This window comes from Mauremys reevesii, linkage group 5 (genome assembly GCF_016161935.1).
Source record: "Mauremys reevesii isolate NIE-2019 linkage group 5, ASM1616193v1, whole genome shotgun sequence".
NCBI classification, from domain to species: domain Eukaryota; kingdom Metazoa; phylum Chordata; order Testudines; family Geoemydidae; genus Mauremys; species Mauremys reevesii.
Window position 1 is genome coordinate 84,036,118 of NC_052627.1, and position 222,877 is coordinate 84,258,994.

At 42.3% G+C, this 222,877-nt stretch overlaps 4 protein-coding genes and 1 long non-coding RNA gene across 11 annotated transcripts; 2 read left to right on the forward strand and 3 right to left on the reverse strand.

The window, feature by feature from the left end:
- The first annotated feature begins 16,116 nt into the window (after positions 1 to 16,116).
- Positions 16,117 to 85,238, forward strand: MTMR7 (myotubularin related protein 7). Of its 3 annotated transcripts, none has more exons than XM_039539212.1 (14): positions 16,117 to 16,254; positions 39,471 to 39,593; positions 42,105 to 42,267; positions 45,262 to 45,419; positions 51,748 to 51,876; positions 52,554 to 52,688; positions 56,215 to 56,347; positions 66,934 to 67,043; positions 70,916 to 71,041; positions 71,679 to 71,728; positions 76,919 to 77,119; positions 79,871 to 80,011; positions 83,659 to 83,785; positions 84,406 to 85,238. In XM_039539212.1, exons 1-14 carry the CDS (start codon positions 16,231 to 16,233, stop codon positions 84,763 to 84,765), a joined length of 1,980 nt encoding a protein of 659 aa, XP_039395146.1. In that variant the 5' UTR covers positions 16,117 to 16,230; the 3' UTR covers positions 84,766 to 85,238. The 3 variants fall into 3 exon arrangements, with proteins under 3 accessions (XP_039395146.1, XP_039395148.1, XP_039395147.1); XM_039539213.1 differs by lacking the exon at positions 16,117 to 16,254 and adding an exon at positions 29,647 to 29,739; XM_039539214.1 differs by lacking the exon at positions 70,916 to 71,041.
- On the reverse strand, positions 16,244 to 22,734 carry LOC120405575. The gene is made up of 4 exons (XR_005598691.1): positions 22,633 to 22,734; positions 19,832 to 19,919; positions 17,800 to 17,860; positions 16,244 to 16,382 (listed from the first exon to the last, which is right to left on the reverse strand). It is a non-coding gene; the product is annotated as an uncharacterized LOC120405575 (long non-coding RNA).
- A 7,112-nt stretch (positions 85,239 to 92,350) lies between the features above and the next one.
- VPS37A (VPS37A subunit of ESCRT-I) lies at positions 92,351 to 113,354 on the reverse strand. Its single transcript, XM_039540124.1, has 12 exons — positions 113,078 to 113,354; positions 107,346 to 107,420; positions 106,009 to 106,123; positions 103,559 to 103,659; positions 102,253 to 102,460; positions 101,974 to 102,044; positions 99,442 to 99,569; positions 99,300 to 99,358; positions 99,148 to 99,216; positions 97,507 to 97,650; positions 96,248 to 96,328; positions 92,351 to 95,927 (listed from the first exon to the last, which is right to left on the reverse strand). The coding sequence occupies exons 1-11, from the start codon at positions 113,206 to 113,208 to the stop codon at positions 96,248 to 96,250; spliced, it is 1,182 nt and encodes a 393-aa protein (XP_039396058.1). The 5' UTR covers positions 113,209 to 113,354; the 3' UTR covers positions 92,351 to 95,927.
- A 17-nt stretch (positions 113,355 to 113,371) lies between these two features.
- On the forward strand, positions 113,372 to 147,076 carry CNOT7 (CCR4-NOT transcription complex subunit 7). 2 transcript variants are annotated; one of them, XM_039540126.1, is made up of 7 exons: positions 113,372 to 113,497; positions 115,429 to 115,629; positions 116,131 to 116,324; positions 119,368 to 119,529; positions 135,009 to 135,153; positions 141,008 to 141,118; positions 145,787 to 147,076. In XM_039540126.1, exons 2-7 carry the CDS (start codon positions 115,513 to 115,515, stop codon positions 145,913 to 145,915), a joined length of 858 nt encoding a protein of 285 aa, XP_039396060.1. In that variant the 5' UTR covers positions 113,372 to 113,497; positions 115,429 to 115,512; the 3' UTR covers positions 145,916 to 147,076. The 2 variants fall into 2 exon arrangements, with proteins under 2 accessions (XP_039396060.1, XP_039396059.1); XM_039540125.1 differs by lacking the exon at positions 113,372 to 113,497 and adding an exon at positions 113,519 to 113,672.
- A 12,054-nt stretch (positions 147,077 to 159,130) lies between these two features.
- Positions 159,131 to 218,527, reverse strand: ZDHHC2 (zinc finger DHHC-type palmitoyltransferase 2). 4 transcript variants are annotated; one of them, XM_039539139.1, is made up of 13 exons: positions 218,386 to 218,527; positions 204,055 to 204,081; positions 196,609 to 196,703; positions 189,484 to 189,604; positions 188,311 to 188,380; positions 185,595 to 185,627; positions 180,048 to 180,168; positions 175,364 to 175,496; positions 173,270 to 173,396; positions 172,978 to 173,070; positions 169,387 to 169,496; positions 168,761 to 168,847; positions 159,131 to 164,046 (listed from the first exon to the last, which is right to left on the reverse strand). In XM_039539139.1, exons 1-12 carry the CDS (start codon positions 218,435 to 218,437, stop codon positions 168,798 to 168,800), a joined length of 1,032 nt encoding a protein of 343 aa, XP_039395073.1. In that variant the 5' UTR covers positions 218,438 to 218,527; the 3' UTR covers positions 159,131 to 164,046; positions 168,761 to 168,797. The 4 variants fall into 4 exon arrangements, with proteins under 4 accessions (XP_039395073.1, XP_039395074.1, XP_039395072.1 ...); XM_039539140.1 differs by lacking the exon at positions 218,386 to 218,527 and adding an exon at positions 217,812 to 217,899; XM_039539138.1 differs by lacking the exon at positions 218,386 to 218,527 and adding an exon at positions 217,344 to 217,578.
- Positions 218,528 to 222,877: the final 4,350 nt, after the last annotated feature.

Below are 222,877 nucleotides of genomic sequence, written 5' to 3' on the forward strand. Positions count from 1 at the left end.
GAATACTGGGTAACCCCCTTATTGGAGGGCAAACCTATACGCATGGAACTAGACACCGGTGCAGCTGTCTCGCTGGTTCCGGAGACTGTGTATAAGGAAAAGCTACAGCATCTTCCGCTTAAGGCAACAAAAACTGTTCTGAAGACGTATACAGGTGAAGCTGTGCCCATGTTGGGCACTATTGATGTTAAGGTGGAGCTCAATGGACAGGCGGATAAATTGCCACTGTTTGTGGTGAGAGGTGACTACCCAGCCTTAATGGGTAGGTCTTGGCTTGGGAAGATTCAGCTGAACTGGGCAGAAGTGCACCGGATGACTAAAGAAGAAACCAGTCTAACCCCTATACTAAGGAAACATGCTGCTGTTTTTGGAGAGGATTTGGGAAGTCTGAAGGGAATCACTGTGACATTGAACATTAAACCTGGCAGTCCACCAAAATATCTGAAAGCCCGAACTGTGCCATATGCCATCAGGCCAAAAGTTGAAGCAGACCTGGAGCGCCTGGTCACCAATGGAGTCCTAATACCAGTTACCCATAGCTCATGGGCCACTCCTTTCTTCACTATTGGAATGATAGATGGCTCTCTCCGGATTTGCGGTGATTTTAAAGTCACTGTCAACCCAGTGTTGTGTGCAGAGCAATACCCGCTTCCCCGCATCGATGACCTCTTCGCAGGCCTGGCTGGGGGACAAAAGTTCAGTAAGATTGATCTGAGTCAAGCATATTTACAGATGCACGTCGATGAAAAGTCCCAAGAGCTGTTGACTATTGTGACTCATAAGGGGCTTTATCGATACTGTCGCCTACCCTTCGGAATCACATCGGCTCCCGCCCTGTTCCAGAGGGCTATGGACCAGATATTGTGTGGCTTGTCAGGAGTTCAGTGCTATCTGGATGATATCCTGGTCACTGGAAGAAATGAAGAGGATCACTTAAAGAATTTAGAGGCTACCCTACAAAGACTGGAAGAGTATGGCCTACGAGTTCGCAAAGACAAGTGTGAATTCTTCAAGCCCTCTGTTGAATATTTGGGACACATCATCGATTCTGCAGGTCTTCATAAGGCCCCTGCAAAAGTTAAAGCTATTGTGGAGGCTCCCCGACCTCGAAATGTAAGCCAGCTACGCTCATTTCTAGGACTACTGAACTATTATGGAAAGTTCATCTCACAGTTAGCCACACTGCTAAAACCACTTCATGAGCTCCTTGGGCAGAACAAGGCCTGGAAGTGGACTGAAGCCTGTGATGTTGCATTTAACAAAGCTAAGGATGCATTGTTAAATTCTGAAGTTCTAACGCACTTTGATCCATCCTTACCCCTGCAATTGGCCTGCGATGCTTCCCCTTATGGAGTGGGAGCAGTCGTGTCACACATTATGCCTTCGGGAGAAGACAGACCTATTGCTTTTGCTTCACGCACTCTAAGCAAAGCAGAAACTAACTACGCCCAAATCGAACGTGAGGCATTAGGAATTGTTTTTGGAATTAGGAAGTTTCATCAGTACCTGTTTGGGTGAAAGTTTACTCTTCTTAGAGACCATCGACCTCTGACATCAATTTTTGGACCCTACACAGGCATTCCCCCATTAGCTGCTAGTCGTATGCAACGTTGGGCATTGATACTTTCTGCACACACATATGAAATCAAATATCGGAAATCCACTCTGCACGGCAATGCAGATGGCCTCTCAAGGTTGCCTTTACCGGTCAAACATCAAGATAGTGCCCAAAAGGAAATCTTCTACTTTGAACCGGTAGAGAATACACCTATCACTGCTGCTCAGATAAAGAAGGCAACCCGCGTTGACCCAGTATTATCCCAAGTTATGGACCTGGTGATGCATGGAAAATCTCGACAAACCTCTCCGGTCTCACCTGACCTTGTTCCCTACATGTCCAGGCGGACGGAGTTATCGGTCCAATCTGGTTGTCTGTTGTGGGGGAGGCGTGTCATTATTCCACCACCCCTGAGATCACAGATGTTAGAACAGCTACATTCCGGTCACTGTGGAATAGTGTGCATGAAGGAAATTGCACGAAGCTATTTTTGGTGGCCTAGATTGGACAGTGCTATTGAAGAGAAGGCAAAAGCTTGTATGTCATGTCAGGGTGTAAGAAATGCACCCCAGTGGGCACCCCTACACCCATGGGACTGGCCTGAAAACCCATGGCAACGTATTCATGTTGACTTTGCTGGCCCCCTTGAAGGAAGCATGTTCTTGGTGGCAGTAGATGCCCATTCTAAATGGCCAGAAGTCTCTATAATGCAGTCCACTACTGCAGAGAGTACTATCCAAAAACTACGAGGACTCTTTAGTCGTTTTGGTCTGCCAGAACAACTTGTGAGCGACAACGGACCGCAGTTCGTCTCTCAGGAGTTTCAAAATTTTATGAAGGCAAATGGGATACACCACATCACGTCAGCACCATATCATCCGTCCACCAACGGATTAGCTGAAAGATTTGTGCAGACAATGAAAACGCTTTGAAATCAGCAAAGGGACAACACTCCATTCAAAAGCGTCTGGATACCTTCTTACTTTCCTATAGAAACACACCTCATGCTACGACCCAGGCTTCCCCAGCCTTTCTAATGATGGGACGACAGCTGCGCACTTGCTTTGATCTGCTGAAACCTTCTGAACCCAGACAAACTGTGCAACATCAGCAGCAATATCAAGTCATCAGACGGGCACCCAGAGCAAAAGACCGAACCTTTAGCCCAGGGCAGCCAGTTTTGGCTCGGAATTATACTTCCAGAGCTAAATGGGTCCCGGCCACAGTCATCACTCAAACAGGACCTGTTTCCTATACAGTCCGGACTGCAGAGAATCTTACCTGGCGGCGACATGTAGATCAGCTGTTGCCAGGTCATGCCAGTCTTCAGGACCCATCTGCAGTTGAGGGGTCTGACTTCACCCCTCCTGGTGAGACACCGAATCATGAGTCACCTGTTCCTGATTGTTCTCCTCCATTACTGCCGGCAGCTGAGATACCCCTTTGCCCAGCACGAGCTGATACCACCTCCTCACCTATTCGTGCTGCGAACCCTGAGCCCCTAGTACTTTCGGGTGCAACAACACCAGAAGTTCACCGTAATCCACCTAGAGACAGAAGGCCTCCTCATCGGCTGGATCTTTAGTTAGGGCGAACCCACGGTTATGGGGCAAAATAATCCCCAGGGTTTAGCCGGGAATGGAGGCAGTCTACCCTCCTTCTCTAGTTTAGTATGTGTTTTATTTAGGGGATGTTCTTATTAGGGGGGGAGGAATATGTTGTGTATTTGGTTGTCATGGGTTTTGTTACTATGGCAACTGAGTTAGACTATTAAGGGATAGCTCAGCCGGTTTCAACCGGCTGAGTGAGCTCTCCGTCTCTGTAAATAAAATGGAGGTTTTGGTTAGCTGTCTGCTCTTTGGCCTCAAGTGATTGCTTCCTACACCGGCTGCCCCAAGGATACAACAGATTTATTTCTGTAAACAAACCCAGAAAATATTTTCCCGCACAATTGTTAAACCATGTGAGGCTCTGACTTGCAAGGAGTGACCTGTATTTGGATTGGATTTAGCAGTAACTGTTGACATGCCTGCCACAGTCATGCTGTAGGCATAAAGAGGAACAAATCCTGAGCTATATATTTTATTGTATAAAATAAAATGTTCACAGCATAATTTAGAGAAAGAGCTTTCATCATAATCACACATTTTTGTAACATTTGTTAAGCCCACAACTCATGAAGAGTACAATCCCCACAAGATAAAGTGTACTGGAATGAACATCAAAAATTAACTTGGAAGGTGTTGTAAGATGCAAAACTAGAGGCTAAATCCATTCAGATGTTTGAGAAATGAATTTGTGTGGACCAAATTCTGCACTGTTTTATGCCCTTTGTTGATATATAGGGTGTAAATCAGTGCAACATTCAGCGATTGTATCTATAACTAATATAACTTTTATTCCTCACATGTTCATAAAATGTTGTTTTTAATCAAATTTGTAACAGTTGGATAATTGGGCCCAACGTGCGTGGCGTTTATGGATACTGTGGTGGGGTGATGACTCACCAGCGCAGCACCTCCTGCTGGTTGTCCAGGGACTTAGCTCTTTTCAGCCAGGAGTGCCGGCTGCCCTCCCAGACCCCAGTGCCCCTTCTACATGAGGGTTCTGCCCCCTGGCAGTACCCCCTTAGTCTGGGTCTCCCCTCCCCAGGGAACCCCCACCCCCTATCCCTCCCTTGCCTCAGTGGCGACTGTGAGTCATCATCTAGCCTCCGCTCCCTGGGGCAGACTGCAGTTTGTACCACTCATCATCAGTGGGGTGTGTGTGAGTGTGTGTCGTCGGTCATCAGACCAGCTGCTTCTACCTAGGTCTGGGCTGCAGAGAGGCAGCCCTAGTACCCTTTCATCGGCCCTCACCTCGGCCTGGGGCTCTGCTAGGCTGGAGCTCCCCAGCTCCCTCTGCCCTTCCCCAGCACTGCTCTGCCCTAGGTACCCTCCTCAGCTTCCCAGGCAGCCAGGTCCTTCTCTGTCCACATAGCTAGAGAGAGTATGTCTTGGCTTCTGGCCTCAGCCCTCTTATAAGGGCCAGCTGGGCCCTCATTAAGCCACCCACAGCTGTGGCTGCTTTCCAACCAGCCCAGCCTTTCCCCTGCCACAGCCCTCTCCCAGGCAGGGCCGCCCAGAGGGGGGGGCAAGAGGGGCAATTTGCCCCAGGCCCCGCGTCCCGCAGGGGCCCCCACGAGTGTTTTCCGGGGCCCCTGGAGTGTTTCCCGTCTTCCCGCGGCTCCGGTTGAGCTCCCGCAGGCATGCCTGCGGCAGGTCGACCGGAGCCCGGGACGAGTGGACCTGCCGCAGGCATGACTGCGGAGGGGGCGCTCGTCCCGCGGCTCGGCTGGACCTCCCGCAGGCATGACTGCGGCAGGTCAACCGGAACCGCGGGACCACGGCACCCGCCGCAGTCATGCCTGCGGCAGGTCCGCTCGTCCCGGGCTCCGGAGCCGCGGGAAGACGCCCCCCAGGGAAAGGGCCGCCCCACGCGCCTGCTTGGCGCGCTGGGGTCTAGAGCCGCCCCTGAGCGGGGGCCCCCCGCCGCCGAAGACTCCGGGCCCCCGGAATTCTCTGGGCGGCCCTGCTCCCAGGGCTGTTTTAAGGAGCAGGGCAACCACCCCGCAACAGATACCCAGCACTTCTGCAGCTAGATTCTTCTCTTCTTAATTGCTCTTTTATATTCATATATATTATAGAATTAATTACATTATGAATCAAATGCTTACTGCAAGTGGAAAGTGGTGTGGCTTTATTGCAACAGGTGCATATATAAACTGCAAAAGCAGAGTTAATATGCACTATTATGCTGCCTTGCAGTAGCCCATTCATGCTGTCTCCCACCAGGAGAATGTATAGTTTTCACAGGTACCTGTGTGAAGGTACCATTGGTTAGCTATGCAATGTTCACACACAGACAGGCAAACCATACTGCCTGGGCCCTGCTCCAGAAGATACTTCCTGTTGTGGACAGTCTACAGGTTCCACAGCCTACAGTTCCACAGGTTTTAGGAAGAGCCATAACTGAGGCAGTCAGCTTCTGTCTTGAGCTACTGCATAGGGTTGCCAAGCTTGTAATATTTAAAAACTGGACACTCCAGCAGGAGTGCTGGAACCTTCCCCCAGGCCTCAACCCTGTTATGCTTATAAGAAGCACACAGAGTCCTTTTAAAGGGGAAAAGGCAATACGCAGTGTTTATTGAGCATACAATCGCTATGCATCAAATCCTTACTTTTATGATGAAGCTAATAGCAGTGTTACTTAAATTTTTCTATAGTATCTGTTAGCATAATATCTAGACACTGATCAGATAAACTATAAACATCACTTTGTAGATATAATGGAATTTGTAGAGGATTCTGCTCAATGACCTCCAAAGTTATAGGAAGCTCTTGATAGTTCTGCTCTATAATAAAATGGCAGATGTGGAACTGCATAGCAGTCTGTTTATAAAAACAAAACAAAAACAACTAAAAAACCTCATCCCTGTTACTGTACAATTTCTATCCTGCTGGGAGCCCCAGGCCCTTTAAATTGCCCCCCTGGGGAAGCCGTACTAGGGCTTGGGTGTGGGGCCCTCTTAGGGGCGGGGCCCAATTCAGGGGAATCGGTGGAATCAGCCTAAAGCCGGCCCTGCCGCAGCAGCCAGAGCCCTGGACCCTTTAAAGTGCCGCTGGAGCCCCGCTGCTACCACGCTATACGCGAACTCGTGTTATATCGGGTCACGTTATAGCGGGGTAGAGGTGTATCTGTGCTGCATGAAACACCTTCTACTACCTCTGTTTTAACCTAAAGATCACCTCTTTTCTTCTCTGACAAGGACCCATCAGTCATGTAGATTGCATGCGGCAGCTCAAGATAGGACTACTGGAATTCTTAGGATTGTTAGTCAAGTCCATCAGAAACTCCACCTTGAACAGCATGCAGCAATTTTTGAATAGGACTAGCCAGCAAGAGCATAATATGCCAGTGTCATGGAGTTTGGGGGAGACAAGGCCCTGCACCCCCAGTTTCCTGCGATTCACCATGACTCTCAGCCAGCCAGTAAAACAGAAGGTTTATTTAGATGACAGGAACATAGTCCAAGACAGGTCTTGCAGGTACAGACAACAGGACCCCCTCAGTTAGGTCCATTTTGGTGGGGTACAGGGAGGCCAGAGCCCTGTCTGGGCTCCCCTCCATTTTCCCAGCCAGCTCCAAACTGAAACCTTTCAGCCCCTCCTCTCCCTTTGTCCCTTTCCCGGGCCAGGAGGTCACCTGATCCCTTTGTTCTCCAACACCTTCAGCTGGCACCTTTGTAGAGGAGGGACACAGGTCATTAGTTGCCAGGAGACAGTGCATCAGCCATTTTCTGTCCAGACAGCATCACATCTGCCCTCTAGTGCCCTGCAACAATCACACCTTCTCCCACCACCTAGATATTTAAGAACGGCATAGGGGAAACTGAGGCACCCACACAGTATTCAGAGAAAATATTAACAGTCCCACTTAGTCACAGCCAGACATCCCACTAATCCCAATCTTCAAAGCCTTCAGAGGTTTGGGAACAGATTAGTTGAAAGACTACCTGTGGGCTGCTGCCTTCATGCATCCGCACCTCCTTCTGGTCAGGCGGATTGTTCCACAGAATCTGCTCAGTCGAGCTGGGCAGTCAATCAGCCCTTCAAATGTGTGTCTGTATAGTAGTCACGTCCTTGGGATAAGGATGTTAGTTTCTGTCCCTAGGATGTGCTTGGGCTTCCCCTTTTGTTTGTCAGGGGACTGGTCCTTGTATTCAAGGGGTTTGGAGGCCCCCTTTTGTCCTAAGTCTCTGTTAAGGAGCAGTTTAAGAGACCAAAGCCTGAGCCAAAGGGTTAACTGGAGTCACAGTCAGAAGGTGGAAGTGAGGGTCAGAGCCAGGAAGGAGCTGGAGCAGGTATAGCCAGGAGCAGGAGCAAGGCTAGAGACCGTGGAGGCAGGGACAGTACCAAGCACAGCTGCAGGCTAAGAATGTGGTAAGCAGCCAATGAACTGCTGCTGCTACTTAGCTTAGTATCAGCATGCAGACTCCTTCAGCCAATCAGATGGCGTTGTCAATCAGACAGGTTCTGTCAAGGCCAGCTGCACTCATTGGGGTCCCAGGATAGCGGCTCTGCTGCAGGCTGTCCCCTGAGATGCCCACTTGTTGGGAGAAAAAAATCCTCCTTCTTGTTTTGGCAGCCAGGGCGATACTCTACTGAAAAGAAGTTGCCCAGAATCTGTTCTATTTCACTGGCCATCTCTGTTCAGCTTCTCAACAGGGTCTGTAATACTACCTTACAGTGGGGCCAGCCCTGTCCCAACAGAACTGAGTGTGGTAGTTTATGTGCTAGGTCTACTATGAGGTGGCCCGTTTGTCTGCCTACTGTTAAGTGGACATTAGTACAGAGGTAGTCCTTTGTGTGCCCATGAAAACATGTCAGGGCCACCATGCCTTCTGAGTGGACTTTGGCCGTCTTCAGCAGGTTTTCCCTCAGTAGGGTTTGTTTGCAACCCAAGTCCACCAAGGCTCATAACTCTAAGTCATTGATGCAGCAAAGAATCCTGTGGCACCTTATAGACTAACAGACTAACAGGCGTTTTGCAGCATGAGCTTTTGTGGGTGAATACATCCGACGAAGTGGGTATTCACCCACGAAAGCTCATGCTGCAAAACGTCTGTTAGTCTATAAGGTGCCACAGGATTCTTTGCTGCTTTTACAGATTTTTTAACACGGCTACCTAAGTCATTGATGTGTACTATGGTTGTCAATTTTGAACTGACTAATGTTTGGTTGAGGCTGGGGAAGTTTGACCCTGCACCATAACAACACTCCATGGTTAGGCAATTTTTCTTCAGATGACCTTCCTGCTCACACTGGAAAGAGACCCTGGGAATGTGAATGGGATGGAGAGAATTCAATCATTTTTTGCAATTTAAACACTGAGGTGTCTATGATCCTTGATTAATCAGCGATTTCTTGGAAAACTAAAGTTCTTCTCTGTATTTGAAAGATTATCACTTAATCTTAACCTCTTTTCTCAGAATGCTTGGTAAAACCTCATTGACTGTACTTTTGGAAAAATCAGCTTAGCTTCTTAACACCAGAGTAGGCAAGGAGCCAAGACAATCAATCCCTCTAAAGCTGGGAAAGTGATAAGTCTTGTCAAAGATGCAGAAGTCAGCCACAAGTGTTTCTGATCACTTACTGTGATGGACATTTGTCACTCACTGACTAGCACAGTGTGACATTTTGGTTCTTACTCAGTTACCAGTAAAAATATTAAACTGTATTTTCCTGATACATCAAATATATACAAACGATTGAAAAAGTAACATCCAGCTGTTTCACGCTATTTTTCACTGAAATTCAAAGTATTCTACTTGTTTTAGTGCTTCTAACAGTTAGGTCATCTTATTAAAAATCCCACATCCCTATATCAAGTCCTTTGTGCTTTCCTCTCATGTGCAGAGGGGAGCAAAATATTTCTTGGCAGTGTGTCAGGGTTCCCTCCCCACTCTGAACTCTGGGGTACAGATGTGGGGACCTGCATAAAAGACCTCCTAAGCTTATACTCCACCAGCTTAGGTTAAAAACTTCCCCAAGGCACAAAATCCTTTCCTTGTCTTTGGACAGTATTGCTGCCACCACCAAGTGATTTAAACAAACATTCAGGGAGGGGCACTTGGAGTCCTATCCCCCTCAAAATATCCCCCCAAACTCCTTCACCCCCTTTCCTGGGGAGGCTTGAGAATAATATACCAACCAATAGGTTAACAAGATGAGCACAGACTAGACCCTTGGATTTTTAGAACACTAAAAACCAATCAGGTTCTTAAAAGAAGAATTTTATTATAAAGAAAAAAGTAAAAGAAGCATCTCTGTAAATCAGGATGGAAGGTAATTTTACAGGGTAATAAAAAGGTTTAAAACACAGAGGATTCCCCTCTAGGCTCAACTTCAAAGTTACAAAAAGCAGGAATAAACATCCCTCTTAGCACAACAAAAGATAATTGAATGCATTTCCTTGCTTTACTTACAATTTTTGTAATCTTAGATGATTATTTCAGGTAGGGTTTTAGGAGAGGTTTTTTTTCTTGCCTGGTCCCTTTCTCTGTCCTGAGAGAGCACACACAAAGAGAGCACAAACAATCCCCCCCGCAATTTGAAAGTATCTTCTTTCCTCATTGGTCCTTCTGGTCAGGTGCCAACTAGGTTAATTGAACTGATTAACCCCTTACAGGTAACAGGTTTCAGAGTGGTAGCCGTGTTAGTCTGTATCAGCAAAAAGAACAAGGAGTACCTGTGGCACCTTAGAGACTAACAAATTTATTTGGGCATAAGCTTTTGTGGGCTAAATCCCACTTCATCAGATTCATGTAGTGGAAAATACAGTAGGAAGATATATATATATATATATATATATATATATATATATATATATACACAGAGAACATGAAAAATGGGTGTTGCCAAATCAACTCTAACGAGACTAATCAATTAAGGCGGGCTATTACCAGCAGGAAAAAAAAACTTTTGTAGTGATAATCAGGATGGCCCATTTCAAACAGTTGACAAGAAGGTGTGAGTAACAGTAGGGGGAAAATAGCATGGGGAAATAGTTTTTATTTTGCACAAAGTAATGTAAAGGATTTGGTTTGAGCATTGGCCTGCTAAACCCAGCGTTGTGAGTTCAATCCTTGAGGAGGTCATTTAGGGATCTGGGGCAAAAATCTGTCTGGGGATTGGTCATCTAGTCCAACCCCCTGGCTTTGAGCAGGGGGTTGGACTAGATGACCTCCTGAGGTCCCTTCCACTTCTATGATTATGCTTACCTTAGACAAGCAGAACAGTTAGGAAGTAATAGAAAATATTTTAATAAAGCTTTAGCTAATTCTTATGAGGCTCCTACAGGAGGTAGTGCCTCTATCATCCACTCTCTCTTTCTCCTCCCTCCATTCCTCTCTTTCTTTATACTGAATGCTGCACAGTCTCACTCTTTTTTTCTCTCATGCTGCGGAGAATGGTTTATGCAGACCACTTACAGGTATAGCCCCATCTATTCAGATTTTCTTCTTGAAAATTTTGGAAGTTGCTTTACAATAATTTTATTTTTATTTCTCAGACAGCAATACCATGTTCAGAGAAAAAAAAGAGATCTGCTTTAATTCAGAGGTTTTATTTGTCTCTAAGGGAATGTGAGAATTTTGGAAACTTTCTGAAATCTGCCAAGTGTTTGAAAAATGTCCAGGACTTCTCACTCTACTGCAGAAGATCATGGGGTTCTGGAAGAATTCCCAGTTCTGGTTGACCTTCTGATTCTGAACTTTGCAATGAAAATAACTTGAAAAGATAAAAATATACTTCTCTCTTTTATATTTCTCTCATACAATTTATGAAGAAATTCCCTGTATGGGATCTTGGATGGCATGTTGTAAAAACATTTAATGTATCGCTGCCAATGTCATCTGGAGAACCCCTACATGAGTCTTTGTGTGTTGAGATATACTTAACATTTCTTCCAAAAAGAGAAGATCACTCACTATTATTCCCATTATTCATGGTTCACATTTGCACTTCAGTAGAGTTGAAAAATCTCAAAATTTGAATTTGTTTTCTGAAAAAGGGACACATTTTCATGAAAAATGTTGTTGTGTATGGGGTTTGTTTGTTTGTTCTAGTCTTCATTCTCTTTCCACAGTTGTAGAATTATCATATGACTAGGCCAGCCCAGATACATCCTTTCTGGGGCTGCTAGCACTGCTGGCATAGTAGCTGGCCTCCCTTTGCAGGATCCAAATATAGCTATTCAGATGCAATGAGGGATGAAGGGAGGAATCATCTTTACTTTTATTATCTAATCAACTAACTGGCAAGACAACGTGGCTAGAAATATTTCCAGCGTCTGGGTGATGGATTCATTGATCCAAGTTAAACTCTGTGCCCACTAGCCCCTTTGTTTGTCTACTATACATTTTAATGTGTTGTAGCGGATCTGTATTGTGTTCTTCTGTACAGTGGGTGCCATTAAAATTGTGCACATTTTGAAAGATTGTAGCATTTCAAGTGGTATTCCCCATTCTGTACCCTGTAAATATTGCTGAAAGGAGTAGGATCTTTCAAAACAGTGGAATTTTTTAGTTTGCCCACTGTATTCACGGTAGCTTTACAACCTGCTCTTCTACTTATGGTGAATCTTTCGCTTAATAGGGAGATCTTTCTTATCTTGCCAATATACTAACAGCTGTTTCCTCAATTTTGAGGACCTTTGCTCTAGTGGTCACCCAAATGAAATCCTCAGTAGTTCTACAACTGGATCTATTTTATTTCTCTCTTTCCTACTTCAGACCAATAGCATTTCAATTCAGGACATTCTGACCATACAAGTCATTTCCATGGTTTCCTTAGCACAGCTCATTCCTTCTTTCATTAGATCTAGGGTAAGATAGCAATGAAACATTTATTTGAATGACTCTTAAAGTAAAAGTTAAAAGTTAAACTAAATGGCTTTTAACCAAGTTAAAGGTTAAAGTTAAAACTGACCTATCCTTAGGTGTAAGCTCTGTCACATGCAGCTTCCTGCTGGGCCAACTGGAGGAGAAGTTTGTGTCCAAGTGCACCAGCAAGGAGAAACTTGGGATATGCATTTTCCCAGAAAATTGCCACATAAGTCTTTGCATAACAGATATAAACATATCTAGCATTTCCAGATCCATAACAATCCATTCCTCTGGTTACATATATAAGTACTGTAAAAACACAGATGCAAATTATAGGTGCATTTGCACACTTGGATGCACCGCCATGTTCTTTAAGTTAAACGTGCTAAAATGCTTTGCTGATACTGGGGCCTGAAAGCTGTCTTGTTCTAATGACTATTTGGGGGACTATATGAATAAGTTTAGTGGTCCCAATCTAGTTCTCAATGGACAGGTATCCACATGACAAAAAGTTATAATCACTGTTATGCTTGGTGTTAATTGACAACTTAGTTGGAGGTTGCAGCAGATAGCTCAAGCATTGAATGGGCATGAAAAGTGAACTTTCCTGTCACCCCTGAAGATAGTCCCTCTAGGTCAGAGTTGAGGTGCATTGGAGGAGAGTTTATTTCATTGCCTGTGCGGTACCTCTTATATGGATAAACAAAGGATTTAACTCTCCAGGGTTGTCAAAATGGCACATTTCATGAGCACTAAATACACATGAAAAATTTAAAAGAAAATTAAAAAATAAAATAAAAGCAGAGCTTACCACAGCTTTCTATGACAAGTGCAGTTGTCATAACTTTTATTTAAACACTGTTTCTAGTGTCGTTTCTAGGTGGAGTTATCTGTGAATGATTTAATCAGTTCAAAACAGTAGAAAATTCTTGCAGCATATTCAAAGGTTGGTAAATAAACAATACTGTGTACACATTCTTGTCTTAGCACCCACTTAGGAATCTGAAGTGGAGATGAAGGTACCAGTCATGTACCCATTTAAGTCTGGTAGCTTTGCTATTGATTGGAGTGGGAGAAGGACTAGGTTGAGTTGGCACAAAATGTACCCAATGATGATATCAGTGGTGACAGGCAGGGGTGCTAGAACAATTTTTATAGTGGGGGTGCTGAAAGCCATTGAACCAAACTGTAAACACTGTAAATAATGGAAAGCACTTCAAGCCGGGGTGCACCTATGGTGACAGGTCACTGTAAATTGGAAGTATCTTTCTTACTCCAAAATGATGATGTTCTCTTTCAATTTTCCCTATTGTACTGACAGCAATGACTGCCAAATGATAACATAAGCAGTGAACCGTATTAGTTGTAACTACAAACAAAACATTTAATGACTGGATAATTCTTAGCAGTTGTCTGTGCCAAAACGATCAGAAGAAAGACAAAAGTGCCACTAGTTAAATTTTTGTGAGATTCAAAACCTAGTAAATGCAAGCAAGTTTATGGATCCCATTTAATGTATTTTCAAGCAAGGCAGTGTGTCCCTGGCCCTCATTCCAGATCAAAATTAGATACTGGGAAATGAAACATTAAAATCTCCCAACCGATTAGCTGATGATGGCTAGTGGTGTCTCAAAACAGAGGAGTTCAGGTCCTGCACAGAGATATAGAACTCCTCCATGAAGTTAAGATTTATGCAGGGGAGCACACACAAACACATATCCGGACCTCCAACCAGGGCTTTCCTGCAGGGTCTGCAGGAGAGTGCAGCAATCCCCATGCAGGCACAGCCCTGGCCAGTTTCAGGATAGATTCTCATCCCCCATTAGGGAGCATGCTTAAGCCATCCGAACATGCCCAGTAAGTAACATCTGCTGAAGCAGCTGCAGAAACGGGGAAGAGTGTGCAAAAATGGGGGCGAGAAAGGGTGAGAGTCAGAGGTGAAAGTAAGCCGGTATGGGCCCTTAAAAGCACCGCCCGAGCCCAGCTGCCAGAGCTCTGGCAGTGCTTTAAAGGGCTCGGGGCTCCCTGCAGCAGCCGGAGCCTCTGGCCCTTTAAATTGCTGCCAGAGCCCTACCGCTGCTACCCCAGTGGTGACAGGGCTCTGGTGGCGATTTAAAGGGCTCAAGGCTCCCCGCAGTGGCAGGAGCCCCAGGCCCTTTAAATCCCTGTCCGAGCCCAGCTGCTGGAGCCCCAGGGCCCTGGCAGCCGGACTCTGGTGGGGATTTAAAGGACCCGGGGCTCTCCGCAGTGGCTGGAGCCCCGGGCCCTTTAAATCTCCACCAGAGCTCCAGCAGCCAGGCTCAGGCGCAGATTTAAAGGTCCCGGGGCTCTGGCCCCTGCGGGGAGCCCCGGGCCCTTTAAAGTACAGCCTGAGCCCAGCTGCTGGAGCTCCAGTGGGGTTTTAAAGGGCCTGGAGCTCCCCGCAGCGGCTGGAGCCCTGGGCCCTTTAAATTGCCCCCAGAGCCCTGCAGCCACTATCCCAGCCCTAGCCTGAGCCCTGCTGCCCGGGATAGCAGTGGCAGGGCTTCTGCAGTGATTTAAAGGGCCCGGAGCTCCATGGTGGCGGGAGCCCTGGGCCCTTTAATTCACCCCTGAGCCCCGGGGCTCCCAACCGCTTCTGCAGCTGGTAGCACCAGGGTGATTTAAAGGTCTTGGGGCTCCCAGCCACAGCCGGAGCTCCAGGGCCTTTAAATCTTGAAAGGCCCCTCCTCTGCCAGTTGAGGCCCCGTCTCTGCCGGTTGAGGCCCCGTCTCTGCCGGTTGAGGCCATGCCCCACTCAGGACTCCGGTGTACAGGTAAGTTCTTTAAACTACTTTCACCCCTGGTGAGCGTTGCAAAAATAAGGGAGAGGGGCTGGCGCTCCATAGTGCCCTGTAGTCTGTAGACATAACGGTGGCACTAAAGTCCCAGTCCAGCCTGATGCCTACACAATGCAGCGGTGCTCTATCAGGAAAGCTGTAAACAGCTGCCCACTAGGGACTGATCCAGTTACTCTCATGCGGGCCCCATCTCTCCCCAGGGCTAAATGCTTCCTTCCAGCTACGGTTTAGGTGTTTAAAAGAATACCCTGCAATATAATCAGTGCTCACGCACACGCTTTTTGCCCCATATACACTCAGCTGAAAGCAGAGAAGTGACACGAAACCGGGGCAAGGGGAGGGTAGCAGCAGACTGACACAGCGCAGGCATCGCGCCACACCCCTGTCCTTTTGCGCTTTTTCGCGTTCGTGTGCGTGCGTCTCCCCCAGCCACGTGCGCCTCCAGCCCTCAACCGGGAACCCCCATTTGGGACAGAGTCACCAACGATTCTCCAAGCGGATGAAAGTGACTCCCCTGGCTGGTTCAGGCCAATCTCTCTGTGATACTGACGGGGCAGCAGGTAGAGCTGAATAGTGGCTACAGTTTCCCCATCCCCTCTTTGTTCAGAGAAGGGCGGCAGTTCCCGAGACCGCGGTTTCTCTCCGCTTTGCTCCCCGGCCAGCAGCAAAGGACAGGCTGGGGGAGGCAATGGTGGTTCTCTTTGGTCCCTGCCTGCACCCCGGGGCAAGGAACGGGTGGGGCACTGTCTGACGCAGGACAGCGATTGTGTCAGGCGTTGTATCCCCGGCGCAAAGCTGAGGATGCGATTTCCGACAGGGCTGTCTGTCAGCTATCACAAACTCCAGCTCCCGGCCCTCGGGGTCAGGGGATGCGGCAAGGCCAGCGACCGCAGCGTCCGGAAATCGCTCACTCGGGACCAGCGGATGAGCACAGAAGAGGGGATGCAATTCCGGCAGAGTCCCCCTCTCACCTGGCACATTTTCCTTCTCCAGGACCTAGGATGAGGGGATGCTTTGTAAAGACTGGAGTAAATAGTGATGGCAGCTAATGGCAGCATTTGCAACTGGATGCAAAATTAGAGAGAGATGCATTCATTGGCACTACTCCAGCACCTCTGGGGCGGCACTAGGTAAAAGGCAAGCCTGAACCTGTCAGTCTTTAGGGCCGTGCTGACTGCGTTTCCTTGCCGCCTGTGCGGGCTCAGGCTGCATCTAAGCTGGGGGAGGGGAATCATGGCAGCTGCCCTTGGGGGTGGAGCCAATGACTGACCTGCAAGCATCGAAACAGAGGTACAATGTATCCCCCCCCATTCCCCCCTCCCGCCCAGGAAAATAAAAATCTGATATACAGACTGTAGATCCCTATGAATCCATCCCTGTTCATTGTGGAAGGTGCATGAGACTCATCTGGGAGCTTCCTGGACGCCATGGAGCACATCCGAATGCCCAAGGTTGGTACCGGGGAGGCAAAGCGGAGGAGGTTGGATGGCTGCAGTGATGAGTGATGACGAGGCTTCAGTGCTTAGCTCAGGAGAAGCCATCAGGAAAAAGATGTCTCTTGTGTGTTGATGTTTTTTTTCTGGTTCGTATGGAAAGAGATTAGTTCATCTCTAATTATTAAAAAAAAATTAAAAAAAATAAAGCCCTGCAGATATCAGGGATGAATATCAACCTATCTATCTGCTTAACCTTTTAGACAACTTCCTATTAAATTAGGCAAAATATTCTAAAACATGGAAAGCATTGCTCTGTAAAGTTGATTGAAATGTATGGGACTGCTTAGTTACCCTGGCTCAGCCGTTGTTGCTAATGGAGACCCCATCCATGGCTGCTTTTGCTTACCAGAAGTAAGAACTCCCAAGCTTATCTCCTTTTCATATTCCTTTACTTTTATTGTATTATCATGGCTGAGATTTTATTTAGATTTTGGCATCTGGAATGTGCCTAGTCTAATCAGTATATTTATATAGTTGTGCAGATAGGAGGTCTATATTTGTTAACAAAACTATAGTCTTTCTCTAAACAGAAGGAAATGTGATTTCAGCATACCAAAATTCAGTATAACAGAAAACTCAATCTGAAGCAAAAATTTAAATTGTAGCTACAAGTAACATATTTAATTGAGAGGAATAAATGCTAGTTTATTTATTTATTTTTTACTTTGGCTAAAACATTTTGTGTTTATAACCCTAAATCTGTGATTCAACACTGTTGTTTTTATCTGGTTTGTGTATATTCCTGGTTCATTATTGTTAGCCATCATGGTAACATAAATTCAAGATCAGGGCCTCTTGCTGCTGAACCAAGATTACTAGGCCTGTAGTTGCTGCACAGTGAATATATTGTGAAAATAGAGTGGTTTTCTGCATCAGAAGAGGCCTTCTTATTTCTTAGGATTTTGCTGCCTTCCTGGATAGAGGAAGAATACCTGTTTTGGGGGTCTGTTCTACTATGGAAGGAAACACCCATTGAGAATAGTGTGCGTAGATCTTCTTCTGTCCATCACACAGTGAAAGTGTGCATGGGTAAAAATTGAAAATTTGACAGATAAGAACAAAAACCTAAACTAAAATAAATATTTGTGTTTCACTTTAGATAAAGGGCCTGATCCAGCTGCCATTAAGGCAATGAGATTTGGCTCATTGGCTTTTCCAGAAGCAGGCTTTCAAATTGTTTCCACAATAAAAGAAAATATATTGTATATCAGATAACATTAAGGACTGTAGTGCCAGTGACTTGGGACTCCCAATGTTTCTTTTGCATTTAATACTCTATTCAAAATTGGATGGCATTCGGTCCTTGTCTCCCAGCCAGCCCCTTACATTGTGTATCAGTAATAATGAAAGAAGTTATATATCTGATATAATACGAGACATTTAGAATTAATATGTTTATTTAGAACATTAGTGTTGTTACAAAATCCTTTGTAATCATAATAATAACAGTTGATGAGAAAACAAGATACTAAATATGAAATAACTTTTGAAATAACTCACCTGACCAGTTACTCCCAGATACCACTGAAATATCACTGTTATCAGCAGTTAGCTGAACCGCCTGGTAACAAAACAAAAATCTTTGGGTCCAATGTTAAAAAAGAAATTACCAGAAAAATAACCATGTTGCATTGATTTTGTCTTTGTTTTTTACCACCTGGAATTTAGTATAAAGCAGACCCCTTTCAACCCCAGCAACTTTAAAGGAAATAAAAGAGAATAGTGTGCAGGTAAAAGATATCCTCACTGTGCTGTCAGTGTTCCTCTGAAATGGATTCCCCCATTCCAAATCCACCCTCAATCAAGTAACTGGCTTGTTCTGTGACTGTATCTCATAATACTGACACCCACTTACACCCAAAGAACCCTAACCAACCCCTCAAAACAAATGTCCCAGGAAATTAATAAAATCTAAAAATTCAAAAGAAAATCCCTACCCAAAGAGAATTTTTACCCTGAAAAGGGAGAAGTGCTGAGATTCCTTGAAATCTACTAGGGACTTATAATAATAAAAAAATAAAAAAAAAATAACGTATGGAGATATACCTATCTCATAGAACTGGAAGGGACCCTGAAAAGTCATCAAGTCCAGCCCCCTGCCTTCACTAGCAGGACCAACTACTGATTTTTGCTGTAGATCCCTAAGTGGCCCCCCTCAAGGATTGAACTCACAACCCTGGGTTTAGCAGGCCAATGCTCAAACCATTGAGTTATCCCCCCCCACCAATTAGTGCTATTGTTTTTATGAAGAAGGCACTTAGATGCTACTTTGATGGGTGCCAGTATAAAACTCCAAGATAAACCAAAAGTGTTATACATATGGCTTTGTATATCGTGGCATGCAACTGTTCATTTCTATTTACTATTTTTAATAATCTATAATTATTTCACAAAAAGAGAGACTAGCCAATCTACTGTTCTACAGTCTACTACTTAATAACTGTCACGTCCTCCCTCAGAAATATATTGTGTAAAATATATACATATTTTAGGAATAGTGTATGAAATATAGTAAGTCTCTGAACTATAATTTATAGAGCTGTTTGAAAAAAAAATCAGATTTTGAAATTATGTAGCAAAAAAGGGAGACAAATTTTCCACCAAAAGTTCATGAAAATTTCCGACTTTTCAACGAGTGCTAATGATTTAGTTAGATCCACCTTTTTAATCTGAAATCTCCTTAAGAATCATCCTTTTAGAAGTTGAGGCATTAAACTATGGCTGCATTGATCAGGGTCCTTCCATTTCTAAATTTCACCATAATTCTGAAGGTGTGCTCCAAGCACAGTACCTTTTGGACAGTATTCAAATCAAGTAGAGAAGCCCATTTTTGTCACAGTTGACTTCAGCCAGTTTATCAGTTCCCAATATACTGCAATTTGTGACTTGTTCCATTAAGCATTTTTTAATCATAGGGGCTGACTGAGTAATTTAAATACTCTGTGGCCAAGAGAAAAAGATGCAAGGAATTTAAGGATTATGTACCAGTGGTATTTGGAAATGGTATACATGAATGTACAGCTTTTCCTGCAATTAGTGATAAGAAAGAGACATATTATTATTATTATTTACAACATGTATTATAATAGCACCTACATGCCTCAATCAAGATCAGGACTCTATTGGGTTTGGCACTGTACAAATGTATAGTGAGGGATAGTCCCTGCCCCAACGAGCTTACAGCCTAAGTAAATAAGACCAACAAGTGTGGGAAGAGAAACTGACACACAAAGAGGTAAAGTAACTTGCCCAAGGTCATAGAGCAGCTCAATGGAAAAGGCGGGAATAGAAAAGAGATCTCTTGATGCCTATGCTGATGTGCTAGCCACTAGACCACACTGCTTTAGTTCACTACTCTCTCTTTTGCATTCCTTAATCTCTTTGGGAGCCATTCTCTTTCAAAAATTGTAGCTGGTGTGGGAGTGGATGGTGATTACTGCCATTAGCACTGTTTAGGAACATGAATTCTTGCCACTGAAACATTCTGATTCTAGTGCGCGAGGACAGCTTGAAAGCTATGTTTTCTACAAACCTGTTAAGATCCGGCCTTGTATTTCAAAGGGTGTTGTAGGTCCTCAGCACCAATCAGAATCAGGTCCAGTAACGGCAATAGAGTCATTCTACATTAAAAGAAGATATGGAGACCTTGAACATAAAGCATTCCATTTCCAGTTACACATAAACCAATGCACATATTTCTAATAACACATACTGTAATAATTAATTACACATAATCCATTGAATTTCCCAGTAAGTAATTATGTAAGGCTGCATATGTATTATACTACGGTAAGGATGGTGGACCTCTTCATACTGTAAATGCCTTCCTATGCAAGAGGGGTCTAATGTGACCAAATTTAGCAGCAGCTAACAATCACCCATTGTTAAGCAGTGCTGTGCATACAATGAAAAAAAGGACTGTCTTTTTTAGAAGCAAAAAATCACAGTAAATCACTTTCTGCCATTAATATGGATCTGACAGAAAGGAACTTTAGAGAAGCTGCCAAAAACTGAAATTTTCACTAAGTGAAACTAGCAATCCACAACAGTCTTCAAAAATTAATAAGCTATGTTCATGCACAGACTAAAAATACGCTTTGTTAATCTATATAGAAATGTTTCTGTCCATAGACATGTTAAGAGAAAAAGAGCCCAAAAGATACATTGGCTTCAAATGAAAATTTCATTCACTGTTGCTAGTGAAATATTACATTTTGTTTAGCCACATCTTGTAATGTTCATCTTTCACTGTGTATTGGCAGCAGGCCTTCTGAACTGCAATGTTATCATAATGAATATACCAGATTGATCCCTGGTGTAATTCTGTTGTCTTCAGTGGAGTTATTCCAGGGATGCATTTGGCTCAGTATCTCTTGTTAACATAGCACTTTGATGGTTAAGGTTGCTCTAGTGCTTCAATTTTTATGCAGTTATAAAAAGATCTGTTTTGATAGTCTATATCTCAGTAATTATTTAAGACAGTGGTTCTCAACCGGGGGTCCACAGCAAGGAGATTTCATGGGGTCCACCAAAATAAATCGGGCTTCAGCCCTGGGCAGCGGGGTTCGGGCTTTGGCTTCAGCCTTGCTTGGTGAGGCTCAGACTTTGGCTTCAGCCTGGTGGGGCTCGAGCTTTGGCTTGAGCCCTGTGCGGCGGGGTTAGGGCTCTGGTTTCAGCCCTGGGCAGCGAGGCTCGCGGAGGGATCGTTACTTTCACCCTTGACTCACCTTAGTGGGCCACCCGGTAACAAGTTTCACACTAAGTAAGTAAAACAAAAATAATATTTTTTTTTATTTTTGTACCTATTTTATCGTTCTCTTATATATTGCGTGTATTTAACTGTATAACTATCAATCTAATATAGCTTGTAAGCTACTGGATATGCAGAAAAAAAGCTGTGGCACAGGAGGGCTGTGGCATTGTTATAGCATTTTGGGGGGGGCATCAGAAAGAAAAAGGTTGAGAACCCCTGATTTAAGATATAGATACCATAGTATTTGCTTATATGACAATATTCTTGCCTGCCATATTACACTCCAAAGATAATTTTAAGTAGTCAGACAGAAAATTTGTATGAGTATTGTTTCCTTTAGTTTTAAATGAATTTTTAATTGTTTTCAACCAGTAAAAATAATAATACTGTGTATTTAGATAGTGCTTAGCCTACTTTTCTTCTGAGGAACTCAGTGTGGTTTATTAAAGCTTTTTAACACTTCCTCTGGCAGGATACAAATATTATTACATAATTACATATAGGGCACACAGAATGTAGGTGATTTGCCCAATGTCCCATGTGCGTCAATGGTAGAGCCAGGAACAGAATCCAGGAGTACAGACTTCCACTTTCCTCTTATGATCACAAGACTATGTTCCCTAATGGGAGCAGAAGCTCATACTTGAATCATCCCTGTTGACTTGCCAACATTCCAGTTCTAATGTGTAGAACATATTACCTAAACTGATTACAAGATTCAAGTAGGTGAAAGTGAAAACAACTTCTGACTTCTGCTCTTTTACTTGCAAAAAAGCATGTGCCTTTTTTTTTTTTTTTTTTTGGATAAACCACTTGTGCATGTAGAACTTGGAATATCAGCAAGTTTTTCTTTTGTGGAGCTATTTAATGATTATGTGACCAAATTATAACATATGACCGGTTTCACTGCTACTGAATACTACCCCATGACTTCACTTTTGAATGCTTGGCAACAAATCTGTGTTTTTTCCATGACCTTTATGTCTCAAAAGAATTGGATTGGAGGACTCCTCCACTTCAAGGACAACCTCGTCTAAAATTAGCTATTCTTTTTCTCACTCTGCTATGTAGAGGCATAGCGATGATGGAGCTTGCTTGGCCCTTGCTCCCAATTGAGGCTTTGGGTCATTTACTTAAGACTGCATCAGGTATTTGTAACACAGTGCAGACTCACCACCGTGGCATCTCCTGCTGGTCAGTCCAGGAATTAGCTCACATAGCCCTGGAGCACCCTCTATGGGCTGGTGTCTCGCCCTGTTACTTGCCCCATTGTCTCCACCACCTCTGGCCCCATGTCCCTGCCAGACCCCGGTGCTCCTTACCTGGGGGTGCTGCTCCACAACAGTGCCCCCACACTCTGGGTTCCCCTCCCAGGGGAACCCCAACCCCCTATGCACACCTTGCCTCAGTGGCTACTGCCATTCCTCATCTAGCCCCTTCTCTCAGGGGAAAACTGCAGTCTGTAATGGCCACTCATCACTGGCAAGGGGATTGGACCTGCTGCCTTTTGAGCCCCAGCTGCCTCCTTGCAGCCCTATACCTCCCCTGGCCTTTAGTAAGACCTCAGCCCAGGGACTCACCAGGCCAGGGCTCCTCAGCTCTGCCTGCCCTTCCCCAGCCCTGCTCTGTCTCAGGTACCCTGCTTGCTCTCCCAGGCAGCCTGGTCCTCTCTGCTCCCCAGCTGGAGCAAGAGTTTCTCCTACTCTCTCAACCTGCCCTTTTATCATGCCCAGCTGTGCCCTAATTGGGTGCAACCACACCTGTGGCTGACTACCCAACCAGCCTCCCTTGGCTGCTTTTAACCCCTTTCTGACAGGAGCGGGGTGACCGTACAGTACTGTGACCTCCTTTGAGTGCCAAGATTTTTGTTTGCTTTCCAGGCACTGTGGTGGTCATTATTTACCATTCTGTTCTGTAGGCATGTAAAAGAATTCAGCAAGTACTGGTGCTTTCAGATTTGGTAACCACTGTTTGGTCTTTTACTGAGTTCAGAAGATTTTAGTTTAAATTTTGTTTAGCCTTTTTCTTCTATTTTGAATATGATGACTGTATTTGACTTATATTTGAAATAATGGATTTTATACTCACTCCCTCACTTAACTGAACACGGCCTTGACGTCATGATTTTGTGACAGTGCATTATTGAGTTTTTCTTACAGATAAAACTCCTATTTTTAGGCCACAATTAGATCTTTTAAAAGATTCCATTTACTTAGGTTTTGTGCCCTTTGACCTTGACAATGAATCAGAATCTGGCTGCTAATGACATTTAAAATGTAATGCACTGGAAATCATTGTGATCAGACACTTCAAACATATATTTTCTAGAGATGGACAAAAACTTGAACTTCACATCTGAACCATTGGGAATATTTGGGGACAAAGGGTTGGATTTGAACCCCCAGATCTGTACCTAGTCCTAAAATTTTGGTTCTGGGTTGAATTAGAGTGCTGAAGGGGCTTGTTTACTAGTACTAGTTTGGATGTAGCCTAACTCTTACAAGAACAGCTATTCTCATAATATTTCATCATAAAATTGTGGCAATCTTATGAAAACTGTTTTTCCTCTTCGGTGTTCACCATCTGTGATATTTAATTCCTTCCCCCCGTGTTTATTTAGTTTATTTAGTATTTTTGTTTCAGTGTCCTCTGTTAGTGTTAGTTTAAATGACTCCCCTCTGTCTGCTCTCCATCCTCAAGTTCCACAGGTTATGGCTGATCCTCTTAACAGTAGAGTTAATTTATTGCATACATCCTGTGTTCTGTCAGAATTTCAATATGCATTCATTGTTCCTGTTTATAAAATGTGTCATTCATTCATAGCCTTCTGTAATTCACAATTTCTGGCCTATGGGGCTGATTCCAAGCTCACTTAAGACAGTGTAAATCAGGATTAACTCCATTAAAGTCCATGGGACTCATTCATCCGTGCCTCACAGTTCCTTATGCCAGTGTAGCGGAGTCATAATATGGCTGTAAGTGCCGGCTGGAGAAATTCCGCCAATATTGAGGGAGCTCTTTAGTAGTTGTAGAGACAGCTTCTCAGGCGCTACACCATCCTCCCTCACAGAAGCCCCAGGCATAAGAGATGTTCAGGGAGTTGGAGAAGACATGGTCAGAGTGTCCCTTAACCCCTAGCAATACATGGTTGCTGGAATTGGGCACAAGTTAGGGCAGGCCTCAGGGCTGCTCCAGCTTGCCCCAAGGGCTAAACCAACCTCGTGTAGCTCCCACAAGGGGGAGGCACAGAGGTGTCATAAAGCCCCAAATGCCCTCCTCCCTTCCCTATGCCAAACTGGAATGTAGTACAAGGGTGAAATTACAGGCCCAATGAAGTTATACTGGTGTAAAATTGGTGTAAATCAGATCATATGTCTTGTTTTCTTTTGTCTCAGAATTGTTGGAATTTCAAAATTTTATCTGAAAATTGTTGCCTAGGATCAGTTCCTAACATACCTCTCTCTTTTTTTCATCTGAGCTCAGAGTAGGTCACTCAACAGAAACTGCTATGTGGTCTGTAAAGACCTTGACAAGTCTAAATCAAGTGGGTTGTCATTTCTCTTGATATTTTTGGTTCTGCTGACAGTATTTGACATATTAGTACATGAAATACTGGTATGTAAATGATGTTGTTCATTTGGCACCAAATCCTGTCCCTATTAGAGTCAATGGCAAAACTGGCTTGATTTTACTTGGGAAGGATTGGAACGTTGGTGTCCAGTTTTGGTTTAAATTTTACCTCTCTGATTTTTTTTCTCCCCCAGGTAGTTTGCAGTACTGTTTTTTCCTTGTGATTTCCTTTTTGGTGGATATTTGGGCTCTATGCTTTATAAGCACCTCTTCCCCTTATGTCTTTACCTTCTCATTACACTAATCTACTTCTCTGGTTTTCATTATTGTTTTAGATCTCTGTCTTCCCATCTCCTTTAGTCTGAGTCACATCTCTAAATGGATGTATGCTAATCTCCCATTATAAAAGAAACAGAAAACTGTTTTTGGCATGCCCACTCATCTTGCCACTTTTGAGCCTTTTCACATTGCATATTACAGTACTTCTGTGTCTGTAATACAGAATTTGAGTAAGATCTTTGATTCTGGCCTGTTGTTTCACATGCAGACTTGATTAAGTTGTTAAGACCTGCTGATATAATTTATTAAACATTTGAAAAATCTACGCTGGTTTATCAGTCATTAAAACTAAAAATCTGGTGAATGCAGTTGATTACTCTATACATAAGAACATAAGAACGGCCATACTGGGTCAGACCAAAGGTCCATCCAGCCCAGTATCCTGTCTACTGACAGTGGCCAATGCCAGGTGCCCAAGAGGGAGTGAACCTAACAGGTAACGATCAAGTGATCTCTCTCCTGCTGTCCATCATCACCCTCTGACAGACAGAGGCTAGGGACACCATTCCTTACCCATCCTGGCTAATAGCCATTAATGGACTTAACCTCCATGAATTTAGTTCTCTTTTAAACCCTGTTATATTCCTACCCTTCACAACCTCCTCAGGAACTTGTGGAAGTTCCATAACTTCATTGCTGATCAGCATTTACTGGCTATGTCCAAACTGCTGTCTATCTAGAATCATGTGGCTCAGCTGATCATTTGTTGTTCATACTTGTGTTAAGTGAATCAATTATTCAAATGCATTATACAGGAATTGTCATACCAAATCAGACCAGCAGTGTATCTAGTCCAGGGGCGGGCAAACTTTTTGGCCCGAGGGACGCATCGGGTTTTGGAAATTGTATAGCGGGCCAGTTAGGGGAGGGGGGCGTGGCCCGCCCCCCCCCCCCTCCCTGCTTCTGGCCCCCTGACGGCCACCCTGGACTCGTGGCCCATCCAAATCCCCCTCTTCCCTGATGGCCCCCCTGGGATCCCTACCCCATTCACCCTCCCACTCCCTGTCCTCTGACCCCCCCCCCGAAACCCCTGCCCCTGACTGCCCTGCACCGCCCCATCCAACCCCTCCTCTCCTTCCTGAGTCCCCCCCCGGGACCCCTGCCCCATCCAACCATCCCTTCTCTCTGTCCCCTGACTGCTCCCGGAACCCCCACCCCTGACTGCCCCCTGCCACCTCATCCAACCCCTCCTCTCATTCCTGACTGCCCCCCTAGGACTCCTGCCCATCCATCCACCCCTTCTCCTGACTGCCCCAGAACCCCTGCCCCTGACTGCCCCCGCCACCCCATCCAGCCACCCCTCCTTCCTGACTACCCACCCCGGGACTGCTGCCCCCATTCAACCCCTGTTCCCCGCTCTCTGACTGCCCCGACCCCAATCAGACCCCCGCCCCCTGACCACCATCCCAAACTCCCCTGTCCTCTATCCAACCCCCCATCCACTACCCCCTTACCGTGCTGCTTGGAGCACTGGTGGCTGGCGGTGCTACAGCCGTGCCTGGCTGGAGCCAGCCACAGAGCACTGGGTCAGGCTGGGCTCTGCAGCTGCGCTGCCCCAGGAGCTTGTAGCCCCGCCGTCCAGAGCATTGTGCCGGTGGCAGTGCAGTGAGCTGAGGCTGCGGAGGAGGGAGACCAGCGGGGGAGGAGACGGGGGCGAGCCTCCCAGGCCAGGAGCTCAGGGGCCAGGCAGGAGGGTCCCATGGGCCGGATGTGGCCCACAGGCCGTAGTTTGTCCACCTCTGATCTAGTCCAATACCCGCAGTCTCTGGAATCACCTGCCTATATGACATTTCTTTTTAATTTATGTCCTGAAGCATGGGAGTTCATGAGCTTGATCCAAACCCTGGTTAAGTCAGTAGAAGACTTCCATTGACTTTAATGTTTTATATCCTTCAGACATTTTTTAATCCTATTTTCATTGGTGGCTTTTATTTTTATACAACAATTGAAAGTTTGTGTCTAACAGCAGGGCTCTTCAGTTTTGGATGCTTTTTTTTTTTTTTTTTTGCTATTCTGTTTAAATATCATGTTTTTCTCACAATGTCCAAGCTTGGAGGAACTTGCTCCCTTGTGAGATCCATGTCACTGACTCATTGTATTAATTGAAAAGGAAAAAAAGAAAGTTTAGGCCTTTTTATATTTTTATATTTCTAGCTATTATTTTTCTTAGATCTTGTCTCTATTCATATTACATTGCTACAATTCTTGCAATGAATGATTTAATAAATCTACCATAATGTAAATATTTTTCTTACTGTCATGAAATTGGCAGACTATCCCCAGATTTTCTATGCCAATCTTGTATATTTTCAATGTTAATCTTACTCAGGGAGGCATGAGATATCTGAATTAAGCAGTATAAAGTGTATGGTATAGCCACCATCTTTCAATTTACAGACTGTGTTGATGCCTCTGCATCCAAAGTTTAAATTCCATTTAAAATATGAAACTGATCTTATTAAGCAGCTTGACTGCAGCACAATCTCTTTATAAACTAGACTGGAACACTGCATGTTTGTTTGTGACTGATGTTCTGGAGAGTATTTATGGGGAACCTCTTGTTAAAATTCTGCTAACAAACTGAAGGGAGGATTAGGATGATTTCCCTGAGTCCACTAGAGCAGTGGTTTTCAACCTTTTTTCATTTGCAGACTCCTACAAAAGTTCAAATGGAGGTGCAGACCCCTTTGGAAATCTGAGACATAGTTGGCGGACCCCCAGGTGTCCATGGACCACAGGTTGAAAACCACTGTGCCAGAGTTAACCTCTCTCTGGACACTGCTCACCTATTCCTGACAGAAATCTCTTATCTCTGAGGCTCTACTACAATACACTGTTGACGCACACATATTTTTGCATGTGTAATGGAGCAGCTTACTACAAATGGTAGGTATTTAAAAAATAATTTTCCCTGGGAAAGGATACTTCTTGGTTTCATACAAGGTCTTCCCTCCCCACTCCTGGTGATCATTGTGCTATGATGTCAGAATTCTCTGTATATTTTTTAGGAACAAAATACAAACGTTTTGAGTAAGTGCAATAAGTTTGACTGGCAAGAGGGGTTGCTTCTTTTCATGGTTATAGCTACATGAAAGGATTTTTGTCTAAACGAGACGCTAAATTAATAGAGTCCCTAATCCTTCTCTTCCTTCCTCCCACCCACCCCTTTCCTATGGGCACACACATTCCTAGTATATGAGGTTTATCGCAGGCTAAGGGTGAGAAATCTTGTGGGAACCCCTTGTTAAAATATTCACATTGTATCATTGGGTTATGTCAGTGGTCCCCAAACTTTTCAGGGTCACATACCCCCCTTACCCTTGTCCATGCCCCCTCCCCACTCCCAGAACTGGGGCCAGGAGTGTGGCCATGGTTCCTGGGGTCAGGTGGAGGATGCGGACAGGGGTAAGGGAGCTGAGACGGGCCGCAGCTGGGGGTGGTCTCTGAGACCAGGAGTAGGGCTGAGGCTGGAAACGGAATTGCGGCAAAGGGTTGAGGATGGGGGTGGGGCTGGGGTCGGGGGTGGAGCCGCGGCTGGGCTGTGGCCAGGGGCCAAGGCTGCGAGTGGGGCTGAGTGTGGGGCCAGGAACTGGGGCTGGGGGCAGGGCTGGAGCAGAGCTGGAAGTGGGGCTGGGTGGTGCTCCCTCCCTGCCTCCCATGGGGGCTGGCCTGGGCCACGCCGTGCCCCCCAAAGTTCCTCTCTATGTTCCTCATAGTTTGGGGACCTCTGGGTTGTGTGAAACTGTAAAATGGCACAGGAAGTGAGTTCTGTGCTATCCACCATGTGATCACTCCTGAGTTATATGTGGTAAGATGAACATGACATCCCATCTGTCCTTCAGATCATAATAACAATTAGAGAAGAGAAGGATCTATTAGTTCTGCTAGTTCATTCTCCTGCCAATGTACCAGTTGTTCTCTACAGTATATTTTTCAGTGCTTTTTCTTTTCCAGTTTTACTATTTCAATTAATGAGATTTCTACCACTTTTCTCAGATGATGGCCCTTTAGTCTAATTAAGTTTACCCTTAGGAAGCTTTCCCTTTTTCTGATATTCATCCTAAGATGTCTTTGTCTTAATTTTATTTTATTATATCTACTTATATCCTCTTGACCATGCTAGCAACTCCTCTCTTTCCTTTGATGTTTACACCCTTCAAACTACTTCTATTTCAGACCATCTATTATTCTACTGCACCTAGCTTTCAAGAAGTTAGGAGCAGTCTTTTCAGTTAAGAACATGTAAGGAAGAACATGGTAACATGGGTCAGGCTTCATGACTTGTGAAATGTTTGGTAGAAAAGCACATTGAATGGCAACATCCGTTCACAAATCAGTTTTCCTGCGTTCTTATTCCAAACCTGGGTAGAAGTGTAACAATGTATATTGTGTTTGATGACACTATATTATACTGTCTTGGTATTAGCACTTCGTGCTACAAAACCATTGGTTGTAACTGTTCTACATTTCATAGGCTTTTTTGTTTTCAAGATCGATGCAAAGTGTAGCAAAGAGGCATGGCTGCCCTTGGAGATTGACAGTGAGGGACAGCCAGATGCTCCTTGGTGAGCAGAACTAGGAAGGCCACGGTCTCCATGCCGTAAGCAGAGGAGCGGGCCAGGAACAGGAAGTATAAAAGGTGGGCCCTGTAGCTCAGGTGGGAAGCAGCTGCCAAAGGAGATGGATGTGTTCTCCCCACTGCTGATGCAGGAGCCCACAGAAGACTTCTGCTGCTTGCAGTGTACCCTGGAGAGATGGAGGATGACCCTTGGATGAAGGTACATCCGAGGAGGAGTGTAGGAAGCAGCCCAGGGGAACCAGACTACTGTCTGGCTGTGGTGCTGCTGGAGAGCAGGTGGATTCCCCGCTGACCCAGTGGCAGACCACTCTGCCACTGTTAGGACCCTGGGCTGGGATGTGGTGGAGTGGGTAGGCCTGTGTTCCCACCCCTGGAGTGGCAGTACTCCCTCTCCTTAGCTCAGGAGGCCTGGGCTCCATGGGCACCCCTTGGGTGAGTGCCCTAGACCAGTGCTTCTCAAAGCTGGTCCGCAGCTTGTTCAGGGAAAGCCCCTGGTGGTCCGGTCCGATTTGTTTACCTGCTGTGTCCGCAGGTTCAGACGATTGTGGCTCCCACTGGCTGCGGTTCGCCGCTCCAGGGCAATGGGGGTGGTGGGAAGCCACGGCCAGCACATCCCTCGGCCCGTGCCGCTTCCCGCAACCCCCATTGGCTTGGAGAAGCAAACTGCGGCCAGTGGGAGCTGCGATCGGCCGAACCTGCGGATGCGGTAGGTAAACAAACTGGCCCGGACCGCCAGGGGCTTTCCCTGAAAAAGCGGCGGACAAGCTATGAGAAGCACTGTCCTAGACTATTTTCTGGGTGCTCCACCCCTGCCCTGCTTAAGGGCCTGAGCCCCTGAACTGTTTGCTGCTCTATGCTGCCTGTGGGTTTGAGCCCTAGAGACAGCTAACTTCCCCCTTGTACACACTGCCGTTCCAGGTATGTGACAGCAAAGAAGTGTGGCTGCCCTTGGAGATTGACAGTAAGGGATGGTTATGCATGCCTATATAAGTATATAGATGGTTGGAGTCAAAACTCAGATATTCCTCTTGGATTCAAATTGTACCAGCTGTGCTCCACTTTTACTGCTAGTCTCAGCCTCTTGGCTGTACAAGCTCTTTCCTGTAACTTTCATTACTGTAGCTGCGTGCTGGCAATATTGAAGTCAATGGGAGTTTTGCCATTGATTTCACATGAAGGAGGGCTGGATCCTAAAAGACAATTCCTGCTTGCCGTACTCTCACATGTAATCCTACTGAAGCCAGTGAGACTATATGGGTGAGTAAGGGAAGCAGCATGTGGCCCCCAACTGGCTGTTCAGCCCCAGTGGCTCCAGGTTTCCATATTTCTTCCTCCATTGACACTTATGCAGCATATGTTCTAAATAGTCTGGATCATCATTCATCTTTGCTTTTTTTATGGCTTTCTGCTGCTCCCCTTCCTGAGTCAGACCCAGACTTGCAAAAACTACATCTTCATCAAGGCTTTCTTATGATAAAATCCTCATTGGGAAGAGGGATTGAGATATCGTTGTTGTCATTTTTACTCACGCGAGTTGCTCTGATGCTATAGTGTTGGGGAGCGGGGCATAGAAGAACCTAAACAGATAGACATGTCCTTTGTAGAGGAGCTTTCAGAATTCAGTCTCTCAGTCATGGCTTCAGACCTTCCACGAGGCCTGGTGATTGAGATCCTCCCATAGTCTCATTTTATTTTGCTAACTCCTGATGAGCCACAATAATAAGCTCTATTTTTTTACAATTAAGGACAAATGCTGTGGGCCTAAACTCAGTTTTTATTTAGACCATATTTAGGCAAACTCCACTGAAGGCAATGGAATTTTACCTTAGTAAAAACTAAGTCAGGTCCTCAAGTTTTGGCCTTAGCCAGGACATTTTCTGGTTGCCATTAGCTACCAGAACTCTCAATACCTGACATGTAACATCTTCAGATTTTATTAACTCAGTCATGGCTTTGTGGCTTGTCTTTCTTTAATGGTGTTAAAAAAATGAAGAGAGCATTAAAGGGGTCTTTGGTGGTGGTCTGTTGTAGGTATATTTTTTTCAGTTTGGCAGTTAGCTGTGGTACTTTATTTTGATGCCTGTTGCTCTCATGGCTACAGACCGCAGCAGCTGCTGTGGATTCGGTGATAGTAGGTCCCTGTAGTTAAGGTTTAGTTAACAAACTGGAAAAACTCGCACAAATTGGTTTGTGAGAGAGTGGGGTCCATTGGGGTGGTTTTGCCTGCTGTAATTTTAACTTTCATTGTATTTGACATTTCTGAGGTGAGACTGTTAGCCTATGGCACTGAAACAGGTAGACAAATGTCACTGCCGTATGCAAACATTTACTGCGCCCAGGGGCAAGGAGAAAGCAGGGGAGCAATGGTGACTGAGAGGTATCTCTGAGGCACAATGCTTCTCAAAGCTTCGGCACAGCTTTCACAGCTCTATACTTGAAATAAAAATCTAGCTCACGTTATTTTAGCTGAAAATGCTTTTTTGTATGATGTTATAAAGGACATGAAAAATAGAACTAATCCCAGTGGCTCAATCTTATGGTGACACAGTAACAAACCCCTGCCCTATTCATATTAAAACAAGTTATCTCATGGTTGGAAGTGCTTTCATTCTGCCATCTGTAATATTTAGTTAGGCACCAGACTAAAGAAACATTTAAATACAAATCCTGCTTTCAGTACTTATCCAAAAATATCTGTATCAAATGTGAAAACATATTAGGGTACACTAATAGTTTTAGAGATATTTTTAAGGGCCTCCTGGCATGCTAACTTAAAAAAAAAATCTTGTAAAGTCATGCCTTTGGAGTCCTTACTTACTTAGATAAAAGTCCCATTGAAGTTAATGGGAGTAGTTCCTGAATAAGGATTTGGCCCACGCTTTTCCTAATATGACATCTTTTTCTTGAATGACCTCCCAACAACCTTGTCCAGAGGTCATTTGTCATGTTTATTCTCTGAGTAAAAAGTGCCAACATCTGTTCTTAATTTGCTTTCCCACTAACTTCTATTTTTGCCTTCTTTTCTCTCATCTGTGTTGTATTGCAAATAATATTTCTGGTAAACTTTATTTATACCCATGTAAGGGGTTGTAATAGTCAAAATAAGTCCCTTGAGTGTCTTTTGTTCAAGTTCCACATTCTCCTTTAAGCCTACACAAGCAGCAAAGAGTCTTGTGGCACCTTATAGACTAACAGACGTTTTGGAGCATGAGCTTTTGTGGGTGAATACCCACTTCGTCGGAAGGCTACACAATCCAGGGTCCTCAAGCAAAAATAAATTTATGGGGAACACAGTTTGATAAGTGACTGAAGTTGTATTTAGGTGCAGAGGCTGGCACAACTCTGGAGACAGACTCCGTTCTCTCTACCTCTCTCTCCTCTTTTCCTTGTGAGCACACCTAGCTTTTCACCATATTTCACAGGTTGGCTTAGCTATCTTTTGTCTATTACTGGCCATTTCAGATCTAGCCTCCGTCATGTGTAGTTTATGTTGGGCAAGGCCCCTGCAAGTTCCGTAGACAGCTTGACGAAAATTCCCAGATTCTGTGGCACTCCAGTGGAGCAGAATATAGATTATGTAGCATCTTCACATGAAAAAATTGAATGGTTTTAGGTAAATTAAATAGGAAAATAAATCAAGTAATTATTAGTTTCCCTTCAGTAGTGAATTTGATATTAAATTCATTTTTTATTTTGCTCTAAATTATTAATTTCCAACATGCTGCAGATTTTTATATAGGAAACCTCAATTTTACATCTTATGTAATACTGAGATACTATATGCTCCCCTACTGGGTACACTACCATACTCTTCTCCTCTAGACCATTTACAAGATACTAGTTGGCTTGGCTTTCTCCTCAGGATGAGAAGTGTGGAAAGGAAGAGACCGTGTGTTCTGACTCCTTTGAGCAACTTAATGAAATCAAAACTTGCTGCTGCATCTTTCTGTCTAAGGGTGAAAGCCACTTCTCTTGCATAAAGTTTGAAAAAATGGTGACCTAGGCAGGAGAGTCTTTTGGATAAAATCCACACAGCCACCAGCCTGGGGCTAGGGAATAGAGCGTCAGCACAAATGCCTGACCACCCCACAACTGCTATTCCAGCCCTACGCTCATCACAGTCCTACAGTTAATAGAGAATAATAAAGGGAGCCATGTCAGAGAATGTACTTATATGCAGTTCTGAATTCCGAATAAGCATATGGATTGGAAAGGGGATTATAGTAACAAGTCCAAACAATGCAAATGTGCAATGTTTCCTTTGAGAGGTGGTAACCATAAAGCTCTATCCATGCTATCAGTTTCAAACTGTGTGGGTTTAAAACTGGGTAGTGTAGTTTGCTCCCGCATAACAGAATTACAATAGTGTTGTTCCAGCACTGTGTTTGAGTCCTGTGTTAGAGCTTAGAGTTCAGCGTGACCCTGATTTAGCACAGTTCAAATTGCCTCTGGAAATAGTGCTAGATGAACAAAAATAGTTCCCAGAGGGCTAGTTTATTAGTAAATCTGTTTTCAGAAGTGGTTTAGCTTTCTGTCAGTGTAACCAGAGCTTGACATAGGTCATCTAAGAACTCACCAAGACTAATCAGTGAATCATGGCAATTTTTATTGAGCCAAATCCTGAGGTACTCCCTAACTGTAACTTTCTTCACTCAATTAACTCTTATTGAAATCACTGATAGTAAGTACTGAGTAAACACTGATTAAAGACACTAGTCCCCCACCTCTCTCAAACATTCCCTTTTTTTTTGTTTGAGTAGTTTGTTCCAATCCACACCCATTCACTCTGAAAAGCCTGATGGTTTGGGTGTGTTCCCATGTAGGATACTGAGAGTTTATAATATTTTGGACAGTATGTTCATTTTAATGAGGCATATCTTACCACAGTTGCCTATTTGCAACTCTTCCCATTAGTTTATATCTTATTTTTTGTGTGGGTATATATTTAATATACATATATAGGTCTTTAGCATTGTCATGTCTTACAGTACATTTCCCATTTGCCAGACTGTACCTTAGGTACCTGCTTTTGTTTGGACAAGTCTAATTTTTTTCTGTTTGGTTTATTTGTTGGCTTGTAATGGGGTGCACTCACCCCTCACTGGACAGGTAAGGGTTAACTCAGCATTGTGGGCTGAGGAAGCCACACACCCCTGGACCCTACTGGGCATGCTCCACGTGTAGCTATAGTATAAAAGTGAGTAGATCAGCTCAGTCAGGGCTGACAGCTGAGGAAGAAGGATGCTCACTGTAGGCTCCAGCCTGGGAAGTACCAGAGACTGTGACAGCAGGAGCCAGGGATATTGAAGCCTAGGCGGAGACCCAGACAGCGGCAGAGGTCTATGAGAACCCAGGGTCTCTGGTAGCCATCTGCACTGGACTGGAAACCCCAGAGATGCCTGCTGCTCAACTACAAGGGACAAGATAGGAAGTAGCCCTGTGGTAGGTAGCAATGAGCGTGTTTCAGTCTGGATCCCGGCTAACTCAGTGGCAGAGATCCTTGCTACTGATAGGGCTTAGGGCTGAGACCCATCCCTAGGTGGTGGTGGCAGCCCACTTCCCCAACTGGCTGCTGGGCCATTCAGCTCTGAGAGAAGGGGCAATCCTATTGACTCTGGCCGTGAGGCCTTACAACTTGAGAGCCAGGGTGACTCTATTGACTCTGGCTGCGAGGTCTTACAGGGTGAAATCCACTTCTCTTGCATAAAGTTTGAGAAATGATGATGTAGACAGGAGAAGTGCAGGTGGGTCTTTCAGATAAAATCTACACAGCTGCCAGCCTAGGGCTAGGGAATAGAGCTTCAGAGGCCAAGGGCAGTCCATGGGGTGCATTCACCCTGCACTGGATGGGGTACACCCACCCCATCACATGGCTCTTTTTAGATGGCACCTTAAAAATACTTTATATCTCAATCACTGTTTTGTATGACATTCTGTTTTATTCATGGGATCTCCTCTTTTACTTGATACTAAATGTTTACTGGGTTTGTGCTGTGTTTCTTCCATTCCTCCTTTTCCCAGTATGTGACCTCTGAAGTAGATGGTCCTGGGAAAAGACTTCATCCAGGCTTTCTAGCAGTTTTATTTTTGTTTAAAACAGATTGTAACTGGCCTTATGGGAGCATACTTGGTTTTATGATTTAAGAATTTTTCTACCAAACTGGCAAAGGGTGGTTTTGAGGGCTTCTGTGTAAAATCACTGATTTCTCTTTCCTATTTTATAAAGTGAAACAATGCATTCAATCTGCATATTACGTGCATGTGATTCTCAGGTGATTCCTAGCAATTCGCCTGAAGTTTGCATCTGTAGGTCCATAGTGTTTACATGGGGGTATGCAAGAAAACAAATAAGGTCAAATCCAGCTAATTTAAGGGTATGTCTACATGGCCTTACCACATCTGGAGTGCCAAATAGAGGGAAATAATCACTTCCCTCGATCTGCTGGCAATGCTCATACTAATACAGCCCAATATGCTGTTAGTCTTTTTGGCAACAAGGGCACACTGCTGAGTCATATCCAGCTTCTCATCCACTGTAATCCCCAGGTCCTTTTCTGCAGAACTGTTGCTTAAGCAGTTGGTCCCCAGTCTGTAGCAGTGCATGGGATTCTTCCATCCTAAGTGCAGGACTCTGCACTTGTCCTTGTTGAACCTCATCAGATTTCTTTTGGCCCAATCCTCCAATTTGTCTAGGTCATGCTGGACCATATCCTTACCCTCCTGCATATCTACCTCTCCTCTCAGCTTAGGGGGGGAAGAGACAGCTCAGTGGTTTGAGCATTGGTCTGCTAAACCCAGGGTTGTGAGTTTAATCCTTGAGGGGGCCACTTAGGGATCTGGGGCAAAAATCAGTACTTGGTTCTGCTAGTGAAGGCAGGGGGCTGGACTCAATGACCTTTTAGGGTCCCTTCCAGCTCTATGAGATAGGTATATCTCCATCTATAAAACTTGCTGAGGGGTGCAATCCATCCCATCATCCAGATCATTAATAAAGATGTTGAACAAAACTGGCCCCAGGACCAATCCCTGGGGCACTCTGCTTGATACCGGCTGGCAACTAGACATCAAGCCATTGATCACTATCTGTTGAGCCCAACAATCTTGCCAGCTTTCTATCCACCTTATAGTCCATTCATCCAATCCATACTTCTTTAACTTGCTGGCAAGAATACTGTGGGAGACCATATCAGAGGCTTTGCTAAAGTCAAGATATCACATCCACTGCTTTCCTCATATCCACAGAGCCAGTTATCTCATCATAGAAGGCAATCAGGTTGGTCAGGGATGACTTGCCCTTGGTGAATCCATGTTGACTGTTCCTGATCACCTTCCTCTCCTCCATGTGCTTCAAAATGGATTTCTTGAGGACCTTCTCCATGATTTTTGCAGGGACTGAGGCTTTGGCTACACTTGCATTTCAAAGCGCTCAGCGCCAGCGCTGGGAGAAAACTCTCCCAGCGCTGTCAGCGCTGGGGCTTTGACTACACTGGCGCTGCGCTGCAGAGGGTGTGTTTTCACACCCTGCTGCAGCGCTGCAAATTTGTAAGTGTAGCCAAGCCCTGAGGTGAGGCTGACCGGTCTGTAGTTCCCTGGGTTCTCCTTCTTCCCTTTTTAAAAGATGGGCACTTATATTTGCCTTTTTCCAATTGTCCAGGACCTCCCCCGATCGCCACAGGGAAGGAACACCACCCATAGCCAGGAATGATCAGTTCCCATTGTCTAGTTTGAACAAAACAACTTTGGTATACTCCCTTGAGCCATCAGTTTACACACAAACCATTGTTTCTCTACAAAAACCCCTACCCATGCTCAAGTGTTCTGATGCCTGGATCCAAAATCTGCATCAGTTCCATTGGGACTTCATCTTCTCCTGACTAATATTATAATTTCTTGTTTGTTTTGGCCCCCTATGGTTATTACCTGGCAATAAATAACTTTCATGGTTAAGCTGGTTGCTTCTCTCTCTCCCTCCCCCTCGTGGGTGTTTTTTGGTTTCCTCATTCGCTCTGCAGCAATGCTCCTCGTACCTAAGCTCATAGGCGCTGACTACGTGGGTGCTCCAGGGCTGCTCCACCGGCAGCTCCCCGACTCGTCCCCCCCACCTCACCTCCACCTCCGCCCCGGCTTTTTTGTGCGGCAAGCGGGGGAAGGAGGAGGAACGCGGTGCTCTCGAGGAAAAGGTGGGGCCAGGGCGGGGATTTGGGGAGGGGTCCAATAGCGGCAGGGAGGGGGCAGAGTTGGGTGGGGCCAGGGGTGGGGGGTCACGAGCACCCACCGGCATCAAGGAAAGTTGGTGCCTGTGCCTAAGCTAAAAGATCCCTGCAGCACCCAAAAGTCCTGTGGGGTTTGCTCATCAAGTGAGTTACTACCAGAACAATTGTAATGTGAAAGTGGGGATAGGAATGTGCTGAACCAGGGACACATGAGGATGACAGCTTGGAAATGCTGCTTGACCCAGTCTGCTGAGTCTAGTGGCATATAAGGGGTCAGTTTGGGAGTGCTGATTAACCCGGTCCTGTCAGACACACTCTGTTAATATCTGTGTTCCTCTGATTCTGGGGCTGGAAGAACCCAGCCCTGAGGAACCTAGGTCCTGCACGATAGCTCCATTGGGAGGGAACTTGCAGAAGGGAGAAGTAGAGCTCCATATGAGAACACAAGCAATACATTGATAGAATTACAGACACCCGCAGAAGAGTAACCCTAATAAATGAGCATACCCCAAAGTAACAGGCAAATCTGGTGAGAATCCTGATTGTGAACCGATTCCATAGGTTTTAGTAGTCAGGAGTTTTGTTAAACCCACAGAATTCCTACATTTTAGGTGATCAAATGGACTCAGTCTCATTTGACATTCCTTAAAATTCTCACAGTGCCTAAGAGCGCTGTCTGCTGAAGGTCACTGATAATGTCATGCACTCATAATATGTTCTTTAGCAGCTCATTCATAATCGTAGGGTTTATTATTTTATTAATACCAAAATTCCTGTCACCTCCCCCGCCTCAATGTATAAACAATCATTTTGTACAGCATCAATGAACTTGGTTTTGGAACTTTGGTTTTGGGGAACATCTTGTCATACTTTTGAATTGTGGAGTGTATTTATCTTAACATTTTCTGGTTAAAAACTGGTTTAACTGTGCTTTTCTGTGTTTAAACTAGTCTTTCCATGCTGAGGCTAGCTTCCCTCATAATTTATATGTAGTTTGGCTATGCTAATGTTGAGTTTGCTTGTTTTCAATATTATTCCCCTTGTAGTCATTCTGTACTAGTCTAAGAACAGTAGTGCTATGGTTACCTGGTGGGATTTTGGTGGGGAACAAACTGTATTCTCTGCTGCCACACCATAGCAAAGCAAAACAAGATCCTTAAGGTCACATTCACATCCCTAATTTCAGCTGCCCCAAGTTCCAGGTTAAAGTCACTCAACATGTCAGTTGAACAGGGTTGCATGTATATTACTGAAGACAGGACGTGGAATGCGCATATGGCTTCCACTGAGGTCAATGGGAGCTGCATGCACTGATGGCAGAATATGAGCCCAGATGTACTCTCTGCTTTTTTTAAAGAAAATAAATACAATGGTATAAAAATTATTTCCTTGAGTGAAATCGGTAGGCAGGACCTCAGTACAAGGTATAATTTAATATTTGTATATTTCACTCATGCAGTCATTTATTTTCTTCAAAATATTTTCAGTCTTATAAACAATTAAAATGAATTTTATAAGTGGAACAACCTCTATAATTCAGTTAGTGTTCTTCTTTGTTTACATGGTAAAATGTGCTGTATGTCTTAAAATATAAAACTATATATTTGATTCACTTTGACATGGGTACAAATATAGGTAATGGGATTGTTCTACAGTAAAATCAGACTTTTACGTCTTAATCTAACTTTCTTTCTTTATATGTCCTCTCTTTGTTTAGGTGGAAAATGTCCGCTTAATAGATCGTATATCTTCCAGGAAAGCTGCACTTGGGACTCTGTATTTAACAGCTACTCATGTTATTTTTGTGGACAATGTGTCTGAAACTCGTAAAGAAACTTGGGTATGATTATGTATTAGACCTAATTTTTTCACTAAGCTTCTTGTAGTGACGATCTTATCTTATTTTAAAATAAAAATAGTTTACATAGTAAAATATTATGTAAACCTATGGCATTGTACCTATTAATATTTGTAAAATAATTAGCTTAAAGTTGGTAACTGAGACAATATATATTCCTTTAGCCATTCAGAATCTGAATTTTAGATTGAAAACTTAATTACCTAGATAAATTTAAAAAATTTATAGGAGAATTGGGATCAGAAACACAGGAATAGAAATGTAAGGACCTTCATAAAAATATTAGTGTTCTACAGCAGTGGTTTTCAAACTTTTTTTACATGGACGACTTGAAAATTGGTGAGGGTCTCAGCGACCACTTAACGATCTTTCCAAATGTTGTTTGTACTGTTAACTAACTACTGAAAGCACTTTGGATAAAAACGCTATATAAAAAAACCCTCTTAATAATTAACATTTTTTGTTCTACAAATAAAAGCACACAACTCATATTTTAATATCAGTAGTCTTACTTTTCTAATGTGATGGATGTGCCCTCTCTCCCCGGCTGCAGCAGCCCCCGAGCTGGAGCTGGGAAGAAGGGGGGATATCTCTCTCTTCCTCTCCACCACAGCAGCCACAGAGTTGAGGCTGGGAAAGATGGCCATCTCTCCCTGGAAGCCGCAGCCCTGGAGCTGGGGAAAGTCGCCTCTTTCTCTGGTTGCTGCAGCCCTTCGCATCCCAAATTTCCCCCACCCCCTCTTCTCACCCCACTGCCCCCTCCCACCTATCCCCTATTCCCCACAAGGCCACCACCTCACCTTACATGTGCATCTTCTCCGGGGTCCAGGTTCCTAATTAGTGGAGCCAGGCCCGCACGGCTCCGCTGATGAGGTGGGTGGCCCTTCATTCTCCAATGTGCGGTCGCCCAGGCTTGTACCCAGGGGTGAAAGTAACTTACAGGACTTACCGGTACTGCCGGAGTCCGGAGGGGGTCGTGGCCTCACCTGGAAGGGGTGTGGCCTCATCCGGAAGGGGCATGGCCTCTCAAGATTTAAAGGCCCTGGGGAACCAGCTGTGGCTGGGAGACCCAGAGCCTTTAAATCAACCAGGGGCTCCCAGCTGCAGAGGTGGCTGGGAGCCCCCCGGGGCTCAGGGGCAAATTAAAGGGCTTGGGGCTCTGGCCGCCAGGGGGAACCCTGAGCTTTTCAGGGCTGGGGCAGAGATTTAAAGGGCCCAGAGCTCCTGCCACTGAGGGAAGTCCGGAGCCCTTTAAATCCTGGCTCCAGCCTGGCCGCCAGAGCCGTGTCCGGGATTCAAAGGGCTCTGGGCTGCCCGCAGCCGCAGGGACCTCTGAGCCCTTTAAATCCTGGCTCCAGCCTGGCCGCCAGAGCCGTGGCCGGGATTTAAAGGGCTCTGGGCTGCCCGCAGCTGCAGGGACCTCTGAGCCCTTTAAATCTCGGCCCCATCCCGGCTGCCAGAGCCGCAGCTGCGGGCAGCCCAGAGCCCTTTCAATCCCCGCCGTGGAAGTCAATGCAGTCCAGCACAGCATACCGGACCGCACCGGCTTATTTTCACCTCTGCGTGTACCTTAGAGGGAACGGTTCACAGACCACCTGCGTGGAGCTCACGGACCACTGATGGTCCGCAGACCACAGTTTGAGAACCTCTGTTCTACAGTAATTACAGTGGGACCACTGTTTCAAACTAGAATTACTGGTATCCTGTGGGGAAGAATAGGGCAGAAATCCTGAGATACTCTGAATTTGTATTCTTACATGAAGGTAAAGATGCTGCTATCAATATCTGTCTGAGCAGTAGCAGTTATTTCTCTCTCTCCCCCTCCCCCACACAGAGGTAATTTGGTATCTGTCTACCTGTTTTATCTCTCACCCAATTTGTCTGTCTGTTTTATCAAATCTATCTAATGTATCTATAGCTATCTAGGTACTGATGTGCCTCCCTCACTATACTATCTGAGTGTCTGCCTATAGTTTAGTTACTGACTCTATTGCCCATTTGACATTAACCATAAATTCTTTCCTTCCCTCCAATCCTCACCTTCAGTGTACAGTATCATTAAATAAGAGCTGATATTTGAGCTTTTGGCAGTTGAGAGGGGCAAAGTTTTGGCCTAGATTCTTTTTTTTAATTCGTATCACTGGTGCTGTTAACTTCTCATTAAAGCTGGATCAAAAAAGATGTCTCTTTTATAACCACTAGCTTACATTTTAAGAAAGCAATTAGATGTCATGAATTAGTTAGTATTTGTAACACCCTTTGAATATCTGAAGCATTAGAGAACTTTTTCTTCTAGGTTATGATAGGAGCCATGTCAGTCTCTTATCATTTGTGCCTGGAAGTGGAGAAAAGAGGAAAGAGCTATGAGGAGGGTTGTGAGGACTCTCTGAAATGTCTCTGCTACTGTTTAGGCCATGGGAAATCAGTGTAGTGTTTCTCTGTACCACAGATGTCACTTTTGCTTGGCATAACCAATTTTGGTCTTTTTTTCAGATTCTTCACAGCCAAATTTCCTCCATTGAGAAACAGGCCACAACTGTTACTGGCTGCCCTTTGCTGATTCGCTGCAAGAACTTCCAGATCATCCAGCTTATCATACCTCAGGAAAGAGATTGCCATGATGTTTACATATCTTTAATACGTCTGGCACGGCCAGGTATGCAAGGGGAGCACAGCACTAGACGTTAATGCTTGTAAGCAATTAGCCGGATTGAATGCCCTTTGACAGGAGCCGAGGTTGTTAATGGACTATTGCCTGCTGGTGAGATGATGTCAGCATCTTTTTCAAACAACAGGGCAAAGGCAGTTTTGTTTGTAATCTGCCTGGAGAGTCTCCCCTCACTCCATCAGCAACACTCATACAAGAGGCAGCCATAATGTGGCAGTAAGTGCTAGTGAGCACACATAGTGGGACAGCTAATGCTGTCAGTAGAACAAACAAAGCCCAGGGCCATGTCTAGTTAGAGGTCACTAGCAGGCACTGGCTGGCAGGGCGGATTTGATTTAAATTACTAGTCAGGAAGACTTGATTTAATCATAGATTTCTATGTTGTTATAACAATACATATTCTTCACCACTCAGAGATAGATGTAGGTTTCATTTTTAGAAGATTCACACCATCATTTTTTAAGTGATTTAGTTTGAAAACTTTTCAGGACAGGGAGTCAATTGGCTCCTATTATCTCCCTCTGGCTGGCCAATGAGTGGCAGTGCCTATGGGGATTAGAGGCCTACTCTTGCAAGGACTGCCCCTCCCCTTTCCTTCTGAGGCTATCCCATGCTCTGCGGATCCAGTCACATTTTCCACCAGTTGAACCAGGTGGGTGGCATTGCTGCAGAGCAGCATCATGTTTTGCCTCTAGCCATAAAGCATCTGCCATTGACACTGTGGGGGGGGATGGGAATCTTACTCACCTGAAGTTAATAGGACAGATTGTAAAGTGAGCAGGATTTGGCCTACCAATACTGGTGGTTGCAACTTTTCTATGCCCTGTTTCTGTCTGCCAGAGTGCTGCACCCTCTTGAAGGGTAGTATAATTGCTGTACAGTTGTGGACTGCTTGTCCTCCCTAGGAGGAATTCTGGCTGAATCAGGTTCTATTTTCCCTCCCCCACTTGCCTTTTTTCCTGCATTATACCATACCTGAAACTGTAAGATCCCATCTTCTGTCGTGATATTGTGTAATGCCGTGTAACAGTTTGTGACATAGGTGGCCTAACCACACTAAAGGGTCCAATTCTACTTTCATTTGTACCTGTCAACTTCTAATGGAACATGCACAGGTACAACTGAAAGCAGAATTTGGCCCTTTAGCTTAGGCTACTTTGTGTCACAGTAACATTTGAAGTTGTACAACAGCAGAATTTAGCTCAATGACTATAATACTGTCTTTGTATCAGGCCTTAAATATTATAGAGGGTATATGTTAACTAAGCTTTAAGGCACAATCGATGCTTTTGGAAAACCTTTATGTACCGTCATATGATATTAAAACCTGAGATGATAGGCAGGCTAGATATACATACAACCAAGACATGTATATTATAATTTGATATAGTTGTGAAAGTTTCCACTTTAGTTTTGTGAGCAGGTACAATGGAAAGGAAATATCTGAAGTGTAGTTTTATTCAGCTAATTTAATGCATTCTTTGGCAACTGGGATGCAAAATAAATATCAGGATTTCAGCCAGATTTTTTATTTGAAGTTACTTTTTTCAGGTTAAAGTTAACAATTATACACAGTTGTACATAAGCAAATGAGGCTGTGCCATAACAAAAAACACAGAACGACGTTTGATCTAGCAAACTGCGTTTCAGTGATCTTTCTTCTCTTTTTCTTTAAATAATGACTTTGCTGATCTTGAGCTCAGTGCCTGAGTCATAAAGATTTAACAAGGGAACTTTCCTTCCTTTCTGTCCTCATATTTGTTAATAATTGTTTCTAAAGAGGGAACTGAGTTCCCCAAGGAACTGTGATAACATTACAAACCACACAAGCTTTTTAATTAATGGAAATCATCATGTCATTAGACGCCAGAGACATGTTTAGCTTTATTTTTTCCCTATGTATTTAATGGAAACTTAAAACTAGTCTTTATTGCTCTGTTAAATCTAAAACAATCACCTATAATGGAAGTACAGTAGATGCTTTCTGCAGAAGAAGATGGACGTTAAAATGAAAGCCATTTTTATTAAAGCCATACATAAGTTCCTGTTCTCTATTTTTGACTTATTCTGCTTATCAAGGACATAAAATAGAAGTAACTGAGGGTTGTATTTAAACCTGTTTGACTTCAAGACAGTTATAGTTATGGGGAGGGGTAGCTCAGTGGTTTGAGCATTGGTCTGCTAAACCCAGGGTTGTGAGCTCAATCCTTGAGGGGGCCACTTAGGGATCTGGGGCAAAAATCAGTACTTGGTCCTGCTAGTGAAGGCAGGGGGCTGGACTTGATGACCTTTCAAGGTCCCTTCCTGTTCTAGGAGATTGGTATATCTCCTATTAGTACAGTCTGAAACAGATTTATCAAATGGTGACATTTTCACAACAGATGTGATTGTTTGCCAGAATTCAGTGTACTTTATTTTGTTTAAATACTAAAATCTTTGATCCAAAAGCTATAAGGACCTTACAGTGAGAGGATGAAACATGCACTTGTGATGTGTTAAAGCAGGGGTGGCCAACCTGTGGCTCCGGAGCCACATGCGGCTCTTCAGAAGTTAATATGCAGCTCCTTGTATAGGCTCCGACTCCGTGGCTGGAGCTACAGGAGCCAATTTTCCAATGTGCTGGGGGTGCTCACTGCTTAACCGCAGGCCCTTCCTGCACTCCACCCCTTCCCGCCCTCTCCCCTGAGCCTGCCATGCCCTCGCTCCTCCTCCTATATTGTAAGTAGGATCAATAATACAGGCCTGTACAAGTAGGTGTGGGGGAAAGGCCACAAACAGCAGAATAGCCTACTACTTTCAAAGTAAGCTTCTATGTGATTAGATGCTGGTATATGGGCTTTTGCATAGCAAAACATACGATTCCGAATGGGAATAACAGACAATAACATCCCATACAGAGAATAACATACCAACTTTGCTTTTGGAGACTTTGTTCTCAGCTCAGATTTATTGTCCTGTCTTATTGCCTCTTTTCTCTTTCAGTGAAATATGAAGAGCTCTACTGCTTCTCATTCAACCCAAAGTTAGATAAAGAAGAGCGAGAACAAGGATGGAAGCTTGTGGGCCTCAATGAAGAATACAATCGGATGGGTGTTCCAAATAACTATTGGCAGATCAGTGATGTAAACAGAGACTACCAAGTGTGTAATTATTATTTGTATTACAGTAGATCTTAGAGGCCCCAACCAAGGCAGGGGCCTCATGGTGTTAAGTGCTGTACATAGCATCTTAAGAGACAGTCCCTCTGTCCCAAAGAGGTTAGACAGAGTGGGAGAAAGGACTCATTATCTCGTTTTACCCATGTGGAATAGAAGTACAGTAACTCCTCACTTAAAGTCGTCCCGGTTAACGTTGTTTCATTGTTACGTTGCTGATCAATTAGGGAACATGCTCGTGTAAAGTTGCGCAATGCTCCCTTCTAACGTCGTTTGGCAGCCGCCTGCTTTGTCCACTGCTTGCAGGAAGAGCAGCCCGTTGCAGCTAGCTGGTGGGGGCTTGGAACCAAGGTGGACCGGCAGCCGCCCTATCCAGGGCCGCCCCGGTGGGGGGGGGGCAGGTGGGGCAATTTGCCCCAGGCCCCGCGAGCCCTGGCCCTGGTGGTGGTCTGGGTTTTTGGCGGCATTTCGGTGGCGGGGGGCCCTTCAGTGCTGTCAAAGATGTAGAGCGACTGAAGGGTCCCCCACCGCCGAAATGCCACCAACGACCCGGACCACCGCTGGGTGAGTACAAGCGCTGCAGCTCCCCCGCTTTGTCCCAGGCCCCCTGGATCCTCTGGGCGGCCCTGCCCCTATCAGCTCCCCCTATCAGCTCTCCACTCCCCTAAGTTCCCTGTGCAGCAACTGCCCAGCAGGCTAGCAATTGCAGCTGTCCCTCCCGCCACTGCTGCTCCTGCCCTCTGCCTTGGAGCTGCTTCCCGAGACGCCTGCTTGCTGTGTGGGAGAGGGGAGGCAGGGGGGGGCTAATGTCAGGGTGTCCCCCTCCCCCTGCTCCTGCACCCTGCTTACCCCATCTTCCATAGAGCAGGGGACACACACAACAGGGCTCAGGACAGAGGGAGCTTGCTGGCAGCAGCAGCTGGGGTGTCTGTGTGTGTCTGTCTCTGATGCTCTCTCCCCTCCCTCCATTCCTGCTGCCTTGTAGAGTGTGAGAGTTAACCCTTGAGGGCTCAGCCAATTGCTAGTTCATCATTTAGCAGTAAGGCATTCCCTGGGAAATATCCCGCCCTCTGACTCCTCCACCTCAACCAAGCTTCACAATCATCATCATTGTGTACCAGTATTAAATTGTTTGTTTAAAACTTATACAGTGTGTGTGTGTATGTGTGTGTATCTATATCTATATCTACACACACACACACACACACACACACACACACACACACACACACACACACACATATACTATATAATATATAGTCTTTTGTCTGGTGGAAAAAAATTCCCTGGAACCTAACCCCCTCATTTACATTAATTCTTATGGAGAAATTGGATTCACTTAACATCATTTTGCTTAAAGTCATATTTTTTCAGGAACATAACTACAACATTAAGTGAGGAGTTACTGGTACAAGGAGATAAAGTGACTTGTCAAAATAACTTTAAGCGCATGCATAGTTAAGCATATGAATGCTTTGCTGAATTGGGGATAGTGAGTGTTTAAAATTTTTTGCCCCCACCTAATAGTTACACAAGCCATTAGTTTGAAAGAATGAATTTAACACTTTCTTACCTCCTTGTTCATGAAATTATGTGCAGTGCTGCTGAGGATTGTTTGTGATGGAATATTATCACAATGGTCTGAGAAGTCACAAATCTTAATTCCACTCCTTTCTACCTAGCTAGTTGATGTTCCTATCCTGCCCTACGTTTGTTTGAGTCAGACTTTAAAAATGTGATGAAGTAACATTAATGGAAAGAGATAGCATCCTAAATCAGTTCTGAAGTCAGCCTGTCAGTACACATCAGCTCACTCCCATTGTGCCTTGGCACTGGAGTGCACACATGCTACACAAGATCACTTGGGGTTTTGAGACCTCCTCAGAGGGGACTGTATGTTCTGCCAGAAGTTAATTGTTTTCTTTTGTTTCTAATATAAAAAGTTTGCATTTATTATAGAATTGTGGAAATAGTATGATAGAAGAAGCAGCAAAGAACCCTGTGGCACCTTATAGACTAACAGACGTTTTGCAGCATGAGCTTTCGTGGGTGAATACCCACTTCTTCGGATGCAAGTAGTGGAAATTTCCAGGGGCAGGTATATATAAGCAAGCAAGAAGCAAGCTAGAGATAACGAGGTTAGTTCAATCAGGGAGGATGAGGCCCTGTTCTAGCAGTAGAGGTGTGAAAACCAAGGGAGGAGAAACTGGTTCTGTAGTTGGCAAGCCATTCACAGTCTTTGTTTAATCCTGAGCTGATGGTGTCAAATTTGCAGATGAACTGAAGCTCAGCACTTTCTTTTTGAAGTCTGGTCCTGAAGTTTTTTTGCTGTAGGATGGCCACCTTAAGATCTGCTATTGTGTGGCCAGGGAGGTTGAAGTGTTCTCCTACAGGTTTTTGTATATTGCCATTCCTAATATCCGATTTGTGTCCATTTCCTTTTCCTTAGAGACTGTCCAGTTTGGCCGATGTACATAGCAGAGGGGTATTGCTGGCATATGATGGCGTATATTACATTGGTGGATGTGCAGGTGAATGAACCGGTGATGGTGTGGCTGATCTGGTTAGGTCCTGTGATGGTGTCGCTGGTGTAGATATGTGGGCAGAGTTGGCATCGAGGTTTGTTGCATGGATTGGTTCCTGAGCTAGAGTTACTATGGTGCGGTGTGCAGTTACTGGTGAGAATATGCTTCAGGTTGGCAGGTTGTCTGTGGGCGAGGACTGGCCTGCCACCCAAGGCCTGTGAAAGTGTGGGATCATTGTCCAGGATGGGTTGTAGATCCCTGATGATGCGTTGGAGGGGTTTTAGCTGGGGACTGTATGTGATGGCCAGTGGAGTCCTGTTGGTTTCTTTCTTGGGTTTGTCTTGCAGTAGGAGGCTTCTGGGTACACATCTGGCTCTGTTGATCTGTTTCCTTATTTCCTCGTGTGGGTACTGTAGTCTTGAGAATGCTTGGTGGAGATTTTCTAGGTGTTGGTCTCTGTCTGCGGGGTTAGAGCAGATGCGGTTGTACCTTAGTGCTTGACTGTAGACAATGGATCTTGTGGTGTGCCCGGGATGGAAGCTGGAGTCATGAAGGTAGGCATAGCGGTCAGTAGGTTTTCGGTATAGGGTGGTGTTAATGTGACCATCACTTATTTGCATCTGCTCCCCCTCTTCCACCCTGGGAAAATAAGTGATGGTCACATTAACACCACCCTATACCGAAAACCCTATACAGGATATACCGAAATCAGCTCAGGACTAAACAAAGACTGTGAATGGCTTGCCAACTACAGAACCAGTTTCTCCTCCCTTGGTTTTCACACCTCAACTGCTAGAACAGGGCCTCATCCTCCCTGATTGAACTAACCTCGTTATCTCTAGCTTGCTTCTTGCTTGCATATATATACCTGCCCCTGGAAATTTCCACTACTTGCATCCGAAGAAGTGGGTATTCACCCACGAAAGCTCATGCTGCAAAATGTCTGTTAGTCTATAAGGTGCCACAGGATTCTTTGCTGCTTTTACAGATCCATACTAACACGGCTACCCCTCTGATACTATGATAGAAGACTTAATTTAGGACAGGGGCTCTCAACCTGGGGATTACAACCACCCCTGGGGATGGGGCTGGTGTTGCAAACAGGTGTCAGAGGGTTGTGTCCACCATTCACTTCCTAAATGATAAGGGAGAAGGAGAGAGAAACAGGTGGGACCTGGTAAGGAAGAGGTTGAAAACTTCTGGTTTAGGGCAAATGTAGGAGTTAATGTGACACAGCCTTAAATGTAAGGGATCAGAATGAGCCACAGAAGGAAGGATGAATCATGAAGTGTTACAGAAAAACAAGGGAAATTAGACACCAAAAGCACTGAAAACGTTTTATCTAGATGGATCATAGAAGGGAAGAAAAGGGTAATGAAGGCAGGGTAAGGGAGAAAAAGGAGGAAAGAATACACAGAAGGAAGAGACAAAGTAGTTATTTTTATTATTTAATATGAAGTAATATACATTATAAATAAAGAAGTGTTTTTCATATATACATACATAAAAATTAGTCATATTTTTTCATGTCCCCGAAACAGGCCTGAATCTGATCTCACGTAATCAAAAATAAGTCCATTGAAGCCAGTCTTCATTGGTGCAAAAACGATTTCTCATGTGACAATGGTAAAGAATTACAAGAATTCAGTGCTCTCTTCCAACACTGAAAAGGGAACTCTGTTAAAATAGCATCCAAAAGAAATACCTTAAAAGAACATTAAGGTTGCAAAGTCAAGCCGTCACACGTTAGAAAATGCCAGCATTAAGGTAGCATGTGTAACCTCAGGGGTCAGCCTCACTTATGTGTCTAATTACATGATCACATTTTTTCCATAGGCCAATGCTCAAACCACTGAGCTATTGTCAGGGAATGAGTTATTTAATATTTCTTTTTCTCTTCAGTCAGATTGTGCCCCCAGATCTTAACCACAAATATCCAAACCCCAGCACTGAATATACAGTTATTAATTTCCTCTTGGGTGTTTCTGTGGTGCTCATCATCCTATCAGAATGCTTCACAGCTATTAATTAATCTTAGCACCCCTGTGAGAGTAAGTGGTATTTTTATCCTCATTTTACAGCTGGAGAAGCACAGAGAGATTTAGACCCAAAGTTGTGAAGTGTCCATCAATTTTGGATGCCCAGTTAGAGATGCTTAGGAACTGATTTTCTAGAGAATTTAGCATTTTGATTGCACTTTTTATATTCAAAGTACAGCTCTTGGTGACTTCAGCTGCAGCTGTGAGCACTTATCACAAATCTCATCTCAGGTGTCTCATGCTGGGCACCCAAAAATGATAAACATACAGTTAGTCACTGACTGTGAACACTTCAGTTTAAGCGGCTTGCCCAGTGTTGCCGGCTCAAAGAGCCCGAGGCGGAGCAACAGCAGGGTTCATTGCCCGGTGTGCGTCGCACTAATTATCACACCAGGGTGGAGAAGCAAAACCAGGTTTATTTAAGCCCAAAGAAAGGTGCCAGGGAGAAAAGCATTCTCAAATCCTGCACACCGATACAAGCGGTTTTTCTTTCTTTATACAGAACTTCAGCTAAGCATTCCCATTACCCCCACACTCCTCCTCTCCCCCCACCTTTCATTCCCATGCAGCAAATACACTTTGCAATAGCAATCACATGAAGCAGTTAAGTCATACTTGGCAAAAAACCACCTTAGCTCGTTAGCAACTTTTCTGTGATCAGTTATCTGTACTTTCCCACCGTGGGGGCTATGTTTTCATGCATATAACTTTAATTACAGCACCTGCTTTCCGCCTATCTTATTTAATATTGGCTACATCTAGTATCAAGCAACCTTGCCACTGCCAGTAATTAGCACATAACACAAAAGGTTACAAAAGTTTAGTAAGGCTAACAAAAGCACTTTACATAAAGATACTTTGGGTCACATAGGCCCAAAGTCACAACTTTGGTTTACTCAGGCCTAGTGGCACCAACACCAGCATTACCTAGGAACTCTGTGGCAGAGGCCAGATTTCTCAGGACAGCATTCAACTGCATAACCATGAGTCAATCGGGAAGAGAAAAGACAATTTATTTGCACACCTTCCAAATTCTGCAACTGATGAGACAGACCATACTCTTCTTTACTACACAATCCTGATTCATTTCCTGAATCCCTGTTCATCCTGTGTACTGAAATAGGCACACAAAGTTATTGGATACATGAATATAAAGCACTCCACCTTTTTCTGTTTCAGTTTTACCATCTGTAAAATAGGGATAATGATAATAATTTTTTATCTCCTAGAGGTCCTGTGACAGTCTGTCACATGGTGAACACACCATCATCGCACCACCTCATGCCAGAACATGGCATTGCAGGCCTTCTTTTGTTCTTATACCGCCTTTTCCACTGTTCTGATTCTGCAGTAGTCTGCAGCTTCCATGGCCTGGTCACCTTTCAGTTCAGTCCTAGGCCCTTAAAGAAACAGTAATGGGATTTCCTTCCAAACACTCCTTATTTCCAAATCACTTTCTTTCTACCAGTATCTGCTTGGTCCTTGTATATATCAGGCCTTCCAAAATATTAAAGGACCGTGCCCTGTGGTGGGGGAGAGTTAACTCTGAGGCCTCTCTTCCATTAAGGGGACAGACTACCCTGTCACTGGGGCATAATTAACGTTTGAAACACTTTAGGATCCTCAGAATGAGGGTGGTGTGTAATTGTGATTTTGTTTTTGTAATCGTGATGATTAAAGTTAACATTCATGTTAAGTTCTATTTGAATAGACAAAGTAAGCAAACAAACAAACAGTTTCCTTTGGCAGGTCTGTGATTCATACCCTACTGAAGTGTACGTACCAAAATCTGCAACTGCACACATCATTGTGGGGAGCTCTAAATTCCGGAGCAGAAGACGTTTCCCAGCCCTTTCCTACTACTGTAAGGATAATAATGTAAGTGTGGACCTGAGTTTTGGGGTGAGAGGGTGTGAGACCACCTGGCCTGTAACCCTGATGCCTTAAATGCTCTGCTGCTGTAGCTCAGCCTGGACACTAACAGTCACGCAATAAGCATGTAGTTCCCTGACCCTGCTGGTGGTAGCTATTCTGCAAATTATCTCTTCCTGCTGCAACCTCCAATACAAATGAATAGCCCATTGATTTTGGCCACACCTGGTTTGAGGTGTTGGACTCTTTCCATTGTCTGGACAAACCCGTTTATCAACTCCTCCTGATATGCCTGGTTTAAATGCCTTTTAGTCACAGACTTTAAAGCATAATATCAGTGAGCACCCATAATTTCACATACAGCATTGTTTCATATATTCAGTGATACTATTGACCAGAATGTTGTTAGTTTTCAAATGGTATTTCACAAGGCATATTTTGTACAAAAATCATTGCAGTAATATGTAGGGTGTGAATACAGGGGTGCTGACAGACAGAACAACATTAAATTATTAATATTCAGCTACATTTAATGAATAATATTGCTCTACTCTTCCTGTTAATTGTACATGTAATGGAGCTATTTTGTTCATTTCCTAGTGATCTGTTTTGTAAATAACTTTATGTAGTAAATTATTAATGCACATTAAACACATGAGGGGATGTTATTTGTTTTAATGCAGGCCTCAATCTGCAGGAGCAGCCAGCCCTTGTCTGGTTTCAGTGCTCGGTGCCTTGAGGATGAACAGATGCTGCAGGCCATCAGAAAGGCAAATCCAGGAAGCAATTTCATATATGTTGTTGACACTCGGCCTAAAGTAAGTATGTTACAATTCTGGCACATATTTAACAACACCAGGTATGTATTGCAAAGTCAGAGAAAATACAGAAGTCCAAATTATGGTGGCCACTAGGGGCTAGATTCTAGTCTCTCAGTTGCTTCCAGGTAAATCCACAGTAATTCCACTCTGTAAAGTTACTCTGGACTTACCTTTTGAGTCTGAACTCCAGGTTATAAACCTTTGGAAAATCACAGTTCACACGCTCTGTAGAGACTTGCTAGAGCTTAACAGCTCAAATCCCCAAGATTCTATCTGCACTGAGCATCCTCTATCCCCTCACAGCTCCTAGTGCTGACCAGACTCTGCATGTACCATCCCCACAGAGCGACTGAGCCTCCTCCATCCCCTCACAACTCCTACCTGTGACTGGACTGAGCATATGCCATTCCAGCAGAGTGACTGCTCATGTGCCAGCCCAGAGCTAAGGGGCTCAGAAGCCATTTCTCAGTAATGGCCGCTCACAGATGCCCCAGGCCAAGGTGGGGCCAGGCACTGGTACTGAGAGCAGGGAGCCTGTCTCTCCTGGGCTTGCAATGGTGACACCCTGGCAGTGTGGAGAAGGAAAAGATCTGATTCAGATTCAGAGTGGACAAAAGCTGAGTCGAGGGCATTGCAGAGGAAGGCGGGGGGTATATATTGGCACAAGGAGCCTGGGAGGCAGAGACTGGTACTGGCTGGGCAAGGAGACTGGGACCTGGGTGGGGTAGGGAGGCTAGGACTGGCTAGGTAGGAAGGCTGGGAGGGGAGGCTGGCACTGGGAGCCAGGGGAAGCGGGAGGCTGGGACTGGTTGAGCAAAGAAACCATTAGGAACCAGGGTAGGGAAATGGGGATTGGAAGCTGTTGGGAGAAATGGGGTTAGGATGATTTTTCCAAGGTTGTTAGTTATTGCTGAGAGGCTACTTTGTTTGTGTTAGGGAGAACACTCATGTCTAATTCAAAAGGAGAGAGAGATTTGAATTCAACAGATTATTTATATCCTCATAGCAAGGCATGCTGAGGACTGTCCTAAAAGAACACTGTCCAGATGAAACTTCTTTTACATTGTTCACTGACACTAAAAGATGAGCAGATGGGCGTTTAGTGCACTTGGTAGAAAATATTCTGCCTACTTTTTTTTTTTTTTAATATATAAATTGCAAGTTGAAAGAGGTTTCTATATTAGAGATCTGGGGTTAGATTCACAGGACACCCAACTGCCTCTTTAGGCTGCTAAGTCCAACATTTAGGTGCCATTCTAGGGCACAATGATTGGAGGGACAGAGCAGTCCCAGTCTCTTTCATGTGAGGGGAGGAGAGAAGGCCTGGAGTGGGGTGAGGGCTCCATCTTCTCATGCTGCCGCCTCCTCTTTTGCTCCCGGGCCTGCTCCAGAAGGAGAGATTGTGACTTGGTTAGGACATGATGGTTGGTAACTTGTTAGAAAAACCCACTCCTCAGGAAAATCTAGTTGTGCCCCTGCACCACTGGCATTCACAAAACCTTTGCTCAGCTGCTGTCTAACCCAGCAGGTGCCTAAGTTTCCACTGCTGAAGTCTTATAGGTACCTAAATTTCTGCCAATGGGCATGGTCAGAGTCCCTAAATCCTGACACTACCAAGTTGCTCTGAGCCTAACTCATAAACCCTGTTGGGATTCATAAACTAGGGATTCTCCTGCCTGTGTTACCTGTGGGGGCCCAAGTCAGTAGACATGCTCAAAGTACATCTAACCTGCATAAAAGGCAGAGGAGGAACCCACACTTTAGCCCACTCGCTAGAATACCCAGTGGTTAGCGCACTCATCCAGGATGTGGGTGATCTAGGTTCAAACCCCTCCCTGTTCTGAAGCAGAGATTAGAATCCAGGTGTCCCACATTTTGGATGAGTGCTCTAACCACTGGGATACTAGATATAAGGAAGTGGCATCGCCACTATCTCTCCATAATTTTTCACAAGAAAGGGCTGGCTTAGGCACCCAGCTTTGGGAGAGGGTTCACAGCTGTGAATCCCAAGTGAGATAGGTGCCTCCCTCTGACTAGGGCCTAGGTATCTAACTTCCTTTGAGTGGCAGGGCCACCACCCTACAGGCCATCTGACTAGAGACACATTCCTGTATGCTGTATGTTCTTATGAAATATCATACTATTGTAAATTTTAGAAGGTACTACCGAATGTAGAAAATGAATTGTGTGTGCATAGAGCTGCTCCCAGCTTAGAAATCTGGTACTCTGGTGGAATGAGGACTGCAAATTAGCAATCAAGGAAGGAAATAGGTCACACAAGCAAGCAAAAAACTCAATGAATAGTAAAAAGTTAATGAATTATAAAAGATGTAAGGTGGTGTCACAAATGATTATCAAAAAGCCAAAAAAGGAAAGTTGGAGAAATTTCTGTGGGAAATTGAACAAAGATTCAAAGCTTTCAGAAATATATAAACAAATTCAAAGTGAATGGATTTCAAAGTAAAAGTAAATATCTATCTGGTCTTACTGTAAGCAATGAGACTGAGGTCTTCAATTTAGGAAAGGCAGACACTTTAGCAAAAGAATCCCAAAAGGCCAATAATGATATGAATCAAAACAAAGGCAGGCACTTTAGCAAAAGCTCATCTAGTCTCACTTCCTTTATATCACAGGCCACCAACACCCACACACTGAACCCAGCAACTGAAACTAGACCAACATACTTTTTAATATGGAATTATCAGATTACTTTTATCCCTTCACTAACTAGGCTTGTGTGAAAATTTTAGTCACTCACTCGAACACAAATGAATGATGGGGTTTCAGCAAGATCCCAATAGTCTGTATACAGTTGGAGCTTATACAGAAACAAGGATCAGCCTCTCTGAACTACAACTTGTACAGATCATTCTTTTAGTCCTTAGGGCCTAGCTAAATCCTAGGTGTTTCATGCCAGAGGACGAGCCAGGAGGAGGGAATGTTTTTGGCTACAGTGGGAGGGCTGGGTTGGGACTAATGGGAAGAGCCACTTCAGATCCAACCTGTCACTACCCGACTGGGAACCCTGTCCAGCCTCCCTCAGCTATTAGTTTAGGCTAAGAACCAGCATGGCACCTGTGGTGCATGTCTAGAGGTCAGGCCAAAGAACAATGGGCGCCGCGGGAAGTGGCGGCCAGCACGTCCCTGCGGCCTGCGCTGTTTCCTGCAGCTCCCATTGACCGGGAACGGCAAACCACCGCCACTGGGAGCTGCGGGCGGCCATGCCTGCAGACGGTCAGTGTAAACAAACTATTTCGCGGCCTGCCAGCAGATTACCCTGATGGGCCGTGTGTGGCCCGCGGGCTGCAGGTTGCCCACCGCTGCTTTAAAGGTTGAGCACCCTTCTAAAAAGGTGTAGCTACTAGAGTACACAAGTAAAATGAGAATATTCAGTTACAAGCTTTGAATTTTTAAATAACAGTTTAATTAATCCCCTTTTCTTCACTACAATAGACTGAAAGTTGTCTTTTGAGCATGACCTGTTTCCTGCTCTCACACAGTCTTTTTTGTTTTATTTTTGCAGCTCAATGCAATGGCAAACAGAGCAGCAGGGAAAGGATATGAGAATGAAGACAATTACTCCAACATCAAGTTTCAGTTCATTGGTATTGAGAACATCCATGTTATGAGGAGCAGTCTGCAAAAAATGCTAGAAGGTAAAACTTTTCTTGATATCAATATACAGAGAGGTGGCCTAATTCTTCTGTCAAGCAGGTGTAAATCCAGAGTTATTTTCTTTGAAGTCAGTTGTATTTCACTTGTAAAACAGGTGAGAGAGGAGAATCAGGCCTATTGATATTGTACAGTGTATATCTCCCTGTTTGCTAAAACATTTGTGCCACATATCATCATCCAAAGAAAAATGTTCTCTTGATTACAACAGTGTCTTTCTTTCAGTGATATTTCACCAATATTATTTTTCTTATGTGGTTTATAAGTTGTCTGTTTAAAAAAAAACAGTTTGAATTGAAACTCAGGTAGGGACAATTTTTAGGCATTTCTTAAAAAAAAAATCACTGTGGCTTTAGTGGACAATTTATGTTCGGGTTTGAGCTTGTAAAGCACAGTACTTTGATTTTTTTAAAAATTTCATTGGCAAATGGGGAGTTCATACCTTTTTATATCGTAAACTCTAACATAAACCCTTCTTATGTTCTGTACAGTGCAAGTCATATGAGGCCTAATTGTACAACCCTTAGTCACACGGGTGCAACCCTTGCGCGTGTGCGCGCACACACACACACACACGCGCATATAATTTCATGGAAACTACAGTAATTCTCATGTAAATCATCACCAATGCCAGTAAGGATTACCCAGCCCATTATTGGTATTATTATTTAATATTTGTATTACATTAGTGCCCAGAGGCCCCAGTCATAAAAATGCCCCATTGTGCTAGATGTTATACAAATATATAAAGATCCCATACCTTCCCCAGCGTTGGTGCTTAACTAATACATAATAGTCTGTTCCTCAAATCTAGTTCTGTGTATTTGAATTTCTTGACTATGTCTGATTTTGGTTTGTGTTTTGGAAAAGATAAACCAAATGTGTACGGGCATGTCTACACTGGCAAAGTTACAGCTCTGGTAGTTACAGCACTGCTCAGAGAGTGCTGAAGGGAAGCCACTGCTGTGTGTTCACACTGTCAGCTGCCCGCATAATAGTGTGTTCACACTTGCGGCACTTGCAGCGGTATTCGGAGCAGTGCACTCTAGGCAGCTATCCCACAGAGCACGTCTTTCTCTTCTGCTGCTAAGAGTTGTGGGAAGGTGGAGGGGGTCGCGGGGCACCCTGGGTCCTTTCCCAGTGCCCTGTAATGCATTGCTTCGTATCGCAGCAATCCCTGTGCTTCTGTCTGCATTTGGCACCATCTTTCAACGGTTTGTGTATTGCAGTGCAGGGTCAAAGTGAAGGAGCTGCAGAACACCTATCACAAAGCATGGGAGGCAAATCGCCACTCCTGTGCTGCGCCCACGAGCTGCCGGTTCTACAAAGAGCTGGATGCGATATTCGGCGGCGAACCCACCTCCACTGCGGCTACTTCAGTGGTTCGCGTGCCAGTAGAAAGTGGACCAAGCCAGGAGGAGGAAATCTTGGACAAGGATGTGGAGGGGAAGGGGGACACACAGGATGACTCGGAGGCCAAAGATGCATGTGGTGGGAGACAAGCCTGCTTTCTGCAACCCTCCTTCCCCCAACAACTTGCTTCAGCAGTTCCCAAAATTAAATCTACTTACCAGGGGTCTCCTCTCCTGTTTGCGCTTTGCCAAGATCTGACAGCTGTGACTGGCCAGCCTCCTCCAGGGTAGAGAAAAGCTCTGGCTGCATGCATCTTTGGCCTCCGAGTCATCCTCTGTGTCCCCCTTCCCCTCCACATACTCATCCAAGATTTCCTCCTCCTGGCTTGGTCCACTTTCTACTGGCATGCGAACTACTGAAGTATCCGCAGTGGAGGTGGGTTCGCCGCCGAATATCGCGTCCAGCTCTTTGTAGAACCGGCAGCTCGTGGGCGCAGCACCGGAGTGGCGATTTGCCTCCCATGCTTTGTGATAGGTGTTCCGCAGCTCCTTCACTTTGACCCTGCACTGCAATGTGTCCTAGTCATATCCCCTTTCAGTCATGCATCGTGAAATCTGTCCGTAGGTATCATAACTCCTACGGCTGGAGCGCAGCTGGGAATGGACAGCCTCCTCTCCCCAAATGCTGATGAGGTCCAGCAGTCGGCATTGCTCCAAGTGGGGGATTGCCTAGTGCATGGAGCAGGCATGGCCACCTGGAAAGATGCACTGAGACCACTGCATGCATCACCGAGCAAACAGGAAGGGGACTTTCAAAATTCCAAAGGAATTTACAGGGTGGGGATGACGGTTGGTCACCTGAGGGGAGGGCAGTAGAGTTCAAACCGATGACCAGAGAGGCGAGAACAGGCATTGTGGGACACCTCCCGGAGGTCAGTCACAGCATGGTAATTCACTAGGGTGTCTACACTGGCACAGCGCTGTAGCCCCGGTGCAGAAAGCTGTATGCCTCTCCTCGGGGTAGTTTTTTTACATCGCTGCAACCGCACAGTTTCTGCGCACTAAGTGACTTGGCAATGTGTATGCCTCGAGAATTACAGCGCAGAAAGCTGCTTTACTGTGCAGAAACTTGCCAGTGTAGACAGGGCCTAAGATATTAAACTCTAGAATTAACTATTGCAGTAGCATATGTGTTGGGTGAATTACAGACCACACCTGAATCTTCAGCTAATGAGTTAGCTAAAACCTCTAAAGTAGAGTGCATTGCCTTAATATCGTCTTGAGGTGACAAAAGCATGAATCATGGTAGTGAGATCTGCATCTGAAAGAAAGTCACAGCCTCCTGGCCAGATGCAAAGGTAAGATACTCCCTGGGCTGTCCACTTGTAATGTGGAGTGCAGTCACAATTGCTCTCCTTTTGTATGGTGCAGCATAGACCCCTGCTGCATACCAGTCTCAGAGTGGTGGTGGGGCATGACACCCCCCATCTCCTCCCAACCACCACATGCTGTCTGATTCGGCGGGGAGTCTCCTGGCACACGTCTTCCCAATTATGCACCCATGTAAACTTGGCCCTAGGTGGGGTTGCTGGTTAATTCAGTATCTGCAAGGCAACTTATTTTCATACAATACATCAGCCTCGCTATGGGGTATTATTATTAAGTTCCTTGATCTAAGAGTCTTAGGGTGAGGGCACAGAGGATTTCCAGTTAATGGTAATGTATTGTTTGGCTAGAAGTAATGCCAAGTGAATAAACCTGTCCTTGTATTTGTTCAGCACAAGTCCATCAAAGATAATGTAGTAAAAAAACACCAAGCTGCGTGGGATACTAATGTGCTTTGGCTCTAAAACGATGCAAAAGTTCATCAGATGGGACCATGCCCAAAACCCCTATCAAGCAACATCATTTATTTATTATGTATCTATGGTCTTAACATCTCACACAGTGTGGGAGCTAAACATCCCAGCATCTGTTTTAAAGAAGACGGCAGGTTGAAGCCGTCTCTTTTCCTTACAATCTCCCATCTATAAACCTGGAAGGATTGATAAAAATTAGAAGTTTGAGAGGCCCAGGCCATGATCACAGGTACCAAAATAGTTAAGCACATCACCATCATATTGAATCTTTTACTGAGCCTCATGGCTTTCAGCTCAGGAGGACAGGAGGACAGGTTAAGTATGTTTTAAGAGTCAGAAAATAAATTTTAAAACAGTTGAAGATGTTTTATAATATACAAATGTGTATTCTGGAGCCTTTCTCTTCTCCCAGTTACAGTAGCTGCCATCATCTGCTTCTCTTGTTGGCCTTTTTCAAAAGGTCTTGCCTAAACTGTTCACAAAAAGTAACTCTGATTCAAAAGGAGACAGATAATATTAATATACATTTAATACTAGTTTTAAACCTTTGTATCGATGTGTATTTAGCTTAACCCAGTCCATTCTACGATGTAAATCAGGGGTCGGTAACCTCTGGCATGTGGCTCGCCAGGGTAAGCACCCTGGTGGGCCAGGCCAGTTTGTTTGCCTGCCGCATCAGGTTCGGCCAATCACAGCTCCCACTTAGGGTGACCAGATGTCCCGATTTTATAGGGACCATCCTGATTTTTGGGTCTTTTTCTTATATAGGCTCCTATTACCCCCCCACCCCCTGTCCCGATTTTTCACATTCGCTGTCTGGTCACCCTACTCGCACTGGCCGTGGGTCGCCGCTCCAGGCCTATGGGGGCGGCGGGAAGCTGCGGCCAGCACATCCCTTGTTTTTCTTACTTTCAATCAAATATTTAAATATTAACTCACACAATGTCTGCTGAATGTGAGACATTGTGGAACATTTCAGGGAACATAGACATCTTTTAAAAGAGTAAGCTATGGATGCTGATCAAAAGTGATTTCAGTTTACCATGTGCTGCTGCTGGTTTTAAGTGGGCAGTGTGGAGAAGAAGATACGGAGACACAGAGCACCTGTTCCTGATCTCCCACTGGCATAAAATAGGGGTACAGTAACTCCTCACTTAAAGTTGTCCCAGTTAACATTGTTTTGTTATTAGTTTGCTGATCTATTAGAGAACATACATGTTCCGTTACAAGGTTGTTTGGCTCGCCCCACTCCGCCCACCCTGCATTCCCGCCAGGGAGCGGGCAAGCCGCTAATCCCGCTCCCTGGCAGGAGCGCCGGGCGGGCAGAATGGGGCGAGCCCCTATGCCCCAACCCCTCTACGCCCGTTTCAAGCAAGCTTCACAATCATCAATGCTGAGTACAGTATTAAATTGTTTGTTTAAAATTATTTAAAACTTATACTGTATATGTATATAATGTCTTTTGTCTGGTGAAAATTTTCCCCCTGGAACACTACCCCCCCTTTTACATTAATTCTTATGGGGAAATTGGATTTGCTTAACATCGTTTTGCTTAAAGTAGCATATTTCAGGAGCATAATTACAACATTAAGCGAGCAGTTACTGTATTGTAATTCCATTGACATCAATGGAGTTAAGATGGAGCAAGAGGAGAATTGGTTCTTGAGTCTAGGATAGTGAAGGTTGCAGATGGCTTTTCTATGATGGATCTCAGATAATTCCCTGATAGAGCTGGCTGAATTCTTTTTGACAGAACAGTTTTCCATTGGAAAATCCAGTTTCTTTGAGACTGAAATGTTTCACAGGCACATGTCAATTGTGAAGAAGAAATTTTCTATGGGAAAATGTCAAAACAGTTCATTTCAATTTTGTTTTGATAAAGTAAAAATATTTTTATGGCTTTATCAATTGATGTAATTTCATTTTGACTTTATTGTATATTGATGCATGTATTTAATATTATATATAATTATATTAAGATTTACTCCTCAAAATGAAACCATTTGATATTATCAAAACAACTTGATTGTGAATCAAAATTTTTCAGAATTTCCATTCCAGGAGAAGTTTTGAAATTTTGTCTTTTTGTCCAGATTCAGAATGAAAACAAATTTCAAAATGTCAGAATTTTCCATGGGATGGAATTCCATTTTCCAACTAGCTCATTCTTTGCTAATTAGTGTGAGAGAATTTAACTGTAATACTAAGTTACACATTTAATGGCTAAGGGAAAATCCTACCCCTCTGTTCACCCATGGGAGAACTCAAACTGGATGAACTGCACATCCATTGCATGGGGGAGCCCGCTTGCAAAGGGGCTGAGTACTGCAGTGGCTCTCTGTGCTGGAACATAAGGGTGATATATGTGCAGTAGAGAGAAATACCTGAAACTCTGGAACAATGATTACAACCACTATTCTTCTTCATTCTGTGGAGGAGCATGTCTGTTTGCACCATCCTACACCCTAATTACCCTTCCTCAGTTTAGCTCTATTTTGCTTTACCCTCCCCCAACAGGATTTAGCCGTAAGTTTAAGGACAATAAAATTCCACTGAATTGTTGTCCAAATGAATACAAAAGTAATATTTAATCTACTGAATTATGTTAACAAAGGGACAAATTCTGGCCAGTGCTCCACATGCGCACCTCAGAAGATCCACAGCTGACATTGGGAGTGCTGGGCAGAAGTTGGCTGACTGTATCCTGCCTCCTCTGAAAAGCTGCAGGGAGATTGCTCCTCATATTTCTGGCATGGCCAAAGGGTCAGGCAGTGTGGTCTGCACCCTCGAGTGTGTACACGTTTGTGGTCACTGTGACCAGGTAATAGCCCTTATGCGCAACCCTGTGCCAAATCATTCCTGTGCTAAGCAGAAAAGTATGCACAAGGGAGCTGTGTGTAGGGCTGGTCTCAGCCAAGTAGGGTAACCAGATATCCTGATTTTATAGGGACAGTCCCGATATTCAGGGCTTTTTCTTTCATAGGCGCCTATTACCCCAAACCCCCATCCCGATTTTTCACACTTGCTATCTAGTCACCCTACAGCTAAGATTCAGGGGCCCATTAATATTGATTTGGTAGCATATTTGTATTCCTCATTGGGTGAGTTTAGCTCCTGTTTCCAGGTGGCCACCAGAATTTGATCTGTTATGATTTTTACATTTAGATGATGCACGTGCTCTTTGTCTGTATTTGAACAACAAAAATAGTGACTAAGGACTTCTCTTCTATTAATATTAGGAGCATCCGTTGCTTAGATAGGAACAAAACCTATGGTCTTTGGACTTCATTGGGAGTTTTGCTTGGGTAAGGACTGCAGGGTTTGGCCCAGACTTTAACCCAGTGGTCTCCAACCTTTTTATGCCCAAGATCACTTTTTGAATTTAAGGGCAACCCAGAATCTACCCTGCCCCTTCCCTGAGGTCCCCAAAGCCCCACCCCGCTCACTCCATTCCCCCCCCCCCGTCGCTTGCTCTCCCCCACCTCACTCACTTTCACTGGGCTGGGGTTGGGGGTTGGGGTTCGGGAGGGGGTGCAGGCTCTGGGCTGGGGCTGAGGGGTTCGCAGTGTGGGAGGGGCTCTTGGCTGAGTCTGGGGCAGGGAGTTGGGGTACAGGCAGGGCCGGCTCCAGACCCCAGCGCGCCAAACGCACGCTTGGGGCGGCATTTTGCCGGGAGGGCAGCAGGCGGCTCCAGCGGACCTTCCGCAGTCATGCCTGCGGATGCTCCACTGGAGCCGCGGGACCAGCGCACCCTCCGCAGGCACGTCTGCAAGAGGTCCCCCGGAGCTGCGGGACCTCAACCAACAGCGTGCCCCCTGCGGCGTGCCGCCCTGCTTGGGGTGGCCAAATTCCTAGAGCTGCCCCTGGGTACAGGAGGGGGTGAGAGGTGCTGGTTGTGGGAGGGAGATCAGGGCTGGGGCTTGGGGTGCAGGAGGGGCTCGGGGTACAGAAGGGGGTATGGTGGCTCTGGGCTGGGGCTTGGGGTGCGGCCTCCTGCCAGGCACTTACCTCCGGCGGCTCCCAATTGGTGGTGCAGCGTGGCTGCTGCTAATGCAGGCTCCCTGCCTACCCCTGCCCCACGCTGCTCCCAGAAGGGTCCAATGTGCCCCTGTGGCCACTGGAAGGAGGTGGGGGGGAAGGGGCTCCGTGCATTACCCCTCTCTGCAAGCACTGCCCTCACAGCTCCCATTGGCCACAGCTCCCTGTTCCTGGCTAATGGGAGCTACAGGGGCGGTGCTTGCAGGCAGGAGCCACGCGCAGAGGGAAACCCCTACCCCCAGGGCTGCACTGGCTGCTTCCGGGAGCGGTGTGGGGCTGGGGACAGGCAGGGAGCCTGCCTTAGTAACAGCCCTGCTGCACCACCAGTTGATCATGATCGACCGGTTGGTGACCACTGCTTTAACCCTTCCCCCAACTGAGCAAAAGCCAACTTTAGGATTTGTGGGGCCTCAAGCTGCCGGAAATGGGAAAATTAATCCAGCAGTTGCCTCCCATACTGTCAGATCTATAGTGCTATTGCTGGTGGGCACTATAGATCTGACAGTATGCTGTTCCTTCTCCCACTCCAGTCCAGTTACTGGGGAGAAAAATAAGGGCAGCCTATGAGATGCTGAGCTTCCATACAATGTACTGCCCCAAGTGGCTCCTTGATTTTCCTGTGCGTAAAGTTATCTCTGCCCCATACCCTCCTCCATGTGAAATAGCTGCAGAGCCTTTTATAATTCAAACATTTTCATTTCTTTTCTTTTGATACACAGATATTTTTGTGGCTTCATGTATGTTTTGCCTAGTAACTGAATTCAGCATTAGTTGAATTTACTGTTAAACTACAGATCAGTAGTCAGCATCACAGATCAGTAGCCAGCATCACTTAAACTATGTGGCATATGTCTCTGATTTAGGACAAATTGGCCTTTGCTCAGTAAAATGGTAAGTAAATATTGATTCTGATTTGGTAGCAGAAATGAGCAAAGTAGTATTTCAGCTTTACCCTGGGCTTTTGCAAATAGAGCCAGCAGCTTCAATTAAAATTCAACTACTAATTGCTTATGCTTCCATCTGCACAGGAGCATTAATCATTTGAAAGACTGTTTTCTTTCAATACTGTTACTCAGGGTTGTTTTGTTTTTTTTTAAGCGTTTCAAAAATGACTTGTAAAATAAACTTCTGTGAGAACCTCTGTGTTCAAAGATTGAAATGCTTTATATAATACACATTAGGTTACTGTGCCTTAGAATGAAAAAGGGTTAAAAATCAGAAATTGAGAGCTGGGGTGGACTAATTATGAATTTCGCTTATAGAGTGAAATCCTGGCTACACTGAAGAAAATGGAAATTTCTTTCTTAGGATCAAATTTACTGATATGAAAAACTGGCGCAGCTGTACCCAAATCACCAGTGTTGCATGGTCTTATGTCTGTGATGGATATGGCACATGAAACTTTATAATGTCTGACACATAATTTTATTGCCTTTTTAAAGAATGGTTTCTACTGGATTGAGACCACAAGCCAGATTTCAGATGAGAGCAAGGTGCTTTTTTATTTTATTTTATTTTTTTTTGCCAGTGTTACTAATTTTGGAATAGTTAAAAAGAGAAAGAGGGAGAATGAAGACAGACATTTAACAACAGTGGGATGAAACTATATCATACAGACTCAAAAAAAATTCAGACATTGTATAGAGATGAAAATATGTTAATGTTATAGTAATTTATGTGCAGCATATACAATTTCAAGGGATGAATTTTCATGTAATATAGCATGGCCAGTTTTCACTCACAGATGGTTTAACAGGACATCTGAATCTCATGTTGGGTACATAAGTTCTCATTGTGTATATCTACGTATTGATTTAGCATTCACATTTGGGATCCTGTTAAAGCCACCAACGTTGGAAAGATGAGCTGAGTAACTCTTCCCTCCCCCCAGTATTTGCTCTCTGCTTTGAATGTTCTATGAATTGTGTGTGTTGTTTCAAAATTAAAGGGAAATAATTAATAGAGATTGTAAGCTCTTTGAGGCAGGGGCCATCTGTTTATTTTGTGTTTGTCCAGTGCTGGGCACCATGGGGTCCTGGTCCACAGCTGGGGCTCCTACGTGCTACAGCAGTACAAATAAAAAACAAAACTACAAGAGAAATCTTCACCCAGGATAGTCCAGCTAAATGGTGTTGTAATTTCAAGTTAGACTCTTGCTGAGATGGTGGCTGTTGGGATTCCCTCTCAGACCTTTTCCACTTGGCTTGTCCAGAACTCCTAAGCCAGTTCCAGGAGAACACTTGTCTGCACTTCCACTAACGTATACCAAGAAAATAACTTTTTAATAATATGTGGCCTTCTAACAACCAGTATCGATTCTTTGAGAGGAAGAATTGTTCTCAATGGGTTGGTGCAGTGGGCAATGTCTCTAGCAATAGTGGCTGAACAGGGGCCCCTGCTGTATCACAGGAGGTGCCTTGGAGCCTGCAGGCTGCCAAGAGAATGGATTTTATTCACCCTGTCCATTTGCAGGGTATCCAGATACACATGAAATATGTTTGCTGTATACAGGGCTTCTGAATGTCAACCCTGGATGCTTAGCTCGGCACATATATGAATAATATGGCCATTTACCGGCCTAACAGCTGATTAGAGCATAAGAGTAAGATTTCCTGATACATTTATTTTCAATATTATTTAACTTCTTTAGGACCTTCTATCTGAGGAGCTCAAATTGTTTTCACAGTATTATTGAGTTAATCCTCAGAACCCTTCTTACAGATGGGGAAATTGAGGCACAGTGAGGTTAAGGCCAACAGCTTTAATGGCTGGCTTAATTTCTTTGTGCCCAAATTAATAGCCACTTTTGAAAATTTTATCCTGCAGGACTTGGCCAAGGTCACACATGAAATCTGTAGCAAAGTTGGGGGGAAAACCACAATCCTCTCGACTCCAACTTCTGATAATTAATCATGGGATCATCCTTCCCCACTGTCACGGATTTCATTACTACTGCTAAAATGGTTGTGCTTATGGAAAACCTACACCACAGAAGAAATATTTACATAAATTCCAAAGCACTGCTCGGGAATCTTTTAAAAGAAGCATTTCTCTTTAAAGTTTTATAAAACCTACTTTTTTTAAAAACAACTTTTTTTTTACACATTGGGCCAAATTTCACCCAGCACTGTCCCTTTAACTTATGCTTTCATACATGCTGTATAGAACCTTAGATATACTTAAAAGTAATCTTTCCATTTCAGAATATGTCTGTTCTATGCAGAGAATCGGCAAACGTATCAATACTTAGGTTGAACAGTAAGTCGGAACCTACGAGTTAAAATGTTACGTTGTGCATTAAAAATGTGACTGACTTTGCAGTTTGTGAGCTGAAGTCCCCTTCTATGAGTGACTTCCTCTGGGGCCTGGAGAATTCTGGCTGGCTAAAACACATCAAAGCCATCATGGATGCGGGCATCTTCATTGCAAAGGTAAATTATGTAAAACTAAATCAAAACTGATTGACGTGATGCAGAAAACTGAGGGCCAGAGTCACTGCTGGTGAAACTCCATTGACTTAGATGAAGTTACACTAGAAAATAATCTGGCCCTAAATGTGTAATGTTTCTGTGAGGGGAGAAGAGACAATTTTTAGTGCGGCAAAAGTTGTCATTTGGACACTTTGCTTGCGAATTAGTGTTTTATTCCCCTCTATTCTTATGCACTAATTACCTGAATTGCAGTGCAGCCTCCACTAACCAATGCTGTATATCTTAATTTCTTAACTTTTCCCTGCAGACAGTTACTAAACCTGTTTCTCCTTAAGTTCCCCTTGTTGAAGGTTAAGTGTTGCAGCACTACCTCTAGGTATGATTGTCCCTGTGCACACATGTCAATCTTAATTATACTCTGGTCCCACTTTATTGCCTGAACCAACTCCTGTGCGTTACCAAGGCAAGGTATGAAGTGTTGTGACCATGTAGGTCCCAGGATATTAGAGAGACAAGGCAGGTAAGGTAATATCTTTTATTGGACCGACGTCTGTTGGTGAGAGAGAGAGACAAGCTTTCAAGCTTACACAGAGCTCTTCTTCAGGTCTGGGAAACTTACTCAGAGTGCAGGTCTACAGTACAAACTTTCATTGGGGCAGCTGCATAGCACTTCTAGTGAAGATGCTCTAAGCCAGGGGTTGGCAACCTTTGGCACATGGCCCACCAGGGTAAGCCCCCTGGCAGGCTGGGCCAGTTTCTTTACCTGCCACATCCACAGGTTCGGCCGATCGCGGCTCCCACTGGCTGCGGTTCACCGCTCCAGGCCAATGGGGGCTGTGGGAAGCGGCTGCCAGCACATTCCTTGGCCCGCACCGTTTCCCACAGCCCCCATTGGCCTGGAATAGCAAATGGCGGCCAGTGGGAGCTGAGATCAGCCGAACCTGCAGACGCGGCAGGTAAACAAACCGGCCCAGCCCGCCAGGGGGCTTACCCTGGTGGGCCATGTGCCAAAGGTTGCCGACCCCTGCTCTAAGCTGACAGGAGAGAGCTCTCCTGTTGGCTTAATACCTACACCTCTGCGAGAGGCGGTAGTTACGTCGGCAGGAGAGCTGTCTACACGGGGGTTAAGGTCGGTATAACTACGTCACTCAGGGGTGTGGATTTTTCACACCCCTGAGCGACATAGTTATACTGAAGGAAGTGTGTAGTGTAGACCTGGCCAGAGTGTCACAGCTAAATACAAGGTGGAACAGATGGTTTAGAATAAGCAGTTAACACATTTCAAGGGACCATTCAAGATAAGTGGCCTGTTAACACTCCTCCAGTCACAGGCAGAAAGCTTGTGAGAGTGGGGAAAGCAGCTCGGGGGCAGGGTAGTATTGTTAGTGGGTTATAGCCTGTTGTAATAAGCCATAAATCCAGTTTCTCTATTCCGTCCATGATTTTTAGTATCTAGCAAAGTTATGAATTTATGCTCCCAGTATTAACTTACTTAACTAAACAGTTTTCAAAGGGGTAACTGCGTTAGTCTGTATCAGCAAAAACAACGAGGAGTCCTTGTGGCACCTTAGAGATTAACAAATTTATTTGGACATAAGCTTTTGTGGGCTTCAGCCCACTTCATCAGATGCATGGAGTGAAAAATACAGTAGGTAGGTATAAATATATCGCATATGAAAAGATGAGAGTTGCTTTACCAAGTAGGGGGTCAGTGCTAACGAGGCCAATTCAGTCAGGGTGGCCCATTTCCAACAGTTGACAAGAAGGTGTGAGTATCAACAGAGGGAAAATTACTTTTTGTAGTGACCCAGCCACCATCTTTTCATGTGCTGTATATTTATACCTGCCTACTGTATTTTTCACTCCATGCAACTGATGAAGTGGGCTGTAGCCCATGAAAGCTTATGCCCAAATAAATGTGTTAATCTCTAAGGTGCCACAAGGATTCCTCGTTTTAACTAAACAGTATTAACTAAACAATCTGTTCCATTTTGTATTTATCTGTCACTCTCTAAGTTTCCCAGTCCTGAAGAAAATCTCTGTGTAAGTGTGAAAGCTTATCTCTCTTGCCAATAGAAGGTGGTCCAATAAAAAATATTACCTCACCCGCCTTGTCTCTCTGTTACCAATGTCTAATTCAAGAGAAGCCTCTTCTCTGCATACTTACCTATTTGTCCCAAGAAGCAGTTATTTATAGTACTGAGAAATTGTTTATCCCAGTATTTTGCATTTACTATCACTGTTCTACTTTTGAGGCTGTTATTACTCTCCCAACTAGTGTATTTTATTGTAAAGACCTGGTGTTTCTGGCTAGTGCAGTTCTACTTCATGGTATTCTACTCAGAAATTTTATTTTGTTAGTCCATAGTATCTTATGTTTAGTGCTATTCCCCTGCCTGTCGTTTTAATAGTGAATAGAAATTATGCTATCCCTTTGATAATCACATACGCCTCATGCTTCTGAAATGTCAACTACTTGTAGGTCTTCCCAATGTCAGACACTCCAGCTCTCTCATTTTTTCTCTTACAGTGGTAATTAGTATGTGTTTACGTGACTATTATTTTTAAAATGACGTGCCCACTCTCATGTTTTTGATGATACTCAGTAACTATCAGAGTTCTTTCTTGCCTTGCTTCTGCCTTTCCCATATGCAGCTGTAACTGTCTATCTATAGCAGAATTCATTAGGTGAAGTCTTGGCCCCACTGGAGTCAATTGGCATTTTGCCATTGACTCCACTGCTGCCAGGATTTCACTCATTGATCTCAGCATTTGCCATCTTTCCCCTAGTGGCGAGTTTAAGTAATGTCTGCAAATCATCTTTATTTTTGTTGCATATGTGCCAACCATCTTCCTGTTTCTCTTTGTTTTGGAATGCAGATCTACTTGTATAATTTTGGTTCCTGGGTAAAAATCTACTTGGAATTTTTGCTCTATTTCTGGCTAGCCTCTAGTATCCATATTTTTATCCTTGCCAATTGTTAAATATTGGCATTTTGCCCACAGGATTCCATTCTGGTGGAATTATCTCCCTCCTAAAATAAACATTGATGATTCATTATTAGTCATTGTTCCACTTTGATTTAAAGTTTTCAAGAGTTTATTTTTCTAGGTACTTTCTTTCTTAACTCATTTTATTTTTCTCCGTTGAGATTTAAGTACAGCTTTCTTTAGAAATCATAAAGAAACAAAAAAGGGCAAAAGCCTTATTTAAAATAAATCCTTTTAATCCACATTGAGTTCTAACTTCCCCAAAAGGATCTCCCAGGTTTACTAAACATAACCCCTTCCTTGCACACATCACTTATACTATGCATGAAATAGCTCTCTTCCTGATAATGTAAATTAAGATTACAGAATTATAGACTTCAGATCTTGCATATCGAATATGGACATGTATCATAAACGTAGGCTTCATCTATGTGCTTTGTGGTCTGATACTCTTGTGTTCAGTAAGGTCCTTGAACTGATGAAGCTATTTTTCAGATGGAGATACTACTGCTATCAGTCTAGATACCTTAGGTACTTACATCTCCACTGTTACCATGGTATCTCAGCACCTCACATTCTTTAATGCAATTACCCTCACAATATACCTCTCAGGTAGGGAAGAGTTGCTATCCCCATTTTATAGATAGGGAAACTGAGGCACAGAGAGGCTCATTTGAAATCAGTAGGAGTTAGGCACCTAAAAAGCTTTTTTGGACCTGGGCCTTGGCTGTCACAGGAGGTATGTAGCCGAGCAAAGACCTGAACCCAGGCCTCCTACATGCTAGGCTAGCACCCTAAACCACTGGACTAGCGTGCATCTCTACTGTTACCCATTTCCATAACCTTATTTACTACTTTTGTGAATCTTTCTGTCTTTTTAGGCTGTGGCAGAGGAAGGCATGAGTGTTCTTGTTCATTGCTCAGATGGCTGGGACAGAACAGCTCAGGTTTGCTCTGTAGCAAGCCTTCTATTAGATCCATTTTACCGAACTATAAAGGGATTTATGGTAAGCAAGCCTATTTTACAGAGGACGTAAATGTTCTATGACATGTGCAAAGTATTAACACTTTGTGTGTGTGTAGAGAAAATAACCTTTTCCTTAAAAATGTCTTTTTTTCTTAAGTAGAAAGTTTTTTAAAAAAACCAAAGTGGTTCAAATTATCAGTGCCAAATTATCCAAATTAACACCAAACATTTGGTTCCGTCAAGTGCAGTCCGTCTTTGTTTTTTGAATCATGACAAAGAAACTGTCTTGTTGTCCAAGACGTTGTTTTGGGGGCATCAATTTATATTTAGGATTAAAATTTTCAAAGATGAGCACTGAAGTTTTGCCTATCAAAATTGGGTGCAAATCAGGGGGTTCGGGTTGGGGAAACCATGTTTGAAATCTGTTCCTTTTCAACAAGGGGGCTGATGTCCAAATTGGCTCTGGCAGAGTATGCACGAATGTTTACCAACCTTATGGTCATTCCTGCAAAGATAGGTTTGCAAGGCTTGTAGAGTTTAATAAAAAATTATAGGCGGTCCTTTGGAATCAAGCTTTGTTGAAATACAGCAGTGCTCATTTCCATCATCTTTTGCTTCCTCTAAAAATTAATCTTGATTCCATTACATGACACTTAAGTGCACTTTTCTCATTTTAGGTATTAATTGAAAAAGATTGGGTTTCCTTTGGGCACAAATTTAATCACAGGTAAGGGTACTCTCAGGTTTGTTTTCAATATACACTTTTTTCATAAGGGAAGGTCAGCTGTCTGCTGATGCCATTTTAATTTGATTTTCAAATGGAAGTGAGAAAGTAAACTAACATGATGCCCTCAAGTTATTCCTCATAACTTTTTTTCATTATTATAGACTATTGGAAAATAAAATTGAAATGTTATTTACTTACCATTCTTTCCCCATTGTTTACTATTGAGTATATTGGATGCTTGTCTTGTGCTTACTTTTACCATTGAAGCATTCATTTTGGAGAGAAATTTCTATTGTAGTCAATAGGAGTTCTGCCATTGACTTCAATAGGAGACAGGATTTCACTCATGCAGAATTAAGGCCTAGATCAGGAAAGCATCCCTACTCAGGACAGCACTTAACTTTAGGCATGTGCTTAAGTGCAGTTGACATCAAGGGTCTGTGATCTGAGACCTACTCAGTCTATACTATTCTGTCAAATTAAAACAAAACATATTTCAAGTGAAGGGAATATAAAATGTACTGATTTTACAAATTGTTTTATGCGTGCCTCCAAATATCATAAGAACGGCCACACTGGGTCAGACCAATGGTCCATCTAGCGCAGTATCCTGTCTTCCGATGGTGGCCAGTGCCAGGTGCTTCAGAGGGAATGAACAGAACAGGTAATCATCAAGTGATCCATCTCCTGTTGTCCACTTCCAGCTGCTGGCAGTCACATGCTAGAGATACCCAGAGCATGGGGTTGCATCAATGACCATCTTGGCTAATAGCTATTGGTGGACCTATCCTCCATGAACTTATCTAATTATTTTTTGAATCCTGTTATAGTTTTGGCCTTCACAATATTCCCCTGGCAATGAGTTCCACAGGTTGACTGTGCGTTGTGTGAAGTACTTTCTTTTGTTTGCTTTAAACCAGCAGCCTATTAATTTAATTGAGTGACCCCTGGTTCTTGTGTTATGTGCAGGTGCAAATAACACTTCCTTATTCACTTTCTCCACACCATTCATAATATCAAATCCCCCCTTAGTCATCTCTTTTCCAAGCTGAAAAGTCCCAGTTTTATTAATCTCTCCTCATAGGGAAGCTGTTCCATACCCCTAATCATTTTTGTTGTCCTCCTCTAATTCTTATCCATCCATCCATCCATCCCTTTACTAATGGTTCCTAACATTTTGTTAGCTTTTGTGACTGCTGCTGCACATTGAGCAGATGTTTTCAGAGGACTATCCACAATGACTCCAAGATCTCTTTCTAGAGTGGTAACAGCTAATTTAGATCCCATCATTTTGTATGTATAGTTGGAATTATGTTTTCCAATGTGTATTACTTTAACATTTATCAGTATTGAATTTCATCTGCCATTTTGTTGCCCGGTCACTCAGTTTTGTGGGATCCTTTTGTAACTTTTACTTAACCCCAAAGCAGACTGCCATCTTAAGTAATTTTGGATCACCTACAAATTTTGTCACCTGACTTTTTACCCCTTTTGCCAGATCATTTATTAAGATGTTGAACAGCACTGGTCCCAGTACAGATCCCTGGCAGACACCACTATTTACCGCTTTCCATTGTGAAAACTGACCACTTATTCTTGCCCTTTGTTTCCTATCTTTTAACCAGTTACTGATCCCTGAGAGGACCTTCCTTCTTATCTCATGACTGCTTACTTTGCTTTAGATCTTTTGATGTAGGACCTTGTCAAAGGCTTTCTGAAAGTCCAAATACACTATATTTGCTGGATCACCATTGTTTACATGTTTCTTGATCCTGCCCAAAGAATTCTAATAGATTGGTGAGATATGATTTCCCTTTACAAAAGCCATGTTGACTCTTTCCCAACAAATCGTGGTCATCTATGTGTGTGATAATTTTATTCTTTACTATAGTTTCAACCAGTTTACCAGGTACTGAAGTTGGGTTTACCAGCCTGTAATTACCAGAATCACCTATGAAGCCTTTTTTTAAAAATTAGCAGTACATTAGCTGTCCTCCAGTCATCTGGTACAGAAGCTCATTTAAGTGATAGGTTACATACCACACTTAGTAGTTCTGCAATTTCATATTTGAGTTCCTACAGAACTCTTAGGTAAATACCATCTGGTCCTGGTGACTTATTACTGATTAGTTTATTTATTTGTTCCAAAGCCTCCTCTATTGACACCTCAATCTGGGACAATTCCTCAGACTTGTCACCTAAAATGAATGGCTCAGGTGTGGGAATCTCCCTCCCATCATCTGCAGTAAAGACAGATGCAAAGAATTCATTTAACTTCTCTGCAATGACTTTCTTCCTGGAGTGCTCCTGTAACACTTTAATCATTCAGTGCCCCCACAGATTGTTTGTCCTATAGGCTTCCTGCTCCTCGTGTACTTAACTTTTTTTTTTTTTTTTTTTTGCTGTTGGATTTTGAGTCTTTTGCTAGTTTCTCTTCAAATTCTTTTTTGGCCCGCCTAATTATACATTTTTACTTGACTTGCTAGACTTATGCTCCTTTCTGTTTTCCTCAGTAAGATTTAATTTCCAATTTTTAAAGGATGCTTTTTGGCCCCTAACAGCTTCTTTTATTTTGTTGTATAGCCACAGTGGCACTTCTTTTGTCCTTTTACTGTTTTTTTTTTTTAATTTGGGGTATCCATTTAATTTGAGCCTCTATTATGGTGTTTTTAAAAAGTTTCCATGCAGCTTGCAGGCATTTCACTTTTGGGACCATACCTTTTTAATTTCTGTTTAACTAGCTTCCTCATTTGTGTGTAGTTCCCCTTTCTGAAATTAAATGCTGCTTCTTTGATGTTTTGTCCCATCTCTCCATCCCTCACAAGGATGTTCAATTTAGTTATATGATGATCATTATTACCAACTGGTTCAGCTATATTCATCTCTTGGATCAGATCCTGTGCTCCACTTAAGATTAAATCAAATAACTACCTCTCACCTTGTGCGTTCCAGGACTAGCTGCTCCAAAAAGGAGTCATTTATGGTGTCTGCATCCCATCCTGAGGTGACACATATTCAGTCAGTATGAGGACAGTTGAAATCCCTCATTATTATTGAGTTTTCTATTTTTATAGTCTCTCTAATTTCCCAGAGCATTTCAGTCACCACCACGATCCTGGTCTGGTGGTTGGTCGTATATTCCTACTGCTATACTCTTATTATTCAAGCATGAAATTTCTATCCAGAGAGATTCTATGGTACAGTTTGATTCATTTAAGTTTTTTTACTATATTTGACTCTGTGCTTTCTTTTACATCTAGTGCCACTTCCCGACCTACTCTGTCATTCCTATATATTTTGTACCTTGATATCACTGTGTCCTATTGATTATCATCATTCCACAAAGTTTTTGTGTTGCCTGTTATATCAATATCCTCATTTAATACCAGGCCCTTAAGTTTATCCATCTTAGTATTTAGACTTCTAGCATGTGTATACAAGCACTTATCACATTTGTCACTTTTTAGTTGTTTGCCATTATGTGATACAATTGAATAGGACTCTTTTTCATTTGACTGTTTCTCTCCAGTTCCTACCTGTGGTTTATCAACTTCTATCTTCTCCTCCTTACTAGAAAAGAGAGAATCCCCATTAATAGATCTTCTCGTAGGGATGTCTCTGTCCAAACCATGTGCTCCTACACACCTGTCAGCTTTCCCACAGCCCTGGTTTAAAAATTCCTCTATAATGTTTTTAAATGTACATGCCAGCAATCTGGTTCCATTTTGCTTTCTCTGGAGTCCATCCTTCCTGCAATGGGTCCTTCTTTCCTAGTCTATAGGCAAATAGTCCATCAAATTAAAACAAAAGATACGTCAAGTAAAGGAAATATAAAACAATGTATTGATTTGACCAGTTGTATTATGCCTCAAAAGCTCAACTGTCTTTTTGTTGCTAATTAAACAATTTGCAGGCTTTTTGTCCATAATGTGGACATATGTCTCCCGTTCCCTGCCTTTGTGGGTTAAGTCAAGTCCTTAGAAAAACATTCAAAGCACAAAAGTTATGCTGAAGGTTCATTGTCATATTGCACCTCTGCCTCGATATAACGCTGTCCTCGGGAGCCAAAAAATCTTACCGCGTTATAGGTGAAACCGTGTTATATTGAACTTCCTTTGATCCACCAGAGTGCGCAGCCCCGCCCCCTGGAGCACTGCTTTACTGCGTTATGTCCAAATTCGTGTTATATCGGGTGGCGTTATATCGAGGTAGCGGTGTACTTGATTTCTGTATAGGCTGATGCTACAGTGACAGTTATTAAATAACATTCAATAATTTGAGGCAGTTTTTACTGGAATAAAGTTCTTATAAGATTCCAGCAAGCATTTCAGTGGTTAAAATGACATTCTACAAAATCTTTAATAATAATGTCTATAAGATATTGTAGGCATACAATCACCATTGATAACTGTGATCTCCTTAATGATACTGCTATACCTCATTGAGGCATTTAAGTAATGGCAGGTTCTAATTTAGAAGAAATTATTTTTATGATTTCCTACTCCATTGGCCTATATATACTAGATACAGAACAAACAACTAAAGATACTTCCTCTTTTACAGGTCAAGGTCAGACATACAGCATATTGTCTCAACTGTATGCATTACATATTTTCAGTCCCCTCTTAATTGAGGTAATCCATTGTGAACAGCACCAAAAACCTAATTCTATATAGAGAAGTGGTTCAAAGCACACCTGCTAACACAACAGAGTGCAGCTATGCCCTAGGATGCTCTCCCCAAGGAATTCCACCAATACAGGGCAGCCTTAAACTATGATTGGAGGGGTTTTTTCGGGGGGTGGGGGAGCACCATAAAAGTCTCTCAGCAAAGGTTGTCCTGGAGATGTGCTAATTAATAGTACATAGACTAAGGGTGTTCATGGAAGTGAGAGACTTGCAGCGCACGCTAGTACCAGGTATAAAACAGCAGGGGACTCTGGACGTTTCCCCACAGAGCTTCTCCTGTGTGCTCTGTTCCTGACTGGCAAGCACAGCACTCCTTCGGTTCTGTGAACAGAGGTTTCCACACCTGCCTGATTTTGTGATGTGACTAAAAATTCACCATGAAACCCATGACTCAACTCTCTCCCACAACACATTTTTTTTTCCAACCATGTAGTGCTCTAGTTTTCATAAAGGATTACTATTGGATTTCAGGTTATAATGGTAATATCTTGCATTATTTTAGGTATGGCTATTTAGATGGAGATCCAAAAGAGATATCCCCAGTTATCGATCAGTTCATCGAGTGCATTTGGCAGCTAATGGAACAGTTTCCCTGTGCCTTTGAGTTCAATGAAAGATTCTTGATCCACATACAACATCATATCTATTCCTGCCAGTTTGGTAACTTTCTGTGTAACAGCCAGAAGGAGAGGCGAGAGCTGAAGTATGATTTTCTGTTCTTTAACTAGATAGGTATATGTGGGTTTTGCAGATTTTGTGTGTATTAAAGATTAAAATGTCTATATAAATTTGCATGCCACAAAGTGTAGCAATGTACAATTATTGCCTTCCTTTATCTGGCAAGATAATTTAACAAAAAAAAGTTGAGCTTCTGTAATGTACAGTGCTGTGTATATAATCTATAGGTGGGGAAAGGATTTAGGGTCTCACTCGAGCCTTGGCATAGTCCTCAGTGTGATTGTTCCCATCCCAGAGCTATGTATGTATGAGAAATCCATTTCCCCTCCTAGGGTTGAATCTTTAAGTTTCCCCAGAGCCAGATTCCTCTCTGTCCCACCCACTCCTTTTGGGTAAGGAACTGGGGTTCCTGCTGGTGACACCCTGTTTATCCAGGTCTGGAGAGACAGCGAACTGACCTCTTGTGCTGTTAGTTTTATACTCTCTGATTGTACTGGAGTTCTTGTGTTCATCACATACTCATCCCATGAACTGTCCATCAGTACAAATTTCCTGGTTTCTTGTCCAATAGTCCCATTTTAAGGTCATGTGGATGGACATCATAGAACTGTTCTAACCCACCCAGTGCACACAAATAATCTGGTAGCTCCCCTGATTGCAGATGTACTCTCCCTTCTGGGTTGACACTTCCATATAAGTCATCTCATTGTGCTTTTGCAGCCCCAGAAATCTTTTCCTATAAGCCTCAGTTCAAGTTGAAGGATTGAGGCTTTAAAAAATTGTTCATAGTCCACAAAATCTGTCGCTACATTTGACTGTTTGCTTCTGTGCCTCTTACTCCCAGTAAGGGGTGTTATAGACCAGAATGTAGGCAGTCAGAGCAGCAGTGGTCAGGAACTATAGGTCAGAGACAGAGTCAGGAATCAAGCCCAGGGTCAGAGCCAGGGCATAGAAGCAGGGACTTGGAGCAAGACAGGAGTGCAAGAACTAGGAGCAGGATGGGAAGGCAGGAATCAGGAAAGAAGGCAGAATCCAATGTAGCATCCAGCCAAGGATTCCTGTAGTTGCTCAGACAACTTCCTGTGTCTCCTTCTGACTTAAATAGTGAGTCTGAGCCACGCAAAGAGGCTGGACATCTCCAATTGGGAGCTTTGTGGGCACCGCCTATGGTAAGCTAGGGTCCACCAGCCCACGCTCCCTGCTGGTATCAGCAAGCTGCCAGGTGGTGGCTGCAGCCTGGAGACCCAGGTTCAAGACCATGATCCCTCCAAAGGGGGTCAGAAAGGGCTCACCCTCCTTCCTGGGCTTCAGAGCCCAAGCTCCAGGCTGAGCCACAACATCTACAGTGCTGCGTTTTAGCACCATATGTCACACAGCACACAACTGTTTCAAATTGTATCTGCACAAACTGCTGATCCCCAGAACCTGCAGTGATCCACCCACAGAAAAAAGTAGAACTTGGCATAAATCCTGTAGTCTGTAAGGGAATGGTGCCCCACTGGTAACTGGCCATTCCTCCTGTAAAGGCAGAGTCGCCATTGTCTGTTACAGTGCCACTGTGGCTGATCAGCAATCTGGTGCCAACTTGAAATGTCAGCAAACTTGCATGTGGCTGAAATTCACCCATGGTGTGAAAAACCAGTGGAAGTCCTCTGTGCACTTATCAGGGGCGGCTCTAGGCACCAGCGGGCCAAGCGCCCGCTTGGGGCGGCATCCTGGGGAGGGCGTCATTTGGCTCCGGTGGAGCTCCCGCCGGCATGCCTGCGGCAGGTCCACCGGAGCCCAGGACGAGCGGACCTGCCGCAGGCATGACTGCGGCGGGTCCCGTCTTCCCGCGGCTCCGGTTGAGCTCCCGCAGGCATGACTGCGGCAGGTCCGCTCGTCCCGGGCTCCGGTGGACCTGCTGCAGGCAAGCCGGCGGGAGCTTCACCGGAGCCAAATGCCGCCCTCCCCAGGATGCCGGAGCCGCGGGAAGAGGGGACCCGCCGCAGGACCGGGGAAGGGCGGCGCAGCGCTCCGCGCTGCTTGGGGCAGCCTACTTTGTAGAGCCGCCCCTGGCACTTATGGGCTGTGGGAAGAGGGTTAATCACTGAAGAAGTAGCCGCAGTGGAGTGCCTGACCCATTACATGCTGCGGGAAGTGTCTGTGCACCAGGCCCATGTAGATCAGCGAGGCCATGAAGAGGGGTGGGCAGTGAGGAGGTGTGGAAGAGGCCTGGGGATTAATGAATATACAGATTCAGTGGCCTCAACACAACACAGAACTGATACAAAGGATCATTGGCTGCTGTTTTAACTCATAGAAGCCCTGGGCATGGGCCCTGAAACAGAGGCTACATCTTATTTACTCAACCCCCATAATTCCACGTCCAGTTACTCTGGCTTTTCAGAGGTGCATTGGATTTCACCTTTAAAGTCCAATGAAGGAAAACAGGCCTCTACATTCTACAGCTATAATTTGTGTAATTTTCTTAAGAGGCTCTGAAGCTGATTGTAGTGACCAGCAAAGAGCACTGAAGTGTCTTCCCTAGTCTCTAGAAACGGCAAAGAGTTCTGTGGCACCTTATAGACTAACAAAAGTATTGGAGCATGAGCTTTCGTGAGTGAATACCCACTTCGTTGGATGCATGTAGCGGAAATTTCCAGAGGCAGGTATAAATATGCAAGCAAGAATCAGGCTAGAGATAATGAGGTTAGTTCTCTAACTAATAGTCTCTAGCTATACCTGCACCTCTGGAAAGCAGTTTATGTATTTTTTCTTCTAAATCCTTTCTCAGAATTCAAGAACGAACATATTCGCTTTGGGCTCATTTGTGGAAGAATCGTGCAGATTATATGAATCCTCTGTATAGAGAAGACCACAGTCAGACCCAGGGGACACTGCGCCCACAGACAGCTCCCTGCAATTTCTTGTACAAGTAGGTGACTTCACTTGTTGCCATTGCACAGTGCATGTTATTAGTGGGGTGTATTAGAACAAAACTGCTCATCTCAGAACTTAATCTTATACTGTATATTTTATTCTAGTACATTGACAGATACAGTGGTAAATTCAGTGCCAGCTACAGTGAGTAAACTCCCTGCCTGCCAATACTCAGACAGGGCCTCTACACTATGTCACAGCATTGGATTAGTTACAAAAGAAGCTTGTGACTAAGACTGCATTGATAGTTGTGTGTACTTATTACATGCATAGGCATTTGTTCCACTAGATTTCTGCCGTATCAGATTTTGTGATGAATCTTTGATTCCCTGGGTCAATCAGCATCACAGGTGAAACAAGTGGTTTCAGAAAGATCGTAGGATCTCACTCACACTTGTTAAAACAAGTACTTGGTAAGTAAGCAAATAAAATACTCTGTCCAACGTTGCTGCTAAATTCTAGGTAACACTGGGAGGGTAACTTAGGCCCCACATATATTTTAGGTGTTTACAAGTTTCTATATAGTCTAATATCCAAAATGTTACTGTTGTTTTTGCAAATAACAATCTATTTTGTTGCTAATACAAGAGAAGTGAAAGTGATTAAAAATTATTATAAGTACAATTAAATAGTTATTTTCATATTCCAACCTAAAGGATATGTTAAAATGTAAACAAACAACCTAAGTGATTAAAAATGAATTAATGTTAATATTCTTTCATGTTTAACACTCTAGGTCACATTTCTAACCCAGGTTTAAAAAAACAGTTTAATGAAAAACTCTAATTGTAATCTGACAGTGTCCCTTTAGGTACAACAATATTTGCAAAAGAGATTTACAAAATATGGGCCTGATACTGCAGACACTTACTCATGTGAGTAATCCCATTGACTTTAATCAGACTACTTTGAGTAAGGGTTTGCAGGATTGGGCTTTTTGTGTTAATGAATATAGGGTTGGGGGGACGGACATTACTAAATTGATGTAGATTGTTTGGCAAAGAAAAAAGAAACCGCTTAATACTAGGTAAAAATCTCCTAGAACTAGGGTGACCAGATGTCCCAATAGGGACAGTCCCGATTTTGGGGGCTTTTTCTTATATAGGCTTGTATTACCCCCACCCTCTGTCCCAATTTTTCACACTTGCCCTCTGGTCACCCTACCTAGAACAGCTCTGCCAGATAGCTGAATTCTTAATTCAAGTCTGTTACTTAATCTGTCTGCTGAGCTACTTCCGTAGATAGTCAGGTGCTGGCCACATGTTGCCAGAGAATTAGAAAATAGGGGAGGAGTGATATTACACAATTATCCAAACATACTTATGGCATACACCTCCTCCGAGCTGACTTTTCAGTTGCAGGCTAACAGGAGCAGTTATTTAACTGAGAACTATGTCAACAATTCACACAAGAGCACGCAGATGGGTGCATGGCTAAGGAGCAAATACACAGAAACTGGCTTGTAAAACCCCAGGCTGCTTCCACTTTCCTAAGGGCTTCTTTTTTAGCATGGGTTATTATTTTATAGGTCTCTTACTTTAAATTAATTGTAGTGCAGTCTACAATAGCTTGGTATCACTAACCCGCAAAGATTTCATAGAATCAGTTGTTAAGGTCTCCTTTCAGGAATGCACTTTAGCATATACTTAAATCCATCCGAATTCCGCATGTTCTAAGCCCTGCCCCTCAAAGGGAGTTAGGTGCCTAACAGGGCTGGAGGAAAATGCCTACCTCTTTTTGGGATTCACAGCCATAAACACACACCTGGAGGTGACATCTAAGCCAGTTTTTGGAAAATGCTAAACCAGGAGTCTCCCTTATAACCTTTAGTCCAGTAGCTGGGGTACTCACCCTGGATGTGGGAGACCCCAGTTCAATTCTACCCTCTGTCTGATGTGGAGGAGGGATTTGAAGCTGGGTTTCCCCCCTTCCTACAAGAGTGCCCTAATTGCTAGGCTATGGGGTGATCTGGTTGGTTCTCTCTCAATCTCTCCTACTGGAGCCGTTCCACTGTGTATAAATAATTAATACAAAGAGGGGAAGAGACTCAAGTTCAGATCAGGCCTCCACATCGGTGGGGGGTGGGGGGGTTGTTGAACCCAGGTGTCCCACATCCTAGCTGAATGTGCTAACCACTGGGCTAAAAGTTATGAAAGGGGTGGGGGAGTGGGTGCAGGCACCACCCCTGCCATGTCTTCCTCTGTGCATTTTGTGTGGGTTTAGGGGTTACAGAACACTTACTGGATCAGGCCCCGCAGGCGACAGAGGCAGGGCAGGACCTTGAGTGGGGTTTAGGGATGAGCTAGGCGTCTGGTGCCGAGACTGAGATAACGATGCATACGTTCACTGTCAGAAACTGAGATACCTAGGGGACTTTAACAGTGGAAATTTAGATGCCTGTAGGGTTAGGCAGCAGCTGTGTGGGGGTTTTGAGGATCTCAGTGATGCCTAAATATTGGACTTAGGCACCTAAAGTGGCTGTTAGGCATCCAAGTGCTTTTGTGGATCTAGCCCTAAATACTTTCCTGAATCAATCTGGGACCTAATCCTGGAAGTTGTAGAGCAGAACCAGCAGATTTCATTAGTTTCATTGAGAGTTGTGGCACTCAGCACCTCTCCAAATCAAGTCCTATGATTGTACAGTGACAACCTGAGAAGAAATTATCATAATAAAATACTGTTTTACCCATGTGATGCAGCAGATGGAAACAGACCCCCTGAATCTGTCAGGTATTTCATAGACTGCCTTGTGAACACATATTGAGACATCTCTGTGCCAATATGTGCAATTTTGTCTTTTAACATTAGGGTCAAATTTAGAGCAAGTGTAAATGGGTACAACTCCGCTGATTTCAGTGGAGTCATGCTTAGCTACACCAAGTACCCAAAAGGTACTTTTCAGCCAGGCCAACAAAACACAAACTCATCCTTGAGATACTTTTTGGCTCTTGTTAAACATTTTTGTTAAATGTGAAATTTTAAGTAACATTTCACACCATAACTTTTAGATGACTCTTCTGATTTTTACCCAACTTTCCAGAAAAAAACTACGCTCAGATGAGCCGTGGCATACAAAACTTCAGGAGGACCAGTTGTTTTTGAGGAAAACTGGAGAGGGGCTAAAATTGGACTTATAATGGAAAGCTGGCTTCAACCTTAATTTTGATGCAGCTACTACTGTGCTATAGTATTTTTAAATGGAGGGTATGGAACAAATAAAAATACAACTTAAGTTATTATTTTTCTTAACAAAGGTGTGTATTTATTTTGACAGAACATGCATTTTTGTTGACAGTAAATACATTTAATGAGTTTAAAAGTTTTTTTTAAAAAAGAAATACTATCAATCCAGAACGCCAGACAGATTAGATCAAAGCTGTGGTCTAAATCAAATGTAGCCTGATGTTTCTTAAAATTGTATATAATTGATTTATGCCAGTATTAGTCTATAGATTTACATTCTTATGCTTCTTTTTCATTGTCAGTCATACATGATCGAAAGTAGTAAAGCATGATCTTGTGGTAGTAAATCTGTTTTTCAACTAACATCGTGCAGTAAAGTGCTTATGTATGTTTAAGACCGTGTATTCCTGCATACCACCTGCATTTAACACTTCTGAAAGTTCCTGCTATCAATTCCAGGTTCTGGAGTGGTATGTATACCCGCTTTGAAAAGGGGATGCATCCCCGGCAGTCAGTTACCGATTACCTGATGGCAGTGAAAGAAGAAACTCAGCAGTTAGAGGAAGAGCTGGAAGTCTTAGAACAGGTAAAGACACTTGATCTGATTTCCCAGACTTCATATTCTCTAAAGAAGGCTAGTTATGGGGGAAGTCTTTGAATTTCAGCTAAATAGGTAGTTTTCGTTCACCTTTCTACAGGACATGTGCAATGGAGGTCAGGCATATATAATACCAAGATGGAAAGAATAATCCATAAATGTATATTATTACTTAAAAAGTGGTGGCACCTACCATCTGCTGTGTGCTTTCCAAACACAGGGGGAGTTTCTGGGACTGAACTCAATGGGAATTTTTTGCCTTTGACATCTGTAGAAGCCAGGATTGGGTTTTTTTAGGGGGTAGGGTGAAACTTTGCCCTGGTACCTGCACAAAACACACACACACTCCCGCAGAAGTTAATTTTTCTTTGACCCATATGGCATAAAGGCTGAAATGATTAAAGGTCTGTGTAACCCCACTGCAGTTGAGGGAAGAATTCTTATTGTCAAATAGTTGCAAAGGGTGTAAGTCATATTTTGACCTTAAATATTTACATTGTGCCCATCACCAAGGTATGCAAGAGCGTAATTGGGTCCGAAACGTGCGTGCATGTGTATGTGTGTGTGTGTGTGTATATAATGTAGAAACTATATTGTTTCTCTTTCAGAGATTGGCAGATCTCAAAAAAGTGCAGTTAAACAATAGAAAAGAAAACTCTAAGCAACAAGACCACAACACACATTTAGGGCCTTCTACCTCTAACAACAGCATAGCTAACACACCCCAGGATTACATTAATAATGTGAAATCATTCCCATCCCGGAGCCCTTCACAAGGAGACGAAGAAGACTCAGCCCTGATTCTGACCCAGGACAACCTGAAAAGCTCTGATCCTGACCTCTCAGCCAACAGTGATCAGGAGTCAGGTGTGGAAGATTTGGGCTGCAGGTCCCCAAGTGGTGGTTGTTGCCTGCCTAGTGAAGACAGTGGCAAAGATTCAGATGAAGCTGTGTTTCTCACTGTCTGAAATGGCATCTGTTCATCAGATGAAGAACAGGCACTGTCCTTGAACATTTAAAAAAATTCCAAAGAAAAGGAGCTGTACAATTGTGTATGTAAAGGACCAGGCAGAACCACCACTTATTACAGCTAATAAGACACAATGTTAATGAAAGGTAATCTCTGCTATTATGAACATTTATTTAAGCCCCTTGTGGTTGCTTCTTTTAACCTTATCAGAGCCATAAAGAATTATTCATTTATTTTTGCTTTCCAAATGTTATTTTTATATTTCCATAATTATGCCTACTGTACATAACTGTGTTTTTGTTGAGTATTTTTGCCTTGAAGGTAGTTGTGTACATTGTGGAAATATTGGGTTTGTTTCTTAAAATTTTCAAATTTAACAATTTTGTGAAAAAATTTCTATTAAAATCCTTTCAAAAAAAGATATACTGGCATTAGAAAAGATTCAGAGAAGGGCAACTAAAATGATTAGAGGTTTGGAACAGGTCCCATAGGAGGAGCGATTAAAGAGGCTAGGACTTTTCAGCTTGGAAAAGAGGAGACTAAGGGTACGTCTTCACTACCGGCCGTATCGGCGGGTAGCAATCAATTTCTCGAGGATCGATATATTGCGTCTCATCTAGACGCGATATATCGATCACCGAACGCGCTCCTGTCGACTCCGGAACTCCACCAATGCGAACGGCGGTAGCAGCGTTGACATGGGGAACCGCGGACGTCGATCCCGCGCCGTGAGGACGGTAGGTAATTCGATCTAAGGTACTTCGACTTCAGCTACGCTATTCACGTAGCTGAAGTTGCGTATCTTAGATCGATTTTCCCCCCCCCCCCCCAGTGTAGACCAGCCCTAAGGGGGGATATGATGGAGGTATATAAAATCATGAGTGATGTGGAGAAAGTGAATAAGGAAAAGTTATTTACTTGTTCTGTAATATAAGAACTAGGGGCCACCAAATGGACAGCAGGTTTAAAACAAAAGGAAGCTCTTCACACAGCACACGGTCAACTTGTGGAATTCCTCGCCTGAGGAGGTTGTGAAGGCTAGGACTATAACAGAGTTTAAAAGAGAACTGGATAAATTCATAGAGGTTAAGTCCATTAATGACTATTAGCCAGGATGGGTAAGGACTGGTGTCTCTAGCCTCTGTTTGTCAGAGGTTGGTGATGGATGGCAGGAGGGAAATCACTTGATCATTGCCTGTTAGCTTCACTTCCTTTGGGGCACCTGGCATTGGCCACTGTCAGTGGACAGGATACTGGGCTGGATGGATCTTTGGTCTGAGCCAGTACGGCCATTCTTATGTTCTTTCAGCAAAGTAAAAGTAGAAATGACAGACACAAATTAACAGGATTACTTGGGTGTGTAAATGGGACCCTGACCCTCCAGCTGGATCTGTGTGGGTGGGTCTTTGAGTAAAACAGGAAGAATATAAAAATAAACACACAAACATTTTGGTAAACCATGACTTTGCACTGAATGATAGGCATCAGAGTTTACTTTATTTATTATTTGTATTACCATAGCACCTAGGAGCCCAAGTCATGGAGCAGGACCCAACTGTGCACAGTGTTAGGCATTATATAAACATAGAACAAAAACAGTCTCTGCCCAAGGGGCATACAATCTAATTAATAAATAGTTTTGTTGTTTTTCTAGCCTTTACATGGTATTATTTCTATAATCATTCCAAAAAGAGCCAATTTTTAAAGACCACAGCTAAAATTTTCAAAAGTGCCTATGTCCCATTGACTTTCAGTGAGACTTTTGGAAATTTTACCCTAAGCACCTAAGGTCCTAAGTTACTTTTTAAAATATTACCCCAAAACTGAAGTTAAAAGGATACTTTCAGTAGACTAGGCCCAGAAATTTAGATATCGCAAAAAATATTTTCTCAAATCCTAACACTGATAGAAATGTCTTGTTTTAAAATAAATTCAATGAAGACATTTTCATCTGAATGTAAATTTCTCTTGCTGTATTTGCCAACCAAACATGGTTGAATATTGCTAGGATGTAAAAAAACCTATATGTGAAACTGACTAGAAATAAGTAATTTATTTTCATTGAGTAAAGTGAAAAAAGCAACAAAATATGTTGTCTAAAGTGATTTTTTTATAACATCTATCCATTTTAATAATTTAAGATCTTATTAGTAACAAAGGTCTGGAAAGATGCAATTTAAAAAAATTAAAACTCTGTTTGAAGTAGAAGTCAGTAAAATACTAACATTTTGGATTCTCTTGTTTATACTAAATTACTTAGTCTTTTATTTTGTGTGCCAGCATTTACAGTTGAACCATTAAAAATTTTAACTTATTGGTCCTCTCTCCTTATCTTTTTGAAGTCCCTTTTGGGCTTGAGCTATAGCTGAACATAAAATGGTAAAGGTGCAAGTTTGCTTTAGTTATATTTATTGTTAATGTTTCAAGAACAGGTTTTACTGGCAGAGTTTGCATAGTCAGATGCCATAGCTATTACTACATTTGTTGATTTTTTTTTAATACATTTCTAGTAATTTAGTCCACTTTTTCAGGGAAGTTTTCATTCTGATAAGAAGCTTTGTGTGTAAAAAGAACAGCTAGCCTCCAGCCTCATAGGAGAGCTGCCATAATTGGACAAAAGTGTTAGTTGCTCTTAGCAAGCCTTATTTTAGCATTAACTTCAATGACGAGATCCTCAACTTGAATAAATCCTTGTAGCTCTATTGAAGTAAATGGAACTATGAAAATTTATACTGTGCTGAGACTCTGGCCCTATATATTTTAAAATGTTTATGCATTTTTAATAAATGAAAGTCCTGATTTTAATTGTACTTTGAAAAAGTGTATTTCATATTTTGAACATGGGCTGTAAAGTTTATGATGTTAAAGGAGATTTTGAATGGGGTTTCTTGAAGAAATATACACACACAGAATCAAGATGGCAACCAGAACAAGTTATGCAAATACATTCTGCTTTAAAATACAAAAGAATAGTAGTTTTCAGAGATTCTTGCAATATTGTTGCACATTAAAATGTAACATTGTAGATTATGGTGTTACTTTGTGCTGTTAGACATAGGTTATACTGTATATGCAAAATGGAAGCACTAGCTTCATGTTGCTTGTGAAATTATTGTAATGATCTTTATATGTAAAATATGACTGTTTTAGACACCCACGTTTATAGAGCAGTTCCAACTTGTATGCCTTACAGTGCTTGGAACTTTGGTTTAGTCATTTTCATTGTAAATGTGTGTGTTGTAGTATTATACTAGCCTGATGGAAAAATACTTAAAAAAAATAAACTGCAACTGTTGCATGTTGTTTTTTTCACATTAGTGCATGAAAGAGGCTTGTTCACATAGCTTTGTAAAATAATGCTTAGGAAATTCAAGAAATATCAATTGGAATGAGAGATTTTTTTTCCCTCATGTCCTCCTACATCAGCTAGTCATTATCTCCATTTTTGCAGAAGACAGACATGACTACTATTATAAAATCCTATTTTAGTCACCCTAGAACTTTTGCATGACTACTCTGTAATTTGAGACACTACACAAGGAGTGTGATGGGAGGAAGAAAGAAATTAAAATAACCATGTAATATAGGTTAACCGTTTATGGTGGCAGATGGTTCCAACAGTGAAATCCTGTTGATCTCAGTGGGAACGAGGGCATTGATTTTACTGGGGCCAGGATTTCACCCATCTTTAATTTAATAATAATAATAATAATAATAAAAAAAAATCCCTAAACGCTGGTATCATTGGTTGTCTGACTTTTTTTTCCAAGCAGGATTTGGAGTGGAAATTTGAAGGGGTGGGTTGACAATTTCACAGATTAATCCATAAGTAATTCATTTCTACACTCAGAGGCCACATGGAGATGGCTGGGAGAAGTGGACAAAAAGAGGAATGATTGGGCATTAGTTGTGGAGCACACAACATGGTAAAAAACAAGAGACAGTTGGGAAAGGCTTTGAAGGTGAGATGAAGAAATTTGAACTAGCTGGCTCAAAACCAGAGGCAGGCAATGAAGGTTTTTAACATAATCAAGGAGAGGAATGATGTGGTCAGAGCCTCCAGCAAGAAAAATAATGCTAGCAGCCATATTTTCAGTGGATGGGGCGAAAAGGTAGAAAGCAATGCTGGTTCGTGAGGCTAGAGATGAGGGTGCACTAGTCCAGATGAGCGATGAGGAGGGCCTGAACTAGGTTCAGTGGTGTCGAGAGACGCACTCATGTCAGTTTGATAATGAGAAGGCAGGAGTTGGAGTCTGTGGGGGACAAAGCACAAGGAGTTGAAAAAATAACCCCCAATTACAAGGCTACATGACGAGGAAGAATGGTGCCTGCAGTGATTAGAGGCTTGGTCTTCACTCAAGAGTTAACTTGGGCTCTAATTTGGCTGTTGCCTTTAACCTGGCTCCTCTCCACAAAACCCTCTCAGCCAAGCATGATGTTGATTTACATTAGAGCAAGCTGGCTAGTCCTGGGATATAGGCTAAAGCCTTTGTGCTATTTACACATTGGTTAGTAACCTGCCAGTTTTGCAGGGAATATGCAGGCCACACCACTCAAGTGCTTATAGCCCTGCACTGCCTTCCCACAATTCACTGGGAAAGAATCATAGTGACTGCAGCACTAAGAACTATGGGCTATATCCCCAGGAGTTCTGGCACATTCCATGGGTGAGTGCAGTACTAATGTGGATCCAGTAACTTGGGTGTGGCCACTCACACGTGGCTAGGCTGGGTGCTGATGACCTAGGTTGCCATGAAGACATAACCAGAGATGGGGTATATACAACAAAAGATTAAATTCAATTTTAAACTAAATTTTGCTAAATTGCCAGCAGAAGAAAAGATGTCAGATCAACTCTAATTTAGATCTTCTCCAAGCACAGCTTCAGGTTTTTTTTGTTTAAGATACAAAGGATGTACACTGGAGGAAAATCCAATGAGGCATTTGTTTATGCAGGAGTTATGAGGATGGAGCCCAGATATGGTTTTTCTTTCTAGGAGCTGGCAGTATTTGTCGCCTTCATTTACTCAACTTTCATTAGCTGCTGAATGCACTGTAGTTTCCAAAGACATATACAGAGGGCTATATGATGCATCTTAACTTCTCTAACAAAGGACAAAAAGGTATAAATTGTCATCATGCTCTTGATCTTTAAAGGCAGGTCAGATGTGTCATTTACAAAGGCAATAAAGAGAGCTGTGAAAGCCAATAATTTTGACCACTGATTAACACCATAGTACTAGCCAATTCTCAGCTGAAACTAGTTTCTGAAGGAAGCACGGGGAGTTGATGGTGTCCAGAGACTTAAGAAGGACAGAGTAATTCAGTACAGAGGACTGGGCATTTTGGCCCTGAGTAAGTATTTATCCCAGTATCAGGCTGGCTTCCACATTCACAACTCCACCAGAGAGGTCCTTTGGGGCCATCTGCCTGTCCCAAGTCAGGGCTGTTGCTGTATTCAGGACATGAAAAGCAGGCACAGAGAGCACTGATTGGTTGGGAGGCACATGGTCCCAGGATCATCACAGCATCCTTCAGATATAAAATGAAGAGGTTTAAGATGAATGTTTTTCAGTGATACGCTCCAACTTATGACAGTGAAGAGTTGTAAAAAGACTAATTTTAAAAAAGACTCCAGAAAATATTACAGAATCTCCCAGACAAAGACATTACCATCCTTATGGGAGACTTTAATGCCAAAATTGGACCTGATAACACCAAGTCATGGGGACCCATGCTCTGGGAGAGATGAGTGAGAATGGAGAGAGATTTGTGGATCTGAGCAGGCATGACAGAAAACCAGATCGACCATGTCTGCATTAGCAAGAAGTTCAGAAGATCAACCTTCTGAAGGACCATAAGACCAAGGAAGATTTTGGGATTGACGCTGAAGAATAAGTTTTCAGTACTACAGGATCGGTCTGAAGAAGAGGAAGACAGTGTACTCAACAGATGGCAGAAAGAGACACACTTAGGGTCAGCATGCCAGAAGTGCTTGGAATTAAGAAACACCAGCAGAAAGAGTGGATGATAGAAGACAGAAAAAGAAGAAGGCAGCAGTCAACAACAGCAGGACTAGAGCAACAGAGCAGTGAAGAGGAATATTAGGAAGGACAAGAGAGATTATGTGGATGGACTGGCAGCAGAAGCAGAGCAGGCGCGACTGTCTGGAAAGTTCAAATAGAACTACAGATGAACAGATGGGCGGAGCACTTTGAGGAACTCCTGAACAGACCAGCACCACCAAATCCACCAGACATCGCCCAGCCAACGAGGACCTCCCAATCAATTGTGATAAACCAACCAGAGACGAGATCAGAAAAGCCATCACCATGATGAAGAACAGGATGAAAGCAGACCTGGATGCTTCAGTGGAAATGCTCTTTGAGAAAATATGGGAAGAAGAAGTGATTCCGGCTGACTGGAAAGAGGATATCTCATCAAAATCCCAAGAGAGAAAGACAACAGCAACAACCCACTATAGAGGAATCCACACACTGTGGTGCCCAGGAAGGTCTTCAAAGTCGAGTCAGAGAGAAGAATGAGGATGCCGTCGATCCCACCAGCTAGAGATGAACAGGCAGGTTTCGGCAGAACAGATCTATGGCATCCCAGCAAAGGTGGTCAACCTGATCAAGTGATCCATGGAGGGCAGCTCACAAACAGCTTCCAGGTGCAAAGTCAGACAAGGATGCTTGTTGTCACCACTTCTTTTTCGTCATCGATTGGATTATGAAGACATCCACTAATGGTCATTGTGGACCCAGCTTGATGACCTGGACTTTAAACAGCAGATGCAAGAGAAGACATCACAGGTTGGCCTCAACATCCACAAGGACAAGACCAAGATCCTTAGGATCAATTCCATCCCAGTCACACTGAATGGAAGCCCCTGGAAGAAGTGCAGTCCTTCACCTACCTAGGTAGCATCATCGACCAGCAGGGTGGCACAGACGCAGACATCAAAGTAAGGATTGGTAAGGCAAGAGCAGCCTTCTTACAGCTCAAGAACATCTGGAGCTCCAGAGACTGTTCAACTCCAACGTGAAATCAGTCTTACTGTATGGAGCTGAAACCTGGAGGACAACCAAAACAACCACCAGGAAGATCCAGACCTTCATTAATAGCTGCCTCAGAAGGATTCTCCAGATCCGCTGGCCAGACACCATCAGTAACATCCACCTCTTGGAGAGGACCCATCAACTCCCAGCAGAGGAAGAAATTAGAAGGAGAAGGTGGGAGCAGCCAACCAACATCACCAGACAGGCACTGCAGTGGAACCCACCTTCAGGTTGATAGCAAAAATACCTGGAACCAGCTGCGAATGGCCCAGGATAGAAGACTATGGAGATCTGCATGAATGAATGAATGAATGATTCCACATTCACTGGTTGTGTGGGAGAAGCTTTCCAGTGCCATTATCTGAGCACCAGCCACAGGGATACAAAACAGCCTGTCCAGCACTGAATATATTTACACCTAATAGCAATTAAGAAACATGATAAATGGTTCCAATTTCACTGAGAGGTCCTGCAGTCAGAGTACATGGTATCCACGTGGTAGGTAAAGGACTAGCAGACTGATTATTTTAAAAAGCTTTATTCATAGAGTTTCACATATTACAATGTACACTAGTCAGTCAGGTACATATACACAACTACCTTAAACTTTCTCCCCCAAGGTTTATAGTCAGACTTACTTTTGAGCCTTATGGGAGATATTCCCAAGTCTTTAAAAGGAAGCAGTAATGAAGACTGGTAAGAAACTGTTGCTTGCCCTGTTTCTAACTTGTATTTGGCCAAGGTCCAAAGTGGTACAGCTATAGGAGCATCTGAAGAGCAAAAAACCATGTGATTAATTCCCAACCTGTTTATAATATGGTTATGCAACTGACCCAGCTAGTAACTTACAATCTGCTTATATTTAATAAAGTCTGTTGCTCATAGTGCTGGTGGATAGAGTTGAAATTTGATAGTTATCAACCTCACTTTAGAATAAAAGAATGTGAAACAGATTGGGAAGTATATGGCAGATGTTAAAATGGCCCCTTTCAAGAGTGTGTAATCCCAGTGGGAGATCTTGTCGGCCAGCTATAGTTTTATACGAGACATTCCCAAAGGAAAGTATTTGACTCCACTACTTTATACTGCAGGTGGAAGAAATCTTTTCAATGTATGAAGTGTTATGACCCCTACACAGAGAATTCAGCTCTGCATTTCAGCAGTCAGTTGATCCAAAGGAGAAGGATAGAGATTTACATTAAATACAAAAAATATTACTGCTGAGATAGAAGTTAATATAAGATAGTTACCATTAAACAGCAGCAGAGAAATTAAACCAGTTACTGCAGTACAGAAGTAACCAACTAAAGTAGAGGAATACCGATGACAAATTAGGTCTTCTGTTCCTAGTTTGCAAATTAAAGAACATCACTATTTTTCACTTGGTGTAATACATTTGTATGCACTTTGGCACGAAGTGTGAGGCTATGCAGTACAGGCGGTCAACAGGCATTAGTCTGTCTGTCTTCTCTAATACTAAATTACACGTTTCCTAAAGTTTCATTAGGCCTAGAACATGCAATATTATAGAAAACAGACTTTCCATAGGCCCAACAGCAGCCTCCATGTTCCAGCACTCTCAATGGGACAGCTATTTCAGAGTGGAGTTGCAGTAAATCTACTTACTGTACATGCACTACAAGGGAAGGGAAGAGGGAAAATGTGACCTACTTATTGTTTTGAAAGCCACACCCACATACTTTAATTAATCAGTGTGCAGAAAATACTCTGAGGGCTACAAAAGAACATAATATTTGGTGCGGGTGCAAAAAAAAAAAAAAAAAGTTTCAGGTCAGCCTGAAACAAAAATGTTTTGAAATTATTGGCAAACTAATATAAAAAAAAGTAGCGTGTCAATCCAAAACATTTAAGTTTAGTGAGGGTTTTTAAAAATAAAATTGAGGGAAATTAAAAAAATATTTTTCTTAAACAAAAGTTGAATCATTTAACTTCCAGAAATGCTGAAGTGAACTGTTTCAACATCTCTGATGGGTGCCCCTTCCCAACTGATCAATCCAAATTCACCAATTGTTTTAGCTGATCCAAATCTTCATTTTTCAGCAAAAAAAAAATATTTGAGGCAAAACTTCTCCCAGCTGTACATTTTAATGTTCAAATGTCTGAGGATTAAAATGTACAAGTCATCTTTAAGGGTAATGCTTTAATTGGTACAAAGAATATAATCACCATATAGTCTCTTACTTGCGCATCCTGCAAGATCTCTATCTGGTTTACAAACTGAAACTATTCTCAGGGATCACTTTGCCCACCACCGTATTCAGCAGCTGTTTAAAACAGCACACCACAGTACAAAGCACAGAGATAAGTTTTCCTAAATAAAACTGCCAGGTAACTATATGAATTAAAAAAGCACCCATCAATGTAATTTTAGGTAAAAAGAATATTACCCCATTTGAAATTTGGGCAGCATATATGGGTTAATATTCCTACACTTGTAAGAAGTGCTAATGGATCTTTAGTGACTACAAAGAGTCAGATTTAACTTTTACCTCAAGCCCAAAAAAACAGCATTTCCAGAAACACAGGGGCTTTATTAACACAATGCTGGGGGCATTCAATTCAGTCCTGACTTAGAGGTTAGAGTGACACCTACTGGTAGGAAACCTTTAAGTACTGACCTAGTCTAACCCTGTTTAGCTTGTCAGATTTGACAGGATTAAGTAGTGTTGCTGCAGACTCAAGATCATGAAAAAAGTTCTCTTTTCAGAAAGTCTAATGCATTTCCACCCTGCTTCTCTTCACCTTGTCAGAAGAAGTGTGGGGAAGAGAGAGAACAATATCAAGATTCCTGAAGAAAGTTACAACTATGATAGAAATAAAACAGAGAACTGCAGTAACTAAATCTATCCCAAAATTCAGGACGTAGCAAATGTATCTATTTGTCTAGAATCTGTACTTTCACTTCATGACTCAGTTCAGTGGCAAGACAGACTAGAAATTTTTTTTAAATGTACTTAGGGTTGCATTTTTCACCTGTAGAACATCATGGGGCCTTTGTTTGTAATTTGCAGTTCGTGCATATTAAATATATATCCCCTCCCCTAAAAGGAAGTGCACCTGACAAACAGGTCTAGTGATCAAAGGACAAAGATCTAGATCTCACCAGATAAGAGTTCTATTCATGGCCCTGATCATGACTCACTGCACAGCTACTGAAAAGTCAGTTTCCTTGTATATTGAATCCAGGTAACTACCACCTCACAAGGGACTTGAGAATTAAATTAAAGCTTGTAAAGTGCTTTGAGTTCCTCAGATGAAAGACACTAAACACCACAAAAACTATATAAAAAGGTGGCCTGGTTTTTTTTTTTTTTTTTATATTGTGCAACAACAAATTCCTTTGGTTTTGCTTAAAATGAAAGATGATGTCTGGTTGAAAACTCTGTAGCTAGTTTCAGTGGTGGGTGCCCTGTCACTTCAGAATGAAGAGTCCATTTGTACTCTTAGTATAATAGATAGTATATTTACAGACTGCTGATATAATATTTTTCCAAAGCATCCGTTCCTTAAACTGATTCTACTTATCCAACAGGATGCAGGAACATTTAGTATGATATTATTTGAAATAAAAATAAACTGGCATTGAACATTTTTGGCATCAAGGAAGGGAAGTCTGATATTTCACTGACAATTATAAAAAGCGTTACCAATCTCCTCCCCACAAAGTTCACCATCTTCAAGAGTCTTCATAAAATAACCCAAGCAAATGTTTCAAATTCAAAATACAAAAGGTATGAATTATGTTTTATAAAATGTACAAAGCTAGCCAAAGTTACACATTTAGATATTTAATCTCTAAAGAATGGCAGGATAGCAGCAGGAACTTAAATATGGTAAGGACTATCAACAATAAATACAAGAAATATTAGTGCAAAGATTGCAATAGAAGGATTTCTTGAATAAAATGAGAATATAAAGAGTCATTCTAATTTGTACAAAACAGTCTCAGCACTGTATACAATCTGTTCTATAAATACAACCATTTATGATGAAATGCTTATTTGCAAATAGGTGTTAGAAAATGTGCTTTATTGGGTTTGTTCACTCTTCTCTTGGCAGGTCTAGTTTGCAGGAAAGTCTATGAAGACAAAAATTTCTATAATTAGACATTTAACCGCCTCAAAAGCTATTTTGCAGCTCCTTCCTTCCCCCCAGTTACAGATAGGTATTTCAGGAAGTAGATGTTCTCCCCAACCCACACTTTTTTGAAAATACCAACTATTTCCTTCCTTTGTATAGAAACAAACAAGGAACTTTGACTTGAAATTGATCTACATCAAGAAATGTTATGGGAAATACTAATAATTTTAACATGACAGTTGCAGTTGGTAAATATAGAGTAAGTGCTATGAAGGTAATGCAAAGTGTGTGGGAGTTTGCCTTCATGTAGCAGTTTACCTATAGTGGAGCATGAAATTGGCTGTGCATTGTTATTGCCTGTTGAAGTTTCTCCTCTTTGGCTCTTCTACAGTGGCAAATCTAAAACACAAAAAGTGGACCAGTTAGCTCTGAAAATAATAACCTGCTATGTTTCATTTTTGTATTCTACACACCCAATCCCTATTTCTTTCTTTTCTAGTTTAAAAGTTGCCTATTTCATGGAATCTTAAAAGAGAGACTGACCTGTGGACCACTTCCCTACCAGCAATTCCATCAAAATTCACTCCTATTTGCAAGAACACTCCTGAAGCAGTTGCTTATGTAGAAAAGTAATTAGGAAAATATTTACAGTATCATTAGATGACTTTACTATGATTTATCTACAGGAAACAAGAACAGAGACCAAGAGCACATGTAGTGATCATGAACCATATTTTAAGACTTCCCATTTTAATTATTCTTTATTATTTCATCCTTAAAGGGTTAAGGAAATGTAAAAGTTATAAGGTTGAGACTCTCAACACAGCAGATTATTCTACATACCCTGTCTCTTCCTTCCCCCTCTTAAAACTGCTCAACTGGTTTTCTTCCTTATTTCAGTGCAAGAATGAGAGGACAATACTATATGTGGGAGAAATCACAGAAATGTAGTACTAGAAGGGACCTAAATAGATTATCTAGTCCAGTCCCTTGCACTGAGTCAGGACTAAGTATTACCTGGCTCACTTAAAGATGCATCTCATTGCTCTTGCTCAAAAAATGGGATGGAAGGTTACGTTTCATCATGCATACGCATTTCTGTCCACCTTGTAACAATGACATTATGTCTCATTGACAAAAAAAAATCAGTGTGCCCTCTCCCCTTTGCTCTATGTTTTTGTGCTAAACTGTAAAGTAAGTTACAGAGTCACTGCTATCTGAGTGTGACAAAACCACAAGAGATGCAAGGGGCTCTGCCACAAAAGTACCTTCTAAGATTAGGGGAAGTGAGCATAATAAAAAGGAGTATATAGAGGGCACATACAAGAATAAGCTAGAGTTCAGGTACGTGAGAGGGAATTTACAAAACTACAAACCATTTCTAATGTTACTGACAAGCTATACAAGATATGCTGCCATCTTGGAAGAATCAGAATAATTAGTTAAGACTTTTAAGAAGTGTGCAGCAGGTCACAGAATCCAGCATTCTGAATCACAGAATTGCTCCACTCTTAAAAAGTGATCACTCATACACCCCACTTGTTCAATTCATTTCTGCTCGAGAATATATTACATACTGTTCTCTTTTCCATGAAGCTACTAAGAAAGTCATCTATTTCCATTTTTCCTTCCAAGAAATCTTCTGCAATAGTGTCAGACTCCTCTTCGGCTTCATGAGCAGCTACTTTCAGTCTGGCCTGCAAAGCACTGGGACTGCAACTCTGAGGGAAAAAAAGTTTCCTGCTAATGTTAAATGATCATTGAAAACTATCTTTATTTTACACAAGGTAGATAAAGGAATGTATGAAAACAGCTTAATGGGTGTGGGAGAGAACATTACTGTAGTATCTTAAAATTAAGACTGCTACGCAACTTAGAAATTTGCCACCTACAGAAATCAGGGAATGTTTACATTGATAAAAAAAATCTAGACAGGAACACAGAATGAAGATGACATTTGGCAGAGTAACTGATTTGGGCTGACTTACCCTTACACCCATGCAGAGCTCCACTGATTTCAGTGATGCTGTGTGTGGTTGTTAAAGCCCACCCTCAGAGATCTGACTGCAGGGTCCCCAAGGCCTTTGAGATCACTGTTTCTAGAAGTCATTATTAAAAGATGCTCTAAAGCAAAATATAAAAAGTAATCAATAGGCTTCACACTTGAAGTTCATGCCAGAAACTTAAGGACTGGTCATGAACCTGAGTAAGTGGAGCCAGGTGAAAGTACAAAATCTTTATAATCATGGCTTTCAGAAACCTTTGGAATACAACTGACCGAATAATTTAGTTTACTTTTTCTAGGAGGAATCCTGTTAATAAAATAGTTTATTCTCCTAGTCCCAGCAACATGCTTGTATCTGTAAATTGGTATCTATGTGAAACAAATAACTGAATGCATCAAGACAAAGGGAAATTTAAGCTGAACATACTGGTATTTTTCCTGACTAAACATCAATTTGACAAAGAAGAAAAGTTTTATGCCAGCTCAAAACCAACTTTTAAGCTAACCAACTCCTGTTACCTTTTCTTTATACAGCTAGGCTCAAAGCCAATTACGCTGTCCACATCTCTATTTTTATAACACACTTTAGCTGCACTTGAAAATAGTCAAGTCTTGTTAAACTGTGATACTGATGTTATTGAGAATGACCTACTTATAGTTGGTACTTTTATACATATTATGTGGAGATCTAAGCTGGACTTCAGCCCTGGTGTTCTTTCCCCTGAGGTAAGTTTATAGTGCCTGGCCTAGAACTCTTAGCTAGGTTTTGACTATGTTCTTGATTTTATCACCTAGTTTGTTACAACTCCTCCCATCACAACTAAGAGTTTGATTAAATCACCCTGCTAAATGGCTTAGTTAATGGATTTTTTTTTTGGGTCAGTCTCTCTCCCCAATACCTGCCATTGACCAAATTTGTCAGGAACAACTCTAATGGCACCATCACTCAGCATCTGACAGATTTTTTGCTACTGTACCACTGAATGTGAAACAGAATCTTGGTTGTACTACCACCTTCTGTTTTGTTTTTAAGCCAACTTGACTGTCACAGAAATATTACGTAGCTCTACTTTACTCAAATCATGGGAGCCATGCACACTCACATAAAAGCAGAATCTGGCCAGAAGAATATTCTTGAAAATTTTTATTAAACTTTTGTCCATAATTTGTAGAATGTTATTCAAAAGATAACATGAAAATAAAAAAGTTATACCTCACTAAGCTCATGCTGCCTTTGCATCTTCTTTTCAATGGTGGCTTTCATCTGAGTAAGCTGTTCATACTGGGGGGGGAAAAATATTTCTTAAAAAAACAATGAACATTTCAGCTATTTCTTTTCCAGAAAATTTATTTTTATTCACTTACTTTATCCAGCACTGTTTGCCTTTTTGCCTCTAGACTGGGTTCCAACAGTAAATTTTTTTCTGTAAAATAAATAAGCTGTTTAATTTTAAGAGACCACGGTTCTGAAAACACAACCATAGTTATAAATATGTGGAAGTCTTACTTGCTAACTCTTCAATGCTTTTCACTAAGTCATCTTTATCCATTATGATTTGCTTCAGCTGTGGCAGATTCACAAACTGTTCCAGCAAAATATCCTCTTGCTCAATCATATCTGTCAGCTGTGATATACTGGATTAAAAAAAGAAAAGGATATACCGCAAAAGACCAATCAAAAATGAAACCTAGCAACTTATTTGGGATTTATTTTCCTCCAGCAAAGAAGCCATGTTGTTTTATATTTTCTTGCACTGGACTCTACCATCTGCAGTGGACAAGCATTGAAAGGCGGTGTATTAGTGCCTTTAGTTTCAATCTTTACTTCCTTAATGTGCTTCTGAATGTGTTATCTAGTTCTGATGCACCACAATTTGAGAAATTAGACTAGAAACATAATATTGTTGGCAAATTCTGAAGCCCTATGGAAAAGCTTAGGAGATGATGCATTGAGTCCACATTTCTCTTTAGTCATCTTGGAAGGCTCTGGCTTGCTGGCAATGTTTCTTAAAAATATGAAAACAAAACCAAACCCCTTTGCGATATATAAACATATGCTACTAGTGCTTACAAGCCTCATATATAAACTGCTTGTTGACAGCCTGCATAACTTTTGACACACCCTTAAGAAGGAATTCTCTGTTTCCAGAAACCCTCAGAATCTGTTGTTCATCCTGCCAAACCTGGAAATGTATAGGAAAGGTCCACTGATTTGCATTCTACAAGAAAGAGTTTTTGGTTTAGTCAACTATTACAACAGGGGTTAAGAGTAGGACATCAGAGGTGAGCAAATCCATTGTTTGAGACTAATTTAATTGAGGAGTCCATTTCTTTCAGACAAATATATCTAGCTTGGGAGGCTGTTTCAAAAGTCTGAAGGAAATTCTCCAGTGAAAGCTAACTGTTAATGCCTTGCCACAGCTTAAAATAACAGTCAGTCAGTCAAGTGGAAGTATCTGTGAGTATCTATGCAGTATGGTATCAGAGGGGTAGCCGTGTTAGTCTGGATCTGTAAAAGCAGCAAAGAGTCCTGTGGCACCTTATAGACTAACGGACGTATTGGAGCATGAGCTTTCGTGGGTGAATACCCACTGCGTCGGATGCATGTAGTGGAAATTTCCAGGGGCAGGTATGTGTGTGTGTGTGTGTATATATATATATATATATATATATATATATATATATATACACACAAGCATGAAGCAGGCTAGAGATAATGAGGTTAGTTCAATCAGGGAGGATGTGTTCTCCTACAGGTTTTTGTATATTTCCATTCCTAATATCTGATTTGTGTCCATTTATTCTTTTCCGTAGGGACTGTCCAGTTTGGCCGATGTACATAGCAGAGGGGCATTGCTGGCATATGATGGCTTATATTACATTGGTGGACGTGCAGGTGAATGAACCGGTGATGGTGTAGCTGATGTGGTTAGGTCCTGTGATGGTGTCGCTGGTGTAGATATGTGGGCAGAATTGGCATCGAGGTTTGTTGCATGGATTGGTTCCTGAGTTAGAATTACTATGGTGCAGTGTGCAGTTACTTGTGAGAATATGCTTCGGGTTGTCTGTGGGCGAGATGATGGGGCGATAGATAGCTTGGAGTGCTTCAATCTCCCTGGACACACAATAGCAGATCTAAAGGTAGCCATCCTGCAGCAAAAAAACTTCAGGACCAGACTTCAAAGAGAAACTGCTGAGCTTCAGTTCATCTGCAAATCTGACACCATCAGCTCAGGATTAAACAAAGACTGTGAATGGCTTGCCAACTACAAAAGCAGTTTCTCCTCCCTTGGTTTTCACACCTCAACTGCTAGAAGAGGGCCTCATCCTCCCTGATTGAACTAACCTCATTATCTCTAGCCTGCTTCTTGCTTGTGTGTATATATATATATATATATATATATATATATATATATACACACACACACACACACACACCTCTGCCCCTGGAAATTTCCACTACATGCATCCGACGAAGTGGGTATTCACCCATGAAAGCTCATGCTCCAATAGGTCTGTTAGTCTATAAGGTGCCACAGGACTCTTTGCTGCTTATGTAGTATGGATAAATGTTTATTGTAACAGCAAGTATTTACAACATAAGTTATAAATATTCACAAAAGTTGAAGTCTTTTCTATGGGGGACTGCTGTAAGATGCTTTAATACAGTATATGCCTTCCTGCCATCTTTTTCCAGTTGTTACACTTACTGGGTGCCTGGTGATGCACAGGAAAACAGTTTGAAGGATACAGCAAGAGACTCTTTTTTAATTTGTCAGAGTAATGTAAGACAGCTTTTACCTATAGTTCCCAATATATTTTCCTATTAAAAAATCCTGAGCGAGAAAAAAAACTGAGTTAATAAGATATGTAGCAACCTACAGAAACTAAGGAAGTCATGGTAAATATGAGTACTGTTTTCTCCTAATGAAACTTTTTGGTGGCTGTCTAGCAACAAGAAAAAAAATATTTTCCAGTTCAAGCAGTAATTGTCATATGCATTACCACAAAGTAACTACGTTTTTCTCCAAGATCTTACCTTAATTCTGAGAGCTCTGGAAATGTATCAGGAACATCAGGCATCTTGTAAGTGAAACCATTCTGGCCCACCTGAACAGAAGTTTAAAAGCATTATTTAAACTTTGGATAGTAATTTCTTTCTTTTGCTTCTAATATCATCTAAAAGCCCTTGCCACAGCAGGAACGGTTGCCTCCGCACACATCTGCCCTGAGAAGGATTTATATTCAATGTCTGGACTAGCTCTGAGGGATGTAGGTGTAGACTGCTTAAATGATAAATCTCACTACACATACAAACCTGTAATAGTGCATCTGTTGTTGGAACAGGTAATGGCAGGTCTGTGATCAAGCCATAGGACGGAGCAGCGGGTTTGTCTGTAGTGTAACCTGATTCAGCAACTGGCACAGAAGCTATAGATCTATTTGTTTCTTGTGGCGGGTATGGAGGAAGAAATGGAAAACCCTGAAGAGTATAAGGAGGCATTCCAGCTGGTTTACTGTAAAGACTAAAAAAGAAAAAATTTACCATCAGCAACTAATTGTTTACTGTTCATTTATGATATTTCAAGAATACATCTGAAATTACTAGCACACATGCAAGGTACTCTGTTGTTGAGCTTTTGAAGTAGTACACAAGTATTTATTATCTCAAAAGTAATAATAAAAGTGAGAATAATAAAAATGATAATTCTGCGAGAGATACTTTACCATATGTTGCTATTTATACAATAATACTTCATTATGAAAAACTTTCTAAGTAAGTTCAATTATCTCTCTATCCCGGTAAAGAGTTGAAAAACAAAGTTATATGCTCTCAGATTTGATGTAGAGCCAATTGCAAATGTAAACTCAAGTTTTATGCTTCTCAGAAGTTTGTGGAAACATCAATTTAAACCTGGTTTCCACTGAGAAGCCCTTACAAAAAATGAGTTGCAGTGTCTATTAGGGTTTGTTCACCCTACAAAACTTAAGCGCATCAGCAACAGATAAAGTTTTTAAGCAGTTTCTGAAGTGATTAACTTTTTAAATTCAAAATTGCATACGACATTTCTTGTCAGTGATCAATTATTTCTAAAGTATGGACAAGGCTATAGTGTCTAGGGCCTGCTTTGCATATTTTAATCTAATTATCTATCTGACAGATTCTCAAATGAATTAAAGTTTGGGAGTTTCAGATCCTGAGGTCATCAGCAGGGCATCCAGGAACAAAAAATGCTTATGGGAATAATTGCCTGAAGTACTTGTTTTGCTATTGATACACATTCATTAATCTTCAGAAACATAAAAGCACTAAAGTCAAATTAACATGATAATACAGGAAAGCCAACTATATCATTTTAAAATTGACCCTAAGTGGACAGATCCATGCCTATCAATTGGCTGAATTAAACATTTCCAGTCTGAAACAAAACCATTTTTTTTAACTTTTTGCCTCTCCTCCAACTAATTTACATACTAATTGTTTCCAGTTTTTTCCTTGACATATTGTTACATTCATACATTTCCTAAGAAAATCTAAAGATGAATCTGGAAATTACTTGTCCAGGTTTTGCACACACTTGAATATGGTGTGATCTCTCAATTTTACCTTTATGTATACTTACTATGGAAATGATGTTGAGCTAGGAGCCAAAACTGGAGGATTCTTCCAAAACTCATCCAGTAAGCTCTGAATAATTTTTCCAAGGTCAGAGTGCATTGTGAACTGGTAGAGAACAAAATCTATATTATATTTAGCACTCCTAAAGTACCAAAGAAGCTCACCAAAAAAGAAGTGCATGATTTCTTTTGAATGCAAATGTGACGTTACTGACATAAACTGTGACCGTATAGATCATTGTTGCAACCAAGGTCATATAGTGGCACCAAATCTTGTACAAAGGAGGTTAAGTAAGGTGTCTATGGGCAGGTCCATACTCACCGCGCGGGTCGACGCGGTGAGTTCGACTTCACGGAGTTCGAACTATCGCGTCTGATCTAGACGCGATAGTTCGAACTCCGGAAGCGCCGCGGTCGACTCCGGTACTCCACCACTGCAAACGGCGGTGGTGGAGTCGACGGGGGAGCCGCGGAGTTCGACCCCGCCGCGTCTGGACGGGTGAGTAGTTCGAATTACGGTACTTCGAATTCAGCTACGCTATTCCCGTAGCTGAATTTGCGTACCCTAATTCGAACCCCCTTTTTAGTGTGGACCAGGCCTATGACAAGGTTATGATTTGCTGGTTATGATTCTGCTATCTGTAGGCATGTATCTTTTTGTATTTAAAGTTATAAATATTGGCTCTATACTGTCTGTATTTCAAACTTGTGCTATGCTTCTGGGTGACACCCAGACAATTTGGCATCAGCACTGCCTAGCCTGCTTGATGGGCCATTAAGGACCATCAGCTATACAACTGACCCATTGAGAGAAGGCAGATATACCTTGTGACTCAGCAAGGCATGCAGGGACATGCGTATGGACAGAATTCTAAGGTTTTCCCATACCGTGCACTGGGTAGCTTATTTTTGGAACAAAGGAAGCACAGGCCACATGGCAAGAGATTATAAAAGGCAGCTGCAAATCCTCCATCTTGTCTTCAATCCTGCTTCTTACCTCTGGAGGAACTTTGCTACACTGAAGCTCTGAACAAAGGACTGAATGACCCATCCCAGCTGTGGATGTATTCCAGACACTTGATTTGAACCTGCAGTTTATTCCATCACTGCTACAAGCCTGAACCAAGAACTTTTCCATTACCGTATGTAATTGATTCTATTTAACCAATTTTAACTCTCATCTATATTTCTTTCTTTTATGAATAAACCTTTAGATTTTAGATTCTAAAGAACTGGCACCAGCGTGATTTGTGGGTAACATCTGACTTATATATTGATCTGGATCAGGGGCTTGGTCCTTGGGAGCAGGAGAACCTTTTTTCTTTTACTGAGGTATTGGTTTTCATAACCATTCGTCCCCATAACGAGTGGCACTGGTGGTGATAATGGGAAACTGGAGTGTCTAAGGGAATTGCTTGTATGACTTATGGTTAGCCAGTGGGGTGAGACCGAAGTCCTCTCTGTTTGTCTGGTTTGGCGTGCCTTAATAGTAAAGGAAACCCAGCCTTGGGCTATAACTGCCCTATTCTATGCAATTTGTCCTGAATTGATACTCTCAGTTGTGTCCCGCAGAGGCCGCATCATTACAGCAATATCATATGAATATGCCTAAACATGAGTTATAACTCATGTATAATTGCATCCACATTAGAAGGTTGTGTAACAGTACAGAAACAGATAGCTAATGCGGTAACTCAAAATGTGTGTAAACAAGCCCTTAGGGTTTTTAATAAGTCATTTCTTTAACAGCTGAAGTCTCCTGAGCTGTGAGTGGGTGCTAGAAATCTATGTATATATTCCATTATCAGATATGGGTTATCTATATATGAAATTGTTTGATAGAAAGATGATTAAACAGACCTAATGCTCATCTGAAAGCTCAATAAGTTAACACATTAATCTGAAATAAAAAGCCATTCAAAGAGTCAAAACTACAAAATTGGCTCTGTTATTTCAAAGTATCCAAAAATGACTGGGAATTTCCTAGAAAGAATTTTCCACTAAATGAACTGTAGTAAAACAACTCTGATATATACCTGTTCTGGCAGAGAAAACAAATGAAAGACGTGTTATTTGGGAAAGCTAACATCTTCAAGACCTGCTTAGTGTTCCATGCATCAGTAAATTGCAAAGTAATCTAATTTTAGATTACAACAATTTCACAACAAAGCAGGAAGACGTCTTTGCAAATCAGACTTAAGTCACAACACATGGTACTATCCATATTTAAGAAACCCCACAGTAACTGTTCAAGTCACTGAAGCTTACAGTAGTGCAACAGAAGTTGTTCTGGGATATTAGTAAGGAATACTGTGTGTTTCTTTGTTTTTACACAAAACATATATCGATTAAGTTTTGTATTCCTAGTAATTTGTTGTTAGATGTACTAGAGAAGTCAGAGTGCTATATATATATATGAAACCTGTTATATAACCATTAGGGAAATTATACATACATTGCTTATTAATGGACATGCCACATACACTCCTTGTTTGTCCATTAAGTGATGTCTTATTGGTGGGAAAACACTGATCACCGGTTTTTCCTGAGGAAACTGAGGAGGAAGCAAGCTGTAAACACAAAAATACTTTATTATTATTGGCATTTTTAACAGTCTGTGATAAGCTTGTCTTATTAGGAATATGTTGCATTAAGAAAACATATCAGATACTCCTACTTCCTAACAGGAAAAACTATGGAAACAGAGAGAGGTGCATAAGAGGGATTTTTACTTCAGATATATGTTACTAAATTTGTGGTGAAATAAGAGTCAGTAATGAGTCAGTAATATGAATGGTGACCTCTTTGAATACTTCTTTTCTGGGATCAGATCAGTTTAAACAGCAGGAAAACAAAAACTGCATGATGTCTCTTCAATAAAAGGAAGAGAATGTTAATCAGAATGTAAAATGGTACTGAGGAGGGTAATTGGACTCAGAAAAGGAGAGAGCAGATTGTACTCTCAAGTGCTGCTAAATAGGCTTAAATACCTCCATGATGTTTTGCGATATACAAACTTTGGGCTTGCTTACAACAGGGGAGACACTGCAGCAAGCCAGGGTGTGAATCTATAGCTTGCACTGTGGACCCTCCAATGCACTAAAAGTTTGGTGATGCACTTATACATACTCCTGTTTCAAACAGCAGCATGTGAAAGTACACTATGGAAATTTTAGTGCACTGGAACAGGGTCTACACAGGACATTACCATGTGGCAAGCTAGTGTGCCACAGATGCACACCCTGGCTTGTCACTAATGTCCCATGTAGACAAGCCCTTGGAGAGAAAAGGGCAATGCCCTGGGAACCACAGGAGAATTAGGCTCTGTGACCAGGCACCAGAGCAAATCCTCTAGACTAAAGGAGTAAAAATGTGCAACTAGAACAGCCGGGGGGCCAGAGACCATAGCATGCAAATTCAGAGGAAACACTGTAAAAAACTCAATTTACAGTAGAAAAGATTAATGAAATAATGATCTTGTATGACTGATGTTTTAGTACAGAGAATAAAAAGAATTAAAGAAAAGTTTCTATTAGTAATTAAATTCAAACTTTGGAAACTGCTTGCCATTTTATGTGACTTAGCTTCTTGCTGAAAAAATGTAGGCTTGCTTTGGAACTGAGCCTGAAAATATGACATGTGCTTAACTTTGAGTATTTACTAGTACAGTAAAGATAAGCACATCTGTAAGCCTTTGCAGGAATGGGGCCTTAAGTTTTATTATTGTTACAATTTACAAGGCAAGATTTTAAGTTCCTAAAGTTGTGTTTAAGTAGATCTTGCGCTACTCACACGTTAATATTAATTGTCACGTTGTTTATGGTGAATGGCAACCTATATTCCACATCTTTCTGTATTTCGGCAATGCTATAAAGGAAAAAATTGTTGGAGTCCAATTAATAATAAGTACAACATTCACAAGCTTACAGACATTACTTTGATTTGTTTTTCTACTATACTTGTTAAAAATGAAAGAAAACAAATTGTTGCAATTACTTAACATCTTCACAGAATGCTGACCTAGATAAAATTAAAAAGAGAAGGACGGTTGTGAATTTTTAAGACACATGACTGCCGCTTTATGACAGTGTACATAAAGGCACTAGAAAAATCCAGGCTTTGTAAATGTAATGTCATCTCCATTTCCCCAAAACGTAATTCATCTTTCTAATTGCAAAGATAATCTTCATACTATGAACAGATTCCTCTTTGTTTCAGTGTGTAGCCAGGCAGACAAACAACAAGACTAATGGCTTGTCTACACCATGCAGCTTTTAATGACAAGGCTGTGTCGACACAGCCCTGTCGCTAAAAGTCAGTGTGTGCAAACACGCTTTGTCGGCACTTTTGCTGACAAAATACTTGCAGTCCCATGAGCGGCATTAGCTTTGTCAGCAGGAGAGCGCTGCGTCGGCAAAACATTTGTCTTTTGTGGGGGGGCTTTTTAAAGTACCCATGAAAGACAAAAGTTTTGTTGACAACTTCGCAGTGTAGACATACCCTAAGAAGTGTGTGAACTTTTTTGTCCTAGTTTATGATAAATTAAATACCCACTTCATCAATTCACTGAAACTTTTCCTATTAGCCTGTCAAAAGTGATGTGCTATGGCTTTGGCATAATAGATGAATTTTATATAGCACATTTTATCTGTAGTTGAAGCATTACATAAGAGCTACGTGCGCTAGCTATAGAAAGACTCATTCTTGCACAGTTGTGTTACAGTCTATTTTAAGAGTTATAGAAATTTAATCTAGTACGATAAACCCATAGCATGTCATTTTTGAGAGATGAATAGGGGAAAGTGAAATACACATATACATAAGACACTTTCAAACTGGAAGTCATATTTAAAACAAAATGCCTTACTTGTGTTGCTAAAAGTATCTTGTTTGCTAATAAAAGAAAGTTATTCATCTTTTGTTATTGCACTACCACCTCTATAATGTAAATTGATTAGTCATTCTGACCTGTTTCTAGTTAGTTTCACTTTCAGGTTCTCAGGCACAGGAACTGTGCTTCAATGTTCTGATTATAAATAATGTAGAAATGTTTAAAGACAAAACAGTCATTCCTGTAGAAACTGCACAGATATTAATAGAAAAGTCTGCAATTTGGGGGATAAACAATCATACGTTTCAAGGTCATCTTTAGGGGACAGAGCAGTGATACACACTGAAGGGCCACTATTTAATCAAGTGGAATCTCATCATGAAACAAGTAACTGTAAAAGATGTTCTGAAACTGTGTTTAACAGTTGACAATTGCAACATTCTCATTGTTGGCCTCTGAAACATACGCACGGCATGCCTTTAGTCCATATAAAGCGCAGCCAAAAACTCATCTTCACTGCCCATCAGTTTAATTATGTAACTCGCCATAATGGGTCCCTATCTACTATCACATGGAAATTAAGCTTCTCACCACCTCAAATCTCTATGTAATTTTGCTCCTTCTGTGTCAGGCTTTGCATTGTCCTCTGTTCCCTCTGCTCTGCCAGTGCTCCCAGTCTTGTCTGCCCATTAATTAGCTTCTCTCAAAATCACCTCCATGCCTTTCTCTGCACTGTTCCCTAGGCATGATTCAACCTTCCTGAACTAATTCACAATTTAAATGTGAGTCTTATCCACATTTAAAGTTCCACTCTACCAAGCTGCTTACAATGAATCAAGCTGACGTGTACAAACTTGTAATGTATAAATTAGACTGGCCAGTAGCTCTGCTAAAGTTAAATTTGAGACTAGTTTACTGTTTTACAGCCAATTTGTCCAAGTGTTCTAAAATTCAGATGTTTACTCAGATTGCCTAGAAAATTCCTCTGCCTCATGGAGTCTGGGGTAGGGCTAGTGGTCCAAATTTGAGCATATCTGCTCCCCAGATATAGTCTACCTAAAAAAGTCACAGGAATCAAATTTTTACAGTTCTTCTAATGAGATAATTTTTACTACTAATCAGCCAACACTTTTTGGTGCAAATTTGGAGTCAAGGGATTCCTCAGATAGCACACCCCAAATAAGGAGCTTATTTCAATATTGAATGTGCTTTAAAACTCAGAAGCATAATGAGTAGGTCTTGAAAATTGGGTGTTCTACAGTAGGGTTTGGGCAGCCTTTAGTAGGAGGGGGAAGGAGAACACCCAATTAGATGAACGAGTCAGTTCACACTTCTAAGTAGGGTGACCAGACAGCAAATGTGAAAAATCGGGACAGGGGTGGGGGGTAATAGGAGCCTATACAAGAAAAAGACCCAAAAATCGGGACTGTCCCTATAAAATCGGGACATCTGGTCACCCTACTTCTAAGAGCTGCTGTTGTATTTATCTCCAGGGCCCAATTCATCAGAGACTATCCTAATGAGTCAAATGGGCTACTTCACACCTCTGTAACCCTCCTATTCTGCAGAAGGTTGTACAGAGCCCCTTCCTTCTATATTAGCCCCCAAAGTGGAGTGCAGAGTCTGGGGCTCTGCTCCTCTCCACTCCTCATTTACAGCCTTCAGCTGGTTACTACTTTCCTTCCTCCCTATGGCCTCTCCAGCTATATTGGAGGAGGGATAGCTTAGTGGTTTGAGCATTGGCCTGCTAAACCCAGAGTTGTGAGTTCAATCCTTGAAGGGGTCACTTAGGGATCTGGGGCAAAAATTGGTCCTGCTAGTGAAGGCAGGGGGCTGGACTCGATGACCTTTCAAGGTCCCTTCCAGTTCTAGGAGATAGTAATTGGTACATCTCCAATTATTACCTGAGGGGCTGGGAGAAAGGCAGAGCTGGTAGCAATGTCTCAGGCTAAGTTTATAGCAACAGGAGTGGTTCTCTGGTCATCCTAATGATATCTACACCAGGGGTTATGTTGGCTTAACTTGTGCAGGGGTGTGGATTTTTCATACTCACAGTGATATAGCTGAGTCAACCTAACTTTTTCGTGTAGACCTGGCCTCAGCAAGGTGTACCCAGAAGCCTCCTCCTCTGCACCCCCCGTCACACACGCCCTCACTATACCACTTCCTCAAAATCAAGGAAAATTCACTGCCCAGAAACTTTTTTAATGCAGAATTCTTTAACTCTTTATTTTCTGGTTTTCAGAGGTTTAAGTATAACTGTACTCAATGTTCTGGAAAGGTATGGCATTGCCAGTCAACTTTAACTCTATATCAATGTCATTTTTGGGCAGTGAATTGTATATGATTTGCCTATTTTTATTCACATTCTTTCCCCTAATTTCTGTCTACTTGTCTGTCCTTAGACCATGAGCTCCTCAGAACATGGACCATCCTTATGGAGTGTTTTGGGAAAGCCTAGCTCTTAGCGGGCACAACCTTAAATAAACAATAGCAGTATCTCAACATATTAGTAACACCACAACTCAACCATCACAATGAAGTATCAGGATATTGTACCAGGATTTAGTGGTGCTCTGCAACTACTAAACTTAACTTTGTTCCCCTCTCTTGGTGCTTGAAAGAGAGTGTGGTTTTCTTCTCCTAGCCCCCATTCCTGATGGAGGAGGAAAAAGTTTTCTCCTCTGTTTCTCATGCCAGCTGCTTGAAGAGATCACACTATTGGTTTAGCACTCCCTTGCACATCTTGAAAGTATGATAATGCTTACGTGATCAATGCAAATCTGAATGCACCATGAGAACTGCATGTGGGTCTAAAGCCACAAGTTGGGCAACACTGGGTTATAGCGCTGCAAGACTTCAATTTAACTGGAAATGTGCATTCTTAAACATAACAGGGCAAACCTAGTTTTGGATTCTTATAGACCAGCAGTTCTCAATCCATGGCTAACATGCAGTCTAACCAGCACACAGCTGCAGCCCAGCTCAGCTGTGTGCAAAAGGTCACAGACCAGCTCGCCAGCTGCCTCCTGGCCCGCATGGCAAGCTCAGGGCCTGGGCTGTGGGCACAGCACCAAGGTCAGGATCCAGGCTGTGAGTTGCTGCCCGGCCCCGCACAGCGGCAGGGTCGGGCTGTGGGCTCCTTGCCCGGCATTGCAGAGAGGCAGGTTGGGCTGTGGGGTCCCGGCTGCCTCCCCCAGGACTCCACACAGTGGCAGGGTCAGGCTCTGGGATCCTGGCTGCTCCTCCCAATCCCTGGCTCCGCACAGCAGCAGAGTCGGAGTCTGGGGTCCTGGCTACCCCCCGGCCCAGCACAGCAGCAGCAGGGTCTGAGATCCCTGCCCTGTGTTCTGCTCCTGACTCCACTCTGTGGAGGGGTCCTGGGCGGAGAGCGCTGGGTATAAGGGTTTGGGAGGGAGGGGCACTGTGGTTCTCAACCTGCAGCCCAGGTAACACTTTATGGGCTGCATATGCAGCCACAATAATAAACAGGTTGAGAACCACTGTTATAGACAATTGTATCTGGAGGTTAGGGCTGTCAATTGCATTCTAAATCCCACAACTGTGGGAAATTCATAGATTTTAAGCTTAAAAGGATCCCTTAGATCATCGGGTTTGACCTTCTCTGTAACACTGGCCATAGAATTTCATGCTTACCCCTGTGTTGAGGCCAAAATAACTTGTGTTTGACTAAATTTTATCTTCTAGAAAGTCATATAGTCTTGATCTGAACCCATCCACTACTTTCCCTTGAGAATTTATTTCAATAGTTGATCACTTTCACTGTGAATACGTCCTACTTTTACTTTGAGACACTGACTTTTGTTATACCTTTCACCACTAAACAGAAGAACCCTTTAGTTCCAGGTACCTGTGAAGGTACTAATACATCAAGACCATGATGCCTCACAAGCTTCTCTTTGATAAGAGAACAAACTGAGCATTAAGTTTCTCACGGCAAGACTTTGTCTACAGTAGGAGGGTTTTGCCAGTGTAACTATCCTGGCAAAACACACCAGTGTGGAGGCATTCTTATCTGTACAAAAATGTCCACACTGATGCAGCTTAAGTTTAAGAGAATAAATTATACTTTTATAAACAGATGTGCTAGTGCAACTACCTCCACATTACGGCTTTTATAAGTGTCACAACTTTAGTCACTTTGGTTATGTTTTTGCATCAATATGAGAAGAGGCAACAGATACCACCACCTCATCTAAATTAGCAACAACATTCAATTAGTTACTTTTTATTCATGAAGACCAAAATAAAGGAGGGCACAGCTGGTCACCCTGCGTCGTTAACAGTACCGCTTAAGGAATAATTGGAGGGAGGGTCCACCCTTTACAGATGTGCAAAGGCAAGGAAGGAGATGAGGTTGCACGTCCGGGAGAATCCAGCACTATCCCTGGCGATGATGCAGGAGAAGGAACCCCACGCTTGCCTCTCGTGGACTTCGCAGGGCTAACAGTCACAGAACGGCTCTCTGCACCGCCGGACTCGCCAGCCCCCGGGGCGGCGCCGAGTAACACTGGGGCGGGGGCTGCTCTGGGGCTCAGAAGCAGACGGAGCCCGTAGCAGAATCAGCGCCGGGGGGGGGAGGCAGGTACCGCCGGGCAGCCCGGGAGGGAAATAACGGGGGAGGCTCCAGGGTGACTCCCGCCCACCCCGGCCCGACCCGCCGGTCACTCACGCGGAATGGGCGCTGCGCAGGGACTCGATCTGTCGCTGCTTCTGCTGCTGGAGGCTGGTGAGGGCGGGGAGCGGGGCCGCGGGGGACGAGGAGGAGCCGCCGCCCTTGGACAGGGGGAACAGCCAGTTCATCCTCTCCGCGGCGCCCGGGCCACCCGGCGCCCGCCTCCCGCCGCCCCGAGGGGGAGAACGCAGCTCTGCCCGGCCGCTGGCGGGGCCGGTTCGGTGCCCTCAGCCCCGGGCTCTGCTCGGAGACAGGAAGTCAGGAGCGCGAGCCACTGTCCCCTGAGACAGCAACACACGCCTGCGTCATCACCGCTCGCGGACGCATCTATTGGGACGCGGCGGCGGTGCCGGCCGTGCCCCGGAGCGCGATTGGAGCCGAGAGCGCCCTGCCGGGGTCAGGGGTCAGAATTGAAAGGTCAGGGCGCGGCGCGCTGAGATGATGTAATGGCTTTGTGCGGTGGGGGCGGCAGGTTCTGCGCTTCTCGGTGCGACTCGCTATTCTGGGGCCGCCTCCGCCGCCGGGTCCCAGCCAGACCCCCCCACCCCTGGGCCCGGCTCTGCCCCGCCCCGCCCGTGTGAGCCCGGCGTAGGTGAGAGTGGGAGGGGCCTGGCTTCCGGGCGTGCTGGGCTGTGGGGACTCGGGCGGGAGGGGCCTTTCCCGGGGTCTCTAAGCTCCGGAGCCGGGGTGAGGGGCGCGGCCAGGCCTGGGGGCTCCGCGTGGGGCGCGCGCTGCTCTCCGTTTTCAGTTCCTATTTGCTGGGGTGGGGCGGCCTCTGCTCGCGGCCTGGATCCCGCGGCACCGGGCGCTGCAGCCCCCTGACCCCCGCCGTGCGCCCGGGCTCCGTGTGGGCTGAAGGTAGCTGAGCTGGGGCAGGGCGGGTCACGGACAGTGGGGTTGTGGGGCGCTGCGGTGCCTGTTACGGCACCTGCGCCAGGTAGCGAGCCGCTCCCAGCGCGGACCCTTCCGGAGTTGGAGTCTGTGTCTCCTTAGAACGGTGCGAATGTCTATATATATATAACTCCACCAGTTAAACCATGCGGTGCTGGCGGCTGTCTGACCCTTCCCTCCGTCACTGCATTTCACTCTGTTAGTTGGCATGTGCTGCGAAAGGCACTCCGGCACAAGCTCTCCGAGGAGAGAGAGAGCATTGAGGGAGTCCTTGCTGGAGGCATTTCATTGCACCGCGGAATATTCTTATCTGAGATGCCAGCAGCCTGCCTGGCTTTGTGCAAATTGGCCACACCAAATAAATTAACAAAACTAAAAAGTTCTGTCCGTTTTTAAGTAGGATGTCATCTTTTAGAATCATAGAGCTGTAGGGTTGAAAGGTCTCTCTTGAGATCTAGCCCAGCCCCCAGCGCTGAGGCAGCACCAAGTAAGCTAGACCATCCCTGACAGGCATTTGTCCAAACTGTTCTTAACACCCCCCCCCCCACCTTAGAAGCCTGGTCCACAGTTCAACTACCATTATAATTAGAAAGTATTTCCTAATATCTAACCTACATCTTTCTTGCTGCAGATTAAGCCCATTACTTTTTTTCTATCACCAGTAGATGTCCTGTTTATAACAGCCCTTAACATTTTTGAAAACTCTTATCAAATACCACCTCAGGCTTCTTTTCTCAAGATTAAATGGGTCCAGGTTTTTTTTAACCTTTCCTCATGGGTCAGGTTTTCTAACTCTTTTATCACATTTGTTGCTATCCCCTGGACTTTCTTCTACTTGTCCACATCTTTCCTAAAGTGTGGGTCCCAGAATTGTACCCAGGACTCCAGCTGAGCCCTCACAAGCACCAAGTAGAGTGGGACATTAGCTCCTATTTCTTATGTACAATGCACCTAATTAATACACCCCAGAATGATGCTAGCTTTTCTAGCAACTGCCTCACATTGTTGACTCATATTCAGTTTGTGATCCACTACTCTCCCAGATTCTTTTCAGCAGTACATCTGCCTAGCTAGTTATTCCCTATTTTGTTTTTGTGCATTTGATTTTTCCTTCATAAGTGAAGTACTTGTACTTATCTTTACTGAATTTCATCTTGGGTTCAGACCAGTTCTCTAATTTGTCAAGGTTGTTTTAAATTTTAATCCTGTCCTCCAAAGCGCTTGCAACCCCTCCCAGCATGGTATCATCTGCTCATTTTATAAGCCTACTCTCCACTCCTTTATCCAAATCACCAGTGTAACTATTGAATAGTACCATGTTCATAAACTTTCAGTGACTAAGTTTTACTTTCATTTGAGTTTCAGGAAAACTGTTGGCTCTTGCTCTGAAGGTTAAGGAAGCAGTCTTTTACAAATCATTGGGAATCAAAATTTGTATTTATGTTCTTGTCTTTTAGGTAAACATCTAAAATCTATTTTATGAAACTGACCCTCAATCAAGTATAACTCTTTGATGCCTGGTATCTAAATCCCCCCCCACTATGCCAGCAGCTACAGTAGATCATAGCCAAAGAATTTGTGAAGTTTGGGCTTGTAACCTGGATGAAGAAATGAAGAAAATTCGTCAAGTTATACGGAAGTATAATTATGTTGCCATGGTATGTCTGTGACTGAGCCCTATTTAGTGTACTATGTGGTCTAGTCATGTTTTCTCAGTGGGTGAGGTAATATAGACACACACAGCTGAGCTGAGTAAGCTCAAAAGCGTGTCTCTCTCACCAATAAAAGTTGGTCCAATAAAAGATATTATCTCACCTACCTTGTCCTCTAATATTCTGGGACCAACATGGTTACAACAACACTGTATACAAGTTTTCTCAGTGACAAGAAATTAGTCTTTTTCAATGTCTGGATCCAGAATCCATTGAAGAAAATGGAAAGTCTGAATTATCGCTGCAGGTAGTCTATCGTGGTGATAGTAATGTTCATCCCCCCCGCCCTTTTTTTTTTAAAGGATACAGCTATATACCATATTTTCAGTGAGAGTTATAAAGTTAAGTGTTTTTGGAAAAATGCTCTTCAGATATTTATATTTGGAGTGGGTGTGCTGCAGATAAGTTTTCTCTTTTGTTGAAGCTGTAAACTTATTTTTTTTACAGGACACAGAGTTTCCAGGTGTAGTTGCAAGGCCTATTGGAGAATTCAGAAGCAATGCGGACTATCAGTACCAACTGCTGCGCTGTAATGTAGACTTGCTGAAGATAATTCAGCTAGGACTAACATTTATGAATGAGCAAGGAGAATACCCTCCAGGAACTTCAACTTGGCAATTTAATTTTAAATTTAATTTAACGTAAGTGGTGATAAAATCTTATTACTGTTGGGTTTTTAGTTTTGTTTTTTTTACACTGAAGCATGTTATAATTATTACTTGCACAGAGTGGGACATTAGCTCCTATTTCTTAAAATCTCAAAGGACTGGTGTTAATACATTTTTAGTAAGTATGGGTCTTTCTACTTGGAGTATAAGACACTTTAGATACAAGAAAAGGCCATTCAGGCAAATGGACTTCTGCTTTCTTGGCTCATTAGTCCCACATTCCTGTATTTTCCTTTATATATTCTGCTTTATCATCTGTGTAACGTAAGGATCAGTCTTGTGAGGTGCTGAGCTGGGAGTCGAGGGCACTCAGCACCTTGAAGATTTATTCTATAATTCTTTCATATGCATTTTTAGCCTTTAACTGAAGTAGTTCTGCCTAAATTCTTTGTTTCTAGATTGTCTAATTTCTGATGGTGCTAGTAATGTGAAATATACTGTAAAAGAAATCTTTCTTAGTATGTAGTATGATATAATCGCAAAACCATTAAGTTGAGAGAAACCAGACAAAGATGATAAAAAAAAAGAAGTGTTGAGGCACAAAACTTCATTTTTGTTGCCAACAGAAGTTGCACAAGGTACGGAACAAGATATCGAACTTTCAGCCCAAACTTGGTTAGTCAAAAGAAAACAAGTATGCTTTTTACAGTTCAAAAGGAAATTTCTGGATTTTATTAATAAAATTAAATCCTGAATATTACATTAACTTCCTGCTCATTAAAATTAGATTTTTTTTTGACACGCACTTGTGTAAGTAATGGATTTAAAAAACCCTCACAAAAAATCCTAACTGAACTGAAAACGTAGGACACCAAAGTCTTCTATCTACACAACAAGTGTGGCATAGGCAATGACAGCTAATGTTCATAAGGTCTGACTTGGAGTGGCCCATTCTTACATAGTGTCATTTATTCGTAATGTATCAAAGCAATTTACAGAGTGAAATAATAATTAGAAATAACAGAAGAGGAATGAGAAATTAAGAGAAAAGTGGGGGAGATTCCAAACTTGACATCAGCAGTTGCTAGAATGTTGACTGTTACATGAGCAAGTCTTTGAAGGACAAGCTAGTGAAAGAACAAAGCTATACTCAGGTTTATTTAGAAACCAAAATGTGGTTGGTTACCTGAATAGGGAACCCAGTTGGCTTCATTAGGCCCCAGAAGTTAATAACTAAAAGAATGTTGTTGGTTGCTTTTAGCTACAGTTAAGGATTTCCTCTCTCCCAGTCTCCTGTGCTGGTAGTCTTCATTTGGTGGACTTGTTCAGCAGTGGAATATTAAATATATAAAGATCTGTATGGGTCTCATTTACCACAATGATGGGTGTTGTATAGGACTTACTTAAATGTAGAAAGCTTTTAGGGGTACCCTCTGAAATACAGTGTATTGGCAATAATATTCTCTTTTCTTACTATGCATCATTATTGTGTATATGTGCAACAAACTAGAAGTTTAGGGATTTTTTAATCTCATTATTATACTGATCAATAGGAGGAGAGAAAAAGGTCAAGATTTATAACTTCAGACCTGGGAGAAGGGGGAAGGAATTTTCCCTGGGTAATCTTCCCTCCCTAGCCCTTCCAGTTTCTCAAAATCAATATGCTCAGCTTGTCTTTCTTGCTTGTTTTGAATGTTTAGTAATAGGGTCACAGAAATTTTGCAAGGGAAAATGATTTCCTAAATATTTAGGGTGTATCTCAAATTGTATCTCAATTTCCTTGACGATTAAAGTATTAGAGTGAATAATATATCTTGGTTGAAATCCATCCTTATGACATTAGTAGGGCCCAAGCACATTCACAGTCCATGTTGGTCATTTCATGGTCACAGGATTTTAAAAATCGTAAATTTCATGATTTCAGCTATTTAAATCTGAAATTTCATGGTGTTGTAATTGTAGGGGTCCTGACCCATGAAGGAGGGGTGTGTGTGCGTGGGGGGGGGTCGCAAGGTTATTGGGGTGGAGGGTTTTGGTACTGCTACCCTTACTTCTGTGCTGTGCAGACAGTGGTGCTGCCTTCAGAGCTGGGCTGCTGGCCGGGAGCCCAGCTCTGAAGGCAGAGCCACCGCCAGCAGCACAGAAGTAAAAATGACATGGTATTCCTACCCTTACTTCTGTGCTGCTGCCTGCAGAGCTTGGCCCTCAGTCAGCAGCCACCACTCTCCAGCCGCCCAGCTCTGAAGGCAGCAGTGCTGAAGTAAGAGTGGCATGGTATGGTTTGGCCACCTTTACTCCTGCGCTGCTGCTGGAGGGGCACTGCTTTCAGAGCTGGGTGCCCAGCTAGCAGCTGCTGCTCTGCAGCCACCCAGATCTGAAGGCAGTGCAGAAATAAGGGTGGCAACACTGTGACCCCTACTCTAAAATAACCTTGTGGAAACCCCCCGCAGTTCCCTTTTTGGTCAGGACCCCCAATTTGAGAAAAATTGGTCTTCCCTGTGAAATCTGTATAGTATAAGGTAAAAGCACAGAAAAGATCAGATTTCACGGGGGGAGACCAGATTTCACAGTCCATGATGCATTTTTCCTGGCCGTGAATTTGGTAGGACCCTAGAAATTAGGGAAAGTAGTTTGGTTATGTGAAGGAAGAGTTTGTAATCTTGTCTGAACAACCGGTCTTCTCCCAAATATCTATGATTAATATAAGAAAATAGTCCTATGTTGATCCCTAGAGAGCTTGGTTCAATTTCTTTGCTGTTTCCTTTAAATGTTCCTGAATTTTATCTTATAATGGGATTGAGGATAATGTTAAAACTGCTTAGTCAATACTGTGTAAAAGAGTTGTTTGTTTTATTATCACCAATTTTAGTGCACGGTTTTCAGATATGTACATATTTAACAGTTATATCATGGTATCTACATTGTTAAATCTATTTTAACACTGCTTATTGAAACAATGGGCAAAATGTTCCAAGTATACACAGCATTCTGTGCTGGATTTTACTTATAAACTTGATATTGAGGCTGTGTCTTTGTGTGGATCTGAATGTTGTATTACTTATGTGTCTCATCCTAGGGAGGACATGTATGCCCAGGACTCCATAGAACTACTAACAACATCTGGTATCCAGTTTAAAAAGCATGAGGAAGAAGGAATTGAGACTCAGTATTTTGCAGAACTTCTTATGACATCAGGAGTAGTGCTGTGTGAAGGAGTCAAATGGCTTTCCTTTCATAGGTAAATACTGCATATAAAATAATATTTGTGTTGGCCAGTTCTCAATGCTATTCTGATGCCAGACTTAAGAATGATTGGCCTGTGCTTTTTAAGCTGTACATCTAATGCTGAATTAGTTTAGGGTATCGTGAGATAATTTAAAAAGCTTTGTTAATGTTACTCTTAGGGTCTGGGCTCCCAACTTCATAGTAGTTCATTTAGAAACTAATGACATGTGTCTTGTAACAAGATGAAAAACCATTGGTTTTCAGGAGCAGCCTTATAGAAAGGAAGCACTGTATCTTTCTATTTGTTTTGCTTTGACAGTTCCCAGGTCAAGGGAGAAAGCAGATACATAATTCTCCTTGTGTACGCTAGTCAAGTAATTGGAAAACTGAAAATAGTTGCTTAACATTATTTGAGGGGGAAGGACACCTTGGTACAGCCCTGAAGACTTTTAATAATGCTGGTAGGGAAAACATGAACCTGTCGTATTAAATGCACAAAATACAAAACTTTCAGATGACTGAAGAATGTATCTTGTTCTTATGTGGGTCACTCTCAACTACTTAAACCAGGCCTGCACAACATATGGCGCGGCCCGCGGAGCCTCACTGTGCGGCACGCTGGGGGATTCTGAATCCCCCGCACACAGCGCTCTGCGGGCAGCCCAGAGCCCTTTGAATCCCAGCAGCGGTGGGCAATCAAAGGGCTCTGTGCTGCCTGCAGCGGTGGCGGGCAATCAAAGGGCTCTGGGTTGCCCGCAGCCGTGGGGAGCCCAGAGCCCTTTAAATCCCAGCCTCAGCGGGCAATCAAAGGGCTCTGTGCTGCCTGCAGCGGCGGCGGGCAATCAAAGGGCTCTGGGTTGCCCGCAGCCGCGGGGAGTGCAGAGCCCTTTAAATCCCAGCCGCGGCGGGGAATCAAAGGGCTCTGGGCTGCCCGCAGCGGAGGGCAGCCCAGAGCCCTTCGAATCCCGGCCTGCGGCCGCTGATTACCCCCTCCACAGACCCCTGCCCTAACTACCCCCCAGGACTCCCACCCCCTATCTAACACAGCTGGTCCTTGTCTCCTGATATCCCTCTCCCAGGACCCCACCCCCTATCTAAATGCCGCTGCTCCTTGTCCCCCGATTGCCCCCTCCCGAGACCCCGGCCCCTAACTGCCCCTTGGGATCCCAGCCCCTATCTAAGCCGCCTTTCTCCTTGTCCCCAACTGCCCCCTCCTGAGATCCCCCCCAACTTCCCCTCAGGACCTCACCCCCCCCTGTCCCCTGACTGCCCCCCTGAACCTCCGCCCGATCCAACCCCGCTCCCTGTCCCTTGACTGCCCCCGGAACCCCTACCCCTTCTCCAACCCCCAGCCCCCTTACTGTGCCACTCAGACCAGCATGTCTGGCTCCATGCAGCTCCAGACACGTTGCTGCCATGCTCCCCCGCGGAGCCCACAGCCCCCCCAAGCACCTGCCTTCCAGATTTGAACACCTCAAAATTCAGGAGTGCTCAGGCTCAGTTTGGGCAGCTGTTACTTTATTTCTCCCAGATCAAATATATTGATCCACTGTAATTTGCTGTAGAAAAAGTAGGATAAAATTGAGCAAGAAATGCTTCCCAGTGGTTTTTAGGACTGAATGCTATTTTCAACAGCCATTGCCTTTTTGTTTGTTTAAAAGGAAGACAGTGATATTGCATTGGCAAATTCCCCATAGAAAGAAAGAGTGGAACAAAAGAATAATAAAGGCACCTCAACTTTTCCTCATTTATGGAGGACAGTCTTATAATATGCATCCAGATATCCTCCAATCACACAAGCTGAAAAGTGTTCCACTTTACTGCAGCTCTGTAACCATATGGGAACCAATCCTGTCTGTGTTTTGTGCACATCCAAAATTCCTGCTGAATGACCTACCCTGGGAGCGAGTTACCAGTGACCCAGGGCTGGGGCGGCAGGAGGTGTGTAGGGGGGGCACTGGTGGGGGGGGGAGCCCAGGGCTGGGGCAGCAGTGGGGGCGGGGAGAGCCCAGGACTGGGGCAGCAGGGGGTACAGGGGGGAGCCCAGGGCTGGGACGGGGGGCAGCCAATTTTTTTTTTTGCTTGGGGCAGCAAAAAACCTAGAGCTGGCCCTGCCGGGTTCCCCCAGCCGCCGGAGCCCCGGGCCCTTTAATTTGCCTCTGAGGGCTCCCAGCCACCTCTTCAGCTATATCAGAAAGTGAATGATTGTTTGGTTATTTCATTTACCAAAGAATATTTATGAAGTCACTGGGAGGTGACCTATCTCCAATTCAACAGGTTAATTATTAATATTTGGAGGATTTTCTTGCCACGCTGTATTAGGAGGAGAACATCACCAGACAGACATTTAAATTGTTGTTTTAGTTAAATAAAATAATGTTATGTGTTCTGAATTTTTTTCTTCAACAGCAAACTTATAATACTTTAACAAAACAAGCATATGAATTTTTTGAATTTAGTTAAACATTCAAGTTTTTTAAAATCAGATTTGTTTTTGTTAAAATAGTTTTAACTAAAATAGTTAAAGGAAATCTTTTAAAAAAAATAATAAAGGAAAGAAAAGAAAAGAAAAACAAAAAAACCCAAAATTAAGTCAACTATGTCAGCCAGGTCAACATGAGAAATTGGCTTCTGCAGCTAACTCAGTCGTCTTCACCTTCATTTTCCTGTTTGTTCATAATCTGGAAAAGGAAAAACAAACTTTCCTGCTTTTTCAGGTCCCAAACGATTTCTCAATTTGGAATGAATTAGTCCAAAGAAGAAAATATTCTTTCTACAATGGCAGAAGAAGCTATGGCTGTTAAAACTGAGATTATCACTTCAATAGTCTCTGAATCCAAGTGCTTAAGTGACTTCCACCAGTTCACTGGTGTGACTTTTTCTTTAAAACCTCATCAGCAAACATATTTCTTGAATGGTTCACTCTTAGCTCTGAAGTTTATTATAGTCAGCATTATGGAGGGATGATGGCTATGATGTGGACATCCAGCAAACTCCTCTTCTTCACCAGTTAAGGTTTGACCCTGGTACCGAGTATTGAGAATATGTGCAAGAAAATGAGTTGGAGATAGTGCTTGTCTCATTTGTTGTGTTTTTTTTAATGCCTGTAATTTAACTCTGTCATTGCATATTTCTCTTTTTAAGATCTCACTCAGTTCCTTCCAAATTTCAACAGCGTCAGGAATAAAACAGCTATTCCCTGCATTTCATTCAAGGCTACAGAAATAAGCTTCGAGGTACTCAGCATGTGTTCAACATTTCTCTGAAGCCCAATATTGAGAACTTTGGCTGTGACAGTGCCATCTATTTTTTCACGATTTTGTTCAAACTTCTCATAAGATTAGACCAGTTCTTGTTATAGTGCTCAAAACAGTCCAGTACTGAGTTCCATCGTGCATCTTGTGGGAGAGTTGGCTTGGTTCCTCCCACTTTTTTCAGAGCAACTGCTGCAAAGTGGTTGTTACGGAAGTATTTTGCAATTTCAACAACATTAGCCTTTATTTCTGGAACACTGAAGTCTTTGGCTAGGAAATGCATCAAATGAGCACTGCAACCATATGTTGTTAGCTTGGGATTCTCTTCTAAATTTCTTCTCATCTTGGATACATTTGCAGCATTGTCTATGACTAAGCTGTGTACTAGACATCTGAATTTTTTTCAGTTTGCTATAGCTTTTACTGCTACTTCTGTAAGTATTCTGCTGTGTGTGCATTTCCTGATGTATCAATTGTTTTTGTAAGGAAGACATTCCCTTCTTCTGTTGTCACACAAGCACATACAACAGGATCATTGTGGACATTGCTCCACCCATGAAGACTCAGGTTAACAATTTCACCCTTTAGACCTTTTGCACACTGCTCAGTTTCTCTTTCATACACTTTATCCAGCAATTTGCCTGTGACATCTGCTCTGTTGGGTGGACTAGTATCCTGGTCTTAATGACTGAACCATCTTAATGAAGCGTGGGTTCTCAGTCATGCGGAAAGAAGAGTTTGTTGCATAAACAAACCAGGAAATTTTTTCATCAGTTACCTCTTTTTGTAATCTGCTGGTTCTTATCACAAACTTATCTATGGTTGTATGTGGATGATGGAGATTTTTTTTTCTTTTTGCTACAGGTGATATACTGTGACTAGGTGACATACGTGATGTGACTGAAACACTATCATTGGCAGATAACTCTGAAACTATAGAAAATGATGGTGATCTTGAAGGTGGATAGTCTTCAGAATCCCATATGTTGAGGATGGATTCTTCTAAACAGCATGAATCAGTGCAGTTATTTAATTATTACCACCATACTGCTCATTTAGTATTACTCATTGCATTCACTGACACTCAGTACTACTTTAAAGGTGAAATTGTAAAAGGAAGATCTGCCTATTTATTTTTTATTACAGCCGCATCTAAAATGATAATACCATAGAGTAACAACTATATTTTTTGCTCAAACATGAGAATTCAAGAATAGTCTAGATGGAAGACAGGCAGTCCTTAAGAAAGAAGTATGAAATAAAGAAGTTTACGAACCTGAAGATCCTGCATGTTCAGACATGTTCCTTTCATCATCTTCAGCACAGCTTCTTCCTGAGAAGGAACACTTCTCATAATGTTGTTTCATTCGGGCGACCAGGCCTTGCATTTCTTAGTTGTGCTGTTTGCATTTTGCACGCATGCCTGTCTTACCCACAGGTAGAGGAACTTCATTCAAATATTCCCAAACTGGGTCTCTTTTACGGCCTGTTGCGATTATAGGTTTTCCCTTCTAGTGAGAGAATGGTATGGTAGATCTCAAATCAATGAGGGCTACAGTCAGAAAGACCTCAAGACTTCTGGAATATGCTGCTCAAACAGTTTCACTTTTGTTTCTACTGCCTGTCCCGCCCTTCTCACATTTATCTCCAGACTTCTTCTCCTTGTCCAGATCTATTCCGCCCCAACAATCTTCTATTCATTGAACTTTTTGAAACTTTGCACTTTTAGAGAGAGGTAAGGGATTGACTCCATGTACAGAAATTTGCAGAGGGACAGAGGTGTTATTTCTCACCTCTATATAATTTTTATTTATTTAAAAACATTTTTGCTGTTAACAAGCATGTTATCTCTGGAGACACAAATCCACAGTTTGCGAACTGCAAAACTAAGCATCTCTGATTGTATCTTCTAGACTGAGTCCCATTGAGTAGATAGAAAGATTAACCTAAATAATCTATACGGAAGCCCCTGGAACCACGTAAGATTGGGTCCCTAATCCATGAACTATTGGAACTCATTTACAAAATCTTTCTTAAACATTACATGAATATATTGTCTCATACTATAGAATTAGAATTTATAATCCCCACTCCATGATGAGATATCATTGAGTTTTAATTAAGATACATTATAGCTACAAAAGCATTTTAGCAAAAAAATCCAATTTAATTAAAAAAAATCCGATTTTTTAATTTAAAAAAAAAAAGCCGTTGATTTTTTTCCATCCTTATATATAGGTGGTAGGGGGAGTGGATAGAGAGAATTATTTTTTTTCCAATGGTGAGAGGAGGGATAAGACTTTTTCAGCTTAAGATGCCCGATAGATTGTGTATCTGTACAGTGGTTCCCAAACTTTAACGACCCGTGAACCCCTTTCACTAAAATGTCAGGTCTCATGAACCCTCTCCTAAAAATGAATATTTCCAGGGATTTTCTCTTTTACCTCAATATAAATTATAAAAGCAGTGATCTTGGAAATATAAAATTTGTTTTTATGACATGCTTACTACACACTATTTATTAATTATTAGTTGTTATAGTATTTTATTACATTATGAAAATGGCAACTCTTCCAAGATATCACTTTTGTAGCTTATATCTCTTTTGATTAAGCCTGTTATAACACAAGGCTCCTATCAGAGGCGCCAATAGGGAAAAAAGGGTGAGGGGGCAAAACCCCCGTGCACCCTAGGGTCTGGGCGGGCACTGCCAGAAAAGTGGGGGGGGGGCACGGGGAAAAAAGAGGAGGGACCCGCCCAGGGGTGCACCGACGCAGGGGCGGCACATGACTCTCATTGCCGCCCCCCCGTACTGGCGCCTCTAACTCCTGTGTTTCATCAAGGAGTATCAGATGTGAAATGGCATGAAGGTATTTAAGAAGGAAACTCAGAGTTCCTCCTACACAAGCATTCAGATCTTGAGCAACAATGCACATTACAACAAAGCTTAAACATGATCTTCATAATAATTTAAAAACAACACTAGCAGCCTATTTAATTTTAAAAACAGCAAAAAATATCCACCTCCATTTCTTCTAAGGAGTCTTGAAGTTTGAATCTCCTCAGTGTGATAAATATGCTTGCTTTCATCTGCTTAGCTCTTGGAAGTCCCCAAGGCTCTGGGCTGCTGACCCCGTGCTGCCCAGGGTCCCTATGGAGAGCTCTGTCCGCCATTAGGGAATTTTTTTCCCAAGAACCCTCTGTAACATTTGGTGAACCCCCACGGGTTCATGAACCCCAGTTTGGGAACCACTGCTGTAGTAGGAACTGGTTCACTGCTCAATGTAAATTACTCCTGGGGGAATTCTGCACCAAAAAATTAAAAATTCTGCTCATGATATTTTAAAATTCTGCAATATTCTGAATATTTTATTTGTCAAAATAATACAATATAATCATGCCAGTTTCAATTATTTTGGGAATTTATTTCAAAATATCTTTCAGAAAGTATGTCTGTAACAATAGAGATTTAAAAAAAAAGATTCTGGTACTTTTTTTCTTTCTTTTAAACAAATAGATTCTTTACTAGGCATATTAATACAGAACTTTGAGTAATTTATTTAATTTAGAATACTGAACTGTATTTCCTGCACCCATCAGAAGCAGTGCAAAGGCTTGGGAGTGTCAGGGGTAATGGAGGAACTAAGTGAGAGGGAAGGAGCCTGGAGTGAACCTGGAGGGTTGCTGGGTGTGGTTGGGAGAAGTATGGAACAGGTTTTTTCGGGGGAGGGTTAGGATTGTTAAGGAGATGGAGAGCTTACCCTATGCACACCCTGGCGGATCCCAAACCTTTCCCATTCAGTCAGGCACATCTACCCCTGTCCCCTCACTCCCCCATCCTGATGGGTCCCTGCAGCCTCCTCCCCATGTGACCATGCACCCCCACTCCCATTCAGCTTCTGGCTCAATGCTGTCACCCCACTAGCACCTGAGCCTATGCTCCAGTTTGTCCCCCCCCACTAGCCATTCTGAGCCCCAGTCTGTGACACCCACCCCCCGCCCGCAGCACCATGTGCCCTACTCTGTCCTAACCTGGCTCTCTGGGCAGGGTGTTGTGATGAATTTCTCCTCCTCGGGGAATTCTGTTCCACTGCACATGCACAGACATTTTCCCCCCACAGAAAATACGTTCTGCCCCAGAAGTGCTGCAGTTCCACCTTTTGCCCACCAGAAGCCACCATGGTGCCAGAACAGCCAATAGCATTAATGCAGCAGGCTGTTTGGTGCCACAGTGGCCTCTGGTGGGCAAGAGGCGGGACTGCATCACTTCCAAGGCAGACTGTATTTTCTGCGGAGGGGGGGAATTCTGTGGCAGTGGCGCAGAATTCCCCCAGGAGTATGCAAATGCAACCCTGAATGTAGCATGCAAGTTGGAAAGCAGCATTCTTTTAAATGCTGGTATTCTATTGGAATGCCAAGGTCCCATAGGGGATGTACTTGAGATATAGAGCAGTATTAAGGAGCATTTTAAGCTAGGTGCCTGATATGATAGACTGAAATGCTGGTTAATGTGTGAAGCCTTAGATCCCTGCGCTAAGCAAAATGTCCATCTAACAAAAAATCCCAGATAAAATAGTTGAGTTCCAAGTAGCTGAAAGTTGCAAGTGGTGAAAGTTCTGAAACTTGCACCCAGTGTGATAGATACAGTATGATTATAGAATTGTGGGGTGTCCATTCAGTAGGCTTTGGTTTGATAACCATATTTGGCTTGTATTTCACTTGTCTGCTGTTTGACAGTCATAGTAGCTGAGAGTGTGTGGCATGATTGAAGTAAAGGAAATGGATGATGAATTCTTGGAATAATTTGAAGTCAGCTCCAGAATTTCTTGTGCATGTTCAGATTGGATTTTATTAAAAAATACATGTAAAATGATCAAATATATGATTCATGATTCAAAATGCCTAAATACATTTTTACTATTTTTCATAGGTGTCTTTTTTTTAGTAGTATAGTGCTAAGCCCATTTTGGGGATGGGAAGTTAGAAGTGACTCCTGAGAAGAATCAGACTCCACTCTTCTTCTTTTTTCTCTTCCTGCATTCTATGCATGCAACATACAAGTAATAAAAATGAAAAAAAATGGAAAATAATTTTAAAAATAAATAAAAAAAAAAAAAATAAAATTAAAATATTATTATATCAGTTATTGCAGTAAAAAAAAAAAAAAAATTAAAAAAAAAAAATTGCCAGCCACACCACCATTTTTTTTTTTTTTTTCTTCCTCCTTTAAGACTAAGACTGAAGACTGGAGGCTTGGTCTATGGCTACAGACAGAGTTAGTAACTAGTCAGTAACTACCAGTACAGCTACTCAAGCCTGCCTGCCCTGCCCATGGTGCCTCGGACACAACCGAACACATAACTCCATCCACGAGAGGCGTGTTGTGTGTGTGACACCTGTGCACACCTGGCCTTGCCTGGGCTGTTAGCTGTCTTGTTAATTTTATGGCTCCACTGAGTGTGTGAAAAAAGAAGACTCTCAGCTGCCTGGGCTGCTGCTGCTGTGTGGTCTCCGGCTGCCCTGCCACTGCCCCTGTTCCTGCTGCTGCTGCCGGGCTTTCCACTTCCCAGCAAGCCCCTGCTTGCTCCCTAAGTCCCAGCTGGGCCTCTGGTGGGAGATGATGCTGACCCTGAGAGCCTGCTCAGCCACTCACACTGCCCCTCTTCAGTTGGTGGAAGCGCTCTGTGTGAGGGTATGCACCACTGACAGAAGGAGGGTAGTGTGGACATTAGCCATTGCAGTAATTACTGCAGTGGCTGTAAATCTGACCTAACATAGGTTGACTTAAGATTGTAGTGTAGACATGACCTGAGACTTAGTAGCCTGCGTTTCAGCCCACCCACATGGAATATCCACTCTGGATATCACTCTGTGCACCTGCAGATCATTAAGATTTAGAATGAATAGCTTGAAGTCCTATTTATAGCAGCAACAATAAGCAAATTTCAAATGTCTCTTCTTTATTCAATTATATGAATGCGTTTTCCAGCACAGAGTGGAACAGGAAATATAAACACTAAGCCTCTAAAAATATCTAAACAAAGTATCCTTGTTGGTAGGAGTTTAAATCTTGCATTTGTGTAATGGACTTGTATAGTCAATTAAACACCAAAGCTAAATTTTGCTCTTGTAGCCAGCAGTGAATTTGAAGACTTGCTGCTGTTTAAATGCCCTCAACTTGTCTTAAATGTTGGCTCCTAGGCAATGGAACAAAGGCTTCCTAAAAATGTGACCGAAATATCTTAGCTGAGAATAAATAACTCTTTTACAGTCCTATTTTGTTTACCATACACAATGGTAACACACAATTAATGGTTAGTACAGGTTTTAAAAAGATAGGGAGAATCTTTATTCATCCTTAAATACTGATACTTTGTTCTTAATTGAGAACAAAAGAAACCTCTTTTCAGTATTTATTAGTTCATGATTTTCAAATAATTGAGAGAATAAAAAAAACTAACAAAGAATGGAGCCAAAAGCATACTAGTGCAAATGTGTATACAAGGGAGGCAAAGCCATTATGACACTAAATCTATTGATAATACTGAGTTTGAAGTTAAAGGAATAATACCGGTAAGTGTATTTTGTCCCCAGAAAGAGGGAATGAAGAGCATGTAGGTAGCATACAATTTTAATATTTTTCTTTATTTTGAACACTTACAGATATCAACAACTGCTGTGCTTATACTTATCAGTCTTTTGGCATTAATATAGAAGATTTAATATAGATGAGAGATCTACAGGAATAGTGAGGAAAGCTCTTAAATACTGAGAAGGAGCTATTTCAGGAGACTATAAAGATTTTTGAACAATACTTTTAAAGAATCCATTGATTCTTCTTTGGAGACTTAATCTTTGGATATGTTTTGAATTACAGCTACAACTAACCAGGAGACCAGGCTCCTGATCTGTTTACAACATGATTTGCAACTACTAGTGTGACTAGGACCTGTCTGTCTTAAGTGTCCTGTAACTGGCATAAATCCTTGGATGGGTGTTGCAACAGGATTGAGGACAGCTGTGTTTCAGAGAACCCCCAACTCAATTATGTTTGTAGTGAACACTGACCCTAAAGTAGATCTCACCACCATCTTTGGTCTGGTCTACAGCAAAGCTGAAGTGATGTAGCTATGTTGGTTAGAAGTATGGGGAAAATCACATCGGCTAACTGATGTTATACTGGCAGAAACCATAGTGGAGACAGGTATACTGGCAAAACTCTTTTTGCTGGTAAAGCTTATTTCATTTAGGGAACTGGTATAAGTTATACAGGCAAAAGAGCTGTTTTGCTGGTATGAGCTGTCTCCCCATTGGGAGGATTGCCAATATAGTTATTTTTGGAAAACCTTGTCTAGTGTAGACAAGGTCTTGGAGTCAGGAAATTTTAGTCACCTAAGAGTAAGCAAGTATACTCAAGACCTGATCTTGTGAGGTGCTGCTCACTGTCACAGTTCAGAGCAGCTGCACTTGTATTTCCCCTTTGTGGTCCAGCAATGGCACTCTTATTTAGGCTCTGGCTCCCAGACATTGCATCCCTTGAGCCGAGTCCCGTGTTTGTCTTCCTCCCTGATCTTTTTCAGGCTGCACATTTCCCTACCTACACTGTTATTTCCAGCAAGCCAAACTGTCTGTCTATGCCAGTGCCTGCTCTTTGCTTACTCTTTGAAGGCTATGAACAACATAATTGCCAGCAGTTATGAGTTACCACATAAGCAAGCACATTTATTCTTAAGGTGAAAGCATTACAGAGAAGATATGTTAAAACAATAAAAGTTGCTACACACATGCTTACCGGGTCACCCACCAGTCTTTTATTCCAAAATATGTAGTTTCTGGATACCAGAACTTGTAAATAGGTATTCACTTGATTTCTCTCCCCCCTCCCCCCCGCCCATATGGTTCCTATCTTTCAGCGGAGGGAAGTATTCTCTTTAAGGGGAGATCCAAAGACGTGGGGTGTGTGTTCACTCCAAGTTTACTGGGACCATTTTTTAGTGTCTTGAGATGTTGAGCACTTACAATTGGGGGTGGGGGTGGGGGGGAGGTAGAAAGGGATAGCTCAGTGGTTTGAGCATTGGCCTGCTAAACCCACAGTTGTGAGTTCAGTCCTTGAGGGGGCCATTTTGGAAACTGGGGTAAAAATCTGTCTGGGGATTGGTTCTGCTTTGAGCAGGGGATTGGACTAGATGACCTCCTGAGGTCCCTTCCAACCCTAATATTCTATGATCCTATGAATTCTCATTAGTACCTCTCAAGATGATGCTCTGAGAGTCAATATCTTAACTTTGCATCTTGTTTCCTTGATATTCGCTATTTTGCAAATTGATTTTTCAAAGATACCTCTGAGAGTTCCATGGAGCAAAGCTGGGACCTGCTTCTCTGTCACAGTGGACAACCAGTGTTTTCTGTTGACTATAGGCATTCTCGGGTGTTGCAGTGGTGATGTGTGTTAAATGTACCTGGTCCTCCAAAACAAATTAGTCATTTTTAAGGGACACTGCTGACTTCAAAAAGTATTTGTGTACATATTTTGTACTTAGTGTAGTTCCAAGTAACCCCTAATATAGCAAAAATTTCTGTGTGCGCACATCTGACATCATTTCATGCATAATTAATTTTACTGTTACCCCTGTATAGTCAGTACTTTTTGGAACTTTTACGCAACTTTATTTCAAAGCTCATTTTTAATAAGCTTGAAGGAAAACTATTCAGGAAGCTGTCTCTGGATTACTAACAGCTTCAGTGGCATCCTGACATAGCACTAAGTTATTGTGCAGCCAGAGGCATACAGATGCTTTCCCAGGGCTATCAGTTTGTATATACTGCAGCTTCCCCACAGAGAGCCAGTAACTTTGCTAAACCAGAAGAGGAACAGCAACATCAAAGATGGGTAGTGGAGTGTTTCTTCTGATAAATAAAGGGGCCTAAATAAAATCCTGAAATACAAACCCCTGTTGTAGTCAGTAGGAGCTAGAAGTGCTCAGCATGACAATTACAACACAGCAGTTCTAGTCAAACCATAGAACAGCTTGAATGCTAATTTTTAGGATAGTTAAGTTGCCCGGGCATTTGCATGGTGACTCCCTCAACAGTCATATAGGTTAAAACTTAACTTCAGTACATTCTTGTTGTACGGAGTAAGGGAAAAAAAGTTGTTCTGTTAAATTCTCTCCAGCAAGTCTTGTGTAAACAAGTGAGCTCCCCAAGAATTCTCTGATGTTCAAAACCTTGCAATTCGCGGTGGCCACTGAATTTTGCTAAGATCAATTAAACTGTCAAGTAGGCAGCTACTTTCTAGTCCAGAAATAGAACTTTCCATTCTTAAAATGGGATGAAGCCTTTCCAGCCTCTCTAGCTTTTGATATTTCTCAAACTGTCTATTGGTAGCTTGAGAAAAGCATTTAATGCACAGTTAATTGGCTATTTAAATTTTTTTTTCCTTTGCCATTACTCGGGGGGGAAAAAAGTATGGGCTTTTCTGATCTTTTCAGAAACTTTTGGTTCTCAGTCAGTTGCCTACAGCTAGCTGTGCTCCTTTAAAATATATGGTTGTGTGCATACGTTGCCATATAACTTCAGGGATTGTGGCTAGATGTAGACATTGTAACTTTGAATGATTTTGTTAGCTAGGATAAAAATATAGAAGGAATGAAAGCCCTCGTTTCAGGAGGTAAACCACTAATTGCCGGGTATTTGAAAGACACTTCCCTAATGGGCAAGTAATTACATAATTCCTCATTAGGGTTTTTTTTGTGCCTTCCTCTACTGTGTCCAGCACAGGCTACTGTCAGATATGGATTGCCAAGCTAAGCTAACCATAGGCTTGATCTGGAATGGTAATTGTTATGGTCTATAAGTGGTGGAGCTTAGTAACCACCACAAGTGTAGTATAAAGGCATTGTATATGATGGCTTGAAACTTGTACTGTGGCTTGTGAAATGCAGTCTGTGATGGTTGTCATGGCCACATTTGGGAATGTGTATAAATACTTCAGATTTATTGAATGTGTGAGAGAGATTCACAGGTGGTGAACTGACCAAAACTAGTCTGTGTTTCTTGTCAAGAAGCAGATGTCTGATTTAAATATCCATGTACTGGGAGGGGGTAATCCACACTATTGAGCATTCCACTGTTAACACTCCTGGTGTGATTTGCCGCCACCCCCCCACCCCATTCTCCATGAGGGCCCTGGAACAAACTGCATCACTAAAACCACAGGAATACCTAAAAGAAACTGTTTGTTTGCTACCGCAAACTTCCATCATTTATTTTGGGGAAGTTCTATGGCCTGCATTATACAAGAGGTCAGACTAGATGATCAATTCATAATAGTCCCTTCTGGCCCATTGTTGCAAGCCTGATACTCTAGTCCCCCTCAGCACAAAATCAGTACTTCTTTGCTTTACTCTTCTTATAATGGGTGTGTGGGGGGGGCGGGGGGGAGGAAGAAAAGAAGAGGGTGGGTGGGTGCCTGTGGAAAAACAAAAGTTCAGATACTAAACTGTATAATAACTGTCCATCTGTAGTGGAAGCAGAGTTCTGGTGCAGCCTCAGTTGTTACAGGGGATCAGACTTAACTGTAGCATTATTTCAGTGAATTCCTGATTGCTACCTACAATCTCTACAGGGGCCCAATTTTCCTTAATCCCTGAGCATTCTCAGGCTTCAGTTCTTGATGTCATTTCCCAGGTTTTTAAGATTTTCTTTTTAAATACTTTATTTTGCTAGTGTGAGCAAAAGAAACTGCTTTTATGATCTCAAGACTAGCTGTTAAGCAATCAAGCTGACTATTCTGTATTTTTATGCTATTGGTCTCAGTTAAAACTCCCGCCTTTACAAGCCAGGGAGCAAAGGAGTCAATCTTCTGCTGTAAATTTTGGATTGCAGCCTCAAAAGGACAGCTGAGGCAATGGGAACCTCAGGTGCTGTGTCTGACTCCTTCAAACAACTTGAAATCTATGGTAGAATATGAGAAACCCCCTTGGGAGAACCATAGTTAGCTTTACTTTCTCTTGTCCTCCATTAGTGGAGTTTAAGAAATGACCTGTTCTTCCCTGGTGTTGCTGTTAAGGATTTTCTGGACTTTTCTCCCTTTAGGCAGTATAACAGCAAGATCATAAAGATGATCAATAATGTACAAATAGGGTGATACAAAATCCTATAAAAGAGCATAACTTCACTTGAACCAGGGGAAAGTAGCATTCAAGATAGAAATGAATAATGCAAATTAAAACTCCTGCATCTGAAATCTGGGCTCCATGCAGGTATGGGCATCTAGTGTCCAGGAACACAATGCGGGATTAGAGCCTTGTTCAGTAATATCAGCCGAACAAACAGTCCTGCCTCAGCAAATTTGCATCTTGTTTGTTTTTTGGGGTAGTCGCCAAAAGCTCCAGTCAAGATAGTATAGCACAGAAGGGCTCCAAACATACAAGGTACTCCCTGCCCCAAAGAGCTTAAAGTCTAACTCTCTCCACATGCAGTAGCCCTTGAACCCAATCAATATATGTATTATTTTTATTTATATAAATTAGTTTAGAAAATTCCCGTCAGCTATCTCTAAAATAAGTGTATAACAGTATTCTCTCAACATGTTGAATTTGCAGCTAAAGGGTAAATGAACTAACAACTGTATCAAGGGTTTCCAATAACAAGATGTAGAGGCAGAAACTAAACTCCTGTTGTTGCAGAACCCAGAGGAAGGGGAACTATGTGCAGCCTTACCTAGAGAGGGTGTACTTACACACTTTAGGTTCTGGCAGCAGTAGAAATCACTTACTTTCATCCTCTACTGTCTCATCATCAGAAACTTTCAATGCATATGAGAGGAGCCAGCTTGATATCTGTCCATTATACATTCCGAGAATAGGTCCAGTGATGGCAAAGTAGTGTCTCCTTCATAATGCTGCTTGACAGTGTTTCTGCAGGAAAGTCTTCATGTTCATTCAATCATTTGGGCTCCTTGCAGACACTGCCAACACGGATTCCAGTTTTGATAGTTTTTATGATGGTGGAAACTTGTCCTCTGCAAACTGCAGTGAGAACACCTGTGTTTCTCTGCTGTTAATATTTTAAGAGTCACATGATCCTCAATTTTTGGTTAAATTTATGTGTAAAACACCTCCCTATCTTTTGTTTTTAATTTAAATTTAACTAATTGGAGACTTGACATTGGAGATGAGAAGGATTTTTTTGATTATCTGCCTGACTTTGTTTTGTATATGTGATTAATTTGCAGTGGTTATGACTTTGGCTATCTAATCAAAATCCTGACTAACTCTAATTTACCTGAAGAGGAGCTGGACTTCTTTGAGATACTCCGATTGTTTTTCCCCGTCATTTATGATGTGAAGTATCTCATGAAGAGCTGCAAAAATCTCAAGGTAAATGATTTGATATCTGGTTCAGAACAGAATTTTCTAAGATGGCATTTTTTCCTACTGAAAGAACATATATGGCATCTGTTCACTGTCCTCTCTGGCAGTGAGCTCTACCTTGATGGTATTATTTGTTAACCATTAGTCTAATCAATTTTGTGTATTTGATATATAAAAAGTCACTTATGAAATGTAAGAGGCAGGGAGGAGCACACATTTTTGTTCTTGTGGCTCTTAGCCATTTAAAAATTAAAAACCAATCCCATTTATTGGCAGCTTCATAGATCTATGCTGCCAAATGATAGACCCATGTTCGGAGGAAGTTGCATCTTGCTGTTAACTTCTCAGACTGTTAGCATGATGGGTGTGCCCTATGTGAGCGGGGTATTAATGACACACTCTTGCATCATTCTTCACTGTTCAATCCATTGAGGGGCTGCAGTTGTGATAAGGTGTAGTGAAAAGTGACTTTGGAGTGAAGGGATGGAATGGCTAGACCTGAAGGTTGCCCTGTAGGCAAAGAGGAGTAATGACAGATATGCTCAGAGCCAGCTCATGACTTCTAGAAAAATAGGGTTAGAAACTAACCTCTCAACTCAAGCCAGTTGGGCTATTAATTGGCTTGTTCTATTAGGCATAAAATTTGGAGAAGATTTGATTGGCCTGGAGAATGAATGTGAACTGGAAACAAATGTATGAAGGGAAGGACATCAAAAAGAGATGCTGCTGGGATTTACAGCCACACTTGCCAAAGAAGGCCACGTATCTGGACTGGTTTTGAAATGAAAGGGGCACAACTCATCCGAGGCAATAGGTGGCTCACTGTTTTGATGGAAGGCGACACAGAACACTCTGGGTTTTCTAAATGAGAGCACGTGGAAACTGGACATGGACTGACTGTAGTGAAGCCACCTCCTGAGTACAGGGATGGTATGCCACTCTTTAGCTCAGAATGCTGAGCAAGTGATTTAGACGATGCTGATGAGCTTGAATTTTGTGAGGCCATGCAGGTAAAGGACATGTACTTTTTAATGAGGATCTTACTGCTGACTATGAAGAACATAATTTCCACCATCTCCTATGCTAATCAGTCTGCACTGGAAGTGGCGAGAAGTGGGTGGATGGTCTTTTCCGACTATCAGGAAAAGCATACTAACCCAGTATCTGGTCAGGAGTTTTGCATCCCAGCAGCAACCCTCAGCACCTGAGTAAAGAATGTATATTGGGGAACATCTAATTGACACTGGGTTTCCATTGGGACCATGATAAGTAATTAAGTAGTTGGAAAAACTGCAGAAGTCAACAAAATTATGCACCCTCATGGACTGAAACAAAACCTTTGCTGCTTATATACAGTTGTTTTGCCCCAAGTACTAAATGTGTAATCCGTCCTTATGGACTTGTGGGGAGAATTAACAAATGTAACAGCTTCTGTCATTAGAGCTTTGTGGTAATGGCAACTAAACTGCAGACCAATTATGAAAGGAAGGGGGAAGATGGGGACTATCCTGGTCTTCCAAACACCATTGCTGAAACAGTCCCATTGCTGTCAACAGCAGTGAAATGCTGCCAGTTGTGTAAACCTGTCCCAAACTGAGAACAGCTGGTGTGTCTTCGGAAGTCAAATCATTAATACTTGCATGTACTGTTGCCTAAATGAATTTCTTTGCTTTTTTTTGTTTGTTTATAATTCTATTAAATTGCAGTGAATTGAATTTCTGTACTGATGTCCTTTATTGATTGATGCAAGCTACTCTTGTTGGTCACTTCATTTTATTAGAGACACTTGATTTTCCTTGGACACATTATGGTGCTGATGGTCAGCCCTGGGGCCTGAAACCCTCTCTATAGAATTGTGTGGATGGTGGTTGAATTCTGTAGAATTACCTCCTGACTCCAGCAGAAATACTATAGAAAGAGTATAGTTAGTTGCTGTTGCTCATATACAGCACTACTCCTACTCTGCATCTTCTGTTTGGTGGGGACCATGGTGCAGCTGTAGCCTGGTGACCAATAGCAATACAGTTTCTTCCCTAAAGAGGAAGAATGGTTCAGTGGTTGGAACAATAGCTGGGGACTTGAGACCCAAATTCAGTTCTCTACTCTTCCATAAACTGCCTGTGTGTCTGGAGGCAAGATATTTAGTCCCTCTGAACTGCAGTTTCCCATCTGTGAAATGGGAATAGTAATACCTCCCTGCCTGATGAGATGTTGAGGATAAATACATTAATGATTGTGAGAGGTTCAGATTCTGCAGTAATGGAGGACCAATAAATACCTTAGCTAGACAGGTAGATCCTGACTAAATTTAGTGGTGGGGTGGGGCTTGGGAAGCTGCACAGAGTAGTTAACACACTGTACCAATGTCCTGAGATTTGTGGAATTGGGCTTGGGTTCCTCATTGATCTTGGGCCATCATCCGTGGTGATGTGGTTACAGAACCAACCTGCTAACCTGTCTGTCTCAAAGGAATGATGCATTTAAATATTTAGACATATGTTTTCTTTTCCTTCTTGTGGTTATTTATATCTAAGGGGAGGAAGGGCATGATTTGACCTATAGTTTATAAAGCATTTTTGGTTCTCAAGGTTATATTAAAAACCTTTTGATCAGCACTGCCTTAATCTGGAGGGTTTTTGTTTGTTTTTTTAAAAAGTGACTTAGAGAAGAGAGGCTCTGTATCCCATAAATAATCTCCAGAGAGATCCAGTGTTTCCCTTGTATTTCCAACAGTTGTACACTATTTTGTGAGATAAACTTTTAGGTACCCTTTTTGGAAAATTTTGGCCAGTATCCACACTGAAGGGGATGCTTTCACCCTGTCCTGAATTTTTTTCTAGATCAGTGTTACACAGATTGCAGGGGCTGGAATGTTATATTTCCACATTTTTCCTTTTTCTTTGCAATGGGTAGATTTAAGACACAGGACATTCAAGCTGTGAGACATTGATAGGTATGCTGTCTCACAGCTAGCAGTACCCAGTGATGAGAGAAGTGATCTTCAGCTACTGTCTAGTCAGGAGGGCATGTGGCTTAAAAGGGATGTGTGGGTTTTAAGAGGGCCCAGTTTTTAATTAAGATTGCTTCTAATAGCAATCCACATTAATGCTATGGGGAACGCTGCAAATGTCTATTCAGCAGCTCAGGTGTGCCCCTTGTCCCTTCCTACCCTTGTCCCCGTGGTGCTTATTTAAAAGGGGAAGTTAGGTCATAGTGCGAGTTGAAATGTATGCAAAATTCAGATTTGTAGCACAAACCAACAAAAATGGTAAAAGTCAAACTGACATTGTTACACTATAAAATATTTATATTACCCCACACATTTTCTTATCTGTCACATTAACACCTTGCATAATTAAAATGGAAATAATTTTTAAAATGTAGTTTTCACAACCTTACACTGTCTGCTCATTTTTCACATGTTGGATGATTTGAAATAAATTAGTTAGTTTCAATGTCAGGTGCTTGTGCCCTAGCACAATTCTGTAGTGTTTGGCTTGCAGATGCCACTTGGGAATGGCTTTATTAATAAAGTTTCCATTTGAATTAATAAAAAAAAAAAAACCCCACTCATGGAAACATCCTTGTTGGCCTTAAGATTCATAGCTCTTTTGAACAATCTGCATTTTGGGCCAAATTTGACTTGGTTGAAGTTTAATCTTTAACTTGCAGTATTTCACCTCTGCCTCTTCTCCCTCTCTTCTCCGTCTCCCAAAATGGTATGTGGGCAATGGAGTTCAAATACTATAGGTTCCCTTTTTAATATTAAAAAGAACTTGCTTTGTGCTAGCTTCATTCCTGCCGTTGACTACTTCTGTGTTTTGGTTTCCCTTTTTTCAGATGTAAAAAATGTAGTGCATGCTAAAAGCATTTTGATGCTCTACCTAGTTTCAACCTATTGCTGGCAGAATAGTGATCCAAAGCAGTCTGCCTGGCAACAGTTTCGCTATGCAGTATAGTGTTTCAAAAATTATTGTAAGGTAACTGATTTTCTCGCAGTTATACAACCCTTTACGGACTGGTACATCCACAATGTAACCTTGCACGTACCGTAACTATATTGTCCCCCAGGGATCAGTTTAGCGAAGTGTAGACTAACCTGTCTAAAGCTGAATTGATCTACAGAGAGCTGCTTCTGCTTGTAGCACCATTATTGCTTTCTTGATACTAAAATGAATTATCTGAATTCATCAATACCTGTTTTGGGGATAATTGTAGGAGTAGGGATAGTCTGATTTGTTCAGTTGTGTGGCTTTTTTGTTTTTTATTTGACCATGAAAGAGTCTTTCAGGCATTTTCATTCTGTGGAACATTTCTCAAGATAGGACTCATGTCATTGGCAGCTCACCTCCCAATCTCTCACCTGTTGCGCAACTGTAGTGTTATGAAGTTATATGAAAAAGTAGTGCTAGGGCAGGGTAAAGGAGTGAAGATGAAAATAAACTTGCTTGGATTAAATGGATACAGCTGCTCCATTAGTTCCCCTCCCCTATTGTAAATTTATGATATTCGTTTCCTCTCCCTGGATGTAAGACTTATATTTATTAGTTCCAAACATTCCCCCATTGCCCGCAACCCCTAAAGACACTGATTTCTCCTAGTGCTTTGCTTTGGTTCTGTGTGTATGCACTACCTTGTCTATTTTGAGATCTTCTGCAAATTTGATTGTTGAATTTACACCAAAAATACACCCATGAAGGCACTCTGATGGGAGGAGAGGGGTGTGCTTAGTTGGTCAAAAAGCTTCTAGAACTCACAAGTTCCCACTGGGCTGCAATTAACAGGAAGAAAAAATTATTGAAGACTGAAGGATACTTTACTGTTGTAAGATAAGCTGTGTAGACCACCAATGATCCATGCCCTACAATTAGACTCTCTCTGTAGAGCAGTTCCCAATTTTGAGCCCATATCTCGAGGAGCTTTAAGCACAGATGTGGCGTAAAATGTTTTCTTTAAAAATACGCTGTCAGCACAGTGCCTGTTAAAAGAAAGCTAATTGTGTGCTTATGGTAGCTAATAGCTTCTTGAACCTGGTTACACTGCAGTTCACATTACTTTTAACACAGATGTTTCATTTACTCTTTTATGGCAGTTAATAAAACCAATTAAAACGTTGTTAATGATGGGCTGAATGTTAGCTTTTTCACTTTGTTCTTTTTTCCCCTCTTGAATTTTACAACTTCACCTGGGTTCAGGGTTCTCCACTAATTCCTAAGGTAGACCATTATCCTGGATTGCCTCTACTACTTTAGATGCTTTGAAGTTTTGGGGGAAGCGCAGAACCCTGAGCTTAGGTGTTGGCAGGTAAGTGAAGGAAAAAAACTGTGTTTTTAAATGAAAGCTAATTACTTTCAAGAGAAGTTGGAGTGCACATGTTTGTAGTGATTTGGATCTTAAATTGCTTTGTTTGAAGTACCATTGTTCGCGTTTAAATTCTAACCCTAATAGAAAAGTAGGAAGTTAAAGAAACGACTTGATTTCTGAAACTGTCATTCAGCAGCAGCAGCAGCAATCCTTTCAGCTTGGTCAATGTAATACTTGAAGGAATTGCCTGGTTCAGTAGTAATTCCTTCAACTTTAATTGGCTGGTGTGCCTAGGCCTATTAGGTCTAAGACAGTCATTAATACTTGAAAGTGCTTGATTGCTTAAATAATATTTAAAGCCTGAATGAAAAGCTTGGCTTTTCCAAGTGTTTGCTGGTTGCATATTTCTATTGTGACCGCTGTAGTGCTAAGCTAAATATATACAAATGGTGGTTGAATAGACTTTGTTATGCAGAATTCTAGTGCTACTGTTGAATGATCTGACTTTGTAATTATTAATCCCGCTTTGACTGTGTAATGCTCCTTCCTTTTTCAGGGTGGATTGCAAGAAGTCGCAGAGCAGTTGGAGCTGGAAAGGATAGGACCACAACATCAAGCAGGATCTGATTCTTTACTCACGGGAATGGCCTTTTTCAAAATGAGAGAAGTAGGTGTCCATATTGCTTTCTTTTGTAGTTTATTTGGATGAAAGTAATCTGCCTTAGTAGTCAATATTTTGCTATTCGCACTTATGAGATGTGCTAGAACCACTGACCCAGCAAAACCAGTGGCAGTACAAGAGATTTTCAGAAGTAGGAGAAATGCATGAGAGGTCATCACTTCTGTGACGAAGGGCAGAATCTAAGACAGGCATTCCCATGCAAAGTACAGTCTACAAACCAACAAATCCTTTCCTTGTTTTGGTTTGTGTGCGCGCTTATTGAGGGGATGTCTCTATACCGTGTGTGGGGTTTTTTTTGTTTTTTATTTTTTTTTTTCCTCTCTCTCCCCACTTTCCTCTCCTTGCTGGTGCTGTTCCTTCCTGTGGTCTGTGGGCCTTCATCTTCCACGGCAGGGAGCCCCAGCTACCTGAACCTATTGTCCACTCCCTGGGTCTTCTGCGTGATTGAAGCAGATGGCTCAGGCCACTCTGCCGACGCTTCTGTTCACCGCTACCTCCTCCATTTGTCACAACTTCATACATTCTTCTTTGCATAGTGTCACTATGGGTGCTTCACATCAGGATGTACAGTCACCTATGCACTCCTGATCAGAGATTTTCATCAGCATTTTCTGCACATCCATGCCTGCACCCTAGATATCCTTGTGTCTGGTATGAGGGTATATGGGAGGACCAGACCTGTCACCCTCCAGGTCCTTCTCAACTGCCTGTGCCTTGAGACAGAGCATCGTGTCTGTTAGATAGCCGTGCAGCTTACTAGCTCTCTCACTTAATCTTTCTCTCTCCTTTTTGGTATTGTCTTTTTATTTAGAAGTTTTTGCTCTTCCTCTCCCACCCTTTTTTTGTTTGCCCAATCTGGGCCTTGTTTTTCCATGGCCTTGACCCATAATCTTGAGTATGGGTTATGCCCGAGACTCTGGGCTTCAAACCCTGCCAGACTTGGCATAGCTATTTTCCCCCTCAGTGACAGACATTCAGGCTGCCTCCACTGCCTGGGAGAGATTTATGTCCCTGCCAAATGAAAGAGCTGCTCTGGATTTAAAAGCAGATCTAAGAAATTGAGGGAGTACAGACTAAAACTCCTGTTGATGGAGAGCTCACCGAGACCCACAGGATCCAAGTTGCACCACTCTTCTTGGATCTGGTTGCTCAGAGAGCCCAAGGAGACCATCTGTGCTGCAGTAATAAGCAAAAATCCTGGGGGCCCTTAGAGAACTATCTAGACACTCAAAGAAGAAAATATCCCATTCTCCAGAAGAGAAGGAGAGTCACCTCCTCAGTCTTAGGAGACCTTGTGCCCCTATTTGGGTACTGCTGAGGTGCTCATCCTCTCCGGTACTGAGACCACAGGTCTGATTAAGAAGACCATGCCACGTACTGAGAAGTGGTCAGGTAAACAATCTAGAGCAACACTGGCATTGGCACTGTCTTTGGAACACAAGGACTCCAGAGCCAAACTGAAATCGTCATTGGTGTCATCTTCTGTAGCCAGTAGATAAGGGTTCATTTATCACACTTCCATAATGTCTGCTGTACTTCCAGACATACTGACTCCTATCCAGAGCCCTTGGTACTATCCAGGCTCCTGTTCCATGAGGAGCTTCAGCTCCTGGAAGAGCCTGAATCACCATTGCTGTGAGATACAAAGACACGCTCTCACCTGGTACCAACTCACCTCCGGAGCCTACTTACCCTCGTCATCTTCAACAATGACTCATTCTTCAGTACTGACATGGTCACCAGCCCCGTACAAACTCATTGAGGATACCAAGCCAGTGCAGACACATCATTCAGTACCATTTCGACAGCCAAGCAAGTGTCAGCCTCTGGTACCAATGTGGTTACAGGACCCTCTCTGGCCCCGGTACTGACTCAACCACCGGTATCGGTACCACTTGCTTCTCTGAGGGATGACACCTTATTGGATTCTGAGGTGTCTATACAATTTTCCTCCGCCTTCCCATTCCAGCTTTGTCCTTTGAGGTACACCCTGAGGAGGAAACTCCTAGCAGTCGATGCATCTGGCAAGGATAACGTTGGGGCTCTGCTCCCTTCCCGTATGGCCCACCACAGTGGGCTTACTGGAACCTATGGGCCCCCTATGGTGAACAGTTCTTCAGGGTCCCATCTTGTAAAAGGGCATGCCAGGAGCAACAGCCTCCTCCCTTGGCTCCTGCTCCATAGGAGGATGTTACAAAGGAGCAAGAGCCAGCTGAGGAAGAAGAAATGCCACCTTCCCACAAATCCTCCTTCTCACTAGATGGAGTGGTCATACCTCCCACGCTGATTAATTCAAGGGCTTTCAAGACCTTGGAAAACAAATAGCAGAGACCTTATAAATTGGAAAAGACAAGGAACCCTAATGCTCTCTGTTGGACATCCTTTAAACATCTCCTCAGGGAAAAATTGCCTTGCCCTTCAGTGATGCTCTGCTGGGCCAGCCCGTATGTTGCGGCAAACTCCAGCTACTACACTGCCTGCGTGTAAATTGGCTGACAACAAAATACTATATCCCACCCACAGGCTTGAAGTATATATTTTTTTCTCCCACCCTACACCTGTCTGTCTGATTGTCAAGGCCGTTAATGAATCAATATCAGTCCCTCTTAATGCCATCTGACAATGAGCTGAACTGACTGGACCTTCTGGGCTGCAAGAGCTACTCCTTGGCCTCTTTGCAGTTCAGAGCAGCCAATTACCAATCCCTGATGGCAAACTATTATATATGATTACAAACTATTCAAAGTTTTATCTTTTATTGAACACCTGCCATAGGATCAGAGGGAAGAACTTTAAGTCCTCATAAGAGAAGGCCAGACAATTGCCAGGCTGTCTCTCCAGGCGTCTCTCGATGTCACCAGTACAGCTGCATGTTCGATGGCTACAGCAGTAGTCCTGTTCCAAGCTTCTTGGCTGCGCTCCTTCATATGGCAGCTAGTAATCAACTTAGGGTAAAGGCACAAATATTTCTAGCCTTGTTAAGATGTGAGGAGTGTTCACATTAGCTTTACTAATGTGTGGCATGCTTCGAGTTACTGGTAATCCATTAACTCAGTGTACCAGTTTACTGAAGATGAACCCTGTAAATCTCTTGCACATCTCTACTACTGCTCTGTGGCTGCGGGGGGAGAGAAATTGGTTGCTGCTAATATAATGCATTTATTTTTCACACAAGGGCATGTGTTAAACATTGGCACAAGAAAATTCTCTTTTACCAGTGTATCCTGGCCTCATGCTATGAATTTGTGGTTCTCCTTTAATATGCAAAAAGTAGTTTGCTAATTAACATGAGGTGTGATCTCACTGTTTTTATAAAACAAGCAAAGATTTTTAATTGTATTGTTCAGCCCTTCATAGAAGCTTTGAAAATTTTTCTCCTCTATTAACTCTTGCACTATTTAATTTGGGAAATGGTGAGTTTTATGTTTGTATTTTGAATGAATCCTATCAACAAGGCTTTTTTCTGTACTAACTTATAGTTTTGTCCTAAAACACATGTAGTAGCTCTGGAAAGGGTTGTATATTGATTGTTGATATTGAACCAGCAGGGGGAGCACAACTTTCTGGTCTGGCTTTTAAGTACCACAAAAGAGGTCATTGATCTTTTCTCCCCCAGTCTAAAAGATGCTTAGCTTCTTGATGCTACAGCACTGGGGAGGTTTTTTGTTTTTTTTTGTTTTGGGTTTTTTTTTGTTGTTTTTTTTTAAGAAAAGCTAGTAGTGGGCTATTTAAAGACTTTAAATAAAAAAACAAACCCAAAAAAGTAAAAGTGCCCTTAGGCAATTCCTGGAATTCGCTATGCTGCATGCAGGAAATGCTGTTCTAGGCAAATCCAGGTTTTTTGGGGGGAAGAGAGGGTGGATGACTTTAAATAAATGTCTTGACTCTCCTGCCTGCACTCATCCTGTCTCCCTTAAATTGTTGTGTGTGCTCTCTTGTGATATTTATTCTATGCCCTTTCTCTACTACTTCATCTTTTGGCTCTCCTGTAATTTTGTAAAGTGCTGTATCCATGCATTATTCATTCAGTTTTCATTTTAGTGTTGCCAGTTTCTTATTACAGGGAGAGGATTTGTTTAAAGGTGAAATACATGTATTTCCATCTTCCCGCATTCCCAAAACTTCATAATGGATTCTGCAGCCAAACTCTAGTTCAAGCAATAGGAAATTAATGGCCTTGAATGTAGACCGGGATTTAAAGTAGATAATGGTGGATAAAATCTTTAGGAAAAACTGTTTTAGTTAGATTTGCACCCTGATTAAACATTCAGTATATTTTGAAAGCCACACTGAGTAGTGTGTAGTGCTTAATTAGGAAGAATGAAGGAGAAGGTCCATACAAATCACTTACAAAGAGATATTGTTCTGTTGCATTTGTAAGACACAAGGCTCTAATTCTTGAGTTAAAATAGACTCCTGAGACTTCTGGAGTTGTCACCATTTACTACTAATCAAAATAAAGGAAGATGGCTAATATTCTTTCTCTCATGGCCAAGAACACTTCAGTGCCAAGAGTCACTTCCTTATTTTGATTTAGTTTCACTTGCATGTGGAGTATGAAAATTCTGAGTTTTGTAAAAGCCCGACAGTATTTGACCTCAATAAGACTCTTATTCTTCAGTATTGATTTGTCTTTTTTTAACTCCTTTTTAGATGTTCTTTGAAGATCACATTGATGATGCCAAATATTGTGGTCACTTGTATGGCCTTGGTTCTGGTTCTTCCTATGTACAAAATGGCACAGGAAATGCATATGAAGAAGAAGCCAACAAACAGTCATGACATGAAATGGGAAGTCATCTTTTCTGAGCTCTGTGTGCTTGTATATAGGTTTTATCTCTGGTTGGTTGAATCCCTTGGACAATTAGGCTCTTCCCCCTCCCCCCCCCACTTCTCAGAATACTTTATTTTCTGCCTTTCTATGTACTAAATCTGACTGTTCCTATCACAGATCTGATCTTGATATGTTGAATTTTCTGAGTTAAATTTGGCCTTTGTACCTACCCCCATCTGTAAAGAAGCATGTGTAGGATCAGTGTGGCAGAGAGAAGGGGAAAGCTAAATCATAATGAATATTCTGGTAAATTTACCTAGTTGGTCTTAGTTTTGTTTTTTCCCCCTTCCCCCAAATTAACTAGCACTGATTTGTAACTAACTTCCCTGTTTCATGTCTGTCCCTTCCAGTATGCAGGTGTTTTAGCTATTCAAGATTGCGGACCATCAAATTTGCACTTTAGAGAGTGACTCTGTCTCAGATCCTCTGTTTTATCTGAAGTTTTGGGGGGTTTTGCCCTGAGCTAGAAAAATAGTCTGCCAACTTTAGCAACTTCACACTGTATTCCTTGGTTTTTGAGCCTGCAGAATATAACACATTCACTGCATAACAAGGTTTGTTTGTTCAAGCAAAACAAACTACTGAAATCTGAGTAACTGCTGTTATCTTACTGGTGTTGAGTCTTCCAAGCACATCCTGTGCACATCAGCTTCTAATTTGCCTGCTGCTTTAAAGCCGCTCTGTGATGGAAGAAAATGTTTGAAAACCAGCTTTACACCCTTCAGGAAAAATTGTGTGAGACTTACTTTTGTATTTTTTGCCATTGAGCTGAAAATCTGAGGATATTGGAACTGCAGTGGTTCTATTATGGCACACTTCCCTGGATTCAGTTCCTAGCTTTTATTCCAGTAATGTATTACCTAAATATTTTTTATTTTTTAAAGTCATATTTATTATGTACTTGATTTGATGATTTTTGCAAGTGAGTTTAGTTAAGGATAAAACCCAAAGACCTGAAGTAAACTTTATATTGAATTGAATGATTAAATTAGAAGGAAGATAAATTGTGCTTTTGTAGTTGCTACAAAGACAGATGGTACAGATATATTTGTTGTAAAACAACAAAATATAAATTACTTATAGCTAATAAAGTTACCTGAGGAGTGTAATGCTAGTTTTATTTTTTGAGTGTATCTTAGCAATATATTTTATATATATTGTTTTAAAGGACTGTACTGTACTTTAACCATGAATAGCAGAGCAATTGTGCAGGAAGACTTTTTTGGGATTGAATAGCTAAATACTAGCCTGAAATGATGGAATGCACGCCTCAGTGTGAGTGTGTCATCTACACTGAAATCAATATTAGCAAATCTCCAAATGTTTGCCAAATTGATCTGTTTACCTTGTACTTTAACATATTCTTTTTTCATTATGTTACAATAATATAACTGGGTGGTCCTTTTTAAAACAAGAACAAATGATTTGCATAACAGAGGGTATTATTTGTTTTTAAAGCTTTTGTAAATAAAGGCTTCAGAAATGTTTTCTTACATATCTACAGACTGGTAGTTTTGTTCTGAAACCTTTACTGGAATGTATATTGTATCCCATTCAGTCCCTGTAGACTTCCTATTCCACTCTGCATACCAGTTCATCTTTCTGGTGTCTGAAACAGCTATTAGCAGCTCCTCAAGTGGTGCCAGCACCAAGTTATTTCTGCCAACTGAGAGCAAGAGTCTGTTTCTGTGTCCAAATTATTTCACTGCTATTAGCCTAATTTACAAGTGTGTGGGTAAAACTACCTAATTAATTTCTCTCTTCAGGTAGCTAGAGACTGTCACTCTAAGAGTTGTGCTGGATCACTCTTTATTTTGACCTCTGGGTCAGATGGGCATCAATAAGGACACTGTTAGCATTTAATAAATAAACATAGATGCATATCTTTAGGCCCAATCCTGCTTTCATTTGAATATCCAAATCACGTGATGACTTCAGTGGGAGTTGAGAGTATACTAGGAATGCAGGATTGGGCCCTTTGAAGGTCTGATGTACTTGTGTCAGACAGAAGCTGTTAAGATTTAAAACACTATGATGGGATTATATGTGGTTATGCTTTGAGAAAAACTTTGTGAATTTTTTTGTATTTGGTTAAATGTTGTTTTGAAGAATCTTCTCAGCTGTGGATAAAAGGGACTTTTCTAAAAGTTTTTGAAATATTCCTTGGTTGTTTGCAGTGATAGACATTTCTGCACTCTCCCTCTCCTTCACAATGGGAAGGGTCTTATGAATGTCTTGCTCTAAAACACACCAATCTGTGTGAAATCAAGATTCAGTTTTATCACTGAGAGAAAACTCTTAAATGGCTTTGATCTGCCCACATACTTAAGAGCTGTCATCGCACACAGTCACAGCTATAGAACATGTATTCAGGTTCCTTTTGCAAAGTTAACACAAAGGAGATTTAATTTCTAACAAGAGCTATTTAACCTGGGGAGGAATGTCAGTTTTTTGAAAATGGACACACCTCATTTTGTGAGCTAGCATGTTGTAAATTGCAGATTTTATTAAAAAATAGGAAGAAGCAAATTACTCCTATCCATTTAAAATCGGAATAACTTGTTTCAAAGGTGGACATGGTGATGTCTTTGTGGAGATAAATCCATGTACATATTTTAAATTGAACTGTTCCAGAAATTTAGAGACGTGCCTCCTTATTCTATGTCCAAGAATTTTCATCTCAGGCCCCTGCTTACCTCCCAGCCTCCTCTAAATCTGTCACTAGATAGGCTTATGTTAAAGGAAATGTGAATAACAAGACTGTTGTTTATTTGTTATGCCTAATGTTCCTTTTCTTGTCACTTGCATTTTGGCTTCTCTGGTCAGCTGTGTCCAACTCTCTGGGCACTGGTTTATGTGTTATAGCTAAGTAGGTGCTGGGTGGCGTGATGGCTAAAGAGATAAGATCCATCAGATATTCAAGAAATTTAGCAAATGATTGAGGACTTAGTGGTGTTCTTTGAGTGATTGTCCACACAGATTCCACTCTTATTGCACGTGCACCACATGCGAGTGAGAGGATTCTTTTAGCAGCAGGTTCTGTTGGGGCCAAGCCTGTGCCCTAGGTGTTTGTGCACACCTCCTCTCAGTGGCAGAGCAGGCCCAACAGTTTCTCTTTACTGCCTGTGGCAGCAAGATGGAAGCCCTGTAGTTGTTCACCTTCTTTGCATATTGTGATTGTTTTAGTTCTTTTTTTTACTACCGTTGTCAAAACAATAATTCAGTTAGCCTAAATGGCTCCCCGTAGAGGAGTACTAGAATTATCGCAGAAGCCAAGTTAACTGGGACTTAAGACCTGTCCCTCATGTGACACTGCAGTGCTTACTGATGATGGGCGCTCCTGCTCCCTGCTTTGTCTTGGAGAAGGACATGTCCCAGAGTGATGTTCCATCTGCTTGCTCTTTCTCCAAGTGAACTCAGAGTGAGGGAAGCCCCTTTCAAGCTGTTTCTACGAGAGCAAATTGATGCAAGCTGTCTCAGATGCTGAGAGGAGAGCTGCAGCCAGGTCTCTACTGTCCAGTTAGACTCTCTGTAAGTGTGTTGGTGAGCAGTGATTCCACCCGAGCTCCTGGGCCACATCTACTCAGAGGCCCCACTCATCTGCCACTACATTGGCATTGATGTGCAACAGGCATAAAGGAGCACCATTCCAAAGATAAGCCCAGACATAGGTTGCCATCCTTGGCACCTGGCAGACTGAGACAAAGGGTCAACAGGGCCATGACTTATCCTAGATTCATTCATCCAAGGACCCTGAGAAGGTCCATTCCATTTCCCTGGTACAGACTCCCAGTGGACAGAGCTGCTCTCTGTAGCAACCCTTCAGCATTTACCCTAGCACTGAGTGCCTTGGTACCCAAGCCTCAGAACCAAGTGCCTCTGTGATAGTAGTCCTAGTACCATACACATTGGTACACACTACTTTGGCACCAACTATTGTCTGCACCTAAACCATACACAGTGCCCAGTGATTTTAGCTGTGGGCACAGTGCCAGAGTTATCGTCTCCAGAAAATTAAGGGAGGTGATAGCTAAACCCCCAGCCTTGGAGTCACTGGTATGCTAGGCTAGAGAAGTATTCCCAGTACCAACCTGTGGAGACAGAGTTCACCTGACAGAACTGCCTCTCTCTTAATGGAGGTACAGTCCTTTTCCTCCTCCTCCTCTGCTGAGCATAGCAGAGAATCATCTCCCACTTGTCCACCATTCCCTCCCTGGATAGCCAGCTTGGAGTCAGGAAGGGATTGTAGAAAGGAGTCTGTGAGAAGTAATAGAAGTCTAGGCTTCACAGGGATCATCATATCCCTATTGTCCTCAATTTCTTCCACAATATTCCTATCTGTACTAGTTTGGTCTTACTGGTATGCAGCCGTACTCCAGGAAGCCTGCTTCCTCCCCTTATCTGTAGGGCAGAATTGCCCTTCCCAAAAAGACACATCAAGCCACCTTAATCAAGCCAGTTACTTAAGGCAGGAGGAGAGTTGAAGAACATCAGCAGCTACCAGAGGAAGTTCAGCTGATCTCTGCTGTAATCTCTTCCTCCTCTGATGAGATAGTGTGTCCACCTACATTAAACTCAGCTGAGGCCAATGAATTCATGGAGGTTAACTCCATTAATGGCTATTAGCCAAGATGGGTAAGGAATGGTGTTCCTAGCCTCTGTTTGTCAGAGGGTGGAGATGGATGGCAGGAGAGAGATCACTTGATCATTGCCTGTTAGGTTCACTCCCTCTGGGGCACCTGGCATTGGCTACTGTCGGCAGACAGGATGCTGGGCTGGATGGACCCTTGGTCTGACCCATTATGGCCATTCTTATGTTAATTCCAGGACCTGATGAAGTGCATGGCAGAAACTTTGGATATACCCCTGGAAGTAGTCAAAGAGCTTGTGCTGGTGTTCTCGAACATTTAACATTCTTTTACAATAGGGAAGCAAATCTAGTCTGCTCATAAAGGTCTACTGGAGCCTGCAAGAACTTCTGACATACACCTGTATCCATTCCAGCCAAATCAAAGTTGCTGACAGGCTGTACCAGAGCCCTCCTAAAAGTTCTGAGTATTTCTATTCACATCCAACACCAGTTCTCTCATAGTGGCAACAGTTCAGGAGAAATCAAAACAGCAGAGTCCTCATAAGTCCATACTTAGAGAAGAGAACACAAACAAATTGTCCCTGTTCAGTCACCAGGTGTATTTGTCAGCTAGTCTTCAGATGAGGCTAACAATGTGGCCCTTCTCTCAAAATATAACTGTCTATAAAATGAAACAGCTTGTCCTAATTTTAAAAACTCTGTAAGGAATACCAGGATGACATGAAGCCTATCGTGGTGGAGGGACAACTGACTGCCCATAGATCATTACAGGCTGTGCTAGATTTTTGACACTATGGCACATGCAATGACCATTGCAATAGCCATGAGGGGTGGTTATAGCTTCAATCCGTGGCCATTTCTAGGGAGGTATAGGTAACTTTGAGGACCTCCCATTTGAGGGTAACAAACTGTTCAACAATGGAACAAATGGAGTCTTCCGCTCCTCAAAAAAATCACAGGCAACTGGGCTTTTTGGACCTCTGTCCCAACCTTTAGAAAAAAGCAGTCATGCCAACAACTGTCCTGCCAACAGCGCCCTGCTGTAGGAACATCTTCCTACCAATACAGAGTCCTGCCCTTTGGTTTTTTACAGCATCAAGGGTATTCAAGAATGGAGCAATAGTGGCAGCTCATCTAGAGAATCCAGGTCTGTCCTTACCTCAGTAACTGACTGACTTGTGGAAGATGACGACTGCAACAGGTGACCAACTCTAGTCAAGTAATTCTAAAGATCTCTGCTTTACTAGGTCTCAAAACCAACAGCCAGAAATCCATATTGATTCCAACTCCGAGTGTAGAGTTCATAGGAGCACTGTTAGACTGAAGGTCAGTGAGAACTCACTTTCCATGAGCGATTCCAAACTAACCAAGTCCTATCAATCAACTAAAAGCTCATCCAAAGATACCAATGAAAACATACTTTAGACTTCTAGGACATGGCCTCATGCATTTATGTCTTACAATATGCCAGACTTCACCTATGCTGCATGAAAGGGTAGCTGAAATCTGTGTATCTATCGAGCATTCACCACATGAACATGATGGTCACAGTCGCATAAGAAGGCATCTCCTCATTAAACTTGTGGAAAGATCCTCTTCAGGCATGCAATGAAGTACCCTTCTCAACAGCTTTGTTTGCCAAATTTCTGATGACACAGCTTCCACTCACCTTTAAATTCAGGGCCTGTGGTTCCCTCATTAAGCTTGCCTCCACGTAAACATTCTAGAGCTCCGACTTATCTTGGCATGCAAAGTATTCTTGACTCCTCTTTAGGGATCCACAGTAAAAATGTGAACAGTCAGTGTCACAGTGATAGATTATGTCAACAGGCAAGTCTGGATGATCTTGCTCTCCCTTCTGTCAGGAAGTCACATGTCTGTGGAATTGGTTCATTCCAAACCAAATCACACTTGAGAGGTCATCTAATCCAGTCCCCTGCACTCATGGCAGGACTAAGTAGTATCTAGACTATCCCTGACAGCTGTTTGAAGATTTTTTTTTAAGAGCAGGTTAGACGATGGAGATTCCACAACCTCCCTAGGCAATTTATTGCAGTACTTAACCATCCTGACAGGAAGTTTTTCCTAACATCCAACCTAAACCTCCCTTGCTGCATTTTAAGCCCATTGCTTCTTGTCCTATCCTCAGAGGTTAACGGGAACAATTTTTCTCCCTCCTTCCTGTAACAACCTTTTTATGTACTTTGAAAACTGTTATCATGTCCCATCTCAGTCTTCTCTACTCCAGATGAAACAAACCCAGTTTTTTCAATCTTCCCTCAAAGGTCATGTTTTCTAGTCCTTTAATCATTTTTGTTGCTCTTCTCTGGACTTTCTCCAATTTGTCCACATCTTTCCTGAAATGCGGTGCCCAGAACTGGACACAATACTGCAGTTGAGGCCTAATCAGCGCTGAGTAGAGCAGAAGAATTCCTTCTCATGTCTTGCTTACAACACTCCTAATACATCCCAGAATGATGTTTCTTATTTTTGCAACAGCGTTACACTCTTGACTCATATTTAGCTTGGGATCCACTATGACCCCCAGATTCCTTTCTGCAGTACTCCTTCCTAAGCAGTAATTTCCCATTTTGTATGTGTGCAACTGATTGTGCCTTCCTAAGTGGAGTGCTTTGCATTTGTCCTTATTGAATTTCATCCTATTTACTTCGAGGCCTTTTCTCCAGTTTGTCCAGATCATTTTGAATTATAATCCTATCCACTTGCAACCCCTCCCAGATTGGTATCATCCGCAAATTTTATAAGTGTACTTGATGCCATTATCTAAATCATTGATGAAGCTATTGAACAGAACCATTCCCAGAACTGATCCCTGTGGGACCTCACTCATTATGCCCTTCCAGCATGACTGTGAACCACTGATAACTACTCTCTGGAAACGGTTTTCCAACCAGTTATGCACCTACCTTTTAGTATGTAGGTTGCATTTCCCTAGTTTGTTTGAGAAGGTCATGCGAGACAATATCAAAAGCTTTACTAAAGTAAAGATATACCATGTCTACCACTTCCACCCTATCCACAAGGCTTGTTACCCTGTCAAAGAAAGCTATCAGGTTGGTTTCACCCAATTTGTTCTTAACAAATCCATGCTGGCTGTTACTTATCACTGTATTATCTTCTAGATGTTTGCAAATTGCTTAATTATTTGCTCCATTATCTTTCTGAGTACAGAAGTTGAGCTGACTGGTTTGTAATTCCCTGGATTGGCCTTATTTCCCTTTTTATAGATTGGCACTATATTTGCCCTTTTCCAGTCTTTTGGAATCTTTCCTGTCTTCCATGACTTTTCAGCGATAATCACTAATGGCTCAGATATCTCCTCTCTCATCTCCTTAAGTATTGTAGGATGCATTTCATCAGGCCCTGGTGACTTGAAGACATCTAACTTATCTAAGTAATTTTTAACTGGTTCTTTCCCTATTTTAGTCTCTGATCCTACCTCATTTTCACTGACATTCATTATGTTAGATGTCCAATCACCACCCACCTTCTTGGTGAAACCCAGACTTTTATGTTTCAGTTAAGGATAAAAGAAGTAAGGAGGAATATGCTACGCTTACTGTAGCTGTACTTAGGGGAATGAAGAATTGCTGGTCCTGCTAGAGGTGATTTTCTGCTGACTGTGAAGATTCAAGGCCGCCCAGAGGCGGGGGCAAGTGGGGCAGTTTGCCCCGGGCTCCACAGGGCCCCCACGAGCCCTGGTCAAGAATCCTTTTCTGGCTAGAGGTGCCTTTTTAATTTTTACTCACCCGGCGGGGGGGCTCTTTAGTCGCTCTGGGTCTTTGGCGGCATTTTGGCGGCGGGGGGGCCCTTCAGTACCGCCGAAGACGCGGAGTGACCGAAGGACCCGCCGCCACCGCAGACTCGGAGCGCCACCTGGTAAATACAAGCGCTGCAGCGGGTGGTGCCTTCTTTTAGGTCCGCTCCTCCGCTTTGCCCCAAGCCCCCTGAATCCTCTGGGTGACCCCGTGAAGATCTGGCTTTGGAGACAGCTGCTAGTTGCCTCTTGTTAGTGGGAGTGCTGAAGAGGCATTGCTGTCTTATCACTCCTTTGCTGAGATTTTTTTTTTTTTTTTTTTTTTTACCAGGTTGGTCTTTTTATCATAATGAAATTCTGGCTTCAGTGATCTATTGGGAGGAGGAGGGGAAGGGAAAAATCCTCTGCAGTAGAACATCAGAGTTACAAACACCTCGGGAATAGGGATTGTTCGTAACTCAGAAATGTTTATACCTCTGAACAAAACATTATGGTCGTTCTTTCAAAAGTTTATAACTGAACATTGGCTGAATACAGCTTTGAAACTTTACTATTGTAGCCAGGGGGCGTGGCCTCCCTCCCTGACAGACTGGGAGAGAGCGTCGACCGCCCTCTGGTGGGCAGAGCCGAGACACCCATGACCACCCGCTGGAAGCAGACGGGTGGGTCAGGAACCGGAAATATAAAAGACTGGCCCTCCAGCTCAGTTGGGGGAGAGCTGCCAGAGGAGCAGGACATCTCCCCACCACTGCTGGAGCTCAGACCTGACGGAGGCCACTACAGTGCCAGAGACCTGGAGGGACTGCCGGAGCTGTTGGGGCTGCCACTAGCGGTTCACCCCTGCAAGACAAATGATGACCCTGGAACCAAGGTATCCCCCGAATGGGAGTGTAGGAAGGAGCCCAGGGAAGCCGAATAGGGTTTGGCTGCATTACTGATGGCAAGCCAGCCAGCGTGTTACCGGATGCCACACTGACCCAGTGTCAGATCACTCCACCACTGTTAGGGCCCTGGGCTGGGATGCAGTGGAGTCAGGTGGGCCTGCATTCCCCCACTCCTGCCACCCCACCCAAGAGGCCTACCTTGGTCTGTCATACACCCAAGCTTGGATGCCAGACAGTTTTGCTATCTGCTGCACCAGAGAGCTGATCCCCCTAGACTACTGTGCTGCTCTGCCTGACTGCAAGCCAGAGCCATTAACTGCTGGCTGCCCCACCCTGGCTTAGGGCCGGGGCTCACAGATTCAATTGCTGCTGGCCTGGACTCCAGGCTTGGGCCTACTAACTGTTGGCTAATTCCCCCCTGAACGGGAGTTGCTCCAGACGCATTGTAGAGAGGGGGCGTGGTCTCCTTTCCTGACTGACTGAGAGAACCGCAGCTGCCTTACAACTATGTAGAAGAAAATGCTGCTTTCTTTTTATTTTTTAGCAGTTTACATTTAACAAAGTACTGTACTGTATCTGCTTTTTTTGGCTCTCTGCTGCTGCCTGATTGCGTACTTCTGGTTCCAAATGAAGTGTGTGGGTGACTGGTCAGTTCGAAACTCTGGTGCTTATAACCCTGAGGTTCTACTCTACATCAATGTTATGTTGCGAGCTTGATTTGAGATGGGGGAGGCAATCAAATGTGAATATTTGGCTGCATTACACAAACATACTTTGTTCTTTCTTCCCTTTTGTGTAATGAGACAGGATTGCCATTCGCTTGCTGCCTGCCCCTTTTGCTGTCTTTGACCATCCCAACTGAAAATAGTATTGCTGAAGTACAACTGTTTTCTGCAACAGTACAACTTTTATACTAGTTTTTGGAAATACTCTGTTGAATTAAGAACCATAGTATCTGGGCTTTGCACAATGTAATACAGGTGCTTGAGCGTCTACTAAAAATAAGACCAAATATAAGCTAAATCAGTGGTGAAGGCCCTGTGGCTCAACATTCAAAGGTGGCTGATTGAGTCATAGTGGTCAGGCCCCAGCTCTTTTCTCAGTGTCCCTGAGTAAAGAAAGCTGGCACGCTTTTATGTTTGCTTGCTTGTGTGTGGTTCCTCACTCTAACATATTTATCTACCTGGCAAGATCAGTCTAAAAATAAAGTTTGTATAAGCACACAGTGTATGAATGTCAGAGCTTGTCAAAGGTGTTAGACTGATAATGCTAGAGCCCTTTATTTATCTACAGATCTGGTCCAGCACAGCCAGTGGCAATGCAAGTTCCTCTATATTCCTTCATAGAAGCATCTCTTGTACGGGGTAATCAGATTGTAAGAACTTAGCTAGACAGAATAAAGGAGGGGGCCTTTCAGAATTGGAGCTAAAGAGCAGGTGGGCTCTAGAGAATGGTGAATTTGAAGGAAGATTTCTCATTCACAGTTCCAGCATGAAGAAAATAATTGCAGACAATGAGAGAACCGATAAAGGGTTGCAAAGGGAGGCTGTAGGCAAGTGTAGTGTGCCAATACAGATGCCTTCTGATGAAATACAGAGCAGCAGATGCATGAGTCACGCCAAAGTGTGCTGCTTTCTGTTTTTGGTTTCTTTTACAGCGTCATTGATGACAACAGTTAGCAGAGAAGAGACGTGATCTTCAGTTCTGCGCACGATTGTCTGTCAAAGGTCAGATTCAGCCACATTAACAGTGCAACGCTGTGTGGGGACAAGGTCAGGGATGTAACCGCTGCGGTGTGCAATTAGGTACAGGAACTCTCCCAGCACTAGTCACCTGCAACATGCTATGGAGCAATGTTGCTGATGGATGCTGTCCCTGTTGCTCTAGGCTAAATCCTATTATGTGCTCTGTGGTCTTAGTGCTAACTTGACCTAAACATCCCTCCACAAAACAGTGCTACTGGTGGAGGAGATACAGTGAAATTCCATCCACCTCACATTAGCTATATTGGATCTGTTACTGGCACAGTGCTGTAAAATACATGAGGGGTTCACTAAGTCAGCTTTGTGGAAGGAAACGTGGACTGGGAGAATAGTGTTTAGTAACGAAGCAGGCTAACATAATGCACGTGCAATTTCACCTACTGTATGTACTTTGTACATGAGGGGTACAATAGATTTCCTAGCCTTTGTGGGTGGATAGTGTGATTTGTTCAATAGGTTTGCTTTTGTTCCTCTCAGCCTTATTCTGAAGAAATTCTCTTACACTAAGGAAAGTACAGCCTTCAGTGTCAGTGGCAAATTCATGATCACACAATTTCATCTTTTAGCAGCTCTGTGTATGCACTGTAATACTGTCAGTCATCCACCATGCACATAGCCAACATGTTTGATGTGGAGGAGGAAGTGTGTGTGATGATTAATCCCTAGGGCCCCTGAGTTGAGCTGCATTTGAACTAGTACCTGCTAACCAAATATTTACTCCACTGAGCTAACCAGATTCCACTTTACTTAAGAAGAGTGGCAGCTACCGAGCTCTAGGTATGCTGCCCTTATCAAAGGAGAACCTGGGTTAAGGTCTGCTGTTACCAAGCACTTAGGCACAAAACCAAGCAGCTACGATGACAGCATGCTGTGGCACAATACGTAGCATGCAAGTGAAAGGCAGCCTCTGGCCAAAAAGGGAATGTTGGATGTTCTTTGGGCTTGCTTTTTGATTGGAAAGTGGCACTTCTCTTTTACTGAAAAGTCAGCTCTCTTCACCATGCTCAGAGCCAGAAAAGCCTTTGGACTATCTCCATAATCTTAAAAGCATGTTTATTTTTATTAGCTTGTCTTAATGGAGTTTGTACAGTCTTCCTGCACCATCATGGGTGGGGAGTTGTCATCCCAGAAAGGGAGTCTAGGTTAAGAAATGATACAGTGTATGAAAGCTTACCTGCTATGCAGGTAGGGAAAAAAAGCTTCCCCCTTGAAATGTCTGCTTATTGGTTTATCAGCACAAGAACTGCCTACTGTACTAACCAGTATAGACTTGTAAGTGGCCTGAAGTTTGCAGTGCATTCAGCATTTTGAATCATGTTCCTCTTTTTGAACTTTGAATCCTGACACTCATCACTCCTCTTCCAGGTGTAGGCAGAGAACCCCAAAAATCTTACAGAATTCAACAGCTGTGCAACCCCCAGCAATGGGTTCAATCCCTCAGTAGTGACTGGTCCAAGGGGAGGGTACTTACTGCTACTAGAGTTAGAGTATGTGTTTGGGATCTGAGGATGTTGAGTTCAAATGCTACTGATGACTTGCTGGCTATTTAGGGTTATACATTAGAACTCTGAGTTTTCCTTTTAAACTAGATTTAATTCACACAATGATAAACATCCTTAAAAACAACTTTCATAGTTTATTATACTGTCAATTGTAGTTCAGTGGAAGCAGAATACAGCTGTTCCCCATTTTTGTAGTTTGTCACATCAGCAAGTTTAAGTATTGAGTTCTAGTGTACTTTCATAGGCAACTACAGAGAAGACCTTTTTATATTCATTGTTTTCCATTCTGTTTGAAAGTTCATGTTTCTACAGTGGCAATGCTGAAAACTTATAAGGATAAAGGAGGCAGCGTACTCTAGTGCAGAGGACTGGGGAGACATGAGTTGTTACATTAATTGGGCCACTGATCTGACATACGGCTTCAGCTTTATCTTTCTGCTTCCTTCTCTTACAATACTTATCAGCACAGAAATGATTCAAATGGCACTTCACCTTCTGGTTGAGCTCAGGCTTGCTCTTCACCTCTGATCCTGTACTAAGCTTCCCTCATGACCGTGTAAGCTGCTGTTATAAGATCAAGCAGGTTCAACACTTTGAATACTGATGTTTTCATACTTCACATTCTAAAAACAAATGGGAGATCTCTTGCATAAGCCAAATGAGTTTAATTTTTTTCCAGCAGCAAGTTAACATGATACAAAAATACATAATACTGTTTACATCATACAAACAAAAGCAGCAAGCTCCTCCAGGATTTGTGCAACATCACTAGTTATATATACTTCTCAGCAATGCATACTTAGTGACCAGTGTTCCAGACCAACTATATCCAAATTGGTTTGAAATAGAGGTCTTGGAAGCTGATTTTTCTGACAGATTGTAGGGTGTTTTGCTACCAGCCATAAAGGGGGGAAAATGCCATAACAGGGAGTTAAAGACATACCTAATGTGCACTTTGGTGTTCTCCAACTTCCTTCAAGACTATACTAAGAGCAAGAAGCAAGGGAAGAGCATCAGTCTGTAAAGTGAGAATTTCCACCCCCACCTATGAAATTGTCCTGTATATTATAAATGCTTCCTAGAGATGATAATCTAAAGCAGCAAGTCACATCCTCAATCCATTTGGTATCTAGTTAGGTGTGTTGCATGCAAAACACCATATTTGGCCCATCATCTCACTGCTTCAGCTATGAGCTTAAGTCTGATCTCACTTACAGCTGTAGACTAGCTATGTAGAATCAATGGCAACATTCTTATGTAACAGAGCAAAGTTGGGTCCATTGTTTCTTCCTGTCAGCAATTCATTCTCTTCTGTTATGCAGTTTATCATTTATTTCATACACAGTATTACTGTAACCTAGAGCCTCAGCTACTACTTTCCAAATGGGAGCTGCAGTAGCTTTCACTCCTAATATCTGCCAAAATTCTGTATTTTGCAGCCTAACACCAGTTACAGTTTATGCAATGGGATGGCTTGTACCTAAGTGGTTAGTTGGCCAACAGAAGCTTCCTCCTAAACTAGTGGGACTAATTTAATACCCTAACTGTGGGTTGAGATGGATAAAATAAAAAAGCTACAAAAAGATTTTTAACCCACACATATTACACTGACCATTAGGAAGGGAGAGCATGATATTGCTGTCTTGAACACATTATGGAGTAAAAGACAGCCATTCAAAATAGTGTGCTGCATTAAATAGAGCCATGCTCTAAAACAAGCCCTGATAGAAATACCCCATGTTCTTCATTCACCCTAGCTGTCAGCATTTGATTTTTGTCTAGACAAACTTCAAAAAAGACACCTGAAAAAAAAAATCTACCGCTGTATTTATAGTGGAGACATGACTAGTTTTCATTGTTTAACACCTAATACTCAAGTGATGCCCTAACATTGGTATTGACAGTATCGGACCACTTCAATTGTAGCATGTGATCTTCATAAAGACATGTCTGAATAAAAATTCTAAATCAGCATTAGCAGCAAAGTAGCTGCACCTGGTCTACAACTACAAAATGAGTGGAACTCAACATTTAAGTTTGCAATTTTCTTTATAAAAATGCAAATTCCATCTCTCTCTGGAGAAAGATTTCTAAATTACAATAAAATATTTCAGTTACACAATTTGGGTTCAAAAGCTATGTAGACTTATGCACAAGACGACGTATAGTTTACTTATTTTAGCCTATTTTTTTAATGAATATATTTTGTTAAATAGACTTGAGTGTCCAGTAATTTTAATTCATACAAATTATCTACACACCTGTGGGGAAATTCATTCTGACTTAGAGATCCTGGACCAAATGGGGGGACACTCAGGCCCACCCAGAATCCCACTGAAGTTGGTGTCTGTCTGGGTGCAGGGGTATGTCTGTGCATCCCAAGATTGGGGCTATAATTAACAGGAAATAGGCAACAACAAGCAGTTGCTGGTACAATATAAAGGATTGTGTTCTTACATTAAAAAAAAATACAAGTCTCTCACATGTTAGAGTGCAGTCAAGTGGCCAGCAAGTTTATGCTGATCAAACGAATCAATGTAATTGACAATTCCCAGTGTTACAGTCTCACTCTTGAGTTGTTGTTTCCCCCCTGAAAGAATCTCACATTTGCATTGTAACATCATAGCAGTTGAACCACAGGACTTTGAAAAGAAGCTATTTTCCCTCATGTATAAAGCTTGCAGAGTGCTCATCAAACACAAATCAGGAATAATAATTTAATGAGGGCCCAAACAGTTTTATCCTACCATAGAATCTGCAGTAGGTGGTGTTGGTGAGAACTCCACAATGATCCCCTCTCAAATTGTTGTGGCAGGCACGTGGGGATTTGCCTCAGCCCATAAAACAGACCTTAGTGATCACACACAATGCCCATGTATGCACATGGAGGCCTACCACCTCTACCCCTTCCTCCCTGGAGTGAGGGAGCTGCTCCAGAGATTACAGCTGGTCACAGATGCTCTAGGAACCCCTCGGAGGCTGTATTACTTTTTAACCCTTATTTCTGCAAGGCTGGAGAAGGGCTGTTCCCAACCCACCCACATTCTACTTCCTTCTCCTGCACAGATCCCAACCCCACTGAGAGCTCTTTTTATAGGTCAGAGGAGGAAGGAGATCCAGATTTAGAGGGAGCCCCTTCCGGTATGAATTTTACTACAAAGACCCTTATATAGTAACAGAATATTACATTAAACTTACATTAAAGCTAATTTTTAAGAAGTTGGACATGTCACTTCATATGTATATATTTTTAATGCACACGTGATTTTGACAGACAACACTGCAGCTGAATAATTACTTACAAACAAATATACAGATTATGAAAGCATGAAAAATTATTTAGTCCTCTCTCCACCCCATCTCTTTGATCATGTTGACAGTTACCAACTTTTAAATAAACACTGATACAAAGTAAACTCCTGAAAGAGTAACACTGAGGAAACAAGTAGTGTGCTATGGAAATCCTGGCTGCAAAATGTTTACATGTATCATGTAAACAGTGTTACCTTCAAAGGCTAGTTTAAAAATGTTCCACATCTATAGATCATATTCTGGCACTTCTGGTAATGGAATCTATAAGAGATGTCTTCAGATGAGTAAACTTTAAGGAAAAAACTCATTCATAATAATAAAAAAAACATTAAAACCATACCTGCTGAACACTTTTCCACTGAGACATTGGTCCATTTCAGATCAAAATTCTCATCTAAAAGTGATAATGGTTAAAACCATCCCAGGAGAACAATTTTGAACCAATGATCTAGAATTACTTGTCTGTAAAAGAGGTAATAATAATGCTTTACTGGAAACAAAAAAAATCTATTAACAGTAATTCACTCCAGTTCCCTGTGTTCTGAACATTTCTTGTTTCTTAAAGATTTACCTTCCTGCTATTACAAAAGCAGAAAGAATAATAAAGATCAGTTCTATATCCTGTACTTTATCTTTCTGTTTTATATGATCCTGTGATCCAATCTGATCATCAACTGAGTTTTGAGCTGAATTCCCTATTTGCTTCTCAACTGTTCCCTGATCCCATCGTCTTAAGTGCAATTTTAAAGATCCCTATTTTAATTTTTCTAGCTAACCCACGAGAAAGTTAATTTTTAAAATGGTTTTGCAATTAACATACTTTGCATTTTGTGTAAACATTCTGTAATACCGTAAGTGTAGTGCATATAAAGGCACAAGACAGAGTAAGATGTGTCACTGAAACTTCCTTGGTTTCAGAAACTAGCAATACACTTTTTTCTTTTTTTAAATCTGGCTGGTAAACTTTGATCCTATGAAATTCATTATCTGATTGAATATGTACACATCACCTTTCTACTTTCACTGTAAAAAGGTTTTCTATGGGAAACAAGTTTGGGTTTTTGATGTGAGTGATCAGATGTCCAGTGTCCCTGTAATAGAGCAAATACTACATGTTGTTATGACAATGAAAGTCTCTTTGTAGGTACATCATTAAGTTGCAGCATTTTAAATACAACTGAGAAAGGAAAGAGCTTATGTTCAATAATTAGCCTGTAATGATTACCAAGCCCTGAGAAGCATATTCATGTTCTTGGGCCATGTACTTCTCAAAGTCCACAAGTTAGATTAAGCATTTTTGGTCAAAATGTTTCTAAGTAACATGAAGTCCAAACATTTTATTTTTCTAAAGAGGTGTTGGCCCAAACTAAGAAGCTGTATCACAACAATCCCAATTTCACAGAAATCATCCTGTGCAGCTGTAACTGAAAGTCCTAACTTCCATTTACACACACAGTCCATCTCAAATATGGGCCTCTTCTTACTACTCTACTAAGAATGAAGATTAACCTGAACTGTAAGCACACAATCCAGTTAAGTGAGAGGTTATTTCAGCAATCAAGTGTTTACAATCCAGCAGTCATATCTGTATAGGGGAAGGGGAGATACTATTTGCAATCAGGTCTACCAAAATAGTCTAAGATGATCCAACCTATTTCACTTAGGTTGATTTTAAATAATAAATTAGCTGACTCAGTCAGAATCTGAAATCAAAATATGGTACCTGACCAATCAGTAAGCCACTCAATCACCAAAAATCAATGCTGATAATGCTTTTCCATGGATAAAGCCAGGAGCACAAAATATATCTTTTTTTTCCCCAATAACCTGCTTATGGCCATTGAAATCCATAAATAATATCAAGATTCAAAACTGATGTAAAAGCATGGATGGGCTATATGTAAGGAGTTTACGTTTTCTTGTGCTATCAGAATACCAAAGTAAAAACTAGCCCTAGAATGTTCACAATAGTAAATTTTGTCCCACTAATCCTAATGAAAGGATTCTCTTTCTCCTCTCATAATACTCAGAAATGTCCTTTAGCATTTTACCAGTAATTTGTGTACGTTGAAACATTCTTAATATAGTTCAAAAATATCAGTATGTCTTATGTTTCAAACAATGACATGGCAACAGCTAATCAGCTGTCAATTTCTTCTGAGCATATCCACACAGGAGCAGACAGCTGGCTGATGGGGGCTGATTTTTGGAAGAATGCATCTTCCTTTCATCAGCAGCTTTACCTTGAACTGGAAGAGAAAGCATAAAACCCCAATAATATTTTAGAAACAAAGAAACATTTAGCAATTTAATGAAATTTGTTGCAATAACTTTTACAGGAAAAAACAACATATAATGGAACATTTAAGCAGTTCAGATCAGGGGACTGGCAATAGAGCTGCCTTCAAATCAATCCATCTCAGGCCGGTAGTGATCAAAAGTTGTGATCATCTTGTGGGTATTCTATCGCCAACTACTATGTGAAATTAGTTGGTAATCTAAGTTCAGTTCCGACAGGTATGTGCCTCATAAGAACAATGGTTACAAGTAGTACTAAAATGAACCATTGTTGTCAGTCTCAGTACACACACCAGTGAATGACTATATAGTCTCCTACCCCTAACAGTGGTGCAAACAAGCTGTAGCTGTGTCAGAAATGCGGTGCTGTGCTGCCACTATAATAGTGCTCTGGAGAGAGAAATTCATTCTTCATTACTATCAATATAACTGAGTGAATGTAATTTTTCACTGTTTCTCTATGAACTTTTATAGGCACAATCCAACTCAGAAAAGTTTATATAACATACATCAAAGAACTTAATACATTCAAATTCAGTTATGTAAGTAACAACAGAAATATTAGTCCGGGAAAATACCTCCAAAAAGTTTTCAGAAAGAGTTGAATAAAATATTGAATTTACATGAGCTGTGTTCAGATTATTTTGTGTTAGCGTTCCATGAATACTTGTATGAGTAACTTGTTTAAAAAAAGTAAACCTCACAGGCATAGTGATTTTTAAGCAAATACTCACAAAAAGCAAGACACAAGTATTCAGACCAGAAATCTGATTCCAAGTTATTCATCAAATCAGGGACAGAAACAATAGCATGCAGGCTAGGTGTCCAATCAAAACTAACAGTTCAAATTTTGAATACTTTCAGACTGCTTACAAACAGTGTACAGTCTAATAATTATTAATAGAAGATATTCATTGGAACAAGGCAAATAATATATAAACAAAAAAATCTATATGCTACTCACAGATAATATGCAAATAGGAAAGAGGTTATGTTTTTCAAATTATTCATTAAGCATTATTCACTCAAAAATATATTTCTTCTTAATTTTAATTTTGTAATAGGAGCTTTGAAAGCTCAATATATGAGCATGTGTATTGATAATTTCCATGGCCATTGTTATACTCCATTTTTTGTGACTACAGCCATTAGAGCAATGGATTCCTTTATTTTAATGGAAAATATCCATGAATTTTGGGATTTTGCATTCGAGTGGGTGGATGAGATAATAGTCAAACAATTTCTATGAGAACCTTGAGAGCTGCCAAGTTAAAAACTGTGTTTCATAAGGTATTATAAAAATAACCAGGAACTCTGATTATGACTAGTGATTTGTCACATTACTGGTTATTCTACAGGTGATTTGAGGAGTTCCATAATATGACCCCAAACTTACTAAAAAAAAAAGTGTCTCCACTGTTTCCTAGGCTGCATTGCTAAATAATGTCAGCATGTAAATGGTCCCAGGCAGACAATGACATGCATCACTAACTGAGGTGAGTGAGGCGGCTATTTTTCCATGGCAGCTATTGTTTTGCTAAGATAAGACTAGGTTCAACAAGGTGCTTGCATGTCATTTGAAGAATGTATCCCTCAACAACTTTTTGAGAGGGTTTTGGAGAGGGCTGAGGCTATGCTTCCTATAATGACAAGGGGTGGAAATGAATTTCTGTAGGTGTCTGAGATTCTCTTGGAATGATTATTTCAATGCTGCAGTGATTTCATCACATTGTATAGTTAGTGAAAGTGTTATAGTGCCCAGAGCCTTGGGTAGGCATTGTGACGTTGCACTCTATATGTTTTATGGAAATATGTTTATAAGTGTGAATATGATGTAACTGGAATATGCTTCATGCAAAAGGTCTCTTGTAAGGTATCATTACAAAGCTTATGATCTACTGATCATAAGTAGATGTTATGATCATCCTACTTATGATCATAAGTTCATCCTATTTGTATGTATGTATTTGGCAGCATGTGACCTCCAGAAGAAAGAGGAGTGTCCATGTACCAGCAATGCAGATACAGGTGAGCAACCGTTTTCATGTTCTCTCGACAGGTATTAATGCAGAAAGTGGACTAGATGATATATCTGAGGGAAGGGAGCAGAAGGAGACTCCACCGATTGGAAGGCATGAGATACACTGTCCTAGGGATGGGGGTTCCACGACCACCACTCCCAAGAGAAGGAGGCGGGTGGTGGTTGGGGACTCCCTCCTCAGGGGGACTGAGTCATCTATCTGCCGCCTCAACTGGGAAAACTGAGAGGTCTGCTGCTTGCCAGGAGCTAGGATTCACGATGTGATGGAGAGACTGCCGAGACTCATCAAGCCCTCGGATCACTACCACTGCCTGCTTCTCCACGTGGGCACCAATGATACTGCCAAGAATGACCTTGAGCGGATCACTGCAGACTACGTGGCTCTGGGAAGAAGGATAAAGGAGTTTGAGGCGCAAGTGGTGTTCTCATCCATCTTCCCTGTGGAAGGAAAAGGCCTGGGTAGAGACCGTTGAATAGTGGAAATCAATGAATGGCTATACAGGTGGGGTCAGAGAGAAGGCTTTGGATTCTTTGACCATGGGATGGTGTTCCAAGAAGGCGGAGTGCTAGGCAGAGACGGGCTCCACCTAACGAAGAGAGGGAAGAGCATCTTTGCAAGCAGGCTGGCTACCTAGTGAGGAGGGCTTTAAACTAGGTTCACCGGGGGAAGGAGACCAAAGCCCTGGGGTAAGTGGGGAAATGGGATACCAGGAGGAAGCATGAGCAGGAAAGTGCAAGAGGGGAGGACTCCTGTCTCATACTGAGAAAGCAGGATGATCAGCAAGTTATCTTAAGTGCCTATACACCAGGGGTTGGCAACTTCTGGCAAGCAGCTCGCCAGGGTAAGCACCCTGGTGGGCTGGGCCAGTTTATTTACCTGCTGTGTCGGCAGGTTTGGCCGATCACGGCTCCCACTGGCCAGTTTGCTGTCCCAGGCCAAGGGGAGTGGCGGGAAGCCGCCACCTGCGCTGCTTCCCGCCGCCCCCATTGGCCTGGGCGGCCATCCCATGGTCAAAGAATCCATAGCCTTCTCTCTGACACCACCTGCATAGCCATTCGTTGGCAGGAGGAGTAAGCGCAGTCAACGGGGGAGCCACGGCAGTCGACTTGCCGCCGTGAGGAAGGCCAGGTAAGTTGAATTAAGCTACTTTGACTTCAGCTACACGAATAGCGTAGCTGAAGTTGTGTATCTTAATTCGAACCCCCCGCTAGTGTATCCCAGGCTTAGACTTGCGTGTTTTTGCTTTATTTTGCTTGATGACTTACTTTGTTCTGTCTATTATTACTTGAAACCACTTAAATCCTACTTTTTATACTTAATAAAATCACTTTTGTTTATTAATTAACCCAGGATAAGTGATTAATATCTGGAGGAGCAAACAGCTGTGCATCTCTCTCTATCAGTGTTATAGAGGGCGGACAATTTATGAGTTTACCCTGTATAAGCTTTATACAGAATAAAACGGATTTATTTGGGGTCTGGATCCCATTGGGGGCTAGAGACAGGAGTACTTTGTTAAGTCTGCAGTTTTGGGGGCCTGGTTCAGATCCTGGGTCTGTGCTGCAGCAGGCTAGCGTGTCTGGCTGAACAAGACAGGGTTCTGGAGTCCTAAGCCATCAAAGAAAACGGGCTCAGAGGTAGTTTCAGCACATCAGGTGACAGTCCCAAGGGGGTCTCTGTGACTGAACCCATCACAGACATCTTTTTATAATTTTAAATCTAAATAAATAAATAAAAATAAATAACTTAATTCACAGAAGTCACGGAACAGCCTTCAGAAGGTAAAAGCTTTCAATTACAACCAACCCAACAAAGAGTCTGATATTTCCCTGCCAATTCCCAGAACTTCATCAAGTCCCTTTGCTTATTTTTCTTTGCAGATTAGGATTTCATCGACTTGTTCCCATGAATCATCAATTTGGCAGTTCCATAAAATAGACATTATTTCTTAGTTGTGGAACATCAGTGCTTAATATGCTAACTTTCTCCAGACTGTGACCCAAGACAATGCTTAGGAAGTTATCAATATGATATAGACGTCTACAGTCTCCATTATTTCTAATGATTAATGGGAATTGGCTGTTTCTTTTTGCCATTAAAGAACAAAACTACAAGTTCATTTATTTCAAATTGTACCATTGAAATTATTTTCTAGGTCTTTGCCTAATTCTCTTGATCCAAAATACTATCACACATTAGCACTGATCTAGTGGATTGAGTTCAGGGATAAGAGTCACAAATTCTTTAATCTGAATCCTAGCTTTGGCACTGAATTGTTGTATGGCCTTGGCTAAGTCACAACTTCCATGTCTGTCTTCCTACTAGACAATGGCAATAATAATACTTACATGCCTACATCTAAAGAGTGCTGTAAAGATTAAGTTAATTATTTAGAAAAAGTATTGTTCAATCAAGAAATCTGTGTTTTAGGATAAGCAGGAGAAATTGTTTCAATGTCTGAGGTAGAAACAAAATTAAATTGGAAAAAGCAAAAATGTTGACAAAGTGAGAATAGAAGCAAAACTACCAAGCATATTTTTAATAACTTTTCTATTGTGCAGAAGCACCTCGGAAGGAGTTTAATAGCAGAGTGGCAAATAAAACATAGAAAATACTATCTTACCTTTCCTTGAATATTTAGATGCTTCTATTAACAGTGACTAGGTTTCATTTTCCACGGTTAGTCCAGGATTGCTCATACCTTTGGGGACTGGAAAAAATAATGTTGTAAAGAAAGTGTTGTATATTATTTTTAAAATATATTAATCAAAACAGCATAATATTTGGTTGCCAATCTTCTCCTAGTTTTGTTTCATGGTCCACTGTGTGTAAATACTGAAAAACATGTATAATTATACAACATCCACTAGCTGCAATAGTCACGAAGGTGCCATCACATTTTGGAACAAGTGATTAGCTATAATGATTACCTCTCTGATTAAAAAATGTTGGGATTGATCTTGCGAGCCAGTGAACAGCTGCAATTCATATTATCCTTTGTGAGAGTTGCAGGTATTCAATATCTGTCACCATCAGGCTCATTAATAGTTAGAAGTATAAGAGGGCTTAAAACATGCAAGGGACATTTTACAAACATGCACCCTAAATATTACACTTTGTAACAATAAATTCTTTCCCTCCTTATATCTACATCAAATTAAAAGAGAAGTCTTCAGCCATTTTCAGATTACATCTTTCCAACAAGAATTTACATTAAATTTCAATGGGTATAACAAATTAATCTCTTACCAACTTTGCCCTTTTCGGTATTTGCACTACTTTCCGTCCAAGACTGAGTATCAGTAAGAAGGTGGCTCTGGGAATCTCGTAACGTCTTTGGTGGAAAAAGGTGAGTCTCGCTAATATGCAATTAAAAGAAAATAAAAATAAAACAGTAAAGATTAACTAAAAGTTAATACCAATACCATTACACATTTTAAACAACTGCTCATGTAACTGTCTTACAAAAGTCTTACCTTGGCCATTTTCTGCTGAATCTTTTATTCTAATACAAACCTTCATTCTAATACAGGCTAAATTTTAGTTCTGTCACAGAGACAGACTACAATCTAAAATGTAATTGTTTAAAACAGAACAGAGAAACATTTAACTTACATTTTAACTTTGTTTTTGGTAAATGTTAGGGACTGGTTAACATGTTTTTACTAACTCCAAACCCACCTAAAGAGAGTGAGTTCAAAATAAGGATCACATTTTATTTATAGCTGAAAAAATGCCAGTTGCCAGCTTCAGTTAATTGTAACCGATGCTCCTTATACCAGCAGCCCCAATCTAACAGCAAACGTGCTACTAGCATTCTACATCCTCTGTCCCCCGACCTCATAGAGTATGTCTGCACACTAGCTGGGAGGTACAATTCCCAACTTGGGTATATGTACACAAGCTAGCTCTGCTTGAACTAGTCCCAGAACTAGCAGTGGGACCATGACGATACGGGCAACAGCTTGGGTTAGTGCCAAATACGTACTCGGGGCTAAGACAGGACCGTAGTTGGGCAGCTAGCCCGAGCTGCCACCCAACCTGCTACGGCCACACGGCTGTTTTTAAGTGCTAGCTCTAGCAGAGCTAGCGCATATATGTCTACCTAAGATAGGAGTTACACCTCCCAGCTGCTGTGCAGACGTACCCATGGAGAACAGCGAGAAGAGGATCTCTGCCCAATCTAGTCCACCTCCTATGGTCACCTATTTTCTTGCTTTCCAGCATGGTGCAAAAAGAATTATGAGCAGTATTTGTTATTAATGAAAGATGCATACCTAATTAACTAGGCATTATAATTAAATCAGTATCTACTCCTTTTATATGTATAAAGTGCCACAAATGCCCTATGCTAGAAATAATATACCCACGCTTCCTTGATTAGTCTTTTAACTAGTACTGTTTTTTATAGGTAATAATTATAAAAAAATAATCAGGTAAAAATAAAGTTTTTATTGGAGAAAATATTATAGAATTAAAATACAACTGCTTTATTTGACAGAATACTTCAGCCTAGTCATCAGCCTCAGAGAGCAAATGCATTCCTTTTGCCATGGCAGTGGTTGAGGTGAAATACATGTTTTTCTCTTCAGCAATAGTGTCTGCAAAATATCAGCAAGAACAACTGTTCTGAGTTGTAGACAGTTGGATCAACACAATCTGTCTTAGAACAGCAAAAGTTAAGAGTTTCTTTCCATGAGGAGCTGTGAATTTATTTCTCAAGTAAGATCACTTTGATTTGGCCAGTCTGCTTGTTGTGTAGAAATAGCATGGAAGCAGAAGATCTCAAATGTGTACTCAGTGATTTTTATCCAGTTCTGATTAATGAGTGTTTGAATATGCTAGGGAGTCACGTCAAAGACTTGATGAGATAAATCTTATGACTGGAATACTGGGATGGAAGGGTATAACTTGTTCAGGAGCTGCTGCATTGTACATCAAAAACACATTAATTTGTTCTGAGTACCAGAAGGACGTGAGTGGCAAACCAGCTGAAAGTATTTCAGTGAAGATAAAAGGGGGGAAAAACAGGGGTAATGTCATGGTAGGGGTCTACGAAAGACCACCAAATCAGGAGCTGGTGATGGATGAGGCATTTCTAGAAGAAGTAACAAATATCCAAAACACAAGACCTGGTAGAAATGGGGGACTTTACTACCCAGTCATCTGTTGAAAAAGTAATACAGCAGAACACAAAATGTCCAAATAAGTTTTTGGAATGCAGTGGGGACAACTTCTTGTTTCAGAAGGTGACTGGGTAGCAGCAATTTTTTATTTGATTTGGACAAAGAGGAATTGGCTGCAAATCTGAAGGTGAAAGGCAACTTGGAGACAGTGATCATGAAATGATAAATTTCATGAATCTAAGGGAAGGAAAGAGTGAGAGCAGCAAAATAAGGACAATAGATTTCAATAAAGCAGACTTTAACAAACTCAGAGAACTGATAGTATGTAAGGCTCCATGGGAAGAAAATCTAATGGAAAAAGGAATTCAGGAGAACTGGCTGTTTTTCAAAGAGGCAATATTGAAGACACAACAGTAAACTATCCCAGTGCAAAGGAAAGAAGGAAGAATAGCAAGAAACCAATATGGCTCCACCAGAAGCTCTTTAATGACCTGAAAATCAAAAAAGAATCCTGGAAAAAATGGAAGCATGGACAAATTGCTAAAGAGGAGTACAAAAGGACAGCACACGCATGTAGGATAAGGCACAAAATGAGGTACACTTGCAAGGGACATAAAAGCCAAAACGAAGAGTTTTATACATGGATTAGGAGTAAGCGAGAGACAAAGGATTTCCATTAGGTTTGCTACATATTTAGGAAAGCTTTTCCATTTTTCTAAAGTTGAAGAGCTAGACAACATTTCATGTCGTGTAACAAAATAGTAGGTCAGGTTGATCTATTGATAAAACAATACAATTTTATTTGGATTTATCATGAATGTTAGAATTACTGACTGAATGCAGCTTGATCGCCTTCTACTGATCTCTGCCAACATTAAAAAAATTATCAGGCACACTTACAGTTACAAAAGAAATTGCTAAAAATTGTGCCACACAATGTTAGACATGAGCTACTATTATGTAACCATACCTACCTAGGTTAAGAGGTATTTACATCAGTTTATACCAGTTCTGAAATGATTGCAGCTGTGAAAGGTACAATCACTAGGATTGATAGGGGCATCTAAATATGAGTGAATCTGACACAGACTGACAATTCTGGAATCCCACATTGGTAAAGGCTAAGAATAAATACAGAAGTCAAAAACACTGATTTTTTTGGAATTTTACCATTTGTATTGCACATTGCCCCAAAAGCACCACTCAAGATTGGGGCCCAATTGTGCAAGATGCTGCACAGAACACAAAAAGAAAGACCCCCTATACTGAAAAACTTGGAACTTAATTTGGGAATATCTCAAACAGGCTCACCAATTAACTGTTTTAGTAGCTATTCAAAGTACAATTTGTTGTGGCTAGATAGACAGACTGTCAAAAGTCATGGGTTGGGAAACAGCTAAACAGACAAGAAACACAGCTGATAAAAAGGAAATAGAATGTATTGCTCCCATATTCAACACTATTATTCATACGGCATGTTAGGGAGATTGCTTTGCCGGGTTTAAAATGACGAAGGTCTGAAACTGAGAAATCAGCTGAATTAAAAGAACTTGATATAGATGCCTTAAATTCTGTTTCTTAGTAGGATACTTTTTAAATGCACATATGACTGCATTAGTGATAGCTGCCTAAAAATAATAAGCAAATGAAAAGTGGAGAAATTCACAGTACGACAGGTAAATGACAAACTTAAGGCAGACATAAACAGACATACTTTTTGGTTGTTGAATTAAGTCCAACAGGTGTGGAAACTTGTTCAGGATCTTGGTTAACAAGACAAGTTGGGAAGGAGCAACCATCTCCTAGACTACAGAGAAAAAGAAGTTTAGAATCAGTGTAGATTTGTACAAGCAAAATAAACAATACTTCAAATATTTATTTTACAATTCCTAATTTCAAAGCACCTGCTTTATTTCACATGATTTGGTGTAAAAAAAAGTATTGCTTACTACTTTCTGATATCCATATCTCATGTATTGAAAGACAGTATTTTTCTTGAAGCATACCTTGTAAATACAGGGAGCAGCCAATATTTCTTCTCATCGCCAAACACCTGTCTTAGATTTTTGCTGAAGCCCAAGCTAAAGCCATTCTTGTCTGTTCCATGGCGAAATATAGGTGCTCTGAATGCCTCTAGAAAATGAGATAGGTTTGTCATATTTCCTGCCTAAATACATTTTTAATTAACACCCACTGATTCTTTAGATAATTATGCCGGTAACTACAGGCTTATTGGCTTTTTTGGCTATACAATATTTTCTTTCGGTGGGGGCTACATAATGCCAGTTCAGGTATTGTGCAGCCTCCCAAAACTACTTCCTTTTGAAAGGTGAAGACACTGGTATTAGTGCCCAATTGCCATACCTAGAGAAGAAGCCCTACTGCTGGGGAGGAGGCAGGAGTTTTCCCTTTTCTGACAGATTCAGTGAGCCAGGGCGTAAAGAGGTCTCCCCATGTAACTGCCCCATAGCAGAGTCCAGCAAGGTAAAAGACCTAACTGAGGAAATTTTTCAACCCATTCTCAAATCAAGCAACTACAAAAGGAGAAAAAAGAAAGGAGCCACCCACTTTGGCATTCGGTTTCCCTCACACACCTGGACAGATGTGAGAAGTCCACTTTTACTCCTCAGACCTTTATATAAGGGCCTGAGATCTTCATTCTACCTTTTTAGGGTTGTGTAGGGAAATTACTGCACCAACAATAGGAAGAGAAGAGACAGTTATGTCTAAAACAAGGAGCTGCAGTGTGTCTGATTCACAGCAAATTCACAGTTCTCCTTCCACCATATAACTCCTATAGCTGGGTGTTTCCCTTATTGGCCTTATGAAATAAGCTAATCATTTCCTTGTATAAAGTTTACTGTCAGTACACAAGGCCCTCCTGGGACACTGCAGAGATTTTCTTTTTTATTAGGCTATTAACTTACAAGTTGAAGAAGTGCAGAATGTGAGCCAGAAAATGTATGAATTAGTTCTAACTTGTTATAAGAGAAAAATATATCCTTGCTCCCTAGGGAAACTACTGGAATCCTGCTAGTAACAATCATGCTTAAAGTTGTGGCCAGCATAATCTTAACTGTAACAGACAGGAATATACCTCAAAGTAAAGTAGGGAAGAAGAAATGTAAATATATATTTATGTTTGATTAAATATTTAATTTTTATAGCTTTATATTCCAGTTCCCTTACACTAAAATAGCATATGCTTGTTTATGAACTCACAAATCTTGATGGGTGCAGTTTATTGTATTAAAAATGAGTATTCTTTTTATTTTATTAATGGCTTTTAAATAATCTGATTCGTATGTCTTCTCTCATTATGACCAATTTGAATCACTTTCCCACTCTTGTTATTTTCTAACTGATGTTAGATTTCCTGGGATACTGTGAAAGAGAAACACTAGCAGGAATGGTCTTGAAGCATACACAGACTCCTCTACAACTGATATTTAGTCAGAGTGTCCTGTTAATATCTGCATTAGCCCGGGGAAAAACCCAGATCTAACCCTTCCACTCCCCTGCCTCAAACTCAGTGTGCATCAAGAGAGAGTTTAGAGCTCTAGAAACTTGTTGCTATCATATTGCTGACTGAAATAACGAACTAACAACAGAGAGTGAAGGTGAGAAACACATAGGCTATGTCTACACTACAAGCTGTGATGAGAGCTAGTGCAAGTATACTACACAAGCAGAAGAACCACACTCCTAGCTCATACTGTGGATGTAGCAAAGACACATCTTTTAGGACCCATCTATGCTACGACTATTGTGGAGTCAGGGACCCTGATGCAGTTATGGATGTTGCCAAACATGGACGTGGCCAAATCTGTTACCAGGTAATGGAGACACAGTTAGGCCTCATCCAGGCTACCAGTTTTAACCATGCTGCAACTGATTATACTTTTAATATAGTTAGGGCTTTAGACTGTGGTACTATCATCTTGAGTCTCTGCACTCATTTACTACTAAGAAAGCAAAGTGGCCTTTAAATCCAGCTTTTTTGTGTGATTCGTTATGTGATTCAACAGCTTGATACGACTGGAATAAGCACAAAGGTAATAATACTCACTGATGGCAACGTACACTGTGACATTACTTACCTAATGTAGATTTATTCTTGCTGACTAGCCAACAATGATAACCAAAAAGAGAGGATAAACTGACTGAAAACATGGCTGCAGCAAAGAATAAAAACATGATATGGAACTTGGCTTGAGTATCAGGAAGGCCAGTCTATAAAGAAGGAAAGAAAACCAAAATGTTAAGGCAGGGAAAATAACTACTCCTTTAGCCATATTAATAATATCCACTCAACCAAGATCTGGGTCAAGTTCTGCACTGACTCTCACACCCCTGTGCAACCAGCATCTTTCAGGAAAGTAATAGTCCCTTTAGAGAGAAAAGGACACATTCTACTACCCCACCCCATGTTCTTTCAAGGGGCATGAATTAGAGCAGAATTTGGCCTTTTCAAGAGAGAAAATATACAGCAACTCCTCACTTAACGTTGTAGTTATATTCCTGAAAAATGCAACTTTCAGCGAAACAATGTTAAGCTAATCCAATTTCCCCGTAAGAATTAATGTAAATGGGGGGGAGGGGTAGGTTCCAGGGAAAAATTTTTCACCAGACAAAAGACATATACATATACAGTATAAGTTTTAAACAATTTTAAACAAACAATTTAATACTGTACATAGCAACAATGATTGTGAAGCTTGGTTGAGGTGGTGGAGTCAGAAGGTGGAAGAGGGTGGATCATCTGGTTGCTCCTCTTGCTGAACTTTCCCAACTTGAAAAAACACATCTAGAGATTGTTGTTTTGCTTTCCTTTTATTTCCCTTGGTAAATTTCTTTATAGCAAGTCATTACATGACCAACTGCCCTAATCACTTTGGAGCTGCCTTCCCTGTCAGGATCGTCATCACTAAGGATTTGCAAGCCAGCTTTGATTATTTGGAAAGCTTCAGAAAGATGTCTGGCAGTCAAATTCCAATGGGTTGATTCTTCTTTTACTTCTTGGCCCTCTTCTTCCATTGCTCTCATCACCTCTAGTTGCATCACATCTTCACTGGTTAGCTCTTCTCTATGGGATTGCAGAAGTTGTGTAATGTCGGCTTCCTCTACCCCATCAAAACCCGCTTTCTTGGCCAAGCCGAGGATAGCAGGGACAACATTTTAAAAGTCATTTTTAAGTCACTGAAACATTCAGGCCGCAACTTCCCCCACACACCATTCATGCACGCCTGAGTAACTTCAGCCCAGAACTCACTGATGTTATTGATGCACTTGAGGATGTTGTAGTCATGCCAAAATTGCTGAATTGTAGGTTTGCCTTCTGTATTGGTGCCTCTGATGAGCTGGTTAAAAACACAGCATAAGTAAAACACCTTAAATGCAGCGATGGATCCTTGGTCCCTGTGTTGGATGAGTGATGTGGTGTTAGGTGGCAGAAAGACAACTTTGACGTTTTTGCACAGCTCGTCCGGGTTGATTGGATGAGCCGGTGCATTATCAATAAGCAATAAAATCTTGAAATCAAGATTTTCCTTGGCACAGTATTCCTTCTATGCAAGGACAGCATGGAGAATCAGCCATTCTGAAAAAATAGTTCCAGTTATCCATGCCTTCTTATTGGATCTCCAAATGACTGGAAGGTGTTCCTTTTAAAATCCCTTGAGAGCTTGTGGTGTTTCGGATTGGTACATTGTCAGCGGTTTCATCTTCATGTCTCCGGCAGCATTACCACCTAGAAGCAAGGTTAGGTGGTCTTTAGCTGCTTTAAATCTGGGTGACGTCTTCTCTTGGGAAATATAAGTCCGCTCAGGCATCCTCTTCCAATAGAGGCCCGTTTCATTGACACTGAAGACTTGCTTAGGGGAGTAGCCACCTTCCTCAATTATTTTCTTGAGATAGTCTGGGGATTTTTTAGCTGCTGCAGTATCGGCACTAGCTGCCTCACCGGACATCTTGATGTTATGCAGGTGGAAGCATCTCTTGAACTGATCAAACCATCCCCAACTTGCCGTGAACTTCTCTGTCTGTGATCCTTCACCTTGGTTTCTCTTCAAATTGTCATACAAACTTTTTGCCTTAGATTGTATCATTAGCAAACTTAGAGGTATGTTCTGTGGGTTTTGATCTTCTATCCAAACTGAGAAAAGACGCTCCTTTTTTTTGGCCTAACAACTTATTGATCGACTTACTGTAGTAGCACTGCACGGTGTTACACATGGAGCACTAGCCCTGATCTTGTTGGCATTACTCCGAATTTTTCCTCAATGGTCGGAGTAAAACCTAGAGTGATGCCAATGTCTACCGCACGCTCGCCTGCATCAAAATGTCTTAAAGTGTCTAATTTAGTACCCAAACTAATGTTTCCTACTGCTAGGCACTCCACTATCACTTGCTGGAGGTTTTTGACTCATGATCCTGGGTGATAATCCTCTGGACAGCACATGCACGTGCTACTCTTCACTCCCTTCAGCCTGGAGTGATTGGGGTCTGCAATATCAACCAACTACTGAAAGGGAAAGAATTTGGAAAACCCATGGTAAAACAATTCCCTTATTGGTTCTGTGCATCCCTATACTGCTTCTCCCCACTTGCTAGAGTGAAGCAGGTGCTGGAATACTATTAACTTGCTTTGGGCGGGCTGCCGCCCCCTGAGTTCTTACCCCTCTCCTGCGAAGGGGGGGAGTGTGGATGGACGTTGTGTATTCAGGTGCAAGACAGCAAGGCAGGGCCTCCGCTGTGCACCCACCACAGCTGCTTTGTAGGCAGCTGGTGGCTTCGGGCGAAGCCTCCGCAAGTGCTCAGCATAGCGCTCTATTCCTGAGCGGGGCAGCAGCTAGGCCATAAAGCGATGGTGAATCGCATGTGGAGTGTGTTTACAAACATATAGTAGTTGGGAGGTGTCCCTGCCTTACCCCACACACGCACAGCCTACTGCAGACAATGAGGTGAGCAAGGAGGCTGAAGGTGTCATATTAGTCTAGGAAGCACCTTGAGCAGCAGCAGTGGCAGCGTCTCCCATTGCAACTCAGGTACAAGCACAGGCGCTGACTTTGCCGGAGGGTGCTCAACCCCTGGCTCTGCCCCAGGCCCACCCCCACTCCATCCCCTTCCCCGAGCATGCCGCGTTCCTCAATGCCGCAAACAGTGGATTGTGGTAGGCAGGAGGCACGAGGTGCTGATCTGCTGCTGGCGGGTGGGAGGCACTGCACTGGGGTAGAGGGGAGCTGATAGGGGGGCAGCCGGCCCACCCTGGTTCCAAGCCCTCATGAGGACGGGCTGCTCTTCCAGAGAATCCTGCAAGCAGAGGACAAAGCAGGCGGCCAAACAACGTTTATAAGGGAACATTGCGCAACTTTAAACGAGCATGTTCTCTAATAGAACAGCAACGAAACAATGTTAACCGGGAGGACGTTAAGTGAGGAGTTACTGTAAATATTGACAACAGAAGTTCTTTAAACACATTTGAATCTCAATTGCACACTGAAGTGGCTTTTAGAGTAGAGCCTTTCATATTTAAAATAACCAACTTGTGAAACTAACCCTGTCAGAATGACTGATCTATAGTACACAAAGAAAACAGCACTGTTACAAATCTAAGGGCATATTCTATGTTGTACATTCAGATGACAGTAGCAGAACATTTTCATATGCAGGCCTAGTGGACTGATTTAAATCAAAGTGATTTATTTCACCAATTTTAATTATGATTAAAATCAACAAGCTGGAAACCTTGAGTTTAATCTTGTTTTGCATTACTTTAGTTACCTTCCTAATGTGGGGAATATTTTCATTGGTTGGTAACCATTAAAATGTGTTGATTTGCATGTCCCATGGACTTAAATGAAAGTTATGTGTGCACAGCTGATGGGATGATGGGTCTTATACCTGAAATATACTAGTGGTGTTCTGTTACCACTGAACACCATATACCCGCCAGCGTTGTTTGGAAGCAAGTCAATCTACCTGACATCCAAAAACATATTTAGTTTTGCAGCTGAAGACTCTTTACGGTATGTCTGCACAGGAACTAGGCAACCGTGGCTGGCCTGTGCCAGCCTACTCAGACTAGCAGGGCTCATGCTGCAGGCCTGTTTCATTGCTGTGTAGACATCTGGGCTGGGGCTAGAGCCATGGCTCTAGGACCCTGCAAGGTGGGAAGGTCCCAGAAGTTGGGTTCCAGCCCAAGTCCATAAGTCTACACTGCAATGAAACAGCCCTGCAGCCTGAGTCCCGCGAGCCTGAATTGGCTGGCACAGGCCAGCCACAGGTGTCTAGTTGCTGTATCGACGTACCCTTTGTTTGTGCTTATGATAAGGCACATATATGAGCACAAAATCAGAGTCAGCTGCTGAGGCCAGCTTAAATTTGTAACTTAGTGACCAAAAGTTACAGAGTTAAATATTTCTTATAGCCTCTTTTCCGCTTTTCATACATTGAACAATTTTATTGTCACCATCTTGGAAGTGTGAAGACACACAGAAACAAAAATCTATTCACTTCACTTTCTTCCACATCACAATGTTTGACATTTCAGTTTTAAGTGAAGACTGTAGTCTGTGGGAGGCAAGTTCACACTTTATATGAACACAGACTACAAATTAAAAACTAAACAAATGAATTAATGTGACTATAAATATTGATATTTTACAACTCAAAAGGAGATATATGTATATACTTGCTAAATATATAGCTCTGAACATACAGAGCTTTTACATTTACAGAACCACACTTTACAAATAAGAATATGGGTTAAAGGTAAGTACTTACTGTCCAGAATTTGATAAAATACTGTAAATCTGTTGCAGCAATGAAAAGGCAGTACAGTAGAGAATAAGCCAAGAAAAGAAGGAAAAATTTGTAATTGGAGAATCCAACGCAGTTGTTCACCCTGGCAACAACAAAAAATAAGTACATGAAAAACTGAATGAAAACAAATACATTTTAATAATCCTTATTTAATTGCTTTAGTCTAATTTTTAATGTACTCCTTTACTGTAAAATAATTTTAGCATAAATCTGTAAACAAAAGTAATAGTTTCCTGTATCTCTCTCTAGTGCCAAAACACTGTCTATGAAATTCTTCATTAAGACATTATTTAAAAAAAAAGAATTTAATACAGATGGATGAGATAAACAGCTGTTTGCTTTTGGACTCCAAAGTAGTATTTCAAAGAACTTCCACAAGCCCTCCCCATGCTCTCTCAATGTCAATAAAAATCCACAGGCTGAAATCAGGCATAGAAAGGGCCTAATTTGAAAAGAATATTTTTGACAAATTAACATATGGATGAATATCAGGATTTTGTAGAGAAACTTCCAAGTCTTAACTATGGCAATCTCCAATATGATGTTTTACTATTATAATATGGCTTAAACATTTAAAACTATCTAATGCAAGATAATCAAATTATTGAGATGGGTACATTGGAAACAATATCAAGCCATTACCAACTGGAATGAAGGGACACTACATTTACAGTCTCATAATTATAGTTGCACGTATTTTGACCAAGACAAATTGTCTGAAAGGGTCAGGATTTTGGAATCACAATCCTTAATATGTTGAAAGAAAGGATGAAATAGAGAATCCTAACCTCAAACAAAGAGACAAAGTGAAAAACTCTTAAGCCTGAAGGAATATTTAACATAAAGAGACAAATCAATTAAGCTTATGAGGTGCTGAAACTTTGAAATTACTCAATTAATAAAAAAGACTGTCTTTTAAAACAGATCAACACCAAGAAAAAAAACTTCTCTTTACAATACAAAAGATAACCCTCTCTGTAGTCTCCAAAGAAGCAAAGGAGGATTCTGCTGCAGCAGATTTCCGGAAGCATTCCTGACCTAAACCATTATCAGTGAAGACTGGCTGCGTCTTATAGGGAACATGGGCCAGGTTTGAGTTTGGATAACTATTTGGTCAAATGGTAAATGAAGTTGATTGCTAATAAGGAATGCTAAAGCAGGTTTGATTTTAGACGAACAGACCATAGCATAGAATTCAGAGACACCCGAGTTCTCCAACCTTCCGTTAAGAGTGTATACATGTGGGTTTTGTGTGTTACTATTTCCCCAAGTAGATATTAAAACTTCCCAAGTCTGTTATCTAATTAGTTAAAGATTAGCTGGGTTACAAATGTGTTATTTCAGAACTGTTAAGTGCCTAACTTAAGAATGATCAGGTCTGCATCTGTGTAAAAGCATCCAAATGCAGGAACTAAATTAAGGTGTAAAGGGGAAATAAGCTAAATAAATGGAGTAATCATAGGTTATATGATAGAGAAAGCGTAAGGTGTAACTCTAAAGTGGCAAGCTACAAAGAAATCATTCAAAGAGTTTGTCTACACAGTGGGTTAGTGTGCACCAGGCTTGGGTGTAAATTCTAGTGTGCATCAGCGTGTTTCACACTAACCAGCCATGTGGACTCTGCTGGCACACCCGGAGCTCTCTAGTGCAAGCGTTTAGTACAGGGCAGCAGGGTCCACACAGCCAGTTAGTACACGACCTACTGATGCACACTAGAATTTAGACCCTACCTGTGGGTTAATGCACACAACATAGACAAGCTATACTTCCTTAAAACAAAGGCGTGAGTCAGCTTAATCTTTTGGCAGACTCTTAGCCCAATTGACTGGATTAATGGAAAGGCAATCTTCCTTAACCTTCTTTTGAAGAGTGACCTCACAGCATATTAAGCAGTGGTGGCCGTTGTCTGGCTTATTGGAAAAGGTGTGCGCCCCTCTAAGGGCTAGAGTGCCAGAAAGTGACATGGCTGCAGATCAGGTCAGCATGGTGACACTGACCCATTCCGCACACCCCCATGACCAGAAGAGAGTGGAGGGACTATATAGGTCCATTCCAGTACAGGAAAAAACCTCTTTTCTGGACCAGGCGGAGCAGCAACTAGAAGTGGTGACATACCGGGTTTTGTCAAAATCTGATGTGGGCACTGCACTAGTCACTCCTTTCTCCAGGGACTGGGAAGGAATTTTCCCTCACTGCCAGACTGTCCAAGATGAAGTGTAGGGGTAGGTTTGCCATCCCCACAGTGGGTTCGGGGGGCTGGGGGGGGGGCTTAGTTGGGGCAAACATGAAACAGGAGTTAGGCTATGATGTTGCAACTCATTATGTAAATGTGGAGTAGATACCCAGTGCAGGTACTCCCTAGGGAAAGGGTACAGTGATCAAATAAGCTGAATTGGTAAAGGATTTAAAGGAGTTATTCTTTAAAAGAGTGGGAACAAGGGGGTTCGGGCTTCTATGACTTCAACAAGTTAAGTACAAATCTGTATTATGGATTTCATAAAATGTCCCTTGAAATTCATCAATACACTACCAGCACCCACTCTATCCTCTATCTGCCTCATTTTGGCTCAAGGTTTATTAGATTAAAATGAAAGACAGTGAAATAGACTTGCTTTGAGTCTGATATGTCTGTCCTATACAAAATCTGTCAATTTGGATAGAGAATGTCTTCAAATGGGTAAACAAAGCCAACTCTACTGAAAGGAAATTAGATATATTTATCCAGACCATACGCTTTTAGGAATACAAACTGTTAACTGCCCTTTGTGTGTCAACTGAGTGCTACTTTTGCAGAATGTAGCTTGAGGCAATGGGTTTCTAATTTGACTTCTAAGTTTACATGAAAATTTGGGTCTGCCTTAGGATAACACATGACAAATCAAGTTTAGAAAAACTACGTTTTCTGAACCTTGTAATAGACTGATTTGTAATTAGATATTGAAAACCTCCTAGACTCTGAAGATAAATGCTATTTCCACTGATATTTCCATGACAAGAATCTAGTTGTGCTTATAAAGGGTTGAAAAATTTGTTCAGCACTGAGAATTAACATTGTAGAAGAAAAACATTTTATGCGAGAAACAAGATGGGTGAGGTAATATCTTTTATTGGACCAGCTTCTGTTAGCGAGAGAGATGCTTTCGAGCTTACACAGAGCTCTTCTTCAGCTCTGGGAAATGTATTCAGACTGTCACAGCTAGCGCTACGTTTATGTCATGGAAGTCATGGAATCCATGACTTCCAGAGACCTCTCTGACATTCTCTGCTTCAGCCCCAGGGGCTGCAGGACTCTGGAGCTGACAGCCAATGTGGCCCTGGCAGGGTTGCGGCGACAGCAGTGACAAGCAACGGGGCCCCCTGAAAAGTTCCAGCGACAGGTGACAGAATCCTGAGGGGCCCTCCCCAGGGTTCCAGCGATGGGTGACAGCTTCATGCAGGGGCTGGGGGACACTACAGGAAAGCAGCTGGGGTGTCCCATTTTCTCTTTGGGAAATATGGTTACCCAGCAGGTCCCAGCAGCCGGGGGTGGATGGGGAACCCCACAGCTCCCACCCACCACGGTGGTGGGGGAACCCATGGAGCCGCAGCAGCAAAAGTCACAGACAGGTCATGGCTTCCATGAATTTTTGTTTATTGCCTGTGACCTGTCCATGACTTACTAAAAATAACCATGAGAAAATCATAGCCTTAGTCACAGCTAAATACAAGGTGGAACAGATTGTTTATCATAAGTAATTAACACGTATTTCAAGGGATCTTTCAAATTGAAGTGGCCCGTTAACACCCCTCTAGTCGTAATGGGGAGAAGAAGGAGGTAGGAGAACGCAGAACAGGAGGGGGGTGTTGGTAGATTATAGATTGTTGTAATAAACCATAAATCCAGAGTCTATTCAGTCCATAATTTTTAGTGTCTAGCAAAGATGAATTTAAGCTCCCAGGCTCATCTTTTGAAAGTGTTGTGCAGGTTTCTTTTGAGGGTGAGGTCAGATGTGGAGTGATCACTTAGTGAAAAGTGTTCCCCACAGGTGATACGTTTTTGTCATTTATCATTTTCTTGTGAATGTTCATTTGAGAGCGTAGTGATTGTCTGGTTTCAAACACATAAGGCTTGGCTACACTTGCAAGTTAGAGCACATTAAGGCTGCCCCAGGCTCCCTAACTCCTGACCTGTCCACACTGGCAAGGCACTTAGAGCACTCGGATTCTGTGGCTAGAGCGCTCCTGGTAATCCACCTCCATGAGAAGCATAAAGCTTGCTGCACCCCGGCTGAAATGCCCAGGCATCAGCGTGAACAAGTTGTTGCATTACTGTGCTGTGATTGGCCTCCGGAAATGTTCCATAATCCCCTGAAGTCAAGTGGCCACTCTTCTCATTGTTTTGGAATCGGCTATAGGAATGCGGATATCCCCTTTCAAAGCTCCGTTTCTGACAACCAGCATGTTTATCTGCTCCAGGACAAAGCAACCATTAGTGTGGAATGTTGCTCCTGTGAGTGTGTGTGTGTGTGTGAGAGAGAGAGAGAGAGGCGGGGGGTCTGCTGCTGTCTGAACTTACAGGACAGCAGACTGACACACTCTCAGCACCCCAAAAACCCACTTTCTCTCCCCCCACATACACACAACACACTCCCTGTCACACTCCATCCCACCTCTCCCATTTGAAAAGCACATTGCAGCCATTTGCATGCTGGGATAGCTACCACAATGCACTGCTCTTTGTGGCATTGCAAGAGCTGCTAATGTGGCCATGCCAGTGCGCTTGAATCTGACAGTGTAAACACATGGCAGCATTTTCCCTGCTGCGGTCTCTGAAGGCTGTTTAACTCCCAGCGCTCTACACCTGCAAGTGTAGCCATGCCCATAGTTGTTATGGGGGCACTTAGTGCACTGGATGAGATGCACCACATGTTGTGACAGACATGTGTAGGACTCGTGGATCTTGAAAGGTGTGTTGTGGGGGTGTTGATCATTCTAACAGTGGAGATATTCTGTAGGTTTTGCATCTGTTGTTCTGGCAAGGCCTGGTGCCACTTTGAGCTGCTGTGTCCTGGTCTGTGGGATGCTTGCTTCTGATGATGACTTTGGAGAGGTAGGGGGGTTGTTTGAAGGCCAGAAGAGTTTTAAAAGAGTTCTATAAACCAATGTAAACTAATTTATTTTAGAAACATTTACACTACTGGGGTAGCCCACTTCTGGGACACATGGTACTGTAAGCATGAAAGCCAGATACAACTGCTAGAAGTACTGACTATGCAACTGCAAAACAAGGTGAAATTATTCTTAAATGTTGAAATTACAGTAGTGCAAGGGGCTCCAGATCAAGATCACAGCACCAATGTATTATGTATTTTACAAAAAGACACTGTCCCTGACACTGTAGAAAGACAAGACACCAGGAATGTGTTTTAACTCCAGTCTCTTGTAATAATGAAGCAGGTCTTTCACATCAAACCCCTCAAAACTGTATCACCTCTCATTTCCGAAATTATATGAATGAACTATACTCACCAAGGGCAATGATGGTCCATTTTCAAAATACATCTTTTAAAAAAAGCAAACAGTTATATGTGTGTTAAAATAATGGGAAAATAAACAGAAGATTTACAGTTTAAACGTAACAATTTCTACATCTGATGTCAGATATCCAGGAGAATGGTTTGACAATCAGCTACATACACTTCTTCAGAATAAATCTCATTCACGGTTATATTCAAGTCTGCCCACATAATACACCACCTGCCTACAACAGAACAGTAGGCTTTTTCCTCCTTTGAAAAGTGTAGTTGGCAGTTCAAATTACAGTTTTGCCATATTATGTTACATAACTTAACAAGTCATTATATATGAGCACACCACCATGAATTTGTATTTACATTATCCACAAGTTGTTGCAGAAGTTCACAAAGATCAACCTATGATGCCAGCCTCCAATGCCCAATTGTTAAATTTTCATACAAGCACATTTGTGCTTTCTCTCAAGCTGCTCCTCATGCTTGGGAGGCACACCGTCTAAACAACTGCAAAGCTACCTCAGTACTCCTTTAAACTCTTTTTTTAAACTCTCCTTTGCTGCGATGTCTACAAAATTCCTGACATCAGTTAGGCTGCTTGTGTGCTGAGACCACTGCCTACCCATGCTGACCAATACTGTTTCTTTCCTTGTACTCCCCGTCTGTCTGTTTGTATCCATCTCTTCGGGGAAAGAATTGTCTTTTCTGTGTTTGTACAGCATCTAGCACAATGGGGTCCTGGTCCATGACTAGGGCTCCTAAGCACTAGGCTAATTACTCTTGAGGGAATCCTGCACCAAAAATATAAAAATTATGCACACAATATCTTAAAATTTTGCAATTTTTTTTGTCAATAAATAAATGTGGAGGCTCCAGGATGGCACTGGGGAGCACAGGCGACTGGCTACACAGAGGTGGGAGATCACCCTGCAGCCCCCGACCCAGGACATGGACTCGGCGATGAGCTACACTCAACCTTGACACAGTGCAAGGGCTGGGCCTGCCCCAGAAACACCTCAGAGCCCTGACCCTCCATGCCATGTGGACAGGCAGGCTCATCCCGGCAGGATCCAAGTGTGGAGGAGCTTCGTGTGTGTGTGTGCGGGGGAGGGGGGGGGAGGAAGGATCCAGGTCTTCATCCTTCAAAAATTATGTCCACTCTGGAAGACAATGATTGACTGGAGAACTAGTAAGTTTAAGACCTCAGAGATACCAAGGAAGTGATATATGATTATTTAAGAAGGCTAGTGATCTTTATTTGGACTGTTTAAAGCTCCACATGTTGTTAACAGCAATTTAACTAAAACACTCAGGAGAAAAGCTCTTCATTAACAATTCAACACCCTCACCCTTCTACTAAGGGATGAGAGCACTCCTAATCCACATGCGAGTTATCTAGGGTGAGTAAAATCAGTGAAAATTTTTTAAAATTTAAATTCAATACATTTTTTCTTTTTAAAAATAAACCTATTTAAAATTTAATTTGAAACTGACATTTAAGGCCTAAATTTACTATAAATCTATTAAAATAATTTAAACTACATTAAATTGAATATTCAGTAAGTATATGTTTGCTGCCACAATTTTAAAGAAATTCAAGCCACTGAACTGGTGAAAGTCACTGGCTAAGAACCTGGAGCCAGAATTTATTGAAGTGCTAAACCTAGCTTTTGACAGCGGCAGAGAGAATAACAGCTTAAATTCAGTTTATTCAACTAGCTCAGTTCAATGACTAGTTCATTCAAAGTTGAGCAACCCACTGGGAGCTGAAAAAGCAGGAATGCTTGTTTTCCTCTTACAATACATGAATAAAAACCAAGGTGTGAGGATGAGATCTACTAGTTCTAAAATCCCAAAAGGACATGGTGGACAGAATCACTGTTCAATTCACTAACTACAGAGAATACTACTTTTGTTTAATAAATCAGTTTGAAATACAAAACATAGTTTGATGAAGCTGATTTTTTTAATGTATCCTACACATTTAGGATAGTTTTATTTATTAAAAAACAAACAATTTAAAATGCTGGTTTTGTTCATTTTTCATTGAATTCCAATTTCCATGCAAAGGCAGCTTGACACATATCACAAGTTAAAAAAAAAATCTAGTAAAACAAGAAATGGCTCATTTGCTATTTTCTGAAAATAAAAATCTGAATAAATGTATATTAAGCTATATAATTGCTTAAATAAATGTATACAAATATAGCTACAAGTTAGCAAAAAAGAGTATCAAATGGATAATAAAGGCTATATTTAGTGACAAAACAACATGTTTTAATGGTTACCAGTGAGAAAAGTATCTCTCTTTAGAAAAATAACTAAAAAGTACAGCTATAATACAAGATTAATTATTTAAATCAAGGTTTCCTGTTTGCTGATTTAGATCATGATTAAAACTCGTACTTTTAATCACTGATTTAAATCACACCTCCCTGAACTCACCCAAGAAATTGTCCAATAAAAAACAAAAAAAGAAAAGTAAACATTCTTGATATTTGTAAAGAAAATTAAAAGTAGAAACAAACCTTTAAAAATACCTTTCAGAGTGTTTTTGTAACAAAACACCAAATATTTTTTGTACTAAATAAGAAAGTAGCAAAAATGTATTGCTCAGTTCTTTACCATTTAGCAGAGGCATTTTTTTATAATTATTTTCTTTTGCATGAACAAGATTTAACAATTATTATTTAACATTAAAAAATTGTTCTTACTTGTCACACACGGAACAGTGATGGCAGCGGTCTGGTTTTACAAGTTGGCATCTGTCACAGTACCTGATTGCTGAGAAGAAAAAATATCCATGTAACATTAGATCTAACATAAGGTTATGCACATTTTAACAGTTAGACCCACTCAAAAATAAATATTTATATCAGATCCTGAATTCCCTGAAACTTCCAATAAAGTGATCCAATTTGAATTTAGTGGGAGTTGCAAGTGTTCAGCACCTCACATAAAGGCTGGCTCAGAGCTACTAATCAAGAGCATTTTGAATTTTTAATACACATGAGAAATATTCCAATTGCATTCTGTATTATTTATTAAAGCTTTTCACTGAGGCTACTTTTCAAATGAAGAAAAGTCAGCATTGCAAAACCTAAAAATACAGTAAAAGGTTATGTAACATGATTAGTAATTAATAAATAAATTCACATTAATTCTAAGAAGCCATTTTAGGAGTTTATGCTAATAATAGATTTTATTTTGTATATTGCCTTTAGGATTCGCTTACTTGGCAGACATGCATAATTAAACTAATGACACTGATGATATAATGTAAGGCCTTTGACTGTTTAGTTTTTAGATTTGGTGTTTGCTCTTGCTGATATTTCTTCATCACTGTAGCAGATGTGCATAGGTGCCACAATAGTAGGTGCCATGGACAATTTGATATTAATATTTACCTTTTCAGGAATGAAAAATAAGTCGAATTACATAACCTTAAAATATACATTTCACCTTCTTGTAGTGTTTGTTAATACTGCAAGCTATCAATAACTACAGGTAAACTAGTGCTGCTTTTGAAACCAGTCTTGACACTAGTTAGGATTTTAACAGTATTAGAGTGTTTTCAATCAGTCTTCAGTTACAAATTGTGGGTGTGTATAAAGCAAATTAGAAAAATCAGATTAACTTTGACTAATATTTGAGTATTAACTTTTTTTACGTTTTTAGTGTCTTGTTAATTCTATTACCATAATTACTCATTATTACATAGAATCTGCATTTGCAGTAATAGGAATCATTCTTAGGTCAGTTTTTTCTTTTAAGCTTTGAAAGACGATTCATTTTTTTAAAACAATATCTAGAAATCTCACTTCCTACTGACAGTGAAATGTACCAAGACATTTGTCTCATTGACCACAGGAACAAACAGCATTTACCTCCAGACATTGTCCTTGTATAGATGGGAAGGTCCTTGGCTGCTCGCCTAAAAATTTCTTGTTGGACTTCACCTCTAGGCTCCCTTTCCAGCAGTTCTTTGTCTGCATATGACAGATGGAACTGGAAAATAACAATTTTAAATTACTAATGCCTATAAAATTACCTCTTTATGGACTTTTACTCCAACTAAAGAAAAACGTATTTGTTAAATAATGATGGAGTAGCTGTATGTGCAAAATACTGTAGCAAATAACCCATTGTTCCCAAGAGACACAAATTCAAGTTTTGGTGTTTTTTTTATTTCTCTTCTTAGTCAAAAGCAATTTAAAACATTTCCTGATTCCACTGTGTGTCAACCTAATATTGATTGCTCTCCTTAAGGTAAAACAGGAACTCCAAATGTTTAAAATTAAGCAAGATTAATTGTTATATCCTTAGACCATTTGATTACCATTCTCTCCACAAGTTTCAAAGAAGACTAGGTCAAAGCTTATTAATGAACTGTTAATGCATGTCAGCAGGGTCCACACAGTTCATCCGCAGCAGGCTAATGCAGAGTAGATTTAAATTCACATCCCAAGTTGACACTAAGTGTTCCTTTAGACAAGCCCAAAGTCCACCCCGTGGTACTGAATAAATCCAACTGGCTACTGAACAGGAGTTAGTTACTTTAGTTTTTCAATGTCATAAGCGGGGGCAAAGAAAAGAAAATATAATACGCAATAGGCAGGAAAGCAGGAAGGGGAATTGTGTTAAGGAATCATACTTAGCAAAGTCAACAAATTAGTGCACGCTATGCAATGTCAATTTTCTCCCTCAACACATCTGGACAGACTACTCAAGCAGCACAGGAAGAACATACTAGGGAGTTATGGCTACTTTAACCTTATAAAGCAGGGGTCCCCAACATGGTGCCCGTGGGTGCCAGGCACCCACGAGGGCATCTAAATGCGCCCGCGTCCTGGCCGGCGGTCGAGCATCCGCCGAAATGCTGCTGAAATTCGGCGGCATTTTGGCGGCGACGCCTCTCGATGACGCTGCTTGCCGCCGACAAGCGATGTCACAGAGAGGCGTCACCGCCGAAATGCTGCCGAAATTTGGCGGCATTTCAGCAGATGCTCGACCGCTGCCACGGTCCTTCGTCTGGCGCCCGCCAGACTAAAAGGTTGGGGACCACTGCTATAAAGGAATAGGAGTAGTATTACAGTAGAACCTCAGAGTTCTGAGCACCAGAGTTATGAACAACTACACACCTCATTTTGAACTGGAAGTATGCAATCAGGCAGCAGCAAAGACAAAAAAGGACAAATACAGTACAGTACTGTGTTAAATGTAAACTACTAAAAAATAAAGGGAAACTTTTTAAAAAAAGATTTGACAAGGCAAAGAAATGGCTTCTGGGCTTGTTTCATTCAGGAGCGGCTCTAGACATTTCACCGCCCCAAGCAGGGCGGCATGCCGCGGGGGGCGCTCTGCCGGTCGCAGGGAGGGCGGCAGGCAGCTCTGGGGGTCCGCTGGTCCCGCGGCTTTGGTGGACCACCGGAGCCGCGGGAGCAACGGACCCTCCGCAGGCACGCCTGCAGGAGGTCCACCAGAGCCGCCTGCCGCCCTCCCGGCAACCGGAAGAGCGCCCCCCGTGGCATGCCACCCCAAGCACGCGCTTGGCGTGCTGGGGCCTGGAGCCGCCCCTGGTTTCATTCAAATTAAGATGGCTAAAAACAGCATTTTTCTTCCGCATAGTAAAGTTTCAAGCTGTATTAAGTCAATGTTCAGTTGTAAACTTCTGAAAGCACAACCAGAACATTTTGTTCAAAGTTATGAACATTTCAGAGTTAAACAATCTCCATTCCTGAGGTGTTCATAACTCTGAGGTTCTACTTTACATCATTTTATGCTTACCTAGAAGCCAGAGTATTTTGTAGCACTAAATTACTTGTAATTAATTAAAGGAATGATGTCCAGTAGACGTGTCCTTTAGCATCTATTTCTACACTGCTGAACAAGGATGTTGTTGCATAATGTCGCTGACAATGACGTTCAAAGGCACTACTGGAACAGTAGACATTGCCTTCTAATACCTAAATTTGCTGCATTTAATCCGATAGTCCATTTTAAACTCTAACAATATGAAATAGTTGCTTTCCACCCCAGGTATAATTAATGATTTATCATATGATTAGCACTCAGTAGCAGCCTTTTCTCAACATCTTTTACTGAAATTGGTCTGTAAGAATTTGAATGGATCCCTCTTCTAATTATTCCTATATTGTCTTCATGCGCAACCCAACACTCCAAAAGAGTATAATTATAAAAATCGTAGCATGTAAATACCAAATGAAAAATAGATTAACTTAAAAAAAAAGTTAATTTTCCCCCACAAAAAGATACAGCAAATGTTGCTAAATTAAGCTCAACAGAAGTCACTGATGACTGTATTGTTGCAGAATGTTTCTCTAAACAAACAGTTCATTACTTCAATGATTTTTCATGATAAATTATTTGTAAAAGTGTTCATAATTCAAGTTTAAAAAAAAGGGGGGGCAGAGGGGACATTTGAAAAAGCCCAACATTAACCATGGAAATCACAAGTTAAGGTTACATAAGCAATTCAGCATCAAACTTACTATCCAATTCTTGTGCATAAACCAGTGAAAAGCAAATTGTTTATACTTTTTGAAAAAGGCTCATGATGAGTGCTTGCCACTTGAAGTTTTTCCTCCTACATGGCTGAACATTTTCTTCTTAATCATAAAACTTTTCTTAGTAATAGCTCTTTGCTATAAAATGGTAGTGGGGTTTGTGGAGAGTAGGATGGTTAAAATATGATTTACAAAAGGACTCTTAATTGACCTGCAACTATGGAGATCACATGACAAGCACATCCATAATGTATTTACCTACGTGGATTCGATGGTGCTCTCCCTACTTCCCCCTGTATAACTTATGTTATCTAATTATCTTGAGTATTTTTCCTGGGTGGTGGTGAAGGAATATGGGAGCCAAACTTGTGGGTCTGGGGTAGGAGCATAGAATCATAGAAAATTAGGGTTGGAAGAGACCTCAGGGGGTCATCTAGTCCAATCCCCTGCTCAAAGCAGGACCAACACCAACTAAATCATCCCAACCAGGGCTTTGTCAAGCCAGGCCTTAAAAACCTCTAAGGATAGAGATTCCACTACCTCCCTAGGTGACCCATTCCAGTGCTTCACCACCACTCTCCTACTGAAATAGTGTTTCCTAATATCTAACTTAGACCTCCCCCACTGCAACTTGAAACCATTGCTTCTTGTTCTGTCATCTGCCACCACTGAGAACAGCCTAGCTCCATCCTCTTTGGAACCCTCCTTCAGGTAGTTGAAGGCTGCTATCAAATCCCTCCTCACTCTTCTCTTCTGCAGACTAAATAAGCCCAGTTCCCTCAGCCTCTCCTCGTAAGTCATGTGCCCTCATCCCCTAATCATTTTTGTTGCCCTTCACTGGACTCTCTCCAATTTGTCCACATCCCTTCTGTAGTGGGGGGATCAATACTGGATGCAATACTCCAGGTGTGGCCTCACAAGTGCTGAATAGAGGAGGATAATCACTTCCCTCGATCTGCTGGCAATGCTCCTACTAATACAGCCCAATATGCCGTTGGCCTTCTTGGCAACAAGGGCACACTGCTGAGTCATATCCAGCTTCTCATCCACTGTAATCCCCAGGTCCTTTTCTGCAGAACTGCCACTTAGCCAGTCAGTCCTCAACCTGTAATGGACCATGGGATTCTTCAACTCTGCACTTGTCCTTGTTGAACCTCATTAGATTTCTTTTGGCCCAATCCTCCAACTCCCTCAGCACCCTTGGATGCATTAGTTCTGGATCCATGGACTTGTGCATGTCCAGCTTTTCTAAATAGTCCTTAACCTGTTCTTTCACGACTGAGAGCTGCTCACCTCCTCCCCATACTGTGTTGTCCAGTGCACCAGCTAGGAGCTGACCTTGTCTTTGAAGACCAAGACAAAATAAGCATTGAGTACTTCAGCTTTTTCCATATCATCTGTCACCAGATTGCCTCCCCATTCAGTAAGGGTCCCACACTTTCCCTGGCCACCTTCTTGTTGCTAACATACATGTAGAAACGCTTCACATCCCTTGCTAGCTGCAACTCCAATTGTGCCTTGGCCTTCCTGATTACACCCCGGCATGCTCAAGCAATATTTTTATACTCCTCCCTAGTCATCTGTCCAAGTTTCCACTTCTTGTAAGCTTTCTTTTTCAGTTTAAGCTCACCGAAGATTTCACTGTTAAGCCAATCTGGTCGCCTGTCATATTTGCTATTCTTTCTGCACATCGGGATGGTTTGTTCCTGTGCCCTCAATAAGGCTTCTTTAAAATACAGCCAGCTCTCCTGGACTCCTTTCCCCCTCATAAGTAGCATTAAAGCAGTGGACATCTGGAGCTCAGAATGGAGGTGGAGTAACATAGATCTCCACGTCCATCCCAGCCCTGAAGACAATTTTGGCTAGTTAAGCATGGCCAGTTTATTTAGCTTACTTGCAGGATGAGGGCCAATGGAGGAAGGTGGGGTGTTGTGCAAGACCCATGAGGGAATAAAGGAGTGTCCAAGGGGGCAGGGAGACAGAAGGTAGCATAAGAACATAAGAAAGGCCGTACCGGGTCAGACCAAAGGTCCATCTAGCCCAGTATCTGTCTACCGACAGTGGTCAATGCCAGGTGCCCCTGAGGGAGTGAACCTAACAGGCAATGATCAAGTGATCTCTCTCCTGCCATCCATCTCCATCCTCTGACGAACAGAGGCTAGGGACACCATTCTTACCCATTCTGGCTAATAGCCATTTATGGACTTAGCCTCCATGAATTTATCCAGTCCCCTTTTAAACATTGTTATAGTCCTAGCCTTCACAACCTCCTCAGGTAAGGAGTTCCACAAGTTGACTGTGCGCTGCGTGAAGAAGAACTTCTTCCTTTTATTTGTTTTAAACCTGCTGCCTATTAATTTCATTTGGTGACCCCTAGTTCTTGTATTATGGGAATAAGTAAATAACTTTTCCTTATCCACTTTCTCAACATCACTCATGATTTTATATACCTCTATCATGTCCCCCCTTAGTCTTCTCTTTTCCAAACTGAAGAGTCCTAGCCTCTTTAATCTTTCCTCATATGGGACCCTCTCTAAACCCCTAATCATTTTAGTTGCTCTTTTCTGAACCTTTTCTAGTGCTAGAATATCTTTTTTGAGGTGAGGAGACCACATCTGTACACAGTATTCGAGATGTGGGCGTACCATGGATTTATATAAGGGCAATAATATATTCTCAGTCTTATTCTCTATCCCCTTTTTAATGATTCCTAACATCCTGTTTGCTTTTTTGACCGCCTCTGCACACTGCGTGGACATCTTCAGAGAACTATCCACGATAACTCCAAGATCTTTTTCCTGACTCGTTGTAGCTAAATTAGCCCCCCATCATGTTGTATGTATAGTTGGGGTTATTTTTTCCAATGTGCATTACTTTACATTTATCCACATTAAATTTCATTTGCCATTTTGTTGCCCAATCACTTAGTTTTGTGAGATCTTTTTGAAGTTCTTCACAATCTGCTTTGGTCTTAACTATCTTGATAAGCAGCTGGTTTGGCTGGCTAATAGACATGGTTTACTTTCATACACCAAATATAATGAAGGAGATTCCTTTAAAAATGACAACTACATTGTTATTCACCTTTTTAAAAAGCTCCATGACTTTACAAATAATCCTATGCTCAATGTAGGCCAAAGTACATGTGCCAATTTGAGAGTTTAAAAGTGAACCCTGTGGCAGAGGCAGTGGAGATTAAGAACATTTTCTGAAGCTCTGCATGATTTTTTCAAGCTGTTAAGTTTTGATTAACTTGGATATGGAAACTACTGCACAGCCATGAAATTTGCTGGATGAAAAATTATCCTTTTCTTTTACATTATCCAGAAAATTTCAACCAGTTTGCTTTCTGAGATCAAACAGAGAGGATGAGGGAAACAAAATAAAAACTCTTAATGCAATCTCAACTATGGAGGCATGGTAGTGAGTCCATAGTATGGTAACTGGATAAATTACACAGGAAAATGTACTTCTTGCTTATGTAGTGAATACTTTGAAAAAGCAACGGATAACTATTCTTCAAAATTAGGGCCAAATCCTGCCTGTTTTACTCACACAAGTAGTTCTAATGATTGTAGTGCATAAGAGAAGCATAATTTTGTCTTCGAGTTTTCCCAATTCCCAGTGTGAAAGTTCCATATGCTTCAAAGAATGGTACCTAGAGAATAAACCCGATTCAAGAGGCAACATGTACTATTCTTGGAGCTTATTAGGATGAATTCAGCATTCTGCTCCATCTTCCTCATATTCCTCCAGACAAGTGGATCCTTCTTATCCGATCCCTCTGTAGTATTATAACTAGACATTAGAATTTAGATTGAACTGATTAGCTGAGTCAACTGTAGCTGGACTTACAGTATGAAAATCCTAGACCTTACCTGAGCAAAGACTAATTGGGATTCTCAAAGGCAGCTGTTCTACAAGGTGACCCACAAGTGAGACTCTCTCTGGCTGAGCCAGTAGGGGTTGTCCACTTTAGAAGTCCCTCTTACCCCTTCGTGCAATGACAGCATGAGGACTTGATTGTGTATGTTCAGAAAACAGTACTTCTTCAATGGTAGGCAAAAACTGATTTTTCAGAATATAACTGACACTAGGACAATAGGATATCTGAACTAAGGGGAGAACTTAAAACACTCCATCTCAAATACATTTGCAAAAAATTATATATTTATGTACACTACCCCCCAAAGAATGGACATCTCCCTAACTAAAACATTTTTATTTTAGTGTCCTCTGTTAGCACACAAACGTTTGCTACATTTAATTTCTTTCCCATAATATATCAAACCACCAACATGATGGTAACAAATACTTATCACTACCAGCCAGGGCCACATTAGAACTGGTGACCTTCAGGTATACAAGATATAAAGCGTAAAGTTATCCAGCCCCCCAAATATCATTTGACCACTTAAAAATCACTTGAAAACTGCATATATCAGAAACGAACATAAATGTAATTTGTCCCAAATCTCAACTTACTTCTTTTGAAGGATTCATTGGTAACGTAAAGATTGTTTTCCAGTAAGACCAGACAAACAGCATGAAAAATAGGTGATAGGCAATCAGGCACACAACTAAAATTAAAGAGGGATGTAATTAATATATTATAAAGAAGAGAACAACAACAACAACAACATATTAATTACATTATATATGCAAACTATCAGCATCATTAAGGCTGCAAGAAAATCATGTGCCACAATTTTGTTGCAGAAACTGCAACTTGTAACACACACTACAACTTTTAATAGTTGCTGCAAATGTTACTGGCATTGTGACCCCATGCACCATGTTGCAATGCTACTCAAATTTGCCCAGGCACCAGCCTCCCAGGCCAGATGCTACCGGGCCCTTTAGCTCCTCCCCTCCTGTGAAAACGGCTTCGGATTGCAAGGGAGAGAGTGACACAGCACCCTGTAGCAGTTCTGATTGGTTATTCTGCCCCAGGAGTTACTCAAGCGGGGCAAGCAGCCAATCAAAGGGCTCAAATTCACTAGTGGTCTGGGGCGTCTCTCATCATTGTGAGACTGGCTTCAGCCCCAGTCAAAATCATGCCATTGTGAAAAAGTTGAGGGAGTTGGCAACACTTGCCAAGTAATTCGCCAGATTACTCAGTGCTAATGACGTTTCCATAATGCACACATGCAAGAGGGCAGAGTAAAAGTTGTAGCAGCAGCTTCAGCTCTGAATTTTCCCACTTTTGTGAGTTCAAAATATCAAAAGTAACAGTGGAGTAATGTAGCTGGCACTGAATTTTTGTTAAAGTTAAAGACAAGCAGAAACTCTTTAAAAATGTATTCTCAGTTCACATGCCAGTCATAAATTAACTTATTTGTAAAAACAAAAACCTGAATCAAACCATACTGTATGGTACTTTGCTAAACAGGACAAACTGGAGTCTGACAACTGGTTTCGGCAAACAGTAAGTCTATTCTTCAGATCAGTCAGAATATCACAGGTCAATAGCAAGCAAATATCACTTTATTACATCAGCATCTGCACTGGTCACTTTATTTGATAGCTTTGATCATTTGTCAGAACAATTTGTATTTACTCCTTAATACACATTGCCTCAAGATTAATATCTGCTATTTTGAAAATAAGTAATATGATGGTACAAAACATGGGTAAGAAAGCAAATATTGATTATATGACTTTCTCTGTACCATATCCTTTTGCTAATTTGTGAGTGTTATTCCCTGTACATTTTACCTCTAATACAATACTGGGAAACAGATCTCAATTTCATCTACCATTTTTAAGGAGGAGGAAGGAACCGCTATCCAGTGAAAGTTTTATTCCACTGACATACCAGATTCAATGCCTCGAGGTATGGAGTCTGGGAATTAGGTCTGGGATCAGAAAGGTCCCTGGAAATTTATGAAGTCTCACTGTGGAGTTAGGGTGGCCAGGGAAAGCTTGAAGAGTTTAGCAATTCTGCAGACTCACTAAACTACAACAAAGGCTACGTCTACACTACCCGCCGTATCGGCGGGTAGCGATCGATTTTTCAGGGCTCTATAAGGTGCCACAGGATTCTTTGCTGCTAACGTCTGTTAGTCTATAAGGTGCCACAGGATTCTTTGCTGCTTAATTTGGTAATGGCACTTCATGGACAGATGCCACAGATTCCACAGTATTACATCTTTTTCCTTAGCCCCACAAATTTCTTTTCCCTCCATTTGCTGGAATCAAAGGTGTATCATGCCCACGAGGGAAGATTCTACCAGATACCTCCCTGAGCGATTGAGTGAGTGAGTGAGGGAAGAGAGAGTTCTGCCACCTTCTCCCTACATCTATGGGTGAAAGAGAACTCTAACTTATCCACAGGACAAGAGGGTGTACCACCAGCCTTCCTCATACAGGGGCTGGCCATGCTGCTGGAAAACCTGCTACTGTGCAGGAAACTTTACACACCACCATATTTAACCTGCAGATGAGGGTGCAGGAGAGTTTACCCCAGAGAACTACATCAGCATCCATGTCCAGCTGCCTTTGACCAGATTCCAATGAGTCAACATTGTTCTGGGTGAAGGCAGTCTTGTGTCCAGAGTCATGGAAATGAAGGACAGCTACACTTTCTTCCCTCACTAACGTGGCATGAGGATACAGGTGGGCTCATTTCCTGGAGTCTTCTCAACAGCCACAGATGCTTTCAAAAGACATTCCCACCCTTTCCCTCTAAACTTTGTTTCCCTAAAGAGGAATGAGGAATAACATAATTGGCTCAGGTGGTAAAGAAGAAAGAAAAGATTCTCCTGGAATGGAACAGCTAGTGCTAATGAAGCCAAGAGCAGAAAATTGAGGGGAGTGTATAGGAAATGAAGAATCTGCTGAGGCCAGTCTCTTTTAGTAGGTAAAAGTATCAGATATGGCTAAAAGCATCATTAATAAGAATTTTAAAGATATGATTAATACTCTTAGTGTCTGAATTACCTCAAATTTGAACAAAAATGGGTCTCTGGCCACAGACTATTTATGCAAAAATTGAAGAGGAAATTACCATTTTGAGGATTTTACAGGAGGGTAAAATAGGGCTTATTTTATAAATCAAGTGTCAGCCCTTATGAAGAAGCTACCACCTCTCCATACAAAAGGTTCTTAAAAGCCTGGCACTGCTCAGCACAAACATGTAAATTCTCTTGTCAAAATGAAAAACTCTCTTTTGCTCTTTTCAAAAGCAAGTGTCATCTTTATAGAAAATATTACATAATCCATTATACAAACTCATAATGGAAACAACATGAATAGAACACTCACAATTCATTCATACTTTCAAGCAAGCACTGATAATCAAAGAAAAAAATGACCTGACCATCTTCATTGCTTTGTGTCAGGAGAAAAAGGGGGATGGCCAGGTTTAAGCCAAGCCTTAGCTAATGTGAACAGAACAGATAATGGTAGAAGCATTAGGCAAGCACTATAGATCAAAAAAATACACAGCCTAGTTCATGAGGCTACATAATCTCTCCACAGTGACGTGACATGACAAAGAGTGATGGGTTATGACAGAATTAAACAGGGATTAACTGCAGTATATAATAAAGAACTATACGGTACTGCAGACCACTGACAGAGAAATTCACAATTAAAGTAATTAACAAGGGCTATTCAAAGGGTTCTCCTTCATGGCACTGACACAGCACAGAATATTGCAGTGCACTTCACACCCAGTACAAGTTACTGTACTGAAAATGGGAAACATTCATGACACTACAGAACACTCTTGGAAAAGGGGAAAATCCTTTTGCAGGGATGATTCTGAAAAACAATAAACCCATTAATTGACAACATAATATGCAATTCAGCTTATTGTTTATTTTCCATTATGATTTACAACAATATGAGGACAGCACCACACACATTCATGGCACAGAATGATGATAAATCAGAGGACTTTTCTGGTGCAATATAAATATCAAATAAACTAATTATAATTACACTCAAAAATACGTTAAAAGAACATTAAGGGTGAGAAGCGAAGCACTCAGAAGTTAGGAGCTGCCAGGATTAAGGTTGCCTGCATACCCTTCTACGTATGCACTACGATACACTTAATTCTGCAGTTCCTAACTTTTCAGTGCTTGACCTTGCAACCGTAACATTCCTTTAACGTAGTGCTTTTGTGTCTCATTTCTTACATTATTAAAAAGGCAAAGTGAAAACAAATTCCATCACTTGGCATTATATTGATACCGACTTGGGCCATCAGCAGAGTTGGAACCTTTAGACCAGGGATGGGCAAACCTTTTGGCCTAAGGGCCATATCTGGGTATGGAAATTGTATGGAGGTCAATGAATGCTCACAAAATTGGGGCTGGGTGCAGGAGGGGGTTAGGATTCTTGCTGGAGGTGTTGGCACTGGGGTGGGGCCAAATGAGTTCAGGCTGTGGGAGGGAGCTCCGGGCTGGGGCAGAGGGGATGAGGGATTTGGGGTGCAGGAGGGTGCTCCAGGCTGGGAACAAGTGGCTTGAAGGTCAGGAGGAGGATCAGGACTGGGGCAAGGGCACGGGGAGAAGGTGAGGGCTCTGGCTGAGGGTGCGGGTTCTGGGGTGGGGCTAGGGATGAGGGGTTTGGGGTGCAGGATGGTGCTCTGGACTGGGACTGAGAGGGTCGGAGGGTAGGAGGGTGATCAGGGCTGGGGCAAGGGGTCAGAGGTGCAGGCTCCGGGCAGCGCTTACTTCAAGCAGCAGCATGTCCCCCCTCCCTTTCCTATGCGGAGATGCGGCCAGGCGGCTCTGCACGCTGTCCCATCCGCAAGTGCGTCCCACAGCTCCCATTGGCCAGGAACTGCGGCCAATGGGAGCTGCAGGGGCGGTGCCTGCGGACAGGGCAGCACCTGCGGACGGGGCAGCGCACAGAGCCCCTGGGCTGCCCCTAAACATAGGAGCTGGAGGGAGGACATGCTGTTGCTTCTGGGAGCCACAGCACGCAAGCGGAGCAGCCCCCAACCCCGCTCCCCAGTTGGAGTGCGGGAGTGAGGCAAGCCCCAGACCCTGCTCCCCAGCGGGAGCTCAAGGGCCAGATTAAATCAGCTGGTGGGCCATATGTTGCCCATGGGCCGTAGTCTGCCCACTCATTCTTTAGACTCACACAACTTGTGTCAAAGGAGAAACTGATAGCAGTAGTAGGCTGTTGTTCTCCATATGGATCATCACTAGAAAGGATGAGGCACACACATGGACAGCAAAGGAACAGAGAGACTCAGGAATTTTGGGTTCCATCCCAGGTACTGCAGTGTAACATGTTCTAGTGCATGGGTTCTCAACCTTTTTCTTTCTGAGGCCCCCACAACATGCTATAAAAACCTCCATGGCCCACTTGGGCTCAAGAACTGGTTTTCCACATATAAAAAGTCAGGGCCAGCGATAAGGGGCAGCAAGCAGGGCAATTGCCTAGGGCCTCATGCAGCTACATTGCTCAGGCTTCAGCTGCAGCCCCAGGGGTTCCAGTCCCATGCGGTGGGGCTTCAGCTTTCTGCCCTGGGCCCAGCAAGTCTAGCACTTGTCCTGCTTGGCGGCCCCCCAGGGGGCCCCAGGCCCCTGATTGAGAACAACTGTTCTAGTGCTCACAGACTCTTCTGCCCCTGTTCCCCGTAAGTCTGACCCCTTCTGCCTTTATCCCCTCCCTCAGTCTCATGTTTTCCTCCCCAGCACCTCATCTGAGTCTCCACTTCCACTGGGCTTCTCATCTCAGTTCCAGTCTCCTCGCCCATTCGATCCTAGTCTCCTTCTCTGGTCTCTACTTCCGAGTCCCTGAAATTTTTCAAAGGCTTATAACTTGGCCAAATTTGCAGTTTTTCTAGGCACATCCCTGATACAAAAGCAATCCACCTGCCAAATTCTGAGCCTTCCTCCAAAGTGCGGAGGCACTAGAGTTTCTCAATGAAATAGTTGTAAGATTTTTTAAAATAAAAAATATGGGCAAAATCATGTATTTTTCTCTAATCTCATTCTCAGAAATGGCTGAACTATTTTTGCTGAAACTCTCCATAAACATTCAGCCTGAGGCAGACAGTCAGCACAAGAAATTTCATCCTGAGTGGTTAAAGCTTGCCAAAGTTATAAGCAACTGATAACTGGGTTTTATGGGAAATATAGGCAGGACTACCAGTGCTACCTATTATAAAAATGGGAATTTTGAGTGCCATATAGCGCACTACAAGGGAATTACTGCAGAACCACTATCTGGTCTCTGCATGGAAGGGCAAGAAAATCCACTGATGATATTGTTTCAAAATTTTCAGATCAGGCATGGGGAACTACGGATATGTTTTAAGTTTACACATGTCAAATGGATCATTAATGGAAATCATAAACTGCACAAAATTTGATTATTTTGAATTTCTTAACTTGACAAGTTTCAGAGGGGTAGCTGTGTTAGTCTGTATCAGCAAAAAAAAAAGAGGAGTCCTTGTGGGACCTTAGAGACTAGTTCTAGCTCACGAAAGCTTATGCCCAAATAAATTTGTTAGTCTCTAAGGTGCCACAAGGACTCCTCATTGTTTTAACTTGACAAAACTCACTCCTTCACTGAGAACCAAACACAAAAACTACTGGGAGTTACCCAAGCACAAGAAAAAGCTGAACCATTACTTTTAAAAGGATGCTGGGGTGGGGTAGGGGGGAGGAGGAAGACTTGCATCCCCGAGCTACCCTGTACATTTTCCTAGATGATACTTTATTAAACTTGAAAGTAATATAGCCTAGAGGGAGCAATTCTAGTGATGACTGAGAAGGCACTTTTATAAACCCTTGAAAATAGAGGATTGGAATGATTCTGAAAAAAATCCTTCTAGCTGAAATTATTCATGCTTGTTCTAAGTCTTTTTCTTAAAAGTCTGAAGAAAGTATGTTCATCTGTTTATTTTGTGTGTGTGTGGGGGTGGGGGGGGGGGGTCATTTGGAAATTTCTAGATCTAATCCAGACTAGGCAAGTACTAAGCAAACAACATTGCTATTAGAGCTGGCTGACATTTTTCAAACAAATAAATTTTCCTGTCAGACGTGGTTTCATTGAAATTTCAACACAAGTTTTCAATTTTCCAATTGGAAGAATTGTTTGTTTGGAATGGACATTTAGAAACCTTCTTTTAATTTCACAAATGTTAATTTGAAATGACAAAATTTGTTTCAACAATTTGACTTGTTTAGTTTTTGATAAAATTGTAATTTCCAATCTGAAGTTTTTTGGATTTTTTTTGTTTTGTAAATATTGCCATTATTTTGAGTTTGTTCTGCTTCAGAATGGAATGCAATTTCAAAATGTCAACATTTCCCATTAGAGGTACTTGGAAAATGCAGGTTTCCTCTCTTTACCATGTAATGGCTATTTGCAGCTCAAAGTGAAGGAAGTTTGATTATCAAAGTCCTGACTGAACAGATGTCCATATAATAGAAACCACATCACACCTGAATCTTTCTGCTGGCTGTCTCTATAGACACATCAAATATTAAATAGGTGTAGAGAATTAATTAACCTCATCCAACAGAAGTAGATTTTTTTCTAGTCAAGTGAGTAGTGGAAAAGCTTTCACTATTACTGCCTGTCTCCAGAGGTACCTTTTATTTCCACTAAAATTCACATATTTTAAAAGTACTTTTTTTCAAAAGGGCCTCCTTAAACAGGCCAGTACAGATAAGGAAGGAAACGGACCTAGTACTACAAACTTGAGAAAACGAAAAATCACTGAAATCTCCTTATTCTTTAAAACCTTACTTCTTACAGATAAAAACAGTGGTCCTAAAAACAACAGATTAGCTTTTTGTAATTCAGATTCATAGATCCAGTTAATATGATATACTTGATTTTGCAATAAATTTGAGGTACATGTCTGATTATTTTTAAACATCAAAAGACCTGCTTATTTTTCTTGTGTTGCTCAGCTTCATTAAATGACAGTATTGTTTAAGATATATATCTTACCTTTTTCTCCAATATTTGCCATAGATACTGCAAAAAAAGAAAAGAGAAATAAAATAAAAAACATGCTTCACTATCATTTGGAAACAGATAAAGTCCTAAATCAAATATTCCAAACATTAGTTTCCCAACATTCCTTTCATTGTAAACAAACATGAAAACTTCAAGTTTGGACACGCTGTATTTTTACACTGAATCATGCTTTTATTAAAATGTGTTTATAGTATTGATTTTTTTGTGATGATTAAATAAATTATCAACACCAAGCCAGAGCTGAGCTGTGGTGCTGGAACAATGTTTATAGTGAGGGTGCTGAGAGCCTTTGAACCAAACTTTAAACTCTGTGTAGAATGGAAACCACTTCAAGCCAGGGGGTACGGCAGTCCCCCCAACACCCCTAGTTCCAGCACCTATGGAGCTGAGATTAGAACTCAGCCATTTTTGGCACACACTCCGTTTCACTAGACCAGGGATCGGCAACCTTTGGCCCACGGCCCGCCAGGAAAAGCTGCTGGTGGGCTGGGAGGGTTTGTTTACCTGCAGCATCTGCAGGTTCAGCTGATCGCAGCTCCCTTTGGCCACGGTTCACCGTCCCAGGCCAATGGGGGCTGTGGGAACGGTGGGACGGCAAACCGTGGCCAGTGGGAGCTCTGATCAGCCGAACCTGCAGACGTTGCAGGTAAAGAAACCATCCCGGCCCGCCAGCGGCTTTCCCTGGCGGGCCGCGTGCCAAAGGTTGCCAATCCCTGCACTAGACCATACTGCCTCTCCCATTAGGCAGAATTTCACATAAAACTGCCAACATTCCAGCACCATTGCCTTAATCAGTCATCCGTAAAGTTATGACGACAACCTTCTGAGAGAATAAACAAGTGATCTAACAATAAGCAAATTGTTTGTACTATGAATACTCTGAGTGTTATACAACAATACAGAAACTCACTACTGCCACTTGAAAAGGATGGTTCTTTTAAAGCAGTCACTAGCTTCTTGATGTGCAGCTGGAGTTTAATACAGAGCAGATATCACTAAAAAGAATAAAGCCATTCCAGCAATTCCTCTAAAGGTGAAATGTAAAGCAAGGCACATTTACTGCTCGCTTATATGAAAATTGGCTCTACTTGTTCATTTATTTTTTAATTCCCTCCTCCCCATTCCAGATTGCCTTGTTTGTTTTATCACTGGGAATATCAAGTCCTGACTTCCCTTTTTTTGATGAGGACTTTTGCAAGATTTTGGAGGACCAGAAGGATGACAGTGCTAAAGGCTGAAATCATTCCCAAACAGCTGTATTCGGTAACTACTTAGGCATTATATGCTGTTGTAAGACTCCACTTGTGGTTATTTATCACACTTCCTTTTAGACGATCTGTTTAAGATCAAAAGTTTCCAGAAGCTATTTACTAATTGCTATCATCAAGAGCAGTGGTTCCCAAACTTGTTCCGCCGCTTATGCAGGGAAAGCCCCTGGCGGGCCAGGCCAGTTTGTTTACCTGCCACGTCCGCAGGTCTGGATGACTGTGGCTCCCAGCGGCCGCAGTTCGCTGCTCCAGGCTAATGGGAGCTGTTGGAAGCGGCGGACAGTATGTCCCTCGGCCTGCGCCACTCCCAGCAGCTTCCATTGGCCTGGAGCGGTGAACAGCGGCCAGTGGGAGCCGCGATCAGCCGGACCTGCAGATGCGGCAGGTACACAAACCGGCCCGGCCCGCCAGGGCTTTCCCTGCACAAGCGGCAGAACAAGTTTGGGAACCACTGATCTAGAGGAAACTACCCTTTCATTTCAAAAGGCTGATCTAGACCAGGAAGTTTCACCAGTTTAAACTTAAGCTGTGATTTTAAACTTATTTAGCTAAGCCAGCGCAAAAGACTGTGTGGGCATTCTTATTTCGGTTTAAATAAGGCTTATTTCAGTTTAAGTCAATTAAGAATTAGGACTGGTCTACAAAAGCTACAAAATAGTCTATAAAAAAGCTGGTCTGCAAAAGCTTTGACCTAGTTGTGATATGAGTCTATGCTTAAATTTCTCTCCTACTGACGTAAGCGACACAGTAACATCACCTCCTAAGCAGAGTTCAGCCACAGTCAATGTACTGAGGTTGACCCAGCGTGAGTGTAGACACTATTACTTATGTTGAGCCTAACAGTCCTCCAGCAGCTGTCCCAAAATGCCAAACACTGACCACTCTGGTCCACTGCCCAGGGATCACGGAGACCAGAAGGACCCTCTCCCCTTTGGAGTAGATATTGTATCTCCTGGGCCAGTGGGGAAAAGAGGCTGAGCAGGCACAGCTATGAACTAGCCATAGAACACAGCCAAATAGCATGGGGGATGGAGAAGAAGGAACTGCGGGAAGCGTATCAGAAGGCCAGGGAGGCGAACAGTCATTCTGGTGTTGAGTTGCAGACCTACTGCTTTTACAAAGACCTGCATGCCATATTTAGCCGAGACCTCCAACACTACCACCCCACAGACCACCATGGATACCTCTAATGGGGGACATGTAACCAGGGGCCCAGCTATGCTGCAAGCCAGGACCTTTCTGAAACTCCACTCTAGTCCAGTCAGTCGAGCACAAGTAAGCCTGATGAAGGGGCAGGAACTTCAGCTAAGTCTGTAACTGTATTTCCCATTACAATGAGGTAGTGATGGTGCCCCCAACTTCAAAAGACACAGCTATCCACTCTTCATTAATATACACGTACTAGAAGAGGTAGCACTACAACAAAGAGGTAGCATTATCTTGTTTTTCATTTCTCATAGTTAGGCAAGGGGGTCCACACGGAGCAGTTTATGTACACAGGGACGTCCCTTGAATCTTCCTGAAAGATCTCGATGGAACTTTCATGGAGGTACTCTGCAATCTTCTGCTGGAGGTTTCTACATATGGCAGCCTCTTCCTCCACAGTAGGACACTTCCCCTACACCAGTCAGCAATAACTTCAGCAGGCAGCACTGCAATACAGTCTAGCAGCACACAGGCCTGGGTGGGCGCTTTGGAACAGCAGCAGCTGTGCTTTCCATGCCTTTGTTACACACAAGAGTGAGAGATCAGCTAAAATCACCACTGCCTGTGGACAATGGTGCCAATATACAGTGCCATTGCCCTGTACTTATAGTTCCATGCAAGCGAGCAATTCCCTCCTCATTTCCCTCACCCCAGTAGGCCATACTCACCAGGGCAGGTGCTGTGAGTGGTGCCATACACAAGCACTCACAAGCAGAAGTGTCAATAGACATGTCTTGTTTAAAACTTTAGGGGAGAAAGGGAAAGGAGTTCCAAACCTTAACTCCTGCTCTTTTTTGTGACTATACTGACAATGGTACTTCCGTGTGTTTTATCTGCAGCTGCTGCCATGGCACCCTTGAGTGGTTCCCCCTCCACATTCCCACAACTCCTGAGCCAGACAAGGAGGAGAAAGAAAAGGATGTTGGATGACATGTTCAATGAGATCCTGCAAGCCAGTGCTGCATCAGACCTTGAGCAAAAGGCCTGGAAGATGAACATTGCAGCTGGCCTAGAGAAGGAAAGAGCAGACTGGAGAAAGACTCTCAAGTCCCTGTAGGAAAAGAAGAGGGAGATGCACCAGGACATAATGGGGCTCCATTAATTTATTAAGTTTTTAATATATTTGCTTTTAAAATTACACAGATTTTTTTTCTCTGCACTGGTTTTGTTACTGACTACAATTCTATTATTTGGAAAATAAATTTGTCTTTATTATTTCACAACATATGCTGCAGAGTGCCTCGCAGTTCTGAAAGCACCCACTTATTTGTTACTGTTCAGCGTGACAACTCACAGGATCAATAACAAACAATAATAATGTACAGCAAGCATTGCAAAATTAATAGCTGCATTTGTTTCACAGATATTATGCAGGACACAACAGACAGCTATAACCTTTGGGATGTTTTTTCATTGAGGTCCAATCTTATGACTAAACAATGCCAGCATCCCTTCAATCTACCAAAAGTTCATTCAACTGTCATTCTGCACCTGCTGCGCTGGTAGCTGAATATTTCGTTGATGCACTCGAGGTGGTCAGTATATGGCTTCATAAGTCAAAGGAGCAAGACGCTGGTGTGACAGGTTGGACCCCTTAAGGTGCCACCTTATGTGCTGAGATACCATTGAGCCCGCCTGTTATGTCAGCCTGGGCACCCTTTTTTACCTGTCTTGGCTATTAAGCCTTCTCCAGCACACACACACAGGCAGAGCCACACCCAACTGCTGAACAAAACAGACACTGATCTCAGTGTCTGGGAAGGCTCAGCTTAAGGGACTTGCCCCAGCACTCAGGTGTACACCTCCCTTGGAGTGCAGACCCAAAGGTATATGATGAAAACTGCCTCCTCCCTCAATGTGGAGGAAGGTATGCACAGCCTCTTATCCCCCCACAATTATGAATTGTACAAATTGGGTTATATTATAAACAAGAAATAAGTTTATTAACTACAAAGGGTGGATTTTAAGTGAATATAACAGACAAAACAAAACGGATTACTAAGCAAATAAAACCAAACACACAAACTAAGCTTGTTTCACTAAATAAATTGGTTACAAATAGTAATTTATCACCCTAGATATCATTGCTGGCAGATTACAGAAAGTCTTGAAAGGCAGCTGCACTGCTTTCCAGCTTGACACCTCAAGTATTGTTACTCACAAGCTAGATGCCCTTCCACCTTAGGCTCAAGCCTTCTCTCCCCCCAGTTCAGTTCTTGCTTCCAGGTGTTTTTCAATGTCTCTTTGGGTGGGGAGGCAGAGGAGAACCTCAGTGATATCACTCCCCTGCCTTATATAGCTCTTGTGGAAGAACACTGGCATTCCAAGGGGTGGGTGCAATACCAGGTGACTCAGACCCTTGTCTCTGCAGGGCTGTGGCAGCCATTACTCGTAGGCTGTCTGGAGCGTCCACAGGAAGACTAAGCTCTTTCACAGTTCATTGTTTTTGCTAATGGGCCATTAGCCCTGTCTGGCTTTTCCATTGTTGTACCTGAAGGGTTATTTGGGGGTGACACCCAAAGTAACATATTTGAAATACAGATACATGGTCAATATTCCTAACTTCAGATCTGAAAATGATACAGAAATACAAATTGGATAATCACATTCAGTAAATCATAACCTTCCCAATGATACCTCACATGAGCCATCTTGCATAAAATATATCTCAGTTATGTCATTCATAACAAACATTTTCATAAAGAATATGGAGTGAAACATCACAGCTGGTCCCTCAGTATCACTATTGGCATTTCAACATCGCCAATGGTAATCAGCCAGTCCGGAAAGAGAACCCCTGCTTGCAGCTTTCTGAACAGTCCTGTGTTCTTAGAGATGGGAGAGACATGCTTCTTCCCTGACCAGCCCACGTTGATGTCAGTGAAGCATCCCCAGTGATCTACCAATACTTACATAAACATAGAAAAATAGACCTTTCTGTTGATGTACTCTGTGGCAAGGCAATCTGATGCCAAAATAGGGATATGCATGCCATCTATTGGTCCACTGCAGCTTTAACAGATTTGTGCAGGTTTTCAGTCCCAAGTTTCTGATTATTATACCCAGAAAGTATTAGCCCATCTGTTCATGAAATACCCACAAATTATGGTATATTCTTTTTTCCCATTGTATCATGTAAACATACTATACTGCTCTTCTTCAGGTCCATTCCAATCCTTGCACCTGAGACTGTCAACATGAATCTTTCTACAAGTAAAAATAGCATATAACTTTTTAAATAATGCAAATATACATTTTTCAACTTGGAACATTGTAATTTCTCAGATAAAAGTTGCAGAATAGCTAAAATTACTGGGGGTTCCTCAATGTGGGCAAGTTGACTGACAGGCAAGGAAGAACAACAGAAACAGAGACAGGGAGAGAAAACTATAAACAGATCCTATGTCCTACAGAGCAATCAACATTAATTAAAACGTACCCCTGGCAGTTTGCTGGCAAAATTAAACATTAATTTTAGGCTGGCTGGCAAAAGAGGGCTCAATTGCTTCTTTCAGAGTCTCTTCTGCACCCCCACCTTCAACATGGGAGCTCAATTCCTTCATGAGTTTAGGAAGGGGAAGGGTAGCTGGGAGGAGGGGGGAGATCACAGCTAATTAGCTGGTGTGCAGGGAGCAGCAGAAGGCCACTGGCTCCCATGCAGAAGCACCCTTTCCCCCTGGCTGGATTGCCACTACAAACTCAGAGCAACAGCTCCCACCTTCCCTCCCTGGGATTAGAATAGAACTGGGGTCTCCTGTGGGCACTGCCCTCAAGTCAACTTTTTGGACTGGGAAGGAATTTTTCCCTGCCAAATTGGCCAAGGAAGGATGGAGTTCTTTTCACTTTCCCCTCAGCAACCCTGTGAGTAGATCAGGAAATAAAATTCAAGTAGTCACAGCTTAGCAGGTGGTTAGCACAGGTAATTGTTTGATTGGGGTCTGGCTCCCTAAATTACCAGAACTGAAAGTGGATTTAGGGGAAGGCATCCCCTAAAGAAGCTGGAAAATAGGGCTGGCACTCCTAGTGTCTGGCACAGGGAGGAAACAGCCCCTTAACACTCAGAGGAGGAGAAGGTGGTGGGATCCCAGGAACAGGCAGGGAGCAGGTATGGAGGGGTGAGGAGCCGATGGCAGGGATAAAAATATGTTGGTTGGGTGCATCCACAAACATTCGAAACAAGTGTCTATATTTAACTTCCGCCCCTCCCCCAATAATTGGAGAAAAACTGTAAAAACTAGGTACTTATAATTATACCTTTTAATAATCTGTGATGTACATTATATATTACATATTTTTGTTGGAAAGCAAATAGTATTTATTTAAAGATAAATCGTTGTTAATAGGATGTATGTATTCAAAATCATAGCGATTACCAGGATGCGTAAAGATTACTCACATTAAGAGTTTCATGATCAGACGATCATGATCAGTTTCATGAGATCCTTTCAGCACTTTTGCAAATAATTTATATCACATCGATGCTATTATGTATCAACTTGTGTAAAAGCCTTTCACTCCAACTCTATTACCTGGAGAGTATAATTTCACCACCACAGAGAGTGACTTTGGGAGGAAAGAAAGCATAATATCTAAGCCTAGAAAGAATATTGTATGAGCGGAAGTTTTTTCCCCCAACTCAATGTGATGCACTGTAAGTTGAGCAAACATCACGCTGAACATTGACTGAAAAAGAGTATTTTTTCAAAGATTAGGTTTCACAAGCAGAGAATAGCAGCTCTGTCGAAATTATACTTTGAGTAGACAAAGTTCATCTTTGCTCTGAGGGCCAGCACAAGGCACATTCCTCAGTGAAGTCCTATTTGAAGGAGTTAAGTGGGATTTTAAAGATGCATACACATTTCACTGGCCTACTATACAAGAGTTAATTTTACCCAGTCTAAGTTATAAGAGTTCCACAAACGTGAAAGTGTTCAAAGTTTTAAGAGAAGGAAAAATACAGTGCTTCCAAAATATGGTAGTATCATTAACACAAACTCTGAGATCTCAGGTCAAACTGGATCTTCCTCCATCCAAATGTGAAAGTCCAATTAAAGTTCTAATACCTTTTTCTATGTTCTGGTGTATGAATCCCTACAGCAGAAACATCCTCAATCTCTCTCTCCCCAAAATAGAAAAAACAATTTTGAAAAATTCTCCTTTTAAACAAAATACAACTGTTTATAGATAGCTGCTGTATAATGCTTCCTCTTTACACATCTCTAACCAAAATAACATTTGAAACATTTGTGAATATCTGCTTTTGTATTCTAAAATAAGAAATCATGCATTTATTAAAATAAATGGTGATTTTCCATCTTTCCCTGAGCAATACGGTAAACCTTAGAATTAAATTCAGCAATATTTAGAAACTTGTTAAACTGGACAAACAACAGCTGATTTGTTTTTGTCTTGGTAGCCTGGCCTTGAACTTTGGTCAATGTTACTTTCATTTTAACTATAAATCTATTCCTAGCTAGACTGGAAGATTTAGAGTTGAAGTAACGAGAAAAATGTAGCAAATTTGTTTTCTTCATGTACCTACAAAAGAGCTTACTAAACCTAGTATAGTAGTATTATTGCCAGCTCTAATTTTCCTTGTACAAAGGTGGGGTGGGATGGAGTAGAGAAAGAAGATTCCACTTCAATCTACTATTTTCACTTGCTAAGTTGCAAGTTCACTGTTGTTCAATGTTCAAAATGTATATGTACTAATTATATCTAGCTTACGTTCTTTTCCCCAGTTTTTTAAAAGTCATAATTAACTCTCATAATATGTAATTGAACCTGATAAGCTGACAGAACAACAATGAAGAACAAGGCAAATATTTAAAAATTCTCTAATTTAATGCTTATGCTTTTACAGACATAATCCATTGTAGGCACAAGTGATTGAATTTAGATGTCTATCTCACTATGCCCACAAATCTAGTATAAATTATTTCATTTGTACCTATAATTTTGCCTGGAAATCAATGTAAGTGCAAAATCAGAGGCCATGCTGAAATTTAAAATTTCACACAAGGAATTTAATAGCCTTATTTTTAAAAAGTACTGAGTACTCACAACTACTATTGAATTCAATAGGAATTGCAGCAACCTCTGCAAATCAGAACTTAAGTGATTTGTCAAAGGTCACATAGCAAATCAGTGGCAGAGCTAGATTAGACCCTGGCAGATTGTGGCACCAGGTCTCAACCAGTCCAGGAGAACATGCTGCCTCTTCAGTAATGTATTTTTGAATTTACTCTTAGGTGTGGGAAAACTGGTATCACAAATTATTAATATTTTAAAATAGCAAGTCACCAAGATTTCTGTTTAGAACTGAGTGCTATTTAGTAGTATCTTGTGAAGCCCCCAAAACACAAGATCAGTGCAAAAAAATTATATTTCTGTAAGTCACTAAGTAACATACTCAGGCCTCAGGGATTGTGCAGCTTTAGAGTTTTGTATTGTTGTGTTAAATTGTAAAAAGTTATCAGCTAAAGTATGTGTACATTTAGCCCCTATTCCAAATCCTGTAAAATAAATCCACATATGTGCATACTGCTTGGGAATGAAATAGTTTGACACTGAACTACGTCCACCTGCACTTCCTCCTAGGAGATTATTCAAGTACACCAAGCCCACATTTTCTCCTATAGGCCAGGTTTGTTGGTCAGACCACATCTCCCATGATGGAGCCTCACAGCATACCATGCCAGACACATGGTTGAGGTATATTGTGAGAGATGCAGCCTTGCTAGAAAGCCCACCTCACAGAAGAGAACAGAGAAGAGGCACCACAGCAGCTCAGAAGGACATGGTTTAAAGTCAAACTAAGTCAAAATGAAACATTTTCTTTCAATCCAAAGTGTTGAAAAGAAATGTTTCAATATTTCCAAAATGAAAGTGCAAATGTTCATCTCAAAAACCAAAACGTTCAACTTTTCACTGAAAAACCAAAACACCCCAAACCCAGAAATTCTCCATAGAAAGGAAACAATTTTTGCAAAAAAAGTTTTTTTATAAACCCAATTTTCCACTAAAAACGGTTTTGATGGAATTTTTTTTAAACCAGCCTTCTAAATATCTCCTAATTACTAGAGAGGAGGGTATATTTGTGGATTATTAAACACCTTCATGTATTAGAAAACTTGCAGGTTAATGGAGGAGGTTGCATTGCAAGCTGCCATAAAAGAACTTGTGAAGATGAGGACTAGAAGAAGCACATACATTGTGATCTAGACATGAGTCACCTAACAATTTTCAGTAAGAAATTTGTACTTGAAAAATTACAGTAAACCCAAGGGTTACGTACTGCACATGTTCCCAGTTACATCACTCCTTTTCTACAACAGCCACTTCCTCAAACGAATATTTATCTTTAGCCATGGCCTTCAACATGACATCCAGAAAAAGTCAGAGAAAGCAGCTTCATGTTAGAACTACCAAGTCTTCAAGAGTCATCAAAAAAAGTTAAGATTTAATTATTTTTATCATATTCTGTAATAAACAGTGTTCATGGAATTGAAGCCTTTCCAAATAATCAATGGATCTTGTAGTTATCATACTCCTGGGCTTTGGTGTTAAATCAACAAAGAAGCAGTTCACTGCCTTGTAAAACTACTCCACTAAGAATGTCATCCTTTAGTTGCATGTCAAAATACTTACTAAAAGCACAGCTAAAGAGATTTATCATCATAGTGTTAGGTTTTTAATCTTAATTCTTCAGTTTTGCTTTATACATGATAAAATTATTAACTCTTATACAGAGCCTTGGGTACAATTCTACAAGGTATTAAGCATCAACTAATTTGACTTCAAAATATCACTTAATGACGAGGCCAGATATGCCTAAGTCTAGTTTATTAGCTACGGTGCAATCTATCTTTTTTATAAGCTTCTTTGTTAGATAATACAAATCATGTAACAGGAAGTCTGTGATGGAAATGGTCTATAACAGAGAAAGAGAAAATTAATGCTTATATTATTGAACATAACTTTTAGCAGTATCATTAGGATTCTTGCTAGCACCTGTAACCACAATGAGCACCTATGAAATCAGGGTCCAGACACCAGAAGAGCACAGGTTTGAGTCAACCCCCCAAAAATAAGCAGTTAAACCAATTTGATGGCATACTACGTTATTTCACTGTAAAAGTGTATTGAGTAAGATCTTTTATGAAAGCTTGCAATGCACTGAACACAAGTCATTGTGAGATATGTATACAAGTTACAGTTACGAATATTTGTATGTATATGTAGAAAATTGTAACTGTGGTGCAACTTCAGCATCACCTCACAATAGGGCAGTGAAGCAATCAGGCAGAGAGAGGTTACTTCCCCAGATGAGACTGCTTCTAGCACCTAGTCACTGTCCAGCCCAGGAAAAAACAATGAAGAAACAAAGCAAATGAGAACAGCTTAAAACTGAAAAGAAAACCCCAGTCTTTGAAAACTAAGAAAGGAGGGAGCTCTCCCACTGGCATAATTAAACCACCCCAACAAGTGTTGGTAGCCAGGAGCAGATTTACCATGAAACACACCATGCGGTGGCACGGGGCCCCCAATGAGAGAGTGGCCCCCAAAATGCAGGACAAATCTCATCTCACAACCTGCCTGAGTCCTGGCCAGTGGCACAGCAGGGCTCAGACAGGCAAGCTGCCAGCATGCCGTGGCCCCATGCCGCTCCTGTCTCTGGTGCGGGGGGGGAAAGAGTCTGCACGCTGCCCCTGGCCTGGGCAGCGCACGGAGACTCGCTGCCCCCCACCCCCAAGGGGTATGCAGAGCTGTGCGCACAGCAGGGCTAAGGCTTCTCCCTGCCTGCTCAGCCTCCCTCCCTCCCTCCGTGCCACGCCACTTCTGGAAGCAGCCGGCATGTCCCTGCGGCCCCTGAAGGGGGGTGTCTCCATGTGCTGCCCCCACCCCAAGCACTGACTCCGCAGCTCCCATTGGCCAGGAACTGCAGCCAAGGGGAGCTGTGGGGGCAGCACTTGCAGGCAGCGGCGCACAGAGATCCCCCCACCAGAATCCGCTGCCAGAGGGGGTGGTGTGTGCCGGTCGCTTTGAGAGCTGCGCCGTCCGAGGTAAGCACTGCCCCCCTGACTCCCTCCCGCAACACAACCCCTTGCCCCAGGCCACAGCCTGCACCCAAACTTCCTCCCAGAGCCCACACCTCACCACCCCACACCCCAACCCCCTATTAAGGTACCTCACTTCATTTTCATTTACTTCCCATTATTTATAACATAGGAAGAGGATGAAGAAAAAAAATGAAAAATGGGGGAGAGATAAAAGAGAATATTCTTTTTCTTGGCTAGGTCCCGAAGGGGCCCCCCAAAAATGAAGCTGTGCACAGGGCCCCACTAACTCTAAATCCGCCACTGGCGGTAGCTGTGTCACCAGGAGATGCTCTCCCATTGGCATAGTGCTGTCCATACCAATGCTGCTATCGGTGAAACTTATGTTGGTGGTGGTGATGATGAGGGGGTGTTTTTTCACACCCCTGACAGACAAAAGTTTTGCCAAAAGTGCTAGTGTACACAAAGCCTTAGTGCAAATAGTTATGAAGAGAGCTACGGTTCACATACTATTAAGGGAATGCACCCCAACGGTTATGTTTAATTAATATAATGGTTGCATCTGACAAAGTGGGCTTTTTACCTACGAAAGCTTATGCCCAAATAAATCTGTTAGTCTTTAAGGTGCCACTGGACTCTTCATTTAGTCTGTATCCACAAAAATACACGGCTACCCCTCTGATCCTTGAAACGGTTATAATGTAACACATAAAACAGATAGGAATACTTAGCATACCTGTGTAATTTAAGTACTGTATATTGTTTTAAAAGGGGAATGGGATCTAGACAATACTAAAAATGGGCCTTTGCTGTAATGTCAGATCCAAAATTCCCACAACATTTTTAAATGTTTGGTTTGGGGCAAACTCTAGGCAAAATACTGTATGACAGAGAAAAATAGTATGCCATCTATAGGTGTTCCGCAAAACAGTTTCAAGGTGTATTTGAACATTAGCACAAATTCTAAGCGCTTTGTTCACTCAATTAGCTACTTATTGACTTGCAGATCGTATCATCAACCCACTACAACAGCATGCACAGTGTTTTCACCACCATCAATGCTTACAGATTCACAATAACAACTAATTCAGGAGTCACGGCTTATGACAAGAGAAAGGCTACTCTAGGAGGAACTACGCAATTTGATTAGAGCTGAATCTCGAACCACCCATCTCTTCTCCACACCAGCCCTGTCAACCTAAAATCCTTTGCTGTCTCCCTGGTCTCCTAGGTTCAGCTACACTGCGATGCGCACAAGCCCGGCAAAGCACGTCTCCGACAAAGAAACACCCACAAGGAGAACGGGACCGGGGAGAGACCCAGGAACTGGGCGCTCAGCCACGGGAGCACTTCCCGAGCGCCCCCGCCTCGCCACGATCGCCCGGGACACAGGGTCCAGAGGCGGGCTCTGCCTCTCGGGGCGCGCCTGGGGCTTGCGGGGAGCGGATCCTGCTCAGCTCGGCAGAGGCCATAAGCCGCCAGCCGGGGCCGGCAGCCTCCTAGCACAGGGCCATGGCTCGTGTTTACACGGTCACACCGCCCCACGCGGGGCAGCGTGGCAGGCCGGGATCAGTTCTGCCCGGCAGACAGACCCCAAACTCCCGGGCACCCGCCGAGCCCGGCTGCCCCCCGGCGCGGGGTTGGGGGTTTTGTCCCCTTGCCCTGCCGTGGGTCGCTGCTGCGGGGGAAGGGGTGGGGGTCCCTGGGAGGCCGCGGCCCCACTCACGCAGGCAGAGCTGGGTGACATAGGCGTAGTAGGACCAGCAGAGGATGCTGGAGATGAACAGCACCGGCACCCAGTAGAGCAGCCGCTGGCAGCGCCGCCTCACGCCGCCCCTGGTCCCCGCCGCCGGCGCCGCCATCTTCCCGCACCGCATGCCACTAGCCCCGGGCCCTAGCAGCCCAGCCCAGCCGAACAGCCGCAGCCTCCTGCCAGCGCGGGGAGGGCGCGGCGCCCGTGCCTGCCTCCCTCCCGACAGGCTCCTCCAGCAGGCGGCGCCGCGCCGGGGCTGCTCCGCCCCCACCGCTTCCACAGCCAGTCACGGCCCCCGCCTCCCCCGGGCGTGGGCGGAGCCGCCCCACGGAATGAGGCTGGGGCTGGGGCTGGCCGGGCTGAGAGCCCCTGGGGCACAGACAGCGAGGGGCTCCACCCCCGAGGAAATGGGGCGAGGGCAGGTAGTTTGCTCCCACCTACCCGTATAACAGGCCCGGGCCGAGGGGGGCCCTGTACCTCCCAGGGCAGTGGGGAAGCGGCGGTCAGTTACCACCGCCTCAGCCCCTCATTAGGGCCTCGCTCGGCGGAGGGGACTTGCCGGGGCGGAGGGAGGGAAACCTAGAGCTTGATTTTCGCTTAAAACGGAAAGAAGACAGAGCACCTGCCTTGGATACTGACAGGAAAGAGCCGTGTGCCCCCTGGCAGCTGGCAAGAAGATTAGGATGCGCCGCTGCCTTCAGTTGTAGTGAGGTGTAACGCCACTGAAACCAATGCAGTTAGCATCAACGTCAAATCGGAGCAACACTGCTGATTCAGGCTAGCTGGGCCTGATACCCCGTGTGATCCTGCAAACCAGTGACCCTGGCTTGATCCTATGTGATCAGTATTCTTTTCCCTGTCTTTCATGGAAGCACTGGCCCCGCTCTGTAGACTCTGATCCTGCCAGCGCTTATGCACCTGCTTAACTTTAGGCAGATGTGTAGTTCCATTTAACTCAAAGAACATAAAGATACACACCTGCAAAAATGTTTTCATGCTCTTAGACTATACAGACCTATGGACATGGACCTTATCTTTTTCTGTGTTCTATATAGTGCTGAGCACATTGTCTGCAGTCAAGACATGAGTCCCTCAATTTCCCCAGCAGTTAAAATAAGGATGATACTTAAACACCTTCGTAAAATGCATTGGAATATATGGACAAAAGTGCTATCTAAATGCTAAGTATTACTGTAAAGTAACAGATGCAGTAACTGTTGTAGGCTGCCAGTGATGTCACAATAAATGGTGGCTCAAACTTCAGTGAACATGGCAGTCAGTTCTACTTTTGACATCACAATGGGTTAGTTGGCAAGACCCCAGCGGATACAGTATGCTGACTTACCTTTTCCCAAACCTGGTTTAATGAATGTTTCTCACACAGAAACACTTGTGAAATGGCATAGTAAATCCAGATTATATTTAGGTGTGTATGCACAAATTAGTTGCTGAATTAAGAGTTCCAAAATTAGAACCACCAGGAACAGCAGGGAGCATTTCTCCAATCTACTAGAATCTTTGAGTGTGTCAACAATATAGTAGTTATGAAAGAGCTGGTTGATTTAAGTGTGTTTGGATTTTCAAACAGCTTTGGACAAGGTCTCACACAATGGGCTATTAATGAAACTGAAGTCACAGTGTGAGAGGTATAGATTGTCATAGATTAGAAATTGGCCTTGAGATACAAAAAGAGTAAGAGTTTTCAACATTGCAAGTATAGCAGGGGGTGTAACCACAAGGTTCTATACTAGGGCTGGTATTGTTTAGTGTATTTATTAATGATTTGGATAAGGGGATTTTAACCATGAGGTGGCAAATTTACATATCAGACAAAAGTGTTTAGGTTAGTCAAAACTAGGTAGACTGAGGAATTACAAAAAGCTGTTATGACACTGGCAGACCAGGTGCCAGCTCATGCCACAGCCCTTAGGCTCAACTGAACTCCGACCAATATGTAACTGGAAACCAGTCTGGTTTACCTGCATATTAGCATTGTTAAAATAGATCTTAAATTTATAAGAATGCTTAGTGTTAAGAATTTATGAAATGCTTGTAGGATGCTGCGTGTAGTAATCTCATTTATAACATCTGTACCCCACCGTGTAAGATTATATCGAGTAGTTGTATTATAAATCTCTGTAAATTTATAAATCATCAAACAGGAAAGGAGTATTAATTTATGTAAAATGCAGGCTTCCTACAAAAGATGGTAAGTCCTGCCCACCAAGAAGGCCCATTGAAACCAAATGAGCCACTGTGAAACATCAAAGAACAAAGACTTTAATTGATCCCCCACCACACCCAGGAGGAGAATCTGTGTATGTGTGGACTCATCCCATCAGTTTGAACTCTGGGAGAAGGAAATAAAAATCCCTAACTAGAAGAAAATGGATCTCTACACTGCTTGGACTCCGGGAAGGCAACATTTCTAAGCAGAAGCAAGGGATCCTCAGTGCTTGGCCTGGGTTAGCTCTAAAGCTCTTGTAGAGCTTGCATATTATAGAAGCTTCTACTACCTTTTGAAAGGTAAGACTATAACTCATTTGTGTGTATGTTCACCTGCTTTAACCTTGTAAATAACTCATTTCTTTTTTGTAGGTAATAAATCTTGTTAATTTCTTATAGGAATGCTACAAGCATTGTCTTTGGTATAGGCTCTAAGGCGCAACTGACCTGCGGTAAAGTGACTGGTCCTTTGGGACTGGGAATAACCTGAATATTGTTGTGATTTTTGGTATAAGGGACCATCTATCATAAAGGCAAGTTTACCTGGGTGGCAAGATAGACCAGATTACCCAAGGGGGCTGTCTGGGACTCCAAGTTAAGACTGTTATATTGCTTGAGGAGTTCACATTTGATACTTGGTTGGTGAAATTTAAGTATAGAACTCACAATCAGTTTGGGGTTTGTGCCCTGCTTCTTAACAGTCTGCCCTGAGGTTGGTACTCTCACTCCTGAGCCACTCCAGACAGCTTAACAGACATAGTAAAGCTGAGTGAACAGGTAGCATAATGAAATTTAGTGATAATAAGCATTAGGTAATACATATTGAGAGGGATAATTTGAATTACGCCTAAATATTCCTGGTTTCTACATTATCTGAACTACTCAGGAAAAAGACCCACATGTCACAGTGGGCAGTTTAGTTAAAACATTTGCTCAATACAGTTGGGATGAAAGATAAATCAAAATGTCAGGCCATAGAAAGAATGAAATATAAAATGATAAAATAACGATGTCATTATATAAATCACTGGTTTATTCTCATCTGGAATACTGTGTTCAGGTCTAATAATCCCATCTAAAAAAGGTACTACAGAAACAGAAAGGGTACAGAGTTGGATTATGAACACTGTTAGTCACTGAAAAACTTTGATATAAGGGGAGACTTCTGAAAATATTAGGAGAGGAGACAAGATGAGACATGACTGAGGTATTAAAAATAATGAATGACACTAAGAAGGTAAATTTGACACTTAATCATTTTCCATAATACAAGAAAAAAGAGACATTCAATTAACTAAAAGACAACAAATTACTTTTTTTACACAATACTTAATAAACCTGCAAAAATCATTGCCACAAGGTATCACTGAAGACAAAAGCTTAGTAAAATAATAATGAAAATGATTAGACATTTATATGTCTAATGAGAACATCCACAGTTACATAAAATAGATTTTAAAGGTATGAGGGATAAAATGCTTCCTGCTTCAGGACATGTGCCAACCATTTACTGACATGAGTTAGGAAGAAAGAGAGGCAAGTCATTCCATTTGGCTTCTTCCACCTTCCTCCAAAGTATCTGGCACTGTCCACTGTCAGACACGGGGTACTTGCATTAGATGGATCACTGATCTGATCTGTTATTCCATTTCCTATTTTGCTATATAATGAGGAGCTGGCAGCTGGAAACTCCAGGCATAACATGGCAAGTGAATGTTTGTATAGTACTTTGAGGATTTAAAAAGCTATATAAGTGCTATTATTATGTTTATGAACACTGTATTGTCAGACTAATATTTTAATACACCTCTACAACACGACCCGATATAACACGGTAAAGCAGTGCTCTGGGGGGGGGGGGGGGCGGTGCTGCGCACTCCGGTGGATCAAAGCAAGTTGGATATAACATGGTTTCACCTATAATGCAGTAAGATTTTTTGGCTCCTGAGGACAGCGTTATCTCGGGGTAGAGGTGTATTCCAATATCTGATTGTCTCAGCCCTTGCATGCTTTCTCAAGGATCATAGAAAAAGGAAGAAGTATTGTATTGCGTTTTATTTACTTAAAATTATGTGAGTATTCAAACAGCACCTGCATGCTGGGTTATGTGCTGCAGCAGAACATTTCTGATGGCATCAGAATTTCCTCATCAGTCATTTTACAGCACTGTAGGCTACCTTAGCTGTATGCTGGAAATAAACATGGCTCATCAATCATAATATATGCCAAGGAAATGTTGTAAATAAACATAAAGGCATACATTAGTTTTTGAACTGTTAATGAATCTTTAAAAATCTTTTTGTTATATAATACTTACATGTCTGCATGGTAGGTTGTCAGTGACATGAGGAAAAAAAGATGAAGCTGTATAGAGAATATTTCAGTGTGCATCGCATACATGCGATGCATATGGCTTTTTCAGTTGCTTCGTAGAGGACTAGTTGCTGTCATTCTGTTAGGGTGAAATGTAGCCCTAGTGTAACTCTACTGGCATTAATGGAATTGTACTCACTTACCTGAGGGCTGAATTTTCCTTTATATCATTAGCCAGATTAAAATGAAATAATGATTGAGAACATGGAAAAGAAATTCCATACTCTATGTAAATATAGCCTAACGTGATACTGCCACCCGTCTGGGTAAGCCTCTGCAATAACTCTCACCTGGATCAGGAAGGCAGCTTCCAAATTTTCCCATATTCTTACCAACCTTGGCCGCTTGGGCATTTCATTGTCCTACTTACTCTGCTGTGGCTTATTGTGTGTCAACACCTCCCTGTGCAACAATGACAATTTGTTCACATGTTCATCTCTCAAAATTGTATTCCTAGTAGTACTGAGAAGATGAATCCCACTGGGTCAGCCCAGTGGCGTAGCCAGGTTTTCAGCATAGGGGGAGCAAAAAACATAAAAAAGGCACTCCCCCTTTGGCTCCCCCTCTGGCCATGCCCCCTTGGCTCCCCCTCTGGCCACGCCCCCAGACCGCCCCCCCCCCCCGCTCACCTTCTCTCCTGCACTGCCGCCTGTCCCCAGCTCCTGTCCCAGCGCTTGGCTGTGTGTGCACCGGCCGGCAGGCGCGGCTTCCACGCCGGCCTGCCGCCCTGTGGCTCCTCCGGCTCTGTGGTGGGCAGCACCGGCCGGCAGGCGCTGCTTCCGTGCCGGACTGCTCCTGCCGCCCCGCAGCTCCTCTGGCTGTGTGGGTGACAGCGCCGGCCGGCTGGTGCGGCTTCCACGCCAGCCTGCCGCCCCGCGGCTTCTCTGGCTGTGTGGTTGGCAGCGCCG

Excerpts from the sequence above, each read along its gene's own strand:
- MTMR7 (XM_039539212.1), top strand. The coding sequence starts at position 16,231 with ATGGAGCACATCCGAATGCCCAAG. Across the intron at positions 52,689-56,214 it reads TTGTTGACACTCGGCCTAAA|CTCAATGCAATGGCAAACAG; the intron begins GTAAGTATGTTA and ends TTATTTTTGCAG. Across the intron at positions 83,786-84,405 it reads AGCTGGAAGTCTTAGAACAG|AGATTGGCAGATCTCAAAAA; the intron begins GTAAAGACACTT and ends TTTCTCTTTCAG.
- VPS37A (XM_039540124.1), bottom strand. The coding sequence starts at position 113,208 with ATGAACTGGCTGTTCCCCCTGTCCAAGGGCGGCGGCTCCTCCTCGTCC. Across the intron at positions 102,045-102,252 it reads CAACAGATGCACTATTACAG|GTGGGCCAGAATGGTTTCAC; the intron begins GTTTGTATGTGT and ends ACTTCTGTTCAG. Across the intron at positions 99,217-99,299 it reads GGCAAACAGTGCTGGATAAA|TATGAACAGCTTACTCAGAT; the intron begins GTAAGTGAATAA and ends TTCCCCCCCCAG.
- ZDHHC2 (XM_039539138.1), bottom strand. The coding sequence starts at position 217,494 with ATGCGGTGCGGGAAGATGGCGGCGCCGGCGGCGGGGACCAGGGGCGGC. Across the intron at positions 196,704-204,054 it reads GGCAAATATTGGAGAAAAAG|TTGTGTGCCTGATTGCCTAT; the intron begins GTAAGATATATA and ends CTTTAATTTTAG. Across the intron at positions 180,169-185,594 it reads ATGGACCATCATTGCCCTTG|GGTGAACAACTGCGTTGGAT; the intron begins GTGAGTATAGTT and ends TGTTGTTGCCAG.
- CNOT7 (XM_039540126.1), top strand. The coding sequence starts at position 115,513 with ATGCCAGCAGCTACAGTAGATCATAGCCAAAGAATTTGTGAAGTTTGG. Across the intron at positions 116,325-119,367 it reads AATTTTAAATTTAATTTAAC|GGAGGACATGTATGCCCAGG; the intron begins GTAAGTGGTGAT and ends GTCTCATCCTAG. Across the intron at positions 141,119-145,786 it reads CCTTTTTCAAAATGAGAGAA|ATGTTCTTTGAAGATCACAT; the intron begins GTAGGTGTCCAT and ends ACTCCTTTTTAG.